The following is a 241,367-nucleotide window of genomic DNA, read 5'->3' as shown; positions in this document are numbered from 1 at the left end:
TAATCCCAAACAACTTTTTAAAACCGTTTATTTGCAAAACCCTATCCACAAATACTTTTTCAAAAACTGAATGTGTGAAAAGAATAAAATTAATTGCAACTAATGACTTTGTGTTTGTTTTCTTCGCTACGTGCCTTATCACATATTGTTTTTTTTCCCTTGAACTACTTGTAAAAAAATAAAAAGTAAACCACCTTGTTTCTTTTGAGTCGTGACTGTGCAAACCTTAAATTCTCCAAAACAAATACTTGACTTTTGTGACACTCTCAATTTTAATTCACGAAGCCAATCATGCACGGATGCTCTTACTACAACTTTGAAAATCCTCGCGAATCCGATCGCGGAAACAACCACTTTCTTTGTCTTCCTTTTCCCAAACAAAATTGGGTGATGTTATTATGATATTATTATGATGTTGAAAAGTCAAAATGCATTTTATTCTAACGTAGTTCGCTTTGTATACTTTTTTTATTACGCGTATCAAAAATTAATATTCCAATTTAATACAGTTTACCGATGATAATCTCAATTTAAAAAAACTATCATCGGTCACAACTTTCACAAAATTTGTTTTCATTGGACATTTGTTAAAAAAAACTTAACGGCGTTAATTTTTTTTTCCAAATTTCAAATTTACATTTTAAAGCTTTCGATCGGAATGAGGATACGAATTGATTGATGTAAAACTCACATTGAAACAACGTTCCATACAGCTTAAATTTTGTTAATGAAAAGTTTACACATCGGAAGAAGCATCATTTAGTCGTTTGGACTACCGTTTTAAGGTAAGTTTTACATCAATCTGACCATTGTAATAAAGAGGATGCAAGCGTTATCCAGAATGATAGGTTGTAAATCGTTTATATGTTTTTTGAAGTCCACTATCAAAATCCCGGTGCGGACTCATTGATATTCTTGATATAGTAGATGCTATCACACATACATTCATACCCAATTTGATAGAATCGTTTGATCTTATTATTAATTCGTAACGATCCCTCCATTTGAAATTGCGAAATATTGGTGGATCGTACAACTCACCGGACAAGAGGTTTTGGCGTTTTGCCATTTTAAATTATGGGTCATCTAGTAACCCAAAGACCTTCATCTCTCTCTTAGTAGCTATTAGTTTCTCTACCACGCTCTTACGGAAAATAAAACTCCTAGGCGACGGATTACTAACTTGGAGTTTGGAATGGAAGTGTGGGTAAGGTTTACAACAGCCTTCAAAAGGTGGGCCCCACTCTCACTTCATTCTCGCATTATACAATTATATATGTGTGTATTAAATTATTAATATATTATTTTAATAATTTTATATTGAGGTTTGATGCTGTATATTGTTGTAACATAAATGTGTTTTTGAAGAAAATTAATTTGATAAATATTCAATTTGATGGTTTACAGAGGTTATGTGTTATAGATGCTCTTAGAAATGGGTATTTATCCCCTTAAAAATATAAAAATTAATCGTGTTATACCACATAGGTATGACCAAATTTAAGAGCGTTGACAGCTTTTTAGAATTTAACTTCGTTTAATTTTCAAAATAATAATAAAAAGAAAAAAGAGTCGATGTCCTTGGAAAGATTTTTCTTTTACTAAAATTCACTCCAACTCTAATATGTATGACTGCCTGCATCTTTAAAAATTGTATAAAAATGTGTCATCATATTTTTATATTCTAATTCATTGAAAGGAGCTGTTGGAAAAGCCCGTCAAATATTAATGAAGGAGACTGTCAAAACTTTTAACAATTTTTAAAAAATGTTTTAAAGAGCTGTTGATGATTCATCACTGCGATGATCTAAAAGTCCGATGGTGATAACAAGCCAATAATTATCTTAGTCAGCCTTTTATAGGTTTGATTCCGGATACATTGTTGGGTAACCGTTTTTGACGACCCATCAGTTAAAAATCGGGCCAAGATCAATCAAAATAGAGGTAGTAGTTAGTGTTAGTTCATTTTTATTATCATTTTCGATCCCACCCAAGCCTCCTTTATTTACCCTCTATGTTGGTTTGGTGGTGATTAAAATGTGATCTCCCATTTATGCATGATAAGTCACCTTGAAAAACGAAGATGTAGAATCAAGGTACTTTTGCAATCATTGCATTTGTCATTTTACCTTGGAATAAGTAGATGAGTATTCCAATGTTATGTGAAGCTTATGTAAGTTTTCTTTATTAACAAATATTAAAGAAATAAAATGTACACGAAAAAAAACACTAATAATAAAACATATTACAACACACATTTAGAGATAACTAACAAATAAAAAAGTTGTTACCTTAGAGACTTAGAAACTTGGACAAATATGATTAAGAGAGTTGAGAAAGCTAACCAAAGCCAATGAATAGATAGATTGAGTGTTAATTGAAAGTAATTATATAAAGTGATGATTGAAAGTAACTATTCCATCCGTACCATTAAAAATGTCTATATTTTCTTTTATATTTGTCTCATTACAAATGTCCACTTTCAAAAATTTTTAACCAATTTTCAAATTTACCCTTAAACACACGCAACTAACATTAATAAAACAATATTTATGGACCAATTTTCCAAGGTCATTATTGTCATTTGGTAAGCAAAAAAAAATCAATAATTTAATCTACCTTAAACTTTGTGTTTTTTAAACTTAGACATTTTAACCTGGACGAATGAAGTATATAAAATGCCAAAATATTAGCCTTAAGGACCTTTTGTGACACAAAGCTTTGTTTTTTTTATCTATATATATAACTGCATGCATCGGATGTCAATGTTTTAACAAGGTGATTAGTTTACCATAAACACGAAGTCGATCGGGTTGTTAAGTTCTTAGAATAAAGACAATCTTCCAACACTATTTCCTTTGACAAGTAGAAAGAAAGACTAATTCAAAATATGCAACTACATGATCTCTATTTATGGAAATAGTTATGGTGACACCGACCACGAGATATTGACATGTCAAATACTATGACATGATGCAAAACCAGTCACATTTAAGGATGGAAGTGATTTTTTACCATACTAATGTATAATGTGTCGGTTTTGAAAATGATGATTGTTGCAAGTAAGTCAATGTCTAATGAACATAGCTTATCAATATTTGCTTCTTAAAATTGCATGTTTATGATTTTTGTGAACATTGGTCAGTGGCTTTTCGTGTATGATCCTTCTTTCGACTGTTTCTTTTCCCCTTCTATCTATAGCTTATCTAGTGTTTGGATTAAATTATCGCATGAAACATGCAAAGCGAATAATTATTATGCTACAATTTTGCAAGTAGCATAATAATCATTGCGTTGGTTGTAAAACTATACATACATTAGTTGTAAAATTTAGCGTAATTTATAACATGTATGTTAGAAACTTAGATTCAAATATGTACATCATATATATTTTATAACTTGATACAGTTTTACCTTTAAATTATAAGCCTTTTTATTGCATTTTCTTTAAAAACCGATTATGTTGTCATAAGTAGGTTTTTAAATAAACCGAATGTTCAATGAACAATTCGTGAACCATTTGGATGGAAATTTATTTATGTTTGTTTGTTTACTAAATGAATGAATACGAACAAGAAATTATGTTTGCTAAATTAAACAAACGAACATGAACAAGGGTTGCAATTGATCGTTTGTGTTCGTGAACGTTTGGTAACATGTTCATTTATGTTCATTTACGTTCGTTTGTTTATTTTCGTTAGTTAAGTGTTTGTTTAATTTTTTATAATATTATATTTATAATAACCAACCTAACATTTCAAATTTTGTAAATTTATTGTTTATGTTTAGTTCTTTTAGTTTCTTGTTTGTTTTTTAAAGACTTGTTTTAACTAACAATAAATCTAACTTAAGCTTCGTTGAAATTGTCAATTAGGAGATGATTATGTTTGTGATGATCTCAAGTGCTTAACTTTATATTTAATTAAGGTGATTATGTTTAATGTTTTAGACTAATAATGTTGTTTTTTCCCTTTAAATATGTTCGTTTGCGTTCGTGAGCAAGTTCAATTCCTTAATGAAGGAACACGAACAAAATTTTCCGTTTAGTTAGCGTTCGTGAACAAGTTTAATGTTAAACAAACGAATATGAACAAGGGTTTGTCCCGTCCATTTCGTTTACAACCCTAGTCATAAGATTTTTTTTAATAAGTTTACGTTTTGATTAAAAATTATACCCTTACGTTCTTTTCTTGTGTATGATAAATCGTGATAACATTTTATAGTATGTAATAATGAATTAAGTTGAAGCCTCCGTGGTCCTATTCAGTTTTTAATAAAACAACATTAACTTTATCAGACTAGTTGTTATGAGTTTTAAAATGGGGCTTCAAAATGATGTGGAGGGGCTTTACCGGACCCAACATCGCGCAGGGGCTACATAGGAGAGGTAGTATGAAGATAGGCTTCAAAATTTTACCGGGGCGTTAACAAAGGTAGTGGTGAGGCCATGATGCTTTTCACTCTTAAGCGCGCGCGCACTCACACACATATATGTATATATATAGATACTAGTTTGATCCTCCCGTGTTATTTAAAATGGGGCTTCAAAATGATGTGGAGGGGCTTTACCGGACCCAACATCGCGCAGGGGCTACATAGGAGAGGTAGTATGAAGATAGGCTTCAAAATTTTACCAGGGCGTTAACAAAGGTAGTGGTGAGGCCATGATGCTTTTCACTCTTAAGCGCGCGCACTCACACACATATATATGTATATATATATACTAGTTTGATCCTCCCGTGTTACGGGAGTTTATTTAAAGTTTTGTTTTTAATCATTTTGCTATTTTATGATGATTATTTTATCTTTTAACGTAGTTTTGTTTTAATTTAATATATATATATATATATATATATATATATATATATATTAGTTTGTTATTATATTTTTTAACGTTTGAGTTTTATTAGTTGAGATATTTAGGTTTTTAGATTTTTAACGAATAAACATAAACTAACACGAGCATGTTGATTTTTTAAATGTACAAACATGAACACAAATATTTGTTTAATGAAAAAAAGGCGTTGATTTAGTTGACGATGGTGGGTAACATTGAAAATTAGCCGACGATGGAGATGATAGACCAGCAACGAAGAACATGTCAAACAAATAAATTAAATTAGGGTTTGATAATGAAAGTGTTTATCAATAAATGAGATCTTATAACCCATTTGAGGGCTTTTAGAGTTTGGTAAGACACATAACCCATGACAATTATTCTTTAAAAAATAAGTGGTTATTTCACAAATAAATGAGATGTTATAACCCGTTTAAGGGTTATCCGGGTTTGGTGAGACTCATGACCCGTGAAAATTATTGTTTGTTGATGAAATAGTTTTACAATTAAATGAGATGTTATAACCCATTTAAATATTATCCGGGATTGGTGAGACCCATACCCTCTCGGATCAAATGCATGAGAAGCCTTCATTTATAAATCAAGCAATCTGGTGACTCTAGAGAATGGGGGGAACAACCTGAGAGTGACACCTAGGATTTTATGATAGACAATTATATAGATCTATACTATACTAGTTTTTATCCCCCATATTACCGGGGGGGAGGGGTTGTTTTATATTATTTGTTATAATATGCATTTGTATCTTTTTATTGTATGAAAGTTAATAATATGGGAGAATTCCCAAAATAGCCCCCTAGAAGAGAGAGATTCTCAAAATAGTCCAAAACAAGGTGGGTGGGGGTTTGTTTTAAACTTTAATGAAAATCAACTGAGGAGAAAAATTCAGAGCTAAATTATTGTTTGTTATAAACTTTTTTGTAAATTAATCATTTTTTTTACTTTATTGAAAATCATCAGACAAGACTATGTTCACTGAAAAAGTATAGTTTTTTTTCCTACTTTTTTGAAATTTCACGTAGTTGACGAAATTCATTGGAAATGCGTCCGAGGAGATGAATTTCAAAAAAACGCGAAAATCATATTTTTTGAAACCTCACGTGACGGACAACTTTCATTCCAAAACAATGGTTTTTCAGAAAACTATTTTGACTACAAAACTATCGGTCGAGACAGATTTCTCTGAAACTTTATCTTTAATTTTGACACGTGTCGCTCTGTGATACGACAACCAAATCTCACGTCACGAATCCCAATTTTACGTGGGAGATAGATTTCGGAGGACTATTTTGGGAATGCAAAACTTTGTGACTATTTTGAGAATCTCTCTCTTCTAGGGGACTATTTTGGGAATTCTCCCTAATAATATACTTATGGTTTGATGATAAATTGTTTGACAAATAAATGAGATGTTATAACCCGGTTTAAAAGCTATATGGTTTTGTTGAGACCCAAGACCCATTTATTTCTTTTACTATAAAATTGGTTTTTTTAATTATAAATAATATTTATGAAAGTTAATAATATACTTATGGTTTGTGAGACCCACGACCCGTTTATTTTTGTTACTATCAAATTGGTTTTTTAATTTAAATAATATATATATATATATATATATATATATTAAAATAAATAAGATATTAATTTTTAGTATATCCTATTTTATAGGATTTTTACATCAATAATTTATTGAGAAAATTTTTTAATTTAACGAGATGTTATAACCCGTTTAAGGAATATCTGGGTTTGGTAAGACCCATACCCATGAATTCGTGTCAAATGCATGAGAAACCTCCATTTAAAAATAAAGCAAATCCGGTGATTCCAAAAAAGGGGGGAACGACCACATCGCGACACCTAGGATTTTTATGTTTTCGTTTATATATATTATAGATAATAAACAAAGGTTTTTCAATGCCACATGACATCACACAAGATAGTTTCTTACAAAATATTCACACCTCTCTCTCTTATTAAATACACTTCCTTTTTTATTAATAGTTGTTTTATATTTAAGTTTTTTTTCCTTTTTAATCAATTATTTTATCTTTTTAATAATTATTTTTTTATTTTAAAAATTCAATACGAACACAGATATATAATTTAGTTATATATATATAAATATATATATATATATATATATATTTGTTGTATTAGTTATTAGTATTAAGCTTTTTTAAATAACGATTTTTCACGTTGATTTAGATAAAATAATTAATTTCAAATAAATAAATTTTAACTTTATGTAATGAATATTAATAAAAGCTAACCACTATGGATGGTTTGATTTGTTTTTGAGACAACATGTTTTAACGCATGGTAAGTTATGTGCTTCATTATCTAAAATTTAAATAAAAAACAAAATGAAACTACTAATTTTGATATGTAGGTTAAAATTACAAATAAAATTACAAAGATTGTATACAAAAATATTTAGAGATTTTTGAATTTTCAAGAACATTTTATTTCCATATTGTGTAATTGGTAATTTATTCTACCATACATGATATCTTTATATCATTTGAACATGTTTTTTTTGTTTTTCACATTGTGTTATTATCTAAACAAATTTATATATTATAATTCGTGTTCTACACACTGTAGCGGAGCCAGGAAATTTTTCTATGGGTTCGGTATTTTTCGGTACTCGGTTTCTTTCCTGCGTCAAAATTTTTGGATCCAAACGGGTCGGCCCCATAGTCATACTTAATTAAAAAAATATATTACATATTATAATTGTTTCCTACGTATTTTCATGTTTTGTATACGATTCATAATATCTTCAATTGCGACTTAAAAAAAGAACTAATTTTCAAATGCAAACATCATATATATAATTCGGAGCAATTGAAGGCTCGTCAAAGAAAGAGTCAATCGACCGGCTGTTGTTGTCGTTTGGTTGAAGTCCGACAGGTAAGGAGATGGTTGAAACATTGAAGCCTATTGGCAAAGGCAACAAGGCGATGGTCGTTTGGTCGATAGAAACATAATTTATCGGTCGCTGAGGCGATAAATGTTATTTTTTTTATTTAATTTTCATTTAGATATTGTGTTTAAGAATGTTAATTGGGTTGAGTTTAGTGGACAATTTTATGAATATCTTGGCCTTTTTTAAAAATCTATATATGGGTTATTATTGTCCATTGTAATGTTTGTTTGCAATTTTTAAAGTTTTTTTTATATTTTATAAAAAAACACATTCATTACTAAAAAAGTTTTAAAAAATTTTCATAATTCGTGAGTTCGAATACTTTTTTCAGAATGACACTGGGTTCGTTGCCGACAAAAATGGGTTCGCTCATTGGTTCGATACTATAGTTATATATAACATTGAAAAAAGACTGTGTTCGGCCGAACCCAATGACTATAGGGTGGCTCCACTACTGTCTGCACGTTCTTAATGTCATATGCTATTACACATGAGTAACCCTTACCAAATTTTCCCATTTCTCTCATGTTAAATATATATTTCTTTTTCTTATTAATAATTTCATATTTTATTCTTTTTTTCTTTTCAATCTATTATTATTTTTTTAATAATTATTTCCCGGTTTAAAAAAATTAATATCAAAATATATATAATTTAGTTTTAAATAAATATATTGTTTAGTATTAGTATTAAGTTTTTATAAGTAAAGAATTTTCACATTGATTTAGATAAAATAATGAATTTCAAATCTTTAAGAAAGAAATTTTCACTTTATGTGTATTTTGCAATGAAGATTGATAAAATTAAAGCCAATTGCTTTAGATAATTTGTTTTTTTTAGATAACATGTTTTAACACATGATCAGTTATGTGTTTCATATAGTTGAAACAAAAAACAAAATGAAACTACTAATTTTAATATAGATGATAAAGTTACAAATAATTTATACAACAAAAAAGAATTTAAAAATTTATGAATTTTCAACAACTTTTTATTTTCATTTGTGTAATGTGTAATTTATTTTACCATATATTATATATTTATATCTTTTAAACATATTGTTTGTAGTTTACATTGTGTTATTAATTAAATAAATGTAGTTATTCTAACCAGTGTTCTACACGAGTCTAATGCTATATGTTATTATACATGAGTGATCCTTACAGAATTTTACCACCTCTCTATCATATTAAATATATATTTCTTTTTCTTATTAATAGTTTTATATTTAATTCTTTTTTCTTCTTAATCTATTAATTTCTTTTTTTAATAAATATTTTATGGTTTAAAAAATTTGATACCAACATAAATATATTTTTTGTTTTATATAAATATATGGTATTAGCTAATAATATTAAGCTTTTATATGTAACGGATTTTCATGTTAATTTAGATAAAATTTCATACTTTAAAGAAAGAAAATATCACTTTATGTTTGTTTTGCAATAAAGATTAATAAAAGCTAAGGTTAATCAATTTAGATGGTTTATTTGTTTTTGAGAAGCCTATTTTAATACATGGTCAACTATGTGTTTCATATATAGAGTTGAAACTAAAAGCAAAGTGAAATTACTAATTTTAATATGAAGGATAAAGTTATAAATTAAATTACAAATATTGTATAAAAAATATTAGAGATTTATGAATTTTCAACATTGTATTTTCATATTTTGTATTGTGTAATTTATTCAACCATATATTATAATTTTTTATATGTCAAACATATTTTTTATATTTCACATGGTATTTGTTTATATAAATTTATTTATTTTAACCCGTGTTCTACACGGGTACATAACCTAGTAGTTAGATATATAGGTGGGGGCTCTAAGGGACGGGATTTAAACCACAATATGGCTTTAAGGTTAAAGCCCCTAATGTCTACGTGACAATTTAACAAGGGTTTTAAAGCTCCTCCACAACACGTAATCTTTGTTGGTTATGTAGTTAGTTCCATACATAACTTTTCACGATGTAAAGTCAAATTTTAAAAGAGAGAAACAAAAAATAAAAGAGACTTTTTTAACGGTGTTTGAAACAAACCTAACACCTTAAGCCAGGTTTTAAATATAAGATTTCAAAGATCTTTTATCTTTAACCATAACTTCCATACCGTCGTACAAGAAGCAATTGTAAAATTAAAGAGACCTAAAGTTTCTCTCTAATGTTTATATATCTCAATTAATTACGTAGTGACCCATGAATTAATGATCAATTATAAGCACATGCTGCATTAAAGAAATTTGTGACACATTGCAGAATTCAGCTTTTAAATTTGGTATCCAATTTGATCGGTATTAATTTATTACATTTAAAGAGTAGAGTAATAATGTTTAATACTTTGACATGACTTATAAGGATTATACTTCTCACCTTTTGATTCTATACATATGTGTGTTTTAAATATTTTATATTTATTATATAATTTAATATATTTCCTTTTTCATAAAGAAAACTTACTTCACAAACCTATAGTTGTCTTTTAATTTTCTCCATATGTTATATAAATATATAATACTCCATTCATCCACTCATTGCACTTGTCATTTTTTCTTTAATAATGGGGAGGTGATTGCTTTCTAGTTTCTACCTAAAATATTTTTTACCAACTAACATGAATTACATATATTTGTAAACGTATAAATTACATATATTATGTTAGAAATCATATTCTTCTCAATATTAACGAAAACCCCACAAAATATAATGGCCCTATACCTCTATATATACTAACCTAATCTTGCTTTCTATTCTAACTCTAACTCTTGATAATAATCAAACATCTTGGATGAATTCTCCCACCACTAGCTCACTGCCCACCTTAGACTCCGTTAACACATATAAACCTGGAGTCTTTGCCATCGCCACCTCCAAATTCGCGGTCAATGCCACCACTGACACCAACTACCGTTCGGTCCGCAAAGATATTCATATATCATTTAAAAGAACAAAAGTTGTTATGAATCACGTAAGACTAATGCGAAAATTGGAGTTAAAATGATTTGGACAAATGTAGTGACAATATTGCTTCTGACAACGAAACTGTATTTGGGCTTAGCAAATTGGGTCTGAATACTTATATAGGCCGAGGCTTGCGTGGGTTTTGTTTAATAAGTAAAGTAAAATAAAAAAATAAAAAAGGAAACTTAGATAAACGATTATTGTGTATTACGAAATTAAAAACAGCGTCTAGAATAATGTTTTATATTCTTGCCTATATACGGGGCATATTGTAATTAATCAAATCATAGATTATTCAAATTATTTCATGCCAACCTCTGCCGTATGTATACTTGTCAGGTAATCAAGTTTAGCATCAACATACAAAACATGTGGATATTGATATACATTTTGTCCGGGAAAAGGTCCGTCTTGGCCAAGTTTGTGTGCTTCACATCCCGTCCGCTTTTTATATCGAGTTTCCAAAAGTTAGTTGAAGTTCATAAGTCTGTCGTCAATTTAAATAGTTTCCTTTTTGTAGTCTTCCACTTTGTTCCAAACAATGGGAAGCGTTTGACTTCAGAAGTTGTCTCCAATGTCTTTTGGCTGTCTTCATAAGAGGATGTTTGATGTGGATTCCATTGATAGAATCAAAACAAAAAACATATGACCACCTTATAAACATGGGTGCCAAACAAGAAGCCGGCGCTAGTCGGTTGACCATACATTTGGGTCTCTCGCCCCGATGCTGCTACGTTTTTTAAAGAGTTCAGCGGGTCGTGCACAGTAAATCAACGACGCCCGAAGAACGATAACTTTGTTTTCAGTATGATCGGTTTTGCCATTCCAAAGAGGGTGGCGGCACAGCTTGGGGCGCTTACTTGCCTCTCTGTTGTAACTGGATCCTTTTTTTAGTATTTTTAAAGAGAAGTAACAAAAATAATCACATAATCTCACTCAAATTTTTACTAGAAAATAATTAAATAATTATTGTGTTTTCTAGATAAACATTTCGCGTTTATAAGTAAAAAATTAGCGAGAGCCCCCATGCTCGTAAACTGACGCGAGGATACATTTTTCAGTTTTTAATTAAACCATTACACATAATTAAAAAAATGTAACATAATTTTGCACGTTTTTAAGTTAATCACACAAGTTGTTAACTTGGTCTTATGAGTGGGTCAAATTAAAAGAGGCTTTTAATAAAGTCACCTATATATAGAGAGAAGGCCCAAACCATGAAACAATGATTAAATTAAATTTGATTACTCTATAAATGACATTTTGTTCCCTATTTATATTAAGTTTTTGGACGCATATAGCGGTCACAACTCACACGCATGGCTACTTTGGTCCCGTGATAAAAAAAAACTTTAGTTAACTTTTATAGAATTTCTTTTGCTAAATTTATTTATGAAAAATAATGTTATTTTTTTTTGTATAATTCACTAACCAAGGATATGATGATAGCTACGCCACTACCACTACCCATTACCTCGTGGGACTTATCATGAGTCTTGACATCATCTCCACGCTATGTTGACGTTCCTACCCATACATACAAGAGAATAATAATGCGGGTGTCCTCTTTTATAGGCAGTGGCGGAGCCAGGAATTTTTTTTCTTATGGGTTCGGGATTTTTCGGTGCTTGAATTTTTTTTCTGGCGTCAAGTTTTCAGGCTTAAATGGGTCGGGTCGGGTAAGTCATTCGGTCAAACAAATAACATTCGATATCATCATCATAACAAAAGTACATTGTTAACAACTTAACATTCAATAAAATACAAAGTCATAATAAATAAATAAAAATATTATATATTATAACTGTTACCTATGCGTTTTCATGTTTTGAAAACGATTCATTACATCTTCAATCACAACTTTCAAAAAAGAACCTTTTTTCAATAAAAAAAAATACAAGCATCGTTAAACACTTGAAGCACTTAAACATCAGAATCAAAGAGAGTCTTCGTGAGGTATCATCGAATGATCGATTGAAACCTTAAACATTTGAAGCAATCAAAGAAAGAATCGGTTGACCGTTATTGACCCGTTTAATGAATCTTTTAATTAAATTGAGCAACTAACGTCTAGAAAAAAAATACAAATAAATTATGGCCCTATATAACAACATTTAATATTTTATAATATAGTATGAATTTTTTATTGGTTAAAGAATACACTGGAATGTTGTGAACCACCGACACTTTTTGTGTATGACACACTTTTCATTTGTCAAACCAATGATATAATCTTGTCCCCCTAAATAGTGATTATAAACAGTGTTTTGATATTATAAATATTATGTATCTTGATCGATTTAATGTATCCAGTAAAAATTCTCATATTTCTTTGTTTCTTGTTAACTCCAAGTTCATATATTATTCTAATAAGCTTGTTATATTTAGGGCTAATATCATAACACATTATCAGCACGAGCCGCTTATATCCTAACCAAGAAAGGTAATAGACACAAAGGTATCTACATAAGCATCATAAACACTTCTTTAATTATGTACATTAGATATATATCTATGTATATACATATACTAACTAATATACTAAGTAATAGCAATAATGTGTATAAACATTGTTATTAAAATTTGATAACTATTCTAACTTTTATTTATATATGCACACTAATATCTCATTTAGAAGTTAGATTTATTTACACTAACAGTTCTATTCTTATTATTGTGCATACTAATTATATATTTTATAAAATAAACTGTATTTAATATCTTATTTATTATCTTACTTTAAAATAATTAATATTATATATTATATATATACACACACACACATACAAACGGTAATTTTACCGTTATAAATGGTAATGTAACCGTTGTAAAAAGGTTATAAATTTTCACTATAAATAACCAATCATTAACCCCATTTCATTTACAACAAACATTCTTCTTATTAAATTTATCCAAGATAAAGTTCTCAAAATGATTCACCCGGTTTTGCTGTTGGTCACTATAATGCTTATACTACTTCTCATTCTAATTTTTAATCTCCCATCTGAAGATTTTGGCATTTTCTTTTTCTTTTATATGTTTATAGCTCTACCAATGTATTGTATCTCATTGTTGATTGATATATATGGATTCTAATATTTATCTTAATATTTGCTCTATTATGTTTAGCAACAAAATGTCAAATATAGCAAAACTCGAATTCCCTGCACTCAACATTTCTGGAGAAAATTATATGTCTTGGACAGCAAATGTCAAAAGACATTTAAAATCTATGGAGGTGTTAGAAACAATCCAAGAATACAATGATTGCTCTGACCAGGATAAAGCAAGAGCTGATGTTTTCATCCATAAACATATTGATAAATTACTACAGCATGAGTATTTTAATTATGATAACCCATATATGATATGGGAAGATTTGAAAAGCAGATTCGGTCATCTAAGGGAAGTTTTACTTCCTACTTCTAGAGATGAATGGAACAGTCTTAGGTTCCAAGATTTTAAGAGGGTAAATGATTACACCTCTGCTTTATACCGAATTTGCTCAAAGCTAGAATTTTGTGGGTATCCCGTAACAGAGGAAGAAAAGTTAGAGAAAACTTTCTCCACGTTTCATGCATCAAACATAAACTTGCAAACACATTATCGTTTGCAGAATTTTAGGAGATACTCTGATCTAAATGCATTGCTCCTTGTAGCAGAGAAAAATAATGAATTATTAATGAAAAATCATCAATCTCGTCCCACGGGTTCATTAGCAATACCAGAAGCACATGTTGCTCACAAAAGTTCTCATAAAAATTCTGGTCATAAATGGGAACAAAGTCGAGGACGAGGCCGTGGACGTGGCCGTGGTCATTTTGACAAAAGACATTTTAATGATCGTAAGCTTTCATTCAAATGGAACAATAATTCTTACGGTCGTGGTCGTGGCCGTGGTCGTGGTCGTAACCAGAGAGCCAATAATTATCATGTCCCACACAATACCAATTCCAACCACCAAAATAAATGGAATGAAGCTGGTAGGTCCGAAAACAATGTCACTTCATGTTTTAGATGTGGAAGTACAAACCACTGGGCAAAGGCTTGTCGCACAGCTCCACATCTGTGTGAACTGTACCAAGCCTCTCTAAAAGGAAAAGAGAAAGAAGTGAACCATGTTGATAACTTTAATAATATCAATGCTGAGCTGAGCGTTGAAGACTTTGGGGTGGAACTTTCAAACAAAGTTGCTTGATTACTATAATTAGTGTAACATCCTAAAATTTATAATGTTGAATAAAGAAAGTTATGTATAGTGATTACGCGTTTTTAATTATTAAATATCGAGTAAGGAGCGGATCATGGACTTAGATTAATTGAGATGGGTTAAATGAGAAAGGGGCCTTAGGTCCATGGGATTTAAGGGATATAAATATCCCCTAAAACCCCAAACTATCTTTCATTCCATCTATTTTCTAAACACACTCCAAAACACACACACCACACACCGCACCCGCCGGCCGGCCGAGGGAAGAATCGAGCGAGATCCGAGAAAGAGAGAGAGAGAGATTAGTTGTGATAACAAGTTAAACAAGATCCAAACAAGCTCAAAAAGGTATGATTCTTGATCTTTGAAGTTTAAAGATCCGAGCTTTATAGCGTATATACGACCGGAAACGGTTGGGGAACGTAGGGGGTGATGTCGAACCATAGCAAGGGTGTTAAAATCGCTCGAAATGCTGGTCAGAAACTAAAACAGCGGCTGATCTGGGCAACTTCGCCTTCAAAGCGATAACTTCGCCTTCAAGCGATAACTTCGCCTTCAAAGCGATAACTTCGCCTGAGGCCAAGTTCGCCTAACTGGTAACTTCGCCTAAAGCCAAGTTCGCCAGATGACAACTTCGCCTAAAGCTAAGTTCGCCTGATGACAACTTCGCCTAAAGCCAAGTTCGCCTGATGACAACTTCGCCTAAAGCTAAGTTCGCCTAAGGTTTAACTTCGCCTAAAAGTCAAGTTCGATTAGAAAATAAATTAAAAATCTAATGAAAAATGTGTTAAGACAGTTAATGGAAATAAAATTTTTCCAAGCTGACCTGGCAGCTCGACCCCAGCCAGGGGCTCTGCCCCTTGGACCCTGCTAGGGGCTGCCGCCCCTAGACCCCGCTGCCAGGGGCGCTGCCCCCGGACCCCCGTTCGTTGTGGGTCATATAAAGATAGAAATACATTATGAGAAGTGATAGTTAATTGATACGTATACTTGTTATTCAGTCAGCCGTGCACAACTGAAGAAAGGGATTACGATTAACGGTGAACGTAACCGTGTTCAGGTGAGTTTCTAGCCCCATTTATGTGTTACGTTTTCGGGGCTGTGTGCATACTCAATATGTTTGTTAATACACTTATCCTAAGAGATAAGTGTATGCCTTATGTGGATAATGTGAAATGTATGAATGATTGCTTGATGGTACGTGAACGATCTTCGGATATTGCACGTACTGTCAGGTTGTAACGCTATGTATAAGGTAAGTATGTTATGTATGTTTATGTGTATGAACATGATAGAGATAATAGAAGAAAGAAATGATAATGTATGGTTGTATGGTTACGAAAAGGGTACCGAGCCCTAATAATACTTGAGGTATGATGTATGGTTGTATGGTTACGAAAAGGGTACCGAGCCCTACTAATACTCGAGGTATGATGTATGGTTGTATGGTAACGAAGAGGGAATCGAACCCTACTAATATTCGAGAACTAGGGAACCGAACCCTACTAATATTCGAGGAAAGATGGTACCGAGCCCTAATAATACTCGAGGAAAGAGGGTACCGAGCCCTAATAATACTCGAGGAAAGAGGGTACCGAGCCCTAATAATACTCGAGGAATGTAGGGCGTAATGCTCTTTATAACGTAAGATATGAAAGTAAGTTAATACAAAAGAAAGTAAGGAAGTATGAAAGTAAGAAAGTATGAAAGTATGAAAGTATGAATGAAAGGATATAATTTTATGTGTATGGTATGATTATGTGATTAACTAGAACTCACTCAGCGTAGCTGACTTTTAGTATGCACGCAGGTGAGTAGATTGAGGCAGCTTGCTTGAGGAGACACGTGGCACTGAACAAGAGTCTGGCATCTGAAGACTTATGATGTTTTAATTTTAATGTTTTAATGTGAAAGACAAAGGATGTTTTGAGACAAGTTATGAAATATTGTAATGTTTTATGAAAGTTTTATATTCCGCGTAAATGTTTTAATTAACTCTGATATTTAGAACTGTGTTTATGAGTAAATCCAACACGAAAGTAGGGTTACCGGTAACGGGGCCTTACAATTAGATGCAATTATTAAGTGTGTTCTCATTATCTTTAATTATGTAGTTCCTCTTTCATGTACTACTTGTGTTTTAATTAAATAAAGTTCTTATTAAAATATCATATGTCTTCGTTATACACTTATTTTTTTTTTCTTAATATTTTTCAAGATTTAAAATGAAAATCACCGGAGCACAAGATCAAACAAATGAAGAAGATATATGTATAGCGGATAGTGGAGCCACGCATACTATACTTAGATCTAAAAAATATTTTTATAAACTGAAACCAACAAAAGGGATCATCAATACAATATCAGGTCCTACAAACTTGATAGAAGGAGTGGGAAAAGCTAATTTAGCATTACCAAATGGTACAAAGCTCAAAATAGAAAATGCTTTATTTTCCCCAAAATCAACAAGAAATTTGTTGAGTTTCAGAAACATATATCATAATGGATATGATACTCAGTCAAGGACTGTTAGTAATGAAAAATATTTGCATATCATAAGCAAAGATCAAATATTAGAAAAATTGCCAATGCTCCATTCTGGTTTGCATTATACATATATAAATGTGCCTCAAGCACATATGGCAGTCAAAGAAAATTGTTGCGATTCTGGTATCATAAACTTATGGCATGACAGATTAGGCCATCCAGGATCCACAATGATGAAAAGGATCATTGAAAATACACATGGGCATCCACTGAAAGGTCAAAAGATCCACAAAATAGATAAAATGCCTCAATGTACATCTTGTTCTCTTGGAAAATTAATTACAAGGCCGTCGCCATTAAAAGTCGATAAAGAAACACCAATGTTTCTTGAAAGAATTCAAGGTGACATATGTGGACCAATTCATCCACCATGTGGACCATTTAGATACTTCATGGTCTTAATAGACGCATCCAGCAGATGGTCTAATATCTCTTTATTATCGACTCGTAATGTTTCTTTTGCAAAATTTCTTGCTCAAATTATCAAATTACGTTCACATTTTCCGGATTATACCATTAAAAGAGTAAGGCTTGATAATGCGGGAGAATTTACATCACATGCTTTTGATGATTATTGCATGTCTGTGGGGATTGTTGTAGAACACCCTGTTGCTCATGTACACACACAAAATGGCTTAGCCGAGTCGTTGATCAAACACCTACAGCTAATAGCTAGACCATTAATAATGAGGACAAAACTCCCTGTTTCTATTTGGGGTCATGCAATTATGCATGCTGGATCATTAATCCGTGTGAGACCAAGTGCAAATCATAAATACTCTCCCACACAACTTGTTTTCGGAAATGAGCCAAATATCTCTCACCTTAGAATTTTTGGTTGTGTTGTGTATGTTCCTATTGCACCACCACAGCGCACAAAAATGGGTCCCCAAAGAAGGTTGGGAATATATGTTGGATATGAAACGTCTTCCATCATAAGATACCTTGAACCTTTAACAGGTGATGTATTTACAGCACGTTTTGCTGATTGCCATTTTAACGAGACAATGTTCCCAGCATTAGGAGGAGAAATGAAAAAGCAAGAAAGAGATATATCATGGTGTGTACCATCATTGTTACACCTAGACCCAAGATCAAAACAAAGTGAGACCGAGGTTCAAAAAATAATACATCTACAAGAAATTGCAAATCAGTTACCTGATGCATTTACTGATATAAACAGGGTCACTAAATCTCATATACCAGCTGCTAATGCTCCAGCTCGAGTTGAGATTCCAAGCAAGCAAAACCATAATAATGCACCAGATGAATCCCAAAAACGTTTAAAACGTGGAAGGCCAATCGGATCAAAGGATAAAAATCCTCGAAAAAGAAAGGGCTCTGAAAAGGATACTGACCCTAAGGATGGAATGATTGATAAAACCTTCCATCAAGAAAGAATAAATAATATAACATTCACTCAGGAAGAAATAAATGATTCCAATAAGGAATTGTCAATCAACTATGGTCAATCACATATAATGTGGGATCGAGATAAATGGAAAATATTGATGATATATTTTCTTATTTTGTGGCAAGCGATATCATGGAAGAAAATGATGACCCTGAACCAAAATCTGTAGATGATTGTAAAAATCGACAAGATTGGAACAAATGGAAAGATGCTATGCAAGCTGAATTAAACTCACTAAACAATCGAAAGGTTTTTGGACCTATTGTCATTACACCAAAGTCAATGAAACCTGTAGGATATAAATGGGTTTTTGTGAGAAAACGAAATGAGAAAAATGAAGTTACAAGATATAAAACAAGACTTGTAGCTCAAGGTTTTTCTCAGAGGCCAGGAATTGACTATGACTGTTATGGATGCTATTACGTTTAGATATTTAATCAGCTTAGCAGTCTCTAAAAAGTTAGAGATGCGTCTTATGGATGTTGTCACAACTTACTTGTATGGATCACTAGATAGTGACATCTATATGAAAATTCCCGAAGGATTTAAACTCCCCGATGCAATAAGCTCAAAGCCTAAGGAAATGTATTCCATCAAATTACAAAGATCCTTGTATGGACTGAAACAATCTGGAAGGATGTGGTACAATCGTTTGAGTGATTATTTGATAAGCAAAGGATACACAAATAATCTTATTTGTCCATGTGTCTTCATCAAGAAGACAACATCAGGATATGTGATCATAGCTGTGTATGTTGACGATCTAAATTTAATTGGGACACAAAAAGAAATTAATGAAGCAATTGCTCTTTTAAAGAAAGAATTCGAAATGAAAGATCTTGCAAAAACCAAATATTGTCTTGGTTTACAAATTGAGCATATGCATAATGGGATACTTGTGCATCAGTCAACTTATACTGAGAAACTCTTAAAACATTTCAATATGGACAAAGCAAATCCTTTAAGCACACCGATGGTTGTTAGATCACTCAATGTTGACAATGATCCATTTCGTCCTTGCGAAGATAATGAAGAGATTCTTGGTCCCGAAGTACCATACCTCAGTGCAATTGGAGCACTTATGTATCTTACTAACTTTACAATACCTGACATTTCTTTTGCAGTTAATTTATTGGCAAGATTCAGTTCATCCCCTACTAAAAGACATTGGAATGACATTAAACATATTTTTCGGTATTTAAAAGGAACTGTTGATTTAGGTTTATTTTATCCTAACGATTCAAAAGAAGGGTTAGTTGGTTATGCAGATGCAGGTTATTTATCTGATCCCCTTAAAGCAAAATCTCAAACTGGATACGTATTTAAGAATGGAGGAACTGCAATTTCATGGCGTTCTCAGAAACAAACACTCATTGCAACATCTTCAAATCATGCTGAAGTCATTGCATTGCATGAAGCTTCAAGAGAATGTGTATGGTTAAGATCTATGTCACGACACATATTGATTTCTTGTGGTCTAGAGAAAGATCGAATCCCAACTCCTATCTATGAAGATAATGCAGCTTGTGTCTCGCAAATGAAGGAAGGGTATATCAAAAGTGACAGAACAAAGCATATACCACCAAGATACTTTGAGTATACTCGGGACCTTATTAAAGACAATCAGGTTGAAATGAGATATGTCCAGTCCAGCAACAACTCAGCTGATCTTTTCACAAAATCACTTCCCACAGCAACATTCAGGAAACATGTTCATGATATTGGCATGCGCCATGTACGAACAATGTAACGACTTGCAATTTGAGGGGGAGCTATATACTGCACTCTTTTTCCCTTAGCTAAAGTTTTTTCCCATTGGGTTTTCCTTTAGCAAGGTTTTTAATGAGGCGGTACTTCAAGACCCCAAAGTTTTTTGAAAAGGTGTCATCCAAGGGGGAGTGTTGTGAACCACCGACACTTTTTGTGTATGACACACTTTTCATTTGTCAAACCAATGATATAATCTTGTCCCCCTAAATAGTGATTATAAACAGTGTTTTGATATTATAAATACTATGTATCTTGATCGATTTAGTGTATCCAGTAAAAATTCTCATATTCTCATATTTCTTTGTTTCTTGTTAACTCCAAGTTCATATATTATTCTAATAAGCTTGTTATATTTAGGGCTAATATCATAACATGGAATACTTTATGTCTCTATATAATATGAATCTTTGCTTCTTTTTAATCTTTCAAATATAAAACTATTCATGAGTGAGTAGGTAAACATAAAACATACATATCTGGATTAGGCGAAGAACACTGAAGTGAAGGAGGCAAACTGGGCAACTAGGGCGATTGATGAAGAAAGAGCCAGACAGTCAACGTTTTTGGCTTTTTTTTAATTTAATATCTATTTAGGTATTATGTTAATGATTGTTAATTGGGTTGAGCTTATTAACCCATTTTATTAATAACTTGGGCTTTTTCTGATGTGTTCGAATACTTTTTAAGATGATACTGGGTTCGTTCGTTGAAAAAGAATGGGTTCGCTCGTTAATTTGTATATATAGGTTAATATAAAATCGAAAAAAATACCGGGTTCGGCCACAATGTGGCTCCGCCACTTTATATAGGCTTGGGGAATAACGATTTCATGGTGGGTTAGGCGTAAAAGTTGATTTATGCTAAGTTTAGCATGATCAAACATAATAAAACGTGTCTTTACAACAACATATGTTTGTAACATTTACATTTGATACTTATTGGTTTCATTGTTTATGAAGCCATGGAGCTTCTTAGTCGTTTCCAATGGGTCATGAACGGTAATGCTATGACCTTAAGATCTATGAATATAAATTTTAAATGGCTTAGTGTTGTTCTTTAAAAAGAGCTAACAACGCAAGTTGGTTTTGTTTTCCTTTTGTTGTGATGTAAACACTACTTTTTAACGAATGAAACAACTTCTAGTGGTACTTGATTTTAATTATAACGATAGTAACTTTGTTATATTCTAACGATAACTGTAAGAACATCCCCATTGTCAAACCTATACATTTTTAGTTTTTCATAAACATTCTCGATTTTGTGTTTGACAATCTTATATACCAAAAATATATATATTCTAAACTTGATAGGAAATTTAAAATTAAGCATATAAATAACATAAATTAACTTATTATGTTTACTTTATCCTCTTCATATTTAAAGTAAAATATTTTTCAAATAGTTAATCATACTAATTATAATGTAATTTTATAAATGATAATATCTTTGAAACTTTTTTGTCACCCGATTCAAAGGTCAAAATGGATTATTCAATGCGAAAATCTTTAAATACAAACATCGTACTCTCTATAACAAGGTGTTTCTTAACACAATATATTTTTAATTGAATTTTATGGTTATATGTGAAATTGATTTTTATAAATTTTACACATTTTATTATCTTTTGTTATTAATATGTTTAAGAAAAGACATTTTCTCAACCCGTGTAGCTCACGGGCATATAAGCTAGTACATATATGTACAGTATCATTTATCTTAAATTATACATATGTGTATAAAAAAACATGTAAACGTACATATATGTATATATTATACATATGTGTATATAATTTAGCTAAACCAGGGTTTTTTTTAATGAAACCAGGATGATAAAATAAGAATTTTGGTTTTTTTACTTTTTTCATTTTTGTTTTATTTTTATTTTATGATTTTTTTTATTTATGGGTTTTTTTGGTAGAAAATGGTTCTCATAGTTCTCAATTTTAAAAAAGTTCTCTCATATATATATATATGTGTGTGTGTGTTTTGAAGAAAGGGGGGGGGGGGGGGGGGGGGGGGCTTGCTTCCCCATCCGCCATCAACTTTACAGCCACAAACCCTACCCACAAACCTCACCAACAAACCTTAAGTCGTGAATGCTATAATAATAGGTTTTCTAAATAAGTTTACATGCACATCAAGATTATTTTATAGTGTACATGCCGCTTATAACATTTTCATAGACGCTCGATATGACGATGATGGTTGATGTCTAGGAGATGAGCTACATTGGTTGTCGATGGAAATTGAAGCTCGGTTGAGAATTGGGATGATCGATCTTTTTGTATATGGAGTTTTTAAGTTGTTTTAATAAGTGGGTTTACATGCATATATTCTTTTCTTTTTCTCTTAAATACAAGGGTAAAGGGCTTTTGTTTAAAAAAATTAACATGATCTTTAGTGGTGGTTAATTAAGGGAAACATAGTCAAAAGTGTTACGTACAAGTGCCAATTGTGACAAAGTGTACCTTTTGTATTCAAAAATCAAACTAGAAACTAACTTGCCATATTTACCATAGGACATAGTGTAATTATCTCTTAATATTATACCCCCTCTATCCATTTGAAAGTGCCCACATTTTTTTAGTTTGTCCCATTTTAAATGTCCACTTTCAAACTTTATTAAGTAATTTTCAAATTTACCTTCGAAATGCAATCATTCCAACTTTATTAAATTTTGTCTTTTTTATATATGTCCAGGGCATTATAGTAATTTGTTAAGAAAAAAGTACAATCATTCAAACTTTCTTAAATTTTGTGTTTTTCAAACCATGACACTTGTAAAGGGACGAAGTGAGTAATACTTTAATCACGTTATACTATATAAATATACATACACGGTATGATCTATTGTGTGGGTACATTGATCCAAGCAATCACTCTTGGTCACTTCATCCGGTAACGCAAACATTTCATTAGTCTAACGGAAACCATCTGATTATGTGTTTCTATCATTCGTGACATCAGTTTCGAACTTTCATGTGGGAACTTCATATATATGTTCAGGACTATGGAAGACCATAGTCATGAGGAAAGAAAACACCAACAAATGAGGAATGGTGTATGTTCAAGTATACCGCAACAAAACAATACATTTTAGTCATTTATAATAAGATTTTTTTTGAACGATAATTTAAATTATAAACCATTTTAGAATGTAAAAAATTCAATTAATGACAATAATTGCACCAATTCAGGCCGACCAACCTAACAAGAAATTTTGTTTTTATAAAGTTAATAATGTTAACAAGAAGAGGTTTATCGACATCTTTAGGCCAACCACCCAACAAATGGTAGCAGAACACAGAAACGAGTGCAAAGATGTCAGTATAAAAGTATATATAAATTGAAGGACAAAGTGACTAACCAAACTCATTTTACTTTTTTGCCATTTCATGTTTCTTCAAAGGAATTGCTTTGAAAGTGCAAATGGAATTCAACCAAACACGAAATAAAAGCCTTTCCTTGGAAGCTTTCTTTTGAGGGCAATTTAGTAAACTCACTACTCTGAATATTACTTTTCAAGAATTTTACAAGACTTATAAATGTAGAAGTTATTTACATTGAACAACATTATTACGTTGCATTTGATTTAACGATTGACACTTTTTTCTAATAGCTAAATATATTATTTACAAACCATCTTGAGGATCAAATGATGTGGGGCTAACGACTCAGACACTTGAAAAGATTTATATACACATGTTATAAGCAAACTTGTGACTACCTTTTCTTCGGCTTACCTATATACACATTTAAGTAAATGTGACCAAATGATCTTAGCCTGATAACATCAAGATGTGTATAAAATGGTGTTTATCCTTTATTACGTTGAGCTGATGGTGGAGTAGTAACAAAAATCATAATGATCTCTGATCTCTCATTTGTTACATCATCCCTCTTTGTTCAGTGGACAAACTGCTAAGGTCTCTTCTATATTACTAAAATTCATTATTCTTTTTTTTTAACAACATGAACTAACTAATATGAACTAATACTATTTGCAAACATGTATACTAAGAACATGTCCATAAATTACATACACCCTTTCTTCACACACTTGTTTGGCGGATGCCACTCTTTGACTTTACATATGTAAATCATACTCATAATATATAAAAATTAAAAAACAAGTAGCAAGTACATATAGTGTTGGGAATTTCGATTTAAAAGCGTTACTTAGCGTGCAAGGTTAAGTAACAAGATAATTTAAGTAGTGAATAAATTGTTAGTATAATTATTATATCATATTATTTAGCAATCCTAGTTGTAATCTAAACGTGATATGTTAGATTATAAATAACCATTCTTTGGGGTATAGAGATTGTAATTGAGTAATTGAGTTTTGTGAAGTTTCTCAATAATAATATTCGTGTTTGGATGTTACCCAAATTAATGTTCATGTTAGACACTTGCTACCAATTTCATTATGTAGTATACCAAACTTTTACTTAGTTTCATGTAATAACAACAATGTTTATTTTGGTTCGTTCCTGCCTCTTATATAGAATACAAAGATTAAAATTATATAAGTTAAATATACTCTCAAAACCTTAGCATGGATGAGCTTAATAAAGGAAAACTGTGATTTTTGTGATCTACCGTTCGATTTTAAGGAAGTCCGGATTTTACCACTAGTGACCTTTCAAACGGGTGGCTTTTCCCCGAAAACAGGTGATATCTTGAAGACAATTAAGGGTTATGTACGGCTAAGTTAGGCAACATAAAGGTGGTGTTTTCACCCCAAGCATAAAAGACAATGATCTATTTGTTAGTTGTTTAGAAAAAATGAAATAAATGATAGGAATAATACAAGGAACTGAAACCGAGGAGGGAGAATAGTAGCTAGCTAATAGGATCTATCAACTCGAAAGACACAAGAAATGAATATGAGTTATTAAATATTATTAAATGGATAAAGAAAAGGTTCCAAGACACAATCATTACAATACTCTTCTCAGGAAACACAAATGAGTTTGGGCGTGGATGCGAGTCCTTCCCTTCCCCACGCCCATTAAATAAACCCTTCAATTCTTCTTCCTTTTCAATTTAATTTCTTTTTCAATTCACATGTTCTTTTTATATATCAAATTCACTAAAAATATTTATATGGTTTTAAGTATAGGTTTGGTTTAACTTAATTTAATTCGGCTAATTATTTGTTACTCAAAAAACTGGCAATTAAACTAGTTTATTATGCCATATAAGCTCGTGAACTTAAACTTGGTGACTAATTCATAACTAATATCAAGTGAAATATATATTGATAAGAAATGAAGAGTAGTTGTAAATTAAAATAGTTAGAAATAAAGACGGCACAATTACTTTTTAAATGTAAGAATATGCGACGTATATCGTACTATTGTTAAAAGTTATGGTTCAATAATGTTCATGTTAAACTAAATATAAATGTTTTTTTCTTTCACAAATTATGAAACATTGTAAATATATACATGTACATGTTTCAAATATATAAAAGAAAATTAATTTCAACTTTTATTAAGAAAATGGAAAATTCTTGACTCCTTTAGAATATACTAACAAATTATAAAATACGACAATTAACTTTTAAAAGGGTGGGTACGTAACGAAATAATATCTTTATTTTTGAAAATAAACTTATACCAGTTAAGTTTTCTATTAAAATGACTTAACTTTTAATGTAAAAGAAAACTTTCCTACTACATTCCAAGTTTCCAATATTATAAAATTTGGTATATGTTTAATGTTACCAGGTTAGACTGAGGGGTGTGGGGGCTCCAGTGGGGGCTCTAGCGGAGTCATGAACCAATAATATCATGACGTGTGGCAGAGAGAGAAACTGGATAAGGGGGTGTTTGAGCCCCTGGTGGAGCCCCTGGCCCCTGGTGTGAAGGGGCTCCAGCGAAATTTTTTTTTTATTTTTTTTATAAATAAATTCAAATAACATATTATTAAAAAAACACATAAATTATTAAAAAAAAACACACATTAATATCTAAAAATAAAATGAATTGTCGTCAAGATAATCTGAATCAAGGTTTGGGAACCAATTTCCAGCCATTTTTTTTAAAAAAAAGTTGAAAAGATGAATTGATTTTGGGTGAAGGTTTGAAGTTTTGGTATAAAAATGGGTGAAATGGAGTATAGTTTATATAGAAAATATATATATATTTTTTAAATTATTAATGAGCCAACGGCTCTTTTTTTGGGCCCTCCTCTCTCTCTTCTCCCGCTACCATGCTCACGCCTCCCTCTAGCCTCCCTCTAGCGCCCCTTTAGCGCCCTTGGTGGTGTGGTGTTAGCGCCTCCTCCGCTCGCGCCCCCGCTGAAGCCCCCACACCCCTCAGTCTTAGTAAACTACAATGTATCGGTTCTTTTGTCAGTTCAATTTTAAAGTTGACATGAAAGATAGTGAAGTAACTTCATTATCAAAAAGTAGACCTAAGGAATTATATGTTAGAGAAGTATTTATTTATCTAGCATATTTAAACAAAAAAACTTCATGACTAAAACGGATGCGATACATTTTTTTAGCGTGGGATGGGGGTATTAGCGTAGTGGTGATTGGGTAACTAGCAAATACAAAGAGGAGAAGAAATCACGAATAAACAACAAAATAGGTAACTGTTTTCATCAACGACCAGCTTACGTGATCATATTTTATAATAAATTACAATAATAAAGTGATGTAGATACAAAAGGGATCAAAGCTAGTCGATCAAATAACGACATATTTGTTGCTTGTCCTAACGAAGCCATGGCATGAAGGATAAGATATTCAGCAAGCAAATTAACATATATAAACAATAATATATATTTGTTAAGTTTGATATTAATATTAAACGTAGTTCAAAGTTAGATTCTTTTTTTCAACATTTGGAGTATGAAAAGCATATAATATAGAAGAAATAGCTTTTTGGATTATCTTAGTATGGAAAATATGTTTGACTCATCAGTAACAAAGGCCACAGACCAAAGAAAAGCTACATACTGTTAGCTTCACTTTACATCATTATACTCTCTTTCTGATCTAGCTACGTGTGAACTTTAATCTTCCTTATTGTCTTTGGTCGGTCGACAAACTGTGTGTTTTGTGCTCAGCTCGTGTTTCCCCCAAACCACCCTATAGCTTCTCTCTCACCTCTCATAATAATACACTTTCAAGTTTTAACGTATCATGATACCAACATATATATAAGTACACACAATATATAACATGCTTGTAAATATATATAATATTGCATCATTGTATGTGGCTATATATCCATGTGTAGGTAGGAAGTTTAATAAGTTGATACATTTGATGATTTTTTAAACCATTTACACAACATATATAAGAGGAAGTAAAAACATGATCAATGAACTGACCTAACGATAAACAGCAACTGCGAATATCATAATAAACCACATATATAAGTACACACAAAATATAGCATGCATGTAAATATACATAATATTGCATATTGCATATTGCATCACAGTATGTGGCTATGTATACATTTGATGATTTTTCAAAGCACCTACATGACATAACATAAAATTTATGACATAACATGAAGTAAAAACATGATCAATAGACTAACCTGACGCCAAACAACTGTGAATATCCGCACCTGAGAGGAATTTTCTTGTTATCAAATTCTCGGTAGTGGGAAGATGGTTTAAAGAGCCACGCCATGCTACAACATTCACTTTCAAAGGCACCCAAGCGTTCAATTCCAAAATAAAATTACACATACTACGCATTACATATATTCAAGTAAATAAGTATATAATATTTATACATGGCATCATTGTATGTGGCTATCTAGTTGTAGGTGGGAAATTTACAAAAACAAATTGTTACATTTGATGATTTTTCAAGCAAAAAAGCACAAGTGAGATAGCTACACAAGTGGTTAGTGTTAGACAAAAGAGGTGGACATTAATGCCGTAAGAAGAAAGGAAAGTTAATGTCCCCCTTGCTCTAGAGAGAGAAGAGTGGGAGAGAGAGAGAGAGATAGTGAGAGAGAGAGAGAGAGAGAGAAAGAGGATTGTGAGGGACCGATATGAGAAAAAACCAAAAAAGATCATCAATTTCTAACACTAGGAACAAAAGCTAAAGCCTTTATAACTTTATTGTTTACAAGAATAAAAAGGGTCACCACCTTCCATCCCTTCCTCTTCCCACATCAATCTCACAAACCAAAACCTACCATTTCTAGAGAGAGAAACTCATCAAGATCACATTTTTAGATAGAGATAACACTTAACATAAGATCCAATTATTCTTGCATCCAAAAAGTTCTTTAATCACTAATCTTTATTTACCATGTTCTCTTGGTTAAACTTATAGAAAGATTTGAATCAAAGCTCATGTTTTTAAGGGCTTTTTATTTGTATAGATGCTTCTCTTCTCAAATATTAGTATATGGTAACTTAGAATTGGATCTATTCATGTACATGTATGGTTATATTTACATGTTCATAGAGAGGTTATCATATTATGTGCTCTAAAAGAGAAGAAGAAGAGGTAGTGGTAAAAGAAGATCATCATACTCATCATCAAAACATTCAAAGGTTTCAAGAAAACCAATCAATCCTTCAAGATATCCAACAACAAAAGATGGGTATTAATGATTATTCATATACCAATACTAGGTTAATGTTTCAACCATCATCATCAGAAATATCTCCGCTTATACATCATCATCAACAACCAACATCATCATGGAGTACCCTACCTCAAGTATTACACCATAACACCATCAACCCGGTTCTTCAATACCCGACCCAAGACCATGACCCATTTATCTTTCCTCCACCACCACCACAACCACCAGTATCATTTTATGGTGGTATTTTTAACCGAAGTTCACCACAAACTGATCATCATCACCTAAGATTCATATCCGAGACACTAGGGCATGTTGTGTACCCTGGATCCAGTCCTTTTGGTCTTCAAAATGACACAAGTAAGATGACTGCACAAGAGATCATGGATGCTAAAGCTTTAGCGGCTTCGAAAAGCCATAGCGAAGCCGAACGACGACGTAGGGAGCGGATTAATAATCATCTTGCAAAGCTTCGAAGCTTACTTCCCAACACCACTAAGGTAAGATATTATGTATTCATTATTTGTTTATTACATTCATCTTTCCTTAACATAAATGAAAAGTATAGCGCCATACTATAGTTATCTGGATGGCTGTTCTGACTATAAGACGATTAAAATATTTCCTTAACATAAGTGAAAAGTATAGCGTCATGCTATAGCTAACTAGATGGCCGTTCTAACTATTAGACTATTAAACTATTGAAAATTTTTGGTCAAAATAGCCGTCTGACCTTTATTCAGACGGCTACTTGAGACTGTGTAGGATTAGATGTGAGACCATGTGTGTATAGTTGACGCCAAAGTATAATATAAACTCGACCAAATCATTGAACCCGCATAATTATGATCTTTCAAGAACCACTTGAAATGTAAGAAAGAGTTAAACTTTTGTTATTGGAAATCATTCAAGATTTTTTGAGAATGTGGTGAGAGAATATGTGGGCAAGTTGGTAAGATAAAGAGAAACCATTGAGCAGCTATAAAGCTTACTAGAAAATTGTTTTGCCGGTGTTTTTGAAGTCCTAGAAGTTATGAAAAGAAGCCCCAACTTTTTTTACTAACACCAGACAAATTAAGCATTCTTGTCTCAGTCTTGACTCTTGGCACAGTTGTATATACACACTGAATATGTGTTTATACTCATGCTTTAAAACTCCATCATCATATGCTCACTCATGATTACTTGCTACTTGCTAGCTTCTACTGCTTTGAAATTCTTAACTACATATATTTTTTTCTCTCTTTGAAGTTTTGTTTTCTTTTAACATAATGCTAAACATTCTACATTCATTCACACCTAACTAGATTGAGCATTGATACATAAGATAATATAATTTATCACATGAGTATACATTATCATGAATGTAAAAGAAAGTCTTCATAGAAGTAGGACTGTGGTGAATGAAACCTATATATATCCAACCAAGATTTGGTGACACTTAGAGTGATATGAGGTAAATAGAATAAACATAAAACTTTACATATAATATTGTATAAAGAATATCAATGTAAACCCACTGATATATATTATATTTTTTTAATCGACTGTAAAATACAATAAAATACAATGAAGAAATTTATCAAGCAAAGTTCATCATATAACATAACATAATTATGATAGAGATCGTTACGATAAACCTAACTCATATCTATCAAGAACGAATTAATGATATACCTCATCAAAACGAAAAAAATGCACACAAACAATTATCAAATAACTCTTGATATACTTACTATACATGAAATATTACTCAGAAACTCGTATTGTCTAATCATGATCGGTTTAAGTGGACTAAGCCTAACTTGCTAGCCAATAAATTGCTAATTTTTTATACAATGCAATCAGGATATATAACCAATTATTGGTCCCCAAGTCCACCAATGACTTGAAGCATGAAATTACCAACATAATATATATATTCTATTAATAAATGCAGTTAATTTAGGTTAGTTGAAGGAATCTTGTTGTTCATCATGTAACTAAGTGACTAGCTTTGTGACCGATTCTTTGGGTCTTATGTGTGATTCTTTTGGTGTACTATCAGTTCATCTAAAGTTTTACTCTCTCATAAGACTTTTCAGTTAGAAGGGAGTTTCTGCATGCACTGCCTAAGTCAAATGTGTGATATATACCACAGTTACAAAAGTAAGAAGGGCCCTGGCCCTCGTGTATTCTATTGTAGTTAGTATGTTTCATGCTTGTAACATGTGTTCTTATAAGATAGACACATGTTCTATTTGTCTTTATCAACCGAAATAGACTGTAGTTCTATTTGAACTTAACCAGTTGAATATTTGCATGACTAAACTATTGAGGTTAGATCATTAGTCTTTTTCTTTCTTTTTTTTCTTAGGTTGTCTGTAGTGGGCGAGAACTTGTGGGCGATGGGGCCGATTTTCGATGTGATCACCGTGCTCGGCGGATGTGTGTGTTTGTTTATTATATTTTATGTGTGTGTGATATATATATATACACACACACACATATATATATAGGGGCTACAACACCATTAACCCTTAAAACAAAAATTCATCCTTTGTTGAATGAGCGTCACATGGCACAAATTGCCCCATTTTGTAGCCTCTCCACTACACATAGCCTTAAGTACCAGTGTTCTCCATCTTCATACCCGCCAACAAAACGAATTAGGACCGAAAATGTGGCCAAATTATAGCGATAAAAACTTTAATTAACCCAAAAATGTTATATCAAACTTTAGGGTTTCAGTTGTGCAACTTGTTTCTTAGTCTTATAATTATTTTAACTATGGTAAAGTATTGAGACCATATCTAAACTGCATTGTAGAGGTATTAACTTATTTCATTTAACTTCTTATGCATTCAAAGGGTTATATAAGCTGCATTGTAACAATTTGTTTATACTTTTAGACGGACAAGGCTTCATTGCTAGCTGAAGTTATACAACACGTGAAGGATCTAAAGCAACAAACTTCAATAATCGCGGAACAAAGTCCTGTCCCGACTGAGATCAATGAACTAACAGTGGATCATGCGTCCGACAATGACGGTAAACTTGTAATCAGAGCCTCGTTATGCTGCGAGGACCGATCAGATCTCTTGCCGGACCTCATCAAGACTTTAAAAGCCCTTAAATTAAGAACCTTAAAGGCTGAGATCACAACTCTTGGTGGACGTGTGAAGAATGTTTTGTTTATCACCGCAGAAGATAATTTAAACGGAAATGGTGATCAGCCAATGGTGAATTACTCGATAAGCACTATCGAAGAAGCACTTAAACAAGTGATGGAGAATACAAATGGCGATGATTCTACTTCTGGGAATGTAAAGAGACAAAGAACAAACAATATCAACATCCTTGAGCATCATAGATCTCTTTAACTATATGCCAAGTTAATGAAAGTCACTAACTTGGTTGATTACTATATAGCGGTTATTTCCCGTATTATCTTTTGTTTTGAGTCTGGGTTTGTTCTCGAAAATGTAGTCGCAAATACCCAGTTTTCTACTAGTGTTATGTGTGGGGTGGTTTGTTTCTTAAGTATTCTTTAGTGTTTTTGTAATGGGTATGCTTAATATTTTGTGGAAATTGTGTGTATGAACAAGAACAAGCGTTAGTGGTGCTGTCCTTGTGTATTTTTCATGAGAGAAACCTAACATAGCTTTTGTAAGGAAACACCATATTTGTTTGTTTCTAATCATGTTTAGAGGAACATGTATTTTATCATAACTAGTTTCTCCATTTGGGTGATTTTAATTCAGTTGATTTTGAATCTTCATTTTTGTGTATTTTAACTTGCTTTTCACAAAAACTTTAATTAATTTTGTTAATGTTTTCAACTGTTTTAATGTTAATCCATTCATTTTAGTTATCTTTTGACACAAATAAAAACAATATTACAACCGGTTTCTCTTAATTTCTCTAAATTAACACATGGCAAGTTAATTAGTGGGATAAGTATAATGATGATATAGTGAAGATATGGTTGACATCACCATTACAAATACTAGTGCTAAAGTTTAAGGTTAGATAATCCGTAATTCAACTTCTAGGATCATAATTAAGCATAGAAGTGCATGAATACGAGCTCGGTCATCTCTTCTAGGATCGTTATGCAAAGAAGCGCATGAATACGAGTTATGTTGGGGAGTCAAGATTTGTAAAACTTGGATAATCTGAGAGTTATGAAATACTTTCAAATTGAAATAATGAAGTGGTACGTTCTCCTAGTGTGAATTTCGTGAACCAGAGAGATGACAAATGACCTCATATGTAGGGGTTGAGTAATTGTTTAACCATCATAACTATTGGTAGTTATATAACCGCCACCATAACTACCTTTGGTAGTTTTATAACCACCATAACTTCTATTAACAGGTATATAACTATTGGTGTGCTGCCTCAAACCGTGATGTTACCAGAAATTAGAATAGTTTTGTTCAAGTGTGCACTCCGCACATTCTAACTTCTATCAATGTATCTACTATTTTCTCATGTGATGTTACATGCTTTCTAATTAGTAATTACCCAAAATGTCCTAATAACTCAAAAATCACCAAGACGTTTGATCTTCTCTTCTTTCTTTGTAACAACTGGCATTAATACACAACAAATCACCGATATATTAGAACCTAGGTTATAAACCATGTGCTAGACGGGATTGAATACAAAATGCTGAACTTAACATTATCAATTTCTGCATTGCCCCTTTGAGTGAAGAAGAGAGTGCACTTCATTTTGTTTGGTCATGGATTGAAATAACATTTGAGCGAACATTTTTAGCTAAGAATCAAAAGAAGTGTGAATATGCTCTACAAAGCGTATAGGGGAGAAGATAGGGTAAAATTGTACATCTTTATTAGAAACAATATTGTTAAATAACATGTTTGGTATCTTTATTGTAAATGTTATTTTTATTTGGTGTATCAAATTCTAATATCCCTCACATATATATAATATTGATCACCCTAATTTAGGATTGACTTCTCCAATATCCACATGGTATCGAGCCACGTTATTCCTCCTAAGAGAGCGTGCACGAAATCCATAAAAAAACGGAAAAAACAAATTGAACCAGTTTCGAACTGTAGCAAAAACTGAAATATTGGTTTTATTTCAATTTTGTGTTTTGTTAAGAACAAAAAAAAAAAAAAAAAAAAAAAAAACTGTAACGCATCTCCATCTGCAATCGTAACCCCATAAGTGAGAACATTACAGATCATCATTGCCTCCCCTTCTTCGTTTATCAAAAGAGTTCAATACAAGCTCATGCTCGGGTTCGAGCTCGAGTTCTTTTAATCTCAGCTTGATTGAGCTTCTAGCAATCTGATCTTGAGTAGTTCACGAATGGTCGAATAGCTCGGTTCTTCTACATAACTTGATGGTTTTTTCTTCACATGTATTTTATATTGGCATCTCTCAGTAACCACCCCACCGGGGTTGTGAATACACCTAGAGATGGCCACACTAAAATTTGTCGGTGTAACACTAATGTGGAAATATATAATTTGTAAGTTTCATTGCATTGCAGTCATATGTTTATTAACTTTCATAACCATAAAAAGTAGTCATATAAAAGTTCTTGAAAAATGCTTCAGTTTAAAAGTCAAAAACTTAAAAACCATTTTTTTCTTCCAAAACCAAAACGATTAAACTCGAGAATCGAGATATAACCCAATGGGCCTGTACTTTATAAAGCCTATTACCAGAAGTTTGTAGTATCTTGGATCCATTAGAAAAATTTTGGCACTCTTATATGTTTCACGTTCAACAACCCAAATTATTGATAAAACTTAATTAGTAGTTATAACACCATTGTATGTAGGATAAATTTATGTGACATCCCGTATTGTTTTGAGGAGAAGAACAAAGACTTCTTTATAAGGAGGTAGAATGACATGTTTTCAATCATACCGTGCTTTGGACGCTTAATAGTAGTGGATGATAGAACTCTATAGTTAAACGGATATAAAATGCATTTTGGTTGTTAAAATATGTATTTTTGGTAACAAAAAATTACAATTTATATCATATTCTTTTATAAATCACCCGAAGTGGATGGTTTATGAGAGAAAAATAATAATAATAATAATAATAATAATAATAATAATAATAATAATAATAATAATAATAAAGAAATTTTGAATAAATTAACTTAAGTATATCCATATAATTTACAGTCATATAGGTCTAACATAGCATGTATGTGTATGAGGTTGGAAGCCATCATGTGTTATGTGAAGTTAGACTTGAAAATTTTACATGTCCGTTGTTGATCCTTGTCAAGATTGTTTACAAGTTTAACAAGCCGATTTTCGATCCTTGGTGAGTTTGCATATGGGTTTAACAACACGATTCTCGATCGTTTGGTTAACAAGCAGATCATTCTTGTCCTTGGCAAGTTGTTTACAAGCTCTAATCAACCAAGGTTTTAATTATGCAACATAAACAAACCAATGGTCTACAAGTCTACAACACCAAAATTACCACTTTTTGAGGGGGATGCAATTTGCTTGGCAAAAGTTTGAAGTTGAACATGTCTATCAGAAACTAAACTTCACTTCTTTTATTTAATCACAAATCAGAACAAGTAGAATTCTTCAACAACGAATACAAACGAAATTACACCACCGATAAAACCAACTACAAAGATCAGATCAACTTTATGATGATCTAATGTCAAAGAAACTCTCAATATATGATCAAACCCTAACACGGATTAGATCTAACAAACTCAGAAAAGAACCAGAGGTCTGTGTGAAAATAATATCTCCAATACTTGAAATAAAGAGCCTCAATTCGTTTTATATATGCAGGCCTCACCACAAGCTGCAACCAGCCCAACAGCTCCAAGCCCAAATATCTTTATGTACAATCCAGCCCACTAGCCCAAACTCTTGTGACCAGCAACAAAACTCATTTACCTCTCAAACAAGTAAACAATATGTATTAATATTCAATAATAGAATTGACAATATATAAATTTGACACGCCCCCTCAATTCAATTATTGAAACAAATCAATTAGACCAAGAGAGGAACAAACCTGATTATGTTGAGCTGGAAGAAGACCTTTTGTAAATATATCAGCCTAACTGCTAATTAGTACCGGTTTTCACTACTTTCAGAAACCCAGAAGCTATTTCTTCTCGAAGATAGAATAAATCTATCTCAAAATGTTTAGTCCTGTCATGGAACACCGGATTTGCACTTATAGAGACTGCAGCAGAGTTATCGCAATATAACTCAATTGGCGAATCTATTTTAACTTCCAATTCTTTCAACACATTAACCAGCCAAATAAGTTCTGAAGTGGCAACACACATAGCTCGATATTCAGCCTCGGCTGAAGATCGAGACACGGTGGGCTGCTTCTTACTTTTCCAAGAAACTAAAGATTTTCCCAAAAACACACAAAACCCCGTAACAGACCGTCGAGTAACCAAACACTTACCCCAGTCCGAGTCCGCAAAAGCAGACACATTCAAACCATTTCCTTTACTAATCAACACACCCTTACCAGGTGCCTTTTTCAAATACCTCAGCAGCCTGAACGCAAGCTGCAAATGAGCATGTGTTGGGCTATGCATGTATTGACTCAGAAATTGAACACTATATGAAATGTCAGGCCGTGTATGTGACAAATATATAAGTTTCCGACTAATTTTTGATAAACCGAAATATCACTTAATAAAGTTTCGCCTTTCTTACAAACATTTGTTACAACATAATTTTGATCAATTGGAGTGTTCACCGGTTTACTACCGGTTAACCCAAACTCACCAAGTAACTCAACATAGTACTTTCTTTGTGACAAGCAAATACCATAAGGTGTTCTTAAAACCTCAATTCCTAAAAAATACTTTAGAGGACCTAAATCTTTTATAAGGAAAACAGATTTTAAACCATTTTTAACCTTTTCAATTTCAGACAAATTGTTACCCGTAACCACTATATCATTAACGTATACAAGTAAAATAGTCAAAAAACCTTTACAAGACTTTATAAACAAGGAGTAATCACATTTACTTTGAATAAACCCTTGGTTAAGTAAAGCACCAACTAATTTTTGATTCCACATTTTTGGTGCTTGCTTTAAACCATACAACGATTTTTTAAGTTTACATACTCTATTATCATTTTTTTGAAAAATAACCCTCAGGAAGAGTCATGTACACATCTTCATGCAAATCACCATAAAGAAATGCATTATTTACATCCAACTGAAACAAATGCCAGTCATTTTCAACTGCTAATGAAATTACAGTTCTAACAGTTATCATTTTAACCACGGGTGAAAAAGTTTCATCAAAATCAACACCCTCTTTTTGGTTAAAACCCTTTGCTACTAACCTAGCTTTATACCTCTCAATCTCACCAGTAGACTTATATTTTATTTTATAGACCCATTTACACCCAATGGGTTTTCTACCCTCGGGAAGATCAACAACATCCCAAGTGTTATTTCTATTCAAAGCTACCATTTCATCATTCATAGCTTCAACCCAATCATTATTGAGTGAAGCTTCCCTATAAGTTCTAGGTTCAATTGTCTTATTTAAAACCGACACAAAACAAAAATTTTCAGTAGATAATTTTGAATAATTCAGAACCTTTTCTATACCATACTTGACTTTACCTTCTATGACATAATCATCTAATTTTTTTGGTAAACAAGACCCTCTAGTAGACCTCCTCACAACTGATTGTTTGGCAGCACTATTATCATTAGAAAAATCACCCTCAGGAGTGCTATGCTCATCAGCCAATCCGACACTATGATCTGCCACACTAGAACCCCCCCCCCCCAGTTAGTTGTTCATAGGGAGTCTTACCATCTAAAACAGACGAGGGGGTCCTGTTTATCAAATAGATTGCAGTTAGAATACATTTAGACCAAAAACGTAGAGGAACACCACTTTCAAACAAAAGAGCCCTAGCTACATTCAGTAAGTGTTGATGTTTTTTCTCAACAACCATTTTGTTGAGGAGTGTGGGTACAAGAAGTTTGATGAATAATACCATGTGTTTTAGTAAAGTTTTTCATTTGATTATTTACAAATTCAGTGCCATTGTCACTTCTAAACGCTTTTACAGTACTATTAAATTGGTTTTTAATCAAGTTATAAAATATCTGAATATTAGAAAAAACCTCACTTTTATTACTCATTAGAAAAACCCACACAACCCTAGAGAAATCATCAACAATAGTTAGGAAGTACCTATACCCTTCCTTACTGATTACCCTATATGGAACCCACACATCAAGATGCACTAACTCACCAACCTTTCTAGATTTGTGATCACTTAATGGGAAAGGGTCTCGACGTTGTTTAGCTAAATCACATACTTCACAAGGAACACTGTCATTTAAAGACCCAATTTTAAGCTCACTTTTTAACACATTTAACACTTGATGTGCAGGATGTCCTAGTCTAGCATGCCACATATTAATTTGATCAAAACTATTAAAACACACTTTAAAATTTTTTGACGACTCACCACAAACATACAAGCCATCAACCTGATTACCAGTTACCAGGGCTTTCTTTGTGTGTGAATCCTGTATGTAACAATTAGTTTCATTAAACAATACAGACAACTTATTATCCTTAGCTAACTTGTACACAGATAGCAAGTTAACAAAATATTCAGGAACAACAAAAACATCAGTTAGAATGACACTATTGTTAAGTTTTAAACTACCAATTTTAGTAACATTTGCAATTGAACCGTTTGGGTGTTTAACAGATATGTTGAATTCTGAAACATCTATTGAGTCAAAAATATCTCTGTCATCCATAACCATATGTTGATTTGCTCCTGAATCAACAACCCAACCCTTGTTAGACTGATAACCATCTTTACTATTAAAACAAAAAACACTTTTAACAAATGACTGATTCGAAAAATTGCAAAAGTAATTACCTCCAATATTGGAGGCTTGGTGTCCTTCCTCACTTTTCTCATTCAATAAACCTTACAACTTTGTAACTTGCTCAGGTGTAAGAAAACTAGCAACATTATTGGAGGTACTCTTATCTGAGCTAGAACTATTAGAACTACCTTGCTTATTAACAGTTTTAAACCTATTAGAAGGAGGATACTCAACTAACTCAAAACACCTTTCTACAGTATGACCAATTTTATTACAGTGATTACATTTTAGATTTGGATTCAAATTAGGATTAGGATTTCTAATGAACCTTTTCCTAGAATCAAAACTTTGAGAGTTCTTAGAAACAAACCCAACATTTTGAGTTTGTCCCTTAGATGAGCCACTAGGATACCTATGTGACTCCTCCCTAGATATAATTGCAAAAGCAGCTTTAACAGTAGGTAAAGGTTCCCTAGTTAACAAATTTGTTCTAACAGGTTGGTAGATATCATCTAAACCCATTAGAAACTGCATTAACTTTATCAATGTGCTAAAATCATTATAATCTTTTGAGGCTTGGAAAGAACAAGAGGGAAACTTAACCATTGCATCAATTTGTTTCCACATAATCTGATACTGAAGATCCATTTTGGTTTAACAAATTTATTTTTTGATACAAGTTAAAAACTACAGACCCATCAATTTTCTCATAAGTGTCCCTCAATTCTTCCCAAACTTCAAAAGCAAGTTTGAAATAAACTTGACCAACATAAAGCTCCAAGCCCAAATATCTTTATGTACAATCCAGCCCACTAGTCCAAACTCTTGTGACCAGCAACAAAACTCATTTACCTCACAAACAAATAAACAATATGTATTAATATTCAATAATAGAATTGACAATATATAAATTTGACAATGTCCAATACTTTTTTTGTGGTGTAAATGACAGCAAAGAAGAGCTTTAGGGGGACCAATACAATAATTCAAAGCCTGAACTTTCTAATAGAAGCCAAATGAGTTATGAGAGCACTTGATAAGTTCTCCCTTTTGCAAAAGAGTTATTAGAAAATGGGCCCTTGGTGTCCTCTTAGTGTGTACATATGATCTCCTGATCTCTCTACATAGGGCCTCATTCTCCTTGTTAAGTCCAACTCACATGATCAACACCTGTCTTCCAAATTCAATACCTATTATTGGCTAAGACTTATGAACTAGTTGAAATATTGTTACATGATCTATACTTGTTGAGTTTGAATCTTATTATTTTAAAAATTCCCTTTTCATATAAGTTTTATCAATTTCTTTCCCAGGTGGATAAGTATATAAGTATTCTTATTAGGAAAATGATACATCCATTTAAAACTAGTTTAAAAGTTCTTGTTATGCCACTTGACAAACATAAATACATGAGATCTTATAATTAGGAAGTCAATTTCTAAAATCCATATCAAGCACCATTAGAACCATAATGGGTGAACATGATTCTTCTCGGTTATGAGTCAAAACTGAAACTCTAGTTGATATTCTAAGTTTGTATATTATTAACTAACAAATTTTGCTAAGTTGATTCGTTTATTGCAAAAGATATTGATAATAACTAACAATATTGGTCGTATTTTATTGCCACAAGCCGACAATCTCCGGAATGGTACGAGGATTTCCAAGAAACCGCCATTAATCAACCGTTTATTTGTAGTGGATAAGAAAGGGCAAGTAATATATCATTTATTCTCTATGTAGAATGAAAATTATAAAGGTTCATCCTAAGTCCTAACAATAGTTAGGTTTAATTAGTTAAGAAAATAGAATCTTTATTCATAATAAAATAAATAAAATGATCCCATTACAATAGAGAGGCGTGTAAACGGGCAACAAGCTGTGCCGCCATCCCTTTTGAGTGGCAAAACCGATTACACTGAAAACAAAGTTAACGTTCTTCGGCGTCGTTGACTTACTGTGCACGACCAGCTGAACTCTTTTTAGAAACGTAGCAGCATCGGGGACAAGGGACCCAAATGTATCGAAAGCAAAATGAAAACATATTGATTCTCAATATACGCCTTCTCGTGCTTAGCAATTTCCTGCTTATGTCTTTAGCACAGCCTGCCTAGCAACAAACCCGGTGTCCCTCAACCCGACAAGAGGGGACACCCCAGTAAGGTCCCCACAAGCATGCTATATTTAAACCCCGGGAGTCCTATGCATATAGCTATAACCGGGCCATAAAGTCATTTATAAAAGAAATACTATTAGCGAATCGTTGGTTTCTTAATTGGTTTGGTTCAATCTTTCTCTAGCTATCACAATTATAGTTTAGTTAATCTGCTGACCTTAAAATTAAAATGATATTAATCCTCTAATGACACTATGGATATTAGGTTTACTATTGTTTTTTATTTTGTGTTCATTTTTATTGTTTTGTCATGATTCATGACACTAGTTCAAGATTTATCTCTTCTAGTGAAATTTATGAACACTAGCTTTACCAACATTTAACTATATTTAATATTTTACACCTGCTGTACATCCAAGTTGATGTGGTCCACAATTTGGTTTCCGTGAGAATCCTACGACTTGGCTGACACAAATATTTGTGAATCTTTGGTTAAGTTACCTGTTTTGTATATATTTGAAAAAAATTATATGTAGGTGAAAAATACATGTTCTTTATATATTTAAAGATGGCGTTTAATCATGAACTTATACGTTAGTATTATTATAACTGTTAGGCCACCCTTCAATTTCAAAAAGCGATATTTTACACGAAAATTTTCAAAATGTTACAGATTCTATAACCAAACGGACACTTAGTTTCAATAATGCAACGTTTTCTTGCAAACATGGGTTTATTTCATAAAAGGTCTCCGCCATTAAAAAAGAGTTTATATAAATAAAAAAACTCAAATAACAAAATTATGCGTATGAATACTGAAACCCACCCTCCTAGACCCAAAAATTCTCATTAAAACACCTAGAATACATCTCTTAATACATTCAAAATCAAACAATAATCAAACTCAAATTTGAATTGAACTTCGATACTAAGGCCATGCCATGTTATGGCGGTGTGAAAAGGGTGCTAGCCTATGCCACCGTGCCAATCGTTTCATTCCACATTTCCACATCATGCACCCCACCATAACACATCTTTTTTAGATGTGAAAGTTCCACTGTTTACGTGTTACCTACGTGACGAACTAACATCTCACATTTTACAACCCCATAACACGTATCCTGAAAACCAAACCACTTGAATCCTTAACTTAAATACACATATCTATAACTAAAACCTTAAAAATACTAAAGTAGTAACCCTAAATTCATGGGAGTGTTAAAATACCATGAAATGCATGATGTCGATACTTGAATAAACTGTTACCCTTCAAACAACATAATATCATGTAAAGAAGCATACTATATAGAAATATATCTAACTTCAATAATAATAATCATTGTATGCGTGGGACACTAAAACTAACCCTGTAATGTATCAAACATTTCATGGTACTTGTCATTGGATGTATTTCATAACCTTACATGTTGTTTTGTCATCATAAATCGGTGTCAATGTGTCATGCCAGCTATTTATCATTATCAAAAGTGAGATACACAACCGAACAAGAATAAAAAGTTATTGCATTATAACTTTATAAGGTAAACTTAAAACAACACATATAATAACAATTGATGTAATAGGGTTAAATATAACCTTAAACTCTCCTCCAGTGTGAATGTTCTTCATTAATGGTGTTGGCTATTATTAATATAGTTGACTGATGATGTGGCTCTCCTACTTACCTGATGATATGGCAGCTAGCCAGCTATCTTACTTAGCTTTTTTAGTTTGTTAATTGGTTTGTTAGTTAGTTCAAGTTGGTTGGTTAGTTATCACTACTCATGTATATAAAGTTAGGTCTTGTAATCTTTAAAGTTTAATTCATTTTCAATAAGAAACTTCTGAAAACCACAAATCTCACTACTTTTGATTAACATAAACCTAAAATCTGATCTACATTTTTAATTATGTGTATCATTCAAACGATTAGGCTACGCGTAGTGGAGAGGCTACACATGGGGGCGAATTGTGACACGTGACGCCCAGCCGGCAAGGAGTGATAATTTGTTTTTGAGGTGTAATGGTGTAGGGGTTATAAATTGGGCCCACAGTATCTTTTTTTATTATTTTCTTTTTATAATTAAACTAAACAAATAAAACCAATTTATTTAAATAATTAAATAAAAATGCATTATAATTAAAAAGAAATACAAAAAAAATGCATAACTAAAAAAATACATAACTAAAAATTAAAAAAATACATAACTAAAAAAATACTAATATCCATAATATTCGCGCATATTTTCAATTCGTTGTCGTTGCAATAATGCGGCATCTTCGTGTAACCCGGCCGCTTTGAGGGATTCGTATTCTTTACTCATTTCCCGCAATTTCACATAGCGGCAATCTTTTTGTGTTGTTTGTTAGTTTCTCTCATGGCATCGTTGAATTCCTCGACACACTTTTCGTGTTTTTTGATGATTTCTCTCATGGTAGCGGTGAGTTCCACGGAATTCGGTTGGTTCGGGTTGTTTCTAGGATTCATTTTGCTAATTTTTTGTAAGAATTTGGGTATGAATTGTGTATAAAAAGGAGAAGAAGGGTGTATGTTTATATATATATATATATATATATATATATATATATATATATATATATATAGTTTTAATTAATTAAAGTTTTTTTTTATATTTGACCGTTGCAACGGTCATATTAATATAATAATATTATTTTCTTCACATCTCAGCGACAATAACACCCCGCCCCACCCCTTTTCGCCCACTTATCGCCTAGGGGGGCGGTGTTCGCGCCCCTTCGCACCCAAAATTCGCCAAAATCGGCGCCCACTACACATGGCCTTAGAATAAAGTGACATGTAAACGAGCGACAAGCTTAGGCGTCACGACCCCCTATTGAACACCAAAACTAATCATACTAAAAACAAAACTTTAGGTCTTAAGAGTTGAGAAATTATTATGCATGACCTGTTGAACCCTATTCAGAAACTCCACAACCTCCGAGACTAGGAAACCAAATGTATCAAAAGAAAAAAGAATAAACGCATGTTGATTTTCTAAACAAGTTTTCTCGTGTTTAGGAACTTTGTTTATTTCCGCCTTCAATGTAGCTTGTCCCACAACAAAATCATTGTTCCCAAGCAGAACAAAAGGGGATAATACTTCTGTAAGGTCTACGCAAGAGTCTTTTCATCCAGCCTACCCAAACATAAGAATATTAGCTGATCATAAAGGAGTCAAATTCGAATGAGTTTTAAGAAAATTAAAACTAGTTGAGGAAGATTTAATTAAGGGAAAATTACAGAAATAGACAAGTTTGACCAATAATTTACCAAAATAGACATGTCTATTTAGCCTACATCTCTCCAATCATTGGTTTTTAACCAATAAACAACTGACACGTCACCGAAGCCGGCTAAGGCGGCTAAGACTTAGCCTCCACTTTATGGGCACGGAATTTTATAAAAAGTAAACGGGTCCCACCTTTAACCAATAAAAATTCAACACGTGTCAAAGGCGGCTAAACTTAGCCTACATCTATGGTTATTTAGCCGACATCTTTGACTCTTAGCCGGCTTCGGGATACGTGTCTATTTAGTTAGCCGGCTCCAAATATTCCTTCTTAGCCGGCTCCAACTCTGCTTGTAGGCTAAGGCTTCACTTAGCCGCCTTCAATTTTTTCATTTAGCCGTCTAATTTTAGCCGCCAAAATTGAATATTTTACCAACCTTATTAAATATTTAGCTGGCTTCACTTAGCCGGTGTAAATCTAGCCGCCAAAATTGAATATTTTACCAACCTTACCAACTCTATTAAATATTTAGCCGGCTTCAATTAGCCGTCCTCTTACCCGGTGTAAATCAACCGGAAGGTATTCAACAATCAGATCAACAACATGCCAATTCCCACCACTATAAACGACGACGTTAACAAACATATTTTTTAAAAAAATGAGTATCTTGTGATAAGAAAGTAAAAAAGTTTGAGAGGGTGAAGATGGTTTTATAAGATGTATGGAATATGGTTGTATAGTTTTATAGAAATGGTTGGTGAAAAATTAAATTTGGGTAGGTAAAGTATTTATTGCTGATGACTAAAACATGCCGGCTATGAGAAAAAAAATTGCGGCTAAGCGAAGCTGGCTAAATAATTAAGTGAGTAGGTAAAATATTTAATTTTGGGGGCTAAATTTACACCGGCTAAGAAGATGGTTAATTGAAGCTGATAAATATTTAATAGAGTTGGTAACGTTGGTAAAATATTCAATTTTGGCGGCTAAATTTACACCGGCTAAGAAAACGGCTAAGTGAAGCCGGCTAAATATATAATAAGGTTTGTAAAATATTCAATTTTGGCGGCTAAAATTAGACGGCTAAATAAAAAAATTGAAGCCGGCTAAGTGAAGCCTTAGCCTACAAGCCGAGTTGGAGCCGGCTAAGAAGGAATATTTGGAGCTGGCTAACTAAATAAACACGTATCCCGAAGCCGGCTAAGAGTCAAAGATGCGGCTAAATAACCATATATGTAGGCTAAGTTTAGCCGCCTTTGACACATGTCGAATTTTTATTGGTTAAAGGTGGGACCCGTTTACTTTTTATAAAATTCTGTGCCCATAAAGTGGAGGCTAAGTCTTAGCCGGCTTCGATGACGTGTCAGTTGTTTATTGGTTAAAAAATCAATGATCGGAGAGATGTAGGCTAAATAGACATGTCTATTTTGGTAAATTATTGATCAACTTGTCTATTTCTAAAATTTTCCCCTTAATTAATGCATGTTTGATGAATGATATGAACCATGGATATATAGAGAGAGAGAGGAAAGGCTAATGAATGTGAAGTGGACATGCGGTAAATAGATGGTGATGGATGATTAGAAAAGAATCAAAGTGGTGGGGTTGGCCACACGTGAACATGGATAAGCCTGCTGCTTATTTTGACCGATCCATCACTTACCCGATTTACTTGCCCGACAACTTTCATTTTCCTTTCAATTTTCAGCTTCCCTTCTGCCTTACACACGTAAACCTACCTCTTGTTTGTCTATTCAATGGCTCTTTATCTTTAATAAAGTTGAAGATTAAACATGTGTGTATGAAGACTTAAATAAAGTTATAATATACATGATCATTGATCAAATCACCTATCATTAATAAGTTGATCATATGGAGAACTAGATTTTGAAATCACTACTTGTCGGCCATTTAGGGATTAAACCCATCAAAACTTTAGCATAATTAGTTTATAAGTTTGGACTCTTAGGCTTGAGAAGACATTTTAGAGTGTATTATCACACTTTTGTCGTTGTCTTTAATTTATAAAGAGTGGTGTAGTGGTAAGCGTTTGAATCCCTTTAGTTGAGGTTTTAGGTTTAAAACCGGTTAGTTTCCACTAGTTTTCTTACTTTAACTCTAATAAAGGCCACGTGTCTAGGGCAAACTGTGTTAGCGAGGTTTTGATGGATTCGTAAGTTTGTCATGTATTGAATTCTCACGGTTATTAAAAAAATTATCATAATACAATTTTGTGGGTTGAGTTGGTAATCAAATGTGTAGGAAGATATCCAGCTTAGGAAGACTCGAAGGTAACATTTTTATGTGGTATATTTGATCGGACACTCAAGTTACCGATTTTTAGTGATTTTCCTCATTTTTATAAAACAAGAAGGTACTTTAATCTCACCCAGCAATGTAACTAAAAAACCTATATTTGATCAAATGGACTTTGGCCTGGAGATATTACGGTGTGTAAAATGGTGTCTCTCTCTATGAGATTGAGGAATAGAGTTTCATGGTGGACAATGGTGTAGATCTAGGATTATGATTAGGGAGTGTGTGCCGACTGTTAAAAAACGCATATTTGAACCAATAACGAGTGAAAACCCAAAACATAATGACGATGGAGCTTGAGTAAACCGTGTGAGGTAAACATTAAAGCTAGGCTGAAAGAAATGGTTTCAATCGGTTAGAAAAACTTTGCAAAGCTTTCAGCAACTAAAACAAACAAATTATCACCTTAAATATCACTAACTATATATACAACTCATGGCTGAAAAAAAAGTCATATTTTATTTGTAGTTGCATCTACTTGTGAATTGAATCTTTAACATAATATAACGTGACAATATATTAAGTGGGCGACAATGATGGGTTTATTTATGCAAGGACAACAAAAACGACGACTTTGTGGTCGCCAAACTATTATACCTATTGAAGCAAAATATGATTATATACAAATTGATATACGTTTATTTATGCATCTCGAATCCCTTGTATAGTTATGTTTATTTAATGTTTCGAGTTCGTTTTAGTCCATGTTTCGTTTTTCTTTTATTAATTTAGGTTTTTGAGTCAAGTGTTTTATAGTTATCGTGTTTTATATCGTTTGGTGTCTTGAACGTTAAATCTACTTCTTTATATCTTTTCATGCGAAGTTTATACTCGTTTTGCTCGTTAATGATTATGTGATTGCTTCACTTAGAGTTTTGATTTATGTTCATGTAGATGGTGGTTTGGTGAGCAAGGGAAACAAGTTCTAGAAGGTTCTTAACGTTACTTGGAGTTCAAGAAAGTGATCTAAGATGATTAAGTAACATATAAAAGCAAAAAAACGAAATCCACCTTTAGAGGGCGCCGCGCCGCGCTAAGGCAAGGGCCAAGGCGGTCGTCGGGCGCCTAGGCCTTCTGGTCAGCCAAAAATTGCAAGCCCAAGCCCATTCTCGCTTATATAAACATCTTCATAACCTAGCCGACTAGAAGACTGATTGCAGCCGATTTTGAGAGGGTTTCCAAGGGTTTGAAGGTTATTTGGAGCTAGGAATCAAGGAGGATCATTAAGCTTTCATCCAAGTGTTCAAGGGTCGATTAAGACGGGTTCTCTCGTTCTTTATCTTTGTTCTTGTTCATTATCTTTCATGATGTTTCCTTTTGTTATTTGGTTTAGTTATTTGATTATGATTATGCTAGGCTAGACTCCATGTCTACCTAGGTTTGATGAGCATGTTTGATGCATGATTCTTGCTTTGGATAATTGTTTGATTATGGTTTTGTTTTATTAATAGTAAAGACTTGATTTTGTTTTCATGATGCATATGAGTATTTATTATCTTAGTTGATTATTGACTATTGCTTCACATAGATCTTGTTTTCTATTGATTGTGTTCTTTAGATATTAGGGTTCATGTTTAATCAATTACTTGGTGTTTTGATTATTATGGTTGAATAGGCCTATTAGATCATAGAAGCTTATTAATTGTTAATTAAGATTTTGAATGTTTTGCTAAATTCCAATAGCTGTAAGGTGAGGAATTGTTCATGTGTCTTGATCAATTGCATGCTAGGATAGTTAGTGACAATATTCTTGCTTATTGTGTTGATCCATGTTCATGATGTCATGTTTAGCTTATCAAGTTATCTAGGGTTTAGTGTTTCGTAAGATTGCTTGCCTAATATACTATTAATTAACCCTAATTGATGACTTTGCGGAAATCAATAATACTGATTGCTTAATAATCTAATAAATGTTCTTCGGGATTTCATTTGATTCAGTCAATGATCCTTAGGGTTTGTTAGATGAATATGTTTAGAAATCATTTTCCATAATCATGTTATTTGTCTATTGCTTGATGATTGTTGATGCATGGCATTCTTACCTAGGTAGATTCCTTCTCTATTTGGTTCTGATCTTGTGTTTGGTTGTTTGTTTCTCGTTTACTTGCTTATTTGTTTTCTTAGTTTAATATTAGTTTAATCTTAGTTTAAAAACCCCCTTAAAACATTAATAATAAATAGTCGTGTCGTAAGTCGAGTCTAATTAGTTGATAAACGTAATTTATAGAGTCATATGGGTTCGATATTCCGGACTTACTTAGCTTTAGTACAATTGACCGGTTCACTTGCCGGTGTTTTATGTGGTTAAGTCATAAGTCTAGTTTTTATTACTTGTTTAGTTTAGTTAATATTTAATTGACTGTTTTCACCACACCACAAATATAGATGAAATGAACGAATATAAACATGACTTGCTCATATATGTTCATTGAACTTTAACTGAACTAATGAACAAGCACGAATGTTTAAGAGAACATATTTTGTATCATTCATGAACATGTGTTTGTTCGTTTATGCTCACTTATTTACCTTCTAAAGAAACATAAATGAACATACATGCACAAACATATATGAATTTAAATGAATGGACGTTAATGAATGTGAATGAATTAAGAAAATGAACATGTTCTTGTTCTTTCGTTCGAAGACAATTGGTTCTAAAGGTTCTAAAACTTGATTAGGCATGAAAAAACAACTCAAGTCGTAACATTAATAAATATTATTGATATGATATAACTTTTATGATACGCTTTATTTTATTTTCACTCATTATTGTATTTGTGTTACGAATATAAAGAAAATCAGGGACTATTTTGGTAATAATACAAAGGTAGAAATATTACAGGGATCAATTAGTAGTTGTTTGCTAGTTGTGGTCTGTTTTGTAAAAAGAGTTAGTTAGTAGTTAAGCTGTTAGAACGATCTGCATATGTACTTATAACGGATTAGCGGTGACAATGAGTATGCTTGATTTGATCGTTACTTCCTCTTTTGTATTCTTGTTTCTATCGTATCAATTTGTTTAAATTATTATTTTTACTTACATTCGTTATTGTGTTCGTTTAAGTAATTTATTTATTTATTAGGGTTGTTCAATGTGTCGTTGATACTAAAGACTCATGTGTGACATATGATATATTAGATAGGTTGATCGATAATTCGATGCCCAAGAGACAATATTTGAAAAATATTGTTTTGGTTCATGATTGAGGAACTAGACATCCAGATGAGGCCCGTCATTTTGCTTTGGATATTACAAAGGCATATTGTTCTACCAACCTACGATAACTTTATTTTAGTCACGAGAAATATTTCTTCATTACTTCGTTGAACTACAGTGGATTTGCAAAACATTCTCAACTTATGATATGTGAGAGCGCAGCTCATGTTACTCATAGTTGCATGTATCAATGAGCACTCGTTGAAAAGAGTGATTGTATGCCCAATTTAGTTTTTTCTGTTAAGAGGGTTAAGTCTTCTTGCTCTTTAAATTACTAAACATATCATGGTGTCTTTGTATTACGATGTTTATTACTTAAAAACTGCAATATATTCAAAATAATAATAATAATAATAATAATAATAACTATAATAATAATAATTAATCACACCTTTTATTAATGTGCCTTCATTTAGCCCTTATGAATGTCACATGAGGCAATTCCGACACTATTTGAATCACCATAACAAACAATTTTAATAAGCACGTCATGTTTGGATTGGCATTTTAAAAATATCTATCTAAACAGTCGTATTTAAGTTGTCTTGTTTAACCCACTTAATTAAACAAACTGAGTCATCAATCTATTTAAAATTATAATATAATTTTTGTTGTTTATTTGTAATGCCAATTTGCCAACTCATTTATCTCATTTATAACGGTGCTTGTTTTCACTTAAGTTACGGGTGACGTCTTTAGCACATATAAAAAGTACGAGTCATGTTTCAGCTACTCAACACAATAACTATCCCTCGTTAATGTCTTATCAACTGAATCATATGGAGTATTATAACCATGATGACATCACTCCAATCCGACGAAATAAACACAGATTCTAACTTGAGCTCTTGCAATCATATTCGGCATCCCTTAGCTAAGCACCATATAAAACCAAGGAAAACAATATTTGAGATATATTATCTCCATTTAACATGAGTTCTTACAATCAACTATATTGTATTCATATCTCAAATAAATGATAGCAGATTTGCGTATCATATAAACATTCATCGTATGTTATTATTGTACATGAAATGATGAAATTGAAAAATAATAAATAAACAAGAATTGCATGTCGTACTATTATAGATATTTTGAGAAACCTAAAATAAAAACTTTATTTTGTGGTCTAGCATATTTTGCGGAAAATTTAGATTCTACAATTTTCTTAGAAGCTATACTACTTTTCTTTTTTGAAATTATGTGTAACTTTAATATTTAATTAAATAACCTCCTCATAGTAGTGATTTTAAGAACTCTTTTTTTTGTTACAATTAAAATTTAGTTTCCTTTTTATCAACAAAAATAATATTATTTTTTAATGCACTTCGGTTTGATTGAACATACAATATGAATCATATAAAAACATTCGTTTCTTTGTCTCATGATTAATCCAATTTAATTTATGTAACTAACTACTAACCAAATATTGTTATTCAACCAAATAAAAATGATTTAAATTTAAAGTCGACATATAAATATTAAAATATATCGGAAACAATTGAACAAATTAACATGATGTTGGGATCCAAACAAAAGAGACACTATTTATATCTACGTGGCACACGTGGTATGCTGGTTGGATAACAATAATGCATTGCCCTCACAACTTCCATTCTTTAGAGTTATAGTTTTGACCACCAAAATATTAGGGTATTGTTAGGTGCATCATGTTTCTTTATTAGTAGCATAACATATAACTTGATGTTTTAAAAGTCATCACTTTATAATAGTTCTATAAGTCTTAATATTTTTAAGTTAAGGTTATTTATTTATTTATGCAAAAGATGATATTCTTATTTATGGGAAGTTGAGATAGATATTCGAATATCATGTCTCTTAATGTTTTGTACGAGTCAACCCACTAAATTTTACTTCATGTGCTACTTCACGTGTTTGAGATGATTTTTGGGTTTGTGTAGGGTCCGACCTTTCAACCCACATTTTTTAAGTAAATTTAATGGTATAAGTATAGTAAGCACCGGCTAAATGCATTGTTCCCGTCTGATATAAGTGCAATGATTACAAGTCAAGTTGGCGTTTCACGTGAAGGTGTTTGATGTTGTTGTTATCATTTATACTAACACTTATTGAGTTAATATATCATTGCGTGACACCCAAGGGGATGTTATCTTCTTGACTTAACACTTATTAGGTAATATGTCATTGTATGACCCTAATGGGGACTCACTACAATAGTAACTAAATTAATGTTATAAACCGTCTGGGAAACTATTGTGATTGTTAAAATGAGGTTGTTTTGGTTTTATTATCTTATTATATCTTTTCATTCTCATATGCTTTTATATGGCCTTTTATATTTATACCATTCCATGAATTTCATGTAAATTTCAAGCTAAAGTAGTCGATTAAATGGTATATTGAAAAAGACAATGTAGCAATTAGAAAACACTTTGACTTAGAGAAAGTTTTTCAAATGGTTTACTTCAAGTAATTCTAATGATATCTACATGATCTAGGCCTGAATTCTAAAGTCGAGGGTTGTTCAGGAAGACCGATACACCAAGACTCGCTAGGATCTAAAGGTAAATTGGACCTAGAAGGCGCCAGTCCACCATCTATGGGTTAGGATGTTAACCTAGACGAGTCGGATTAATCTTAACTAATTTACTAAATTGATTGAATATCGGTTTTGAGCCATTTGATTTCTTTTAGGAGATAAGTTAAAGAGGTAGGTATAGTTAAATTACAGATTAATATAAGTTAAATTGTGACAACAGATTCATATGAAGCATAGTGTTTAATTTCTTGGTTATTGTAATTTGCTTTATTAAGTAAACCATTATTTTGCAATATTTTGCATTTGAATTTAAAAAAAATTCATAAAAATGTTATTCTTATGAAGTATAGTGTTTTGTTTTTTCATCAAGAATAAATAAATTGATAGCTTATGATGAATAATTGAGTACAAACTTCAAGTACCAAACTTCAAAATATGAATAGTTGTTTTGATTTGAAACAATAGATTTAAAATTTGTGAATTTAAAGTAACACACTAAGTAGAGATTAGAGAAGAGGTAGCAATCTAATATACATTGAAGCCCATTGGAGGCAATTATGGATGGTTACAAAATTGTGAAGCTTTTGAGTTGTATCTATGTACACACTATTTCAAGAACAAATCTAAAGAAGATCTAGTGAAGGAATGAATTAATCATGATAACAAAGAAGCATCACCACACATCTCCTAATGATGTAAATCCTTGCCTTTTGCTCTTTAAGGATTCCTCCAAGTCTACTTGACACCCTTTTCTTGTTGCTTCCCATCATCTTCATTTCAATGACCGAAAACCGGATTCTTTTTCGAAAGAAAGTTTGAAACTGCTAGCGGATATCAAATGATAAGATACGAAAAACCAAACTTGTTGACCGGACTTTTATAAGAAGAAAGATGTGTTTTTTTTTTTATTTTTTGGCTAGTGAGTTTTCTTGAAGTGAATTTGTTGTTGTTTAGATGAAGATTTGAATACAATGGCAAGGAATGGTAGATGGGTTCTTTATATAGATGATATATGTAAGCATGATGTCTTTGAGGAGGGGCTTGGGTGGGGTGGGGTGGGGTGGGGTGGGTAGGGTACATGGTTTATTAGACATTTCTTTTGTGGGGTTCACTTCCAAGTTGGGTATCAAGAAAAACAAAAAATATAAATTTTAAACTCACCATTAACTCTATAAGTGATGTTATTTCCAAATGATTAGTTGTGATTAGACTAAATATATTGTACATGAACTTTTCAAAAAGTTATAAGATAATATAAAATATGTTAAGTTTATTATAAAAAAGTATATTTGATTTAGGAATAGATAGTATGTATATAAGTATTGGTAACATAGTGTATACATGTCATGTTCATTTGATAGTAGATGTTGGGATCAACCACAAACATGTTGGGTCAAGCATTACCTCAATGAGGTAGCATCCACATATAATTTGTGAGCCTTCATCTTCAACTTGTGCATCCTGAGGTTATTATTTGTTTTATGGTCTTCTTCAAGTATTTATACATCTCCTTCATTTTCTTCTTTTTAATTTTTCAAGTTCACTAAAATAATATTTACAAAGTCTAGACTTTTCCGCAAAGAAGAAGAAGGTTTGGATCTTTAAACCTAAACCTTAAGAGGAAGCTATCGTATGTACTCTTGGCGCACGTGAGGTATGTGACCTATGTTAGGTCCATAAGATAGCACAACTTTTGTTGTTCTATGATTCACCTCCGAGTAATGAGTAGATAGGGAAGAGCTTTTTATATTTATTTTAAATATATAAAAATTCATATCTAAAAAGGCCAAACTTTTGTTTGGTATTGTTGATCTACACAAATAAATTCCTATGCTCAGATGATAAACAAAAAAATGTTTGGTACTTTTAATTGTCAACACATTAATTTGTTTGATGAAATGAAGCTTGGGACTAACTCTATACTAAACATTTTTATTTATTAATTTTTTGTCATCAATCTATAATTTTCCATCACAATTTCATTGCTATTCAAAGCTAGATGTTTGTATTATTGAACATTTAGTTAATGCTTCTAATTATGTGTCATTCATATTGTTGGATGGGCCCCATCCTATAAATTTTCACAAATATATTGGTAGCAAATTAAATGTGACTACTATTTAACATTTTTATATAATTACATACAGCTAAAAGGGTTCAAGCTAAACAAATATATTGATAAGGCTCAACCTCAAGTACTGATGAGTACAGACTAAACTCAAACTTGACTTGATAGTTCCAAGAATCAATGATGCATGCTTGAGCTCGAACTGAGAGACATTTAAGATATGTTTGATTATTTTTAATAAAATATTAAATCATCATAGTTATTTCAAATATATGTAAAGTTATAATCTATAGACACTCATTAGGAAAACATATAAACGTTACAACAAACCTTGACCACCTTTAAAAATATCACCCTTTTAGATAATTTTGATAATAACAGCTTGTTGATATCATATTGCTATTTGCTACTAATCTTCGAAATGGTCAAGGGTTGAGAATTCAGTTGTCCGAAGAAAAGACTGGCTTGCCATGCTAGACTTGCTTATGATCCAAAGAAAATCTAGTGTTGAATTTTTGCTATAAAAATACCCGTTATGTTTCTTCGTGACATTGGTGTTATGAAGAAAAGTATTTTGAGCTCGTTTTTATACTTAAAACATGATTATAAAAGCTCATCATGTTAATCTAAACTTGGCACGAATTTTCTTTATTTGGACCCAAAGCCCATTTGGCACATGATATTATTGAGAGACCCAAAAGCTTCCGGATATTCCACTTTAACAAGAAGCCCAAATTTTAGAAGGTTGAATTATATTGTTTGCTATTGAAGATTCATTATGAATTGACTCTTGTTGTTGTGTACGGTTCGGTTTGGTTCAGTTATTAGACTAAATCGAATCTAAAGTCATATCTTAATCTTATTTTATTAACCAATTGGTTTTTGGTTAGTTGATTCGGTTCATTAGGCTAGTTTTTTTTTTCTATTTTACATTAGGTTAATAGTCAAAACCAAACTTGGACTAATATATTTGATTAGAAATACATGAAATTGAGGTATATATAGGTTAAGTGGATGTTTAGATACATGAAGTTGAGGTATTAACATGAAATGGATGTATAAAAGCTAAAAATATATGAAAATATGAATGACTCAGTTTGGTTCAGTTAATTACAGTTAACTGAGGGTACAAAATTTTACCGATAACCAGTTTTCAGTTAAATCGGCTTTAGGTTAACTGGATTTCCGTCAACAGGTTTTCGGTTGTTTGGGTTAACTTCTGGTTATTGCTCACACGTACTCTCGTGTGTTATAAAGAAGGATATATAAGGAGCCCAGTTTTTGTTAATATGGTGTGTGCAAATCACTATAGTTGGAAATTCAATTTACCTAAAACTAATATGAAGATTCATTTTATTGCTTGCTACACATAACTAAATTACTTTCAAATTTAGATACATGTTATTGAATGACAATATGTAATTCAGATTTATCAAGAAAGTATTGCAATAAACAGATCGGTTAAATGGCCCAAAGACTCTTGGGCTTGTACGGTCCATCTGACAACCTTTTGCCCGTTAAATTATCTAACAAGTTACAATTAACCCATAAGATTTTACTAAATTTGTTAAAAGGTCTATAAAAGTATATTCTTATCATTCATATATTAACTGCACCATGTATTTTCTCGATGGTTATTAATTTATTCAATAAGTATATCTCATTAAATAAATTTAGTAAACAAAAGTTTAAGTTTTACATTTCTTGACCAAACATAATTGAACTAATGAAATAAAGTGAACACAAATATTTTAAAACTTGTTAAATCATAACATAAGTGCGTCCCAACTCAAACTCATGCCATTATGGAGTAGTTGCGAACCCATGAGATCGGTTTTGTGGGGGTAATAACCGGTCAATAGTGTTTTGAAATACTTTGATCCTCTTTTCTTTTCGTGTATGTGCAATTCTTTCACGAGCAGTACATGTTGTTTCTAGTCTAAGAATAAACATGTGTCGAGTTAATGACTTGGTTATTAAGTATAACATATAACGATCTTGGTTATTGAGGTAACGTGTCATTGTGTTATTACGGTGAGTCCGGCTAAATCACCAAGGTTATAGTTTCAATTCACCCTGAATTAATATGAGGATTTATTTATTTGCTTGGTACACAAAATTCACTTATTTTACACAAAATACATGTAATTCATCACAACATGTATTTAGCATGACACAATAGTATTATATTGGCCAAGCATCTTGTAACCACACTTTAAGAGAGAATTTTCATCCTTTAAAGTCTTCAACATTTAATCTAAGCCTTTCAAAGTCCTGAAAAGGCTTCTACAAACAGCAGTTTATAGAGGTTACACACTATCTCACTCCAACGCTGCTATAGTTATAAAAGGTTTTGCTTGTTAAAATTATTCTTTCATTTTCACTCATCGATAATCACATGTGTTTGTTCGCATTTCAAATCCCTTGAACAAAATCTAGGTATAATTTCAAATCGCATATTGTTAGTTAATGTAATCAATATCAAAATCATTTTTTCCCTTACGTCTTAACGTTGAAACACACTAATCAACCTATAATGGGTTGTTTGTTTCCACAAATTTTAATGAAATGGACATAAAATGGATTGTTTGTTTCCACAAATTTTAATGAAATTGACATAAAAATTGACATAAAATGGATTATTTGATTCCACAAATTTTAGTGAATTGACATAAAATGGGTTGTTTGATTCCACAAATTTTAATGAAATTGTCTCGACTCAAACTAACACCTTGCTTTCTCTTCTCCTACTCACGGCTGCCCTCTTCTGCTCACTAATTGATTTTTTTTCTTGTGCGTAGGGATTTATTTTTCCCAAATCAACCGACTTCAAAATATATTCACATGGGGGGCCATCAACATTCATAACTTCGTTTAGTTTGAATGGTCCAAATACTAATTAGTTATTTTTCTCATTTAAAAGCCCATATGATTTTTCTCCACACATTGCATGTCCATTCAATTAAAATATTAACTTTCAAACAACATGTAAAGCCAAAACAAATGCGTCAATTTCCTTTTATGTTAACACTATATAATGTTAGTTTATATATATATATATTATATAGCCATGTTCAATCTAACATTTAGTGTTATCAAAAGGTTGGTTTAGTTTAGTTTGATAGTTTCAGTTCGTTTTCTCAAGACCTAACAAAATATAAAAGCTATTTTCTTGATATAATATATTTTATAACCATATCGACGCATTTAATAAAGAACTATCATGTAAATTAGAGTACCTTAGCCCTGCTTGTGGTGCGCACATATGATGTATATATGTGTGAACCCTCGGGTGGGCAAAAGTGAAATTGCACTAATTTTGACGTTATTTTACTAATCTCGTGAAAATAACGTTAAAAGTGACGGACGGTTAATCAGGCATCATGTAGTGGCGTTGATAGCCGAAAGACAAGGGTACATGCACCGATCAGCCGGTGTCTCGATGATTGAGTGCTATGTGCCTTATGTCCAAGGCTTGATGCAAAACTACTATCGAGCCGGGGGTCTCACCGAAAGCAGCCTCTCTATCCTTATAGGGTAGAGGTAAGGCTGTTTACATCTTACCCTCCTCAGACCCTACCATAGCTTTGCTATTGGTGGGATATACTGAGTACGATGATGATGATAATGATGATGTAAATTAGAGTACCTAAAGTTTAGTTCAAACACCCTATATTAGCTCGTTGTCTCTTAAAAGCCTTTGAATCAAAATATGAATGACTAAAGAATAATATTCAATTAAAAGTTTAGCTAAAAAGTATTCAAAGTGTAGGAAATATTTATATAATAATATGTATATTTTAGACCTCATCAAAAGTAACTAATACATTTGAGTTTTAAATTTTATCCTTTTCAATGGTATTTTTACACTTTATTTAAACAAAACCTAAAGAAAAAAATTAAGAGAAGAGAAGCGATAAAACTTTTTACCGCGTATCAAATGTTTCCATCTATCAAAAACACCACTTTGGAAATAATATAAGTGTTCGTTACGAATCCAACTATGATTCAAACAACCTTCCAAATAAACAACATGTTTGCTTATTATATAACATTTACAATAACCTATTCCTTTCATCTTTGCGTTTTCAATAGTTGATCTTCTTAATGTCCATGAGCACTTTCCGAGTCCCTCAATCACCAAAAAGATGGTTCAATATATTGTTTTGGTTGGCCGCTGAAGTTTATGGCGCGCACGTAACAATTTTTCGTTTTCAAATATTCCCATAACGATCGACAAGGTCATATATGAGATCAAGTCGATGGTGTATCAACTAGATCAAAGATTTTGGACCTAGATTGGTACAAGCGGATAAACATTGATTTTTAATTCTGTTTTTGTTGTGTATGTGCCCCTGCTCGCTAGCTTCTTGTTAGCGGGTTGGTTATCCGTTTGTTGTTAATGAAATTTTCCGTTCGAAAAAAATATATAACATAGACTTAGCTAAAAAAGTCAAAACAACCTATTTACTTACCCGAACCGAACCGAACCGAACCAATCCAAACTGAAAAATATTTATTATATTAACTAATTTCAAACACAAAATATTTCACAAATGGATTGTTTGATTCCAAAAATTTTAATGAAATTGGCATAAAATGGATTGTTTGGTTCCACAAATTTTAGTGAATTGACATAAAATGGGTGGTTTGGTTCCACAAATTTTAACGAATTGTTTGTGATTCAATGATACAAATGATATTTTGCTATACAAAGTAACTAATACGTTTGAGTTTTAAATTTTATCCTTTTTAATGGTATTTTCACACTTTATTTAAACAAAACCTAAAGAAAAAAAGTGAAGAGAAAAGAAGCGAGAAAACCCCTTCTTTTTACCATGTATCAGATGTTTCCATCTAACAAACAAACCGCTCAGTAAATAATATAAGTGTTCGTTACGAATCCAACTACGATTCAAACAAACTTCTAGATGAACAATCTGATTGCTTAGTATATAACATAGTATATAACAACCTATTCCTCCCACCTTCGTGTTTTCAATAGTTGATCTTCTTAATGTCCATGAGCACATTCCGGAAAAAGATGGTTCAATATAATGTTTTGGTTGGCTGCTGGAATTTATAGCCTGCACGTAACAACTTTTTGTTTTCGAATATTCCCATAAGGACCAACAAGGTTATCGATGAGATCAAGTCGATGGTGTATCTTTGGATAAAAACTAGATCGTAGATTTTGAACTTAGATTGGGACAAACAAAGAAACTTTGATTTGTAATTCTGTTTTTGTTGCTGTATTCGTGCCCTGCTCGCTAGCTTCTTGTTAGCAGGTTAGTTGACCGTTTATTGTTAATAAAATTTTCCGAAAAAAAATATAACATAGACTGAGCTAAAAAGTCAAAACGATCTTTTCATTTACCCAAACCAAACCAACCCGAACCGAAAAATATATATATATATATTATATAAACTAATTTCGAACACAAAATATTTCACACCCACTATCACACATACCCATAATACACTAACTCGAGTACATTTGTTTTCATTCTCATGGTGCATAATTTAATCAAAACTAGACAACTACAAGTCACGAGTCCACCTAAACTCTTTTAATATTCTGACTCCATTACATTCCATTCATATCATCATCAATCCATCATTTAATCACCACACACCACCACCACCACCACCACCATCTCCGCCGCGCCATGCCGCCGCTCACCGCCTTCCTCCTCCTCTCATTTCTTCTCCATCCATCAACTTCCTTTCCCTACGGTATCACCGCAGGCTCATACTAATAAACTCTAGTCTGATAATATAGTCCGGTACAATAGTACACTTATATATAATAATAATAATATAACTAATCATTAACTCTTATCTATGACTTTTTAACTAACTTTCTTGAAAGGCGCAGAGTACATGAATTTATTTTAACTTTGTCTGTATTATTATTTACAGACACGGAGTACCACATCAACTGCGGCAGCACCACCACCTCCACCGACGAATTCAACACCACGTGGCTATCCGATCGGTTCTACACGTCCGGTTTACCCGGCCTAGTGTCAGAACCGCTTCGGTTCCACTCGTTCCACGAGAAAACACTTAGATACTTCCCAGTTTCATCTGGGAAAAAAAACTGCTACAATATCCCTGGCGGAAGCTCAGTTCCGTCAAAAACAGAGCTTCTGCCAGGAAGATATTACTTGAGGACGTTTACCGTGTACGACAACTACAACGGTAAACGTCACTCGCCGAGCTTTGACCTGTCAGTCGAAGGCACGTTAGTGTTCTCATGGCGCTCGCCATGGGAACACGACGGGGTTTATACGGATATTATATTTAACACGTCGGACGGTCAGGCCGACGTGTGTTTTTATAGTATCGCCACGGATTCTCCCGTGATAAGCTCACTCGAGCTTATCCGGATTGAACCGGATTCATACTCGTACGAATCCGGTTCAGGTTCCGGTTCGACCGGAACTGACTCGACCATTCTGGTGAATTATGGTCGAGTCAGTTGCGGGTCGAACCGGTGGGGCCCTGGGGTTGATGTTTTCGGTCGGGCATGGGAGCCTGACCGAAAATATCGGTCTAGGAACTCGGTTGGGATTAAATCCGTTACCGCGGTTAGAAATGTGAAGAACTCGGGGATTAGCCCGAATTACTTTCCGTCGAAATTGTATGATTCGGCGGTTACATTAACCGGAAAGGGGGATTTGGAGTACGAATTGCCGGTTGACGCGAAACTCGATTATTTGGTGTGGCTGCACTTTGCGGAGATTGATGTGAGTGTGAATCGAAAGGAGAAACGCGTGTTTGACGTTTATATTAACGACATAAACGTGACTCGAATCGATATATTCAAAGAAGTTGGGGGTTTTGCAGCTTATAGCTATCATTATGTAGCTAGGAATTTGAGTGGTTCGCCGTTGACGGTTAAGCTCGTTCGTGTCGTTGGATCACCGTTGATTTGTGGGCTCGAGAATTACGCGATTGTTCCGGTTGAAATCATGACAGTGCCTGATCAAGGTATTGTTAGTTGTAACAACCTTAACAGAATCAGTTACATATATAACTGCCTTTGACTTTAACTTTGACTATGGCTTTTGACTTAATAAACTTGCAATATTGCAGCTATTGCTATGCGCGCGTTAAAGGAATCGTTACGTGTACCCGAAAGAATGGGATGGAATGGTGACCCGTGTGCGCCTACAAATTGGGATACTTGGGAAGGTGTTACTTGTCATCCTAATAAGAATGAATCCGCGCTTGTGATCGTTCATATGTAAGTATTCGTGTTATGTTATTGCGAAAAATGTAACAATTTAAGTAATTATTTATTGTTAATGTTTATGCTTGCTTATAGAGATCTTGGAAACCAAGGTTTAAAAGGCTACATTAGTGATAAAATTGTTCTCTTGACTAATTTAGTAACCTTGTAAGTAACCAAGTATCATCTCCCTGCTTATATTGTGTCGAACATAAACGTGCGCGTTATAACCATTTTGTGTTTATTATATTTTAACTGTAGGAACTTTAGTTCTAACGCGTTAGGAGGTACTATACCCGCAGGATTGGGGCAAAGTTCTCTTAAGAAACTGTAAGAATTATTACCGACGAAAGTTTTTTTTTTTTTTTACTTAATTTTGCATTTTAATATATATGGCGTTGATGTTGTCGTGCTATTTTGACGAATAATGTAGGGATTTGTCGAATAATCAGATTTCCGGGTCCATACCGTTTAGTTTAAGTTCTTCAAATCTACAACTTGTGTAAGCTATATACTATACCAGTTATTAACATTTATATTTAGTTACTTGAAGAAACTCCATCTATGTTTATGTTTATGTGTTTATGCGATTCTCAGTCTCTTAAACGATAACAAACTGGAAGGACAAGTGCCGGAAGAGCTTTACGCGATTAGTTTTCATGGCGGAGCTATTGAGTATGTCACATTTCACTTCTTTTTTATTACCATTATATACACATCAATACCTGATAAGTAACTTGTTGCGTTACGCGCCACAATTCTGTTTGCCCAAAATTCTTTTTTCCCGTTTCCCTGATTTCACTTGCGCGTATACGTAGTAATAAAACATAATACATTAAATATATTAAATTAAATATAGTAACTTGTGTAAGATATTTGGCTTAAATATGCTAAGTTAAGTCATATCTTTTTTTGTTAGAATGACGGCTTTTTTGTGGTTTTGGCCATCGCACTCCCCAAATTGGAGAGTCATGTTACTCTACACTGACCAGATTATGTTGTCTTAACCGGGCCCACGCTGGCTTCAGAGTTTGGCTTGGGCTTTCCAGTCATATCTTATTTCAAAATATCGTTTTACAGTTTCTAAATATTCATTAAGTACTATATAATATTTCCTATATTCAACCAGTGTAATACACGAGTTTCTAACATAGTTTGATAATATAACCATTACGCAGTCTTTCCGGTAACAAAAGGTTATGTGGAGTACCTTCTTTACCCAACTGCGCCATATTCAGTGGCATGTCACACGGTGGTAAAATTGCAGTCGGGATATCATGCGGTATCATCTTTCTACTGGTGGTGGTGTTAATATTTATCTGCATTAGAAGACGACGCAACGATTATGACTTTGCTCATCCACACGAGTTAGTGTGTAAGTAGAACTATTATTCTCATGTTTTCTTTTTTCTAAGCACTTTAGATTTTGACATGTTTTTTCTTTTTCAGCTCTTTCTTCTAAGAAGAACAAATATCATACGCAAAAATCGTTAATGGCTCTTGAAATGGAGAGCGAACATGCCAAGGGGTTCATACCGAGTTATAGTTCAAATTAAGTTGACCCTTTTAGTCGAAGAAAGCGGTGCAGGGTGCGAGTTTAGCCAACAAATGGGTTTAAACAAAATGTAAATAGAATGCAAGGTATATTATTTTCTCAATATAAGAAATTTTTGGCATACAAATATAGTGATATACTACCCACATTTTATTCTAGTTTAGAACATTTAACATTTTTCTTTGTGTTATGGTTGAAGTTCTCTGAATCGTCACGATCCTGTTTTTGTGGTTGTCGGTCTGGCCAACGTTTTGGAACTCGAATCTAGCCGTGTAAAGTGTAAACTGAACTGGCTTCAACCTTTTATATTTTTGGAATAAGAGAGTTCATTTTCGGATTATGAGAAAGATTTTTAATATTTTATTGTTTGGATTTTACTGAATATCAGTAAAATGTTGGATAATATATTAAGAATAGATTTTTTTTTCAAAGATCAATAAAACTTAAAATTAAAAAGAATACATAAACCTTCTAGCCTAAAACATAATTAATATTATTTGGTCTGGATCAAGTTAATTGTGAACATGCTTGAAAATAAGAGGCCTGGTCCAACTTGGGCCTATCAATGGAAAGAAAATTAAAAGCTAAAAACAAAATTTTAACAAGTAGGTTCACAGTCACACGACTCACTCACATGTTCTTTTGATATTGTCTGGTTGTGATAATTGTTGGACAAATTATTGCTTTCTTATATACTTATACTTATACTTATTATTATTATTATTATTATTATTATTATTATTATTATTATTATTATTATTATTATTATTATTATTATTATTTTGTTAAAAGATTGATATATATCTGTTTGTTTTGAGCTATGGTTGGTAAATGAAATATCATAAATTTTTCTGTCACTTAATTAATGTAACCAAAAACTATACCATTTAATGGTTTTCTGGCTTGAATTTTTTTTGTGGTCCAAGTAGGACTTACACTATTGATTCTTAAGTTGTAAATGATATTAGATTTTTTTTTAATAAACTAATTATGCCTTTGTTAAGTTATACACAAATATTGTTACTTTATATAGCCGTAAGTTTTCATTAAACTAGCAGAGTGTAGAATTGATTAATTGCCTGTCTATTCCATTTACAATAACCGTATATAAAGATACAAGAGGATCTCCTATTTTTGGAGATAATGCCTACCATAAAACATTGATTACAATACTATAAATATGAGCATGATTTTAGGCGTGATTTGAGGCATCCGTTATGTCCATTACACCCCCGCAGTCGAAGCAGGAGGCGAACGTATGCTTAGACTGGAGCGAAAATCATCGAAGAGAACCCGGGGAAGACCCTTGGTGAAGATGTCAGCTATCTGAAAACGGGATGGCATGTGAAGTATACGGACCAGGCCTTTTTGCACGTGTTCCCTGACGAAGTGAATGTCGAGCTCGATGTGTTTGGTTCGTTGGTGCTGGACCGGGTTGCCTGATAAGTAAATAGCACTGACATTGTCACAGTAGACTAGGGAGGCTTTGGTCAGGGGACGGTGTAGCTCAAGTAGTAGGTTTCGCAGCCAACATATTTCTGCGACAACGTTGGCAACCCCGCGGTATTCGGCCTCTGCACTAGAGCGGGAAATGGTGGATTGTCTCTTAGAGGACCAGGAAATCAAGTTGTTGCCGAGATAGACACAATATCCGGATGTTGAGCGGCGAGTATCTGGGCAGCCTGCCCAATCAGCATCAGTGTAGGCACGAATGGAGAGTGCCGAAGAGGAGCGGAGATGAAGACCGTAGTCGGTGGTGCCTTGTAAGTACCTGATGATACGTTTAAGGGCGTTCCAGTGAGCCATGCAAGGAGAGTGCATGTGCATACATATTTGCTGAACGGCGTATGCTATGTCGGGCCTTGTGAAAGTCAGGTACTGTAATGCACCTGCAAGGCTTCTGTAAGTGGTAGGGTCATTAAATACCGAATCTGGTTCACTGGCCAATTTGCTCTGAGTGTCAACTGGTGTCGCCGCAGGTTTGCATGAGTCCATACCCGCGCGATGAATGATGTCTTTTGCATATGCTTGTTGTGACAGGAAAAGTGTGTCACCCGTTCTAATAACAGAGATGCCCAAAAAATAGGATAAGGGGCCCAAATCCTTCATAGCAAATTCGTCCGCAAGGACCGTCATGAGCCGTTGGCGGAGTTGGTCAGAAGAGGTGGTAAGTATAATATCGTCTACGTAAATTAGAAGATAGGCGACATCATGACCGTGGTGATAAATAAATAAGGAGTTATCCGTTTTGCATTGGGTGAATCCATGCTGAATCACAAAATCAGTGAACCGTTGATACCAGGCCCTGGGTGCCTGTTTGAGGCCATAGAGAGACTTCTTGAGTCGGCAAACATGATCAGGATAGTCCCGATGGCGGAACCCCATGGGTTGATGCATGTAGACAGTTTCCTGTAGGTGGCCGTGTAGAAAAGCATTTGTGACATCTAGTTGATGTATGGTCCATGAGTTAGAGAGAGCCATCGTGAGGACCGTTCGTATAGTGGTTGGTTTTACCACCGGACTGAAAGTGTCTCCACAGTCAACCCCAACTTGTTGACTCCGACCATCGCATACCAACCTTGCTTTGTAGCGTTCTAAAGAGCCATCGGAACGAAATTTGTGCTTAAAAAGCCACATACTACGGATAATGTTCATGTCGGGTCGTCGTGGTATTAATTCCCAAGTGTCGTTTTTAATAAGTGCACTAAATTCGTTTTGCATGGCATCGTACCATTCCTTGGTGGACAAGGCAAGGTGGGGATTTTTCGGGATCGGAACAAGGAAAGTAGTGTTAAGGTTGAATAGGTGTTTGGGTTTGGAGATACCGTCCATTGCTCTAGTACGCATGGTACGGGTCGGTTGTTGAGGGACCGAGGGGGGAGGGGTGGGTTGAGTTGGAGTTTGGGTGTTAGATGCAGAATTCGATGGGTGTGCAGGTGGAGAAGGGGCTATAGGTGTGGTTGTTGGGCCAGGGTGAGCAGATTGTGGGCCTGGTGGTTGGATAATGGATGGTGAGTGTGGTTGAGGAACAGTTGGGCCGGCAGAATTTGGGCCGAGAGGAGTGGTTGGGCCAGCATTAGTTGGGCCGAGTGGTGATGGATTTGGGTCGTTGGGTGGAGTAGTACGTGAGTGGGAGTGAATGTTATCCCACAACAGTGGGTTGAGAGGGGAGGTAAGAAAAGTGTAATCTAGGGTGGTATTAGAGTGTTGAATGGAGAATGGATAAATGGATTCTTCAAACTGGACGTGCCGGGATATAAATATTTGATTATTAGTCATATCAAAACATTTGTATCCGCGATGGTTTGAGGGGTAGCCAAGAAAGACACAAGGTTTGGAGCGGTTGGTGAGTTTGTTTATGGTGGTGGAGGGGGTGGTGGGATAGCATAGGCAACCGAATACACGAAGATGTGTATAGGTTGGGAGAACGTTGTATAGAAGGGTAGTGGGAGATAAGAATTGGTGAGTTTTCTTGGGGAGAATATTTAGGAGGTAGGTGGCGGTTTCAAGTGCATGGTGCCAAAATGAGGGAGGGAGTGAGGCTTGAGATAGGAGTGTACGAATCATGTTGTTGATGGTTCGTATTTTTCTCTCGGCTTTGCCATTTTGTGAAGAAGTGTGGGGACATGAGAAACGAAATTGCATTCCATTTATGTGACAAAAGTGTTTAAAATTGTGGTTGGCGTATTCGGTGCCGTTGTCGCATTGAAATTGTTTAATCTTTCGTTCAAACTGTGTGTGGATGTGATTATGGAAATGCGTGAAGGTATTGTAAACTTGAGACTTATTGGTTAGGGGATAAGTCCACAAAAAATCAGTTAAATCATCAAGAAATAAAATATAATAGCGGTGACCGCCGGTGCTTATAACCGGGGAGGTCCATAAGTCGCTATGAATGATATCAAAGGGTAAATGTGTCTTATTCATAGAATCATAAAATGGGAGTTTGACACTTTTGCCAAAGACACATGATTGACAAAGTGTATTGTTCGGTTTACAAAAATTAATAAAGGAACTAGACTTTACCGAATGCAATAAAGAGTTTCCCGGATGCCCAAGTCGTTGATGCCAACGGTCTTGAGTGATGCCGACTAAAGCAGTAGGTGTGGAGGAAGGCTTGATGAAATTGGTAGTAAGAGGGTAGAGGTCTTCCGAGCTATTGCATCGTAGGATAGGTTCCTTGGTTTTGAGATCCTTCACAAGAAAACCAAACGGGTCAAATTCAATGGAAAGTAAATTGTCAGTTGTTAGGCGACGTACAGAAATGAGGTTTTTGATGAGGTTGGGAGCATAAAGAATATTGTTCAATTTTAGTGGTGGGAAAGGCGGTGGTAAAGTTTTGTTGCCTTGTCCAACTACGGGAATGGTGGTGCCATTGCCCACGATTATTTGTTTATTAGTGCAAGTATTAAAATTAGACCGAGAATTTATACCGGGTTGTTCCATGTGGCCAGTAGCGCCGGTGTCCATGTAGCCTATTGGGTTAGACGGTTGGCTCATAGATAGGGTGTAAAGCGCCTGAGCTATATCGGTAGGCGTCGGGCTGTAAGTAGCCAAGTGGGCTTGTGCAGGACGTGGGCCCAGAATTCCTGGAGAGCTGTTTGGTTGAGGAGTGGATGGGTAGGGGCAGGGTGGTGTGTGGTTGAGTTGTGGGCTGTAAGTGTTGTTGAGTAGGGAAGCCCATTGAGTATTGGCCCAATTGTTTGGAAAGATGATGTATGGATGTTGTGTTTGGGCTGTGTAAGTTGTCTGCCCCCTGGAACGGTTTGGCTGAGAAGATGAGGAGCGGCCTCTACCGCGTCCGCGAGAACGGCCACGTCCGCGGGTAGAATCTGATGCGTTGTTTGGGGAGGCATTGTTAGTATGGTCTGAAGGGGGACGGGTGTGGCTTTGAACGTGAAGGGCGGTTGCGGCCTGTTGAGAGGAGTGAAGAGCTTGATTAGCTTTTGTAGTTTCATTCATGCATAACTGGGAGCGGACCCCAATAAACGTGGGCAAGGGTTTGGTGTTTTGGAGAATGGTGCCAACGGTTTCATACTGTTCGGTGAGGCCGGTAATGGTTTGTAGTACGAGATCGTGTTCGTCAACCGGGGCATCCACGTTGTTCAATTGATCAGCCAAAACCTTAAGTTCTTGGCAATATTCGTGCATGGAAGAGAAGTTTTCAAGACGAGTGTTTGTGAATTTTTGTTTGAGAAGGAGGGCTCGGGTGGCTTTGTTGTCTTGGAAAAGGTTCTCGATGACCTTCCAGGCATCATATGCGGTGGTGCTCTTTTTGATTACGGTTTTTAGGAGACCGGTGGAGATTGTGCCATAGATCCATTGGAGGACTATGGCATCAAGACGTTCCCACGAGTCGGGAGAGGAGGCCGAGGACGAGGTGGCAGCGGGTGAGGAAGGACGAGGCTTAAGGTGGTCGGCTACAAGAAACGCCGTACAATGGATCCGGAAGAGTTCCGACCATGTGTTGTAGTCGGAGGCTTCATTGTCTAAGATGATAGGGATGAAGGTTCTAATGTTTGAGACGGTGACGGCGGGATGTAGCTTTTGATCGGCCATTTGGAGCTTGAGGGAAACGATGACAGTGAATAGGAGAGGAGGGTGGGGAGATCTTTTAGGATGATACCATGTAGAATTGATTAATTGCCTGTCTATTCCATTTACAATAACCGTATATAAAGATACAAGAGGATCTCCTATTTTTGGAGATAATGCCTACCATAAAACATTGATTACAATACTATAAATATGAGCATGATTTTAGGCGTGATTTGAGGCATCCGTTATGTCCATTACAGAGAATTATAAGAATTTTATTAGAACTAACGAGATGCTAGAAAAAGAACAACCAAAACAATACGTGACAAGAAAAGAATTTTGCAACCAACTCACCCACCCGATGTTCATCTTTCTATTTCTATTAACAAACCACACACACGTTAAAGGAACAATTTAAAAGAAAATAACAAAAGGCATCATTTCATTCTATCACTGTGAGCGAACACGTGTCGTTACGAAATCGATCTCCAAACAGCCCATCGAATCAAGAAAATGATACCATAAATAACTTCTTTTTTGTTTAGACATCACTTGTCGTCTGAATTAAGCATAGAAGATTGAAACTATTTATCTGTGTGTTTTAGTACAACATTAAACAATTGGCTTCTGTTCTTGCCTTTTACGTATTTGATCTTTCAAATTTTCTCTATTTGTTTGTTACTGAATGGCATCTTGCAGTGTCTAGTCTTAATAAAAGTCTCAAAAGTCAGGTTTGTCACTTTCAAATTGTTGTTTGTTTAATTCTCTTTATTTTTCATTTATTAGTTTATACTGATGCCTTAAACATTAAATAATAATAATAATAATAATAATAATAATAAGACTTCAAATTCCAACTTCACAACAAATATAAGATTCCTACTTTTTAATGAAAAATATATAGTTTCATCTAAGTAGAATTATTATTTTTAATGAAATATATAATTTTAGTTGTTTAAACCCAGCCAACAAAACAACATTGTTATATAAGGCTTAACTAGTTTGAAGCCCGTGTATTACACGGGTAATTAATGAAAATTTTAAACTTTAACCATTAAGTGAAATACTATCAAGAAAAATGATCATATATTGTTAATACAATTACAATTTACATTAAAATTACATAATTAAAATTACACAAATATATTTAAATGTGTAAAAAGTATAAATCAAGTCATAAATATATATGTTTCTGAAGCATTTTGGTGTGAGTTATGAAAGAAATATTGAAAACTAAATATTGATATTCTTATTGCTAAATCCCTTTATACTACATACAAAAAAAGTCATATAAATAAATGACAGATAATTCATATAGTAAATCATTATACATATAAATTATAATTATAATATTCAATTTCAAAGATTTAATGCTAAGCACCAAGATATGTATATATAATAAGTATTCTTAATGTTTGTAATATTTATATAAAATTTTTAAGGAAAATTAAGAAAATACACATTTTCCTTTGTTCAAATGTATATGAGAAAATTTTAATACCAAATTTGAAACCAATCTTATATAAAAAGTCATATTAATGAATGAATCGGTTAGGCTTTATATCCAATTAAAATATTGAATTCATATATTAAAATAACTTAAAAGATAAAGGACCATATATTGAAATTGTTTGAAAAAAGTGTGACGATGGCTATGAGGTTGACAAATGACAAAAGTGGTAGTCTTTTATTATAAGAGATAGATTTTTTTTTCACTTTCGACCAAAAATTTTTATATATCCTCGGGGACGGCCGATGTTTACCTTACTCCCCCCGAAAACATAGACACAACCTACACGAATACATTTCTGGTTTTCTCTGAATGGCAACTTTCATTGAAACAACAAATACACAAACATGAAACAAATTAAAAGTTTCTAGTTTTCAAAAAAAATCGATTATATATATTAATATATAATATTATTATATATGTTACTTTGTCAGAAACAAAACTAATAGTGATTTTATTACCCAACAAACATGCAGATAGTAAATGGTCCATGCATACGTACAATAAATAAGAGCCAGGCCCCTCCTAACTTGATTGTCTTTCATGTTCGTACAATAATTATTTATTATTTTGTATATAAACAGTGTGCTTACTGATTTAAGAAATTTCAGCCATATGATGTACTATACAATTATAGCATATATTTTAACTTTGTCTCTACTGTCTTCCAAGTATTATAATATTCGTTTATAATAACAACCAATGACATATATCTATTATATTCCATGATAGGGTGCACAAGAAAAAAATTGATGAACGGTAACAGTTTTTTCAAAACGACAAATTTCTGTTATCTTGGAGACATTTCAACCCCTGGTGTTTTAAAGACTTTGTCTTTGTTAATGCGTCACAAATTTCATTGGCATGAACGTTTTAACCTATAAGCAATAAAATTGATTTATAGTTATGTTTGAGGTTACTTAACTTTGGAAATATTTAAACTACAAGCGAGGGTTTTCTACATATATAAATATCACAAGAAAGTTTGTTACACAAAGGTCGAGTTAACTTATGACCGAGACTGCTACACTAGTTGTTATATAAGTAAAGGTTGGTAAAATAGGCCGAGATCTATGGCCATAACACGACAGGACATTGACGATATGGATGTGGTAACATGGGCTACAAGCCTACGACTATGTGACATGTGAGGAACAGTGAAGTTGGTAGCGGTGGCTCAACCTAATTTGAGGACTCATGTGAAATTTTAATATCCGGTGTTTTATAAAAAATAAACAAGGATAAAGTCATGACCATTGTTACACAAAGTTTGAGTTAACTAATTACACCCCGTATTGGTGTATAAGAAAAAGAAAATACAAATTTCAGTTTAGAAAAATATATATATATATATATACTACTACTGCTAGTACTACTACTACTACTACTAATAATAATAATAATAATAATAATAATAGTCCATCCTATATTATTGAGAGAAGAAAATCATGTCAACGAAAATGCTACAAAATAACCTACCCACCACATAGTTGGTGAATAAAATAGTGCTAAAGAACAATTTTGAATCACTTTGTTATATAGGGTGTTTAATTATGGTTTGTAATTATATTATACAAATGCATATATCATTTCCATATCATATGAATGCTTTGGGACCTTTGATATTTAAAAAAAAAAACAAAAACTCTTTGAATGTTTGTAATCCTTTTAAACACAAAAATTCTTTGGATATATAAAATACATAGCTTGAAAAATGAAACATGGGTTATAACTGACCCATCTGATCCAATGCCAACTTTGTACGTGCTAAAAGCCAATCAAGAGAATCACTATCTTAAAGTTCTTCTCTCTTTGGAAGCTAATACATGCACCTTCTCAACCAAGAAATTAACCGGTGGCCCCCAAAACTTTCAACAAACCTAACTTAATAAGTTAATAGCATAATGACCTAAGGGTCGAAAGCAGCACATTGTGGGTCTATGTTTACAACAAGTGGCTTAAAGCTACGTGCTACCTAGTACATACATATATGGATTTTGCTTTGTGTTTTAATGGTTTTGTAATAGACAGCCTGGTTTTCTTTGATTTTTCAGACTTGATGTCATTTGGAATCTTCTAATATATCAATTTATGTATAGCAACTTCCTTCATGGTGTGGAATTTTGACCCACACTCACACTATACCTTCATTATTGTCATGCTAGACCCCAATATCTAGTTGCATAGATGAATGAGTCAAAACATGCTTTGATTTATTACACATATAACAATATTAAAACTACTTGTATTTTATTATATTCTTATTCAAGCATCGTTGTGGTTTGGGCATCTTGTCGAACGTTTGGGATATCTTCCCATCTAACGATCCACGGTCTTCTAAATGGTATGTGCATGTATGAGGAATCACTTGGAGCGTTCGATCCCTCCTAGAGAACTTTGATACGGGAAAAGATATGAGATCGAATCTTTTATTATTTATTTTGAATTTTTAATTTCTTACTTGATTAAAGAATGGTACGTGAAGCTTGCTGACTGAAGCCTTCAGTTCAGGTTATTTGATTATGATCGATTGTTTTTGAGTCATTTGAATAGTCTCGTGGATTTGGTATCAAATTTCATTCTGCATCATATATAAGGATTGACTTAGACATTAAAATGAGTTTTATATGCGTTTACACAATCCCCTAAAAATTAACTCCCCTCGTGATCTCTACAAAGCGTTATTTCGCTGATGATTTACCTCAAGCTTGACATATCTTCGTCGCCAGTGTCGGAAGAAGAACCCTAGGTAGGTTTAGAAAGCATATATATAAGTTACTTCTATTGATGTCTTTTTGAGTCAAAGCACAATCACAAGTTATTATTTAGATATATGCAAATCAATATAACTAATAACACTTCACCAAAGAAAAGTTGTTTATGAATTACATCAATGAGCTACAAGCCATTTGAGGATTTGTGGAACATTTACTATTAAAGCATAGAGAGTGGATCCAAGGAAATGGGAATGAGGAGAAATGGGAGTTAAGGTAGAGGTGGAAGGTGATGAGGTGGAGGGTTTAAAGTGATCAAGTGGAGGGTCTAAGTAGGCAAAACCGGGAAGTATTCACCGAAAGTCACCAAAGTGAAAGAACAAAATGTTGGACCCGGAAAAGAAAGTGGGATGTTTAGATCCGGGGAACGGGGGAATTTGTGATGACTCCTCTTATTCCATCTAATGTTCATTTAGTTCTTGAATTCTTAAAAAAAGTTGTTTATTCTAAAAATTATTTGTACCATATATAGGTCATAACGTGCCATTCACATTAAGTGTTGTGGACTATAAAGGGAACATAATTATAAAATAACTATTGGGTAAAATAGAAAAGGCAAGGAATCGGGGTCCAATTTGTAACACAAAATACTTATTCAATAGTCAGAATATATAGCACCTGTCTCCATCACCACAAGTCCACAATTCAAACATTGAAGAAACACTAGATAAACCCGGGCAGATTACGGATAATCTGGGGGTTAAGTAATGTTTCCCACGAGGATGAGGTCCGGCAGAGAAGGTTTGTTCTTCAGGGGACCTGCAAAACAGACACCGTAAGCTCGTCACTGAGAAGGGGGGGGTTCCTCCTTGTGACCACCCTCCGGCGTGAGAATCAGACTAGATTGCTCTGAATATAAGTGTATATTAAGAGATTGCTAGATAAGATTGAGATATCAGATGATGTCCTTACCATTCCAAGGTGTTGGAGTATTTATAGCCGAAGGTAGGTTTCCTAGAAGGTACAGCCGGCTGAATAGTATTCCTGTTCTACCAACAGTGGACTACGCACAGGCCATGCTGGTTGGTGGATAGGTTACGGCCGACAGTAATAAGGTCGGCTGTACACTGTTCCTTTACTGCCGGCTGCGCACTGTTCCACCAACTGTAGGCTGCGCACGTCCCATCGTAAGGGTTGGTGAGTAGGCAGCGGCTAATAGTGACAAACAGTACTAGAGGGTGCTCCTCCTCGTACTGTTGTCGGTGAGCTGTCACCCTGTGATTGGTTCATGGGCTGTTCTGGTCAAATCGTCTGTTCTGCCCATACCTTAGTAGGTATAGTACAAAAGATCTTCCAGAAGCATACGGACTGGCTCATTTAGGCGGGAGTATTCCCGCCTTGCTCATTCCTTCATGTGACTACTGAAGTAGCTAGTGCCTTGTGCGTGTAGCCTTGCTGTTAGTGCGGGTAGCCTTCCCTGATGGCTTGTACCCGCAACTGCGGGAACAGGCGGGGTACTTCACCATTGGGAGGCTTTCCCTGCGGGTACAGCTGGCGTACTGCGCGTAAGGTTCTCTGAGCATGGTGGGTCCTGCTGGAGCAGTTGGTCGTTGCGCAGACGTCCCTGTTCAATGTGAGTCTTGCGGGTCCAACTGGGCTCTGCTGGGACCTACCTCTTCAAACATATATACTCCCACTTGACTACCAAATTATTGTAACACCCCATATTTCTTGTATGAATTATGATATATGTATTCTATACGGATACATATAGATATATATAATTGTAGTATACATATATACCATGTCTCACTTTGAGTAACATATTTTAACTACAATGTAAGAACTGAGTAGAATTAAAGAACTTTATTAAGGAACTACTTAACGGGACAAACAGTTAAAATCTAAAATGTATTGAACCGAGCTCAAATGCGAAGAATGCAACAAGACCCAATTTTAGCTTATTTATGATTGTTGCTTTGCTTCTAGTTCTCCTAACTACGTTTCTTATGTTATCTGAAATACTCGATTATATATGTAAAAATTGTTAATAAGTCGGGGGTTTTAGCAATAGCAACCTCCTTAACATGATTGCACTATAAAATCGAGAATTCTATGTGTTGTGCATACACCATACGTAATTGTGCATATGCTTGATTATAGAAACATATTGCATAATTATCATATGAGTTGCATAACTATTTATATAAGGCGTGTTATATATATCATAAAAGTTGAAAATAATTTTTTTTGTTATTAAAATTATAGTTTGCATAATTATTTACATTTATTAAAAATATCGATTACTAAGAACCAACATGTTTATTTTCAATTCTTTGATGTATTATTATTATTATTATTATTATTATTATTATTATTATTATTATTATTATTATTATTATTATTATACCAATCCAAACCAATTACCCAACTTGTGTAGCCCTTTTGCCACCTAACATTGACTGGACATGTAGCTAAAATGTGTTTTCTTCATTCAAACAGACCCCATGTTTGAATTGAACCGTGTGAAACCATGTTACAAATATGTATATTACAAAACATATTTTCTACAAAAGGTCCATGTGATCTAGGACACGGTCAATGACTGAAACTTTTGGCCTCGTCGTGTTATGAGATGATGGATGATAGCACGGTTTAAAAATGGCGTTAGAAAAGTTCCTCTCGAATCAATACATTGTTCGTCGACAAACACAAAATTGAACCATAATTAACTTGAAGCTTATCGGTTTATCATAACATAACAGACGAACCTCTTGACTGGAAACATGAACCCAACTAAAAGAAAGTCTAATCAAATCGGTTATCTACAAACAAAATGCACCACCCTTTCTGCGAATGATAATTGCGAGAGTTTTGAATTTCATGGTTGCAAAAGTTTGGATGTGTCTTGACAGACGAGGGGAGTTCACGGGTTTGATCACGAGATGAAAACAATGGTTTGTGCATATTTTGCTACCTATGTAACTTTGGTTCAATTCGCTCGCTAAATCAATGGCTCTTTATTTTATGTTAAATGCCCAGTTTCCTACTAGTGTTGAATATTGAGAAAGAAAACGAAAAAATATAGCTTTAAAAGTGAGTTCGCTCCATAGCTAATAGCGTATTTGGTCAATTCACCATATTAGCAAATATAGAGAAAACTGCGATTTTCGTCAATGTGGTTTGTCAATATTTGTTACTTTTGTCCAAAAGTTTAAAATTTGCTACTTTTTGTCCTTAAACTTTCATTTCGTTGCAATTTTTGTCCATGTGATTTGTTCAAATTTGTTATTTATGTCCCCATGGTATGTTGAAATATGTTATTTCAGTCCAAAATATATTAATAAGATGGATGAAAATTGTAAAGAAAATGAAATTATAGGACGTAAATAAGAAAATTTTACACTTTTGGATTGAAATAGCAATTTTAAACAAATCACGGGGACAAAGCTCGAAGTTCCCTCAGCGAAAATGCCAATGTTTAGGCGACATGAAATAGTATCCATGAAAACAAGTCATTGACTCTAGAAAAATTTTCTCTATACGGGAATAGCATCCACCATATGATATTTCTTAATCGAATAAATATTCATCATTTTTCACTCTTTGTTGATAAATTGAGTAGGGACTAGGCAATCACGGGACTACTCCTTCCCTCACAACTAATTTCAAAAATCAATTAGTTTTCTAAACGTACCTAGTGACACAACAAAAAATCAACAAAACTAACGTTAATTAAAAAATTTATGTCTAATAATTTAATACATATAGTACCAAAACTTAAATAATTGGTTGCATTCTAAATAAGTTTTAACCAACTACTTCCTCCAATATGATTTCTTTAGAACTTATAAAAACAAAATGTTGCTCATGTTTGGTAAGGAACTTTTTTGCTTGTAATGCAAAATTCTTGTTTTGTTTTGGATGAGGATGAGTTTTTATTTTCTTGTGACATGTAATGTTTTGTTGCTAGTTTTAGATACTCCCAAATATAATGAATCTTGTGGTTCTATTGTTGTTAGTTATTAGTATTATCAATTAATGGCAAGGAGTATAATTAACAAATTAGGAATGGCCCACCAATGACCCACTTGAGTGGACTGAAGTGAATTGTGGAAGAGACTGTTGTTGCATCAAAAGTAAGAAGATTTCTAGATGAAGTGCTGAAAATGACTTAAATATATGTGGAAATTTCAATTAGAAAAATCATAAATATATACAAATACTTATAAAAATAAAGAAGATAGGTAGAATATTAAATACTTATATTACCTTTCCTCCAATCAGTAAAATAAAACTGAGATGGAGTGTCAAGTTGGAAGAATGGACTAGAAGTGTATATAAATCAGAAAAAAAAATAGTGAAATGCAAAAGAAGAGATCGGGGTGTAGGGGATTGGAGTATAGGAACACCGACTCGCATGTTTTTTCCGCTCCAGAACGGTCATCTTGATTCACATGCTTCATCTTTGCTTCAAGAAGGCCACATTGGCGCTACTTGCATCCCGATCTCACTCCATACACTCTAAGTAACATTATTACATAATTAACATTTTTAGTAATATGCTCATATTACTATTATTAGTTAAAGTCATGTCATTAATTAATATTTAAAAAAATCAAGTCATACATCAGAAAATAACAATCACGACTAAATAGAAATTGTAATCCTAGAAGTTTGGATGCATCTTAATAGACAATTCAACGATTAAGATCGATAATGCCAAGATGTATGACCATGTCTATAAACGTGTGGACCGCTACAACGTAGATTAGTTTTATCTAAATATTAGTTTTACATTATATGTGTATAAGAGAGAGAGTGAGTGATGAAAATTTTTTCTCCGACTACTAATAAATAGAAATGTAACATGTCTTTCATGAATAGTATTTTTTTCAAACTTCTAAAGTTTGTTAATAATTTTTATATATATTTATATATATAGATTATAAGTTTGTTAAATATTTAGAATTACTTATAAACTTTTATGTTAATTAAATTTATTTAAACATTGATAAATTATTTAATTACACGTATATAATCCCTTATCACAAATGCAAACTCCTACTTACACACATGACATCTAGTCTGATATTTTATATCTATACTGATTTTACATATGTAACATCATAAACTTGCACATATCTAACACGTGTAATATGAAATTTGTCCTTACTATATAAAAGATTGATAGTTTTTTATTAAAAACAATAAGTATAGTTTCTTTATAAAAGAATGGTGATATTTTTATAAAAGATTTATGTAACAACTCATCTACCATCGCATCACAATATTGTCTTTTTTTGGTCGAGACGAACCACTGTTGTCTCACTTATTTGATTTTGGTTGTTAATGCGAAGATTTTTCAGGAGGTCACTCATCCTAATACTATTCTCACATGAACATTCTTAAATGTGGAGTTCTATCTCCTTTCATTCACACCATTAAGCGCCTGAAACGCGTCATGATAGCGAAGCTATCCACCTCCTTATAAATAATGTCTTGTTCTCCTTCACCAACCGATGTGAGATGTTACAATGTAACCACATGACATTTAGTAGAATCAACGAGTTGTATAAATTCTAGGTCAAGTTCGAATCCCTTTTAAAGTGACGTCGTTCATATATCAAAGTGCGTACATGAGTTAGTATTTAAATCCGATACTTTCAAGAATTAAACCTTATGAACACCCCCATCAAAATAGCGATACCTCGGTTACTAGTAAAAAGGAATTAGGTTTTATTATGTTACATTCTGTTTGATTATTAAACTGGTCTACAAGGAATAATGTCAGATCGTTTTTTCGTGTCATGCTCTTCTTTGATATAATGGAGTTATAATAACGTACGAGAAACAGTACGCTTTTAAAGCTTTTAAAATAAGTAAATCAAGAAATTAATATGATTATAATAATTTTTTTTTGTTTATAAAGTTGTGAGTGTATGTCAAACCCATGTGAACGATTGTTGTTTTTTCAGCTTTTCATAATTTAATTATCTTTTGTAATATAATCTCATTTACAAACCTAAGCATATTAACTATATACATGAAAATAAATGTCTACTTTTATGTAGAGTTATACTACAATATTTATTTAGCAATTAATATATATAATGTAAACAATATGTGTTCATTAATATATATAATGTAAACAATATGTAGAACACGTTTGATGGTGGTCGGACGGCTATATAAAAACCAACGATTAATCAGGATTAATAAAGATTTAATCGGATTGGAATTTATGTGTAAATTTTTAAATATAAGCATACATACCAAATCATATATATAAGATTTTCAGATTTGATCTATTTTGACTATATAACAATTAATCGGTGACTAACCGATAGAACTCTGACTAACTAATTGAGTATTAATTAATGTCTAAATGGGATTTTTACAACCATTGCTATAAAGTCCATATAAAGAAATATACGAATCTTTGAATCTTCCTAGTTATTACCCACTTAATATTTGGCCTCTTCTCCATGTGTACATATTATCACAAAAGAAATAAAAAAGACCAAGTAGAATTATTATATGACAACATGAACCTAAAATATTATCAACAAACACCCACATGAAGATATCAATTCCACATCTTCCTATATATACACACCCCTCCTCTTATACTCATTTCATAACCTTTTTATTTCTCTCTCCATAAAAAAAACAGCCAATCCTCATTTCTATACTTTCTCTCTAGAAATGGATATAAGTTACATAGATGACCAAAGCATAACTAGTGAAAAGATCAGCCTATGCCGAGTTGGAAGCGGATCCAGCTCAGTTCTTGACTCGGATGGAGGCGTTGAACTTGAAGCCCAGTCGAAAAAGTTACCTTCGTCGAAATATAAAGGCGTCGTCCCACAACCGAACGGTCGTTGGGGAGCTCAGATTTATGAGAAACATCAAAGGGTAATGTTAATATTATTATGTAACTTTAACAACATAGTATTCATGCTTTTTGTGTGAAACTAGGTTGTTTAGGTCTTAGGAACCGTACTTGTGCTTTTAGGTATTATTTTGAAAACAATTTCCTTAAGAGTTTAACTTGAACAAGTTTCTTATAGTGGTTACAAAAATAAATAGAAGGAAACCATTAATTATACAAAAAATTATAGGAGTAATATTCATCAAGACCACATATTTTTTTGTGCTATTTTGGATCTTAATATTTAGCACATAATATTAATAATAACAATAACCCTTTTTATTCTTTTTTTTACAAACAACTAATAATCTACTTTTAAATCCACTTTGTAACAATATTTATATAATTCAATTGTATACGTATGCTACAGGTATGGCTAGGTACGTTTAACGAGGAAGACAACGCGGCAAAGGCGTACGACGTTGCCGTACAACGTTTTCGCCGAGACGCCGTTACAAACATTAAACAAATTAACGCTGACGATAAAGAAGCCGCGATGGAAGCAAGTTTCTTGAGCCGTCACTCAAAGTCAGAGATTGTTGACATGCTCCGAAAACACACATACAATGACGAGCTAGAGCAAAGCAAAAGAAGGCGAGTTGAACCGGCCGGTTCACTAGCCGGGTTAAATACTTCACCCGGGTCAGCTTCCATCAAGCCACGTGAACATTTGTTCCAGAAAATAGTGACCCCTAGTGATGTAGGCAAGTTGAACCGGCTCGTGATACCGAAACAACACGCGGAGAAACACTTCCCGGTTCTGAAAGGAATCAGTTCAAAAGGGGTTCTTTTGCATTTCAAAGATAAGGGGTCGAAAGTTTGGAGATTTCGTTATTCGTATTGGAAAAGTAGCCAGAGCTACGTGTTATCGAAAGGTTGGAGCCGGTTTGTGAAAGAGAAAAACCTAAAAGCCGGTGATAGTGTCAGCTTTCTGAGCTCCACTGGACCAGAAAAACAGTTTTACATTGATTGGAAACCAAAAACTGGGACCCTGCAGTCCACCCAACCCGTGAAACTTGTTGAGCCGGTTCAAATGTTGCGATTATTCGGAGTTGATATTTCGAGTGTGAGTAGTTATAACAATGGTAAGAGAAGTAATACAGAAAGAGATTTATTAGGGTTTCAAGATTGTAAGAAAAAGAATAATTAATGTTTTGTAGCATTTTGTTATTCTTCAAGGATGGCTTTTGTAAATATTTACAATACTTGTTATTTTGGTTGTGACCATGTGGGGATCAAGCTGGAAAGAGGTGGGCATGCAAGTTGCAAAAGATTAAAGTTACATATTTATTTTAGATGAGAAAAGTATGGTATACACGACCGAAATGACCCAGAGATGACGTGTCATATCTGTGTAGATATGACATAATATATTAGGGTTTTTTCTTTAAAGATTATAATATAGATAAGTAAATTCATAAGTGACATATATTATCAAGAATTTGCAGCATCGTTGTTTTGATGGGGGTGATTGCGGAGGTTTTATCTAAGGGTTTATTTCATAAAAAAGTTAAGTTCGAGTTTAAAAAAAAATTTATTAGTGTGTCTTATAGGATTAGAAGTACTTATTTATAATGTACTTATTTATTTGTGACCCTGACTGAGTCATGATCTACTTTATGTTGTTTTGTGTTCCACAAGTGTAATAGTCGTTTCAAAATTCTTGTAAATGTAAGGTTTAATGGAATTAAGGTGGAGAAGTAATGGTTCAAAAAAACTTAATTTTTCTATGGGTGTTGAATATTCATCATATAGGTATTTTTAGAAAAATCAATTCTTAGTCACATCGTGTCCATTTTTCCTCGCTTAAGGCAGTTTCTTCCTGTTAAGAGACTTAAATGCATGTGATATGTGTCTCGTAGTCACAAATCCATTTTTCACTTGCGTGTCATTATCTCTTGTTGCTTCAATAAGACTTTGTTGGCATACTTTGAAGATATAAACGAGTTCAAGTCATGCATCACTCATTTCTTTGTCTATCCTATATTTAAAATGACAACGTACACGATTGTTTTATTTGCTATATAACAGAGGTTCTGATGTGTTGACGATTATTCAAACATCATAGATGTCCTTAGAATCGCAAAATCACTCATGTTTGTGAATGGTGTTAAGCAATTTACTTTTTTTTAAGTTGAGAGTTCATGATTGATGTAATGCGATACACACATATATTTACGATGCCTTTCACAAAGTGAAAGGGTCTATGCCCACTTTAGTGCTTGTATATAGAGCATTGTGTTGTCCAAACTTAAAAAATAAGATCGTGTTTGTATTACAACGCTTATTAAATTACCAGGTGATAACAACCAAAATGGTGCATCTGGTTACCAAACGTTCCCCTGGTATTGAACTTTGTCAACATGAAAACATCACTTCAACACACCGAACCTGGCTACCTTTCTAACGATTTGTATCTTCTCAACATTACGTTTACACATTTCTGAGCTTAATAAGTAATTATAAAGTATCGTTCGATCTATTTTCAAGTTCATCATTTCTTTTAGTATGTTTTAGTGTTTTACCTAAAAGTATATACCACAATACATTAAGAGAAATGAGTTTATATATATAAAGATATAGAGCTAACTAGCTAGGTTATATACATGAAACTAAGCACATATTATTCCTGTTTAGGCGTAGCTTGCAAGCCTAAGTACACTATAACATACATTTCTAACACATAAGATATAGAACTAAGTCACTAACTAGTATGACATAAACGAAAGTAAGCATGCATATATGTAAGCTTATATAATCCAACAAAACACCAAATTTAATACTTTCTTACAAATTGAAGAAATTAGGTAATCCACACATTTATTCTTTATATGGACAATATAAATGAACATGAGTTTTATAAATATATAATCACTTCAACAAGTTTAAGCTTCCAAGCCAATATCAATCATTATGTTGCCACGATTGGTTGAACACATGATGGGTGTAGGGGTATGGTACTAAAACCCGGTTCTACGACCCTAAATATATTATGTTTGGCTTATTTCATTACATGGACTAATACAATGTTATTGGGCTGAGGGGGTTTTGTGGAGGTAACCCTAACTGGGCTAGGCCCATTAGGGTACCATGATGGTGGCCATGAGACTCTATATAAGGAGGTCTCCACCTCCTTATCATGGGTCATGCTCAATAAGAGCCACCACCACTTTTTGTGTCTGTGAACAAGAAATCCTCAGGATATCTTAGCAGTCACCTCCACACCCCCAGAAAAGCCATCGCAGGTCTCACAGTTGCAGGTCACAGCCGCAACCTTGGAAAAGAAGATCAAGACGTGGTTCGTTCATCTCGAAAATCCGTGGAAACATCGTCATGGATCAGGTTAGATTCGTTTCGTGTTTCGACATTGGCGCCATCCGTGGGACGGCAACGAACTGCCCTTCGATCTTCATCTCGGCTGTCAGATCTCTCCCAAAAAAAACACAGATTTGGAAGTTTACAGAAAAAGGCTTCAAAGCTTTTCTATTAAAGCTCAAAAAGATCCATAGATCTAAAAAGAGGCTTCCAGATCTGGGCAAGAAGGAAAATCCGTGATTCGAATGATCAGATCTCCGAATCTGTGAATCCGTGATTCAGGATCTCCGAATCTGTGATGGTTTTAAATCTGCTCCGGGCTTCAGATCTGTCCAGATCTGATTTACAGATCTAGGTCTAGATTACAGACCTGGATTTTAGGTCTAAAGTTGCAGATCTGACTCTTAAATTGCAGATCCAGAAGTTACTAGACTTCCGCCGCCATGTACGCACGCCCGGGGGTTCTCACTCCGCAGCCGTGCATGTGCCGCTGCGGAAACCACCATCTGGGTTTTGCGCAAGAGACCTCCGCCATGCACACGCACTTGCGAGTCACCACTCTATCGCCGTGCATGCGCGCATCAGGCTACGCGCCAAAACTTCAAGGTTGGGAATCCTCCTAATATCCCATATGGCTACGCGCCAAACTTCAAGGTTGGGAATCCTCCTAATATCCCATATGGCTACGCGCCAAACATCAAGGTTGGGAATCCTCCTAATATCCCATATGGCTACGCGCCAAGGTTGGGAATCCTCCTAAGATCCCATATGGCTACGCGCCAAACTTCAAGGTTGGGAATCCTCCTAATATCCCATATGGCTACGCGCCAAGGTTGGGAATCCTCCTAATATCCCATGTGGCTACGCGCCAAACTTCAAGGTTGGGAATCCTCCTAATATCCCATGTGGCTACGCGCCAAACTTCAAGGTTGGGAATCCTCCTAATATCCCATATGGCTACGCGCCAAACTGCAAGGTTGGGAATCCTCCTAATATCCCATATGGCTACGCGCCAAGGTTGGGAATCCTCCTAATATCCCATATGGCTACGCGCCAAACTGCAAGGTTGGGAATCCTAATATCCCATATGGCTACGCGCCAAACTTCAAGGTTGGGAATCCTCATAATATCCCATATGGCTACGCGCCAAACTTAGGGGTTGGGAATCCTCATACCATATGTTCACGCATCGCATATGCTCACGCATATTACACATGCTTACGCATCACATGCTTACGCATCACATGCTCGCACATGTCACAGTCTACACGCACGCGCACGCAACATCTGCGCGTGGCGCATAACACAAAACCAAAGTCTACGCGCACGTGCATGCAACATCTGCACGTGGCGCGTGACATAAAGTAGCTCATAAGACGCCTCGCGCGCAAGCTGTTATTATTCTTACAGCCCGTAAGTCGCCTCACGCGCAGGCTTTATTATTCACACAGCTCATAAGACGCCTCGCGCGCAAGCTGTTATTATTCTTACAGCCCGTAAGTCGCCTCACGCGCAGGCTTTATTATTCACAGCTCATAAGACGCCTCGCGCGCAAGCTGTTATTATTCTTATAGCCCGTAAGTCGCCTCACGCGCAGGCTTTATTACTTTCACAGCTCGTAAGTCGCCTCACGCGCCAGCTGTTATTATTCTTACAGCCCGTAAGTCGCCTCACGCGCAGGCTTTATTATTCACAGCTCATAAGACGCCTCGCGCGCAAGCTGTTATTATTCTTACAGCCCGTAAGTCGCCTCACGCGCAGGCTTTCATATTCTTAGCTACAAGCTCGTAAGTCGCCTCACGCGCCAGCTTTATTATTTTACAAGCTCGTAAGTCGCCTCACGCGCCAGCTTTATTATTTTACAAGCTCGTAAGTCGCCTCGCGCGCCAGCTTCTTTATTATTCACAGCTCATAAGACGCCTCGCGCGCAAGCTGTTATTATTCTTACAGCCCGTAAGTCGCCTCACGCGCAGGCTTTATTACTTTCACAGCTCGTAAGTCGCCTCACGCGCCAGCTGTTATTATTCTTACAGCCCGTAAGTCGCCTCACGCGCAGGCTTTATTATTCACAGCTCATAAGACGCCTCGCGCGCAAGCTGTTATTATTCTTACAGCCCGTAAGTCGCCTCACGCGCAGGCTTTACTATTCTTAGCTACAAGCTCGTAAGTCGCCTCACGCGCCAGCTTTATTATTTTACAAGCTCGTAAGTCGCCTCACGCGCCATCTTTATTATTTTACAAGCTCGTAAGTCGCCTCGCGCGCCAGCTTCTTTATTATTACAGCTCGTAAGCCGCCTTGCGCGCCAGCTTCATTATTCTACAGGCTCGTAAGTCGCCGCACGCGCCAGCTTTATTACTCTCAGCTCGTAAGTCGCCTCGCGCGCAGGCTTTTATTATTCTCAGCTCGTAAGTCGCCCCGCGCACCAGCTTAACTATTATTCTTAGCTCGTAAGTCGCCTCTCGCGCGCAGGCATTATTATTCTCAAAGCTCATAAGACGCCTCTCGCGCGCAAGCTTTATTGCTTTTGCAGCTCGTAAGTCGCCCCGCGCGCCAGCTTAATTATTATTCTTAGCTCGTAAGTCGCCTCTCGCCCGCAGGCATTATTATTCTCGAAGCTCATAAGACGCCTCTCGCGCGCAGGTTTTTATTATTCTTAGCTCGTAAGACGCCTCACGCGCAGGCTTTATTATGCTACAGCTCGTAAGACGCCCCTCGCGCGCAGGCTTTTTTATTCTCAGCTCGTAAGTCGCCCCGCGCGCCAGCTTAATTATTATTCTAAAAGCTCATAAGTCGCCTCTCGCGCAGGCTCTATTATTATAGCTTGTAAGCCGCCTCACGCGCAGGCTTCATTATTTTTATAGCTTGTCACCATCATGGGAAAAACCTCCTAAAACTCAGACAATAAAGTCAAGGCCAAAGAAAAGGGAAAAAACCGCCTCACACCTTATAAAGTCCAGCGCTCCACCTAGACGCTTGCGCGCCCAGGAGCAACACTGGACTTGGGGGGGCTTGTAGGGGTATGGTACTAAAACCCGGTTCTACGACCCTAAATCTATTATGTTTGGCTTATTTCATTACATGGACTAATACAATGTTATTGGGCTGAGGGGGTTTTGTGGAGGTAACCCTAACTGGGCTAGGCCCATTAGGGTACCATGATGGTGGCCATGAGACTCTATATAAGGAGGTCTCCACCTCCTTATCATGGGTCATGCTCAATAAGAGCCACCACCACTTTTTGTGTCTGTGAACAAGAAATCCTCAGGATATCTTAGCAGTCACCTCCACACCCCCAGAAAAGCCATCGCAGGTCTCACAGTTGCAGGTCACAGCCGCAACCTTGGAAAAAAAGATCAAGACGTGGTTCGTTCATCTCGAAAATCCGTGGAAACATCGTCATGGATCAGGTTAGATTCGTTTCGTTTTTCGACAATGGGCAATCCATATTCAACAAGTATATTTTGGTAATGTTTACCATTAAAAGAAATCATGACTAGTTTTACTCTTTCTATAAACAACCATATTTTAATTAACCAAAATCAACTATGATATTATTTTGATTATTTTTAAACACCAAATAGTAGAATTAAACATAAATTTTTCAATTTCGATAATGATTATATGGCCGTTAAAAAAACCACCAAATTAAGTTTCATCATCTTACGTGTCGTCAATGGGGAAAATTTAATGTACTAAACATGTAAGCGGCTTGTTGTCTTTGAATTTCGTTTGCCGTACTGTTGGCTAGCTAATTCGTAGGTTTTTCTAATGAAGCTCTTTCAAAATAAAAATAAAAATTGAAGACACACTTATGGAGTTATAATGGATCATCATATCTATACAATTAGGCCAATCAATTCACCAAAATAAGTAAATTGTCATATTCTTAATTGGTCTACCGTCCACATTTATGTCAAATCTATACTATTACTATATATGTTCTAATCATCAAATTGAACCTTTTTAAGCTATTGGGCAACACATAAATGATTAATTTCTAGAGATAATGTATTTGGCTCCTAACTTTAGATGGGATGGTGAAACTAAATTACTTTTCACACACACTAGAAAATTAGAAACCAAGTTCCACGGATTATGCGATTTGTTTCAGTGGAATATTTTACCGCAAAGTTAAATAGTTTCAACGTACTTTAAGGTTGTGTGTTGTGGCTTAACTAGCAAAGGCTACTTAAAGCTAAAGTGTCATATCAACGTGATGTCATTGTGACGTAGATAGTGAATTTTAATTAGCTCACTTTTAACAAGCACGTTATGGGTTAACTAGGTTTAACTAGATTTAAAAGAGATAAAAATCAACTAGTTGTTAATGGGGTTGGACCTCACTTTTTGAACCCTTTGTATGCCATCAGTATAACCGGTAGAGGGGGGGAAAGGGCGATGGTTCTAGAAAATGTTGTGATATAGCGATGGTTTAGCGGGTCGTGGAGTTTCCGCCTCCACAACACCCAGTCATATATAGACAGTGTTGTGTTGATATTTATTAACTAGTTTTTTTTCACTATATATTTATAATTAATTATAAATTATTCCCCATACATTACTACTTTTGTTATTTTTTTTGGTTGTTTCTTATTAAATAAGAACTTTGTTGAAAACAATAGTGGTCTACAAAACAATCAACAAATTTCACACCATATTCAACATGCACATTTGATTGTCCATTATTTTATTTGTAAATGTAACTTTAAAACTCAGTTTCTTATCATGTTGTGCTATGTCGGCCTGTCTGGTGACAATTTAATATTATCAATCTTCACTTCTATTCAAGATTTACAACCAATCATTTTTTTAATATCATCTTTATAATACAAAATAAGTTTGAATTTGTCTAGCTTACATCATACTCTTTAGGTAACAATTTGGATCCATTCACCTATTAATTAAGTTGATTGGTATTTTTTACTAATTACCTCCAGAAGTATTATAATATTAACCCACTTGCTTTTTCTTAGTAGTGTTGATAACTGTCCTCAATATAATAGTGAGCTTTTATAAGATGAATGTAATTGTTCATACTGATTTTAACATTTTAAACCTGACTGATCATCCAAGAACACTATTAAAGAGAAAACTTATTATTGTGAAAAAACCTTCTCGAATCATGTTCCGAACCTGAGACTTAATTTTTTCACTTGCTAGTATTTATTTTTTCACGTATCACTTTTAAATTTTTTTATTTTTCATATACACTTAATTTTTATGACCTACTTTAGGTTTTGAAAAACAAATTACCTTCGCACATTCGACGATACACAAAGTAAAATTGATCGATACAAGAAACAATTTCGTGTATAGAGTTATGAATAGTAAGGTTTTAACTTTCTGACATCCATATTGTCATATATATAAACACAACCAGAAAGTGACTATTTTCAAAATAATTTCGTGTATATGGTTATAAATCATTTTTGCTTTTTCTAGAATAAAATGTATACAAGTTGAAAAAATTATTTAAACTCATGGGAATCTTAGATGCTCACGATACATGAACATTCATGTACTGATGATGATAGCATGATGGGCATACCATTGGATAGAAACATAAAGAATCTTAATTACGTTGCATGCCTTAGGCTGAGGGGTGTGGGGGGCTCTAATGGGGGCGCGAGTGGGGGCTCCAGCCAATAATATTATGACGTGTGGCAGAGAGAGAAACTGGATAAGGGGGGTGGTGGAGCCCCCGTTGGAGCCCCTGGCCCTGGTGTGGAGGGGCTCCAGCAGGGGCTCCAGCGGATTTTTTTTTAATTTTTTTATAAATATATTCAAAAAACGTATTATTAAAAAAACTCATAAATTATTAAAAAAACAAAGTTAGGAGACGGTTGTATGTTGGATGGTTGAAAGCCGGATGATTGTTGCGGCTCCGAAAAAACTTTTGAAGTTGTGGTAATTGTTTTATGTGAAATGGGTTATATATAGGAAGAAAAAACTTTTTTTTTATTAAATAAGAGCCCAACGGCTCATTTTAAATGTCCAACGGCTAGATCACACATTCCCATGCATCTTTACGCCCATCCTCAGCCGCTAAGGGGCTTGCGCCTGCTTTGTTTTTCGTGCTCGCGCCCCTCTCGCGCCCCGGGGGTGTGGTGCTAGCGCCTGGGGGCGCGAGCGGAGGGGCTCTAGCGCCCCCGTTAAAGCCCCACACCCCTCAGCCTTAAAAGGCAGTTTTCAAATACTTTATCTTTATTTTTTTTTTTTGAATGTTATGTCTATAATATTATTCAAATAATGTGACAAGTTACCCACATAAATAAATTGTTTTATTAGTTGACTTCTTATGGTCTTCCATGATAATAACAATATAATATTCCAAGTCTTGAATAGTCTTTCAAACTAATGTACAAGTATGCATGCCAAAAATACAAGCAACAATGAACTAAATACATTGTTCTAAGACTATAATATTCTAGCATCATAGTCAAGTTCTAAACATTGCCAAAATTATATTCCAAGTGAATATCCATACCCATTTTTAGGGGTAAGGTCAACAAAACCATATTGAAATTTGGTATAATTGTTGGTTATTTTATTGTGATCAATGTCCGCCTTGATCATTTTGAAGTGATTGGATTTAATTCATATCAAAGAAGAAATCATAATAAAAATTGAACAAAAGTTATGAGGTATTGATTGGGGGGGGGGGGGGGGGTGGTTAAAGAGGTTTGACAGGGATCGAGCTAGTGGCAGGGTACAGGAGGCTTATACAATGGAAACTACTTCGGATTTGCAAAATTGCTAAAAAGCTGTATAGAAAATGGCGGTATGTCGGAAATTGTCATCAAAGATAGCTTGAATGATTAGTGTTAAGTGAGCTACGTAGTAAGGTACTGCAGGGCAATTAATGACAACTAGTTCATAAGTGGTAAGTTACTACTGAGCAACGGTGAGATTATACAGATCGGTGGTACGTAGTTAAGATCAATGGTAACAACACTTTCTTAATAAGAGTTCCTTAATCCTTACATATAAAAGAGAGATATTTTTGTATGTTTGAAAAACAAGGCTTGAAGTTCGTTTGCAGAGTAATTATTTTCGTTCTTTATGAAAATACTTCTCGTCTTATCGAATAATTAGTTTCATATACACGAAATACTATAATCTAAAAACGAGTCATACACATCCACTACATTCTAGAAACATGAATCTCATAATAATTTTAATACTTGTTTATACAATTGAACACTTATTACAAAGAGGTCCCCTTTTCTCTAAACTAATATTTTAAACATATGCTTGCTAATTAAATATTTGATTTTAATATCTGTGATTAAATATTATATTTTATGCTTGCAACCAGAAACCATTAGGCTGAGGGGTGTGGGGCTCTAACGGGGGCGCGAGTGGGGGCTCCAGCCAATAATATTGTGACGTGTGGCAGAGAGAGAAACTGGATAAGATGGGTGTTGGAGCCCCCGCTGGAGCCCCTGGCCCTGGTGTGGAGGGGCGCGAGCAGGGGCTCCAGCGGGTTTTTTTTTTATTTTTTTATAAATATATTCAAAAAACGTATTATTAAAAAAACTCATAAATTATTAAAAAAAACACACATTAAAAAAAACACATTAATATCTAAAAATAAAATAAAAATTAAAGTACTAAAAAAACATTATTCTTATTCTTCGGCTTGGTCTTCTTCGATCAACCTCTTTCGGATACGTTCCTTTTGCTTTTCCATCAGCATTTGATCGACCGGATTTAGGTTACTGAAGTCTCTTGTAAGGAAGTCCAAATCTCTCATTCGGCTTTTTTCTTTTTTGTCATTAGAGACCACCTCCATGGTTTTGTTGAATTTATTGAGGGATTCAACAAGATCGACGATGTTTACGGCTCCCCCCTCAGCCGGTTTTTTCCCCTTGGCGTCCCGTCCCAATGGCCGCCTCCTCGGCGGTGAAGACGTTTCCTCCCCCGCAATGTTTAGGTCGAATCCAACGGGGCAATCCGACCCGGCAGAAGTGCTATACGACCATAAATCGTCGTAACTATAACCTGAATCTAGGTTTGGGTACCAATTTCCAGCCATGTTTTAAAAAAAAGGTTTGGAAGATGGGTTGATTTTGGGTTTTTTTTGAAGTTATGGTAATTGTTTTATGTGATTTTGGGTGTGGTATGTGATTTTGGGTGTGGCATTATGTTTAGATTTATATATAGTGATACACAGATTTTTTTTTAATAAAATTAAAGACCCCAACGTCTCAATTATTCATCCCAACGGCTCCTTCACGCACCCCAATGCGCCTTTACGCCCCCTTTCTCCCGCTACCGGCCTTGCGCCTGCTTTGAATTCCGCGCTCGCGCCCCTCTCGCGCCTCGGTGGTGTGGTGCTCGCGCCCCCGCTGAAGCCCCACACCCCTCAGCCTTACATTGTCCATTCCACCCACTTAAACGACACTTACGGTTATATACTTATATTATTAAACATAGTATTTAAAGAGCTTTAATTAATATATTGTTACAATTACTAGTAACCAATAAGAAGGAAGTGGTTTCTTGTCACTGGGAAATGGTCTTTTTCTATTCAAAGTTTGACTTTTCGTTATTCGTACAAACACCTTTTGTACGTGTAATTTCATTTTCAGTTTTTTACTCATTGGTTAAAAAATTTCACACTAAAATTGTTTCTGTTTGTAATCTGCATTTTGATGTCAATCATGTCATGGTAACTTTTTTTTTCAAACGGACTTTCATAAAGCGGGACAAACTAGCAAGACGCTAGAACAACAAAAAAACAACAAAATATTATAGTAGTTAAGGGGGGAAACCCGTTAATTGTATTAGAGGATGAACTTGTCTTATGTTCCAAAGCTTTACTTAAAGCCACTTAAAGATATATTTTATTTTTAGTCTTTTAAATAATTGTCTAATTTCAAATTATTTAACCAGATCATATTTTAGTTGCTAAACTCTGTGTATTAGTAGAGATATAGTTGTCTTTTAACCATTATATAATACATATATTTTTTTGTAGTGAATAACTATTTCTAGTCAAGTGAACTTATTTACTTTAGAAAAGTGTACGATAACTTATAACATGCATTATTAAGTAATAGAAGATTAATTAATAAATTACCAACAGATGAAATAAATTATATATTTGTATTTTCTAACGTTTATAACTAGGTAACTAGGTTTGACTAAATAAAAGTCAATATTTGACCATTCAATTTATCGTGTTCAACGGCTCAACGCTCTCATCACAATTTTCTTCTTTACTCCCGAAATGTTGGCAAGTAGCCAACTCTCATTTTTCTAACATGTCTACTTTGTGGAGAAAATATATTTCTGTTTTTTAGAATAATATTATAATGATTTGTATTTTGTATTATATAATCTGAATGCTTGAAATATATGTAGCTTTAAGTTCACATAGCTAGTCTTCTAGATAAAGAGATAAAAAACAATTTAACTAGGTTTTCATGAGTGTTTAGAAATTGTGGAAACAAACAATTACAGATAATATTTTAAACAAAAGATGAGTTTCTTATAATCAAATATGTTTAGTTGTTTTTTCAGTTGTTTATTATATATAATAGTTACTTCAAAATAGGATTTAGGGCTTTGGAAGAAATAAAAAAAAAATGATCCGAAACTGAAAAAGTAAAAATTTCAAATTGAAAAAACTGAACTGAAACAAAAACCGACGTTTTGATTTTACGTTTTTGGGAAAATTGTTTGGTTTTGGTTTGACATGAAATAATAACCGAATGGGAATTTCTAGATATTTTTTTAGTAATTTATAAAAATTTAATAACATATATAACAAAATTATTTAAACCTAAAGTCATAATTTGTGATTACCTTTTTTTGGCTTAAAGTTTTTAAGCTCAAATGAAAAAATCCAAAACCCCAAAACCGAATCAAAACCGAAACCAAAACCCATTTATTGTTGCCCCTACACACACCCTTATATATAAAATACTTGATCATTAAATAATTCTTATCCACCTTGATGTTAAACTCTCATGACTTAAACTTTATACAAGGATGTCTATTCACCTTGATATTATATTTTTCTTAAACTACTAATTTTCCTTTTTTCTTTTTAGTTTTTAAAGAGAGAATCCACCTACCACACCCTTCAAGTTTTAACGAGTTTTTTACTAAAATAGAGTGAGTGGAAAAACTATTTACCAAAATATGTGATTTGAAACTTATTTACCAAAATAGGTCTTTTTATTGAAATCTTATATTTTCTCACTCCTAATTTCAAGGGATAAAAGTAATTCTTGGTTTTAAAATAAAAAATAAATTAAACTTCCTTTAATATTATTACAATAATATAAAAGTCAGTGACAATAAAAATAGTGAAACTTATTTTTATGTTTCACGTATTTGTATTTAAATTGTGTGTATTTTTTTAATATATATCTAATCTATAATATATAAAAACGAAAACATAAAAATCTTACGTGTCGCGATGTGATCACTCCCCCTTTTTTTGGAGTCACCAGATTTGCTTGATTTTTAAATGGAGGCTTCTCATGCATTTGACCCGAATTCATTGGTATGTGTCTTACCAAACCCAGATATTTCTTAAACGGGTTATAACATTTCATTAAATTAAAAATTATTCTCACCAAATTATTGATGTAAAAATCCTATAAAATAGGATATATTAAAAATTAATATCTTATTTATTTTAAAAAAAGATATATATATTATTTAAATTAAAATACCACTTTTATAGTAAAAAAAATAAACGGGTCTTGAGTCCCATTAAACCATAAGCATATTATTAACTTTCATAAATATTACTTATAATAAAAAAACCAATTTTATAGTAAAAAAAAGAAACGGGTCTTCGGTCTTATCAAAACTATATAGCTTTTAAACTGGGTTATAACATCTCATTTATTTGCGAAACAATTTATCATCAAACCATAAGTATATTATTAACTTTCATACAATAAAAAAATATAAATTCAAAAAATAAATAAATATTAGAACTAACAATATAAAACAACCCCGTAATATGGGAGATAAAAACTAGTGCTTTAATATATTTCTAAGAATACGGTATCTTTTTTGTAAATGACATTCAAAGAATATAGTGTTTAAGAATATTGTTGTTTAATTTTGTATCACATTTTTTTATTAAAAGTTGATTGAAATAAATGTTTTTTTTAAATCATTCAGCTAAGAGGTTTATGGAGCATATAAGAGGTTTCAAAAACTGATTTCAAAAATTTATTATTATTGTAATTACTGTATTAAAATGTTTCTCAGACAACTTTTATGTCGTAAACTATACCGAATGTCGATATCGTACAAGTAACAACACGAACATATACCGACTGGACAACGTTCACTACAAGGAAAACCACTTTTAGGGGCGACGCTGAAGACCCAAAAAGTGTCGCTAATTGATATTATCAAAAGCGGTGTGAACATTCTTTTTTATCTTCAATTTGTATAATATATTTAATTTCTTTTTAAATATTGTTTTATAAAATTTGAAATATGGTTGTGACATGCTTGTGTATATCTATGTTTCGATCCAACACGACTCATTAATTTTATTCTCGAAGTTTATATAGTTTTTAAATATATTTTTGCATTTGTCTGATGCATTTTTATTTGGATCAATTTTGATAGAAAAATATTTTAAATTTATTTTCCTCGTTGACCTGATATATTAAACAATTATCATTCATGTATAATTGTTTATTCATGTTTTATGTATTTTACATTCACTTTTTACATATTTTGTATGATATATAATAAAAAGAAAACATAACGGTATATTTTGATGTAATACCTTTTTAAAAAATTACTAGCCATTTAATTTTATAGCTTTAATGTTATTGACATTCTTTAATAAGAGTTACTTTTATCCACTAAAATTAGGAGTGAGAAAATATAAGATTTTAATAAAACACTTATTTTGGTAAATAAGTTTCAAATCACTTATTTTGATAAATAGTTTTTCCACTCACCATATTTTAGTAAAAAACTCAAGTTTTAACGGTATATACCGACACTCTTTAGTTTTTATTATAATAATAAAATTGACCAAGTGGCTATCACAACTTATTTTATACCACTTTCCGTTAATTCATATTTTTTTAGTTTATAGTCGAATCTGCTTGCAACTTTGTATATATTGATTTTGATTTCATAACAACATATTAAACTACTCTTTTAATAAGACGTTTTGAAGGGTGACAATATACGAATTTCAAGGGGGAAAATAGTTTTTTTTTTTAATTATCTGTTTTTTTAATTCATTGGAGTATTATATGTAAAATAAATACCCTCATCAAGATTATAAAAAAATAATAATAATAAACCCACAAATAGGAGCACGAATGGTAGGAAAGTGAATAAACAAATTGCCCTTGGGGCAGGCTAAGAGTCAAAGATTAAAATGAGAAGTATTAATGCTACGCTGATTATAATTATTTTGATATGGTTTTAATTTAAAAAGAATAAATCATACGTGTGTGTATATATGTATGTGTGTGTATAATTAGTGTTTTATTCAGGAGAGAAATACACAAACAAAATTTAACGTATCTACTATATTTCATTTCATTTTTGTGTATTTTCGAATACATTAATATATTTTCTAGTATGCTTGCATTTTCTAGAAAATCTAAATTAACTCTTTTAAAAAACAGTAGAGTGGGTCAGATTTATATATTTCATGACATTACCTTGTAAAAAATCTTGTCTATAGTGCTATTACTGTATAAATATAATATTAGAAAATGAGTATACTTATGATTTTCTTGTTAAAAAACAAATCCATATCGATAGGTGGTGTAGGTTCACTTTAGGTTATATTAATGGTTTAGTGTAAAAATGACAACCATATTCAATGTAAGTTGGTTCTCAAATCTTGAAATTTGTCAAGTAAAAAAGTTATAATTTTAAAAAAAGCCCAATATTGGTTTTTCTATTTACGTCTCGTTAAAATCCCATTGGTGAAATAATAATTTTTATTTTTATTAATCCTGGTTGATTTTAGTTTTTTGCTATATGTTTTTTTACATATAAATTAACTTATTTTATAATGAATGTTAGGGGTGTTTGGGATTCCTTTTTATCTCCTTATAATTTTACAATAAGTTAATAAGTTATAAAAGTGTAACTTATTAACATTTTCCTCTTATGTCAAAAGCGATCCCAAACATCTTATTTCTTTTCAAAAACTTAACAAGCTATAAGAGTTTACTTATTTAGTAAATCTAAGTAATCCCAAACACCCCCTAGTGGTGTTGATGTTGGTGTTTTAGTAAATGTAATTTTAATTGTAATAATCAGAGTTTACTTATTTAGTAAATATTAAATAATTAAGAATTTCTATTAAAATTTTAAAATTAGGGTTTTACCGGGTGCGTTGCGTCAGCCATGTTGATAAACTCAAGTGTTGTTCGTTCCGGGCGTTGAGTCGATAAGTCAACGCGAATCAACCGGTTTGGGTGTTGTGCGTTATGATATCGTAACTAAAAACCAAAAACAAAACAAACAAAATATATAAAAATTGAGTTGGATTAATGGGCAACTTCGGTCGGTAAAACCCGAACGTTGGGGAGACCCGAGCGTTGTTGATTCCGGACGTTGAGATGGTGAGAGTATGAAAATTCGACCAGTTTCCGTAACGTTCGTTACGCCACGACACCATCATTCGGTTGATTTTCGTTGCGTGCGTTACGGTTGCGGATTTAAAACAAAATGCAGTGAGTTTACATGAAATCAGTCGGTTTCCATCACGTTTTTTAGGATACCGGAACTAAAAAAACAAAATTGGCATTCGGATAGTTTTCGTTACAGTACCAGAGCGAGAGAACGGAAACTATAAAAGTTGAGGTGCACGAATGAGGTGGTGTCCGTCGGTAAACTCAGGCGTTGTGTTGTCGGTCCCGTACGTTGAGGCGATGAGTCTAGATGGAATCAGTCGGTTTCCATGACGTTTGTTACGGTACCGGAAGTCAAGCAAACAAAAAACCACAAAATTGACGTTTGGTCGGCTTCCGTTAATTCGTTATAATACTAAAACTAAAACAAAAACAAAAAAAAGAACTGAAACAAAAAGAAATTGAAACTAAAGAAAACAAAAAGAAACACAATTGACAAATATGGTTCCGTCAAGTGGCCCAATCAAGATTTAGCGGCACAAAACTTATCAATTGTTATGTATGATAACTAGGTTATAAACCCGTGTGATACACGGGATTGCGTATAATAAATTATGAAATTAAGAAAAAAATATAATAATACATATACATTCAGGTAAAGGATGGAATACGAAAATCGTTTATCGTACAATAGGTACGCGAGTGTCTGGAGCGTCCATCTTCAATAGCCATCCTAACCTAAAATCACAATTACGTAAGCCGGCCTCCTTCAACCTCTTCTCCCGTCGATTCCGTCCACCTTCACCATCGCCGTTCAACGATTCCGTCCACCATCCACCTTCGCGACCACCATCTTCTTCCGACACATGTCAGTTGATTAAATTGCACAATTGAAATTGAAATTGAAATTGTTGAACTAATTGATTAATTAAACTTTGAAATTGGTCCAATTAATCATCAATTTGAAGTTTCAATTAATCAATTTTGAGTTTTTGTAGAAACCCAGTTGCAGACGTTTCATATTTTGTTCATATGGTCGAATCAATGATCAAATTAACAGTCGGTTGATGAGTGTTTTATGCTTATGAGATTATATGAAGTGATTTCAGTGTTCAATTTCATGTTTACAGGTGTTTAATTTCCTTTTTTTTGTTAGTTTTAGAAGTTCTGAACATCCAGAACTTCTTAGAACTTCTAAACTATTTATCAGAACTTCTAAACTTTTTTGAACACCCATAACTTCTTAGAATTTTTAAACTTTTTATTAAACAACTGAACTTCTTAGAACGTATTAGAATGTTTAAAGATGTTCATTTTTTTTAACACCCAGTGCTTCGTTGAATGTATTAGAACGTTTAAAGATGTTATTTTTTGGTCAGAACGTTTAAAGGTATTCAGTTATGTTTCAGAACGTTTAACCATAATATTTTGAACCCTAATCAGAGCTCGATTGAGTGCGTTATTTCTGCAATTCCATAATTGATTGATGAATCTAAATGCTTCTACACATCAATTCGATTGATTAAATCATCATTTTGATGTTTATTTTGGTCAGAACGTTTAAACTTTGAGCAGAACGTTTAAACATAAACCCTAATCAGAGCTCAATTAAGTGTGTTAATCTGTAATTTCATAATCGATTGATGATTCTAAAGCCTCTTACACATCAATTCGATTGATTAAATCATCAATTTTTGATCAATTTGAAGATTTTTAATGTTCAGTGACGTTCTTTTCAATTTTGGGTTTTGACTTTTGAGATTTCATACTGTAAGTTGTGATTAGAAATTAGAAATTGGATTAGATTGAGCGACAAGTTCCGAATTTGGATCAGAGTTGATTTGTAATCAACGAATTTTGATCGCGAACTACTGTTGGGTTATTTACGAAATTGCCACCGCGCATTTTTTAATCAAACGCTCTGGAATGTCGCGTACCTAATGTATGATAAGCCATTATTGTACGTTAAATCACCCCTATACATTCATAAGTTTCTTACATATAAGTCTCGATCCAAATGAAAACTAAATCATATTTCATGGCCCAAAGAAAATCAAATTACTTTTATAGCCATAACTCATCTCATTTATCCAACCCACAATTGTTAATTAGGCCTAACATATAATAATTGAATCATACTCGCAGTCTTTCACCATGGCCCATATCCATGCGATATCAGTATATACCAGCCGAGCAATAATAGCATCCAGAAGTACAAAAATCGATTAGTGCTCTGTATATGAATAAATGAACAAACAAATGAAACTTATCTGGTGAATGCACATTAATTTTGCATCATATTCAATCAGCCATATACACAAGCATTATCCTTTCACGCTAAAAAAAGGATCAGATTGCGAGCGAAAACTCATCATTACAATCTGCCGTACAATATCCATATTATAGTCTGAATATTGTTAGTCATATAATAATAGGCTTGCGAGCTTGTTTAAGTTTGAACTTGAGCTAGCATGAGCTTATATATCGACTTGAGCTAAGCTTGAGTTAGAACTAACATAGTATGCCAATTACATTCATTATTCATCTACGAACTGTCCCACCTCTGCAACACACATGCAGTGGCGGGCCTGTTCAAACAACTTATATTCATCTGTATAATTGAAATCTATACAGATATACATCATTAACTCATAAAGTGCATATGTGGTTGGTAAAGCTTACAGGTTATTCAAAAAGCTTATATGGTAGTATAACAAATATTATTATCTACCTAATTATAGATTGAGATCGACAAACCAAGATACCATATACTAATCAAAATGTGACAACTTTAACTAATTTACTCGATCCTAGTAAAAGGATTTCTGTACATAATCTAAACAAATGATACTAAATGGAAATAACACCTTTTGATAAAGGATAACTATTAGGATCCGATGAAAGAAACCTGCAACAACAGGCATAACACAGCCGAGCGATTATATAAGAGTGTGCGATCTTTTGTATCAAGTTTTGACATAATCTCCATTTATTCTTCCAGTACCAAGAAGGACCTACGTTGTTGACATACACTGTTAGGTTGCATACAATAATGAGTAACAAAAAGGCAACCATAAATCAGAAATGCACCAATTATGTGTAAACATAAGAGTTTCAACCTAAACATTAGAAACTCCAAAAAATACACCAAACGAATAAAGAAAGAAAGAAAGAAAACATAAACATAACAATTTCAACCTAAACATTCCGAACTTCAAAAAAATACTCCAAACCCAAAAAGAAACATAAACATAACAGTTTCCATGTGCTGCATTATTAATTTATTATCGCAGCGATGCAAGGAAATGAAACAAAGTAAATGACATTATTACCCCGGTAAGCCTCAGCTTTAACGACACCAAAAATAAGATCCAGTCAGTACATCTTTTCTTCAACAAAAACTTAAAACTTAAAAATTTAACCTATAAATACTTGCTAATGTGACCCATTGATCTAGGAGATCAGTAACCAAATTAGGATTTTGACTTATTGAATATATATCTAAGAACCAACAACACCATACTCATTTTTTCACAACAAAGTGCTTTGAACGAGGCAAGTTACGGCCCGATTGGTAACCGGCGGTTTGTGTTCAAACCCTAGCTGGTTCTTGCCAAACCGGTATCAATATTGGTTCAGGTTTGGGTCGGTTTCGGTCAAGAACGAACACTACTTATGGCTAGATGAGAACTATATAAACCCATATTACCATATAGGCTGGAAACAATAAGTTTGTTCGGTCGTTAAACTGGACTAATGCATTTTATATTGGGCTGGTTTCCCAATTCATTGGCCACTTATCTAAATACTTTTTGGGCTCCAGAAGTAAAATGAAAATTTGTATGGGTTGCTATGCAATATTAAATGGGCTTAATAAAATAGTCCATTGGCTATGATTGAAACATTTTTGGGAGTTTGGTTCACATATTTTAAAAATTAAAAACTTAGTCTGAACTATTGTGAAAGGGGTACGTGTTTAGTCCCCACTGTTAATCCCAATTGGTTTAACGGAAAGATAATATCACATATCATTTTTGTGATGGCAATTGTGTCCATTAAATTTATTGGTCATTCAAGTTCACCGACTTGTAGTTAAAGTTTGAAATTACTAACGAGTACACAAGTTTTGCGCTATGCCAAATAAGTGAGATGGTCATCACATAATTTATTTAGACCCTCCTTTGTGGGCTGTAAAGGGGCTATTTGGGGATGGAAAGGGCCGAGGGGCGTCTTGGAATGGCAATTTGGGTTGGGCGGTGGGCGTACGAAGGGGCGACATGGGTGGATTGAGGTGGGGCCATCCAACTTCTCTCTCGCTCTCTCTCACACACACACACAAACACGTCCATATATACATGTATATATATATATATATATAATGGGGGCAACAAACCATAGCAGGATGTTATAGAGAAGGGCAATAAAACTACGTGGCGATGATGTGGCGCCGTGAATGTTCAAACTATTGTCCCGTTTACAAGGCTTTCTTTTGTTAGGATGCATTTGATGCATGGTACACCATCTTTCAATAATGACCTGATTAGATTTGCCTTTTTAACAAAAAAATTACAACACTTCTAATACTATCAAAACTCATATACATTTCTTGTGTGAGTTAAAACTTAGAACCTCTCGCTATGAGACAAAAACCTTTACAAAATGAGCTAGTTCCACATTGGCATCTGATTAAATCTTACCCAAACCGCTATTAGTCACCGATCCACCAGAGCGTTTTTTCTCTACAATGATATTGGTTAATTTCTAAGCGAATTGAGGTTTATATTGACACTGATCCGGACAAGGAGTCTAGTTCGTCCGAACATGTTATTTACAGAACTTAGAACCTTCCACTAGACTATGGTTAAAGGTGTGTCCTACACACCAAATGTAGCTACCCTTTTATTACAATACTCATTCAAAATGTGATGAAAATCTGTGAATGCCATTTAAAAAAAAGAGTAAATATGTAATTTTTAAAAAGTAAGAAACTTAATTTATATGGCCAACAAGCTGAGAATGTTATATATATAGGTACTTCGTACTGGGTGATCTCATGGCAAAATGTCATTGTCATCTGGCCCAACCAAGCTGTATGTAGCTCTTAAGTGCTTCCAAATTTTCTCCTATTCCATGGAATTGCCACCTGCCCGAAGACCCACTTGTGGTAAAACACAAACGCCCTCAGGTCTTCCTTCATTAAACCACTCATGCATTCCCCAAAATATTATCTATAAAAATCTTTTCTTTTCTTTGAAAATTAAACTTCACTAACCAACAAAAACAAAACAGCCACTAGAAGAAACAGTGCTCAACCGAGCTCGGATGAGCAACTGCCAACACAACCAATTACATTAAGACAAACTTACACCAATTAACCCAAGTACCCGAAAACAAATTAGATCTCCATTTAGTATCTATAAAGATCATACCAGAGTCTCCATATAATAACCCATGTTTTTCGACCATATATTTATTTATTTATATTCTTAGGTGTTCCAAACCATGATTGATGAATTCCAACTAGGTTCCAAAAAAAAGGCTGGCGCGTTTGATTCACGCGCATGAAGTGGAAGGTGGAAGTCGGTTGGCGTAAACGTGAAAAAGCGACCTCGTAGAGAAACGGACCCTTGGATGACCCGAAAAGCCAAACAACGTTTTCATCCCTAGCCTATTGTTGGGGCACGTGTCGGCCCACGCGTCTGTTTTCTACATTTATTATAATTTAAAATAATAAATAATAAATGAAGGATCTTTTTTTGATTCGAAGGTCTCGTGATTCCTCACCCACTCCCAATGGATATTCCAAAATCTGTACACGGAATCTCTATGCTTTTATATTGAGGTGTAAAAACGGGTTTAAAACTCATAACTGGTTTGCGTTGAACCGGTTTGGTTTAGTTAACAAAAGTTAAATCGGTTTTAATTCAGGTTGAAACCGATTTTTATTAGGTTACGATTAATTTCGGTTCAGGTTTTGATCGGTTTTTGCCCGGTTTTGGCAGGTTATGGTTTGGTTAACCGGTATTTTTTTTACCGGGTTATGATCGGTCTATGTTCGGGTTTTGATCGGTTTTGGTTTGGGTTTTGACCGGTTTGCCAGGTTTTGGTCGGTTAACTAATTTGGGATCGGGTTTGATGGTGAAATATAAAGACCGGTTCAGATTCTACGTTTCAGTCGGTTTCGAAACCGGTTTCTACATGATCGGTTTCAAAACGGTTCAGTTTTGATTCTATTTTTGATTCAGGCCGGTTAACCTGCTTATTTGCGCACCTCTACTTTTATACACAAAACAATTTAAAGAATAATACATAAATAAAATTGAAATTTGTGGTAATATATTTAGATTTTAATTATAATTATAATTATTTCTTGAGGTTTTAATTTTAAGGTTTTGGTAAAAGAAAATGGAAGCTACTGTTTTTACACGAAATTAGAAGTTAGGTAGTGTTAATAACATTTTAATGATTGGATGATTTTTTTTCAAAGCTTAATTATATGGTCTTGTATAATAAAACAAAATGAAACGTTTATAGTTTTGTTAAGCATCTTTGACTTGTAAGATTGTGATATCTTCTGTTCTGGTAAAAATCCAAATAAGATTTTTGCTAATCTAGAATTAAATAAAATATCTATTGAAGGTGTTACGATTTGGTGAAACATGTTAGTCACTAAACATTTACAGATCAAATTTAGTCAAATATCATTTTTACTTATGTTTTGTAACGGCTAACAAGTCATTCCAATGAGCTACTGGCTAAATTCACCACATATGGATACACTCGTCTTTCGATCCGAAAACCCTTGTCTAAGGCCAAATGGCCAATGCCCGTGAACACTAGTGTTACAAGCCAAACAGAAGAACTCAACCCAAAAGACTAGTCTGATAGGTGAGGGAACTCATTTGGCTTATAAACCCCACATCAATTGTTCATACAACCGATGTGGGACAAGTCTCATACCTTGCATTGGTTTCAGTCCATAACAACTCGTCCGAAGGCATGCTAGTGCGTCGAGGTTAAAACTGTTCAGTTCAATGATTCAACTAGTGAACGCTACTTAATCTCTTATAATCACCTGATACTGCAGAAATTAAATGATGGAATCAGAAATCAAAATGAGTCACATGAGATATCAAGTTTCTCTATTATCACTCAACCACCCGTTCATTAGCTACTTCCATTAAATTGATATGGTTATCAGATAAATGTAGCAAATGAAGTTTAAAAATAACAAAAGTAGAAAAATGAAAATCTACTTAAAAAGTAAGCATTTTTATGATTACTTTATTTTATTGGTTGGAATTTAGTAAACATCCACTAATTCAACTTTTCAACAACGTAAACCATTGTCATACTAATTATAAATACTAGCTAGAAGTAGAAAGACTATTCATAATCATAATTCATAAGTTAACCGCTAAAAACAAACATTAAAACATATAATTAGAAACCGTAACATAACTTCTACCTAGTAATTGTTGGAAATCTTGTATCACCAAGATCTAGGGCATCCAATATTGCCTAATTTTAGCATCCAATTTAACAAACACGTAAAACCTATGATAAAGAGTCATTTTGCTGATATTTCCAGCGACTCTTCGATACCTTAGAGGTTTAAAAGGCGGGTCCCGACCGCTTGGTGGAACGCACAACATTATCAATGCATACGTGACTTTTGAAAATATGCAACACATTTAGAGTGAAATGTCAAGCATACATTCGTAGTAATTTACAAGTGAAAAAGATAGTGGCAAAAATGAAGAAGGTTGGTTCATTTGATCTTATCTTTAAAACATGTGTGATGTCACTGCCAACTCATAGATAGGAATCACTCTAGAATATTCAAACCAATCTCCCAACCTTCTACCTTAATTACATCTACATCTACACAACCATAAATATCTTACTTTCCAGAGTTGAAATCCTTCTATCCAAACCATTGTACATCTTAAATTGCATAATTTACAAGCAAGTAAAGATTGCATGATGTGCTATTAAAGATTTTAACTCTGGAAAACACTTTTTTTCCAAAACCCTAATGAAAGATTCGTTTCGTACGCGACGACCCGACTTCGATACCTTCTTTCATACACCTTCGATTTCCCCCAAGCAATTGCCAAACTTTTATAAAATAATAATAATACATAATTAATAAATTTTAGCTCATTGATATTATAAGAGACATAAAAATTTAGGATTTAAGCTACAGGTCTCAAGTTTGAAATTGAACATAATCATGTTTTACCTCAATGAGTCTTCAAGCGACGAGTTTTCTTTGAATATGAGATTGTTGGCTCGTGTTGCCCAACACTCTCTGCGATCGCGTACGTATGAGGTCTCATTTTGCTATTTAGTTGCCTCGGGTGGCCGATTTTATTCGTTGGTTGGTTGTTAAATAAATAATAATAAAACAAAATAATATATTTTTTTAGCAACAAATGAATTCTTCAAATGAGTTATTGACTAAATTCAGTACATCTGGATACACTCGTATTTCAATCTGGGAAAAACCATCACATAAGGCCAACGTTCGTGAACACTCGCTCAAAGACACAACAATGTAGCGAGATCAAATTCGTTCAGTACATGTCTCCAACCAATGAAAACCACATACTCGCTTAGTCACTCATCATTATCCCGGTACCCCCGAAACTAAATGATGTGTGTAAGAATTGAACATTAGTTACATAAAACACAAGTATTTTCATTACAACTTCATCACCTGCTCAAAACAAATATAATAATAATAATAATAAAATGGAAAAAAAATACTATATCTCTCTCTCTAGAATAATTATTTATATGTAAATTATCTTAAACACCAAGTTTATTCCTTTTTGTGATTCTTCTCTAGATCCTTATATTCTCGTTCAAACCGGATCTTAAACACCACAAGACAAAACCTTCCTAGCTTCCACATTTAATGTCCTTTCTTAGTCAATTTGATCCATCCAACGTTTGGAACAATTCAATGGTTTTCGGTAACAATAATATTCATATTCCGACTGATAATAATCTTGAACATAAAATGCAAAGATATCAAGAGTATGTTGAAGCTTTGGAATCTGAACGAAGAAAGATTCAAGTGTTCCAACGTGAGCTTCCTCTTTGTCTTGAACTCGTTACTCAAGGTATGTTAATATCCAAATTTTTTTTTTCATTTTCATTAAATTTGTTTATATTTTTGTAGTTTTAATATGGGATTTTAATATTTGTTAAACACTAACTTTTTCAAATTTTTCTATATTTTGTGTATATTTATATGGGATTATTTTCTGTTTAAATATCCAAGTTTTATAAAAAATTTCTAAATTTTGTTTATAACTTTATATTGAATTTTATTGATTTATTCTATATATGTTTATATATAATTTTTTCAAAGTTTTTTGAATTTTGTGTATAATTTTAGAATTTTTATATGGGATTTTATTCTATGTTAATTAATATCTAAGTTTTTCAAAATTTTTCAATTTTTTTTTATATTTTAATTATTTATATTGAATTTTTTTTCTATGTTGAAATCTAATTAAGTTTTCCAAATTTTTCTAATTTTTTGTGTGTATTATTGTATGGAATTTTATTTATGTTAATATCAAACTTTTCCAAATATGTGTATAGCTTCATAATATTAAAATGAGATTTATTCTATGTTAGCATCTTAGGTTTTCATATTTTTCTAAATTTTGTGTATATTAATTTTATTTATGGGATTTTATTCTTTTGTGTTGTAGCAATTGAAGGATGTAGAAAACAAATGTCTGAAACAACAAGGGATTATAATAATAATAATAATAATAATAATAATAACAACAACAATGTTCAGTCTGAGTGTTCAGAGCAAATATCAAGTGAAAGCCCAGTTTTAGAAGAGTTTATTCCCATTAAAAGAACTTTATCTGAAAATGAAAATGAAGAAGAAGATGATGATCACCAAGAACACCAACAATTAAATAATAATATTATTTCAAGTAAATTAGATAATAAATCATTATTATCTTCCAAGAAATCAGATTGGCTTAGACATGCTCAACTCTCTATTCAATCCCCAGATCCATTGGTAAGTAATTATACATCACTAAATTCCATAATTTGATTATTATTATTATTATTATTATTATGATTATTATTTCCAATAGTGGTAGAAAACTTGGTTTCTTAATGGAGACCCAGGTTCAATCTCCACCGATAACACTTTGGGGACATGGGTGGCTCAAAGAAGAAATATTGAGATTTTTTTGATCTCCAGTTCAATCCAAAGGGTGTCCGGGTTTTATCATCAGTGGATTTTCTCTGTATCTGGAGATAATTTTAAAGCGGTTAAGGTTTCGTACGGCTGGGTTAGGTCAGCTAACGGTAGCCTTTTACTATTGAGTCACCCAGACAATTCTATATTTGTTGGCCGTTAAAAAGAACTATTATTATTATTATTATTATTATTATTATTATTATTATTATTTTGGTGTAACATTTTTTTTTAATATTTTTCAGGAGTTATCACCAAAAAAAGTTCCGGTGGTGGAAGTAACAAGAAATGGGTGTGGTGCTTTTCATCCATTTAAGAAAGAAAAGAATTCCGGCGAAGCTCCGGCGGTGGTAAATAAGAAAGTATCAGCTGCTCCGGCTGTGGAGCCCACGGCTGCTGCTAGCTCCACGGAGGAGACTGATAGTGGTGGTGGTGGTGGCGGTGAAGATAAAGGGCAGTCAAATAGGAAAGCTAGAAGGTGTTGGTCACCGGAGTTGCACCGGCGGTTTCTTCATGCTCTTCAACAACTAGGAGGTGCGCATGGTAAGTATTTTATTATTGTATAGGGTTTACATCAAAATGTAAATGGATAAAAAGTTAGTCGTTGTTACTTTTTAGATAGTGAAACAATGTTGTTTAAAAATAATTATTTTTATAGATGTAATTTATTTTTATTATTTATTAAATTGGAATTTGATTTTTGGTTTTTGGAAATCCTTTTTAATCATGCAGTTGCTACACCTAAACAAATTAGGGAATTAATGAAAGTTGATGGGCTCACAAATGATGAAGTAAAAAGCCATTTACAGGTATGCAATGTCTCTTTTATTTTATTTATTTATATGTATTTATTATATAAAAAAAGTTTAATACAATATAAAGATTCTAAATTGTATAACTTTTTAATGTAACAGAAATACCGTTTGCATACAAGAAGGCCAAGTCCTACGATCCATAACAATAACAACTCACAAACACCACAATTTGTGGTGGTGGGCAGCATATGGATGCCGCCGCCAGAGTACACTCCTATGGCATCTGCCACAACCCCAACCTCCGGTGACACCAACAATTCCAAAGGGGTATATACTCCAATTGCTTCTCATCCTACATCTATAACGGAGGCATCAATGTCACTAAACAAAAGCAATTCAGGTGAAAAAGGTGGCCATAGTTGCCATGATTCGCCGTCAACTTCTTCCTCCACACACACAACCACCGTGTCTCCTACTTTTTGACACTTGTCGGAGACAATATCCACTCGGATTTGTTGTACAATATCTTTTTGTAACGAGACCATTTTCGGTGTTTGGTTTATTAGCTTTGTTTGTTGAATATTGTAAAAGTATAGGAAAATGTTGTAGAGGTTATTTTTGGTCTAATGGGTGCATGTGACACTTTTAAAGTGCTTTTGAACATGAAATAATTACCACTTTTAAGTGTTTCCTAAACCCCAAACACAAATGCATTGGGTTTGCTCCTTTATAAACAATAAACAAAACATGTTAAATGTTGAAATATTAAGAAAAAGTATATCAATTTTATTTGTAACTCGTTTTCTATTACTACATAATGTATTATGCATAGTGAGCGGTGAGGTGGAATATGTCACGTCGTCTCACAGTCACAGCAGCAAGACTCTAACATTGCGTGAGTAGTTACGATCATGCATCCCGTGAGTGTGCTCATGCTAAAGAGCTATCCTTTTACAACCGCCGGACCCATTAATTTATCCTTTATAACTAACTTTTTATTTATTTACAAACACCGGAGGCATTAATTTATCCTTTTGTAACTAATCCGTTATTATTTTTTTAAAATCACTCACCACGTGTACGAATATAAGTTATAAGACATGGTAAGTGAGTACTTTCATGCTAATATGACATCTCGTGACGGCGATCCTCCTCATCACTCTAGGTTTAATACATGCCCTTAATAACAAAACAAGGTTTATGATTTTGAAAACTAGATAACTTATAGCAAGTTTTAAGACTAAAGATTCATTTGGTTTCTGGTATTTACTCTTTGGGCTATCAGGCTATGGTTAATAACATTGTAGATATTTTATAACATAAAAACAAATTAATAATTTACTGAACTTAGTATCATCAACCATATATCTACAGAAACATTATTTTAACATAAACCTAATTTGTTAGTCATAAATCATAAAGTTTATGTTTACATTTTCATTATCATAAACTTAAGCATAAACATAATCAACCGTAGCATTGCACTGTTGAATGCTCGAGTAGTCGAGTAACCAATTTTCAACACCAAATTCGACCCGAAGCATTTTCCTCTAATTCTTGTACAGTTGTACATGACTTTAGCTTTTTGCAATAGTAATTTACTATTTATGAGAACTACTATGGCTAGTAAATTTGGAAATTTAATGGAAATGGCCAACAATTAATTCAATAGTTTGAAGAAAAGAAGTATCAAACAAGTTATGTTTCTTTAAAATCCAGAAAAATAAATTAATCAATTATAAAGTTAACAAGTAATTCACTTTATAACTAATAAATAACACAAAAAGAATCTTGGAACAATTTCATTAGGAAGCCAAGGGTGATGGATAAAAGAAAAGGTAAATATGCAAAAAGAAGTTTATGCCAAAACACATTCATTTGATATATACAAAAGAGGAAAGAATACAAAGATTGGAATCTACTACTAGTCCATATGAAGAAGAAAGGTTTTGCCACTAGAATACTCAACATAGGGCCATGGTGGGTGGAGGTGGTGTTATGAGATCCAACCTCCACAATCAAGAATAATCAATGAGGACAAGATGGAGAATCTTGACTCTTGGGTATAACATATCCTCTAGCTTTTAAAAATAACTATATACAAAGTTAGTTATTTTTGACTCTTGACTCTTGGGTATACATACATAAACTGCTTACAAAAATCGCTAAAAAGATCCTAAACGGCCGACTAAGAAGCTGAGTGTACTCGGAGTACTCGATGAGTATTCGAACATGATAAATATAAAGAAAACTAATTTTTGAATAATATATACATATATATGTCAAATAAAATAAGTTTACTAATATTAATAACAAAAATATGTGAATATCAATATAAAAAAGAGAAATACATTTTTAAATATTGAATTATTCTAAAAATTGCTAATCATTTAATTATAAAATGATATTTGTTATTTAATAGTATAGAAATATGAATTATGTTTTATTATTTTAAGCCAAATCGGTACAAGTTAACCGATTAGATCAGATTCTGGCTGATGTTGACCACCTTTGATCAATTATTATAACTAGGTGGAATACAAGAAAGTCGTTTCGACGTCATATCTTGCAGCAATTACTCCGGGGAGTACTCAACTTTATAGACCTACTTTTACACCATAGTACGTAACCATGTATATATGATTTTAAGTAATTAGGCTTTTTGTAGTCTAGCAAGGTGTTAGAACAAAAACACGTACAACCAACAAACACCAAGAGTTGTTTAGGCTATTAGAAGTCACAAGTCAAAATCTTCATATGCTAAAAAGAATCACAAATTAAGATTAAACCAAAGGGACTAATGTAGGCTTTGTGCTTCCGCCTTGTATTTTATCTATAAACATGCTTGCCTTTATCTCATGACCATGGGGGCGCTATAAGAGCATACGATGTACCTAGTTAGCACAAGAAGTGAGCATCATTACGTATATGTCGCATAAGTAGGAAACACACTTGCTAATCATGCATTATACCTACTGAGTGTGAGCACTGAGCACCTTTTTTATAACATCATCATCATCATCATATAATTAAAAGATTAGATACTTTAATGCGTGTTAATAAAATAAAATGAAAGTTCTAAGATTATTACTAATTAAGCATTTTTTTTTTCAAATCAATCCCATAACAAAAATACATAACTCAAATATATTACAAGGGAAGCCAGTTGCCATCGCCATCGTCATGATATAAACCAAGCTCATAAGTGTGTTTAACCAAATCTATACGCAAGTTGTTATATGTTTCTCATTGCGTATCTCCCATCAGTTTCTTCAAAAGTTGGTTGCATATCGTGTACATAGTGTTGGAAAACCTTCATCCTCCAAAACTATATGTAAAATTACGGAAACAAACATTACACACATAATTATACACATGTGTATTATGTTCCTAGAGACGACAAAAAACGAGGGGTTTCAGGACCACAATGTAGGGGGTGTTTGGGATTCCTTATTTTACCTCCTTATACCTTATTTAAGGCATAAGATATAAGTTACAATGTTGTAACTTATACCTTATACACTCACAAAACCCAACTTTCCCAAACACCTTATAACTTATAATCTATAAGTTATAAGCTATAAGGAGCAAAAATAAGGAATCCCAAACAGCCCCGCAGTGCATATAATCTAAGAACATCCAATACTTCTTACTAAAACCTATTGATAGTAAATATACACGTGAATAACTTCAATCGATCCAACTCATCAACTTCAATAACAGATAACTTATATACGATATTAACTTTTAAGTTGTTTAAAACTATAGAAAAACCAAATAAAACCGACAATGAATTGATATAAATTATTGGATAGCTTTAACCATACGTGATTAGACAACTGGCAATTTTTATGGATTCTTTTTCTTAAAAGGAAAGAAAAAAAACAAGCTTAAATGGTGCCAATTCATAAAAATATCATTTATCCGTACAAACATAAAAACATTATATAACATGTGGCATCTTGACATGAATTTGACGACGGATACCAAACACAAACACTAGTATTATTTAAGTGTAATTAATTAGCCTCTATTTTTAGCAGGATATTTATAGACATTTTATTTAGTTATATATCAATGTCAACTGTAATTATGTAACTATAGTAGATATTAATGACTTCGGATGATAACAGGTCGAGTCTAGGCAAATTTTAGTACTTTTAGTTTTATGACACGTGTCTAGTATATATTCATATATTGCATTAGTGTACTTGTCAGTATGTTTATTACCCAAACTACTGACTTGAAATATAAATATACCCGACTACACTTTTAACAATTTATGATTATAATAATTTTAGGCTTTCAATAACTTTTACTTGATTATTGTAACGTGTGATTCGTTAAGACATAAATTTCCCGCTATTTCTTTTCTTTCTAGGACGGAAGTGTCATAAGTTGAATATATCTTTTTTTTTTAATTTATTATTCATGGGTTGATGAAGAAAATTAGATAGTTATATGAGTGAAAGAAACAAGTTATAAATTTACATAGTTTGTTTAGATATAAATATCTAGATATATAATTTTATCATGGACAACTTAAATTTATCATCAAATGAGCTGTTGCCATAATGCCATCTTCATTTGGTAAAAATATATTTATTTCAAGTGAAGTAAGTATTTTTCACAAGTTAGATAATATAAATTAACATTTGGGACCATCTTATATCAAGCTTTTAAACAAGCAAAAAAATCCGAATATTCGAGAGCATTTGCAGGATAAAAATGAGTCATTGCCTATTGGTGGAGTATATTCCTCATTTATTAATATTATCATCTTAGATTCCATTCAATTTTATTATCTATAAATTGCCTACTTGTACCTAATATTCTAATTTAAATTGCTGACTAATGGTGACTTACCAAAAATTTCTGAGTTGAGAAAGAGTTGAGAATATGTTTACTTTCTTTTTTGTCTCACTTGAATAATAATAATCGATACTTTTTTTTAAAACGGTGATTTTCTTGTATTTAGGCTAACATATTTTTTAAATTTAAAGAGCCCTGATGCCCTACTCTGGCCAGACTATATTGTTTTTAACCGGGCTCACGCTGGTTTCGGAGTTTGGCTTGAGCGTTCCCCCGGGAAACCATACCGTCAACTGTCACTTGACAGCCGTTGTGTGCCACCACAATAGCTGAACACTCTGGCGTAGCATACAGTGGGACGAAAACCCGAGTGAGCTCTGGGTTCGAACTGACAGTATTTGCACAATGTATAGCTCAAATCCTTAATATATTCTCAAAAGTGACACAAGTATGATTCAAACTTAAGTCTTTATTGGAGAACCCAAGCCTCTTACCACTAGGCCACAAATATGAGATAATTAAATACTACTGTTAATTCATTGTTATTTGAGATTTTAAAACAAAAATATATAAAATCAGTTAAAAATTTAGAAGAGGAAAACAACAATGTTCACAGACTCGGTTTGTTCGGATATGTACACGAAACCGAGCACACGTGAAAGCATAAAATGAACATGAGAATTTAACATTGTTCAGCGTAGGCTGACCTACATTCACACGTAGTCACTAGGTATTATTTTATTGAGTGATAAAGATTACAAGCATATAACTTACTTGATATAAATAGGGAATAAACAAGGTTTGTAACTTAATAATTAAACAAGAAATCTCAAATGGTTGACCTTAAAGGCCGACCGCCCAACACCCGTCTACTCTTTTTTACTTTAATTGAAACCGATCAAACAATACGTACAAACCCAACATACTTGAATACAAGTTATATATGAGATGAATTCCGGTTTGTATAGAGTATGTTTACTTTAGTAAACTCAATTCGTGTTATTATTAACTCAAGTTTAAAATAACGATAAGCCAGTTCGAACGCGCTGGCATCGAACAACGTACTACACTAAAAAAGACAAAAAATAGCCTAAGAATACATGTATAAGGATAGACATGAATATAGGTTCGAAATGGATTGACATCCAACATGCCTACATGGATAGGATTTGTATCATGTATACATCAATACAAGTTAGAAAAAATATAGAAAGTTAGAAACAACCAATATCCAATTTTACCTTTTCCTTTTAAGTCAAGTTTGTAAAATAAGTCAATTTTTAATATTATCTTTTCAATTCTTTATTGTGTTTAGATGCAGAATATAATGTTTCTTATTTTATCTAAACATTTTCGTTAAAAAAAGATTTAATATGAATAAATAATAGAAAAAATATATATTGTATTTGAAGTACATGTTCAAACAGTTAACACGTCCCTTGGGTGGATGAAAGGTCATTTGTCTCTTTATATTTGACAGAGTGCATTAAATTTTATACCAAATATATTCAAAACTACAGATAAGCGCAAGCTATAATCGTCACGTAGTATCAACATTTTATGATAATTTATATGATTGTGTAGGCCAGTTGAGCCGAGAATCAAGTAACGGGTTTAGGTAAGGTTTGACCCGACCGTAAATATTAGTATAATGTATTCCATAGTCTAGAAAAGTGAAACCGACCGTCAAACAATTTCTCGGTACATACATAACGAGTGAAGTTTTTTTTACTTTTTAGTACGAAACACCATTATACACTTGCATTCTTTTTACCTGGGTTATCATTGTTTATCGGAAAATGTGTCTAATTTCTAAATTTAGTTAAGTTATATAAAGTTAATATTTTTTTAACGACTTTTAAACTACATCTGTTTTGTAAAAGGATTGACCTCTCAATTTTTTTAGCATGAAAAGCACCAATACATCCACAGAAAAGTCCTTGGTCTATGAAGTTAATACTAATTTTATATATATATTATTTAATAGCTCAAAAAGTCTAGATCTGATAAATTATTTTCTTGATATTTTGTTAATTTTATCTAGGAAAATAGTTGGAGCTTAAAGCTATGGTGAAAGAGTTGAAATAACTTGATTCCTTTTCATGTGTATAAAGTTCATTTATTTATTTTTCCTCGAGTTTCATTTTATGAATTATAATCTAAACAATACCTTTTTCATCATATTTGTATTGCTTCAGTTATTTTTACATCTCATATTTTATTGTATCAAGCTATGCCAATATATAAATGAAATAAGAGAGGGTGTACTATTGTAAATAGGGCATCCAACATTTTCAATAAGGCTATAAGACTATGTGTAGTGGATGAGCTACAAAATTAAGTGATTTAAGATATTTGACGTTCAGTCAGTAAATAAAAGATTTTTGTTTAGGAGTGTAATAGTGTACATATATGTACATAAATAATACACACAAAAGAATATAATAGTAATATTCCCAAACAAACCACAACGACAAAAACTCATTGCCCCCCACTCCCCCCTTCTGTCGCCCCACATATCATCCGGGGAGGGGGGGGAGCGGTGTTGGTGATGAATATCGCCCATTTTTAGGCGTTTCAGCCTAAAGTGGTTTAGTTTGGCATGGCTTATGAGTTGTATAGGTTTTCAAGGTGCATGAATGTTTTTGAATATATATATATATATACAATAATAAGGGAAGTTTTATGTGCATTTTAATCTTAACATGAGAACGTAGGAAATAATACTAATTTATAAAAAAAATGAGAACGTAAGAAAACAAAACCAACTATAATACCAATCTACATAAACAATGATTTATGATAACAAAGAAAAAAACCTAAAAATGACAACAAAGAAAAAAAACCTAAAAATGACAACAAAAGAATCAAGATCAAGAACAAAATAATAACAGCAAATACCAATAAATACCTATAACAGCAAAAGAAAAAATCTAATAATAACAACAAAATATAAATCAGCAAACACGTATAATGTCTTATAATTGAAAATTAGCAAATACGAACAAAAAATAACATCAAACATCTATAAAAATGTATTTGATCAGCAAACTGGTTCTCACTGTTTTCACGTTAAGAATAAAATGTATTTGATCATGTTTCTACAATAATAATAATAATAGAAACCACTGGGCTGCGAAAGCCGAACCAGCAAAATGTGAAAATCAGCCGGTTCGGTATGTATTTTCCCAAAACCATAGTTAGCGGTTTGACCCAAGTGTTTTTGTCAAAACCTGCCAGGCTAGACCGTAAACACCCCAACCCTATAGTATAATATTACCTCTCGTGTACCTTATTTATATACGTATAGGATCTAAGAACCCCTTCTGATGGGTTATCTCCATGCTACAACTTCAACGAGGCTCGAGAAAGGCTAAAACCGACAGACTCTATGCTACATATATGATTATATGGCCTTGGAACTACTTTAAACCCGATTTGTTGTAGCAACGCCACAAAAGAACATGCGGTACTAAATTCTAATAAGATTTTTATCAATTTATATCTAGTATTAGTGACATACAAGATTTTGTTTACATCACTATTTTTCAAAATCACAATTTTAATATGTATTACCATAAAATATTTTTTTTTTATTTTTTGTACATTATCAAAGCAGTATTGGGCCCTTACAAACCATAATAAAACTAATACAAGGCCCCTAGATTGAGTTATTGGGCTCAAATCAGTTAAACCTTTTAGAAAACTATATAGGGCCTTATTCCTTAGTGCCTTACTAGGCTTGCAATGCAAGATCCCCATTTTTAAAGGTGGGCATAAAGCACGGTTCTGAACCCGATCCACGGGTATGAACCAGGTTTCAGTATCTCAGAAGTGTTGGACCGGACACTGCCAAAACCCAATTCAGCACAACCGGTCAAAACCGGGTTCCTGAAAAAAACCTGGTTGCCGACTTCTACCCATTTTTCATTGGCATCGCAAATCTACAAAAGGAAAGGGTAACACCATCCAATGTCAAGATTTTAGTTTTAGTTTAATGCAGGAGCATCGAGAATCTTTTTATTATTATTATTATTTTATGTTTATCTTGTTTCCATGTTTATCTTCTTTTTTTTAGTATAAATAGAGTGCTAGAGTTTCTTTGTTATCATCATCATCATCATCATCGTACTCAGTATATCCCACAAATAGCAAAGCTATGGTAGGGTCTGAGGAGGGTAAGATGTAGACAGCCTTACCTCTACCCCATAGGGATAGAGAGGCTGCTTCCGGTGAGACCCCCGACTCGATAGTAGTTTTGCATCAAGCCTTGGACATAAAGCACATAGCACTCAAATCATCGGGATACCGGCTGATTGGTGCATGTATCCTCGTCTTTCGGCTATCAACGCCACCACATGATGCCTGATTAACCTTCCGCCACTTTTAACGTTATTTTCACGAGATTAGTAAAATAACGTCAAAATTAGTGCAATTTCACTTTTGCCCACCCGAGGGTTTACACATATATACACAATATGCGCGCACCTCAAACAGGGCGTTAGAGTTTCTTTGTTATAAGGTTTTTAATTAATTTTACTAAAAGAACATTGTTCTTGAAACCTTTGGTTCGATTTTATCTTCTTTGATTATCATGAATGTCTTGAGCCATTGATTGCTTTCAAAACTGCATCAAAATTATTTCGATTTAGCAACTTTGCAAATTGAACAATATCATCCTGTCCGGACACCAACAAAAAAGCCGCTTGATATGAACTAACTCTCCTTACGGAGAAGTGACAATATATTTTATGCAAGTATATAAAGCTTCGGTTCATAACACATACAACTTTTCATGTCGTCGCCAAGGAGAACCAAGAACTAGCCCAACCGGCACACATATTTTGATATCAGAACCATTAGATCACCTCAACGAATCATACACACGTCCCGGTCCGATGTTTAATAGCATCACATTCTTATTTATTAATATTTGTAGGTTTAATAACTCTTGTCCTCATCAAAGTTTTATCAATAAATACATAAGAGAACAAAAAAAAACCCAATGAAACAAGCTTTTGCAGTTGCTTTGAAAATATTACCAAGAATCACCATATCTACCGGCAACAATCATACAGTATGTACCCCCCCCCCCCCCCCCCCCAGCAAACCGAACAGAAAACCGACTTTTCAAGGCTAAACGAGGAAATAATTACCTTTTTACCCTCGTAAATAGATTATATAACACATTTACTATATCTTCAATGCAAGACTTCTTTCCCATCTTACAGGACGATAAAGTATGCCCGTTGCAATCTTTTTCCCTTGTAGCAATGGCAAATCGTGATCATACGGTACCTTTTCACGCCACACAAACTCGTTTTCATGCTCATATTTCCTTAACAAATCAGTCATGATATCAACATCTTGTTTAATAACCACCCGCCACGATTCCATCCCTCTTATATTCCCATCTACTTTATTTAACGCAAGTTTAACGAGTCCAATCGCAGCCCCAATTTGCCCCTCGGTTTTTATCACTTGCGCCATGTATTTGTAACTTCGTAACTCGTGCACTACTTTACAACACGAAATGTAATCCTGCGCAAAAATAAATTAATCACTAGCATAATAATATAATATAAACGGGACCCACGAAATTTACTATACCATCAAGACGGATGAGATATCTTTGCATTCTTTAACTGCGGTTGAATAAAGAACCATCGCCTCGTCACATAACTGAACGACACCGAAATGCAGCTTTGATAAAAGCCCGTCTGCAGCTTGTTTCTCTTCAGCCTTCATTATAGTTACTATCTGCATATTATTAATTTACAAGATAAAAAAAATTATAAAAATGATTTTTTGTTTAAACAAATGAAGAAGTGAAATAAGAGATAAAAGTTAAAAGCTGACCTGAGCTTCAGCCAAGCAAATTAAGTTCATAACTGAAGAAACTGTTGACGTGGCTTCCGGTGGTCCCTCGGGAATGAGTGACTCTTGTAATGAGGGTAGAACCTCGTGAGCTAAATAATGATAAACCCCTGCGGCTTTTCTAAATAGGGTCGCGGATCGAACTAAATCTGTAATAATTTGTACAAAAGTGTAGAATATAATTGATGAATAAACTTATAAAGTAGGCCAAATTGCGTGATAAAAAGCACCAACATGTTAACTGTCATGTCATATGTTGACTTAGGGATGTAAACGAGCCAAGCCGCTTGTAAGCTACTTCAGAACGGCTTGCTAAAAGATCGAATCAAGCCAAGCTTAAACAAGCCCAAGCCTAAAAATAAGATTGATAAACAAGCCTGAGAGCTTCAATGATCAAGCTCAAGTAGGCTGCAAGCTGAAACAAGCTTACTATTTTTAATTTTTAATTAATATGTAAAATATATATATTTATACGATAACAATTATTATGTATATATTTATAATAAAAATAACTAAATAATATAGATATAAAAACTATAATTATAAATTTATATAAAAATAACTAGAAATGTATAAAAACTAATTAATAACGAATAAAAGAGCCGAGCTCAAGGTTGAAAATTACTTACGGGCCAAGATCGAGCTTTAAAAATAGAACACCAAACAAGCCAAGCTTTAGCTTTAGAAATAGAGCTCAAAACGAGTCGAGCTCGGGCTCTCGCAAGTTAAACGAGCTGAACTCGAGCTCTTGACACCTAAATGAGCCGAGCTCGAGCTCTAGAAAGTTAAACGAGCCAAGCTCGAGCTCTCGGGAGTTAAACGAGCCGGACTCAACCTTTGAAAGACACATGAGCCGAGCATGAGCTCTCGAAAGCTAAACGAGCCGAGCTCGAGCTCGAGCTCTCAAAAGTTAAACGAGCCAAGCTCAAGCTCTTGAGAGTTAAACAAGCCGGGCTCAACCTCTTGAAAGCCACATGAGCCGAACTTTATCTCTTGAGAGTTAAACGAGCCGAGCTCGAGCCTCGAAAGTTAAACAAGCCGGGCTCAACCTCTTGAAAGCCACATGAGCCGAGCTTGGGCTCTCGAAAGCTAAACGAGCCGAGCTCAAGCCCTCAGAAAACGATTCAAACTCAAGTCCTCGAAAGTTAAACGAGCCAAACTCAAGCTCCCATACGCAAGCTCGAGCTCTCGTAAGTTAAACAAGCTGAGCTCGGACTCGGCTCACCTTGGCTCGTTTACACTCAGAATGCTGAGGACAAACAAATCAAGATAATCTTACATCAAAATTTTGAGAGTTGGTTGCGTGACAAAACAAAGAAATGTTACCCAACACACAGATCACATCAAAGCGGTTACCTTTTTTTAATTTTTATGCAATTTATCATACATAAAAAAACAAATATATGAACCCTTTTGAAAATTACATTTTACCTGTGTCTAGAACTTGAGAAGCCCATTCCCGAAGCTGTGCACCATAAAAGAACAAAACGACTCCAAGCTCGAACCGCAAACTATCAATCTGATAGAACCGAGGACCCAAGAGGTTAAAAAAAGGTGCATTACTAAGAGGACTAGTCCACCTTATTTGAAGATTAGAAGTCCAACTCATCACACGCGGATTATCACCGATCAAATCAACATGTTGAACCAAGTTCTCCAATAATGGCTAATATAGTTCTAGCTTTTGTATATCCTGAAATGTAACAACAAGATTGATCCAAATGATTGCAGAGTGTATTATTATTATATTAATGATTAATTACTGAAAAATATGTTACCTGTTCACATTGAGAAGTTAATCCACCAGACATTTCTCTCGCAATGGCATCTGTAATGGAGTTGTTTTCGTTTATTAACTCGACGCTTACGCGCTTGGAGCTTAACTCTTTCAACTGTTCAAGAGTGCCTGAATCTTGAGCACAGAATACATCTTCAAACACAATCTGTTCATGTAATTAGCATAAATATTCAATAGATGAATCACGAAGTTACCAAGTAGGGGCGTAAACAAGCCGGGCTGAGCCCGAGCTCGACAAAGACTTGAGCTTGGTTCCTGTTGACTTACGAGGGCTCGAGCTTGGCATGTGAGTCATTTTCTTAAGCTCGAGCTTGGCTTGTTTCTAGCACTTTTTCTAAAGCTTGAGCTCGGTTCACGAGTCGTTTTTTCAAGCTCGATCTTGGCTCATTTCGAGCACTTTTTCTAAAGCTCGAGCTAGGTTCAGGCTCGGATCGCTTATTATTTATTAATTTATTTGTATTTGTATATACATTTTTAATTACTGTAGAAAAATGCTAACAAGCCTAAGTTCAGGTCGACCTAGTGTGCGGTACCTTAAACGAGCCAAAGATCGGCTCAAGCTCGTCTTGCTGTGTGAAATATACATAGAAGTCCAAAAAACTTAAAACTTAAAATTACACTATCACTAAGCTTGGCCAAGTGTAGTGGGCGAGGAATCGGGGCGAAATTGGGCGAATTGGGGCGCAAACACCGCCCCCCGCGGGCGATTTTTGGGGCGAGAAGGGGGGGGGGGGGCGAGGAATATTACTCGCCTGCATGTGTTTTTCTTTTATTATTATTATTATATATGTATGTGTGATATATATATATATATATATATAGGGCTACAACACCATTACACCCCCAAAAACAAAAACCCACCCTTTGCTGACTGGGCGCCACATGACGCAAAACGCCCCATTTTGTAGCCCCTCCATTACACATAGCCTTAAGGCTTGCTCGACTAGCCTAGACGATCTTACCATACAAGGCTCTAGCTCGGGCTTGATAATTAAATGAGATTTATATCATAGAGGTGCACAAACCCGGCATTTTCAGGAACCAGAACCTGGTAGGAACCAGTTCCGAGTGTTTTGTGCACCTCTATTAGCTCGGGTTCGATAGAGGCAGGCTCATTTCGAGCTTTTTTATTAATCCAATCTCGAGTAACTCACGAGCAAGGTTTGCGCGCCTACCAATACGGTCTCATTATAAGCATTATCAATAGTTGAAAACACACGTTTCGAAATAACAGTGTGATAGATATAATTCATGGCCTGAATTGACTATTTAGTCCTTAAATAAATAAACAAAATCATACAATACATCAAATTTACAATCCATTTACACAAATTAAGCATATATAGATAACCAAGAATTCTAATTTCGAGTAAATAACTGATGATCAAAGTGTTTATGTACAAAATTATTATTATTATACCTTTTTGGTTCTGAGTTTTGAAGGATCTTTGAATTGCAGCATCACTAACAACTGGAATGAATAAACGACTGTAGGGTTTTGAAATTGAATTATGATGTGATGAATAATATATTATTATTACTTACAGATTTAATAATTAAAAAAAAAAAACAGGTGGAGGGTTTAATGACGATATTGACCCCTAAAGTCTTGATCCTTGCAGGTTAAGAATTTGGGGTTGATTGATGGTGACCGTATATGTATGTAATCATCCACACACTTTCATTTCAAAATACGAGTATTGAAACGGGTTAAAGAGAAGGTGGGGTGGGTGGGGGAATTTAAGTGAAAGTGTTTTTGTTTTATGTTTATCGGGTTACTACTTTGAATGTCTAGAATTATCAGTTTAGATTATTGTTTATTTGTTTGTTTAAATTTATTTTATTAGTTTGAAAGTTCGGAAGTTAAAAGTTTGAGTATGTTTGTCCAGGGGTGTAAACGAGTCGACCTTGACTAGGCTTGAGATGTGCTTGTTTTAAGTTACGAGAGCTTGAGCTTGACTTGTGAAAGAGGTTTAAGTGAGAGGGGGGAGGGAGGTCTAAGTTCAAGTCCAACTTGAAACAAAAAAAATTAATAAAAAATAGGGTGTTCAAGTTGGGTCAGGGGGTTTTTTCACCTAATGGTGGGTTTCCTCCTGAGATGGAATGAAGATGATCGAGTGGGTCAGTGACCCGTTAGTGATCCGAATTAGTCGTCCAAAAATTAATTAGTTTGAAATTTCGGAAATTATAAGTTAGAAGTTTGGATTTTGAGTGCTTGGGTTTTTAGCTAGGGGAGTAAACGAGCTGAGTTTGAGCTCGACAAAGCTCAAGCTCAACTAGGCTCGAGCTCAACTCGTGAGTTGGTTTTTCAAGCCCGAAATCGGCTCGTATATTATTGACTAATTAACTTTTATACATTTTTAGTTTTTTTTAATATATTTTTAGAAAAACCTTAAACGAGTCTTAACTCGGCCTGAACTCGTGTAGCACCTTAAACGAGTCTAAGCTCGACTTGAACTCCTCAGCCAAAGCTCAACTCATTTCGAGCATTATATCGATATGAGCTTGAATAGCTCGGTTCGCTTGCACCTGTTATGAATTTTATTACCCAGTAGTCAATTCATGTAGCTTAACAAATGAACGAGAAGGTGCATACGGTTGATGAATATAGACAGGTTGAGAGTGAAAATTAGGGCCTGAATGAATCTTGTTAAAAATGTAACAGTTTCTTTTTCCCATCTTCTCTGATTATCTCTGCTTCTTTCATCCACTTATATATTACTTGTTCCTATCAGACTTTTTATCTTCTAGTTGCAACCGTTTCGTGAAATTAATAAAGATATAGTTAATTAAACTTTCGTTAGATTGCTTCTCTAGTTGTGATTATAACGAATCACTTCAGCACCCCTATATTCTTGGTTAGATAGGGTTGTGTTGGATGATGATTTCAAGTACGTATAATCGTTACAAGTATAGTAAAAGTGTTAAAACATCTTGTTCACATTCTTTTGTTTGTCAATTGCATCTAGCCCAACAAATAAGAATCACAACTTGCATTGATTATCATACCTTAACTATCTTAAGATGGTTGATGACAAATGACTAAGAAACACTAAATTATTTGCGTTCGTTTCTTTAAACTATAACTCTTTCCAGACTTGAATTATATATCTAATAAGGTCAAGTCAGCGCGGTCAAAAGATATAATATCTGTAAAGTTAGACTCGCCACTAAAGAAAGTTTTCATAAACCTTCAACTCATCGAGAAAATCTTTTATTTCGATTCTATTTGCTTTTGCACTTACAGCATCTCAAAAGAGAGAAGTCAAATATCGTAGGCTTTAAATTAGATTTCCCAGTAGATAGCCAAAAGCTAAGAGAGCGTTTCGAAAAAACCTGATGTGATTTCTCTTTCTTTGAATTACTATCAACACCAAAAAAAAATGTATATATAGGGGAAAACAAAGAAATTGTATTTGTCATTTGGTTAACATACTTCTTCTACACACATCATTTATAGTCAATTAAAATTTAAAATACAATACAACTTTAACCCAAAAAAATACTTCTTCTATTAATTTTGTTGCTAATGTAGCTTTAAACCTAAAATTAAAAACTTAGATTTTATAAAGTTATATATCATTAATAAATATATACCCTAACATAGTAGAAATAGAACATAAAAAATAAATCAATGTACACTTGCTTTTAGCCGTTTTGTTATACGTAAATTTGTTTCATATAGAAAACGTGAGTCTTGGGTCTCTATTGAACCTCTCCACATGAATTTGTAACCTTTTTACAAAATAAATTTGACATCATTATTAAAATCATTTTTAAACATAACTATATAGCTTACTCAATTATAATCATCGTGGATATACAACAACTACGTTCAAGGTCATTGCTAAGTTTTTTGAGACCTGCTACAAAAGATCTCTACTTACTAAACACCCGACCAAAACTAAAAGATGATAAAAAGAATTATATATTAAACTAGTTGAGCTACGAAATATGCACCTTACACCATCAATACGTCTATCGAAAACCCCGATACATGCATATTACATGTTACATCATCAATACATCAAAGTAAAATTACGGAAAATATAAGAAAACTACAACGTTCATCAAGTAAAAGTCATACTTCATAACGAGTAACTTGTGTTTGTTTAAAATGCCATATCAAAATGTTTTAGTTATTAACTAATTAATGTTTTCTAACTTCTAACTAAGTACCTAGTGTTTCGGTTCTATTAAAGGCTCTCATTTCACAATTTTATTTTATTTTCATCAATTTATATTCTTTCGAAAAAAAAAATAACAAAAAACAAAATATCTAATTTAATTAAATTATAGAAAGGTTTGGGATATTCGGTGGAGAACCATATTTGATCCTTACTTGTATCACTTTAATTGTATACTAGCAACAATGGCGTAGCTTAGTTGGGGCTAGGATGACCCCAACCCCTCCGTTTTTTCGCTCGGTGGTGTAAATTTATCCTTTTTTGCTGAAAATGTTTATACATAGTGTAAATTTACCAGTTTTCGCCTGAAATTTTGATCCCAGCCCCATCTGTTTTTTGTTCGGTAGGGTAAATTTATCTTTTTTCGGCCGAACTTTTTTATGCATAGTGTAAATTTACCCGTTTTCGATCGAAATTATGAGTTTGGATCCTCCGTTTTTATGCTCGGTAGTGTATATTTATCCTTTTTCGGCTGAAAATTTATACATATAGTAAATTTACCTATTTCCGACCGAAAGTTTGAGCCCCCTCCTCTGGTTTATGAAATTTTTTATACATATTGAGTCTGGCCCCTCGACGTGTATGTCCAAGCTTAGCCACTGATTAGCAATGAAAGATTTAAGCCAGGCTGTCAGTTCAGATCCCGAGCCCGTCCGGGTTTTTGTCTCACAGTGTGTTACGCCCGAAAGTTCTGCTATTATGGCGGACTAGCGGCACGACTGTCAAGTGACAACAAACAGTATAGTTTCCCGGGGAAAAACGCCCGAGTCAAACTTTGAAACAAACGTGAGCCCGATTAAGACTACATAGTCCGCGAGTAAGACAAACCTAAAAAAAATTTAAATTATTATTACAATAATTATATAATAATCAACCAGACACAATTCCTTACAAAACTATAAAAACAGGTCTGAACCCGTTGATTCAATAAGAATCCATGAATCAAGCCCATCTTTAAAATCATGAACACCACACTCAATTACAATTAATTGTTTGTCTTCTCTGAGGCATTTTCACAAACACATGGCGGACAGAAAACAACTGATCTTGGTGGTCGAAGGTACAGCCGCTTTGGGTCCGTATTGGCGGACAATAGTCTCTGATTACCTTGAGAAGGTCATCAGGTACTCGATCGGACTGTTAATTTCGTTCAATTTGTGGGTTATATTTTAGCCCCAATTTTGTATTAGGGTTAGGGTTTGAACTTGATTCGTACCCAGTTGAAATTGGTGAAATTGATATAAATTTTTGTTTTTTCATGGATTGGTGATTGTAATTGTGTAGGAAATTGATGGGGTTTGATTGATTTGATGGTTTGGTTCAAGTGTTTTTAAAGTTTTTTTTTTTTCATTCATTAATTACTGATTAAGATTATATTTTTTTTGTCGTTAAAATTACTGATTAAGATTATATATTTTTTGTCGTTAAAATTACTGATTAAGATTACTGATTATAATTATGTAGGGAAATTATGGATTTTGAATGATTTTATGTTTTGTTTCAAGTGTTTTTAGGGTTCTTGTATATGGTTTTTTTTTATTATTTTTTATTATTAATTACTGACTTAAGATTATATAGGAAAACTGAGATGAAATTAATAACTTTTTTTTTTATAAATTTTGTGATGAATTACTGATTATAATTATGTAGGAAAATTATGGTTTTTGAATGATTTTATGTTTTGTTTCAAGTGTTTTTAGGGTTCTTGTTTTTTTTTAATTTTGTTATTAATTATTGATTTTAAGATTATATAGGAAAATTAAGCTGAAATTAATAACCTTTTTTTTATAAATTTTGTGATGAAATTACTGATTATAATAATGTAAGGAACTTATGGATTTTGAATGATTTGATGTTTTGTGTCGAGTGTTTTTAGGGTTCTTGTATATGTGTGTGTTTTTTTTTCTTTTCATAAATTACTGATTAAGATTATATAAGGAAAATGGGATATAATGGATTTTTGAATGATCTAGTTTCTAGTGTTTTGTTTTAGGTGTTTTTAGAGTTCTTGTATATGCTTTTATGCTAACATTTTAGTTTCCGAACAGATATAAACAAATCTTAACATTTTAGTCTCCGATTACCTCGAAAAAGTCACCGAGTACTCGATCGTACTCGAATTTTCAATTTACGGATTTCAATTTAGCCACAATTTTGTCCTAGATTGATTAATTTAAATTGTATTGTATTAGGGTTCGAGTTAGGGCAAGAACTTAATTTGCACCCAGTTTGAAATTGGAATGAAATTGATAACCTTTTTTTAAAAAATTTGTCATAAAATGACTTATTTATATTATTATTATTATTATTATTATTATTATTATTATTATTATTATTATTATTATTATATAGTGAAAATAGGAAATGATGGCTTTTGAATGATTTAGTGTTTTGTTTAAGGTGTTTTTAGGGTTCTTGTATATGCTTTTATGCTAACATTTTATTTTCTAATTTTTTGTTTGTTCGTGCAGGTCGTTCTGCGATAATGATTCTTTGGTAAGTTTCTGTTTTGTAAGAAGTATGTGGTTATATACAAAATATGTAAAATCTATCATGAATAATTAGTTACTAATTTTTGAACTATGTTGAATATGCGTAAAGATTCTTTTAACGATACCCACGTAAAATTAAACACATCTTTAATAAACCACCAACCAATATCAACCGGAGCCATTCTTCCAGCTGCTGTAAAAGTCGAACCCACCACGTTTTATCAATGCCACCTGTCCCCGTGTTTTTAACACGTGCCGCCTCTCAAACTGTCCTGATCATGCAAACATCGTCACCATTGTCGGTTTCGCAAGAACTGTTATCGAATAATGAAACGTTTCAAGAAATTAAACCTAGTATTAATGGAATTCAACGGCCTTTACGTCCTACGTTAGGAAATAGATTAAAAAATATATAAACAACTAAGAATCATTCTTAGTTAAGAAAGTTTAGATTTTTATTGAGTATTCAGTGTCGAAGCTTGGACACGAATGTCAGGGGGGGACTTAAAATGTATTAAAAATTTCATAAACGAGGAAGGGAGTGGGGGGGGGGGGGCTGGGCTCAAATTTTTGGTCGAAAACGGGAAAATTCACGTATAAAAATTTGTGGGCGAATAAAAGGGGGGGCACATATTTTTGGTCGAAAACGGGAAAATTTACGTATAAAAATTTTCGGACGAAAAACGCCGCGAAAATTCGGGGGGGGTGGGGGTTGCTGAGCTGGCTCTAGTAGTGTTTCAATATCCTTCGCCACTCTGTGTATTCATGCTTCTACTCTTTAAATTTGTTTATATTTTGTCATAAACAGAAGTCATCTGGGGTGATTGCTGAGCTGGCTCTAGTAGTGTTCAATTCTCATGGATCTTACAGCTGTGTGTATTTTCCGTCTTATTAAATTTTTACAACAAAATAATCATTTCCTGCATTGTTATTAATTTTTATAATTTAATTTAATTTCAGCTTGTTTGGTACAACGAAGCGGTTGGACAAAAAACATTGATTATTTCTTCGAGTGGCTGTCAGCAGTCCACTTTTCCGGTGGCGGTTTTTGTGATGCTGCAATCGCTGAGGGACTCGGTGAAGTTTTGATGGTATTTTTGTACCCTTTTTAAAAAAAAAATTATATAAATTTTTTCGGTATTATAATCTGTAAGTTACTAAAATCTGTTATTTTTATTTTGATCAGATGTATCCTTATACAAACGCGCCACAAAACCAACACAGTTTGGGTGTTCAAAGGCATTGCATACTCGTTGCTGCAAGTAATCCGTACCCGTTACCTACACCTGTTTACCGACCACCGATTCAGAAACTAGAACCGAGTGATAATAATGAGGCGCAATCAGAGAGCCGGTTATCAGACGCTGAAGCTGTCGCGAAAGTGTTTTCTCAATGTTCTATTTCTTTGTCGGTTATATGCCCGAAACAGCTTCCGAAACTTAAAGCAATCTACAATGCGGTAATTATTTGAAATTGATTATAATATTAATAGTAAGTTATTAACATTAATATAGTTACATTTTGTATTCCAATCTTGCAGGCAAAAAGAAACCCGACATCACCCGATCCAACAATCGATGTCGTGAAAAATTCGCATTATCTAGTTCTCATTTCGGAAACATTTATGGAGGCCCGTGCCGCTTTAAGTCGGTCAGGAATTACCAATTTGCCCTCGCCTATAAAAGTAGACACGAGTTCAATCCCTCCCGTGTCGGGCCCACCTCCATCTTCCGTTACATCAAACGCGCCTTTAATGAACCGCCAACCGATTTCGACCGGACCCGTTCCACCCGCTACTGTAAAAGTCGAACCCACCACGGTTTCATCCATGCCACCCGCACCCGCACCTGCACCCTCGTTTCAACACGTGCCACCCGTGGCTCGACCCGCCATCCCGACCATGCAAACGTCTTCGCCGTTGTCGGTTTCGCAAGACATGTTATCGAATAACGAACCGGTTCAAGAAATTAAACCGGTTATTAATGGGGTTCAACCGCCGTTACGTCCTACCGGGCCTGTAAACGTGAGCATTCTTAATAATCTTTCGCAAGCGCGGTTAATAAACTCTGCAGCCGCCCTTGCTGGTGGCACGTCCATGGGGCTACCGTCGGTGATTGGCGGCAACCCGATGGCGATGCATATGAACAATATGATATCGAGCGGTATGGCATCAACCGTACCCATGTCTCAAACCGTGATTCCATCATCCGGGCAACCGGGTATCACATCGATTCCCGGGTCGACTACGGTTTCCGGGTCTACACCGAGTAGCGTACCTGTACCCGTATCGGTACCGGGTTCGTTTACTTCAGCTACTTCTAACATGACCGGGAATGTAAGTCAACCATTGGGTAATCTTCAGGGTCAGGGCCAACCCGTTTCTGTCATGGGTCAAGGGAATCTTGCGGGCCCGCAAATGGGGATGAGTCAAAATATCATGGGTGGTGTGGGCCAGCCTGGTATGGCTGGAGCCGGGACCGGACCCGTTGGTGGAAATGTGAACGGGGCTGGAACCGGGACCGGTACCGGGAGTATGATGCCAACACCTGGCATGTCTCAACAAGTACAAGGAATGCAAACTATCGGTGTGAATAATAACACCGCTGCTAATGTTGGTCTCCCGCAACAGGCGCCAGGTGGCGGTGGTCTGCAGTCAGCCCAGTCAAAATATGTCAAAGTTTGGGAGGTAACACCGATAAGTCGATAAACTATACACACACATATATAAATAAATGAATATTATAACCTTATGATTATTTGTATATTCATGCCCTGCTGGCGGTGCACGCATATAATGTATATATGTGTGAACTCTCGGGTGGGCAAAAGTAAAATTGCACTAATTTTGACGTTATTTTACTAATCTCGTGAAAATAACGTTAAAAGTGGGGGAAGGTTAATCAGGCATCATGTGGTGGCGTTGATAGCCGAAAGACAAGGGCACATGCACCAATCAGCCGGTGTCCCGATGATTGAGTGCTATGTGCCTTATGTCCAAGGCTTGATGCAAAACTACTATCGAGCCGGGGGTCTCATCGGAAGCAGCCTCTCTATCCCTATGGGGTAGAGGTAAGGTTGTCTACATCTTACCCTCCTCAGACCCTACCATATGATGATGATGATTATTTGTATATTCGGAATAATTTAAATGATGTAAACGATGCAGGGTAACTTATCGGGACAAAGGCAAGGGCAGCCCGTGTTTATTACAAGATTAGAAGTAAGTATAATAATTTCCTTTAAAATATCTTTTAAATATTTTCCATAATTTAAAATGTTATAAACTTGTATCTTATTATGTTTTCTGTTAAATAATTTCAGGGGTACCGGAGCGCGACAGCTTCTGAATCGTAAGATATTTTATACAGTTCTGTGTTAACCTCGAAAAGAATTGTTATTTAATTATTAGATACTTATTTGGATTTTTTTTCTTTATATGCTTAGGCTTGCAGCTAACTGGCCACCAACAATGCAAATTGTTCGCCTTATATCGCAAGATCACATGAATAACAAGTATTCATTCGCATCATTTTTTAATTTTATTTTTATTTTTTTTAGCATTACCTAATACAATGACCTAATTATGTTTAGTTAATTTTGCACCAGACAATACGTGGGAAAAGCGGATTTTTTAGTTTTTCGAGCAATGAATCAGCATGGGTTTCTCGGACAGCTGCAAGAAAAAAAACTCGTAAGTTAATTAATAGTCGGTTACTATTATTTCTTAATTTAATCTTGTAAATACTAAATCGAGTTATAATGTAGTGTGCAGTGATTCAACTACCGTCACAGACGCTTTTACTCTCGGTTTCCGACAAAGCGTGTCGGTTGATCGGAATGCTTTTCCCCGGCGTACGTTTCACTTATTGTATTTCATAATTTCCCATTAATTCATTTGTAGGATAATATGACAATAATATGTAATATGTAATTATTGTTATTATTTATTTATTTATTTATTTTATTTTTTTACACAGGACATGGTGGTGTTTAAGCCACAAATATCCGGTCAGCAACCGCCTCAACAACTTCAACCACAACAGCAACAACACCCGCAACTGCAACAACAACAGCAACAGCAGCAGCAGCAGCAAATGCAGCACATGCAACCGCAACAGCAGATGCAGCAGCCGCCACAACAGCAGCAGCCACCGCCACAGCAACCTCTGCAGCCGCAACAGCAGCAGCAGCAGCAGCAACAGATGGTTGGGACCGGGATGAACCAGGGTTATGTGCAGGGTCCAGGTGGCAGACCACAGATGGTGTCTCAAGGACAGGTTTCGTCGCAAGGACTGCAAAGCATGTCGAGTGGAAGTTTTATAAACTGAGGGTGATTAAATAACGGTTAAGAAACGCATGCGGGATTGATCATGTTTGGCATGTTGTTTATTGGAATAGGATGTGTTGACCTAATAATATTTATTTATATTAAATAAGATTGCTGTTAAGTGGATATTGATATGAATGTATGCATGGTTGATGATATTAGGTTGAACTTTGAAGTCTAATTTGTGGATTATAAAAACCTTAAATGTAACTAATATCATTTAATAGATATATTGTCATTATTAGGCTGAACGTTGTGGAGTAACTCAATAACGCCGGGTGGGGGACCGTCCCTCCGGCTAAGTATAACGGAAAAAGTGATGCCACATCGGCGATGATGTGGGTTTTAAGTCGACAACGATCAGCCTAAGATTGGTCATTGTATAAAAAAAGTAATTATGTAGATGTAGTTCAGGGTCAACAAAAGTCAAAATTTTGTTCGGGAAGAAAAAGTTACATAGATAGTACTAGAGGTGGACAAATAAACCGGTTAACCGAACCGACTTGAAAGTTAAACCGAAACCGAACCGGTTTGAAATCAATTATGTAGAAAGCGGTTTGGAACTGATTGAAACCGTAGGTTCGGAACTGATTTGTAATTTTCTCCATCAAAACCGGTTAACCGAACCGAAACCGGGCAAAAACTGGTCAAAACCTGAACCGAAACCGATGGTAACATGGCAAGAAACCGATTTCAACCCGAACCGAAACCGATCATAAACCAGTTTTGACTTTTATTGACCAAACCGAACCGGTTTTAACCCAAACCGGTTTTAACTTTTAAACCGGTTTGTGCACCTCTAGATAGTACTTCGGGATAAAATGACCAAATTGTCCTTTACTTAACAGAATAAGTTAACTTCAGTTGGTATGAAGGACCTAATAAATTACGAAACACTTACATAAATGATGTCTAGCGTAATTATTAAAGATAAATTACCAAACATGCAAGTAGATATAAAGATAAAAGACGTTTTATGTAAATTTTACTCAATTTCTGTTTAAAACAACCCGTTTTGACTCGAATCCAGTTTGATCTGAACTTGTTTTGACCCATTAATTGACTCAACCCATCCATTTTGCCAAGTTTAGTTATAGGTAACTTTTGTAGTTAATTACTTATTTACATTCTTAGATATAAACATTTAACCTTAAAAAGACCATTTAGTAATACATGAATTGATAAATTATTACAAAAGTGAATATTGAACATGTTCTTTCTAGTTTATATAGCAGCCATCTCCATTAAAATTTCTAAAGGTGATTTTAATCATATAAAGCTTAAAGTGAAAGGTAATGTGTATACAGTTCCATTAATCACCTTTCTCTCCCACATTAAAGCAACTTGATAGTTCCACACCAACTTATTAGGAAATCAATTATAAGAGCCATTGTCTAATATCCATTTATGTAGTATTTATAACTTACGCGATACACGAGTTATTTAAAAAGTACGTTAACGTACTTTGCACGAAAGACTTGTTGTAGACTATAGCGTCTAGTTTGAACCTTCATGTTTGTTTTGAAGGCCGGGATGCTTGATCTTAGACAAAAGAAAACAACAACACTGTTAGCCTCGTTCTTATAATTTATTTATTTTTTTACCAGAAAAACGAACTTTTATTACCCACAACAACAATCACAATTACAAGCACAACTCAGCAAGGTTTTGAAAAAAATAAAATACCCAAACTTAACCTAATAATCACTTTTTATTATTTAATTTAAGGGTGAGTAAAAAACCAAATTAACGGAACAAAAAAAAAATAAATAGAAATTTAAGTGACCTAATTGAGACAAACTGAAAGTTGAGTGATCTGATTGAGACAAAACAAAATATGGGTGACTTAATTGGAACAAACTTGAAATTTGGTTACTATTCTATAGTGTTTTTTCTTTTTGGAAAACCCAATTTTCGGTTTCGGTTTTCCATTTTTAAAAATCTGAAAACAACCGAACCGATTGATGGGGATGAAGATTATGAAGGAAGATGATGAACACTCAGACTAAACGTTGAAGATAAATATGATGATAAATGAGAATGGGACTAAACTCTTAGTGTTTTTTGATTAAGAACTTTGTTGAATTTTAAACTCCACTAATATAACAACTTTATATTCGTATGGTCAACGTAATACTCGCCTATATTTGTTTGCTGAATTCAATATATATGTGGTATTCTAATACGTTTTTTCAAGCTTAAAATCATCATTTTAATTTTAATTTTTTTTTGCAATGTCTACACAGAATTGAAAAAAAAAAACCGACAATAACCAAACCAAAATCGAAAAACTGAAAACCGAACGGTTTGTATATTCAAAAAACCGATGACATCATCTTTGATTTCACCTAATAATCGAACCGAACTAATCCGTACTCAGCCGTGTTATTTATTAGAAACCAATGGTCAAAAGATGTAATCATTTCATGACACACGAGAAACTTCACCAATCAAAAAATTTCTCTATATTTCTATTTAGTCCTTGTAGTACAACTTTTGACACTTGGATCTATCCACTTTTAGCATCATAGTGATGATCATCATGACATGTTGTACTCCTCTAAGTGAATCACTCCATATGCTATTTATTCATCAATGTTTGATTCTTGAATCTTGAGTTAGCAGCAAGCATGTTATTTCCATTACATGAATAACAGTAAGTACATAGAATATTACAATGCATCAAAGGTTGCATGTTTTAAAGAATTTATTATTATTATTTAGGGAAATTGGATTTTAATACTCCCAACTTTCGCCTATTGGCCGCTAACACTTCCAACTTACAAATTGGCCGCTAGCACTCCCAACTTTTCACATATTTTCTTGTACCACTCCCGTCGTTAAAAACACTATCGTCGTTAGTGTTTGAGCAAAAAGTGTAAAATAGCTAAGTTAAAGGTAAAATCAAAACTTATTTAAATATATCCCACCACCATCACCTTCCTCCACTGCACTACTACTACCACCCACTACCAACCGCCACCTCCAGCCACTACCTACTACCACCCACCACCAACCACCACCACCGCCACCACCGCCACCACCACCACCACCCACCTCCTGCCAACGCCTATCAACACCACTACAACCACCCACCACCCATAACCACTGCCCCTACCCTCAACAGCCTCCACTACCACCATCACCGCTGCAACCACCCACCACAAACCACCACTTGGTTCGTGTAGTTGGTGGTGGTAGGCAACGGCGGTGATAGTGGGGCTGGTTGCAAGTGATGGCGGGTGGGGCAGTGGTTATGGTGGTTGCAATGGTGGTGGTGTGGTGGCAGTGGCGGATCCAGGAATTTTTGCTACAGTGGGCATAAAATGGATTAATAAAAAATGGGCCGCGTCAAAGAGAACAAGGCCGACCAACCATCCTAAAACGATACATTGGTCTTTTTATACACCACCCTCTGAAAAAATTTGATATAAATTTGTTCAACTTTAAAAATAATTAATAGTAAAATTATAGGTTAAGGTACTATTGGACATTAAGAATTATTTAATGTAATACGAAGAGAAAAAAATAGTTTTAACCAGTTAATGTGGTACAAACACGAGTCAAACTGTATAACACTTATTTTTCCATTTTCAAAATACAATAAATATAAAAATACATGATTAAACCCTAAATAAAATATTTTAATATGCAAATAAAACTATTAAATAGAATTAATAATTCTTACATATTTTAATTTAAATCAATTTTTATTATGAAAGTAAACAATATTAAAATAAAAAAAAAGCGTAAGAAGTAAGTTAATTAATTTAGAGTTGTACTATAATAGATTTTAATTTTATTAGTGTAAATTGGTTGTTCCTATTAGTCAACCTACTTCATTGAACATTGTACACTATAAAAATTAAATATTCTCAATACTTCATCTTCTTCGTTAACAATATAATCCCGTTCGTACTTACCGGTAGCCGGAAAATCAAATAATCACTTTTAAGCAATTTTTTTCTCTTCTTTAACTTTTCTACCTATTAGCAAAGTAAATATCGGTGGTAACCGACGGTGGGCACACACTCATTGTTGACTAATTATGTACTAATATATACCCGCAAACACGGTACTCCGGCAGGCGGACGGTGGGCATCGGCCCACCCTAGCAAAGCTCTAAATCCGCCCCTGGGTGGTGGTAAGCGGTGACGGTGGTGGGTGGTGGTGGTGAGTGGCTGTGGTGGTGGTGTAAGTTGTGGTGTGTTAGGTGGCGATGGAGGGAGGTGATGATGGTAGAATATATATTTAAAAAAAAAATTTTGATTTTACTTTTAACTTAGTCATTTTACACTTTTTGCCCAAACACTAACGACTATAGTATTTTTTGACGACGGGAGTGGTATAGGAAAATATGTGAAAAGTTAGGAGTGTCAGCAACCAATTTGTAAGTTAGGAGTGCCAGCAGCCAATATGCGAAAGTTAGGAGTATTAAAATCCAATTTCCCTATTATTTATTTACTTTTTTGAAAATTTATAGAAGGAACCAATACAATGATGATGAATAAACATTCATAATCAAATGATGATCAAAAGATTAACATCACACATTGATGGTTATAATCTAGTAAAACTTCAATCGAACAGTTATTCATGACTCGATATAGATGAATAAATACTTATGACCGTTAAAGTGATTTTTTGACGAAAAGTGCCAAGGTATTAATTTTGGTTAAATATTTGTAACTCTAAAGATTAATGAACTTTTCGTAAACCGTTATGTTATGTTGTAGTTTATGAAAAAATACATTGGGTAGTATGTGACTATGTGTACATACGTTGAATATTGGTCTCGGTACAAGATAGGCCGACAGTCAAATTCGCATACAAACATACTCACATATTATGTGTGTGTGTGTGTTTTTTTTAAAGTTATGTGCCTAAAACTCCATTTTTATTAGACTATAGTGGCATTAGTTATGTGTGCAAATGTATATATAAAATATGAAACTCACATAAACGGTTTTAAAAAGGAATTGTCGAACTAAACCACACACAATTGACAAGTGTGCTAGTCGCAATGTAGTAGGGAAGGTAAGACCGAATGTCAATCCGTGGACACTATATGCAAACTCTTGATACTAAATCTCTATCGAATCCTAGCCTAAACTAACAAAGTGAGGATCTAACCCCAGGAATAAACTAAGAATACTAAAGGGAAAACTAAAAATGAAACTTAGAAACCAACTACGATTCTACGAACTAGGGAGACTCGGACAAGGAGAAAACTACAACCCAAATAATAATCCTATTTGTTATTATGGAACCGTGATATAAGAATATGACACCCTTAGACAACCTAATGAATCTCTTATCATTCTCCTGGTGTGACCTGTAAGAAACCCTAAGGGATGTGCAACGCTCACGAACTATAAAGACCATATAAGACAGATTACATGTCAGCCTCACTAACTCAATACACATGGCAACCTAAGAATAATCGTCAAGACAGATAATTAAAATGAAACTAAGAAATTCTAGGTAAACGTCTTGTCAGAGCATTTAAACCTAAGCACCTAACCCCAAAGACAACTCAACTATCTATCACTTCTCAGCTTGTTTACAATAACGTTAATCCATCAATACGAGTCCATAAAACCAATGAAAGATCCAAAGCTCCACAAATAATCATCAAACCTTAGTAGCTATAAGATTAGCCAACAACCATATTCAAAACCAGAAGACAAGTCAATATTATCAAGAACATAAGGTCTCTAAATCTAAACAAAGAAAGGAAATCAAGAACAATACACCTAATAAGCAAAAACTACTCCATTCTTAGTCCCAATCTTCGATCCTCGATCCCAAATGTCTTCTCCAACCCATAATTGTCCCAAGAACCTCAAAAGGACGACTGGAATCACACTCCCTCGAATAGGTTTTGTTAAAACATATATAAACGGTTTTTAGGGTTTTCGCACATCACGAAGGTGCGCTCTTGATTTCTTGCGTGTCGCTAGGAACAAAATAGTCAGCTGATTTTTTTTTCAAAATTCACATTCCTCGTGATTCGCTAAGGTACCTCCTTAGTTCTTCACGAAGCATGAAGAATATGGACATGCTAGTTGTCCAGATTCGTTATGAATCGTACGCAAGTATTTAGTAAATAAACTTAGTTGGTGACATATTTTAGTTAGTGGTAAATAGCACGCGATTGAACCATAAAGACATGACATAACTAAATAAAATATAATAGAAATGTTCTTTTGTGCATTGTCATGTTCCATTAGGCCATTATGATCAAATGGGTTTATAAAGGTTGGTTAAATATTTGGTTAATTACTTTAATAAATATAATATATCATTCATCATGTTTATCATCTTAACCCTACAAGACTATTTTCCTTTGCTTCTACTCAAAAATCACATCATGCAACAAGGATTATTCATCATACATTGAAACCCCTTTACAAATATATTTAGTTATTTAATATAGAAACACTCAATAACAAAGAATAATGTGTATTAAACTATAATTAATCGATATAACTACGAGCATTATATGTTAAACTTATTCGTATTTGTTTGCTTAGATATGGAAAATTTGAAGGCCATGCCGCACTTCTCACATGCCTTGTCGCCTTCAAAGATCAGAGGTCTAAAGCTCGTCTATGCTTGAGTTTGGTTCATTTAACTTAACAGAGTTGTACTCAAGCACAAGCTTCCTCGTTTATTATTTATTAATTATTTTTTATACATATGCATAATTATATGTATTTTTAATAATGTTTTGTAATGATACTCATCCTATAATGGGTTGGTATCATTTCAAGTACTTTTGAAAAGTTTAAGGACTCGTATAACTCTTAACAACCAAAAATTTTTAAATTATTTTATATATTAACATTATTTAAGTAGTTTTATCATATTTTATATATAAATTTTTATTTACATTTATTAATCACAAGTTTACATATGTATAAAATTTATGTATACCAACAAATTTACATATTTGTAAAAAAACATAGATATATATAAAAACTAATTTTCAAAATTGTAATCGTAAATATAGATATAAAAAATGATAAACTACTCTCAAATAACATTAGAATACAAATAATTATACAAAAAATTTTAGTTTTCAAGAGTTCCTTTAAAATCTTAGATAATTTAAGAGTACTGTAATGATACTCATTCTATAATCATATTATTTAGTTAATTTTGTCAAAATTTTACATATGATATTATTTATTATCTAACATATATTTTTATTAAGTTATCATTGTTATATTAATATAAAGGATAGACTCGTTTAAACCCGCAAGCTTGGTCATCCTCAATGATTAAGCATGCTTCAGTTTAAGGTCGAACTTGTTTAAGACAACTCAATTCGAGCTTTTAATAAGCAGATTTTGCACAACTTGGTTCGTTTACACTCCTAATGGCATATTAATATATAAGTAATTATATAAACTCTATCTTAGAATTTACAATGATTGCTTTTGGAAGACAATGACTACCTTTATTCCACTTAATAAGCAAGAAATCTTTTTGGAGTGTGAGAGCTCCACCACAACTACTTAAACATGTTGTTCTTGGTGAACAATGAGACTTTCACTTCTTTATCTCACACTCACTTCTTTGCAAGGCTTGAACCATTGCTTTGATGGTTTCCACTTCTTCTCCTCCACTTCCAAAGGTTAGCAACCTTAGATATGTGTAATATGTATATGTTCCTTTTGTTTTACATATGTTACCTAGTTGTTTTACTTTGATGTTATATGTCGATCAATTGGATTGCATGTTCTTACTTTGATGTTATATGTCAATCGAATTCTTAGAAACACGTTTAGACTCTGTTATCAACGTGTCAGAGTTGCTTAATAAAGCTGCTTATCTGAATCATATATCATTATGTTAGTGGACGTGTTTTGATCATTATTTATTTAAACAGTTCATATGAGAGAAATAATGACACAGAACGGAAGTGATATAAACTAGATATGTTCGAACAAAAGCTTAGATAAAAAGCCCATATAAAAAAAAATTATTAAAATATTATATGTTGTTTTTTTTAGTATTATATAAAAATCTTTATTTATAGGCAAACACTTATAATCAAAACATTAAGTTTGGTCAAAGTAACCTACATATTAACTAGAGACTTAAACAAAATTATTTTATATATAAATTTGATGTATGTACATATATGTGTGTATATGTATGCATGTATGGTACAGGAAGCTCCGTCGGAGGGAGAATGTGAAGGTCCGAAAAGAGAAGCAAAATGGTGGTACTCTACTTTCCACACGGTCACCGCCATGGTTGGAGCCGGTGTTCTTAGCTTGCCTTACGCTATGGCCTACCTCGGATGGTATACACCGATTTTCATATAAAAACTTACATAAAAAAATATTAAATAGCCTAAAAGAATATGTGACATGTAACACTGTGACAGGGGTCCAGGCATGGCGGTTATGGTCATATCATGGTGCATGACCTTGCACACAATGTGGCTTTTGGTCCAACTCCATGAGTTTACACCAGGTACCCGTTTTGACCGCTACATTGACCTAGCCAGGTACGCTTTTGGCCCGAGACTCGGGCCGTGGATAGTACTACCACAACAGTTGATAGTACAAGTGGGAGTGAATATAGTGTACATGGTGACTGGTGGGACCTGCCTCCAAAAGTTTGTGGAAATGGTGTGCACTGACTGCAGTAGGCTAAGACACTCATATTGGATCATCATATTTGGGTCCACACATTTTCTACTTTCTCAGCTTCCAGATTTTAATTCAGTGTATGGTGTTTCACTAGCTGCAGCTGCTATGTCACTATGGTAAGTTAGAAAAAACAAACTTATATTATTATTATTATTATTATTATTATTATTATGAGCCCTTTTAAACACCACCCCAAAATATGCACCGGTGTGTATGTCACATCATGTATGATGGCATACAAATAAATCAGAGTTTGTCATATCACATGAGCCGTTTTATCATATGAGCCGTTTTATAGAGTGCAGAATGATCATACGGAAGTATGATAGGGAGAAGAATGGTGGGTCGTATGACTTTATCATTGATCACATCAGTCATTTCTTTTTCAGCCAAAACCCCAAAACCAATTCACATCATACCGGTCATACAATTTGTCCATCATGCGACCCATGCGAATATTTTCCCCTTGTTATACGCCTGTATAACCATTTTCTCCGTGTCATAAGGCTCGTATGAGCCATAGGGTCTGTATGACACATGAATATTGTGTCAGTAATCTTACTATACTATTAAAGCAATACAAGATATTCATATGGTCTTCAACTAGCATGTTCACATACTTCACTAATTAATGTTTTCTATAATCATAATCAAATATTTCCTTTCAAATAATTTAAAAACCGATTTTGACCACAGTTAATTATTTAGAACCTATTTGTGTTCCCTTTTTTAGTATGACTATTATTTTAACAATTCAATTATTTGTATAACAGTTTCTCATTTCACAATTTATACATATTTTTCCTATATCTTGTGGTTTTGCAGAGAACAAGGTAAATAATTCTTATGATATCTACATATATATAACGTTTGAAATATTTTCCACCTGTGTGTAACACAGGCCAATATCCTAGTGTTTATTAAGTTCTACCTTTTGTTAATTGTTTTTGACGATAATGATTTTATGACAGTTATTCAACCATAGCTTGGGCCGGTTCCCTAAGCAAAGGCAGGCAACCAGATGTAAGCTATGCTTACAAAAAAACAAGTGGCGCCGACTCAATTTTCCGAATTTTCAACGCATTAGGTCAGATTTCGTTTGCGTATGCAGGACATGCAGTCGCACTCGAAATCCAAGCCACCATTCCTTCCACACCCGAAAAACCCTCAAAAGTAGCAATGTGGAAAGGCGCAATGGGTGCGTATTTTGTTAACGCCATATGTTATTTTCCCGTTGCAATTATCGGGTACTGGGCGTTTGGACAAGATGTAACGGATAATGTTCTCATTGCGTTACAAAAACCGTCTTGGCTCATTGCCGCGGCTAATTTGATGGTGGTTGTTCATGTTCTTGGAAGCTATCAAGTAACACATCAAGATCTTTTGTTTATAAAACTTTTTAAAAAAATTCATTTTAATTATTATCCATATAAATATTATTTGTTTATAGGTATTTGCAATGCCACTATTTGCTTTGATGGAAAAAGGGTTAAGTAAAAAATACAATGTCCCATCTGGTCTACCACTTAGACTTGTGGTTCGTTCTATTTATGTCGGTAAGTATCTTTATTTTGAAACATAAATACTTATAAAAATGTTACAATTATATTAATATAAAATTAAAAGTAAATTATTAAAATCATTCATGAGGTCTGGTCACTTTTGCAGCGTTCACGTTGTTCATGGCGGTGACATTTCCCTTCTTTGGGGATCTACTTGGTTTTTTTGGAGGATTTGGATTTGCTCCCACTTCTTATTTTGTAAGCATTAGATTATCTTTTTTTAATAACTACACAAATTAAAGAGTAAACTGCAATTTTCGTCCTTGTGTTTGTTTAAATATGCGGTTTTAGTTCAATAGTTTTAAATCTGCAATTTTCATCCCTGTAGTTTCATTTCCTTGCAATTAAACCCAATCCCACTAACCCCGTTAAATCAGGTCGTTAAACCCATCAACGTGCCCCTCACGTGAGGGCAGTTTTGTTCTTTTTCTCCCCAAATAAACCCCAACCATTAATTCGCAAGCCTCCTCGTGTGAGGTGCTGAGGTGCATTTGGGGAAAAAGAGGCAAAATTGCCCCTCGTGTGAGGGGCACGTTGATGGGTTTAACGACCTGATTTAACGGGGTTAGTGGGGTCGGGTTTAACTGCAAGTGAAATGAAACCACAGGGATAAAAATCGCAGATTTAAAACAATTGGACTAAAACTGTAAATTTGGACAAACACAGGGACAAAAACCACAGCTTACTCTAGATTGAAATATTAATATAAATGGGTAAATTAATTATTGAATTTTGTAGCTTCCAAGCATAATATGGCTCATACTCAAGAAACCCAAGCCATTGAGTATCCACTGGCTTGTTAATTGGGTAAGTTTTAATATCATTTACATTTTATAATACTAAAACTTATTTTTCAAAACAATGTTTTATATAATCTTTGGAAATTTTTTTATGTAAAATCCAATATTTGTATGTTTTCAGGTGGGAATATTCATTGGAGTGTTCATAATGATGGCTTCAACCATTGGCGGATTCAGGAATATAATCGCCGACTCCTCAAGTTATGATTTTTATCAGTAAAAAGATTTTGTTTCAAGTTTTAAAAAAATATATAATATACATATGTTATATGTATGCATTAATGCATGTATGTATTCGTGTGTGTAACATACTTGTTTGATCTATAAAGTTATATCAAATAATTTGACAGTAAATAAACCTGAATATAGTTCATGTTTACCAAATCTTGATAGAATGTCACAAATAGTAGCAAAATGTGTTAACTTATCGATCGGTTATCAACTTCGCCAAAATGTTAAACCTGTAATCTTTTTTCTGCATAAAAAAATGCATAGTGTTAGATGGTTATTAACATTACTTAACACTAGTCCACACACTGTTATGAAGAAAATATGCATATTTGACTTTTAAGGTCAAAGGTATAATACAAACCATTGCAGACTTGCAGTACCTAAAATCATGATTCAATCGTCGAAAAGAATGATTGGATTCCAAAGATGATGAAAAGAATTCCACCTGATAGAGCAATCTGTATCATATTTATAAACATTTTGTTAAAATAAAAAAAAATGGAAACAAGTCTCATAAACTCATAATATTCACTTACAAATCTCTCGGATATTTGTGTCGCCAAGCTCTTCCCTCCAAAAACCGCAGCAGTTTGACACAAAGCTTGGCCTCTAATAAACCGACACATTCGTTAACAATGTAGTTAAAAGTCTACGTTATAAATGAATGAACTTACATAATCCCTCCGATAACAACACCCATAGGATTCTCAGCTGCAGCCAGACCGATAGTAGCCAACTGAAAAACAACATTAACAGTCAAAGTCAACAGCCAAAGTCAAAGTCAAGTGACCGATCAAATGCAGATCTTTGACATTTCAAGATTAATATTCACCTGGCTTCTGTCTCCCCACTCGCCGAAAAATGTTATAGAAAACGCCTGAACCAATAACCGAATGTAACATGTTAAATATTTCATCATCATTTATTTAAGAGTAAGCTGCAGTTTCCGTCTGTGTGGTTTGTCCAAATATGCGGTTTTAGTCCAATAGTTTTAATTTGCGATTTTCGTCCCTATGGTTTCATTTTACTTGCAACTAAACCCGAATTCACTAACCCCGCTAAGCCTAGTCGTTAAACTCATCAGTGTGACCCTCACATGAGGGGCAGTTTTGTCCTTTTTCTCACAAAATAAACCCCAGTCCTAATTCGTAAGTCCCCTCACGTGAGGGACTGGGTTGTATTTGGGGAGAAAAAGGACAAAAATTGCCCCTCGAGAGAGCGGCACGCTGATGGGTTTAAAGACCAAACTTAACGAGGTTAGTCCGTTAGTGAATCCGGGTTTAATTGCAAGTAAATGAAACCACATGGACGAAAATCGCAAATTTATAACTATTGGACTAAAACCGCAAATTTGGACAAACCACAGGGAAGAAAACTGCAGTTTACTCTTTATTTAAAAAACGCGGCATTTTTTGGGTTTATACCTTAAGAAAAATCGGTGAGAAGAATTGAGTCAAAAATGGTCTATTCTTTTTCTTCAAATCATCATCAGCCTAATAATATGTGCATTAGTTCCAAATAAAATAGCGGTAAAAACATGATGCGATTATTGTGTTACCTTGTTATTTGATTTATCCGCTCCCTCGTTAGATTTTACATCAGCATCCTACAAATATGATTAGAAGAAAATTTTAATCTAAAATTTTGTTTTAACTTCATAAGTGCGAAAGAAGCGAACCAATTCAGCTTCAACTTCTTCCAATTCGTCGGTGTCACTGTTAATAAAACATAGTCAGTTAACTGCAGCCTGCAGGCATTCTAAAGTTCATTTAACCTATTATACATATAAACATTATATTATATAGAAACTATATAGAAACTGTAAAGAGTTAAGTTGATTAACTTACTCGTCATTATACGCGTCCCACAATGACCATAGTCCAAAACCGAAAAACAATAGGGTAGTAATATGTTTCGTTAACATTTGTGATATCTGCATGATTATAAGTATACGAAATTAACGTTAAACAAGAGTATGATTATCTAGTAACACATGAACTACAAATGATATGTTGTTTAAGAAATGTAATAGGTTTGGAGCAGACATCCCAACAGCAGCAGACAAAATGGTCATAACCTGAAAGTCAATGCATTGACTTTTAAGACTTTATACCAAAAAAAAACTACAAATAATTTGAATTAAAAGTAATCACTTGAAGAAACTTACAACCAGAGATGAAAGACAGCCTGCTAAAACATGTCCTCTAGGATGACGCATCGCCAAGATCTAATAACAATGTCGATTAAACGAAGTATTTAGAATATACTAGATGAAAACGAGTCGCAAGCTACTTGAGATCGAATCGATAAAAAACTAGCCGGGCTTTGGCTCGTTTAAGGTAATGCGCACGAGCTCGAGCCGAGCTTAGGCTTGTTAAGGTATTTCTTAAAGTACACAAAAATAATTTAAAATGTATATGAATTGATTAATAGATAAATAGTAAACGAGTTGAGCTCCAGCCAAGCTCTAGCTTCAAAAAACGACTCACGAGCCGAGCTAGAGGCCTAAGGGTGTGCATGAAACCAAAAAACCGATCCAAAACCTAAAAACTAAAAAACTTGAAACAAAACACGATGGGTTTTTTTTATGTTATTGTAAAAACCGAACATATGTTTCGGTTTGGTTTTGGTTTTGCATGTACTGAAAACCGAACCGAACTGAATTTATAGATTTTCATTTTTTATTTTCTATTTTAAGTAAATTCACATGTCCAAACCATCTAAACTAAAGGGATAATTTTATAGGGTTGCAGTTAGACCTGCAATGCTATATGGAACAGAGTGTTGGGCCATCAAGAAGGCACAAGTGCGAAAGATGGAGGTAGCAGAAATAAGAATGCTACGTTGGATGTGTGGACACACAAGGTTAGACCGATTAAAAAACGTTGTGTTTCGGGAGAGATTAGGGGTAGCGAACATAGCAGACAAGATAAGAGAGTGGAGATTGAGATGGTTTGGACATGTGAAGAGAAGACAGACGACGAGTCCTGTTAGAACCGTAGAAAATATTAATATAGAGGGGAAGAGGGGTAGAGGACGGCCTAAATTGACTTGGGACGAAAGGATTAGGCATGAATTGATAGACCTAAACCTCTCCGAGGACATGGTTGAGGATAGGAATTCTTGGAGAAGTAGAATTAAAGTTAAGGATTTTTAGAGATAAACGATTACCCTAGGGCTTCTATTTTCCTTTTTTGTCACACACCATAATGATATTTTCTTTACATATATTATTATTATTATTATTATTATTATTATTACTATTATTAATGTTTATATTACTGTTGAACTTTGATTTATCTGTATTGCTTCATACATATGTACTTTAGAGCTGAGCGTCTCTCTGGAAACCACCTCTTTATCCCTTTGGATAGAGGTACGGTGTGCCTACATCCCACCCTCCCCAGACCCTACTTATAGCTTTGCTGGTGGTGGGACTACACTGGGTATGATTGATTGATTTGATTGATTTTAATTAACTTACAGGAATTTGTATCTCAAATATTTTAGCCTGAATATAAAATAATCAATTAGTTTTAATTAACAAAATGATTTACGCCCAAATTCATTATTTTCGGCCAATTCTTTTTTCGGCCCAACATTTTCAAACTCAAATGGCAAAACGGAAAGAAACCAAACCGAAACCGAACATTTTGTCAAATATTCAAAAACCGACATTTCAGTTTTTAGTTTTGTTTTAGTCCAAAACCAACCCAAACCGAATTGCACACACCCATAGGCCTAAAGCTTTAAATGAGCCGAACTCGAGCCTAGTTGACTCATAACCTCATCAAAGAAACAACATAACCATAATACTGAAACAAGTCAAATATATACAATCAAACAAAATAACAAGAAAGTAGTAACAAACAAACAACAAACTCACTGCAGCTGCGAAGAACGTTTTATCACTGATTTCAGAGAGCACCGTCATCGCTAGCGATTTGCTGAACCCCTAGTTTCATCAAATATGCATCACATCAAAATAAAACAAATAACAACAAATCATATCATATTCAACAAACAAATTATTTTTAACGGCTAAATTTTTATTAAAACGAAACCCCGACTAGCAATATGAACACTAAAAAGAATTCAACTCCACAAAAAATAAAAGTAAAACCGACCAACCCCACATAAAGACACTCTTTAATCGCATGAAAGTGCTTAAAAATTAAACAAACAAATAAACTTACTTGAACAAGTGATAAACTCATGATTGAGTGAATTGACTATGTTAATTCTATAAAGATGATTAAGCCGCAGCAAATGATGGCTAATGTATATTGAATGGTAGCAGTGTTATTAAACAGTTAGAATCTGGTGAAGCACTTATCTAAGACTGACATAATATTATTATTATATTACTATTATTACTATACTTAATATATATTATTGTAGCAAAATACATCTTTAACATCAAATGTAACGCCTTAGAAGCATGAAAAAATAAATAAATAAATTGTGTGCTTAAGACCAGAAAATGAAAATCGTTCAAAAAAAAAGACCAGAAAATGAAAATTTTATTATTGGTTTTTAAAGATCCTTTTATTTGTCCTCTTTAAGAACATTAATAGGATTTGTTTTGTGTCTCAATGAAAATGTGGATTCTATTGATCTATTCTATGTTTTATATTCAAGAAACATGTATACAGATACAAGAGTAAACTATGGTTTTTGTCTTGTCTAAATTTGTAGTTTTAGTCCTATAGTTTCAAATTTGTTATTTTCGTCTATGTGGTTTCATTTCACTTGCAGTTATCACCGACTGCACTAACCCCGTGAAGCTTTGTCGTTAAACTCATCAGCGTACCCCTCACGTGAGGGGCAGTTTTATCTTTTTTCCTCCCAAATAATCCTTAGTCCTAATTCGCAAGCTCCCTCACGTGATGGGTTGGGGTGTATTTGAAAAAAAGGACAAAACCACCCCCTACTTGAGGGGTACGCTGATGGTTTTAACGACCAAACTTAACGGGGCTAGTGGGGTCGGGTTTAATTGCAAGTAAGACGAAACTACAAGGACAACAATCGCAAATATGAAACTATTGGAGTAAAACTGCAGATTTAGACAAACCACAAGAGCAAAAACCGTTGTTTACTCCAGATACAATGAGTGAGCTGACATATTTAACAAAAGTGTCAAAATTTTATGTGTTACATAACGTAAAATATATGATGCTCGTTCGCTGAATGACATATGATAAAAAAAAAGTAGGCCCGTCATGAAATCATATTTTAGTAGCCAGTATTAAGATATGATAGGCTTTAATTAACTTGATTACATTTTAAGAGGGAGGAGGAAAAAAGGGGGGGGGGGGTTCTTTATCTACAAGAAAGATTAAGGTTAGTTAACCTTGATTCTCTAACACAAATCTCACATGTAGTCTTTTGTATTCTTTTTTCTTACATAATGCTTCAAACAATGGTAAAAGTATTAGTATTATATGTGAACACAATAGCATCATGTTTTAAATTCACACTTTTTAACAATTAATGAAAGTATATAAAAGTCACACGTATAATAATAAAAATAAAAAATACATGTTTTCTTGAAATATAAGTGAAAAATATGCTCTTTTAAAGATATAGTGACAATTACATATTTTCTTGAAATATGAGTGACAAATATTAATGTTTCTATTGTATGTTGCTAGTGGCCTGTTATAATATCAATATTATTCCTGATTTTTTGAGAAAATAAATAAATACCCACATGGATGGTTTCAAGATATTTTTGTACTTGTTAATGATTATATATTCAATAATAAGTTGGAATTAAGTTGTATAATTATATATTGCAATCACATTAGGCTGAGGGGTGTGGGGGGCGCGAGAGGGGGCGTGAGTGGGGGCGCCAGCCAATAATATTGTGACGTGTGGCAGAGAGAGAAACTTGATAAGATGGGTGTTGGTAGTGGTGATAGCGCCCCGGGCCATGGTGTGGAGGGGCGCGAGAGGGGGCGCGAGCGGTTTATTTTTTTATTTTTTTATAAATGTATTAAAAAAACGTATTATTAAAAAAACAAGAAATTATTTAAAAAAACACACATTTTTTTGAAAATTCATATAATAAAAAAAACATACTAAAAATTAAACAAACAATAATATTTAATAATAAAACTAATCTAATACAAGATCCTCTGGTCGCGTCGCCCACAAATGTTCAACAAACTCATGTCGAAGATCCCCGTGTATCTCACGGCTCTTGATATTTGCTATGTTATGAAGTTTTTGTTGATCACTGATTGTGGACGGTTGTGGCGGAATGTCACCTTGGTAGTTTTGGCATATAGCTTTGCCCTCGTCTTCTAACGTCATGTTGTGTAGGATAAGACACGTGTAGACGACGTCCATTATCCTCTCCCGAGTCCAATAACGTATCGGGTTCGCCAGAACATAATATTGTTTTTTTATAGCTCCAAAAGCTCTTTCAATATCTTTTCTAGCAGACTCTTGCTTCTTCGTAAAATACTTCCGTTTGTCGGCGACTGGATCTGTAAAAGCTTGAACTAACACAGCCCATTCGTTGTAAATACCATCGACCAGATAGTACCCGTACTTGAAGAGTTCTTCATTTGCAACAAAAGATTGAGGTGGTTCAACCCCGTCGATAAGGTCGTTGATCAAATGTGACTGATCGATAACATTAAGGTCGTTATTTGACCCAGCAACACCAAAAAAAAGCATGCCAAAACCAAAGATCCTGTGACACCGCCGCCTCAAGTATGAGGGTCGGCCCTTCATGATCACCACGGTGGAACTGACCTCGCCAGGCCGTTGGACACATAGCCCATCCAACATGCGTACAATCGATGCTACCTAGCATCCCAGGAAAACCATGTTTTTCCTCGTGCACCTCATATATGCGTTGGATGTCATACGTTGTAGGTTTACGCAGATATCTCCGAGCGTAAGTCGATATGACTCCTACGTACAATATATATTAAAAAATTTAATAAATATTTAATAAAAAGTAAAATTAATGTTTTTTACCTTGGCAGAAAAAATGAAGGGATTCACGTGCAACCCTTTTCGACATCTGTAAATACTCGTCCAAAGCGTCCGACGAGATGCCGTACGCTAGTTGACGGATAGCAGCCGTGCATTTTTGAAGAGGGGTAAAACCGGGAAGACCCCTAGCATCCTCCCTTTGTTGGAAAAAGGGATACCGTGCCTCTAAATCACTCGCTATACGCGTGAACAATTGCCTGCTCATTCGAAAACGAGTTCGAAAATCCGACTCCGCGTATACCGGTTGAGGGCTAAATAATGCATCATCAAAGTATCGTTAGCACCCGATCGATCACGATCACGAGGTGGTGCTCTAACCCTCGGGAGTCGGGGTTGATGGGCTTGATTTTGCAAGAGATTTACCACGGCTGCGGTCAAAACTCCCCCTACATGAAGAAGCAAATCATCCTCTTCGGAGGAGTCGGAATCAGACGAGTACGACGACATTATTTTTAAAAAAAAAATGGGACGATGGGTTGTTTGGAGATTGAAGTTGTGTTTGATATGGTAAAAATGGGTTGATTTAGGGGTATTATATAGGATTTTGTAAAGGTTTTTTTAAAAAAGTTTGAAAGAAATGGGTAATATATAGGAAGTGTTGTATAAAGAAATGGGTAAGTTTGGTGTTTTTTGAAGTTGTGTTAAAGTGTTGTATAAAATGGGTAATATATAGTAGTAGAAAAATTTTTTTTTTTTAAAAAATTAAGAGCCAACGGCTCATTTTATCTTTCAAACGGCTATTTTCACCACTCCCCATGCCCCTCACGCTCAACCTGTCCCGCGAACCCCCTGGCGCCTGCCTCTTTTTCCGCGCTCGCGCCCCTCTCGCGCCCCTCTCGCGCCTCGGTGGTGTGGTGCTCGCGCCCCGGGGCGCGAGTGGTTGTCCTCTTGCGCCCTTTCTCACGCCCCACACCCCTCAGCCTTATGTATGAATAACAGTTGTGTCATAATGAGGTATGAATAGTTAAAAAGAATGTCGTGCGCTGATGGTGCAAATCACTAGAATAACGTCTTCAACCACCGTTACTGTTCATAAAGGCAAACAACACACCCATACATCGTCATTGTTGTTGAAATTGAATAAGGATATGAGGGAACCAATAAAGGATATCTAGGCTCCTTAAGATAGGATGCCTCGTAGGTTGTTACGAGTAAATAACGTTGGTGGAAAGATCATTAAGACAAGAGAATGAAGTAGTTATTCTGAACTAGTTTATAACATAGTTATTCAGAACAGGGTTAGTTATGATTGTCAAGTTTTCTCTTACATAATATCCTTAGTTGATAAATGTTGTTGACGCATATGTCTAGGGTTGTAAATGAACCAAATGTTCAGCGTACGACCAAAACGGCAAAACCTTCCCAATGGGAATAGTCTTAATGTGTCAATTTCTAAATTCAGCATAAATCGGGTTTTTGAGCCAAAGCAGGTCAGGTTCAGACAAAGTTGGTCAAAACCGATATGTGATGAAACTAAGTCAGGTTGGGTTTTGTCGGGCTCGCTTGTCACTTTCTTGCAAGGCTAAAATATAAATAACAAGCATAGAAAATTAAGGCTGCAATTATAATTAAAATCTAATACTGATGCAAAGCATCCGGCCCATTAAATCAACTCGACTCAAATGTTTATTTTTATTGTTTTGGTTAGTTCAGTTGATTGTTTTTAAATAAAGAATTTGTAAGCTTTAAACTTGTCAACCAAATCGTTTGAATGAAATCATTATATTCTTGAGCCATTTGATTACTAGTTGAAACTGTATCAAATATAAATATCAACTAGATTTACTTTAAATGAAAGCTTCAGACTCGCTACAGAGCATAAACGGATATTTCATAAATAACACAAAACGAAATCATCAAAATAGTCCGATAAAAGCATTCAGTGATAACAATCCTTAATCTTAACCAAGAAAAACTAAGTATCTTCAACAAGCAATAATAACCAACATTAGGGGCGTTTAATGATTAATTTAGCATAAGGTGATGCCCGCGGAAATGAGAGTAGTAGCATGTCTCTAAGCATCTCCACTTCTTCATCAACAGAAACATTTTCAATAAGCTCAATTCGAACCTTCTTTAGCACAGGTGACTTAGCCACGATGAGTTTCACAAATTCCATCACGAGAGAGGTGTGACTACAAAACATTTTTATCACCACTATCTCGAGATGATCCAAGTTAAGATCTGAGCAGACTTCGGGATCATGAAAGTTGGCGGAATTTTGTTGAGCAAGCAACTTCTCATGATCAAGTATCTAATTAGAAAACATGTTAGAAATATCAATAAAAGAATAAAGAACAGCTACCACTAGGCCTGTAAACGAACCGGAGATTCGGCGGGAAGTCCGTTTATGTTCGTTTATTTAATAAACAAACGAACATGAACAAAAATTTGTGTTTGTTTAATTAAACGAACGAACATGAACAAATGTTTCGTTCGTTCATTTATGTTCATTTACGCCCGTTTATTTATGTTCGTTTATGTGCGTTTACATATTAATAGAAAATAATTAAATATTATGTAGAAGAAAAGTCATCTACTTAATGGTTTTATATTTGTTCATTTATGTTCGTTTATGTTTGTGTGTGTTCATTTACATTCATGAACTGTTCATTTAGATTTTAAATAAACGAACACGAACATGTTCATTTTTTTAAATAAACGAACACGAACACAAAATATGTGTTCATTTAAAGTTAGATTAACGAACACGAACATGCCTAGCTACCACAAAACTATTAACCTCAAATAAACATCTCTCCAACATAGGGGCGCTCCGGAGAATACACAGGATAAATTGTATCGCATTCGGATTGGTTATGCACATATCCAAATAGAGACATCTGAGATGGGCTAGTGAAGTAGGAAGCTTATGTGGCATGCCACCTGCACACAAGGACTTTAACCAAATACGAAAGCCAAAATTAGCTAACCACAATATTCTTAAGTTAGATGTAATTAATCTTTAAAGTAGAATTTACCTCCATATAATACTCTGAGATTTCCAGTGACTGAACCAATGGCACGCACTGTAAAAGATCAACAAATGTAAACTCGTTTCCACCTGTTGTATGATTGGTTTCTGAACGATCGTAGTACTGCATTAAAATACCGTTATATGTAATAACATTAGTCCTGTAAACGAACCGAACAAACACAAACACTTAATCGATTTTGTGTTTGTGATTGTTTATTGAAAAAATGAATATGCTCGTGTTCGTTTGTTTAACTTCGAAACAAAGAACATAAACGAACATAACTAAACAAAGATAAACAAAACAAAAATGAACATATATAATGTTATGAATCTTAATCCAAGCCCAATTGGCAGCCCAAGTCAAGAAACGGAAATAGGCCCAACTAACGAGCCCGGTCCAGTACGCCATCAAAGTGAACGGATATAAGCGAAGAAAGTAAAGGAATATGGCATGAATGAATATTGTTAGAATGTTGGCTTCTTCTTCTCATCCCATACTCTATGGACTATGATCTGTTCCCCCATCCTCCTAATTCATTATCAGTTTGTTTTGAATTTTCCTATCTTGTAATCTTTCGATTAAGACAACAGAGATTTGGTTAATTCAATAACAATTATATTTACTGGTTCTAGTTGTGAAATATCAGTTCACAACATATAAACAAATATAATTGAATAGAAACAAACATAAACGAACATAAATGAACACACTTAAATGAATACAAATGAACAAATACTTCAAAATAATATTTAATTATTTTATATTAATCAATGTTGTAAAATTAGGTTTCCAAGGACGAGTACTCCCCTAGTACTCGCTACAAGGTATGTCGCCGAGACGAGTTTCTTTAATTCCGCCTAGTTACTAAGAATTGATTAAAGGTGGTCAACCTTAGTCAGAATCGCATATAGTCGGTGAACTTGGGACGATTTTGGCTTAAAAAAAATAAAATATAACTCGTATTTCTTTAATATTAAAGAATAAATATCATTTTTCTAATTTATGGCTAACAATTTTTAGAATAATTTATTATTTAAAAATGTATATCTCTTATTTATATTGATCTTTACCTATTTTGTTATATATATTAGTAAATTTATGATATTCGACATATATATATAATATCCAAAAACTAATTTTCTTTATATTTACCATGTCCGAGTACTCCCCGAGTACTCTGAGTACACCCAACTCCCTAGTCGGCCGCCTAGGGTCCTCCTAGCGACTTTTGCAACCTTGCTATTAATATGTAAACGAACATAAATAATCAGACATAAATAAACAAACATAAACGAACAACGTTCACGGACATAAATGAAAGAACGAAACATGTGTTCATGTTCGTTCGTTTATTAGATAAATGAACATAAACGAACGTTCGGTTCGTTTACAGGCCTAAACAACATCATCATTCACTGAAAGAACGTCATAAATTGTTGCTTACCAAACTGATATGCTCAAGCAATGGGGACTTCAAGAGCATTTGAGCAGATGCCTCAACATTCCAAAAAGTCAAGCTTTTAAGCCGACTAAATCCGTTAAATGTCAATGGTGGTTCAAAAACACAATTAATGAGGTTTATACGCTCTATTCCTTTCAATGAAAAGAACGAAACGGGAAGCTTGTATAAGCTATCATGAATAAAAACCGACAGTTCCTTCAGATTATTACCCCTTGAAAGATGATAGATTATCTGGTCTAATTCCGAAACCATTCCAAGTTCGTCAACCGCAAAGCCAAACTCTACTATTGTTGGACCGTTGTGTAATAACAAAACATGGAAGATGGCATTGACAAGCTTACACTTCTTCAACTCGTCTTCGCAGTTAAAAGGTACTTTAACCATATCCGCTGTAAATAGAAGTTTAGGCATGCTCCGCCAACTATACCGCCATTTCTTTGACAAAACGCTCGTTCTCAATGCATATTGGATCGGCATAAGCGTTAAAATATGATCAATTATGTTTTGAGGAATGTTGCTGATTATATCCTTACGCTGCAACGAAGAACACAAAACCAAAATCAAACACTATAATCCTAAATTTCATACCTGATAATAGTAATAGTAATAATAATAATAATAATAATAATAACAACATGTTTGATTATACACACACTTGATATGACTACTCTCAAATCAGACATTAGAGCAAGGTGTGAAAACGAGTCGAGCGGCTCACAAACTACTCGAGATCGGCTCGTGAAAAAGCTTCATCGAGCCGAGCTTGAACAAGCCCAAGCCCGAGCTCGAGCCTAAAAGTAACCCCGTTTAATAAACTAGCCTGAGCTTCACTTATCGAGCTGGCTTGCGAGCATAAACGAGCATGGCATTTATATAATTCTTTTAATATAATATATATATATATATTATTAATTAATATATATATAATGTTATAAAAGAATAACGAAATATTATATATATTATGTTTATGGTGGCACAACGACCGTCAAGTAGCAGTCGGCGGTATGGTTTCCCGCGGGAACGCCCAAGCCAAACTCAGAAGCCATCGTGGGCCCGGTTAAGACAATAGTATGGGCCAGAGTGACAACGGGACCCTCCATATTAGAGAGTGCAGCTTGCCAGCTTAACACACAAGAAATTCGTAGTTCTAAATATATATATATATATATAGAAAATATTACAATAATCATAAATATATAAGAAAACTATTACAATAAATAGTAAACAAGCTGAGCTCAATCTTGAAAAAATACTCACGAGCCGAGCCGGGCTTTAGAAATATATTCTAAACGGGCTCGGGCACAGCTCGTTTGCACCGGCAAGGGAAAATTATCAGTCTTAAAATGAATAGATGTTTATAACAAACACTGTTACTTGATCATTAAACCAAGTCATAATTAAGTAGTACAATAGCTGAATAATAATAATAATAATAATAATATGAAGAATTACGTACCTGTGGTCTAGGGCTTGGAGTGGAGTTGAAGGCAGCAAGCGATTTGAATTTGTGTAATTAATTTAATCGCCTTTTCGTCTTTACTTTCAAGCGATTTGGTAAAGTTAAAAACTTAAAATACAACTTTCCAACCAAAATAAGAGGTGCGAGAAATATGTGATCGTATAAAAAAAACCTTTCAGTGAGAAATTTGAAAGAAATAATAAAAAAATTATAATTTAAAATATAAATAAAAAACAAAAATATTTAAAAAAACCAAAATGTTCCCCATCATTCCTGTTCAAAAAAATGACGAAAAGACACAATGTCGAAAATGAACAAACAACACAATGATAAATAAAAAAAGACACAATAGGTCGCAAAAGTTAACGCAATGCCGAACAAAATACAACACAGTATTAAGAAAAAAACACAATATCAAGGAAAAAACACATAATTAATGACGAAAATACATACAAACATAATGATAAATAAAAAGAAACAATGATGTTTTTTCCTCAAAGTTATGTCTTTTTCGAGGTTTTTTTTAGAACGAAGAAGACGGTGGAAACATTTTTGCGTTTTTAGATTTTTCATTTTTTTATTAAATTTTGAGTTATGATTTGTTTGTTAGTTTTTCATTATTTTTCTAGATGTTTCTTTTGTGGCTAGAAATCATTCTCGTTTTTGCTGCTATTTGTAGAATAATTTGACCCGCTAATAACGATCGAGTTTAGGGTTGGTCGTTTTACTTTAGTTTAAGGTTAATTTATATGTAGAGTTGCGCAAATAATGTTTTTCTAATAGTCAGTTCGGTATGGAACCAGTTCTTATTTTCGGGTATTACAAGATATAAATTGGGTTCGGGTACAAGTTTTATTACCGAAATGTATAATATGTCTGTACCCTATGAATAGTGTCGGGTAAGGGTTCGGGTAGTAAAAACCCGATATAAAAAATTCTGATTTTTTTTGTCCGATTCTCGATTTAGGTTTTTTTCACATGTAATTTAAATTGATAGATATAACAATTACTAGTTAGAAAACCCAAGTATTATCATTGGCTTCAAATGACATTTTGCATTTATTTTTAAAACACCAACCCTCATTAGATTGAATTTATTAGGGGTGTTCATCGGATCGGATAACGGATTATTCGGGTTATTTGGTTTGGGTTATTCGGATTTGAAAATTTTTGGACCCTATCCGAAATCCGATCTGATCCGAATTAGGAATATTTCTATCTGATCCGAATTCAATTCGGATCGGATTCGGATGATATCCGAATAATCCGAAATTATCTGAATAATCCGAAATAAACTTAAAAATTTTCCTATTTTTTTGTTCTTAACATTTAATTTTATAATCAAAATAAACATACAAACCGGAAAATACGAATTACTCGTAACACAAAGTTTAAACTTCAAATAATAGTCTAATAAATACACCAAACCGGAAAATACCACTAAAAACATGCTTTTTATTCAGGTTTAAACGGATATCCAAATAATCCGAATTTTTTAAAATTCCATATCCGATCCGAATCCGAATTAGTTATTCAGATATTCGGATTGATTCAATCCGAATATCCGAATAAGAATTCGGATCAGTTTATTTGGGTTTCGGTTTCAGTTCGGATTTTGGGTTTTCGGATTTCTTTAACACCCCTAAAATTTATTAACAATAATAAATTAATAGTAAGCCTCGAATGGTCACTACTTGTATTAAAAAGGTAAATCCTTGTAAAAAACCTATTCCAACATACCAAAGAACATTTTATAAAATAATGGTAGTCAACGAAAATATGGATTCTGTTGATCTATTCTATGTTTTATTTTATATTCTAGAAAGATGTATGCAAATACAATGAGCGAGCTAACATGTTTAACAAATGTGACAAAATTTCATCTGTTACATGACGTAAAATCTACTGCTTTTATAAAATAATATTATTTTGTGTCATTTGTCACTCTCTCAATCATCCTCACAACTTTTAAACTCATTTTGTTATTTAAATCCCATGTGAATCATTATCCACCCCAAAATAGTTTTATTCTTATATATATATGTAAAACAAGTGTGTTAATGTTTATTTATTTATTATTTTTTTTCTTTTTATATTTTAACTTTATGTTTATATTTAAGTAATAAAATGAAACAATTTAGTTATAGAAAAGAACATGTCAAATGGGATTGAAGTGGTCAAAACATTGCTTTATTTCTTATAGTATTTTCAAGTATATAAACTAAAAGTCAATTAAAATATTTTTTTTCCTTAAAAATTGTCATTATATACATTTGACTGCATTCTCATAAATTTGTTCTTTTGGTTTATTTTGGAAAGCTAGAATCATAAAGTTCTTTTCTTAGCTAATTTGGGTTTGGTGAGACCCGTGACTCGCTTATTTTTTTACTATAATAATATTTCTTAATTGTAAATAATATTTTTTTATAAAAACATGAGAATTCTGCAATTTGTCTCCCTGGTATATGGTCCGATTCTACAGGTTTGACACTGAAAATGATTTTGCGAAGTATGGACCATCGTGATAACTGGGCGGGTCCATCTGACTCCTTGCCGTCAGTTGACTGACCTAAAAACGGTGAAACTACCCTTTTACCCCTGAGTCTTTAATTAAACCTAAAACTAAATATCTAAATTTCGTTTATTGGGTGGGGTTCGAACCCCCGACCCCCGATTTAACAACAAACATACAAACCAGTTGAACTGAGCTACCATTTAATAAAACTACACAATATGTAATATATATTTAGTACCAGAATGTGTTGTATATGTATGTTGTGTATATGTTATGCATGTATGCCGTATAGTATATATATGGTGTATATATACTCCGTATATATATGCTGCTGTATATATATGCTGTATATATACATATGATGTATGTATATGCTGCATATATATATACTGTATATGTTGCTGTATATATAAACGTATTTAACAAACTTTTCATTAAAAAACGACGAAATGGGCCGTTATTTAACAAACTTTTTATTAAAAAACGACGAAACGGCTCGTTTTTTAACAAACTTTTCATTAAAAAACAACGAAACTGGTCGTTTTTAACAAACTTTTCGTTAAAAAACGACGGAACGGGCCGTTATTTAACAAACTTTTCATTAAAAAACGACGAAACGGCTCGTTTTTTAACAAACTTTTCATTAAAAAACGACGAAACGGGCCGTTATTTAACAAACCCATTAAAAAACGACGAAACGGCTCGTTTTTTTAACAAACTTTTCATTAAAAAACGACGAAACGGGCTGTTTTTTAACAAACTTTTCATTAAAAAACGACGAAACGGACTTAAACGAAAATATTTAACCTGCAAATAAACGGACTTAAACGAAAATATTTAACGGAATGAGTCAGATTGACCCGCCCAATTATCACGATGGTCTATACTTCGCAAAATCATTTTCAGTGTCAAACCTGTAGAATCAGACCATATACCAGGGAGACAAATTGCATAATTCTCTAAAAACATATGGGATATTAAATCTCAATATATCCTTGTTTTATAGAATTTTCATATCAAATATTTGGCGAGATTTAATTTTTAATTTAATGAAATGTTATAACCCATATAAGGACTATCTAGGTTTGTTGAGACCATACCTGTGAATTCGGGTCAAATGCATGAGAAGCCTTCATTTACAAATAATGCAATCTGGTGGCTTAAGAAAAATATAGGGAGCAACCAGAGAGTTTTTAAAGGTTTCGTTTATATATATTATAAATAAATAGCTTTTATTCCCTTTAATACGAGGTTGTTTTTATATTATTCATTTTTAATATTAATATTTTTTTAGATTTTAATTTTATTTATTGTAATAAAGTTATTAATATGCTTAGGATTTGATTATGAAATAGTTTTACAAATAAATGAGATGTTATAACCTGGTTTAAAAGCTATAGGAGTTTGGTGAGATCCATTACCCACATTTTTTTACAATAAAATTGTTTCTTAATTATAAATAAATTCTTTAAAAAAACTGGATACTAATTTTTAGTATATCCTTATTTTATAGGATTTTCATATCAAGTATTTGATGAGATTAGATTTTAATATAATGAGATGTTATAACCCATTTAAAAGGATGTTTGGGTTTAGTGAGAACCATACCAGTGAATTTGATTTAAATGCATGTGAAATTTTCATTTACAAATAAAACAATCTGGTAACTTGAGAGAATTTAAGAAGGTTTCGTTTATATATATTTAAGATTTAAGATTAAGATGTAATACATAATCTTGTTTTATTATTTATGGTTGACTTGTACTTAAAAGAACCTGTGTTTTCACACGGGCATCTATACATCGCTTTATCAAGAAATACAGGAAGATATTGACCAACACAATCGCATACGTAGTGTACAAGGAAATTTTTTCTTATTAGTGAATACTTGCGTAATGTTTCTTTAGTAATTCCTATATTTTTAATATAAATTGTAATTTTATCAGCAATATATGATAATTGTGTTGTTGATTTTATTTTTATTAATGTTCAAGATTTAAATTTTTTTATCAATTTCTCGTGTAATACACGGGGCTCAAACTAGTATATTATATGATGCTAATTCGCTGAACGATATATGATAAAAAAAAGTAGCTCCATCATGAAATCATATAATTACATTTGTGTATTTTTTTTTAATTTGGGGGGGGGGGGGGGGGGGCTACATAAAAGATGAAGGTTAGTTAACCTTGATTCTCTAACGCAAATCTCATATGTAATCTTTTGTGTTCTTTTTTTCTTACATAATGCTTCAAACAATGATAAAGTATAATATGTGAACACAATAAGTCAATAACATCATGTTTTAAATTCACATTTTTAACAATTAATGAAGCATAAGAAAATAAATAAATGCCCACATGAATAGTTTCAAGATATTTTTTGTAATTATTAATGATTATATCAACTATGTGGGTAGTTACAAACCTTTTTTTAATCCTATTATTTTTTTTAAGAAGGAATTCCATATGCAAGTTGTCCCGTAAACGAAACCCTTCCACAATTAGACCTCGTTGATGAATCTTCTTGTGATTGTTAATGATAATCAGCCTCGCTATAGGATGGGGTTCTAGATATGATTATCATCCGACTTGAGAATCAATACATAGATATGATTATCATCCGACTTGAGAATCAATACATGTGCACATGAGAAAGAAAAAAGTTGTGGTGCCAATTACTAGAATAATGTCTCCAGCCACCACTAATGTTCATGAAGGCATACTTAACAAACAACTGATAAAAAAGTTAAAAACACACCAATTCATTGTGGTTGAAATTCAATGAGGATATGACATAACTAATAAGTATATTTACTAGTAAATAAGGTTGGTGGAGATGAGAAGAAAGTAGTTAGAAGTACTTAGAACACTTACATATAACTTAAATATCACACATGGCCCTTATTATTGTCAATTTAAATATAACACATGCATGTGTTGTTACATTGTGTTGTTGGTTGATATATGTTTCCCATGATAGTAAGCAAGTGATCAAAATAAAGTAGGTATAGGATCCTAAAGGTGGATGGGGTATATCTTGTTAATTACAAAGTCGAGACTAACCGGTCATGAGTAGTAAGTAATACTTTGACCTCCATATTTATAAATGTAGTTTTCATAATAATTAGTTTTTTTAATAAAAAAAAAGATTAGCGACACAACTTGTTGCCCATTTGTCTTCTATTTCGCTATAAATTGATTTATAGAAAATAATTTGATACGATATTAAGAGCATCCATAATAAGAACTTCAAAAAAAAAACATACATAATCATCTGTCACGTCATAAAAACATCATTATTTAAAAACACCCAAAACCCACCCAATAAAAAATCTTAAAACACAAAACAATTACCACATTTTACACCTAAAAACCCCCCACCCGACTCCACTACTTGCAAAAGGGCCCACCTCCATCTCATTTTTTCTAGTTCTTACCCAAGAACTTCTTCTAAAAATGAGTGCCAAAAAACTTATCCACAGTAAATAAAAACTAATGACGTGTAACAACACCCAAAACAACCCTCATATCCCAAAACCCACCCAATAAAGAATCTTAAAAACACAAAATAATTACCACATTTTACACCTAAACCCCCCCCCCCCACCCGACTCCACTTCTTGCAAAAGGGCCCACCTCCATCTCATTTTTTCTAGTTCTTACCCAAGAACTTCTTCTAAAAATGAGTGCCATAAACTTATCCACAATAAAAAAAACCGATGACGTGTAAAAACACCAAAAAACAACCCTCATATAGTGTATGCTCTAAAAGTATTACAATATGATAATGTCTAAACCCAACCATCAACACCTTCACACATTAGAGAAGAAAACCATCTTCATTATCCCAAACACCCATGTCATCATAACTTATCAATTCACTACCATGAGACTCCTTACCAAGTTTATTATCACCATCACCACCATCATCAATTCATCATAAGTCATGTCCTAATAACGTCATGAAAAACAAATAACACTTTGAATTTGTTTAGTAACAATGAGCCCTCTAGTTCGGTTGCGTTGAAGTTATGAAATATGTTTCAGGTTCTAAAGTCGTATCTATTGATTCTTTAAAATTTGGATTAGTGAATGCGTAGATGCCTATGAGGTCAATACGAGATCATATGTTGTAAACACGTTGCGAGTTATTATTAGTCAAAATCAACCACATGTTAAATTAGTTGGTAAAATTTATTTTTCTCTTAGTATCGGTTAACATCATTGTATTGTGTCAATTTTTTTTACCGTACCTAATATGAATATCCTTATAAAAGTTGTCACTGACCTAATCCCATGGTTGATGCATATGTCAATTGTTGGTGGGCTTTAAACCTACTAGGTTATTGAAAACAAAATACAAAAAAAGGTCAATTTGAAGAAAACAAATTCACAAATTGACAAATATATTACCAATAATGCATAAAAAGCACTATATTGAAGATTTTCTCTCTTTATTTTAATCAAAAATAAAAAAAATATATACCTTAAACAAACGATTAATATGTTTATATTCTATGAACTCCGTCCTTGTAATTTGTATTTTAATAATTATTTAGTAATGCCTTTTTTTAACGATCAACAAAGCCCGGTCATCAGTTCCAGAGGAAAGCACCGTCTGAATGCCCACTATGTAAAACCCGTAGCTCGTGCATGAAATTTTGTCATGGACAAGAATTAAACCAGTGACATCTTTTAGAGAAAGTCAGCAGAGTACTGCTAGAACACTGCTCCTTCAGTTATTGCTTAGTGTGTAATGCTGATATATTAAAAAGCATATCTTCATGCAATGATACGTAGCTCACAAGTAAGAATTTATATTGGAATCGTGTTGCTTGATTAATGCATAAAGTTGAGAAGTCATTTGAAAAAATATATTGTTTTCTTTTTTTTTCATTTACACCTCTTTCAAACAACTAGTCTTGTTTTAAGAACAAGTTAGAGTCAAAACACTAAATATGATCACAACACATGGATTTGAGACTCGATTGTAAAATGCAGTACTAAAGATTTCAGTATAAACTAACGTATGAACAAAATACTCTCATGTGAGGGGCATACGCGAAGTCTAAAGTACTAAAAAGTAGCATCGTTTAGTATAATGGCGTGTAATTTTATACATATTTGTATGGTATCATTATATGTTATTAGATACAAAACCTTATATGTTATTAGATACAAAACCGTGTTATATAAATACGTGTCATTCCAATTTTGATAGAGTGTTAAGTGATAATAACGTAAATGAGGTTAAAAGTTCAATATTTAATAGTTCAAAAATTTAAACACGTACATCTATCTAGGCATATTAAATTACTATAAACGGGTTCACACAATCTTTCATTTGACTAAACCACACTTCACAATCATACATCAATTCATTAATTTATAGATAAATCCTTGATATAACCAACATAGTCTATTAGACTGAGGGGTGTGGGGGGCTCTAACGGGGGCGCGAGTGGGGGCTCCAGCCAATAATATTGTGACGTGTGGCAGAGAGAGAAACTGTATAAGGGGGGTGTTGGAGCCCCCGCTGGAGCCCCTGGCCCTGGTGTGGAGGGGCTCCAGCAGGGGCTCCAGCGGATTTTTTTTTTTATTTTTTTATAAATGTATTAAAAAAACGTATTATTAAAAAAACTCATAAATTATTTAAAAAAACACACATTTTTTTTAAAATTCAAATTACAAAAAAAAAAACATACTAAAAATTAAACAAACAATAATACTTAATAATAACACTAATCTAATACAAGATCATCGGGTCGCCTCGCCCACAAATGTTCAACCAACTCATGTCGAAGATCCCCGTGTATCTCACGGCTCTTGATATTTGCTATGTTATGAAGTTTTTGTTGATCACTGATTGTGGACGGTTGTGGCGGAATGTCACCTTGGTAGTTTTGGCAGATAGCTTTGCCCTCGTCTTCTAACGTCATGTTGTGTAGGATCAGACACGTGTAAACGACGTCCGTTATCCTCTCCCGAGTCCAATAACGTATCGGGTTCGCCAGAACATAATATTGTTTTTTTATAGCTCCAAAAGCTCTTTCAATATCTTGAAGTTGTGGTGATTGATATGGGTGAAATGGGGTATTTTATAGATGAAATGGGGTATTATATAGGAGTTTGGGATATTATATAAGGGTTTTAAGGTTTTTTTTTTAAAAAATAATGAGCTCCAACGGCTCTTTTGGGCGGGCCCACCGGCTTTTTCTCTCTCTTCTCCCGCGATCACACTCACGCATGCCTGGGGGCTCGCGCTCGCGCCCCGGTTCACGCCCCGGTGGTGTGGGGTTAGCGTCTGGGGGCACGAGCGGAGAGGCTCACGCGCCCAGGTTAGCGCCCCACACCCCTCAGCCTTACCTTAAGTATTATGAAAGTACAAAAGTAAAGTTATTTTAAAAGAAGAGAAAAATATTCAACAACTTCAACTGCACTCTACAATCTATTCCCTTGATTTATGCCACTAATTTCCACCCACCAATATTATTTTTATTTCCTACTCTCCTAAATATTATGACTTTCTTTAACAACCACTAGTGTTACTAATTATTTTCCTACATATCATAACTTCTAGTTTAATAAGCAAAAAAATACGAATACATCATTTTAACACTTATAGGAGGTGTCATAAAATCATATCAATAACAACATATAGAGAAGTGTCAAACCAACTGGTTTTTCTAGAGGTGCAAGTTGAGTTTTCCGCAAGCTACTTTAGCTTAAATAGTTAAAAAGCTTGATACAAACCGAACCTTTTAAATTTCAAGCTCGAGATGTACCCGAACCTCAAATAAATCTCATTAGTTATCGAGTTCAAACTTTAAGTCTTACAAGCTTCTTGTATTATTTTTACCTCTTGTAGGCTTATATGTATTTTAATTTATTTGCACATCTAAGCTTGAGCTGAACTTTGGCTCGTTTAAAATTTGTAAAAGTAATTAAAATGCATATATATTAATTAATCAATAATAGATAAGTCGAACCCAAACTTAAAAATTTTAATCATGAGCCGAAATCGAGTTTAAAAAAAAACTCAAATCAAGCTAAGCTAAAGCTCTCGTAAGTCATAACGAGCCGGGATCGAACCTACTCAAGCTCATACTCTCATTTACATCCATGTTTAACTGCTTATTTTTTTCAAACAAACATAGAATGCCTAGGTACTCTGTACCGGGTGACCAGTGGCAAAAGTTCACCGCTGGCTAGCCCAACCCAACTGTACGGAACCCTTAAGCGCTTCTAACTTATCTCCAGTTCAAGAGAAAACCCACCCACTTGAAGGCCCCATGGTTGTAAAATTCAGACGCTCAATCTCATGATCGAACTAACGATCATAAAATTTCAAATCTTTCTTCATTAAGCCACCGATAATTGATAATTAAGACCGTTCGTAGTGGCAACTTTGCCACCGACGTTTTGGAGGATAACGCGGGGGGTACACCGCCCCCTGCGTTTTGTAATTTTTTTCCCCGGCGTTTTCTACAAAACGCAAGAATGACACGCATATCAACAAATCTGACCGTTTTCTACATAATCGTTTTGAGAGTTGGTTGTCTCCGCTGAAGGTATCAGATGATTTGGTGAGTGGGTTGGAGGTACAGAACGGAGAAGAAGGAGTTATAGATCCGGTTTATTTTTATGATCGGTGGTGGTGGGTGAGTTATGATGGTGGTGATGGTTTATGTCATGATTGGTTTATTGTTATGGTGGTGGTGGGTGGGTGAGTGAGTTACTGAGAAGATGGAGTTAGATAGAGAGATCCATACACAAAAAGAGATTATTATTATTATTATATCAAATATCCATTCTACCAATATTCATTGTAAAAATAATAAAAATATTAAATTGTGAAGCAATAAAAATAAAAGTGACTGGACGCCACGTGACACATAACGTCTAAGGGTAGAAAGTTATGACTGCACCCTCTTTTTACAAAAAACCATAACTCTGACTGGGCGTCACGTGACGCATAATGCCTGAAGGTAAATAGTTATGACTACGCATGATCAAAGAAAAACAAACTTACAATCAATGCATTGTCTACACCACGTTATAAATGACTCCATGTTTAACTACTAACAAATCGATAATCGCGCAAAAATTTGTTTTGACCAACACAAAGAAATTAATAGCTTTTAATTTTATTTATCTAATCAAAACATGCAACGGCAATATGTGTCAATAACACTTTAAATCCATTTCTTTTTAATATTATAATCATCTCTCTATGTATCCTATCTCTATCTTCTTCACCACACCTCACCTCACCTCACTCTCCAATGGCAAAATCAGTGTTTCAGTTTCATTTCTTCTTCATTCTTCTTATCACTCTCTCCTCGGTCCACTCCCGTACTCTCCTACCAACCACTTCCGAGCTCCACGTCACCGACTCCATCCACAAAACCACAACCGTCCTCTCACACTCTCCCAAACCATTAACCTCACAATTGCTGACGTCACCATCATCATCAACTTCTTCTTCATCATCACCTCTCTCATTCCAACTCCACTCTCGTGTGTCCGTACACAAATCCTCACACAACGACTACGAGTCATTAACATTATCCAGACTCGCTCGTGACTCAGCTCGAGTCGAGTCGATTTTAACAAAGCTAGATCTAGCCGTTAACGGCGTTAAAAAATCAGATCTCAAGCCGGTGGAAACTCAGCTTTTTGCTGAGGATTTAACGGTTCCCGTTATTTCCGGAACGAGTCAAGGAAGCGGCGAGTACTTCTGCCGAGTCGGTATCGGCCACCCACCGAGTCAAGCATACATGGTGCTTGACACGGGGAGTGACGTCAACTGGTTACAATGTAAACCTTGTGCAGATTGTTACCAACAAACCGACCCAATTTTCAACCCAGCTTTGTCCTCCACATACACTAGTCTCAAGTGTAACACGCATCAATGTAACGCACTCGACGTGTCCGAGTGCCGTAACGACACTTGCTTATACCAAGTGTCGTATGGCGACGGGTCGTACACCGTGGGGGACCTTGCAACGGAAACTATAACTTTTGATAGGTCGAATATGGTTAAGAATGTTGCGATTGGGTGTGGGCATAATAATGAAGGGTTGTTTGTTGGTGCTGCGGGGTTAATTGGTCTTGGAGGTGGTTTGTTGTCGTTTCCTTCGCAGATAAATGCGAGTTCGTATTCGTATTGCCTTGTGGATAGGGATTCGGACGCGGTATCGACTCTTGAGTTTAATTTGCCGGTCCCGAAGGACGCGGTTACGGCTCCGTTGTTGAGGAATAATAAGGTTGACACGTTTTATTATGTCGGGTTGAGAGGGATTGGCGTTGCGGGTAGACTGTTGCATATTCCGTCGGCAACGTTTAAATTGACTGATGACGGTAGGTTGATGATTTGAATAGTTTTGTGTTAAATGTTTAGTTAAAAGTATTTTACACAAAACTATTATTTACATAGTAATAATTTTATAGGTGCCGGCTTTTTAAATGAGTCGAGCTAATGCGGGTTCAAGCTTGAGCTCGGAATTAAATGAGACAGTTTGATTCGGCTCGAGCTTGAAGTTAAACGAGTCGAGTCAGCGTGGGTTCAAGCTTGAACTCGAAATTAAATGAGGTAGCTTGGCTCAGCTCGAGCTTGGCTCAAGTTGTTTCAAATCAAACTTTGCTCGAAATTAAACGAAGTAGCTTGGCTAAGATCGAGCTTGGCTCGAAATTAAATGAGCCAGAGAGCCGAACAGAGCAAACGACTTGGCTCAAGTTGTTTCAAATCAAGTTTTTTTAGCTAGCTTTATTCAAGCTTTTATCGAGTGAGCCATGAGCTGTTTGAACATCTCTATATGGGTGCAAACAAGCCTTAAACTTGTATTGTTTTCGAGCTCTTTTTCTAAAACTCTAGCTCGGCCCTTGAGTCGTTTTCTTCGGGCTCTTTTAATAGTTAATTTATGTATGTTTTTTATTATTTTTTTTATAGATTTTGAGAAAAAATTCTAAGTCTAAGTTCATGTCAACGTCTTGTAGTACCTTAAACGGGTCAAAGCTCGGTTGGGTAATGTAATTTTAATACATAGAACTTCAAAAAAGCTAAAACTCTAAAACACACAAGGGTCAATAAGGTTCGACGAGCCTAAGCGAACTTCCCATACAAGGGAGTTTTATTTGAGGTTCGATTTGAGCTTGAAAGCTTGGCTGGTCTCGCACCTACAATTTTTATGCATATAATAGTTTTGTGTTAGATATTTGTGTTAAGTCGTGATAATAATTACATAATTAACGCAAAACTGTTCTTATACTCTGACTTATAGGTAATGCTGGTGTTATCGTGGACTCTGGTACCGCAATCACACGGTTACAAACTGAAGCTTACAACACGCTACGAGACGCGTTTACCAACGGGACGAAGGAGCTACCGATGGCTACCGGAGTGGCGTTGTTTGACACTTGTTACGATTTGTCAAAAAGGAAGAGTGTTCAAGTTCCAACAGTGTCGTTTCATTTTACCAACGGTAAAATACTAAATTTACCAGCTAAGAATTACCTGATACCGGTTGACTCGTCTGGGACGTTTTGTTTTGCGTTCGCTCCTACGTCGTCTTCGCTTTCAATTATTGGGAACGTGCAACAACAAGGGACTCGTGTTAGTTATGATCTTGTGAATGAGATCATTGGATTCTCATCTAATAAATGTTGAAATGGTGGTTTCGAGGGTTTTGTCTAATTTTGTTGAGTTTTATTTATGTGTTTTGGTTTATTTGTTTAAAAGTATGAGTAGGTCACTAGGTTGTATAATGGTGTTTTTAACACCTTTGTAATTATAATAGCATGTGGCTAACTATTCCAATGCGTTAAGATTATATGTTGTGTGCTATCGTCTCAAAATCCAAATCATTGTCGCATTTGCAATCCCATCCGACTCAGAACCGTGTTTTACTGATTTTCTAGCGCCAAGGGGCGTTAAACATTGCATTGGGAAGGTAACGCCTTAAAAGGTGGAGGGGTGACAAGACCTGAGTTAATATGATGTGACGCTGACATGATATTCTGGGTGCTCCTTAGTTATAATTTGCAACATTCGGTCTAAGTGATATTACCAAAGCCTAATACTAAAAACGAAAAAAAAATTATTATATTATATAACTTAAAAATATATTTATTCACTACTTAATAAACAAAAAATATAAATATAGATTTAGTCAAACCTTTTCAATGATTAAAAAGAACCCATCTAGAGATTTAAAAGAATAGCACTTGCAAAGCTTGAGCGAAAACGTAGAGAGGGGCGACGGAAATACGTATATAAAAGCTCATAAATGGAGGGTGGTGTGCTCAAATTTTCAGTCGAAAACAGATAAAATTACACTACGTATATAAATTTTTGATCGAAAACATGTAAATTTACAATACTGAGCAAAAAAAGACTGAGAAGCTTTGCCCATGCTTATTTTCGAAGCTTTTAACCGCTTTGGATGGTTTGGTTGGGTGCCAATTACATAACCAGGTCGAACCCAAGAGGTACCAAGTAATGTATTATTTTAAATAAGTTTAAAAAAAGAAAAAAAAGAATCTAAATATGATTTGCAGTGTACTTTGCTTTATTTAGCTTTTGTATTACTTTCCTTTGTAAATGGTCAAAGGTAAGTTAATTGACATTTATGCATATGCATCTACAATAGCCGACAAACTACACTTTAGTTGCTTTTGAGGCATTGCTAAAGGAGATAGTACATATATACACCACTGCCTACGTTTATATTCATGACTTGTCAAAGTTTTGATAACGATTTTTCATCCACGTTGGCCAAGTTTATTTCTTATTATAAAACAGATCTTATATTGTACATTATTTATACTAAACTCAATCCATTCTAAATTTAATAAACAATTTCACAGTTTTTAAAAAATATATAAATGAGTATAAAACTTTTTTTTTAATGAAAGTTAGATAATTATGCTAATAGTATAATAAAATTAGTTAGAAAAGATAATTTTCACGAAAGACACCTACTAAAGGTTGTCAAGGAGAGATCGTTGGATACCCGATGAGTTGACGACCCTTTCAATACCATCACGAAGAACACCATGTTACGTGAAACGATGAAAGCCATATCTTAATTTCTAGTATCACAATCTTCACCAGCGATGTCCTGACTTATTAATTAATGAAAAAGATAAAAAGGAAGTAACTTTTTTTTCATTTTAATTGCTAACTTAACTATACGACCTTAAAATAAAACTTTTAAAGTTAAATCAAAATTTAAGGTTCGGAATTTCATCAAATATTTTAATTTAAAGTTGTTATCATATAGCGAGCAAGTTATATAAAAAGTACTCACTGAAAAAAGGGTCCTCTTTTCGATCGACCAATTTTACATGGATAGTTTTGAGAATTCGACTAGCCGGACATCAAGACGTAAATCTAAATGCTACATCACATTCATAAACTTCCTTAAGAATAATTCCTTACAAAAAGTCCAAAACCTTAACACAAAACATGCATTATAATATATATATAAAAAGGTATCCAATAAGTTTCTATCCTCAAAGCGGTTAAAAGTGTTCTGAATAATATATTTAATATTTTCTTTAACATTTACCATCTTCCGGCCAATTAGAAACAAAGATTCTAACCGATCGCACCTTTCTTCCTTCAACATCATCGTCCCAACCCCTTTGTTTTCCCGGCGACCCGCCTCCATCCCTGTCGAGAGGATCCCCCCATTCGGTTGTATTTACAATTTGACTCATTTTTCTTACACTTATTTTTGACTTGACCCTAAGAAACAAAACGAACCTTTAATACTCTTAACAAATCTAGCACCTTTCTTCCTTCAACATCATCGTCCCAACCCCTTTGTTTTCCCGGCGACCCGCCTCCATCCCTGTCGAGAGGATCCCCCCATTCGGTTGTATTTACAATTTGACTCATTTTTCTTACACTTATTTTTGACTTGACCCTAAGAAACAAAACGAACCTTTAATACTCTTAACAAATCTAAATACTACCTTACATATACCAAGATTAAATATTCATAAACCTCCACAAAGAATAATTCTTTGCCCAAACGTCCAACAGCTTTAACAAAAAACGTGCATTAAAATATTGAAAAAAAATAAAAGCGTCTAATAAGTTGAGTTTTTTAGTTTGTTATTGTCAAAGCTGTCAACGCTATTATAACAAGTTTGTTTAACCTTCTCTTTAGCATTATTATTGTTAGAAAAATTCCAAAAATATCCCCGGTGAGCAAATTCCAAAAATAACCTTCTTACAAAAAATTCATAAAATGGCCCATTCCAATTCTATCTTCAATATGAGATTCAAAAGATCAGATAAAAAAATCGACGCAAAACTTTAAAACTTCATAGTCACAATTAAATTGCTCTCAAACTCATTATCACGATAAACTGATCTTAAAACTTATCGTAACTTACAATAAAGTTCTGAGATCAACTTATTCATCATAAGGAGTTTGAGAGTAATTTCATCACGACGAAAAGAGTTTCAAGCTACCAGCCAAATTTTTATTGGTCTTTGAATCTCATCGTTTACTCTAGAATTTAAGCATGCGGATGGAATCGAAGGGTCATCATTATCATCATACTCAGTATACCCACCAATAACAAGGCTATGATAGGGTCTGAGGAAGATAATATGTAGACAACCTTTCCTCTACCTTTTGAGAATAGAGATGCTGCTTTCGGTGAGACCCCCGCTCGATAATAGTTTTGCATCAAGCATTGGACATAAGACACATAACACTCATTCATTGGTACACCGCCGACTGGTGCATGTACCTTTGTCTTTCGGCTATCAACGTCACCACATGATGCCTGATTAACTTTACGTCACTTTTTAACATTATTTCACGAGAATAATAAAATAACGTCAAAATTAGTTGTAATTTCTCTTTTGCCCACATAAAGGTTCACACATATATACATGAAGATTGAATCGAAGGGTCACTTTTGAAATTTCCCTCATCACTCAGGGTCATTTTAGATATTTTCCATTATTATTAGTTTAATAATAATAATAATAATAATAATATTGTTATAGTTATTACTAATAATATTATAATCCTATCTGTCTGTCTCTTTCTGAACGTAACTGTTGCTACGATCGGCCGTTGAATACCTGTCTCCTTCATCAAAACCCTAATTAATTAATTAACAACTTCTTCTGTTCACTAACTAATCACTCTCTTCAATGAATCACACGCAGAGTCCGTTTTCTTCTTCCGACGACGCCGCCGCCACCATGGCCACCGCACAGCAGGTTATTATTATTATTATTATTATTATTAAACTGTTATTGTTGTTTAGTTTCGGTTATTAGTTAGTTACGCATTTTTATATCGTGATCGTAACCTCAGTTCACTTCATTTTGTTAATCGCATACGTATATGATTGACTTTTAGCATGTTCGAAGTATTGATCCGATTGATATCTTTGTTGCGGTTGAAATTGATACTGATTTTGATGAATCGAGCAAGTGATTTGTGATTTTGATTAATATATGTTAATGAATGAACTAATTTGTCCTAATAATCACTATCAGCAGGTTATTAAACCTTCTACTTAAATAATTTGTTTAGTTTTGGTAGTTAGTTAGTTACGCAATTGTTATCGTGATCGTAGCCTCAGTTTACTTCGTTTTGTTAGTCGCATACGTACATGATCGGTTGTAAGTGTATTCGAAGTGTTGAAATTGCTAGCGGTTTTGATGAATTCAGCGAAGGATCTTGTGAGTTTGTTGTTTTGATTTGTGACAGTGTAGTTTTGTTTAACCTAAATTAGTAAATTGAATGAATGATTAAAATATGTCAAGCTATTTGCACTAATATAATCACTGTCAATTTGATGTATATGATCAGTTTAAGTAGATTCAGAGTGTTGACCTGTTTGAGTTTGTTGTTGTGGTGGTTGAAATTGGTAGCGGTTTTGATGAATCGAGCGAGTGATTTGTGATTTTGTAGTTTTGTATAGCATAAATTGAATAAATGATTGATATAGTTTTGTAGTTTTGCGAATTTGAGTTTGTTGTTGTGGTTGAAACTGCTAGCGGTTATGATGAATCGAGCGAAGGAATTTAGTGATTTGTGATTGTGTAGTTCTGTTTGATCTAAAGTGAATGAATGATTGAAATATGTCAGTGAGTGAACTAATTTGTCCTAATAATCATTATCAGCAGGTTGTTTAACTTTTTAATTCAATAGTTTGTTGTTTAATTTCAGTTATTAGTTAGTTTTGTTTAACCTTGGTAACTTCAATTCGTTAATCACATACTTATATCATCGGATTTAAGCGTGTTCGAAGTGTTGATCCGTTTGATTTTGCTGTTGCGGTTGAAATTGGTGGCGAGTTTGATGAATCGAACGAGTGATTTGTGTTTTTGTAGTTTTGTGTAGCATAATTTGAATGAATGAATGGTTAGAATCTGTCAAGTGAGTGAACTAATTTACTCTAATAATCACTGGCAGTTGATACATATGATCAGTTTTAAGTGTATTCGAAGCTTTGATTCGTTTTGATTTTGTTGTTGCGGTGAAATTGCTCTTGATTTCGATGAATCGAGCAAAGGAATTTTGTGAATGTTGCTAATCTGAATGTTGCTAATCTGATGGTGATTTTTGATTGTGTAATTTTGTGAATCACACATTTATCTGTTTGATTTTGTTCTGATTTGTGATTGCGTAGTTTTGTTTTAAAACTAAAGTGAATGAATAATCAAATTCTGTCGAGTGAATATCTAGATGAATCAAATACTACTACATATGATGAACATCACTTTGTGTTATATTTGATCTGATTTTGAGATGAAATTAAATGGCAGAGTGGAGGAAGAAGCCACATAAGTGGAGAAAGTGGCAACTCAGCATCTTTGGGGCCAACTTTTAGTGGTTCACGCCACTGGCGCGATGTGTTTTGGCTCGGTGTTTTTCTTCTGCATTTGATTTTAATAGGTCTAGCTCTCGGGGTGTTTGGACTAAATAGGTTTAGGAAGAAAGACAGGCTTAACATAGATCAGTTCACAAACAGGATTTCAGAAAATCAAGCCGGCTTAACTGAAGACTACTGGCCATTATATGCAATTGCGGGTGCCATTAGTACTGTTATCGGTTGGATTTGGCTATTATTACTTGGTTCACGCGCAAACCAGATGATGAAAGTATCTGTTCATTTGTTAACCACTTACCTCGCAGTTCTTAGTGTTTTTTGCTTTTGGGGCAAACTGTTTTTCTGGGGCGTTGCTTTTGCTATCGGCTCTGGTTTGCAGTTCTTGTATATTATATCAGTCATAGACAGGCTTCCATTTACAATGCTGGTGCTGCAAAGAGCTGTGAAGCTGGTATGGAAGCTTCCCGAAGTGATGCGAGTCGCGTGTGCGTTTATGTTTGTCATGTTTATATGGCTAGCATTATGGACGTTTGGTGCTGCCGGTGTGGTAGCTTCAAGTATCGGTGACGGTGGACGATGGTGGCTACTTGTGGTGAGGTGGCGTGTTTTGCTTTTGATTATATATTTTTTGGTAATAATGTTTATGTAATTTTGTACCATGTTAAATTTTGTACAAAATGCAGGTGTTCTCAGTGAGCTTATTTTGGACCGGTGCGGTTCTTTGTAACACGGTTCATGTTATAGTTTCGGGTATGGTGTTTCTTGTACTCATTCATGGTGGTCGTGAGGCGGCAACGATGCCGAGGAACCCGCTGCTTCAGTCGTTACGGTATGCGGTAACTACTTCTTTTGGAAGTATTTGTTACGGTTCTCTTTTTACAGCTGCCATTCGTACACTACGCTGGGAGGTAATTAACTAAATTAACTGTTTTTATACAAATGACACGTGCTTTGTTGTTGAAGCTTGATTTGTGTTTCAGATTAGAGGATTCAGGTCAAAAATTGGCAATAATGAATGTCTTCTTTGCTGTGTGGATTTTCTTTTTCATCTAGTCGAGACCCTCGTTCGGTTCTTTAACAAATATGCATATGTTCAGGTGCTTGGTTTTGTTTATTAAAACATTATTGTTGTATTTATTTATTTATATAAGTAAATAAACTCAGGCTTTTAAATGAACCGAACGAACAAGAACAGAGCATGTTTGTGTTCGTAAGATTAATTTTAACTGAATAAACGATCAAACACGGACACTTAAACGAACATGGTTTTCTTGTTCGTGTTCATTCGTTTAGGAAATTAACCTGTTTGTGTTCGTCTATGTTCGTAAGCAAACACTTCAGGAAGAACAAAATTGAACATAGATGAACAAGCTGAGCAATAACTAGCTAAAAGTAATGTGAAAAAACAGTGTGTTGTGCCTAAAAAGTTATAAAACTAGACTTTACTGTAATGGATCTAAAAATTTTAAATGAATATATTAATGAACATAAACAGCGAACTGAAACAAACATAAACATGAACTAACAAACATAAATGATTGAACACAACCAAATATAAATGAAATAATGTAAACAAACGTTTCTGAACAAGGCATATGTTCATGTGCGTTTGTTTAACTAACGGACAATTTTTTTTGTTAATGTCTGTTTGTTTATTAAATAAATGAACTTCCTGCCGAACAGTTCACACTTCACAGACTGTTAACTGAACGCTCGGTTCGTTTATAGGCCTAACTAAACGTTGTATATTCTTTATTTTAGATTGCAGTTTATGGGAAAAGCTTCAATCATTCAGCACGTGACGCGTGGGAGTTGTTTCAATCCACCGGGGTGGAAGCACTAATCGGTTACGATTGTTCGGGTGCGGTTCTACTCATGGGTACAATTTTGGGCGGGCTAATCACCGGAACATGTGCGGTGATTTTAACAAGAGTTAAACATTCAGACAGAGAAATGATGATGGGCTCAACCGCCATCTTAATGGGCATGGTCTTGGTAATTATTAGTTGCATATTATATATAGCTGTACACCAGTTTTTATATATTAAGTTTATGTTTGAAAACAACGGTAATTGCAGGTTGGATTGGCGATGGTGGTGGTCGAAAGTGCGGTTACATCAATATACATATGTTACGCTGAAGATCCACTGCTAATACATAGATGGGACCCGGAGTTTTTTAACCAGATATCCGAGACATTACACCAACGTTTACAACATAGAAGCTCGAGAGTAAGGGACGGATTAAGTCAGCATCGACTTCCTGACCACTTACAAGACACAGTAACGGTTTGATCTTATTTTGTTTTGGTTTTCTGCAAATGCAATGCTTGTAATGTTTTGTTCGTCGGGTACAATCCAAGGTTGGACCCGACCAACCCGACAAACCGTTTTGTCTAAATTATCATCCATTTATCAATCGAAAAAACGGACTATTAAATCGAAAAAACTTAATATTCCTAGTATAGTAGTAAGCTATATTCACCCATGAATCTTTTGTCCTGCTGAGGAATCTATTCTTCCTTCACTCTTATTCTTTCTCGCTTTATGATGTCGTTTTCTCCTCGGCTTGGTCGCACCCGCCACTCGCGGTATGAACACTCCGGTTCCCGTGCCGCCATTATTCGCCCACAAATAGCTTCTTCCACCGTCCAACCACCCAAAGTACTTACCGGACATCAAATGCAAACCACAACCAACCGGTCTCGGTCCATACTCCTTTACAACATTGTTAGTTGTCGGTGCATGTGTCACATCGTCTTCGTCCATAATAAGCAGTATCTGGCTCGTAAGATGTGCGTAAAAATCCGTATCGTCGGCGACATCTTGTGTGTTTAAGTTCATGTTTATGTGAGAGACTGAATGAATAGAAGTTATGAAATTATTGATTGATAATGGATGATGGTGTTGAGTGAGTATTGAGTATTTATTAGGTGAAGAATGAGCCAGCTATTTGAGATAAAGACGAGGTCAATTTGATGATGTATTTAATGTTTGAATTTAGACAAAAGTGTCAACTGGCCTACTTGATAATTGGTGGATTGTGGTCTGTAATTTACTAAAAAATAACAAAAAAAATAAAGGTGTTTAGTTCCGGGAAGAAAGGAACATGTGAATGTGAATCACTTGTTGGTCAATAGATACAATAATATTACAATACATGTCGACTGCCGTCAATCATTAACCACATGGTTATTTAATTTATATAAAGTTATCATTATATGATTATATCATAAGTCATGTTGACTAATTAGTTTAACTTTGAAAAATTATGCCTTTAATGCTAAAACTTAAAACCAATATAGTGCAGGCCAGTCAAACTTTCTAGTTTGGTTAAAGTCCGCTTCTTTAATTTTAGGCATAATATTATTATGAAACAAGTACAGTAGACTTTTGTTAGGTTTACACATTACTCAACTAAATACTTTCAAAATCAAATCTACATCTAACTACTAAAGGTTATGTAAAGTGCTGTCTTCGAAAATCGTAAAATTTTTTGGGCCGAATGCGAAAAAATAATTAGGCTTTAAATTAGTTGAGTAATTGAGTTTAAACATTAAAAACACGTATTTTTTTTTCAAAATAATATATATAATTAAAAAAAAATAAAAAAAAATTCGGGACTATATGGGTGTCGGGTTGGGGTCGGTCAGGCACCTGGCCCTACCTCATAGCCGGCTTTGACCATGTGTAATGTTGGAGGGGGAAAATACCACCCACCTTCTTCTCCATTGGCTGGACAATTTTTGGTCTCACGCTTCTTCAATAGGTGTTTTGTACAAAATGTCCGGGGACATTTTCAAGCCCAAAAACGCCCCCGAGGCGTTTTGAAGATTTTTCCCACACCACAACGCCCCTCTACGTTTAGTCTAATGTTATTTAAATTAGAGTTAACATGCAAAATAACCATTTAATGTCCTACTTTTCTTTGTTGTTAAAATAGTGTGGAGATGTTTTGATCACTTTATATTATAGCTTATTATGAAATACGAATTAAAAAACGCCAGCTTTCACTGGTGAGACTATAGCTAGAATAGTTTTAGAAACCATTTTTTATATCATAAAACATACCAAGACATGTTTCAAAATTTTCACCAATCATGTTCGGAACATGTTCGGAACATAGCCATCGAGGTGTGGAAGTGTCTGGGGGAGGAAGGAGTCATGTGGTTAACTACTCTGTTCAATAGTATTCTCAAATCAGGTAAGATGCCAGACCAGTGGAGGAGCAGCGTTGTAGTTCCTATCTATAAGAACAAAGGAGACGCCCAATGTTGTGGTAACTACCGAGGAATCAAACTACTAAGTCATACTATGAAACTATGGGAAAGAGTGATTGAGGTTAGACTTAGACGAGAAACTCAGGTTACGGTCAACCAATTTGGCTTCATGCCGGGGCGTTCCACCAAAGAGGCAATACACCTTATAAGAAGATTAATGGAAAAGTATAGGGAGAAGAAGCGTGATCTACATATGGTGTTTATTGACCTAGAAAAGGCCTACGACAGTGTGCCACGACAGGTGCTCTGGGAGTGCTTGGAGGGTAGAAGAGTGCCCAGGAAATACATAGAGATAATTATGGATATGTATACCAGGAGTGAAACAAGTGTCCGTGCGCCAGTGTGGGATACTGATTTCTTTCCTGTAGACGTAGGCCTTCACCAGGGGTCAGCGTTGAGCCCGTTTCTTTTTGCAGTAGTCTTGGATGAGTTGTCAAAGTCGATTCAGGGGACTCTCCCGTGGTGCATGATGTTCGCAGACGATATTGTGTTACTTGCTGAGAAAAAACAAGATCTAAACATGAGGCTTGAGGAGTGGCGAACAACCTTAGAGACAAAAGGTTTAAAGATTAGCCGATCTAAGACGGAGTACCTCCACTGTGATTTTGGTGGGATAAACGACAATGAAGACGCACAGATCACAATTGAAGGGCAGGTGGTCCCGCAGGTAACGAAGTTCAAGTATTTAGGATCATTTGTACAGAGCGATGGGGAATTAGACAGTGATGTGACCCACCGAGTTCAGGTAGGATGGTGTAGATGGAAAGCAGCCACAGGTATATTGTGCGACAAGAGTTTCCCGGCTAAACTAAAGGGAAAATTCTATAGGGTGGCAGTTAGACCTGCAATGCTATATGGAACAGATTGTTGGGCCATCAAGAAGGCACAAGTGCGGAAGATGGAGGTAGCAGAAATGAGAATGCTACGTTGGATGTGTGGGCACACAAGGCTAGACCGAATAAGAAACGTTGTGTTTCACGAGAGATTAGGGGTGGCAAACATAGCAGACAAGATAAGAGAGTGGAGATTGAGATGGTTTGGACATGTAAAGAGAAGACAGACGACGAATCCTGTTAGATCCGTAGAAAACATTACTATAGAGGGGAGGAGGGGTAGAGGACGACCGAAATTGACTTGGGATGAGAGGATTAAGCATGATTTGATAGACCTAAACCTCTCCGAGGACATGGTTGAGGATAGGAATTCGTGGAGAAGTAGAATTAAAGTTAAGGATTTTTAGAGAGAATTGAATACCTTAGGGCTTAGACTTAACTTATTTAGGTCACATACCATAATGGTATTTCCCTTACATATATTATTATTATTATTATTATAATTATTATTAGCTTTTATATAGCTGTTAAACTGTGATCTTATTATTAATATTATTATAATTAGTAGTAGTTTTTATATAACTGTTAAACTTTGATTTCCTTTATTTTGCTTCATACACATGTACTTAGAGCCGAGGGTCTCTCTGGAAGCCACCTCTTTATCCCTTTGGATAGAGATACGGTGTGCCTGCATCCCACCCTCCCCAGACCCTACTTATAGCTTTGCTGTCGGTGGGATTTTACTGGGCATGATTGATTGATTGATTGATGTTCGGAACATATATGATTATATACTGGCATGATTAATCTCACAACTTGCACATATATTTTTACATGCACATAACATATACACTACCATTCCATGTTTATAAACCTTATAAACCTCCCAAAAATTGTATATGGATACTTGGATAGTATAAACCCTTTGGAAGTTTAACATACATTTAACATGTGTGTATATATATAATAATAATTTTCTAACAACCATATGACAATAATAATTGTATAAGTAGAGGTTGAACGTTTTTAGATATGGCAAATTTATATATTGATCCATGACTCCTTTATACAAGAACCATATGTCATCACAAGATTAACTTAAAAAGAATTTATGGATCTTACTCATATGCATACACAATAATCATTAATCAACCATGAATCCTATATCCGGTGTTAACATTGTTCTTTCTAAGTTTATTCTGTCTCCTTCTTCTCGACTTGCCTGCCGAAGGCGCCACCCTGGGTATAAACACCCCGGTCCCACCCACATTACTACCCCACAACCTCTCCATCCAGTTAGGCACCTCAAATCTCCCCACACTTTCACACCAACTATAATAGTTACCCGGCGCCACTAATCCACCACACAAGCCACCATAACTCACCGATCTCCTTTCCAACTTCGATCCAACCTTTATATTCTCATTGTCATCATCCATAATCATCAATATCCGCCTCGTAAGCTCTTCATCAAACACAATATCACAATCACCATCCAGTGACTCCATGCTGCGTGATGATTATAATTATATAAAATATTTACCGCGATGAGTATTGAGTAATGAATAAAGATATAGTTGTGTTTTTCATTGGTTGCATGATAATAATAATAAGTATATATAACAATGATGGAGTTGAATAAATCTTGTTAAGAGTCTAGGTCAACTTAAGTGTATGTATTAATATGATGTTCCAAATGGAGGTAAATTACTAAATAATATTCAAGAATATGTCTTTATATGGACATATTCCACTTGAAGGGATCAAAGTGAACAGAAACAAATAAAAGGTCAAAAATAAAAAGGAACAATGAAATGACAACAACGTTTGCAGTTGGTACTTAATGTTTCAAGTTGTATGAGTCAATAAGTGTGTTATAAACTTATAATACCCCACATGGCCATAATATGAGAAATCATGGTGGATATTGGCCTGCATGTAAACTACAAAAATATGACTAGCTTTAAAATGTCGGTTGGGTATTGTCGGCTGAAATACAATAATAACAGTTTAGCATTGGGTAAACTAAGTTGGTTTCGTGGTGCTCGAAATCGTAATAGTTTTATCTAAGCGTGTCTTATGCATGTTCTAACTTGTATTAATGTTTATTATGATTTCTTATTTATTATGTCTGTCAAGTAAATCTTGATCATTAAAATGCTTGATGACATTAAAATCACTAGCATTATTTTACAAACTTACAATCACATAATACAAACTCATGCATCAGTGGCGGATCCAGAAATTTTTTTCGGGTGGTGCACTACTTTTAGATGTTTCAATTTCACCGTGTCGGGTATAAAAAATTCCGGGTCAGTTTGAGGTTCCGGTCGGTTCGATGGTTCGGGAAAAGTTCATTACATAATAAATATACGATAAATTAATAAAAGAGACCGTAATTAGAAATTAAAAAACTCATAATATCTATACAGTAGTCTTTACGAATTAAAAATAAAATGCTTATGATCCAAGGTTCGATGGTTCACTTTGATAATATATCTTCACATTCAACATACCTACAAATCAACAATTACAAACTAACAAATTTAAAACTAAGAAAGTAACAAATTAAAACCAATAATCTAACAAACTAAAACTAAATTTAATAAATAACTTAAACAATTAAGTAGTTAACACTTAACAATTAAGAACAATTAACATTTAACAAGAAGTCAAAAACAATTAACATTTAACAATGAATTATAAATGTAAAATTACCTTCAAAGTGGGAGATTAAGAGGATTCGAGTAAGGACTGTAAGGAGACGGCTGACAGAGGACGGGGATGGCCGACGGCGAGTGACGGTGCCGGAGTGCGGGAGTGACTGAGTGAGGCTGCCGGAGTGCGGGAGTGATCGAGTCAGGGGCTGAAATCAGGTAAGGGGTGGAGAGGCGCTGTGTTGTTTGTGTTGGTTATGTGTTTGTGTTTGTTTAAAACCCCAACTTATGTTAGGTAAGTTAGTAAAAAAAAGAAAAAAAATAAAAAAACGAGATTCGATCCCGCGACCTCCGGGTTACCAAACCGGCGTGTTACCATACAAACAAACACTTCAAATGGTTATATGGTGGTTCCTTTCTAATTTATAGGGTGGTTCCTTTATTATTTTCTATATATAATTACACTATTATTTCAAAACTCGGGTGGTTCCGAGGAACCACCCGATATCACTGTAGATCCGCCCCTGTCATGCATAAATGATGTGGCGATTAAATTTGCATCTTAGTATATTACACAATCCAAATATTCTAATACCGGACTGTTATTATAATGATTGAACTCTTACTATCCATTTGAATACATTAAGTTCAGCATATAAGTATGTTCCTAACCCTGTGATTATTTGGGTCTCTATCTATTGATGAGCATATATAAATAGTACTCCAAGCTCTTGTTGTAGCTAATAATATTCATACTCATAACTCATGTAGGTGGTTTCTTCTTAAAATGCAATTAAGAAATAAAAAACAAAGGAACCTATAAGAAGTTGAAAGTTCAACCTAAGATCACTTACCGGTTTAAACACATGCAGACGATGCAACTAGGGTCGTCCCTGAGAAACTTTAAATAATTTTGGGTTGAATGCGTGAAAAATTTGGATCTTAGGTATAGAAAGTTTATAGATATTTTTTATTATATTATTCGTGAGAAAACTTTCCAATAGCTTACCCATCCTAGGAATGTGATCGTCAAAATACACTTATTTAAGACGGGATGTTTCTTTTGAACTCAACGTTTCTTTTGTTCACGGTTGAAATGAGACTACTAAGGGCTTACCCATCATTATTATAGACTAGAATAACATATAACAGTCTCAACTTCCGGCAAAATGTGTGAGCTTTCAGGTTAAAAACGTTTTTCCGGCAATCTACAACTAATAGAGTTAATCCTTTGTTAGTTGGGATAGGAAATTCCTAACTTAAGTTTTTTTTTTCCTTTTTCCATTTTATGTTGTGTAATACTTGTTTTTCTACCCGTTCTAATACCCAAAGATATATTTTTATTTAAATTTTGTTTTTAAAAATACGGGTTTAACAAAATGTTTTAGACGATTTTTTCTCATAATACCGTATCATTAAAAATAGAAAAAAACTTTACAATTTTGACGTTTTATGATGATATAATTTGTAATAAATTTTTTAAATGGATAGCCATGAATTGGTTTTTGCAAATCTGTAATAAAGTTTTGCAACTTGGATCTTCTATGAATTACGATGAAATTATTTTGTCTATCTATCCATTCATAAACGACATAAATAACATGGAACCTATTACTTAGCTACATCCTTTAAAGCTCACAACATACCAGCCGACAACTAACTTACGTTTTATGATAAAGGTACAACCTTTGTAATAACATTCTGTGAACAAAGATGTTCAAATCTGTATGAATCATTAAGATGAAAGATGTCAATTCTAGAAAGATTTGACACAAAATAGAATCTCTAAACTAATTTAGTAAGTTTTGAATGTAACAAAATCTGGTCATTTAAGGGGCTATTTGACAATTTTATACCGAATTATCAAGAAGTCTGACTGACTAGGAGGTAGTATCTGAACCATTCTGCGTATCTTTGAAGCATATAATCATTAAGTGATTTCAATATTTCATAAACCTTTAAGAGATGTCTTTTTAATGAACCAAACACGCTATATCTTTAACCGATTTAGAGATAGCATCCTAATAGAATAATTAAGAGGCTACTAAATAGCCTCTAAGCCTTTTTTTTATCTTCTTCCTTTGCCATCGCATCCTCTACCTATAAAACACGCAATCATACCGAAAACCGATACATTATAATAAGATTTAAAATTGCTATTTTAGAATTTAAAGAAGCCATAAAAGTTAACACACTTGGTTTACTTCCTTTTTTCTGGACGAGGAATGAAACAAGTACCAAATCTGTAAACATCTTGAAAATCGTATTTCATACAAATATATGTTTCATTTTGTTGCTCCAAGATATGTATTGGTTTATTGATTGATTGGTTAATTTCAGGACTATGGATTCTTCTTGTGTTTGTGTCCATTTTTATTTTGAGCCTGAGCTTGTTTTACTACATTTTTTTGGAATGGCTATGTATTATAAACACGTGAAACTACCCGGCCCAAAACAGGCCAATTTTTTTTCTTGTGTTTTTTTTTGAACGTTTTTACAACATGATTTTGAGGTTTAAATAGTTGTTGGCGTGAATGTAAAGAAATTAAATTTGTTTTATTAAAAAAGAGATTCAATGTATACTATAATATTAATTAGTTCAATGAAATGAATTGAATTTAAACTGTAAATTGACCTTTTACCATTATTAGTAATTTGGAATTTAGTGTTTGGTTGTGTTCAATGAATCAGCCGGCTTATGCACAAAGTATGTTTAATTAAATACATTTATATTCACAATAAACATTAAGTAGCGGCATATTCACATTATATTAGTTAATCCCACGTGTGGATAAATCGTATCGGATTCGATTAAAAAATTTACAACCGATTGAACCAGAATGTACTGGGAGGGTCAATCGGGTTAAATATTTTGCCCTGTAATTCCATATAAGTACAACCCCAAGTGCTCAACTCAAAAAATAACCGTAAAGTACATTAATAAACATCACACACAAATCAAACACCACACACAAACAATAATCGAGTCAAATAGGAAGTTTGTGGTATATGAAATTAATTGATTACAAAATATAATATGTAAAGAAACCAACCTTGCATTTGCAGGATAAAAATTGGTTGACTAATGATTAATAGTTTATTGTGTTTACTTGTTTTAGTTTTATCCGCTAGATTAAAGATCATTTTTAAAAAAATATGAGCTGCAAAAAAAATACAAAATATATCTTGGTTTTAAACCGGTTTGCCGATTTAAACCGATATTTAAAAAAAAACCGTCGGTACGATGTTCTAGCAAACCTCTTAAGATATCGGGCTCTAAATACCGGCTGTCTTACCGAAATCCGGTATAACTGGTTCAACCGGCCGGTACATACCGTTTTTTAAAACATTTGGCTTTTCGTTTGATAATTGATTGGGGTGATGGTTTGTTAAAAGATATTTACGATCATTTGTTCAAACTAGAGAAAGAAAAAAAAAGGTTTTGGTTGCTAACATAATATCAAATTATGATGTTCACTAGAGTTTTGGTTGTGGTCACCTTCATGAAATGTAGAAGTCTTGGGAGTTGGTTTCTTGTATTAATCTATGTATGAGGTCATGTATAACGAGTAACTCGGGCATGTGGTCTTAGTGTAGTGATGTCTCATGTACGTTATCGGTTAAATCTTTCATATCATTAATCAAAAACACTGTTTTTCTACTTTATAAACATGTTGTTCGATTGGGTAAAATGGATTCCTAAAGAATTGATTTTTTTTGCTTGGATGTGAGGCTCGAGAGAGTCCCGGCTAAGACAGAACCGACCAAAAGGAATGTGTGGATCGCTTTCACCATTTACAATGTTTGTGGTATTACACAAGAGGTTTGGCATGGGGGGATAAATTGGTGTAGAATGCATGTTTCAAGAGGGAACTAAGTCAAGCTACGGTTACAATTCAAACAAATTACCCGAGGGTCAAAGGCATATAGAAAAATGGTGTCATGCACCATCGTTGCTACTCATTGATTCATTTGGAAAGCTTGAAACGATAGAATTATTAATAATAAAAAGAAACATTCGAAAAAGGTTGAGGAGGATATCTAGACGAATACATTTCTTTGGATTAAAAATATGTCAAAATTCGGATATCTAGATTGGGAAGACCGGTGCATGTTTAATGTTTAATGTTGATCTTTAGTTCTCTTTTATACTATTTGTTTAGCTCTTTGCTAGCTTTTTATTATAATGAAATTGCTTTACTAAATCCTTCTCTCTTTTTTAGCACGAAATGGGGAGGCCCATTTGTTTAGGCCCATTTTATGAGAATGTGGTACCATCCGCTCACTCAACTTGATTTTTTCGCCCTTGGGCCCTGAAAAAAGAACAAAAAATAATTAAAAGTAAGCGACAAAAAACACTGGAAAAGGACCCACAAAAAATTAAAATATAACAATTATTATTATTATTACTACTATTATTATTATTATTACAAACAAAATCATATATGTATTGGTAGTAAATTTGAAATGGGTTCTTAATTCTTAAAAGCTTAAAAAGTTCATTAAATGTCTAGATGTAGAAATCATATATTATAAGACTAAGCATTCTCATCCCACCCTCTATAATTATGTGTGGGGAGTCTGTAAATTATATGGTAGGGTTATTAGTGATTGTGAGTATAAATTATAGGGTGGAGAGAGAAATGTAGTGATTTTTTGTAAATTTGGGGAACATTGTTTGTCCCTATTTATTTTTTAATATTTGTTGGATTGGTTGTGAGTAGAGGAGAGACAAAACTGTAATGATAAAGGTATAAAAATATTATTTAATTGAACAGGAGAGAGAAATATAGTGTTTTTTAGTGTAATTATAGAGATAAAGACGGGGAATGAGATGAGAATGCTCTAAAACTATTAAAACTTTTTAATATAATAAAGAACACATATATGATATATGCTATTTTTTAGAAGGTAGGTTGATAAAGAGTTGTTTTATTTGGAAAGAGATTAAAAGGAGCTTTAAAGAATGTTTAAGCTACCAAAAATATAGCGCTAACGTTAATCTTAGTAATTAGGGGTGTAAACGAAGCGAGCCTGACTAGGCTCGAGCTTGAGTCGTTTTGACTTACGAGAGCTCGAGCTTGAGCTTGATTTGATCGAGCACTTTTTCTAAAGCTCAAGCTCAGCTCGTTTATTATGTATTAACTAATTTGTATTTGTTTATTAATATTTTTATACATGAGAGCCCATAAATGAGCCTAAGCTCAATGTCTCTATTGTGAAATTAATACGTAGAAGTACGTAAGAGGTAAAACATTAAAATACACAAAGCTCGAGCTTGATAACTAAGCGAGCTTAATTTGAGCCTCAGGCTCAGCTTGAGCTCGAAAAATATTGGCACGTTTTGAGCTCTATATCAATTCGAGTTCCAGTAGCTTATGAACAGCTCGGCTCGTTTGCACCCCTATTAGTAATTTACATTTGTATCAAATTTAATTGCTAAACTCAATAACGTAAACATGCATTAGAGTCTTAGACCAAAATGCCCCCCACCATCTCTCCAAATTCTACATAACTTGCTTTTGTTGGCTTCGTTGTGGGGATACAGAGTAAAGAAGTATGTTAAAATTACAAAAGAGAGCATTTTCCATGGATGTCCTTAAAGCAAGAAAATAGTCAACATAAACACACATTACTATTTTATAATATGCATAGCTCAAAGATGCCTATTATAATTATGTTTTTTAAAGTAGTAACAAACAAAAAAAAGTTTTGAGTCGTGTATCGTTTTAACCAGTACTAGTTAGAATGATAAACGAGTATAATCGAGCGAAACTAGTTTCTCATTTGTGATGCAATAAAAAATTGGAAGTATTTAAATGCCTATCTGCCTATTATCACAAGCTTTAACAATTGGGATCTTCTAGGTGACTGTACGACCTTATTTTACGTATAAAAACTTACTCTATAAGCTCGGCATCATCATTTTCCTAGTTATACATTATTAAAAACGTTATGTTTTTCTATACTTAAATTTTTATTTACGTTTGAAACGTGATAAACTAATAAAGGAAACTGATTAGTAGTTTGTCCATACATCTTACATAAATTATATATTTATATAAAGTATTATGAGTGGATTATACATATAAGACTCACTAACCTAGTAACCTTCATCTTTGTCATCCTTGAGATGGTGTGGAAGGACAACTTCATGAAAAATGTATAATAAGCGATGGATGACAACGAGAGAAATATTATCAAACCCTCGTTGCGGGTACTCTTATACTTTAACTAGAAATCAAAGCTATGAAAAAGACGACTCAAAGGGCCAAACAAATCATTTATGATTTACCTTTGTCTACATATGAAAAAGAACACTTAGCAAAGTTATCATTGATTCGAAAACCAGACATTTTGGTCCAACCAATTAAGCTAGGAAAAGTAAATATTGGGTCAAAAACACATCATTCTTCATGTGTATATAATATAAAACAAGCAAATTCTGTTATTCTATAAACTAATCCTATTTGCTTTATAATGGTCAAAGAAAATATATATCTTTAGTTTGAAAATACAAAATCAATATTAAATTTTGTAAATTCAACATTTTGTATATATGAAAACCTCGACAATTTATAACTCAGTTTTTTTTATTTTACAAAAAAAAAAGAAAAAAAAAGAACTTTAGATAAAGCAAAAGCTCTTATGAGTTAGTGACTTGTTACCATAATATCCACCTACAATGAGAATGAATCTAGAAGGCAGTAGAGAATAACTTATTATGGGTAGTGATTGATGTATAAGTATTCTCAATTTGTTTGAGACATATAATAGTTGGAACAATGACATAAAATATAAAATAAAACACTCTTTAAACAAGTTGATAAATATCAAATAGTATATGGCCTAATGGTATCTCGGTGTGTTATAAGATGCTCCCTCTTTTAGAGCTTGAGAATTTGAGTTCCTGGTTGACATTGATATGGTGTTGTTAGTAGTAGATTAAATTGTCAGTTCAAAAATAAAAAAATCAATAAATTTGCGAATTAGAAAACTATTACATCGACCCATTCTTTACAAGTGAAATCTAAATTTGACATGTGTGGTTAAATCTTAAAAGTTAAACTATAGTCTAGAATTAAAACTAACTTTTATATAACGTTAATGAAACTAAATGACTGAGTAAAATGTGTGAGTTAATAACATTTATGATTAACACATTTTTTTCAATTCAAAAGGAATCACTTAAAATCACTATTTTTATTTCTTTTTATTTTACCAAAAACTCGACCTAAACATATGACCCCTTATGATGTTTCCGTCCTTATTTTATGGTTCGTGTAACTATTAACATGTTAAAAGTTATGCATGTTTTAGATTGAATAATTTTCTAGCTCGCTTGTTTTTTATTTCAATCCAATTGCTCAAACAATGAATATATCATCTATGAAGTAGCTCCATATCAATCAACGACATTAATATCTTCTAATATGTTGAGAATGTAACAGATGATTCATGCATGTGTAATGTTATATTCTTTTATAGTTTTTTAATTACAACATCATGATAGATAATAAAATATTACAAGGGATATGAATAAGAATAATACATATTGTAACTTTATTATTAAGCATAAGAGGATGAATTAATGGAATTTGAATACAAACAAATTACCATTGGAGTTGCGGTAATTAAAAGTTGTTTTAAAAGATGCTAGGGGACAACCAGATATTATTTGACATTTTGCCAAATTATTTTCAATAATGTCAACTCATTCTCTTACCTTTTGTTTTCTTGTCTTTTTGGTAACTTTGTGTCAACAATGTATACCCCACTTGTTTTCTCTATTACACACATCTTTTGAAATTATTTTACTTTATGTCTACAAGAAAAGGATGCATTTTGTTTTAGTAGATTAAAGGAGGTTTTCTTCTTTTTCTCAACCTTTTGATGATTTTTTGAAATATATATATATATATATATATATATATATATATATATATATATCTTAATATTTTTTTTATTATTATTATCAAAAATAAAAATACGAAACTATATTATTATTTTGTTTTGTCATTTTTAAAGCCTTCAAATATTAGAAAAAAATATCTTAAGACTAGTTATAGAAATTTTTTTTCTGATCGAGACGGGCCACCTTGCCGTGTTAGATTAGATGATATGAGCTAGCCTCATATACTATCTATTTTTTTTATGTTGCTGATCCAACTAGTAAACCAGTTATAAAGATTGTTTAAACGTTAACCAAAGAATCACAAGTGTAATGATTGTTAAGTCCTTTTATCCAACAAGAAGAGCTTACTAGTCTATAAGTAGGTTCATTATGTTTTAAGTTTAACCAAGTTAAGGATTTCATTCCCATTTTCCTAAAATGCCCTTGTGAAGTAATTTTAGTTTTCATTTATGTTTCTTTAAAATTGGACTCTAGGGGTGTTCAAGAAATCCGAAAAAAACCGAAATCCAAACCGAAACCCAAATAAACCGATCCGAATTCTTATTTGGATATTCAGATTGGATTCGGATATGGAATTTGAAAATATTCGGATTGTTCGGATTATTCGGATATCCGTTTAATCCGAATAAAAAACATGTTTTTAGTGGTATTTTCCGGTTTCTATATTTATTTGACTATTATTTGAAGTTTAAACTTTAAATTTGTGTTAAGAGTAATTCGTATTTTTTGGTTTGTATGTTTATTGTGATTCAAAACTATTAAATGTTAGGAACAAAAAAATACGAAAATTTTTTAGGTTTATTTCGGATTATTCGGATAATTTCGGATTATTCGAATATTATTCGAATCCGATCCGAATTGAATTCGGATAGATTCGGATCGGATAGGAATATTCCTAATTCGGATTGGATCAGATTTCGGATAGGGTCCAAAAATTTTCAAATCCGAATAACCCGAACCAAATAACCCTAATAATCTATTATCCGATCCGATCCGATGAACACCCCTAATGGACTCAATAAAAACTTTATTAGGTCAAATACTTTATAATTAAGCTAAGTGTCTAAGTACAATGATGCATAATATGAATTATTTACAACTATTTGATTGGGAACTCAACATTCAAAATATGTTACACGTTTGTATGTTTGAATGAATAATAGTCTCTAGCCCCACAAAAGTTAATTCCGTTGAAGACACTTGACAACTTCCTATTTGCTTGGCAACTTCTAGTATTTTATTATACCATAATAAAATAATAATGCCTTCATAGTGTGTGAACTACCAATCTTATCCTTGTAGATGTTTCCTATATATATGTATGATGCAATGAACAAAAACTTTGCAAATTATTTAACTCATCCCAAAGTCCTCTTCATTTCATAACATCACATCAAAGCTATGAGAAGGAAAAGAACAACCATGATAAGTCCCTTAGGTTCAACTTTAAGCCATCCAATAGTTACCAAAAACCCTCAAAACCCTAGAACTTTAGTCGAAGAAATCGAAGGTCTAATTAGGGTTTACAAAGATGGATACGTGGAAAGACCCGAAATTGTTCCTCATGTTATGTGTACGTTACCCCTTGAACTTGGGGTGACATGCAAGGATTTGGTGATCGACGAGTTTACAAATATTTGGGCACGTTTTTATGTCCCAAAAGGGCATGACAAATTACCTTTACTCGTTTACTTTCATGGAGGAGGGTTTTGTGTTGGTTCGGCTGCATGGAGTTGTTATCATGAATTCCTTGCACTTTTAGCAAGTAAAGCCGGTTGTGTGATCATGTCCGTAGATTATCGTTTAGCCCCTGAGAACCCTCTTCCAACCGCCTATGAAGATGCACAAAAGGCACTTATGTGGTTGAAACAAGAAGCTCTAAGCGAATCCAATAAATGGTGGTCAAAACGATGTAATTTCACCATGTTTTTGGCAGGCGATAGTGCCGGTGGCAAAATAGGACATAACATGGCTATAAGATTGTATGCTAACCAATCACATCTAAAACCATTAACCTTTAAAGGTAACATTCTAATCCAACCATTTTTCGGTGGAGAATCAAGAACGGTGTCAGAAACTCTCATGGTTCAGCCAATTGGCTCAGCGCTCAACCTAACGATCTCAGACACGTATTGGAGACTCTCGTTACCAAAAGGAGTGAACCGGATCATCCATGGTGCAACCCTTGTTCAAAAAAGTCAATCATGGTGGAAGGAATGAAATATTTGCCTACCATGGTATGCATATCAGAATTTGACATTCTAAAAGATAGGAATATGGAATTTTGTGGGCTTCGTGGAACCTTAGGGGTAGAAGTAGAACATGTGGTGTATCAAGGTGTTGGTCATGCATTCCAAATTCTAGACAAATCTCACATTTCACAAATGAGGGCTCAAGAAATGATATCACATATCAAGGCTTTTATTGCCAAAAGGAACAATATGTGACATCTTACTCATGCAATAGAACTTGTAATATTATAATTATATTGTATGAGACTTTAAATCTTTGTGTTATCATTATGTAAATCATTAAGTTGTAGAAAAGGTTTATATTTGCTAGGGTCAAAAGGTTTTGTAAGAAACACAGTTATATTAAAAAGTGTTCACACTTATTGTCACACCACTTTCTACATGTCTGTTAGCACAAGCATTATTTGTAATGTAAAAAGTTTCATTATAATTAATATATACATGGAATATATACAAACTTTAGTTGTCGTGTTTTACAATATAAGCATCGAAAGGAACTGCAAAGCTGTAAAATGTACTCGGTTAAAAAAATGTTATTGAAACTCATGATAGCATTGTTGAAATAAGTCAAATAACCTAACATTATGAGCTTTAATTTTAGGGTTATTTTGTCATTTAGGTGCATTACAAATCCAAAAAGAACGTGTGATAGAATTCTGGTTTCTTTGAAATTTAATTCTTTTAAGCAAGTTTAATTTCAAATATAATATCCTAAATAAAATTTTCTTAAAGAAAATCTGTGAACCAAACTCAACTTAATTTTTATTAACATTTTGTAACGATGTAGCATAATTATAGTCCAACAAAATGTTGTAAATCCTTAAGGAGTCAAGTTAAGGCCATCCGTTTTGATATATGTGAAATGTGAGCTCGTTATGTAGACGTCAAAGACATTTGGGGCTTTCACATTTAGCACTCACTTGGATGTGTTGTGATAAATCTGAAATGTGAAGAAGTTTTAATCATTAATCATTTATTATTTTAATTTGTAAATATAAACTAAAAAATATTTTTAAATGTGACAAAATAAAAAGAATAATACTGAAATTCATCAATTACAATTTAAAATATGTAATTAATTCTCTTGCTCTAAATCGCCAACTTTTCGTATGAATAGTTTGCTGACTCATGCGAAACGACGTCTAATACTTTTCTAATCATAAATGAGATTGTCACAAAAATAGTCACGTACTAACTGATCATAGGCAACCACACGATCATGGTCAACACGACGTCATGTTGTATGTTGGCTTTAACTTCTGGCATGATGCTCAATACATTGAATCGCTAATGGAGCCGCCTCCATGTATAGCCAGTCTTCCTCAGATGAATCCGCTATTGATGATAAATCCATCTTTTTTAAGAATATTGAAGATTGAGAGTTGAAGGCTATAGATGTGAAGAAAATAAGTAAAGGTTGAATAATGTTTATAAATTTAAATTTAACATTGCAGGTGAACCCATTTCAAGGCTCTCATTTTGGTCAGCCTGGATTTAACACAAGTAAAATTGATAACTTTAAGCAGCATGATTCGACCCATTACCCGACCCGACCTGACCTTTAGCAAGGCCTGTCATTTGTGTGGTCTAACAAGCATAATCAAGTTTTGTATGAAGTATGAGCTTGAGTTTGTTTTAAACGAGCCTAGTGTATTAGACGAGCAACAACCTAGACGACAACAAAGGTACCCAAACATCGTAAAACGATCCATTTTGGTACGCTTCTTGAAAACATTCAAAATTTAAGCTTCAAACAAAATGTTATTTTTTAACAGTTTCTTTCATCATAGATTTAAGATGTTAATAATAACAGGTTAACAGATCAATAAAGTTTGTAAACACAAAACCAAAAAAATTTATTTTTTACAACCTCGTAATTTTGTGACGCATAACGCCTAGTCGCCTACCCAAAATTTAGGCAAATCAAACCACATCCACAAAAAACTAGCACATCTCTCGAATAATCAAAGCTATCAACACATGTCAAAATTACAAACTAAACAACAAACATCACGGTTTTAACGTTCAACGACAGAAAACAAGATCTTAATCTGCATCAAAAAGGTAAGGAGAACAGAGACTGATTGTATCTATGTTCGGTAACCAAACGGTGCACATTGACATTACAACAATGTCCACAAACGAAATTTTATGAAAACTTGCTTTAAGTAGACATCATCACCTGATCGATCGCTTCAAGTGCTTGTTTTGAAAAATAACGAACATCCACATCCGGATCCTCTGCCAGCTCAACCAGGCATGGCCTAACCGTCTTCTCCATCACCTTAATCAACAAACATTATTCATTATACATGCATACGCATAATTAAACAACAAAAAGATATAATAATTTTACTTACAGATTGGTCAACGATAGGAATAAAAGACTGCAACACCTTCGCCACATTAAACCTGATATTTGCCACTCTGAAAAGGAAACACGTTAAGAAACGAACCCAAATTAATATCATTAACTTTGTAGCGAATAATGATGATAATAATATTAATAATAAATGCAAGTACCGGTCTTTGGCTAGATTAATAACCACGGGAAGCAGCTTAGAACATGTGATTTCCGAGCCCATAACGGGAGCAAGTAAAGAAATGGCACTAAGAATTGTCATGCGATACAAGTAATGCGGGTTGTTAACCATTTCCAGCACCTGTGAAATTGTGAACACGCAAACATATGTATAAATTAAATTTAAGAAATGAAATTAATCAGAAAGCTAGTTTTTTACCTGTGGAATAATATGCTGCATGGCCCAGTCAGGCCCAAATTCCTCTGCGAGGCGTTTCAGGTTGTTAGCAGCAGCTTCTCTGATGGAGTAAACCTGCAGATATAGTAATATTAAAGATGCGCTAAAAATAATATATAGAAATTATTACACACTGTATTTGGTGAAAAAAAGGTAGGAATATAAACCTTGTCCTGTAACCATTGCATGCAGAGAGCACCGAGTTTCTCATCAAAAAACCCAACACCTAATTGACTGGCTAGCAACGGTATGTATTCGATTATAGCCAAACGAACCCTCCAGTGCCTATCTTCAGCCAGTTCCACAATTGCTGGAAGCAACGATTGTGACAAAAGATCGATTCCAATCACCTAACATGGTTAATAATATAAAAAGATTAATGGTTAATAATATAGTCGGATAATGGTTGAAAAAGCACGTTGATAGGATAGAAGTCATTCTACCTGATTCACTTGATCCAGCTTACTAATAATATTCAAACGCACATCTGGAAACTCGTCTTTTAAAAGTGACAAAAATATAGGCAGAAGTTGTTCAATAGTAGACTCCTGTATTATTAACATAATCAGATATGATCATGAAAAGGTTATTCAAGCATGGAATGATTATAGAATAATTACCTTGCCTAAAACAGGGGCCATGCCCATAATAACAGAGGCGAGAGCAGATCTAACATGCTGAGACGAATCAGAAGACAATTCCTGCATGCAATTGTAAAAATGGTAAGAAAACGAAATGAAAATATAAAATCGTGAACTTTTAATTAACCAAGTAATTACCTTGACACATGGAAGAATATGCTGAACAGCAAGTTCAGGAGTGAGAATGCGAGAGAATTTGGTGACTTTACCAGCGGCTGCAATACGCACTTCGGCTTCGTTATCATGAAGCAGCCTCACATATGCTGGAACCAAATCCGTCCTATTTATTGGTGCAATAAAAAGCAAATTAATATAAAAAACTTAAAATATAACAAAAGTAAAAAAAGAAAAACGAATAGGCCTGTAAACAGACCCACTGTTCAGTAAACCATTCGTTTATGTTCGTTAGTTTACATTTTGTTTATGTATTCATTTATCGTTAGCCGTTAGGCTCATAACAATTTATTCTAGTTACTTTAAATTAGAATTTCACTAATTACAATTTAACCTAGTTACATTACCCTTTTAGGCCCACCATATATTCGTGTTTACTTTTAATTGGTGTCTGCTTAGTTATAATCATTTATATGTATTCATCTATGTTAAGTTACATTTTTCCATTTATGTTTGTGAACCGTTCTGTATAACTGTTAATAAACAAACACAGACAAACATGAACAAGTTAAATTTCTTAACAAGCGGACTGAACATGAAAACCCCGTTCATTTAACTGTTCACTTTTTATCATTTTATCAGTTGAAGTTAAACGAACACAAGCATGCCCTGCTCATGTTCGTTTGGTTCATTTACAGACCTATAAATGTATGATCTTACTCAGCATATGATTTCCATACATAGGTACATCAAAAAAATTAGTAAAAACATACTTGGTAGGTTCTGGGCCCACAGCCTCACATAGCTCATACAGCTGATTTGCAACCATATAACGAACGCGCCATGATTTATCCTAAATCAGAAAACCCGTTCAAGTATTAAAAAAATGAACACACACACTCACACACACAAATATATATATAAATATAAATTAAATGTCAATGCAACAATGCAGGCCAGGAAACGAGGCCATATAAAGAATATGTGAAATTGAGGAAATTATGCATTATAAAATATTTTCAAAAAGAATATATAAATATTAACTAACCTGAGAAAAGAAAAGATAAGTATTAGCTAACCTGAGAAAAGATGACAATAACGGGTAGAATATGAGCAATACAATCTTGCGGTTCCAACAACTTCCCAAGAGCAGCACAGCCCTCGACAGCAAGCAAACGCACAGAATCTTGATCTGTAGGGAAAAAAAACTACATTAACAAATCATTTCAAGATAACTAAAGTGGTCAAAGGTAACATATTTAAGAAAAAAAATACCATCTTGAGTAAGATCCTCAAATATCTGCATGACATCAGTCTTAAGATGAGCTGGTTCCACAGTAGCAGCAAATTTCCCCAAATTTGTAGAAGCCGATCTCCTAACCATAGGCATGTCATCTTGACATAACTGACCATAAATAGTCCTCAATTCTGTTTTCAAAATCTCTGATGCACTCGGATAAGCAATGTGAAACAGCCCACAAGCAGAAACCCTAGCAGTAAACCATTCACCAGCTGCTAGCCTCTGCAACATTACAAATAAAACTTATAAAAAGTTAAAATCTTTAACAGATTAGAAAGGACATAATCATATAAGCAAATAATCAGACCTTAACAAGAGGTATAAACCAATCAACCAAATCAGTTTCTCTCATTTGTGAACCAATCCTGCATAGAGACTCAACAGCTTTGTCTCTCACGCATGTTTCTTCAACAGTGCAAAGGGTTTCCAAAGGAGGCAACAACACATGGGCATATTCAAGTCCACCAACATAAGGTATGAACACGCCTAACTCTTCAGCCATGGCTAGAAGAACCTCATCGTCGTCATCATTGTTTTCACTCAAAAAAGGAATTAATTCCTTCCTGGTTCGTTCTTCACCTAACGCGCGTGCAATAGTAGAAAGCTTTCTGATGGAATTTAACCTCAACTGAATGTCATCGTTCTTTAGCTCATCAATCAGTACTGCTATGGGGTACAAAGGCTCATCCACCATCGACATAGTTGTCCAGAGTTTGTGACACTGCAGCAGATTCAGTCAAATTCAAATTTGATCAATTCAGTACCAAATTTGATTCATTTTAAAACTATAAATCGCAAATTTCAACATGATATATAACAATTTACATCAAGTCCTCGGTCTAACAATATTCGCGCCATTGTGTGTGCGCACTTTATATAACAATTAACATAAAATACACGATTTAACAATAAGAATCTCGAGCTGAAACACTGTAGCAGTTCCGATCAAATTCAAATTGAGCAAACCGGTACAAAAATTGATCAACTGTAAGACTTAAATCATTCATTTCAACATGAATATAACAATTAACATAAAGCCCTCAGTTTAACGATATGAATCTTGAGTTCAAATATGAATAACGCCATGTGTGCGCACACTTTATATAACAATTAACTCGCTTTAACGATATGAATCTCGAGTTCAAATATGAGAATATATGTATAACTTGTGTGTGCGCACACTTTATTTAGTATTAACATAAAGCCCTCCGTTCAACGATATGAATCTCGAGTTTATATATGAGAGTATATGTATAACTTGTGTGTGCGCACACTTTATATAAAAACTAACATAAATTCATCGGTTTGAAGATATGAATCTCGGGTTGAAACATTGCAGCAATTTCAGTCAAATTCAAATAAGCAACATAGGTTTAACAATTAACATAAAATGCACGATTCAATGATACAGCGGCAGTTTCAGTTTCAGTTTCAGTTAAATTAAGCAATTCAATACCAAAGTTGATTCATTTCTAAGACTTAATCGTTAAATTCAACATAAATATAACAATCAACATTAAATGACTAGTTAAAACACTGTGTGTAAGCACAAATCAACAATTAATATCATAAAACTCCAATTCAGCTTGCTCAATTGAAGTATTAGCCCTAGAATTAACATAAAATCGCTCGAAAACTGAGATCTGGACCTATAACCCTAGAATTACAAATCTGACAAAATTAGGGCACGTAAATTGCAATAAATTTGGGGAAAATGAAATATAACACGATTCTAATAACCTCCTAACGGAAACACTAAATCAAAAAATTCCGATTAAATTATATAACATGAAGAAATTGATGCAGAAATTGAGATTGACGGTGAGTGAATGAAGATATTATATTAATATTACCGGCGGTAGGGTAATTAATATGATTCCGATCGGAGTGAATTTGGATCGGAAAACGGTGAAATCGGCCTTCGGTTTTGTGTTGTTTTGATTGAATGGAATGAAATGAAATGAGAGTGTGTAGTATGACGGGATCTAGAGATATGTTTATATATTTGTATTGTGTTGCGTTACACACATAATACACCCCTTGTGGTTTTTATATTATATAAAAATAGGGATGAGACGGAGGGACGAAATGTTCGGTTTGGTACTGATATTTTATATAAAATTCAGGAAATATCAGTACCAAAAACTTTAAATTTGGTACTGTTTCGATACCAGTATCAAATGAAAGCAGGATCGAAAACGCCCATCCATATCTGGAAAGGTTGTCTAAGCTAGGTTATCGATATGTGTGAATTTAAATGTTTTGAAGTTTTGGTTTGATTTGGATTGGTTTGAGTTTAAGGTTGATGATGGGAGCTTCATTCGTTTGTTGATTGGTTAATATTGGTGAAGTCGGTTTTAGGAATCATGGATTTATATTGTTTTGAGTTTTTAAACTAGTTACTGACGGTTTGGATTCGGAAACGAGTTCCAATGGAGAGGAAGCGGTTAAGAGAGAAGATTTGTTTGGTAACATGGCTTAATGTTACGAAAAACAGTGATTTTCGTGGGGCTTGGGGTTGGTGACCTTAGACAGTTTAATTAATCTGTGCTAGCGAAATGAAATGAAGGTGAAGGATGATAAACAAATAAAGGAAAAGAACTCGTTGTTGAGTAAATGTTTAAAGTCTTTCGTAATGTTTGCCTCTATTTTTTTGGTCAAAATGGTAGAGGAGGCAATTCTTGGTTCGGGGATGTTACATTTCCATGATCAATGAAGATTTTAATTAGGTGGAGTTTCTCTCATGAATCTTTTTAAATAGAATGTAGGAACGGGTCTAATTATGCAAAGAGTTTCGATAAACTCTATTTATCTAAATTGTTTTAATGGACCTGGAAAAAGAAAAGTTTCAATTATGAACATGCGAACTTTGGTGGGCAGCATCAGGTTTATTAAAGATAACGATGATTGTATTGGGATGCGGACTTCTCTGTAGGTTATTTTTGTCTAATCTTACGTGCTAGATAAACAATAGGGTTCTAAAGGAAAAGAACTCACTTTTGTGTAAATGCATCAACTATGTACATATCATTAGCCTCTTTGCTATTGGTCGAATGGCAATGAAAGCAATCGCAGGGTCGTGACTAACAATTCCAAGGTCGGTAAAGACTTTTGATAAGGTGGAATTTCTCTCACTAGTGACGGATATTTAAAAAAAAGTTGGGATCGGGTGACAACAGAATATTTTGGAAGGATCCGTAATTTGATAGATTCGCTTTAAAATATATATTTCCGAACCTTTATGATCTCTCAAATAAGAATCATCTAATTATGTAAAGAGTTTTAATGGCCTCTACTTTATCCAGTCTGATTAAATGGAGGTGGAATAAGAAACATTACAGCTAGGAAGAATATGAAGACTTATCGAATATATCATCCTTGGTAGATAACTTCAGGTTTCATTAATGGCAATGATGATTGTATCGGGATGCAGATTCGTTAGATTTTTTGTGTCCAGTCTCTTATGTTAACGATGATTAGTATATCCTCCGCGATTAATCTAGTTAAAAATCTTCTTTGACTCAAGTGGGTTTCCATTAAGATCATTTGTTTCATGTGAAGAGTGTTGAACATTGCTTGACAGTCTTACCTCTTCATCCAAACCTTATAATCATGGGGGGTTCGAGCTGCATCACCTATGTACCATTGATGTCAGAGGCTAGATCGTTAGATCACATATTTCATCATATATAAACGCTAAATAGACGTGTATGTGGGTCTCTTGGTGGTATTGTAGACTTTTATTGTGCAACTTCACTTATTATTATCTGATTTGGTTGCTAATCCGACCTCAAAGGGTCACAAGAATCCTCGATTCAAGACCGTCTATTCTACCAAATGGTTTATGTAGAATGCACGTAACATGTTGGTTTTCTAGGGAACTAATACTCACTTAGAAAAATTAATGGAAGACATAGTCACATAGGTGATGGTCCAAAGTGCAATCACTATATGGATCGAATGATTATGTTGTTGTTTGGGCCATTCTTGTATTTTCTTTCTTAAATAAATTATTCCGTTAGGATTTTATAAATCAAAGAAGAAAAATCTAAAAACCCCACTTATATAATATATTTTTAAGTTATTGACAAGTGATTAAAAAATTAGATAGGTGTTAAATAGATTTTCTCTTGAATAGATTTTCTCTTGAAGTAGTTTTTAAGAGAAGTAGTAGAAATAGATAGGTGTTTATAGCAGTAAAAAAAACTTAATAATAATAACTATTGGGCATAAATTATATTGTTTGCCTACAAAATGAAATGCTTTTCATATGGTATTATACTTAAAACGTTACCGGATATTGAAATGTCTATAAAACACTTTATCGGTGAGTTGGGTTAGGTTGACAAAATTAAGCATAACTCTAATAATATACACTTTAGGATAAAAAAAATACACACAATGATAATCAGATTAGCAATGTTCCAGCTCAACTCATGCTATAACCTAAAACAAACTTTAAAATCTCCACACTTTTGTTTCTTTTTTGTTTACCTTTATATCGCCCAATACGGTTATTCAAATGTTATGCATATATAACATATCATAAATAAAAATATTTACATACATCCGCCCCAAAGAAATATAATACTTAACTCGATCTATATAAAATCATATATAAGCACGAACCAAAAAAAACATATCTAACCACCGCAATAACGATAACATAAAACTGTGTTTTTTTCTTTTTCGGATATTGTTTAGATAACAGTTAAGAAATAATAACCTGAGCACGGTATCTGATCTTCTCTATGTATCCATATAATTAAAATCGAGAAAATCAACATACTCTTTTTCCATGCAGTCTACTTGAAAACTTTGTTGCAAAAATATTTGCCAACTCTGTTGGATAATATCAACCAAGGTATAACACCAACCTGCAACCAACCTAATCTCTTTAAAAATTTATACAAAAAAAAACAAATCGTAAAAAAGATGTATCCAAGTAATTGGTATTTTACCATTACGCTGTCGTTGACAGAACCTCCAGTTTTCCACGATAAAAACCTCCCTGCATTAAAATGTGATCAAAGTCTGATACTTGGAAGTTGGAACAGACAAACACACGCATATACATATAGGGGTGAGTTAACAGAGAAATTTGCATGCAAACTGTGTAATATTACGCAGATATGTAAATAATCATGCAAACTTGTATAAATATATTACGAAACTTATATAAATAATCACGCAACTTGTATAATGATTACTGAAGAAACACTAAGTGACCCCGGTAGATTAAGGATAATCTTAGGGTTAAGTAGATGTTTCCCACGAGGGTTAGGTCCGGCAAAGATGGTTGTTCTTCTCGACCTGCAAAACAGACACCGTGAGCTCGTCACTGAGAAGGGGGGGGGGGTTCCTCCTTGTGACCATCCTCCGGCGTGAGAATCAGACTAGATTGCTCTGAATATAAGTGTATATTGAGAGAAATAGCTAGAGAGAAGATAAGATGATATAAGATAATGATACCTTTCCAAGGTGTTGGAGTATTTATAGCCGAATGTAGGTTTCCAAGCAGGTACGGCCGGCTGTATAATATTCCTTTTCCACCAACTACGGCCTATGTTCGTGCCACGATGGGAGTTGGTGGGTAGGCAGCGGCTGATAGTGACATTTTGTACTGGAGCGTGCTCCTCCTGGTACTATTGTCTGTGAGCTGTCACCCTGTGATCGGTTCATGGGTCGCTTTAGTCAGATCTTGTCTATTTGTCCATATCCTGGTAGGTATAGTACAAAAGATCTTCTGGAAGCGTACGGACTGGCTCTTTTGGGAGGGAATATTCCCGCCTTGCTCATTCCTTCTTCAGGTGACATTACTGAAGTATAAGAGTTAGTGCCTTATGCGTGTAGCTTTACTGTTAGTGCGGGTAGCCTTCCCTCATGGCTTGTATCCGCAGCTGCGGGAACAGGCGGGGTACTGTACCACTGGGAGGCTTTCCTGCGGGAACAGCTGGCTTACTGCGTGTAAGGTCTTCATCTCTCTGAGCATGGTGGGTCCTGCGGAATAAGTTGATCTTTGCACAGACGTACCTCTAAGGTGTGTCTTGCGGGTCAAACTGGGCTTTACGGGGACCTACCTCTTCAAGTCCCCCCAGTCCATTGTTCTTCTCATGAATTGTTAATAAGTGAGGTGAACTTTTGGACTTTAAGCAAGGGGTTTTAAAGAGGGGTTTTTGTTTTTTAAGGTTTTCCGTGGGGATTCTTCCCACAGTTTTCCTAATGTCACTTGCAGAAATTCCCGACTTTTCTGCCTGATCTTTGGTTATGATGCGGGTAGGTGTTTAACCTCTTCGCAAGTCGGGAGCGTTGAGTTTCATTTGTATAGATTCTTCACGAGGTTTTGGTAGTTTTGGACATAGTGATCAGTTATGTTAAACCATCAATTCCACCTTGAAGCTTCAATCTAGTTCTCAACGTTCCCGCCCTGCGGAGGTGTTATTTCTCTTTCCGCAAGCATGGCCCATAAGATCCTTCTTGGGTTCAATTCCCTGCAAGTGCTGAGTATGTGAAGGGTTTCGCCTTAACCACGGGCGGACCCACATAGTGTGGATCGGGGTCCCGGGACACCAATGTTTTTTAAAAATTTATTAGAAGCGGTATATTAAATTTTTTGAGGACCCCATAAGATTTAATACTTGGAACCCATACTATTAATGTTGATGTGGTCTGGTGGAAAGTCCCTTGTTTTATCTTTGAAAGGTCATGGGTTCAAGTCTTACAAGGCTCAGTTTTTGGTTTTTTGTGTTAATTTTTAGTGTTAATCAATCATTTGATTGCTAATGTTGCAATGATAACTTTGGAAACATTCAAACACCTCTAAAATACATATCATTGTTTTCAACTTTATGCATGGTTTTCTTTAGAAACATTCAAACACTTTAAAATATCAGTTTTATTTTTCACTAGTTTAAGTTAATGGTTTTCAACACATGCTTATGAAAGGGTGGATCTAGGTTCTATCTCAAAAATGTTTAAGAAAGGGAAAACAAAGTGTTTATGTGTCAACCCGACCCATTTTGACCCGTTCAGGTAGTGATGATTGAAAAGAAAGTTTTATTATGATATTGTTTTTTATTATGTTCTTCGCCTCGACCCGACCTGAACAACGACCGACCCGAAAAATTTGAACACCGAAAATATGGGACCCCATTGGCAAAAAATCCTGGGTCCGCCACTGGCCTTGACACTGTACCCGCACTTGTCTTACGGTTCCTTGTTTTCCAAGGTATTTTGGCTTCAATTCCCTGCAAGTGCTAAGTATGTGAAGGGTTTCGCCTTGACACTGTACCCGCATTTGTCTTATGGTTTCTTGTTCTCCAAGGTAAGGGGGTATATTCCCTCTTATTTTTGAATCTTTTTGAATCTTTTTGAAATTTGAAGAGTTGGTGAAAGGATAAGGACAGTCCAAACGGCTGAAGGGACGTTGGCGTCTTCTGACGGTTTCAGGACGTGCAGGAAGTTATGACGACGTGACAGCATGTGGTCAATCAGGACGCTTTTTCAGGCGCGTGGGTGCGAGTTTCATGTCACGCGCCATTCTGACACCTGTTGCCAGCTTGCTTTATCCACACGTGTCGCCGTTTCATTGCACCTGCGCTCTCTCTTTCCTCCGCATTAAATTCATCGCATTCATTGCGATGAGTATATAAGGGGGTAGAGGGTGCATCTCATCCCATACATTCACTTCACTCTTCTTTCCCTTTTAAGCGATTTCCGGCGAATACTCATTTTTTCCGGCGAGCATTCTTCTGAAACCGCTTTCTTTAACACTTACACAATGTCTTCTTTTACTCATGATCCCGAGGTAAACGTCGAGGAGTCTGATGTATACCTCGAGAACCCGACGTCCACGTCTGATAAGGACGATAAGAGTACTGCTGGCGAGTGCCAGTGTACTCTTTCTGTCGATTTATACCACTATATCGTCAAGAAGTTCATGCTCGAGCCTTTTGAGCCTGAGTTTCCGGAGCCCCACCAGACGGTGTATGATGCCCCTAAGGGCAAGATAGGGGTTTACGCCTCGTTCTTCATATATGGGAATCTCAGATTCCCATTAACGAAGTTCGTATACCGTGTTTTGGAGAAACACGGTGTACACTTGACGGAGGTGCACCCGATGGCGATTGCTAAGGTTCGCCATTTTGAATGGGTGTGCTGCATTCTGGGCATCGAGCCCCGCGACGACCGCCTGATGACCTTCTACTCCTGGAGGTGCATCCAAGGTTGGTATACCCTGGTCACTCGGATCAAGGGGTTAAAGATCTGCGCTACTGAGCGCAGTCTTCGTTCTTGGAAGCGAGAGTTTTTCGATATCTCCGCTCGCGTCGTCCCCCTCGCGATGACGTTCAAGAACGGGAGGGCCCTCCCCAACCTTCACGCCTCCAATTACCAGGAGACGGAATGGTTCGCTAAGATCTCCCAGATCCAGACTCCGGTTTATCGCTTCGCGGAGTCTGGGATGGTGATGCTCGGGATGAGCCGCGTATGGAAGGATGCCGGGTCCGGGACGCCGCAAATACCCATCGTCCTTGAATACGGTTTGAGCTCTATTCCTTACGGTATGCTCCATTTTTTGTGTTGGTTTAGGGTTTTTCTTCCAACATTGTTATCTTTTTTATTTCAGAGGGGAACGACTTACAATCGCTCCTGCATCCGCGGGAGACTGGTGGTCCCGCACGGTTGGGTACTCGTGACCTCGATGAGAACGAGTTGCCCATTCTGGAGCAAACGGCGGATAGATTCGTAGAAGTCTACCCGCCGGGCCACGAAATTTTGAGTGCCACCCGGCCAGGTAAGGAGTTTTTTAGTCCTCGTCCTCTTCATGCTCAAACTTCTGCTGGAATTCCTCTGATTTTGTCATCTTCTGATGAGGAATCCGCAGATGGGCCTTTCTTTGTGAGGAAGAAGAAGGCTGCTGGCGGGAAGGGTAAGGCGAAAGTTACCTTCGTCGTCGACCTGGGAAATCAGTCTGATTCCGAGACTGAAAGCGAGGAGGCGGCAGGGAACCTTGGTGGTTGCGAGACCATTGCCTCGGAGGTTGAGACGACTGTCACCTCCGAGCAACCAAGCGTTACGACGGTGACTGGCGTGAAGAGGCCAGTTCCATCGGGCTCGTCTCCGCCCGTCAGGTCTTTCAAGATTAAGAAAACCCGTAAGTATATTTTGTGTACCTTTTCCGCATTTCTTTCCGCCATTGTTTTTAATGTTTTGTTCTTTATGCAGGAATGGACGTATCCGCTTTCCAGAGCGGTGCGGGAGGAAGCAGTTCCGGACCCACGACGATAGGTTTGGTCAACCTATCCGAGGCGATGACCCAGGCGCCTGCGCCTGTTTCCGGTGCTGGTTCAGTTGCTCATACTGTTGAGTCAACTGTTCCGGTTATGACGTCATCTCCGCCGGTTGTCAGTGCTATCTTTACTACATCTTTCACTGGACCGGCGGTGACTTTTCCTGCGAGCTCATCCGCAGCGGCGACCACGGTTGTGAGTTCATCTCCAATTAGTTCACCTCCGATGGTCTCTACCACGGTGGCTTCTACTATGCCCCCTCCGGTGTCAGCGACTACCTCGTCCATGGCCGGTTCTTCAGGTATGTTTGGGGTTGGGACCTATAGCCAATCTTTGCCTCCTTCCCATCTCCTTGACCTCTTGGATGGATATCCCCTAGGTTCGGGTGATGGGTTTGGCGGCTACCGGCCTGTTATCGACCCTACAGGTGGGTGGGGTTACTTTGGCCTATTATCTATTCTTATCATTTTTTCCTAACTGTTTGTTTTTTGCAGTTTCGGATTCCAATGAGGTGTATGCTCCAAGGTGGAATATCCGCCGAGGAACAACCCTAAGGACGGCTGCGGATTGTGTCGACTGGGCGCGCCATGCTGCTCCAAGCGGTGCGTTGGGGGAGGCAATGGCTAGCTACCAGGAGGGTAGGCTGTCCAATGAGCTACGAATCCTTCTTGCCCGGATGCAGCCGCGCGTCGAGTTGCTTTGTCGTGAAAACGACAAGTTAAAGACGGCGTGTAGCCTGGAGGTGGCTCAGGCGCGTTCGCTGCGGGAGGAAAACAAGAGGCTTGCTGCCACCGCCACGGAGAAGGAGAAGGCCTTCAAGGACCTTGAGGTCGAGATTCAGGCCAGGCATGAGGCCCGTTCCAAGGCTACCCAAGCTGTTAACGAACAGCTTAGGTTGGCAAAGGAAACTGCGCGTAATGCGACCGAGAGGGCCACCAAAGCTGAAGCCGTTGCTGAGCCTCTGCGCACTGAGAACGAAGAGCTCAAAGCCAAACTAGAGAAGCTTCAGCAGGCTCATGATGCTTTGGCTTTAGAAGATGCCAAGAAGCTCCAAGAGCTCCTGAATCAGAAGGGTATGCTTGATCGCACTGAGCGCAAGCTTGAATTTCAAGGTCATAGATTTATTATTTTGTCCTTTTTTATATTTGATCTGTTAACGTTAGGTTTATCAACGTCACATTTTATAATGCATTCGTTGAACAATTGTGTGAATGTTATATTACTTGTGTAGGTTTTGATATGTTGATGATATTGATAAATCTACATTCAAAGCCCAGTGAAGGTCCGTAAGTAGTTGACAACAAACTGATCATTCCAAATATGGAGAAATAAGCTTATCTTTCCATATATGAAAAACTTTAATTTGCTTTGGTTGTTATTTTCCAAGTTTTATTTACTTTCTTTGATGTTTAGACTTTAGTTTGTTTATGTGTTTATGAAGTTGTCTGTTTGGATTTGCAAGTGCTTTGAATGAAGAAGTTTTGTTTTCACTTTAGATTGTGTTTTGAGTTGAACATTGACAAATACTTGTGAGACTAATTCGGAAGTACTTTAATCATTATCAACTTTTGATCTCCTGCGTTTTGTTATGTGTTCTTTTGCTTTGGTGACTTGAAACACTTTTTGGTTAGAACGTTTTTACTTCTTATAGATAGTTAAGTGTGTTTAGTATGCAAATGTATGTTTTTGTTAAATAATTATGTGTGCTAACTAACAAATTATTAACAAACCCGTTTTCTGCAGTTTATAATGCATTTTATTGTCCTCAAAAGACCATGCTGAAGCTATAGTCAAAATGGATGAATAGGGCATTTGTAATAAATTTGGACTTTTGAATGAAGGCTGACTTTTTGTTCACAGGGCTTTTCAATACTCACGCTAATGTTTGGCATGGAACATATATTTGTAACCTATATTTGAAGGCCTGTTTTTGCAATGTATGTTAAACATAATTGATATTGTTAAGTTCCGCCTTTTGAATCCAATCCCGTGTGATACACGGGTTTATAACCTAGTATATATATATGTGTGTGTGTTTTATTTTTAGATCTAATCAATGTTTTGCACAGGTGTTTGGTTATGGTGTTTGATGAAGAAGAAATGGAGATAAGAATGAAGATAGGTGAGAGAGAGGGGGGGAGAGAGAGATTAGTATTTTTTTAAAAGGCCAAATCTTTAGTTTAATTACACAAACAGTCCTTAAAGGGGTAAAATGACCACACTGCCCTCATGTGCAAAGCACATGATCATATTTAACGAAAAAATTTAACTGGGTTAGTACCAAAGGACGTAACGTGAACAGAATTTGAAACATGAAATACGTTTTCTGTCATTAAGTTTGCTAAAGGACGACTATTGAAAAACCATGAAAACATAAAGGACCTGTTTTGCCATTTTGTCTTTAAATGCCGTATAAAAAAGTTAACAATGTTTTAAAAAATGGAGAAACTTGAAAAACTCAACAATGGTAGTCTATACCAATTTTACCCCTCCAACCCTTTTTTACATGAAAAACTGACGGCGTGGCAGCCTCCCATGATCAAATGCCAAACTATGGTTCATTTGGCTCCTAACTACTTGATAGTTATTGGAACTCAATCCTATATATATGTCTGTGTGATAGGAACCCCAATCCCATTAAAGTGTATTCCCACCTAAAGTCATCGATCGCACAATAAGAAGTAGTGGAGCAGTTATGCTAGTAACCGTTAGTACCCTTTGTTTAATTGCACATCGTTCATTTGTGTTTTACTTTGTAGTGTGTGTGTGTTCATTTGTGCTTGTGTTTGTGAGACAACAATTGTATACGGTTGTGTGCAAGATCATAATAAAAAACAAAAGAAAAACATGTGGTCTTTAATACACCTGACAGTAAAGGTCATATAAGTGTAGCTTTTTTTGAAAAGAAGCATTGGATAGACAAACTTTGTTAACTTGAATTTAACCGATGGTAAGCTGGTAAATATATCATCTTTGAATTACTTCTTGTGGATATTGAAGTCTAAAATTCATCACAGAAAGGGTAAAAAAAGAATTACCAAACGGCTGCACGAGTTCCTTGGATATGGCAGCCACGGGAATCCGCCAAAAACACCAGATGAATATAAGATATGTAAGAATCTGCCAAAGAAGAAAATAATATTTATATCGGACTCAATCTGGTAATTAGTAATTAATAAAACCAAAATATAAATATAATCACCTTTGATATCATCAGCGTTTTCTCAAACAGGACGATTGAAGTTTTTATCTCCTTGCTGGTCGACTCTTGACCTGGCATTATCATGTAAAGTTGTTATCATATAATCTAGCAGATGAGTTAAAACAGAAAATGATTATTAATAGTAACAAACAAATCAAGTAGGCTTGTAAACGAAATGAACGCACACAAACGGAGCATGTTCGTTCGTTTAACTTTAACCGAAAAAATGATAGAACATGAACAATTAACTAACGAGGTTTTCTTGTTCGTCTGTTTATTACGAAAATGAACGTGTTCGTGCTCGTTTGTCGACAGTATAAAAAGAACAGTTCACGAACGTATACAAACAAAAACAGATAAACATGACTAAACATAGATGAACATATATAAACAAACATATCCGAGCAAAGATCAATCTATTGGGTCAAAAAATAGATAAAACTAGAGTAAATTGTAATGAGCCTGAAAATTTTAAATGAGTATAAACGAATGCACATAAACATATTTAGATATAGAAAGCTAGATAAACGAACAATACATTTGTCATGTTCATTCATTTAACTAAAGGAACAAAAAGTTCTGTTCATGTTCGTTCGTTCGGTTCGTTTACAGTCCTAAAATAAAGATCATACTTTTTGCAAGCTCTTTCTCCTTAGCAGCTGCCAATCTCCTAAGCTTTGCAGATTGAGCAAATGTTGAAGGTCTGCAAGATGACAACAACCCTTTTCCATGTTATAAATATTTAATACAAATAACTCAAAATCCAATTCTACAGCATAAAGTATTAAAATTGAAGAGGATGCTTACTCTGACAAAGCAGCCGCCTCTTTCAACAGTTGCTTGATTTCAGTACGTAACTGGACATCCTTTTCAGTCACAGACGCTTTCTGATACAATAAAAGATTACTATTATAAACAATAAATCATGTATGAAGATGATTTCAAAGTTTTAAAACTATAACAAACAGGCTATGTGCAATAACCGATATTGAAGGCATAGATTAGGATTTTATTTCTTACAACATCTGATACGTTGTAATCTTCTAAACCAGATGAATGATAATCCAAAACCAAATTTCACCTAATTTCGGAACTTACCTTCTTCAAATGTGCTAAATAGTTGTCGAGTAATTGGAGAGTGAAGACGAAAATGAAGATGATTGGAGCCACTATTGATGTATTGTGCCGTTCTAGGGTTTCTTCCATCTGATGCTGCGATTTGAGAACCCAACCTGAATAATCAGAATCAAGTTTACCAATTTAAGTCCTTGTACTTTGGCCACTATTTATGAAAACTTTATGCGGTTGGTTATATTGAGATAGCCAGTATAACCAAATGAGAGGACCAAGTATAGTATATTGAGGTTGACGTCAGGGATCAAGCTGAAACACGTACTGTAGTCGTTTCAGTCGAATTCAAATTGAGCAATTCAGTAGCAACGATGATTCGTTTTAAGACTTAAAAAATGTTAACTTCAACATGTATATAACAATTATCATAAAGTCCTTGCTTTAATGATATGAATCTCAAGTTCAAATATGAGTAACTTGGTGCATGCACACATTTTAGCAATTAACATAAAGTCCTCCGTTCAATAATATGAATCTCGAGTTCAAATATGTGTGCTCACACTTTACATAACAATTAACACAGAGACGACAGACCTATGTTTAGCGATATGAATCTCAAGTTGAAACACTGCAGCAGCTTAAGCCAATGAGCAATTCAGTAATTTTAATCGTCAATTTCAGCATCAATATAGCAATTAACATAAAGTCCTCGGTTTAACGATACAAATCTCGAGTTGAAACACTGCAGCTGTTTCAGTCAAATTAAAATTGAGCAATTCAATAACAAAAATTTGAACATGAATATTACAATTAACATAAAGTCCTCGGTTTAACGATACAAATCTCGAGTTTAAATACGAGTAACAGTGTGTGTAAGCACAAATCAACAACTAACTAATAGCATAATAAAACTAATAACATCAATATAGCAATTGTTTTGTAGCATTACTACAGCAGGTTCAATCAAATTCAAAGCCAGCAATTCAGTAGTCAGTAATCATTAATTTCAACATAAAGCACAAATAAACAACTAATAACATCATAAAACTCAATTACAGCTTCATCAACTGAAATATTAACCCTAAAACTTAATAAAATTATGGCACGTAAAATTGGGGAAAATTAACATAAATAAATTTCGATAAAATCATATAACATAAAGCAATAGATGCAGAAATTGGTGAGTGAATAATGAAGATATTATATTAATATTACCGGCGGTAATTAATATGATTCCGATCGGAGTGAATTTGAATTGAATGAATTAGAGTGTGTGTAACAGGACGGGATCTAGAGATATGTTTATATTTTTCAGCTCGTTTTCTTTATCGAGCTGAAAAATTGGGTTCGAGCTCGAGCTCGTTGATCCGGGTTTCTTTAATATTTTTTTTTATTTTTTACTTTTTTTTATTTTATATTTTATAAATTTTGATATATAAAAGACAAAAATTATAATTTAACATACATGCTATATATAATTAATAAAATAGAGAATTTATAACTTTATATGATTTATTTTAGTTATTATTCATAAGGTTTTAGATATGATCGGCATAATATGTGTATAAATTTTATATATTTATTTCTTGGTATGCTATTATTATATATAGATATTAAAAATTAGAGTTTAATCTGAACGAGCCAAGCTGATGAGTCGAGCCGAGCTGACCTTGGCTCGAGCTCTGCTCGTTTAGAAATCGAGCCGAGCTCATTTAGAATCAAGCTTTTTCGAGCCGAGCTATTTTCGAGCGAGTTTCGAACGAGCCGCGGGCTTTTTGAACAGCCCTAGTTACATGGGATAATGTTACGAAAAACAGTTATTCGTGTGGTTTGGGGTTACTGTTAATGACCTTAGACCGTTTAATTTATTCGTGCTAGTGAAATGAAGGTGGAGGATGGTAAAGGATTAGAACTCGCTATGGTGTAAATGTTAAGTCTATTCATAATGTTTGCCACTATACTCTTGGTCAAATGGTAAAGAAAGCAATTCTTGATTCGTGGTTGCTATAGTTTCAAGATCGATAAAGTTTTGGATAAGATAGAATTTCTCTCACCAACCTGTTTAAAAAGAAGGTAGGAACGAGTGATAGTGGAGAATGTTGAAAGGATGCTTAGTTTGGTAGATTCGCTTTAAAAGATATATGTTTTCAGACATTTTTGATGTTGAATCAAATAAAAATCATCTGATTATACAAAGAGTTTCAAAATGGACTTTATTTTATCTAAATTGTTTTAATGGACCTGGAAGAAAAAAAGTTCTAATGATGAAGAACATGCGAACTTATAGGGTCTATCATCCTTGGTGGACAACATTAGGTTCATAAAAGACAACGAAGATTATATTGGGAGGCGGATTTGTCACACTCAGATCATTTTGATTGTTTTTGGTTGACGTTTAATATGGATTGCTAGAAAAATAATGATGTAGGATCCTAAATGAAAAAAAGAACACACTTTAGTGTAAAGTACATCAGCTCTATACATAACATTAGACTCTTTGCTCTCGGTCGAATGGCAAAGAAAGTGATCTCGAGTATGTGACTATCCATTTCCAAGATCAATAGAAAAGTTTTGATGATGTGAATTTCTTTCACCAAATTTTTCAATAAAAAGTTAGGATTGGGTGATAACACAAAATGAATTATTAGTTTGGCAGATTCTCTTTAAAAGATGTGTTTCCAAACCTTTATCATCATCTCTAATCATATAAGAATCGTCTAATTATGTAAAGAGTTTAAACGACCTCTATTTTATCCAGTCTGATTAAGTGAAGGTGGAAGAAGAAACACCGACACTACGAAGAATATGCAGACTTATCGAATTTATCAACCTTGGTAGACAACTTCAGGTTCATTAAAGGCAATGATGATTGTATCAGGATGCGGATTCATTAGGAGATTTTTTTTTCCAATCTCTTAGGTTAATGATAATCAGTATATCATCCTTGATTAATCTGCTTAAACACCTTCTTTGGTTCAAGTGAGGTTCCATTAAGATCATGTATTTCATGGAGAGTGGAGAACATTGCTCGCCGGACTTACCTCTTCATTCAAACCTTGTGATCAGGGGGGTTTCAAATTGCTCACCCATATACCATTAATGCTAGATGCTAGGTCATTAGATCTCTTTTTTCTTCATTTTATAAACGCTAAATAGACTTGTATTTGGGTCTCTTGGTGGTATTGTAAAATTTTATTGTGCAACTTCATTTCATTCAATATTATCTGATCTGGTTGCTAATCCGACCCCGAAAGATAATACGAATCTTCGGTTAATGACCTTCGACTCCACCAAATGGTGTATGTAGAATGCCCGTAACATGTTGGTTTTCTAGGAAACTAATACTCACTTAGGAAGATTAATGGAAGACATTAAAGGACATTTGTTTTCATGAATCGGACATAGGTGATGGTCCAAAGCCCAAAAACTATATGTATTGAAAGATTGTTTTGTTGTTGGGGCCATTTTTGTATTTTATTTCTAAAATAACTATTTCTGTTATGGATTTTATATATCAAAGAAGAAAAATATAAAACAAACCCATTTAAATAATATATTTTTAAAGCTATTGATAAGTGATTAAATTATTATACTAGCAGGGTGGTAAAGGTTCTTGCCTTTGGGAATGAAGACTGGTGTTCAAAACTTGACGTATATGAGTACATTTTCTATTGGAGTAGTTTAGGAATAGAAGTAGATAGGTGTGTGTAGCCGTTAAAAAAAGTTAATAAATATAATTACTGGGCATAATTTATTGTTTTACCTACAAAATGAAATGCTTTTCATATGGTATTATACTTAAACGTTACTCAATATTAAAATAGCTATAAAATACTTCATTTCTTTTAAGTTTATGACCATGTTATGAAATCGAGAGACGAGTTAATTGGATCGGGAACCCTAAAATAGACGAACCAGTGTACAACAAACTGTACAAATTTGACAAAAATCTGGTTTAGTCGGGTCGAATGTTATCGATTGATTTGTACATCAAAATGATGAGACGTAGGCTGCGGGTTTACTTTATAACTTCGAAAATGAAAATTAAGTTGGATGTGAAAGGAAGACTAAGTGAAAGAAACATGACATTTGCAAGATGTTAGCCTCCAAATCTAATTTGTAAATTAGATATTTATAGGATGGGATATTTGTGGTGATGTTAAATTGTTAATTTGTTTTATCTTTTATATTATTTAATATTTATTATTAATGTTTAGAGTTCAAAACTTCTATATGGTAGAATCATAAAATTCCGTTTTTAGTCATTATCCGAGCATTTAGAATAGTTTAACTAGCATGATCAATGAATTTATAGCGCGGTTGATTCTCTGTTTTGGTTCCAACGACACTAACTTTTGGCTATGAATATTTTATTTTACAGACATATATTTGTCTCGTATAAATAAAAAATTGTGTCGTATAACATACGTTACAAAAAGCAAAATAGAAGTATAATCATGTAATACGAAACTCAACCAAATATTGTTTTCCTTTATACAAAATCTGAATAACAAACCCATATAATTATCAAAATCAATGAACATAACAAACAAATTTAATAAATACACCATATACACGACTACTATAACAGCAAATACCAAACTTAGAACACAATCACAAATTCACACTATTTATTGCCCATACACCACTATATTCCTCACAGAAATCGGTCTCATTGTTAAATCAATAGGTTCTTTCTCAATCTCATTGTCACTTCCATCGAAACCTATAGTGTTCTCCGATGGTGTATACCCCTTGTGTTCATGTTCATGTTCATGTTTATGTTCATCTTCATACTCAGATTCAATCTCACGGTTTTCCTCATATTTCATTCCGAGTTTTGAACCGTTAGGATTGGAATCGAGCACCTTTCTTACTCGAGAATTAGAACTACAACTACCTGAACTGTCAGAACCGAAAGATCTTGACCGAGAAAGCTCCACTGCCGCTTTGGCAGCGACTACTGCAGAGGCTGCTGACTCAAAAGCAGCCAGTGCAGCATCTTCAACATCCTTGTATTTCTTTTTTCCTTTTACTGACTCCGTAAAACTCAAAACTTCATCCAAATCATCACCCAAATCACTCGAGCTCTTCTCGATCCCACCATTTGACGATTCACCCTCTACCTACAACCACAAACAATTAATAAGACAATCGAGATTCAAATTCGGTAATTTTGATCCAATGTGATAATATTACCTCTTTAATAACTGGAGCCGAATCTTCAAATTTCAAAACTATGTCGTTTTCAGTAGCGATTTCTTGTAGCATCTTCATTCGGGCCTCCAAACCCGACTGTTTCGATGACAATTTTTGTATCATCTAACACCATTGAAACATATATTTAAATCACAATTCCAAACTTTTAAAAATAAAAACACACAAATTGATCAATGTCATGTTATTTTTCTTACCCTTAAATTAACTCCACAATTATTCCTTAACTCAATAGCACCATTGGCAAATTCTTTCCCGTAACGAGCGGTTAGAATCGCATGGATCTCTTGAAGCTCCGGTAATTCCCCACATCTCGGAGCCGCAAATAGCAAGCTTGATACCGCTTCTCTTAGTTCATCCGGACAATCCCTATATTGTATGTCCAAAAATGTTAAATTACATATGAAAAAAATCATAATAATTTTTAGGTTTATTGGAATTTAATAATCCAAACTTTGGCCTATTGGCTGATATTAATCGCAACTTAAGAAATTCCTTAGAATAATCCCAACTTTCACTCTATTGGCCTCCACTGAGCTTTTTGTTATCAGGAACTAACCCAGTTAGTTTTAGGATAAAATATGTCATTTCTACAAATTGAGGGGGACAAACGAAAAATATAAATTAACTTAAAAACTCAATGACACGGGCACCACCACCACCACCGCGGTTGCCGCCACCGACACCGCGACCCTCGACACCGCCACCACCACCACCACAACCACCCGTCGACACCGTCACCACCACCACTGCGGCCTCCGCCACCGGTGGTGGGGGTGTAGGCAGTGGCGGAGGTTGCAGTGGTACTAGCGGTGTCGACGGTGGTGGTCATGATGGTGGCGGTGTCGAGGGTCGCGGTGTCGGTGGCGGCAATCGCGGTTGTGGTGCGCTTGTGTCATTGAGTTTGTAAGTTAATTTATATTTTTTGTTTGTCCCCCTCAATTTGTAGAAATGACATATTTTTTTCTAAAATTAACTGGGTTAGTTCCTGTTAACAAAAGGCTCAGTGGATGCCAACAGAGTGAAAGTTGGGATTATTCTAGGGAATTGTTTAAGTTGGGATTAATATCGGCCAATTGGCCAAAGTTTTGATTATTAAAATCCAATAAACCTAATTTTTATAAATAAAAATGCTAAAATGACATAAAGAGTAAACACCTTTGTTTTTCTATAAGATTGGCCATTTGCATAAGCAGATGACAGTAACCATCCACCATTACATATACATCCAACATGTTCTGATCCTTTATCACATGATCAACCTGTCACACACCATATATTAAATATTATATCAAACAAAATTAAAGCCGTATGAAACTGAAAAAACCACAAACCGAAACTTATGGGTTAATTATGGTTTTACATGTTATAAAAACCGAACCCAATGTATAATTTTTGTACTTTAAGTGATTTATAAGAATTCGATAAATATGTAACTCATGTAACTTAAAGATTTTAGCCAAAATGTTTAATAAAACATATCAGTTATTAATTAACAAAATAACTTGGGCCCAAAATAACGACTTTGGGTAAATAAAATTAGGCCCAAAAGGTTCAAACTCAAATGACAAAATCGAAAAACAAACGGTTTATTATAACTTTAAAAACTGAAGATATTGTTACTGGTTCACTTGATCAACCTGTCTCACACCATATATTAGATATTATATCAAACAGAATTAAAGGGGTGCATGAAATCGAAAAAATCACAAAGCAAAACTTATAGTTTATTTATGGTTTGCATGTTATAAAAACCAAACTGCATGTATATATTTAATTTTGTACTTTAAGTTATTTATAAGAATTCAATAAATATGTAACTCAAAGATTTTAACCAAAATGTTTAATAAAACATTAGTTATTAATTAACAAAATAACTTGGACCAAAAATAACGATTTTGGGTTAAAAAAAAAGGCCCAAAAGGTTCAAACTCAAATGGCAAAACCGAAAAACAAATGGTTTTTACAACTTAAAAAACTAAGTTTTTGTTATTGGTTCAGTTATAGTCCAAAACGACTAAACAGGACCCTGCACACCCCTTAGACATAATATACTGAGTTTATTGTAATCATCCGCTACACATTAGTTAAGAGTTAGAATGAGGGAGTGGTACCCGGATGAGGGATTGTTCGTGGTGATCTAGTTTGAGGAGTTGAATGGTATCTGCCCGGACCAAGGCGAGGCGAGCCTGGCGTTTGTTTTTGAGGATGGTGAGGCGGGTGACGGCTAGATTAACGGTGGCTTTGAATTTAGTGGCCTTGAACTTCCGGCCTAGAAGAGCATCAAGCTTCCTTCCCATTGTGTTTTGTTGGTTTGAAAGGAAAAATGATGAACTTCAAAGGGAAGAAGCTTTCAAAAAATAATAAATAGCATGAGAGACACGGCCTTGTGACTTTTTATAGAGAAAATTCTATTATGTTTATTTGTGTACAATTAAACCATTATTTTCGTAATAATAATAATAATAATATAAACTAATGATATTAATAATAATAATAATAGAAATAATAATTAAATGATGTTTACTCATTGATATTGATTTATTTATTTTTCTTCTTTTATATTATCAAGTCATGATCATGTGTATTAATGACCAGACACATTTTTTTACCAATAATAATTATAAAAATGTGTATTATTTTTTATTAATCTCAACTACTATAGTTTGGTTAATGTTTGTTCTAACTAACAAATTGGCTGATAACAATCATACCTTTTATCATATTTGTTCTTAACGGTCCAAGACTAACAGAATTCTAACGTCGTTAGTTTCATGTCACCGAAAATATGTTTTTGGCTGGAAAACTCACATTTTTTTCTTGACTACTTAACATTTTCGTCGTTAACATACTTGTAACTTTAGATCGGACATTTAGGAACCTTTTTATAGTAAAAACATTCAATTATAGAGGTCCCCGGAACTCTAGAACCATCGTCAGATAGGCGGTGCTCAACTGGTGGTGGTTGGTTGGTGGTGATGTTGTTCAGGTTTAGTTTTGTGGCAAAAAATGTGACTTTCCGGGCGAAAAGCGTCTTTCGGCCAACCTGCAAGTAACGATATTAGGATTCAGTTAGTCGCGAACCGTTAAAAACAAATACGTTAAAAGATTGGCCCGTCAGTAGCTAATTCGTTAGTTGGACTTAATAAAAATCAATACAAACAACAACAACACCAACGCACTAAAAAACTCACAGTATCATGTTATTAACTTGCTAACTTATGAGATCAAGTAAATTACAGTTTATATTAGACATGTGGCTTTAAAAAGTTAGGAAAACAATGTAAGAAAAACTCGAACAATCGTACAACTCATTGAAAATTCTACTTTTATTTTATATATGTAGCATATGTCATCAAATTTTATAAGTTTCATATAAATTTCGTCATAAACCTCCAAAAATTGATAAGTCCTAATAAATTTTTAGAATTTATAATAGAGAATTGGAAATTAAGGATTGGACTGAAAATTGCATGTGAAATACTCAAATATGAACGTAAAGAGCATAAAATAACATTCCAATATGGGAAAAATGATTGAACACCAGTTAGCCAAATAGACAAAAATAAATAAATAAATAAAGGTATGAGATTAGCTATGTCTAAAAAAAATATATTACCAAAAAAAAAAAAAAAACCTGTCTAATTCTAGAAAAAATAATATATCTCGATCCATACTGAATAAACTATCATTCTAATCTTAAAATGGTAATCAAACTTCTTTATTTTCACTTTTATTTATTTTTATTCTAACGTTTATTTTGATATTTTAAACAATACTTTTATACTATAAATGTTGAATTATCATCAAATGACTTTGTTTGTTTCTAAATTTGACAAATGAAGCGTCGAAGAAGTTTTAAGAAGTGTATTAAAGTCATATAAAATATATTTTTTTGTTGAATAAGTAATTGTACAATGTAAGTCAACAATCACATGTCACATGAGCCGATTTAATATATATATTTTTATAATATTTGTATTTTTGTTAATAAGTTAATAGCGAGTGAACGTATGAAAGGTTTGTGAGTTAAAGACGCGTGTTCGTAGAATCGTAGTCGGTCATATTTTGCTTGACAATTTGGACCTTCTTTTATTGAATGTTTACATTTAAGTCCCTTGACCTTTATTTTTATTTTCATTAACTCTGTTAGGAATAGTTTGCTAGTATATATTTATGAGGGTCAAGTTATTCTACAAAGAGAAATAAACATAAAAAGGATAAGAAAATTTTGTGGCCACACAAAAAAACCCATAAAAATTAAAAAATAAAAATAAAAATTCATAACTCAAATTTAATAAAAAAACGAAAAAAATAAAAACACAAAAATGTTTTGTTTATCGTTTTGTTTTTTTGTTTATTTTCGTCATTGATTGCGTCTTTTTTCCTTAACATTGTGTCTTTTTTTTCTTCATATTGTGTTATATTACTCAACGTTGTGCTATTTTTGTTCGGTATTGTGTTATATTTTGCGATCTATTGTGTCTTTTTTTAGTTAAATTGTGTCTTTTGTTCATTTTCGCCATTGTGTCTTTGATCTCGGCATTGTGTCTTTTTGTCATTTTTGTTATTTTGTTGTATTAAAATTTTTTTTGAAAGGGAATGATGGCGAAAACAGTTTAGTTTTTAATTTTTTTTCGTTTTTTATTTATATTTTGAGTTATGATTTTTTTATTATTTTTTTTAATTTATTTTTAAATAGTTTTTTGTATGGTCACAAAATCCTTCTTACACTTCTCATTTTTGCCTCCCCCTATAATTTAACTAAACCTTTAAACTATATTTATGCTCTCTTTCAAGTTGATTCGGAAAGGTTATCTATTGTCCTCTTTATATATGGCTTGAGATGATGAACACCACTTTTTATTACAAAAGTTGAAATATAGAGGGGAAGGGGCACTAGTGCGGGTAAGGTTTATGGGTTGTTTATCATATGACAAACCCACCCCTAACTATGTGGGTAGTTTACCAAATTACAATTTGTGACAAAGGTTTACCATATGGCAAACGCATTGGAGGTTTTTGAAAAATTAAACACTCGTTAATTTTCAATGAAATTTTAATTTTAATTACATTTAATTGTTTATTTATTTTTAAACTTAAACAAAAAAAGTTTTAGGGTACTTGTGGGTATGTGTTTCTAGTTATTTTATGGTTTGTGAGTACTTAAAGGTATAAATGAAATAATTGTGTTTGATTGGTTGATGCATGAGTACTGCCTATGAGTGCCCCTTCCTCTCTAATAAAATGGAGTGGCAAAGGTGACTGATCTCAGTTAATTGTATCTTGTACTTAACAAAACATTGTTGTTTTTGTAATAGGATTATTACTCTATTTTGTGTGAAACTGTTACAAATACAAAAATACTAATGTTTTACATTCATGTTTAGGCTTTGTGTTATATTCCATTTTTCACCATTCTGTACCTTTATCGCATCAATGTCACCGCATTTTTTTCTCCACCCTTCACCTTTGTGACCACTTGCTCTCCTAAATCAGAAAAGAAAAGAAAAACAAATATAAAACATTGGGCCATTTCCTTTGTGAGTTGGGTGATCTGGCCTAGGCGCGACCCGTCACGCGTGACCATTTCCCTTGTATACCACATAGCGTTGTGTTTTATCATGTTGCCGTACGATAATTTAAGTTATGATAAATTTTCTAATATGGTAATATTGTCACATTAAGATGTAACATGTTAACTATAAATGGCAATGAAAGATGATGAACATGCAAACAACCAATACAAACAAAACAATGTATTGAAAAGTTGGTACATAAGTTCAAACAAATGATAAATAACACAAATAGATTAAGAGAAAAAAAAAACATAATTTGAACTGTTTATTGCAATATTAATCATTAGGTAAATAGATATTCACATCAACATCACTAACTGTTATTTTATGATATTAACCCCTTTGTGAATAATATACCTTTCAAACACAATAATATTCTATATTCAAACTTCTATTTAATTAAGCACATAACTATTAAACATAAAATGAACAATTTAAATGTTATTGCTTAAAAACATGTCACATATGATTAAACTTGGTTTAACAATTCCTAAACTAATAATTTAATTTCCAAAACCAATATTAGTTTGCATATAAAGAAAGGTTTTTGTTCAATTCATATTTGTGAATTGATTTGTGGCTGGAGGGTGGGACTGGGAGTCTTGTTTCAAAGAATCTTGGAAATTTCTTGGCAATTAGGCTTTGGTTTTGTCATGTAACTTCCATGAAAACAATCCACTTTTAAGTTATTGTCATAAATTAAATTTGATTGGGTCCTATTGTGGGCACAAATCTTGAAAATTATGTCACTTTTCAATTTTACATATAGAATCTTGAAAATTTTCATTATATGCACAAAGTCACAAATTATTGTAACACCTCACTTATATTTGAAATATCTGTTCACTTTTTTTCAAGTAATACATAACTTTGATTATGTTAAATGACTTGATAAACATAAGAGTTTATAACTTGATAAATATTACTTTTGGTTTCATGATTAGTTGATTGTGAAAGAAACCAATATAAAATACAATCAATTTATACTAATTTATTTGAGGCTTTGAATCATGTTATCTTTACATGGATCAGTGATGAATCCAAAAGTTTTTATAAGCGATGGCACAAATTGGTTGAGTTAAAACAAGACGGGTCAAGTAAAACCAACTCATACTTATCTACTTGACGATATTAAATCATTCACACTTATTGACTTAATAATGCAATAAATTTGATAACAATTTTCGATTAAACCCAAACATGTATAATAAACCATGTATAAGAAAAAAAATCATTGTGTAAACCAAAAACAAATAAAAAATCACTTATAAATCTACTAACTAATAGAACAATAAATATATGGCTTATCCTAATATAAGGGGCGAGATGATGTATATAGCAATGGGTAGAGGTGCAATTGTGCAAATATGGTTTAATTGGTTTTGGAAATATTGGTTACTAACCGTAACAGACTATTGATCAAACGGTCAAAACATGCTTTTGAGCGGAAAATCTAACATATGTAAACGGTTCAGTTCAGTTATACACAGGTTAACCTATTGCAATTAACCTTATTAGCACTACCCTTGTTAACATGTTGAAATTAATAGGTTCGTTTGTGAAGATCCATAACCTATGGTCAATATTCTTTACAAACCAATTTCAACTATGCAAATATTCAGTTTTAGATCAATTAGAATTGTCACCTCTACCGAGGAGGTAGAGGTGGGCAAATCAGGTTTTTCAGGAACCGTAACCGAGTAGGAACTGGTTTCATGGTCGGGTTTTGACCATCTATGTGTACAATTTTTGTGAGGAACCAAAACCTGGTCCATAACTGTGGGTCATATGACTGGGTCTGGTTTCGGGTCAGTCAGAAACCGTTTTTTTTAAGTGGAGTGCTAGGCACCCTCTCAATTCCAGCCCACCAGTGTAGTAGACGAAATAGAATTAGGCCTCTTTGAATTTTTTTGCAGGCCCCTAGGGCCCAAATTGAAATCCAGTTATCTAGCCTTGATCGCAACTTTGAACCAAAATCATATATTCAATTCGCGTCTTCTAGTAACACGTTAACTTTTAAGTTAGATCATTTGATTTGATTAGTATTGTCAATTTTATATATAGACATTTTAAACATACAATTTCATACTCTAAACTATAAGCAAAACTGTCACAAAACCATAATAATTTCAATTCTTTGAGTTTTACAAAACCAAATACAAGGAAACAAGCATTGATCTAATCGAATAATTACAAAATAGCAACCCAAAGAACAGCATCTAACGATTCAAAGAAAGGCTAACATCATACTAGTCTAATGAAGACCATGAACTTAATACAAAATTTGTTCAGAAAGAAGAAAGGAACCGTAACCATTAATTGCTAAGAGTAAGAGACTGGAATACAGAGAAGATGATGCTGCTCTATTATAACGTTTCTCTTTCTTTGTATATACAAGACCCGACGAACCCATTCAGAGATGATAAGTGCTAAGCCCAACTCAAGACCAATCAGCAGCAGCCCTTTTAGCCCACAATCAGCCCACAATTGAATAGACGACTCATATCCCTCATTCTCAATGTATAACATGAAACATAAACAAAAAACAAGTTAACCAACAAATTCGTGTGTATGTTTGATAATGAGTTGGAAGTATATATGTATTTCAACAAAAACACAAAGAGTACTATATCTTAGTACGCATGGGTGAACCTAAACAAGACACAGTTTTAAGTGTGTTCGACATGACACAAATTAGTATGAAATGTTGGATTATGGTTAACGAGTTCGACCTGTTGACCCGACAAAATTGAAGCCTTGGTTTCTATCATCACTAAGGGTATGCGTGATGGAAGGGAGAAACTCATAATAGGGTGAGTATGCTAGTAGGCATGATACATGTTTTTTGAATTAATATTTTAACAGATCAATTATCTCCACCTGATCCTACATAACCACATATTTACCTCATCATAGCACGCATTTTTCCAATGGGTAATGTGAAAGCCCCTTTTGCCAAACAAGCACTTACGTGCAGGAGATTTATCCCTTTTACATAGTCTAACTCACGTTGTAGAGATATATCCGTTGTTATAATTATAAATAAACTGATGATATATATACAAATCAATAAAACAATTACATTACATTACATGTATATTTCTCTAACTTGATCATTTGAACATTTACATAACACTAACAATTTCTTTTCCCGTTTATGCCTAGAAGAAAGCAAAACATCCTATGAAGAAATCAGCTTGAAGTATATCTAGAAGAAAGCAATCCACCCAATGAAGAAATCAGCTTGATGAAGAGCAAAATATATTTTTCATCAAAGAAAACTTGTTCGCTCGGTTTTTATAGATCGATACAGGTTGAAGTTCATTTTCCAACATCTTCCCACCTTTTAAATGTCTACGTGACAAGGTAATCGTTACCTTCTTTTCCATCAAGCTAATCTCCAAAGACTCTGCTTCACCTATGATTTGAAAAATATAAGTATATCTTGAGCATTCACACTATACATTCATCGTCTTATGGATTAATAATAGGTCAACTAAAAAATGGATCCAAACAATAGTAGTATGCAATAACGGGCTAAGAGCGCGTTGTGTATTTTCTTAACGGTTTATGAAAATAAGTTTTTTTTTAAATATAATCCAAATTTGAGTATGCATTGATCATTTATATAAGTTAAATCTAAATTTAGACAAAAGTACCATAATGGACATGATATGAAAGTGGAACATGTTTAGAAAATTGCATCAAATGGGACCAACACAAATCATTCTACAAGGCATCCGATGTTGAAAAACTTGTGATAGTAAATACATTTCCCATAGTTTATAAATAAAGTAACTTTATACTATCATAAAAATACTAATATTTTTTATTTTTATTTTTGTACTTTCTTATTTTAATATAATGTTTTATGACTTCGAGGTAATTTGTAGGCCCATTCTTAAATTATCATAAATTCACACCCCAACTGGATACCAAATTTACAACGGCTAGATGATATGATGGGTTGATGGAGACTAATAATAATCTAGTCACTTTTAGCCACCGGAAGTTATAACATGATCAAATTAGTCACCGGAAAATGTGTCATGATAACTTGACCAGTAAGGCTATGTGCAGTGGCAACGTCCAGTCAGCAAATAACAAATGGTGAGTTTCACCATTATATATATATATATCACAGACAAAAAATTATAATAATATTCATCAGATATATACAGGCGACAAAAACAACCCCCCCTAATTGCCCCATTTATCGTCTTGGGCGGTGTTCACCCAAAAAATCGCCCACTTTGTGGGCATTTGTCGCCCCACTACGGATATCCTAAGAAACTAGACAGGACGATACAAAATCGCAAACACCCCCAAATGCAAATAATATAAACACACGAAAACTAACCACACAACGTACCGTTTAATTTGGAGACTATGTTAGCAACTCTATCTTGACAACTTTTGCATTTAAAGTCAGCTAAAAGAACAACTTCTTGAACCTATTTTTACAAAGAAAACATAATATTAGATAATCTGACATACTAAAAACAAAGATGTATATGATGTCATGATGATGAAATGAGAAGGTTACAAGAGGAAATGTTAAGGATTCAATGGTGGCAAGTGTTGTTGGAACAATGGCTGAGTTATTGTCTTCTAACTCGACTTCCTCGTCAGACATGTTTTGTCTTGGAAGTATGACAACTTTGGTTACAATGAAAAGTGAAACCAGAGTTTGTGATGGTTTATGTAGTGGGTTTGTTGTACAAGGAAAGTTAACACATATACTTGAAAAGCTGAAAGATCGTCCCACCTACTACAGTCTACATGTTTTCTAGTTTGTATTTTATGTTATTTGTATTCTTATGTAGCATAATTAATTGGTAGAATACATTTTTGACTGGATCAAATTTTGGTATATTAGTAGCAAGTTCAACCATGTACACCTGAAAACTAATATACATGTAGCCGACTTCAAAAGTCGAATTTTTCCTTTTGTGTATTGGTCGATAATAAGCCAACCTTTAGAAATCATTATGAATGTTCCAACTTTTCAGCTATTTTTTTTCTTAATGAACTTCCGTTAAAAACCCTTAACGTCGTTAAGTTTTTTTTACAAGTTTCAAACCGATGTTTTAGGGTTTTTGATCGAAAGAAGGATACAAGTCGACTGATGTAAACTTCACCTTGAAATGGCGATCCAAACGACGAAATAGTGTTTTAATTTGGGTGTTTGAATTTCCAATTAACAAAAATCAAGTCATCCGAATCATCGTTTCGAGATAAGTTTAGCTCGGTCGACTCGTAGTCTTTGTCCGACTGAAACGCCAGTTTGAAACTTGAAAAAAAACTTATTGACGTTAAGTGTTTTTTTAACAGAGGTTCATTGAGAGAAAAAATAGTTGAAAGGTTAGACCGTTGATAGTGATTTTTAAAGATGAGATTTTATATAAAATATGAAATTATTTATTTTCAATTTACCTTTTTTTCATCATTGTACTAGGTGTGACGTACTGTTATAATTACATATACATTATTATCATGAAAAAAAATGTTAAATATATTATTTAAAAGGTGACAATTTTATTTTCTTTTATTTTTTTTACGTATAAACAGAAAAACTAGTTTGCAAACTCAAAGCACATAACCTTTTGATACAAATAAAGATGGCTTAAGAATACTCGATCAGACCAGTTATACGGTCGATTATGGATCAAATGAAAACAATGTTTAATGTAGTAACTTAAAATTTATGTTTGGTAAGAAAGTGAGACATGACAAAAATATAATAAAAACAAAGAGTAAAAGTGTTTAAATCATGAGTTAAACCGTTAAACAATGATAAACTAAACGTGTTTTAAAATTATTTTGAAGTGAATATTGTTATATATATATATTATATATAGTTTTTAGACATGGCCTGTGTTTTATGCTCCTTCGCTATCTCCCATAAAATGCCATCATTATAACCATTACCAAGTTATACCCTTTAATCACTACTATCACTAACATTTTAATGTCATTATTTGGATCGGATTCTACCACAAATCATGGTATACATATGAACTAATGAACATTGAGTCAAGTGTCACATTCTCAGCTTATCTAATTTAGAGACTGAAGAGGTAGGTCTCAGCAGAGCCCGGTTGGACCCGCAAGATTCACCTTGAAGAGGGACGTCTGCGCAAATACCAACTGGTTCCGCAGGACCCCCATGCTCAGAGAGATGAAGACCTTAAGCGCAGTACGCAAGCTGTTCCCGCAGGAAAAGCCTCCTAATGGTGAAGTACCCCGCCTGTTCCCGCAGCTGCGGATACAAGCCATCAGGGAAGGCTACCCGCACTAATAGCAAGGCTACACGCACAAGACACTAACTCTCAATAATTCAGTAATGTCACCTGAAGGAATGAGCAAGGCGGGAATACTCCTGCCCAAATGAGTCAGTCCGTACGCTTCTGGAGGATCTTTTGTACTATACCTGCCAAGGTATAGACAAAATAGACAAGATCTGACCAAAGCAGCCCATGAACAAATCACAGGGTGACAGCTCACTGACAACAGTATGACGAGCAGCACGCTCTAGTACTTAATGTCACTATCAGCCGCTGCCTACTCACCAACCCTCATCGTGGCACGTACATAGCCTGCAGTTGGTGGAAAAGGAATAGTACACAGCCGGCCATGTCACTATCAGCCGCTGCCTACCCACCAACCACCAGCATGGCACGTGCGTAGCCCACAGTTGGTAGAAAAGTAATATTATACAGCTGGCTGTACCTGCTTGGAAACCTACATTCGGCTATAAATACTCCAACATCTTAGAACGTATCATTATCTTATAATATACGATCTTATACCATCACATATCTTATCTGCTTTAGCTATTTCTCTTAATATACATTTATATTCAGAGCAATCTAGTCTGATTCTCACGCTGGAGGGTGGTCACAAGGAGGTACCCCCTTCTCAGTGACGAGCTCACGGTATCTGTTTTGCAGGTCATCAGAAGAATAACCATCTTTGCCGGACCTAACCCTCGTGGGAAACATCTACTTGACCCTAAGATTATCCGTAATCTGCCGGGGTCACTTAGTGTTTCTTCATTGGCGCCATCCGTGCATAAAAGCTAGAACTAATTCAGTTTTTTCAAAACCTCTGGAAAGATGGTTAAGGTTACTCCGGTGCCAAGGCCAACGAGTGACCAAGAAACTCCGGTAACCACAACCCCAGCTACTGGGGGGAACACCGGCGAATACACAATATTTACGAACACTACCCCGGTTACCCAACCCGGGGCAAGTGCAGTAAATAATCCTCCCCTGGGATTCACCGATACCCAGTTGGAGAGACAACAAACGAGGCTCCCCCGCCAAACACTTGATCAAGTTAAAGCGTGGGCGGAAGCACGTCAGAAGGAATTCCAAGCTGAGTTGGATGAACGCTTACGTTCACTCCAACAGGCTGACGAAATCGGAAGCACTCGACAATTGCTCAACATGAGTAATGAGTGCGAGTATGATAAAGATTGGGAAGAATCTGACAGTGACGCAAACCCGCGCCATAGGGCGAAAGGGAAGCGTAAACAAGCAGATTTCCACAGAAGAAATTTTGGAGAAACCTTTAAACCAAAAAACGCGGGTGGAAACCCACGTGACTTCTCTAAAACCTTCAGACCAACTGTTGCAAATGCGGGAACGTTCAAATTTGCAAGGGACATTGCGGAAGCAATTGCCCCGAAAAGTGCCAAACAAATGTCCAACATAGGCACATATGATGGTATATCTGACCCAGACGATCATTTGAACAGATTCATAGCGGGGGAAACCGTCAGCAATTAGACGGAACCCACGTGGTGTTACATGTTCCAAATGACGCTTGTTGGGGCAGCCAGAGCGTGGTTCGACCGTCTACCGGTCCATCACATCTACGATTGGGCAGACTTCCAGCAGAAGTTCAGCCAACACTTCAGTCAACAAAGAAAGTATACTGAAGAGCAATGGACGATCCTCAACTGCATCCGAGAGGAAGATGAGTCTTTACTAAACTTCATCACGCGCTTCAATTCAAAAAAGCTAAGTCTGGGCACTATTAGCGAAGATCTTGTTCGCGCTACTTTCATACAGGGCGCGGAAGACCCAGAGCTCATCCGCACCTTAACGGGTAAAGATGGCATGCCATCCACGTGGGATGCCATCATGACAGCAGCTAAACGCTTCGCGGAAACGGAAAAGCAACTAGGTAGAGATCTTCCCCAAAGCACAAACCTCTACACTCAAAAAACAAGAGAAAACAACGTCCTTACCGCCCGACAAAACAAAAAGAGGAAGCTTGGTATTTGGCAGTCAAGGGTAAACTTTGACACCTCATCCGGCTCGCACCCTCGGTTAGGCGGAAGGGATAACATGCAGTCGTCGAACCGGAACTCCAGATGGACGCCACTCACCAAAAGCGTCACCGAAATATTTGCCACCGAGAGGCTCCCATGGCCAAAGGCTCCAATAATCCGACAGCGTCACAACGCTGATCAGAGCAAATCCTGTGACTTCCACAGGACAAAAGGCCATACCACGGAGAAATGCGTATCCTTGAAGGACGTCGTCGAAGCATTCGTCAGAAATGGGAAACTCACTCACCTCGTGGCATAATGGACGCTAAGCAGGCTAATGCATGTAGAACCCCAGTTGGGGAAAACACGGATGAAACTGCAGCTTCAATGTTGGAGACTACATACTGCGTAAACAACGAGATTCCGAACCAGGTGCATATCGGCTCGAAAGGCTCGATGACACCCCCATCCCAAGAACATGGAAGGGAGCTCAATTACACAGGCTGCATGTAGATCAATTCCAAACTTGTAAAGAAAAGGCCTAGAGCCACTTCTAATGGAAATGATTCTCCTTATCACATTGACGCTGATGGTCTTACATTTATACTTACGATCTGACCACACTGATATGCCGGTATTCACCGCATAAATAAGTGGGGAAGTAAGACGTTGCGTGTGGAAGGCGGCAAAACCCGCATAAACACAAAACGGCAAAAATTTCTAAGGAAAAGATGAGGAAAACCTTCACGCATGTCAGTTACAGGTGAAGTTTGGTCATCCCACTAAATGAAAGTGACGGTCCTACCCGCACAATCATGATAGAGGAAACTGAACGTCAACCTATTGACAACCGCGCGTCGAAAGGTTAACTTATTCAAAACACTGATATGCCGGTATTCACCGCATAAATAAGTGGGGAAGTAAGTCGTTGCGTGTGGACGGCGGCAAAACCCGCATAAACACAAGAAACGACAAAAATTTCTAAGGAAAACATGAGGAAAACCTTCACGCAGGTCAGTTACAGGTGAAGTTTGGTCATCCCACTAAATGAAAGTGACGGTCCTACCCGCACAATCATGACAGAGGAAACTGAACGTCAACCTATTGACAACCGCGCGTCGAAAGGTTAACTTATTCAAAACACTGATATGCCGGTATTCACCGCATAAATAAGTGGGGAAGTAAGTCGTTGCGTGTGAACGGCGGCAAAACCCGCTTAAACACAAGAAACGGCAAAAATTTCTAAGGAAAACATGAGGAAAACCTTCAGGCAGGTCAGTTACAGGTGAAGTTTGGTCATCCCACTAAATGAAAGTGACGGTCCTACCCGCACAATCATGATAGAGGAAACTGAACGTCAACCTATTGACAACCGCGCGTCGAAAGGTTAACTTATTCAAAACACTGATATGCCGGTATTCATCGCATAAATAAGTGGGGAAGTAAGTCGTTGCGTGTGGACGGCGGCAAAACCAGCATAAACACAAGAAACGGCAAAAATTTATAAGGAAAACATGAGGAAAACCTTCACGCAGGTCAGTTATAGGTGAAGTTTGGTCATCCCACTAAATGAAAGTGACGGTCCTACCCGCACAATCATGATAGAGGAAACTGAACATTAACCTATTGACAACCGCGCGTCGCAAGGTTAACTGATTCAAAACACTTGGAAAATTGCTAAGTTAAACTAAAGTATGCATTAGCGAATCATATATTGTTTATGAGGCAAAACAAGTGCCAAATTAAACTATAATATGCATGAGCAAGTCATATAACGTTTATAAAGCAAATCAAAAAGATTCAAAAAGATTCAAAGATTCAAAAATAAGAGGGAATATACCCACTTACCTTGGTAACCAAGAAACCGTAAGACAAGTGCGGGTACAGTGTCAAGGCGAAACCCTTCACATACTTAGCACCTGCAGGGAATTGAAGCCAAGAATACCTTGGTAACCAAGAAACCGTAAGACAAGTGCGGGTACAGTGTCAAGGCGAAACCCTTCACATTCTTAGCACCTGCAGGGAATTGAAGCCAAGAATACCTTGGTAACCAAGAAACCGTAAGACAAGTGCGGGTACAGTGTCAAGACGAAACCCTTCACATACTTAGCACCTGCAGGGAATTGAAGCCAAGAATACCTTGGAAGTCAAGTAACTATAAGACGAGTGCGGGTACAGTGTCAAGGCGAAACCCTTCACATACTTAGCACTTGCAGGGAATTAAAACCAAGAAGGATCTTCTGGGCCTTGCTTGTGGAAAGGGAAATAACATCCCCGCATAGCGGGAACGTTGAGAACTAGATTGTTTGAAGCTCCAAGATGGAATTGGTTGTTTAACATAATTGATCACTATGTCTAAAACTACCAAAACCTCGTGGAGAATCTACACAAGTGAAACTCAACGCTTCTGACTTGCGAGGAGGTTACACACCTACCCGCATCATACCCAAAGATCAAGCAGAAAAGTCAGCAATTTCTGCACGTGACATTAGGAAAACCGCGGGAAGAATCCCCACGGAAAACCTTAAAACTAAAAACCCTTTTCAAAACCCTTTGCTTAAGTCCAAAAGTTCACCTCACTTATTAACAATTCATGAGAAGAACATTGGACTTGGGGGACTTGAAGAGGTAGGTCCCAGCAGAGCCCAGTTGGACCCGCAAGACTCACCTTGAAGAGGGACGTCTGCGCAAAGACCAACTGGTTCCGCATGACCCACCATGCTCAGAGAGATGAAGACCTTACGCGCAGTACGCAAGCTGTTCCCGCAGGAAAAGCCTCCCAATGGTGAAGTACCCCGCCTGTTCCCGCAGCTGCGGATACAAGCCATCAGGGAAGGCTACCCGCACTAATAGCAAGGCTACACGCACAAGGCACTAACTCTCAATAATTCAGTAATGTCACCTGAAGGAATGAGCAAGGCGGGAATACTCCCGCCCAAATGAGCCAGTCCGTACGCTTCTGGAGGATCTTTTGTACTATACCTGCCAATGTATGGACAAAATAGACAAGATCTGACCAAAGCAGCCCATGAACAAATCACAGGGTGACAGCGCACTGACAACAGTATGACGAGCAGCACGCTCTAGTACTTAATGTCACTATCAGCCGCTGCCTACTCACCAACCCTCATCGTGGCACGTACATAGCCTGCAGTTGGTGGAAAAGGAATAGTACACAGCCGGCCATGTCACTATCAGCCGCTGCCTACCCATCAACCACCAGCATGGCACGTGCGTAGCCCACAGTTGGTAGAAAATGAATATTATACAGCTGGCTGTACCTGCTTGGAAACCTACCTTCGGCTATAAATACTCCAACATCTTGGAACGGTATCATTATCTTATCATATACGATCTTATACCATCACATATCTTATCTGCTCTAGCTATTTCTCTTAATATACATTTATATTCAGAGCAATCTAGTCTGATTCTCACGCCGGAGGGTGGTCACAAGGAGGTACCCCCCCTTCTCAGTGACGAGCTCACGGTGTCTGTTTTGCAGGTCATCAGAAGAATAACCATCTTTGCCGGACCTAACCCTCGTGAGAAACATCTACTTGACCCTAAGATTATCCGTAATCTGCCGGGGTCACTTAGTGTTTCTTCAGAGACCTAGCTTTCATAAATCATAATCATATTCTCTTCACTTAGTCATATTGGTCCTTTTCCTCACATTCAAACATACCATATCAATGCTAAATATGTGCTCATTGTATCTATTTATTAGTGAGTCACAATGTGGTCATGCTATTTAGTTGACGTGTAACTTGTTTAGCGCTTTACACTCAAATTGTTTAAAAAAAACAACTTTTATTGGAGCAGTAGCATGTGTATACCGTTTATCTAACTGTTTGTATAACGTAGATACAATAAATCTTGATAGTATTACCATAACAAGGATGGTCGTCGTCGTGATATGGGCAATGCCAACTAGGTTTAGCGTGTCAGGTCTACTCTCTAATATATATACTCAAAATAAATTTATGACATTCTAACGAGTTGTCTACATGTTACAACTTTGTTGATAAAAACTTAAGAAACTACTAGAGCCAATTAAATTTAACGAGCATTAGTAAACCAGACAGTTGTAGTTAACAATGTTCAACCTCAATTTGAAAATAATTTTAAATAAATACGATAACTAATGATTACCCGAAATTTCACAATTTTAGTGTACGTAGATTCGTGAAACCAAGTAATTCCAAAACGTGTGGTTTAGGGACCCAAAAATATGTTTTGTCTAAATTATTTAGTACACAACAAAATAGTCATCACACTGAATGATTGTGGCTAGTTACTTGTAAGTTGGTTAATTAAGTAAGATGATATTTGAAATTAATGACTCAATAAATTATTTTTCTATAGTTTTGTCAATCAACCGGTGGTCCCATTACAGGCGTACAAGGAAGAACTATCGGCAATATCCAAATCCAATGGAAATTAAGAAAACTGTAATAATAGTTCCCTTGAACAAATAATATTAATATTAATATTAATATATTGTGTATGATTTCAGTACATTAACTTTTCATAAGATCAGGGGTAGCCCAAGGGGAGCGTGAGACCCAACGTAATGAGGGCTTTGTGGTGTTAGAAAAAGCCGCAAACGCCATAGAACACTGTCCCCCGAACGTTTTTGGTGGATATTTTGGTTGGGCGTTTTGTATAAAACGCTGGTGAGGAAGAAAGTTTGGTGATAGAAGTAATGATTGAAGGCGGTTTTTTTACCACTACACAACTTTTTACAAAAAAAAATATCATTATTGACTGAGTCGTCACGTGTCGGAAAACACCCAGAGATGAGGCTTTACCACTACATATGGTCAAACAAAGTAATGATTTCATGGCCTTCTAAAAAGTAACAAATTATGCGTATGTAGTTTTGGTTTTAATTTTAAGATTGTTTAACGAAAGGGTTTGTTGTTTATAATTATAGCATATGTCTCATCGTACCATCAATATTGTCCATTTTGTTCCCTAATGGATTGCCCATCCAAGAACTCACACATTTGTTTTTTGTTGCCTCGGTGAAGACTTCCAGGAGGTCATCCATCCTGGTGCTACTCAAAGATTACCTGAGTATGCTTAACTATGGAGATTTCATCTGCTCCACAGTCAACTAAACCCAAAACACATTGGTGATTTAAGAGGTTGTATATCTTTTACGAACCAAGAATCTAAATAGTCCACGGTTGATTTGGATTTTCCTAGGGTGTTACAATGTGTAATATCTTTCTCTGTATCATTACATTAACTATACATACATAGATGACATGAGAGTCACATGATCAAAAACAAATTTTCTTATAAAAAATCTTAATGCCATACCAGATTTAGGACCTAACAGAGATTGAGACGACCTTGCATAACATTATGCACTCATATTAGATGAGTGGTAGGCACAAATGGCGGTTGGATTATTATTTTTTTGAATGACCAAGTGTAACTGGTTGTCGGGACTTCGAAAAATCCCCTTTACAGTGATGCAACTCATATTTTTTAAGTGTGCACATGAGTCAGGAATCGGACTTAAGACATCCTGAACATAAACTCCAAATGAGTGGGTAAATCTTCCCACCTCCGACTAGCTGGAGGTTGGATTTAGTTGACTTTAAACTTTGAACCTAAACCACTTAGTTTTTTTTTAACATTAATGGATGGGTTAAGATATTAATATTCAATTACATTGATGTGGTTAGTATTGTTTTAATACCTGACATCTTAATTTTATTAAACATTGATCAATTTCACTATGTTTAGCCTTTGAAATTGGTCTCTTATCAATAAATTAATTGACTATTTTGTTTAATCGTTTGCCAAACGTCAATCTAAGCATGCTACACACGTGTTACCATAGTTTCAAGCACAATATATATTTAATTTCTTTAACAGCAATATAAACTTAATTAAAGGTGATAATTTTAATGAGAGAGTATTATAGTAAAAATCTTTGCATGAGCATGACTATGTATATACTACTATTATTATTAAAAACTTTGGTGTCGCAAGTGTCCTATGAGCCACTAGACAGTACTATATTGGTTTGTGACTTTTTTTAGTTTGATTAACATAACGAACGTAAAAGAAACCGATCAAACGTCATTTTTTTGTTTTAGTTTAGGGAGCATAACAAACCTCACGGAAACTAACCAAATTCACACAGGCTCGCCGTCTGAATGCCGGTGATCGCCAACTTTTGGGTTTTACCAAAGTGCAAGTTTACCAACTGAACTCCTCTCCCCCCCCCCCAAAAAAAAAAATTGGTCCACCTCAATTTTTATATATTTTTTTGTTTTTTAACTCCGGTACTGTAACACACGTAATCAAACCTGACCAAATTCTTGTCGAGTTACAACCTCAATGCCTGAGACCGACAACACTTGTGAATCGTTTGGGGTTTTCCGACCAAATAAATATCGTTTTAAATATTGTGTTCTTTATACTTTAATTTGAGAAAATAATTTTTTGGATTTTAACGCTCAAATTTTGTTAACTGCCACGACGCATTGCGCTGGGTAAAAACTAGTATATATATAAAAAGAAAACGCTTACATAGAGTGCAAGGCAGACAAGATGCACATTTGGGAGTAGGTTTTGATTTTTGAATGTATGAATTGGTCGGATTAAAAACTAACAAAATACATAAATCTTAGGTAAAAATAAGAATATATATATATATATAAAATGAAGAATACAATATAAATATTGAATAACTGCTGTTCAAAATTAATATTAATAAATGAATAACTATCAAGGAATAAAAATATATCCACAACCAGTCGAAATCATATGTTAACAAGTAGTCATTTGTTTTACGAGAAACAAATTGGGGTACGCAAACTTGTGGACATTTTGTCATAAAACATTATCTTTTTTTAAGTAAAAGTCGTAATTATAAAATCTATAAGGTCTTTTTATATTTTTCTTAATAAATATCAAAAAAGTTTCCAATCCGACGCAGCTAGGCTTGTTAACGGTTAAGTAACCGGAGCAAATGCGAACTTGTAATCAGTTTTTATTTTATTTTTTTGAACGACCAACAAAATAAAATTAAGAAAAAAGGGAACTAGCAAGAAGCTAGAACACTCACATCAAAATACAGCCAACGGCTCACACGAGCAAAAGTGTCAAATTTCTTGTTTCCACTCGTATATTTTAATTTTTAATTTGCATTTTAACAAGTACAAGTAAACACGTTTTAACGTTATTTTTTCTAACACATAGAAAAGTGTCGCATTTCTTGTTTCCACTCCTATATTTTTATTTATCTTTTAATAATTACAAATAAACCCGTTTTGACTTTATTTACTTCTAATCATAGTGGATACGTTAGGATGGAGGGAGTGGAAGTGGCATCGGCAATTAGGCATCCAACATATACCAGAGGTAGATGTAATAGGTATCAAAACCGTGGTTTTTAACCGTACTTGCAGCTAACTAAAATAGAACCAATTTTAAGTAGAGAACTAGCATAATCACAAAAAGACTTATACATAAAAAAGACTTATACATAGTTCTAACCATATTGTAGTTAGATATAGAAAAAAGGACAATTATGCAATTCCATAACCATCTTATGTGTTTAACGCGTCCTATATGTAACAATAAAAATGAACAATGACTAATCATTAATCATAAAGAAGAAAAAGGATCCTTGCCATAAAAGGCACCAAAGTTGGAGATTATTAAAAGTTTACACAAAAATGATTCAAGTTAAAGTACATATATAATCTAACCCAACCATAGTTGGATCATACAAAATCACCAATCCAGTTTAATACCTCTAGTAATATAAAGATTATCAATTAATTTTATAACATCAATTGATGCTTTTATGTACTTCCTCATTTCTTTATCTGCTGATTTATCTGTTTAACAAAATAATCAAATATATATATCAACTAGGTAACAAAACATGTAACATCAATTAGATAACTAAACTCGCGCGCGTACCAGTTTCGTTTAAGTTCACCAAAAGTTGTTCCCTTGAAGGAAGAGTACACATTCCAGCAGAAGCCGCAGTCCTAACTGCCCATGTGTGATACGGTGCACAAACTTGTTGATACGTTGTTGTAGCCGCGGTTTTAAGCGACATGTTCCTGAAATAATATAAATATACCGTAATATAATAATAAAAATACCATATATATATAAATTATATGATTAATCATGTAATAAAAATACGACTTACTCAGGCGATAAAAAATTCTGAAATAATTCTTTTATCAGGTCTAGTCCTTGCCTCACTCTACGAAGATTACGAGTAGGACTTCCGGGTGATTTTACCGTGCTATTCTTTAAGTCAAAGTCAACGACGCTACTTAACGTGTCGAATTTGTTTGATGCCTCTAGAAGATCTTTCAACTGAAAACCATTGACCATCATGTTATAACAAGTTGGCCCTCAATGGTCATCCGTTAAAAAATGACTTAACGACGTTATATATATATTTTTTCGAATTCAAACTAAAATTTTAGGGCTTTTGATCGGAAGGATGACACAAGTCGAGTAATGTAAAACCTAGTTCGAAACGCTATATATGAAAGTTTTGCATTTTAAGTTGGTCTCTTAGTTGAGTTTAAGATTTAAGTTTCGAGTAAGAGAGAGTTCAGTGAGTAAATTTTAACCACATATTAACGTAAATGGTTATGCCAGCTACCCACAAACCCGAAGGTCGTTATTTAACATGTACCTGACGGGTATAAACCATGTATGACAGTGGTTTTATAATAGATTTGGGATTGAGATTTATAATATCCATCGTATGCCCGACTCATTTTCATCCCTACTTGTAATCTTAATTGCAGATTTTAAATACCATGTTATAAGAAGTAATATATTTTCTAACTTGATAAAATATAATACATATGTATATATATATACTTCAACCACACCACAAATCCAATGCATAATCCAAGTTAACTAATTACCTATGTCAAAAACCATAACTTCTTCAAAGAGTATATCAGGAATAAAAAAAATCACTTGTTAATGATTAATATTAATCTTCTACACAGGAAACAAGTCCTCAGGTTGCTTCTGCCACAAATAATTAGCAGCTTCTAACCATCTTGGTTCAACCAAAAACTTCTTATGTTTAACAGCCCAACGAGATTTCTCGGTTCCAACATCAGTTGAAACGACATGAGTCACCGACGAGTCAACTTCTTTTGCGCACGTAGCACCCATTCGCTCCGTCATTTTCCACAAACGATGGCTTTCTGCCTTAAAACTTGTAGGAAAAACACGAGTAAACACGACTTTACACCCCTTTAATATTTCACCACGAACCGTCATTAGCAGCTGCAATAAGTAAAGTAATTATCTTATGGGTAAAGTTAAAATACAAAGGGAGACAAAAAGGAGAAGTGTGAGAAGGTCTTGTGACCACACAAAAAACCCCTTAAAAATAAGTTCAAACAAATAAAAAAAATCATAACTCAAAATATAAATAAAAAACGAAAAAAATTTAAAAACAAAAATGTTTCCGCCATCATTCCCATTCAAAAAATAAATAAAAAAATAGACGAAAAAATAAATAAATAAATGACGAAAAGACGCAATGTCGAGATCAAAGACACAATGACGAAAATGAACAAAAGACACAATTATAACTAAAAAAAGACACAATATATCGCAAATTATAACACAATACCGAACAAAATATAGCACAATGTTGAGTAAACTAACACAATATAAAGAAAAAATGACACAATGTCAAGGGAAAAAGACACAATCAATGACGAAAACAAACCCAAAACACAATGATAAACAAAAAGACGAAACGATTTTTTTCACTTACCATTGTGTTTTTTTTTTTTTTTTTGATAACGAGAAAGACGGTGGAAACATTTTTGTGTTTTTACTTTTTTCGTTTTTTATTAATTTTTGAGTTATGATTTTTTTATTATTTTTTTTCAATTTTTTTAGGGGTTTTTTTGTGTGGCTATAAATCCTTCTCATTCTTCTCATTTTTGTTCCCCTTTATAGAATAACTTGGCCCTTAACTTATTATTACAATTTCAAACAACAAAATAAGTTCAAACATTGTCTCACCTGCCTTACATCTTGGCCTGCAAAATTCTCACCGAGTTCCTATAATGCAAGTAAAGTTAAAAAAAAAACGAGTTTTTAATGTACTTAAAGATTTTAAATTTTATAAAATTATTGCTAGAACAAACCGGATCAAAGAACAAACTGTGGATTCTTTGAGCACTCGTAGAATGGTTGCAAGCGCACCGTCATTTTCACTTTCATCAGATTTCAACTCGGAAAGTGATTTACCTTTGAACCGAAACTGTTTACAACTCGAGGCGAAAAAATGATATCTTTCCATTAATATAAGATCTCCTTGTCTTGCACCCATACCTAACATTTGTTACTGAATTGTTAAGTAAAAAAAAGGCGTATTGGTTTTTATTAATCGCAACTATTATCTTTTGGTCGTTGCTGGTCCCAACTAACGAGTTGGTTGTTGATGGTCCCATATTTCAACGTATTTGTTCCCAACGGTCTGTTTTCCAAAAAAATGTGAATTTTGTTCCCAACGGCCCATTTTCCAAAAATATGTGAATTTTGTTCCCAACGGCCCGTTTTCCAAAAAATGTGAATTTTGTTCCCAACGGCCCGCTTTCCAAAAAAAATTGAATTTTGTTCCCAACGGTCCGTTTTCCAAAAAAATGTGAATTTTGTTAGCTGCGAACCGTTGGAACAAATATGATAAAAGATGGGATCGTTATCAGGCAATTCGTTAGCTGGAACCAACAACGACTAAAAGATGATAGTTGGGATTAATAAAAAAACCAATACACCAAAAAAATGATATTTTGTAACACGAAAAAGAAAAGCTTACTTCTTCTGTATCATCAAGAATCAAAACAACACTTTCTTTTCCAAGAACAACATCAAGGCCTTTTTGACGCTTTTGCGTACAATCACCTTGTGCGATTACTCTAGATTCAAAGTAAATCTTTTGTGGGTCCAAAAGCTTTTCCATTTCCAGGGCGTAAGCGCGTTCTCCCATCGTGTAAATGTACATTTCAAAGAGTTTACCTCGCTTCTTTTAAGAACGTGTGAACAAAAGGTCTTAGTTTAGTCATCATGCGCATCGAGTTCAGTTTAAATAAATTGCCTCTTAACATATCTATAAAAAAAACAAAAAAAAACAGTGAGAATATATCTTAACAATACGGAAATAAACCCGAGTGAATACTAATACTAATACTACCTTGCATAGGATCACTTTCGTTCATTAAATAACCTTCTTCTTGAGTCATATCCATAAACCGAGTTGAATTAAGTAGCGTGTGATCTAAATCAAGAACCAGGAAAAGCTTTTTATGGCTAAATAAACGCTTTAGATCTTCGTCACGCAACCGATTAATTTCATCTTTAGAAAGCCTTAAATCCTGAAATATATAAATAATAATATGAGACTCTTAAGATTATACAAGGTGCAGAAATATGTAACAAAAGGTGTAACTTTTAACCTTGTGTATATATCTCAAAGGAACACCGGATTCGTCATCGATTCTTTTTGCACATTTCGTGCACATTCCTCCAAAAGTACCCGGTTGTGTGCATATATGTTCTTTAGCATGTACTAATGTTTTTACTGTTTTGTGTCGAAATCTTGAATCATTGTCTTCTGTGTCACTTACTAACACCTCTAGTTTCTGCTTCTTTGTCCTATACATTATACAATACCAATATCATTACAATAAGTAACATGGTTATAAACATTTTCAAAACAATTATCAAATGCTAAGCAGTTAACGCGGAAATATATTGGATATCGGTCAAGGACCGATATTTGGGATATATCGGTTATCGCGGTGGAATATCGGTAATTTTAATATCATGTAAAATTCATATATATAGCAATTTAACACTAATAATACAGTATACTC

The 241,367-nt window shown here is 34.3% G+C and overlaps 15 protein-coding genes and 4 pseudogenes across 17 annotated transcripts; 9 read left to right on the top strand and 10 right to left on the bottom strand.

Annotated features, from left to right (window-relative positions):
• Nucleotides 1-28,468: 28,468 nt before the first annotated feature.
• Nucleotides 28,469-33,010, top strand: LOC143564864 (transcription factor bHLH30-like). Its single transcript, XM_077052010.1, has 2 exons — nucleotides 28,469-29,765; nucleotides 32,157-33,010. The coding sequence occupies exons 1-2, from the start codon at nucleotides 29,157-29,159 to the stop codon at nucleotides 32,625-32,627; spliced, it is 1,080 nt and encodes a 359-aa protein (XP_076908125.1). The 5' UTR covers nucleotides 28,469-29,156; the 3' UTR covers nucleotides 32,628-33,010.
• Nucleotides 33,011-53,045: 20,035 nt separating this feature from the next.
• On the bottom strand, nucleotides 53,046-54,034 carry LOC143564851 (small polypeptide DEVIL 4 pseudogene; annotated as a pseudogene).
• Nucleotides 54,035-60,003: 5,969 nt separating this feature from the next.
• Nucleotides 60,004-63,567, top strand: LOC143564863 (receptor-like protein 4). The gene is made up of 9 exons (XM_077052009.1): nucleotides 60,004-60,349; nucleotides 60,536-61,609; nucleotides 61,715-61,865; nucleotides 61,947-62,018; nucleotides 62,112-62,180; nucleotides 62,284-62,352; nucleotides 62,448-62,525; nucleotides 63,029-63,225; nucleotides 63,300-63,567. Exons 1-9 carry the CDS (start codon nucleotides 60,283-60,285, stop codon nucleotides 63,404-63,406), a joined length of 1,884 nt encoding a protein of 627 aa, XP_076908124.1. The 5' UTR covers nucleotides 60,004-60,282; the 3' UTR covers nucleotides 63,407-63,567.
• Nucleotides 63,568-64,629: 1,062 nt separating this feature from the next.
• LOC143564868 (uncharacterized) lies at nucleotides 64,630-68,964 on the bottom strand. Its single transcript, XM_077052013.1, has 2 exons — nucleotides 67,432-68,964; nucleotides 64,630-66,645 (listed from the first exon to the last, which is right to left on the bottom strand). The coding sequence occupies exons 1-2, from the start codon at nucleotides 68,962-68,964 to the stop codon at nucleotides 64,630-64,632; spliced, it is 3,549 nt and encodes a 1,182-aa protein (XP_076908128.1).
• A 10,636-nt stretch (nucleotides 68,965-79,600) lies between these two features.
• LOC143564850 (AP2/ERF and B3 domain-containing transcription factor RAV1-like) lies at nucleotides 79,601-81,279 on the top strand. Its single transcript, XM_077051996.1, has 2 exons — nucleotides 79,601-80,085; nucleotides 80,472-81,279. Exons 1-2 carry the CDS (start codon nucleotides 79,876-79,878, stop codon nucleotides 81,249-81,251), a joined length of 990 nt encoding a protein of 329 aa, XP_076908111.1. The 5' UTR covers nucleotides 79,601-79,875; the 3' UTR covers nucleotides 81,252-81,279.
• A 24,531-nt stretch (nucleotides 81,280-105,810) lies between these two features.
• Nucleotides 105,811-108,687, top strand: LOC143564862 (transcription factor HHO3-like). The gene is made up of 5 exons (XM_077052007.1): nucleotides 105,811-106,143; nucleotides 106,744-107,069; nucleotides 107,501-107,798; nucleotides 107,988-108,064; nucleotides 108,170-108,687. Exons 1-5 carry the CDS (start codon nucleotides 105,936-105,938, stop codon nucleotides 108,491-108,493), a joined length of 1,233 nt encoding a protein of 410 aa, XP_076908122.1. The 5' UTR covers nucleotides 105,811-105,935; the 3' UTR covers nucleotides 108,494-108,687.
• A 9,282-nt stretch (nucleotides 108,688-117,969) lies between these two features.
• LOC143564849 (uncharacterized) lies at nucleotides 117,970-121,963 on the bottom strand (annotated as a pseudogene). Its single transcript, XR_013140952.1, has 6 exons — nucleotides 121,918-121,963; nucleotides 120,478-120,642; nucleotides 120,131-120,392; nucleotides 118,682-118,848; nucleotides 118,433-118,582; nucleotides 117,970-118,363 (listed from the first exon to the last, which is right to left on the bottom strand). The product of XR_013140952.1 is annotated as an uncharacterized LOC143564849 (transcript).
• Nucleotides 121,964-125,587: 3,624 nt separating this feature from the next.
• On the top strand, nucleotides 125,588-131,632 carry LOC143564861 (mediator of RNA polymerase II transcription subunit 25-like). Its single transcript, XM_077052006.1, has 12 exons — nucleotides 125,588-125,808; nucleotides 127,156-127,180; nucleotides 127,985-128,048; nucleotides 128,137-128,267; nucleotides 128,363-128,635; nucleotides 128,717-129,862; nucleotides 130,343-130,396; nucleotides 130,498-130,526; nucleotides 130,621-130,689; nucleotides 130,783-130,867; nucleotides 130,942-131,028; nucleotides 131,154-131,632. Exons 1-12 carry the CDS (start codon nucleotides 125,708-125,710, stop codon nucleotides 131,502-131,504), a joined length of 2,415 nt encoding a protein of 804 aa, XP_076908121.1. The 5' UTR covers nucleotides 125,588-125,707; the 3' UTR covers nucleotides 131,505-131,632.
• A 7,414-nt stretch (nucleotides 131,633-139,046) lies between these two features.
• LOC143564860 (lysine histidine transporter-like 6) lies at nucleotides 139,047-142,828 on the top strand. Its single transcript, XM_077052005.1, has 8 exons — nucleotides 139,047-139,145; nucleotides 139,687-139,820; nucleotides 139,905-140,288; nucleotides 141,144-141,537; nucleotides 141,623-141,728; nucleotides 141,841-141,932; nucleotides 142,473-142,541; nucleotides 142,656-142,828. Exons 1-8 carry the CDS (start codon nucleotides 139,113-139,115, stop codon nucleotides 142,752-142,754), a joined length of 1,311 nt encoding a protein of 436 aa, XP_076908120.1. The 5' UTR covers nucleotides 139,047-139,112; the 3' UTR covers nucleotides 142,755-142,828.
• A 214-nt stretch (nucleotides 142,829-143,042) lies between these two features.
• Nucleotides 143,043-144,704, bottom strand: LOC143564867 (GDT1-like protein 4). Its single transcript, XM_077052012.1, has 8 exons — nucleotides 144,613-144,704; nucleotides 144,444-144,480; nucleotides 144,324-144,371; nucleotides 144,190-144,258; nucleotides 143,598-143,642; nucleotides 143,440-143,501; nucleotides 143,302-143,374; nucleotides 143,043-143,223 (listed from the first exon to the last, which is right to left on the bottom strand). The coding sequence occupies exons 1-8, from the start codon at nucleotides 144,702-144,704 to the stop codon at nucleotides 143,152-143,154; spliced, it is 498 nt and encodes a 165-aa protein (XP_076908127.1). The 3' UTR covers nucleotides 143,043-143,151.
• Nucleotides 144,705-151,598: 6,894 nt separating this feature from the next.
• Nucleotides 151,599-155,014, bottom strand: LOC143564848 (F-box/FBD/LRR-repeat protein At1g13570-like). The gene is made up of 4 exons (XM_077051995.1): nucleotides 154,199-155,014; nucleotides 152,758-152,874; nucleotides 152,520-152,675; nucleotides 151,599-152,030 (listed from the first exon to the last, which is right to left on the bottom strand). Exons 1-4 carry the CDS (start codon nucleotides 154,691-154,693, stop codon nucleotides 151,725-151,727), a joined length of 1,074 nt encoding a protein of 357 aa, XP_076908110.1. The 5' UTR covers nucleotides 154,694-155,014; the 3' UTR covers nucleotides 151,599-151,724.
• An 11,458-nt stretch (nucleotides 155,015-166,472) lies between these two features.
• On the top strand, nucleotides 166,473-168,987 carry LOC143564859 (protein ASPARTIC PROTEASE IN GUARD CELL 1). Its single transcript, XM_077052004.1, has 2 exons — nucleotides 166,473-167,555; nucleotides 168,476-168,987. The coding sequence occupies exons 1-2, from the start codon at nucleotides 166,478-166,480 to the stop codon at nucleotides 168,859-168,861; spliced, it is 1,464 nt and encodes a 487-aa protein (XP_076908119.1). The 5' UTR covers nucleotides 166,473-166,477; the 3' UTR covers nucleotides 168,862-168,987.
• Nucleotides 168,988-172,373: 3,386 nt separating this feature from the next.
• LOC143564858 (uncharacterized) lies at nucleotides 172,374-176,599 on the top strand. The gene is made up of 6 exons (XM_077052003.1): nucleotides 172,374-172,443; nucleotides 174,001-174,657; nucleotides 174,749-174,973; nucleotides 175,046-175,162; nucleotides 175,827-176,060; nucleotides 176,144-176,599. Exons 1-6 carry the CDS (start codon nucleotides 172,375-172,377, stop codon nucleotides 176,357-176,359), a joined length of 1,518 nt encoding a protein of 505 aa, XP_076908118.1. The 5' UTR covers nucleotide 172,374; the 3' UTR covers nucleotides 176,360-176,599.
• Nucleotides 176,600-191,079: 14,480 nt separating this feature from the next.
• Nucleotides 191,080-192,196, top strand: LOC143564866 (putative carboxylesterase 6 pseudogene; annotated as a pseudogene).
• A 1,738-nt stretch (nucleotides 192,197-193,934) lies between these two features.
• On the bottom strand, nucleotides 193,935-211,638 carry LOC143564857 (uncharacterized). Of its 2 annotated transcripts, none has more exons than XM_077052002.1 (13): nucleotides 211,594-211,638; nucleotides 197,123-197,536; nucleotides 196,791-197,037; nucleotides 196,595-196,707; nucleotides 196,289-196,368; nucleotides 195,540-195,681; nucleotides 195,381-195,461; nucleotides 195,204-195,308; nucleotides 194,928-195,110; nucleotides 194,743-194,835; nucleotides 194,525-194,664; nucleotides 194,362-194,428; nucleotides 193,935-194,285 (listed from the first exon to the last, which is right to left on the bottom strand). In XM_077052002.1, exons 2-13 carry the CDS (start codon nucleotides 197,513-197,515, stop codon nucleotides 194,166-194,168), a joined length of 1,764 nt encoding a protein of 587 aa, XP_076908117.1. In that variant the 5' UTR covers nucleotides 197,516-197,536; nucleotides 211,594-211,638; the 3' UTR covers nucleotides 193,935-194,165. The 2 variants fall into 2 exon arrangements, with proteins under 2 accessions (XP_076908117.1, XP_076908116.1); XM_077052001.1 differs by lacking the exon at nucleotides 211,594-211,638 and adding an exon at nucleotides 198,704-198,749 and having other exon boundaries at nucleotides 197,123-197,550.
• Nucleotides 211,639-214,976: 3,338 nt separating this feature from the next.
• On the bottom strand, nucleotides 214,977-217,968 carry LOC143564847 (vacuolar protein sorting-associated protein IST1-like). The gene is made up of 5 exons (XM_077051994.1): nucleotides 217,710-217,968; nucleotides 216,754-216,857; nucleotides 215,793-215,964; nucleotides 215,578-215,700; nucleotides 214,977-215,504 (listed from the first exon to the last, which is right to left on the bottom strand). Exons 1-5 carry the CDS (start codon nucleotides 217,893-217,895, stop codon nucleotides 215,010-215,012), a joined length of 1,080 nt encoding a protein of 359 aa, XP_076908109.1. The 5' UTR covers nucleotides 217,896-217,968; the 3' UTR covers nucleotides 214,977-215,009.
• Nucleotides 217,969-224,383: 6,415 nt separating this feature from the next.
• LOC143564846 (uncharacterized) lies at nucleotides 224,384-226,113 on the bottom strand. The gene is made up of 3 exons (XM_077051993.1): nucleotides 225,721-226,113; nucleotides 225,547-225,628; nucleotides 224,384-224,592 (listed from the first exon to the last, which is right to left on the bottom strand). The coding sequence occupies exons 1-3, from the start codon at nucleotides 225,808-225,810 to the stop codon at nucleotides 224,414-224,416; spliced, it is 351 nt and encodes a 116-aa protein (XP_076908108.1). The 5' UTR covers nucleotides 225,811-226,113; the 3' UTR covers nucleotides 224,384-224,413.
• Nucleotides 226,114-237,219: 11,106 nt separating this feature from the next.
• On the bottom strand, nucleotides 237,220-237,840 carry LOC143564856 (ACD11 homolog protein-like). The gene is made up of 3 exons (XM_077051999.1): nucleotides 237,650-237,840; nucleotides 237,412-237,557; nucleotides 237,220-237,326 (listed from the first exon to the last, which is right to left on the bottom strand). The coding sequence occupies exons 1-3, from the start codon at nucleotides 237,838-237,840 to the stop codon at nucleotides 237,220-237,222; spliced, it is 444 nt and encodes a 147-aa protein (XP_076908114.1).
• A 622-nt stretch (nucleotides 237,841-238,462) lies between these two features.
• LOC143564845 (RNA polymerase II C-terminal domain phosphatase-like 4) lies at nucleotides 238,463-241,154 on the bottom strand (annotated as a pseudogene).
• Nucleotides 241,155-241,367: the final 213 nt, after the last annotated feature.

Source organism: Bidens hawaiensis, unplaced genomic scaffold (genome assembly GCF_021521415.1).
Source record: "Bidens hawaiensis isolate Kalapana, Puna unplaced genomic scaffold, B.hawaiensis_p1.1 tig00022167_1, whole genome shotgun sequence".
Taxonomy (NCBI): domain Eukaryota; kingdom Viridiplantae; phylum Streptophyta; class Magnoliopsida; order Asterales; family Asteraceae; genus Bidens; species Bidens hawaiensis.
Note: the sequence above shows the minus strand (reverse complement) of the source record. Positions and strands in the feature narration are given on the sequence as shown.

What these genes read in the sequence shown, in the direction of transcription:
- LOC143564862 (XM_077052007.1), top strand. Translation starts at nt 105,936, where the DNA reads ATGTCCTTTCTTAGTCAATTTGATCCATCCAACGTTTGGAACAATTCA. An exon ending in TTCAATCCCCAGATCCATTG is followed by an intron (nt 107,070 to 107,500) that starts GTAAGTAATTAT and finishes AATATTTTTCAG; the next exon opens with GAGTTATCACCAAAAAAAGT. An exon ending in ACAACTAGGAGGTGCGCATG is followed by an intron (nt 107,799 to 107,987) that starts GTAAGTATTTTA and finishes TTAATCATGCAG; the next exon opens with TTGCTACACCTAAACAAATT.
- LOC143564850 (XM_077051996.1), top strand. Translation starts at nt 79,876, where the DNA reads ATGGATATAAGTTACATAGATGACCAAAGCATAACTAGTGAAAAGATC. An exon ending in TTTATGAGAAACATCAAAGG is followed by an intron (nt 80,086 to 80,471) that starts GTAATGTTAATA and finishes CGTATGCTACAG; the next exon opens with GTATGGCTAGGTACGTTTAA.
- LOC143564859 (XM_077052004.1), top strand. Translation starts at nt 166,478, where the DNA reads ATGGCAAAATCAGTGTTTCAGTTTCATTTCTTCTTCATTCTTCTTATC. An exon ending in GTTTAAATTGACTGATGACG is followed by an intron (nt 167,556 to 168,475) that starts GTAGGTTGATGA and finishes TCTGACTTATAG; the next exon opens with GTAATGCTGGTGTTATCGTG.
- LOC143564864 (XM_077052010.1), top strand. Translation starts at nt 29,157, where the DNA reads ATGTGCTCTAAAAGAGAAGAAGAAGAGGTAGTGGTAAAAGAAGATCAT. An exon ending in TACTTCCCAACACCACTAAG is followed by an intron (nt 29,766 to 32,156) that starts GTAAGATATTAT and finishes TTATACTTTTAG; the next exon opens with ACGGACAAGGCTTCATTGCT.
- LOC143564847 (XM_077051994.1), bottom strand. Translation starts at nt 217,895, where the DNA reads ATGGGAAGGAAGCTTGATGCTCTTCTAGGCCGGAAGTTCAAGGCCACT. An exon ending in ACGAACAATCCCTCATCCGG is followed by an intron (nt 216,858 to 217,709) that starts GTACCACTCCCT and finishes GGTGTGTGACAG; the next exon opens with GTTGATCATGTGATAAAGGA. An exon ending in AATCTTATAGAAAAACAAAG is followed by an intron (nt 215,965 to 216,753) that starts GTGTTTACTCTT and finishes CATACAATATAG; the next exon opens with GGATTGTCCGGATGAACTAA.
- LOC143564863 (XM_077052009.1), top strand. Translation starts at nt 60,283, where the DNA reads ATGCCGCCGCTCACCGCCTTCCTCCTCCTCTCATTTCTTCTCCATCCA. An exon ending in ATCAACTTCCTTTCCCTACG is followed by an intron (nt 60,350 to 60,535) that starts GTATCACCGCAG and finishes TATTATTTACAG; the next exon opens with ACACGGAGTACCACATCAAC. An exon ending in CATGACAGTGCCTGATCAAG is followed by an intron (nt 61,610 to 61,714) that starts GTATTGTTAGTT and finishes GCAATATTGCAG; the next exon opens with CTATTGCTATGCGCGCGTTA.
- LOC143564860 (XM_077052005.1), top strand. Translation starts at nt 139,113, where the DNA reads ATGGTTTCCACTTCTTCTCCTCCACTTCCAAAG. An exon ending in GCAGCTGCTATGTCACTATG is followed by an intron (nt 140,289 to 141,143) that starts GTAAGTTAGAAA and finishes ATTTTATGACAG; the next exon opens with TTATTCAACCATAGCTTGGG. An exon ending in GGTTCGTTCTATTTATGTCG is followed by an intron (nt 141,729 to 141,840) that starts GTAAGTATCTTT and finishes TCACTTTTGCAG; the next exon opens with CGTTCACGTTGTTCATGGCG.
- LOC143564858 (XM_077052003.1), top strand. Translation starts at nt 172,375, where the DNA reads ATGAATCACACGCAGAGTCCGTTTTCTTCTTCCGACGACGCCGCCGCC. An exon ending in GACGATGGTGGCTACTTGTG is followed by an intron (nt 174,658 to 174,748) that starts GTGAGGTGGCGT and finishes TACAAAATGCAG; the next exon opens with GTGTTCTCAGTGAGCTTATT. An exon ending in ACAAATATGCATATGTTCAG is followed by an intron (nt 175,163 to 175,826) that starts GTGCTTGGTTTT and finishes TCTTTATTTTAG; the next exon opens with ATTGCAGTTTATGGGAAAAG.
- LOC143564857 (XM_077052001.1), bottom strand. An exon ending in TGCAGCATATTATTCCACAG is followed by an intron (nt 194,665 to 194,742) that starts GTAAAAAACTAG and finishes ACAATTTCACAG; the next exon opens with GTGCTGGAAATGGTTAACAA. An exon ending in ATTAATCTAGCCAAAGACCG is followed by an intron (nt 194,429 to 194,524) that starts GTACTTGCATTT and finishes TTTCCTTTTCAG; the next exon opens with AGTGGCAAATATCAGGTTTA.
- LOC143564846 (XM_077051993.1), bottom strand. Translation starts at nt 225,810, where the DNA reads ATGTCTGACGAGGAAGTCGAGTTAGAAGACAATAACTCAGCCATTGTT. An exon ending in AATCCTTAACATTTCCTCTT is followed by an intron (nt 225,629 to 225,720) that starts GTAACCTTCTCA and finishes TTGTAAAAATAG; the next exon opens with GTTCAAGAAGTTGTTCTTTT. An exon ending in CATAGTCTCCAAATTAAACG is followed by an intron (nt 224,593 to 225,546) that starts GTACGTTGTGTG and finishes TTCAAATCATAG; the next exon opens with GTGAAGCAGAGTCTTTGGAG.
- LOC143564856 (XM_077051999.1), bottom strand. Translation starts at nt 237,840, where the DNA reads ATGGTCAATGGTTTTCAGTTGAAAGATCTTCTAGAGGCATCAAACAAA. An exon ending in CAGAATTTTTTATCGCCTGA is followed by an intron (nt 237,558 to 237,649) that starts GTAAGTCGTATT and finishes ATATTATTTCAG; the next exon opens with GAACATGTCGCTTAAAACCG. An exon ending in GGTGAACTTAAACGAAACTG is followed by an intron (nt 237,327 to 237,411) that starts GTACGCGCGCGA and finishes TTTGTTAAACAG; the next exon opens with ATAAATCAGCAGATAAAGAA.
- LOC143564867 (XM_077052012.1), bottom strand. Translation starts at nt 144,704, where the DNA reads ATGCAGATATCACAAATGTTAACGAAACATATTACTACCCTATTGTTT. An exon ending in TGGGACGCGTATAATGACGA is followed by an intron (nt 144,481 to 144,612) that starts GTAAGTTAATCA and finishes TTTTATTAACAG; the next exon opens with TGACACCGACGAATTGGAAG. An exon ending in TCTCACCGATTTTTCTTAAG is followed by an intron (nt 143,643 to 144,189) that starts GTATAAACCCAA and finishes TTATTGGTTCAG; the next exon opens with GCGTTTTCTATAACATTTTT.
- LOC143564861 (XM_077052006.1), top strand. Translation starts at nt 125,708, where the DNA reads ATGGCGGACAGAAAACAACTGATCTTGGTGGTCGAAGGTACAGCCGCT. An exon ending in GACTCGGTGAAGTTTTGATG is followed by an intron (nt 128,268 to 128,362) that starts GTATTTTTGTAC and finishes TATTTTGATCAG; the next exon opens with ATGTATCCTTATACAAACGC. An exon ending in CAAGATCACATGAATAACAA is followed by an intron (nt 130,690 to 130,782) that starts GTATTCATTCGC and finishes ATTTTGCACCAG; the next exon opens with ACAATACGTGGGAAAAGCGG.
- LOC143564848 (XM_077051995.1), bottom strand. Translation starts at nt 154,693, where the DNA reads ATGCCGATCCAATATGCATTGAGAACGAGCGTTTTGTCAAAGAAATGG. An exon ending in TCTCAGAGTATTATATGGAG is followed by an intron (nt 152,676 to 152,757) that starts GTAAATTCTACT and finishes ATTTGGTTAAAG; the next exon opens with TCCTTGTGTGCAGGTGGCAT. An exon ending in TGGAGAGATGTTTATTTGAG is followed by an intron (nt 152,031 to 152,519) that starts GTTAATAGTTTT and finishes TTTTCTAATTAG; the next exon opens with ATACTTGATCATGAGAAGTT.
- LOC143564868 (XM_077052013.1), bottom strand. Translation starts at nt 68,964, where the DNA reads ATGGCCGATCAAAAGCTACATCCCGCCGTCACCGTCTCAAACATTAGA. An exon ending in GAAACTCTTTATTGCATTCG is followed by an intron (nt 66,646 to 67,431) that starts GTAAAGTCTAGT and finishes CGGCACGTCCAG; the next exon opens with TTTGAAGAATCCATTTATCC.